At 49.3% G+C, this 283,269-nt stretch overlaps 7 protein-coding genes across 15 annotated transcripts; 6 read left to right on the top strand and 1 right to left on the bottom strand.

Annotated features, from left to right (window-relative positions):
- Positions 1–14,459: 14,459 nt before the first annotated feature.
- On the top strand, positions 14,460–32,325 carry GOSR2 (golgi SNAP receptor complex member 2). 6 transcript variants are annotated; one of them, XM_045985753.1, is made up of 6 exons: positions 14,460–14,553; positions 20,723–20,787; positions 22,235–22,340; positions 23,160–23,292; positions 25,786–25,926; positions 29,153–32,325. In XM_045985753.1, exons 1-6 carry the CDS (start codon positions 14,525–14,527, stop codon positions 29,312–29,314), a joined length of 636 nt encoding a protein of 211 aa, XP_045841709.1. In that variant the 5' UTR covers positions 14,460–14,524; the 3' UTR covers positions 29,315–32,325. The 6 variants fall into 6 exon arrangements, with proteins under 6 accessions (XP_045841709.1, XP_045841708.1, XP_045841713.1 ...); XM_045985752.1 differs by having other exon boundaries at positions 22,232–22,340; XM_045985755.1 differs by lacking the exon at positions 14,460–14,553 and adding an exon at positions 14,615–14,798.
- Positions 32,326–57,424: 25,099 nt separating this feature from the next.
- Positions 57,425–58,938, bottom strand: RPRML (reprimo like). The gene has a single exon (XM_045985590.1). It carries the CDS (start codon positions 58,206–58,208, stop codon positions 57,846–57,848), a length of 363 nt encoding a protein of 120 aa, XP_045841546.1. The 5' UTR covers positions 58,209–58,938; the 3' UTR covers positions 57,425–57,845.
- A 23,309-nt stretch (positions 58,939–82,247) lies between these two features.
- On the top strand, positions 82,248–86,735 carry LYZL6 (lysozyme like 6). The gene is made up of 4 exons (XM_045986665.1): positions 82,248–82,401; positions 83,330–83,488; positions 84,908–84,986; positions 86,666–86,735. The coding sequence occupies exons 1-4, from the start codon at positions 82,263–82,265 to the stop codon at positions 86,733–86,735; spliced, it is 447 nt and encodes a 148-aa protein (XP_045842621.1). The 5' UTR covers positions 82,248–82,262.
- Positions 86,736–88,711: 1,976 nt separating this feature from the next.
- On the top strand, positions 88,712–98,722 carry RDM1 (RAD52 motif containing 1). Its single transcript, XM_045985613.1, has 7 exons — positions 88,712–88,825; positions 89,201–89,380; positions 91,973–92,095; positions 92,489–92,657; positions 94,079–94,177; positions 96,822–96,907; positions 98,388–98,722. Exons 1-7 carry the CDS (start codon positions 88,712–88,714, stop codon positions 98,487–98,489), a joined length of 873 nt encoding a protein of 290 aa, XP_045841569.1. The 3' UTR covers positions 98,490–98,722.
- Positions 98,723–106,253: 7,531 nt separating this feature from the next.
- LOC123930066 (leucine-rich repeat-containing protein 37A2-like) lies at positions 106,254–150,842 on the top strand. Its single transcript, XM_045986275.1, has 14 exons — positions 106,254–106,298; positions 108,105–108,319; positions 110,655–110,726; positions 115,716–115,787; positions 128,825–128,896; positions 129,472–129,546; positions 140,395–140,513; positions 142,503–142,633; positions 144,005–144,316; positions 144,708–144,812; positions 148,978–149,027; positions 150,361–150,415; positions 150,497–150,639; positions 150,740–150,842. Exons 1-14 carry the CDS (start codon positions 106,254–106,256, stop codon positions 150,840–150,842), a joined length of 1,569 nt encoding a protein of 522 aa, XP_045842231.1.
- A 9,626-nt stretch (positions 150,843–160,468) lies between these two features.
- Positions 160,469–208,640, top strand: PLEKHM1 (pleckstrin homology and RUN domain containing M1). Of its 3 annotated transcripts, XM_045984144.1 has the most exons (13): positions 160,469–160,570; positions 166,734–166,822; positions 168,705–168,952; positions 170,599–171,225; positions 178,040–178,448; positions 188,185–188,455; positions 191,106–192,026; positions 194,240–194,385; positions 197,349–197,542; positions 202,259–202,322; positions 202,862–203,019; positions 207,431–207,540; positions 208,515–208,640. In XM_045984144.1, the coding sequence occupies exons 2-13, from the start codon at positions 166,775–166,777 to the stop codon at positions 208,541–208,543; spliced, it is 3,225 nt and encodes a 1,074-aa protein (XP_045840100.1). In that variant the 5' UTR covers positions 160,469–160,570; positions 166,734–166,774; the 3' UTR covers positions 208,544–208,640. The 3 variants fall into 3 exon arrangements, with proteins under 3 accessions (XP_045840100.1, XP_045840101.1, XP_045840102.1); XM_045984145.1 differs by lacking the exons at positions 207,431–207,540; positions 208,515–208,640 and adding an exon at positions 203,788–205,940; XM_045984146.1 differs by lacking the exons at positions 197,349–197,542; positions 207,431–207,540; positions 208,515–208,640 and having other exon boundaries at positions 202,862–202,984.
- Positions 208,641–210,195: 1,555 nt separating this feature from the next.
- On the top strand, positions 210,196–238,479 carry ARHGAP27 (Rho GTPase activating protein 27). Of its 2 annotated transcripts, none has more exons than XM_045984147.1 (16): positions 210,196–210,855; positions 230,159–230,566; positions 230,741–230,923; positions 231,156–231,236; positions 231,310–231,393; positions 231,750–231,817; positions 232,123–232,213; positions 232,685–232,789; positions 234,653–234,751; positions 235,533–235,638; positions 235,782–235,889; positions 235,962–236,060; positions 236,220–236,297; positions 236,403–236,537; positions 236,674–236,779; positions 236,889–238,479. In XM_045984147.1, the coding sequence occupies exons 1-16, from the start codon at positions 210,196–210,198 to the stop codon at positions 237,064–237,066; spliced, it is 2,589 nt and encodes an 862-aa protein (XP_045840103.1). In that variant the 3' UTR covers positions 237,067–238,479. The 2 variants fall into 2 exon arrangements, with proteins under 2 accessions (XP_045840103.1, XP_045840104.1); XM_045984148.1 differs by lacking the exon at positions 210,196–210,855 and adding an exon at positions 225,437–225,567.
- Positions 238,480–283,269: the final 44,790 nt, after the last annotated feature.

Here is a 283,269-nt window from a genome sequence, read left to right as displayed (position 1 = left end):
AAGTGGTCTGGTCTGGAGATATCGTTCATTCATTCATGACTGACCACCTTCTACAGGCCAAGTTCTGTGCTCTAGGACAGAGTAGGGACCAGGCCAGTCCAAACCAGACCCTGGATTAGCCCAGTCCTTATGGAGCTTCTGTGCTGGGGGTGGGGGAGGTAGGTAGCAAAGAAGTAAACCTGTAAAGAATGCGTTTTCTTGCCAGCTATAACACAATCGTAAGAACTAAAATAAAGGTGGGAGGGACTACCTTAGACAGGTATTCAAGGAAGTTCCCTGGACAAACTGACCTGTGGGCTAAGATTGGGTGGGGACAATGAGGAAGAGGGAACTGAAATGGGAACAAGACTGGCGCATTTCGGGAACAGTAAGAAGGCCAGGGTGGCCGGAGCTGAGGGCGCAGCAAGGGGAGACCCTGAGGTCAGTGGAGGTCCTATTACATAGAGCAAGCAGGTCTGCCTTAGGGACTTGGTTTTTGTATATAGGACCACTGGCTACATGGGAAGTGTCTCCAAACTTCTTGCAATGAGGAACGGGAGGGGAATAGCAGAACCCCAGGGCACGGTGTCTAGTATGGGGTCTCCCTATGCTCCCAGCAATGGCGTGGGTCTGGGTCATTTGCAACAAATCTTTGGTTCCCTCCACAATGTCCAGCTGCCAGACCCCACCTCTGGGTGAGCTGGAGCAAGATTTTTACCACTGGGGCCTGCTGTGGGTCCAGCTAGATAAGGTGCCCCCTCCCTGAACACTGCCTCGTGAGCGTCTTCCTTCTGGTGGGGCCACGTGGAGCGCATGAGGCTAGGGGTCATTTTTTCCTTTGCTTTAGATCGAGCCCAGTCTTTGGCTGTGACTTATGAAAAAGTGGAGGCTCCTAGATGCCTACCTGCGCACACCTTGTCGGAGTCAGATGGGGGCGCTGTTCCTGCCGGAACCGGGGTGATGCACCAGGGCAGGCGTTTTGCTCATACCTACATAGGGTTCAGAGTAATTCGGTGGACACTAGATAGGGAGTGTGTGTGTGTGTGTGTGTGTGTGTGTGTGTGTGTGTGTGTAAGACAGAGAGAGAACGTTGCGGCAGGAAGTTTTCACTTGGCCAAGTTTTAACAACAAACAAGGAGCAGTTTGTGGCCAAGCAGTCCTTCTAGAGGGAAAAATAAACAGAAGAGGGGGCTGAGAAAGCCAGGGTTGGGTTTACTGCTCCTGGGGTGGGGGAAGAAACCCAAAACATCTGGATCTTTCATCTGGCTGCCAACAGATACCGTTGAGTAGCCACCTCCCCCTTATCCTTGGTAAAGAGAACCCCATTTCTGATGAGGTGCCCATTCCCCCCCGGGAAGCAATCTCTATCCCCCAGCTTAGGGGTAAATCCAGGTGTGATCATCCTTTTTTCCCTTTTCAGAGATTAATTTGAACATGGGCAGGTAACACAAGACTAGCCAAAGGACTTCAAAGAAAGTTCTGCCACGTTTGTGAGAAAGTTTCTGTCTCTCATAAAAAGGGACATGAGAAGAAACTTCCTCTTACGCCTGTTATTTGCGGTATTGGCCTGTGGTCCCCAGCCGTGTGGCAGCCACTTTGACACCACGAGGTGAGCTGGCAAGCGCTCAGGGAGTAGTCAGGCAGAAAGACAGAAAAAAATCCCACTTTTCAGGGATGCCATTGAGTCCATGACCCTGAGCCCCCTTGCCCAGGGTTTCCCGCAGAACTCTGCCTCTCCCTTGGATATGAGGTACTCATATGAAGGTACTCATATGAAGACCCTCCTGGGTCACCTCTTTGGGCCTCCCCCTCCCAAACACAGAGCAGGAACTATCTACTCCCACCACTAAGGAACCAGCTCTGAGATCTTGGAGCAGGTTTCCACGTGTCCTAAAGCCTCTTGTTTTTATACAGTGGCCCTAGCAAGATGACCTTAGCCTGCATCAGAGAATCCAAGGGTCTGCCGTGAAGATGAGGCTTGGAATAGCCCGTGCCCAGCCAGAGTGGGCCAGAGCAACAAGGCACAGTTGTACATTTCTGCTGAGTCACAGCTGATCCCTTTTGTAAGTGTTGCCTGTGTGAGAGAGAGGAAGGTCGGATACAGGGTGGCACCTGTGGCTATGGAAAAGAAGGAAATCTCTGGCCCTATCTAAGGCCTGACCCATGACCTTGACTTCTTAGGCAATGAACCCGGACAGTTAAGTCATCATTCCCCAAAGTTCATGGTGCATCCAGGTAGCTGAGTCTTCGAGTCTGGGACAGCCTCGAAGTGGAATGTGGCTGCTTTGTCCCACAGCCCCCGGACTGTGTGTCTGTGTGTGTGCATGGGGGTGGGGGGCAAGGTGGAGAGATTGTGTGCCCCTGAGCATGTGCCCGGTCCTGCAAACCAGGGTCCTCCAAGGGACCTGCCCCAGTGTGAAGGGAAGACCCCGCCCAGCAATGACGAAGCGGCTAGGACATCTTTCCACAGCATCTGGGAGGAACAGGCAGGGCCGGATATGGGCCGCTGACCTTCTCCCTTCCTCCTGGAGAGGAAGCTCCTCCTGCACCACCTTTGTGCTGACCACTGGGCGGTTACAAATGCATTCCCTGCCTGTCGGATCTCTTCCTGAAAGTGAGGGGCGGCCCGCCCAGCCCAGCCCAGCCCAGCCCCCACCCTGGAGAAAGCCAGCCCAGGAAAGGAGCAGCAAGGCCTGGCTTCTGACCTGTGTTGATGGTGGGGGGAGGACAGGTTGTAAAGACCCGAGGCCAAGCCAAGGCCTTCCCCACGCCTCTTCTAGAGCTTGGCTCTCTCCCCTCTCCCATAAGAAAATAGACACAGGGTCAGAAAGGACTTCCGGGAACTAATAGGACAGAGCCTGCCAAAGGCCCCCACTGGGGCCAGCAGATGGATGGGTGCATCTCTGGGCAGGGAAGGTGGTCCATAAATTTGATTTAACAAAACACTCCTGCGCCATGTAGTGTGTGTTCTTTATAATTACCACCTTCTGCAACTCCCTTCCCCACAACCGTATGAGGATGGTGCCATCATTCTGTTCATTTCACAGATGAGCAAGTTGAGGCACAGAGAGGTTAAGCAACGGGCCTGAGACGGACCATCCAGTAAGTGGCAGAACCAGGTCTTGAACTCGGGCTGCAGAGTGGATGCTCTTAACTCGTATTCGACCCTACCTCCCAAAGGTGCACTGAATTTGCCGCAGCTACTCGACACTGAGGATGTTTAGGGTGATCAGACCTCCACTGGGAAGGCACCAAGGGCAGCTATATTGTGAGGCGGGAGGGCAGGACACAAGAGCATGAATTTCATCCGATGGCGGCACCTGCCACATGCTGTGCCGGTGATTTCATCTGATCCTTCGTAAGGAAAATGAAGGTCAGAGGAGTCAAGTAACCTACCCAAGGATGCACAGCCAGCCACGGCCCACGACCCGACCCTGGTCTCTCAGAGAGCAAGGCCAGATAACTTTCCTCTATTCCAGGTGTATACTAGGAGCACTTGCTCATTGAGGAAATGGGGCTCAGAGAATTCAAGCAGCCTGCCAAGGTCAACAGGGGGTCCGGGGCTGTGCCAGGATTCGAATGCAGGCCTCTCTGATGCCTTGAAGAGCAACGATGAAGGTTTGAGGTTCTTTTGGCCCTGCTGTTCTCAGGACTAGGGGGCCCCAGTTGGAGATCCCCTGAGAGGGAAAGAGAGAATGGAAGTCCATCCATTCTCTTGTTCTTCCTGGCAGAGAGACCTAACCATGGCCATGAGCACTCGGGGCACCTGAGGCTGGCTGATCCCCAGTGTTTGAGGAGGGTGGGCGAGGTGCCCGTTGGCTTCGGTGGGAAGGATGACACTGGTCCTCCGCTCCTACCTAAGGGGTCCTTCCTGCTCTCCAGCCCTAGCTCTCGGCTTACACAAGGATTTGGAGACCCCCACTGCAACCCAGCTCTCCTGATTAAAAAAAAAAAAAAAAAAGATAGTAAATATTGCCTCCCAAATTGTGTGCTATTTTCTTAAAAGCAGTGGCAGACAAAAAGGCCCCAACAATTTCTGCCTTGCCCTGGGCCCCGTAACCACAGCTCCGGTTGTGGGGGGAGGCGTAGGGGGGTTCAGTCCCAGCACTGTGGGTGAGCAGGTGGGGGCCAGCCCAGCCTGGGTTGCCAACCCCCTAATCCCTCTCCGGTGGAATGTGCTTGATTTCAGGAGGCTAAGGTTTTGGGGTGGGGAGCTACAGAAGTCCCCTTTAAAAAGCCAAGCGTTCAGGCAGGCCTGTGGCCCTGCTGTTTGACGGTTCTTGATGGATGAGCCCCAGACCCTCTTGTCGAGGTTCCTTGTCCCCCCTCCTCACACGCCCCCTCACTCTGTGAGGTCTGGCTTGTGCAAGGAAGCCTGTCAATGTTGGGACACGTTGGCCCCATGGCCTGCAGCGGGACGGAGGCCTCTGAGGGATGCCTGCTGTCTGGCCCTCTCCTCAGAGAGCTCCTGGAGCCCCAGGCCTCGGGTCTTGGGCACTTCCCTTTCAAAGCTGCAAAATTATCGCCATTAATGCAGCTTGTCTCCTAGAGGCCCTCAAAGCACAGCGAAGGGGCCTTAGATGTGGCGGATTCAGGGCTAGATCGGGCTTATTTGGGGGTGGACTTGGTGGCTTTTGGGTGGGGTTTTTGCCCTGGGAGGGGGCTGTTAGGATCACCCTGGGACAGCGGTGAGTTCAGCTGTGGACCTCTATGGAGCTGTGGCGCCTGCCTGGGTCCCTCTGAAGGAACCGTAGTGGAGGCCGACGGAGCTGGGAGCAGGAAGGGCATGTGGCAGGTGAAGTTTCGAGCCCCATCCTGACAACGAGCGCCTCCTTAAATTTTGTGCCCTTGCTACCTGGCTTGCATTATCCTGGACCTGAACCTGAAGCCCCATTCATCTTGGATGGAAAGCTGCCTCGATTGCTCTTGGATGCCATTCTGAGACTCTGGGGATTCAAGGGACCCTGGAAGAGCCTGTATAGCCAGGCTCTACGTTCCAGAGGACTGAGAATCCAATTTGTGCATCAGCATGGGCCAGTTCTGGGCAGCCAGGCTGGGAGGGACAACTCGAGGGGAGAAGTACCAGTCAAATCAGCTCTCGGTTCTCAAGAGCCTACAAGCTCAGAGGGAGGCCGAGGGCAGAAACTCCAGACCAGGGCTGCCTACATAGAAACAGAGCAGAAGCGACAAATGTGAGCCTTGTATTCAATTAAATTTCTAGAAGTCATAGTAACAAAGGAAAAAGAAACAGGTGAAATTCATTTTAAGAACATTATCATTTCAACGTGAATCAATGTTAAAAGGGCACTTATATATTTTATGTATTTTTGTACTAAGCTGGGGAAAGCTAGTGTGTATTTTATCCTGAGAGCACACATCAATTTGCACTAATCTCAAGTGTTCAATTGCCACATGTGGCTAGTGGCTAGTAACAGGACACGGAGCTAGGACTGTGGGGACAGCACCTTCATTTCTTTCTTTCTTTTTTTTTAGATTTTATTTATTTACTTGAGATAGAAAGAGAGATAGAGAGCATGAGTGGGGAGGAGAAGGAGAAGCAGGCTTCCCACTGAGCAGGGAGCCCAATGTGGGACTCAATCCCAGGACCCTGGGATCATGACTTAAGCTGAAGGCAGATGCCTAACTGACAGCCACGGTGTCCTGACAGCACCTTCATTTTAAGGGGAGAAAATAAGCAGATAGGATGCACCAATGTATGGCGGGTTAGAGGCCTTAGATAGGGGCCTAGAGAATCTTTCTTAAAGACTTCTCAGTCTGGATCAGTCTGCTTCACTTCTTGGCATGTTGAAGACAATCTGGCTTTAGGGATGGTTCCTGCCCTCTAGAAGCCCTGTCTACAGGGCCTTGTCATGCATGTCTCTCCCAGAGGTAGGGAGGTAAGTCCTGGACCGGAGGAATCAAGACATGCAGGTTCCAACCCCAGCTGGCTTTGAACTCTGTGTAATATGGGTAGGTCACATCCCTTCTTAAGGACTCAGCTCCTCTGATGATAAATGAGCAGCTTGATTGGTTCTCCATGCACTGGTTATCAAGGGCATGGAAGGAAATTTCTTCATGCCTTCTATGTCCCCTCCATACCTAAAACCCAGAAGACTCACTGAATGGCAGAGGGGAGGACACAGGGGTTCCTACGTGCTAGGGGCAGGTCCAGGGGCTGTAGAATGAAGGACTTCTAGCTTGGCACCCTTGTCAATGTCCCACTAAGTTGCCACCTGCTAAACACAGCCCCCTCCCGACACAAACACACTGGCCTCTCACAGATAATTCATGGATGTATGTTGAGCCCTCCAGGAAGCCAGATCCTCAAAGCACAGCTGTTCAAGGGGCTCACGTGTTGGGGTAAGGCACTGTCCCCCAACACGCAGATGGAATGATTCTTGAGGGACATCCTCTTAAGCCCACTGCCTCTCTAGCTTAGATTAGTTGAGCAGACTCACTGAGAGACACCAGCAGGTCTTTGTCCCCAAGAAGCTTACACTCTAACACAGAGACTTATTATCCATGGAAAGCTAACACTCCCAGGAGGTGAATGCTGAGGCACAGAGAAAGATTGAAAACAAGAGGATAGAGAGGCCGCTATAGGACGGATGTTTAGGAAGCCAACTGGAGGAGGGGTTGAGATCTGAGCCAGTTTGGAAGAAGGAATAGATCACTTTAAGGAGACACAGGCCCACAGGTATGAGAAGATGGGAACACACAGTGTGTTTGGACACACCAGGTGGGATCTGTGACTTGAGCCCATGGTCAGGCAAGGAAGCAGAGCCTCTGGGTTTGGGAGCTGGAGATGGACCAGACCAGGAAAGGTGAGTTCCAGGCCAAGGACATAGTAGCAGGGAGATACTGATGGTTCCCAAGCAGAAGACTTGCATAAGGTGGTATTTTAGGCAGGTGGATCTGAAAGCGATATGCCTGGAGAGGCAGGTGGGCAGCGGAGAGAAAACTGGAGGCAAGAAATTTACTCAGGAGGTCTTGCAACAGTCGCTGTGAAAATAATGAACCCTCGAATCTCGTGCAAAGCCCTTCGTTCACTGTCTTATTAATCCTCCTTCAACTCGGTAAAATATCCAGAGTGGGTATTATCGTCACCGTCTAACAGAGCTGGAAGCTGAAGCTCGGAGGAACGAATGGATTCGTCCAAAGGATCAAGTCAGAAAAATCAAACTCGAGCTCTCTGTATCCAGTCCAGAAGTCTTCCTACTACCCTATGCCTCCACAGTCCAGGAAAATGGGAACCCCAAAGGAGGAGGCGGAGATGACCAAGGAAGGCTCTCGGGTTGGAAGTATGTTCAGAGGAAGGCAGAACCCACTTGAGCCACGCATCCCTCCGAAGCTGCCACATTTCCCTCCTAACCCCGTACCCCTGTTCCCACTAATGTTGCCACCCCTTGCTACTGGCTAGTGAGGCCTGAGCGCAGACCTCCCCCACCCCATAACTTTGGAACTTGACCTCCCTGAGCCTCAGCTTTCTCATCTGTAATTTAATGTACCTGCACGCAAGGAAAGAACGAGATAATTGGAGTCCAGAGAGCAATCTCTCAGTCAGTTCCTCAAGTCTGAATTAAGCCAATCTATTGCTCCGTGCGCTGTCCCCTCCTTGTCCCCCACGATGAACCAGAAGACCCCAGCCTCCCACCTTAGGCTGCCTCTGCCTTCCTCAGACCTCCTCTCCTCCCTTGGATACTCGTACGTACACCCTGCTCCGTGTGACCCCGAAAGCCGAGGACTCGAGGCTTTTCTCTAGTCTGGCAGAGGGCCTCCTAAAAACTGTGCTGATCCCCACGAATGCCTAATGACCCTGGGAATCACTTAGCAAGAGGAAAAGCCAGACCTTTGCCCTGGCCCTGCTCACAGGTGATGGGGTTAATCGGGAATTCTCTTTCCCTTGCTCAGGGCTGTCGGTGGGGGTCTAGGTCCCCGATGACCTGGGGACACATTAGTCAGTGATAAGTGGGGCTTTCTAGCCCCTTTTATCCTGTTTACAATACATTGGCTCTCCTTGGACAAAACCCCGCTTCCCCCCACCTTGCTCCTGGCTGTTATGGCTACATGAGACAATTTGCTGATGGACTGTCCACGGAGGGCAGCTTGCTTGGGCGCCCCTCCCCACCTCCCACAGCACCCGGGGCAACATCCCCTCCACCTGGTGGGTCTTGGAAGGAGTCACAGATGCTTGTTTTTCTTGGCTCATTGCAACCTCTGAATTCAGAAATGTCATCCTTTCTGTCTGCTCAGCTCTAACAGAAGGGGCTGGGGAGCAAACCCAGAGGCGGTGAGATTATGTTTCTCTGGCTTGAGAGAGTGACTAGAGTTTTGCTGCTGCCCAAAGCAGGAGCCATCAGAGGTGTCTTAACTTCTCTGTGGCAAGGCCGTCTTTGGGTTGAATGGCGGGCTGAACCAACAGCTCCCTGGAGGGTGGTGTGTTACTGGAGCCTGGACTTAGCTCCCCTCTCCCACTGACAGCTTGGGCAAGCAAGTTCGTTTCTTGGAAGCTTGGCGTGCTTGTCTAGAAAACCAGGGTGGCGATGCCGGTCCGCCTCCGCCCCCAACCAGATAGTTACAGCACAGAATGAGAACCTGTTGAGAAAGTGCATAAGGAGGAGGCATTTTGTTGAGCACTCTGCCCTGGCTTCAAGTGATGACCCTTTCGGCAAGAATGGCTCCTCTGATGGAGGCAGTTTCTAATTGCCTGAAAGTCTACCCTCAAATAATTCCAGCCTTCCGAAATGGCAGGCAGGTAGAATACTTAGGAGAATGAGTTGATTAAAACCAAGTCCATTGCAGGGCAAAGGATAATCAGCAAGCACACACCTTATACCAGCCACAGAGCTGGACACCTGGGAGGCACAGCAGAGAAAGCCGCGTCTCCTGCCCTCAGGCTGGTGGACACAGAACTGGGACACCTGTGCCAAGTGCCAAGTACAAGCACCAGCTGCGCATGCGGCACAGGCAAGGAGTTGCTGCCCTGCCTGGATGTCAGGGGCGCTCCCCTGGGGAGGCGAAACCAGAGTCAACCTGAAGGAGTGCAGGTTAATCGGGCTTGAGGCAGAGGGAAGGGTGTCTGAAGCACAGGGAATAGTGGATGCAAAGATGAGAGGACACAAAAACCACTGTGAGAACAGCTGCCATCATTTTAGTTGAGGCTGGGGGGTGGAGAATGGCCAGGGATGTGGGCAGGAAGGAGGGCTCTGTCTGCCAAGATAAAAAATTTTTTACCAGGTGCTATAGGCACCAGGGAGCTATCCCAGCATACTAATGACCGCAAATCTCTGTGTTCGAAGGATCACTTGGGCATTATTCCAGAAGATGACTGAAAAGGCGAGGGAGTGGTTGAGGAATGATGGGGCCTCTTGACGGGCTCTCACAGTTCAGTAGGGGAAGTGAGGCTTATTCACAACTGGCTTGGTGGTGTGTGGCGCAGGTGGGATGGACAGTAGGGGCACGGGGGTTCAGAAGGAAACAGGAGCAGGAGATGCACGGCGGGGTGGGTTGGGGGGAGACAGAGACCAGGGTTGGGGAGTGTCCGGAGCACTGACAGTTTAGGAGAGGAACTGAATGAGGCAACCAGAGACAGATGGCGGATTAATTTGGTTGCAGAGACAAGAATTACGTTCCATCAAATTGAAAAGGTCAAAAATACTCTTCAGAGGCTTCAAGTTTATCCTACCACAAAGGGAACACACGGGCTGATCCTGCGTTGGTGGGCCAAACCCCGGAACCATAGAATGGTGCGCCACCTCTTGAAGCCAAATAAAAGGAAAGAGCATGAAGGCATCATATTGATTTTCCTGAAATATTACTTGACTCCATTAGCCAAGGCTCAAAGCCCTGCAGACGTTCCCTACTCATCTTTCCTGTCGGCATCCCAGCTGCTTCTTCCATTCTGCAAGAGACCCTCTGCTTTGGCCCAGGGAAACCACACAGACTGCCTGGGACGGCCTCTACCTTGCCAAATTTACATCCGGGTTTGCCAGGAATGCCCAGCGCCTGCCTCTCCATACATCTTCATCTTTCCTGTACTTCAAGGTCCAGCTGAAATCTCACCTCTTCTGGAAAGCCTTCTTTCATCATCCACATTCAAAGGGATCTCCTCCTTCCCTGCATTCTGACAGAACCTAATTGTCTTTATGGCATTGTTACCTTTTCATAAGTCCTGTACCCTGTCTCTCCATCTAGATGACCAACTTTTGGAGGTCAGGTGTTAATTGCTGTATAACAAACTACCCCCCAATTCAATGGCTTAAAATGTCAACCAGTTTCCTGTTATCTCTTGATTTCCTGGGACAGGAATTCAGGCATAGCCTGAGCCTTCAGTTCCATTCTTCTTCCTGCAGGGTCACTGGGTGGGATTCAGCTGGTGGACAGACGACTATAGAGGGTGCAAGATGGCTTCACCTACACATCTGGGGCCTTGGCTGGGAGATGTGGCTCAGCTGGGTGTGTTGAGTGGAGCGCCTAAGCATACAAGCTTTCCAGAATGATGGTATCAGGGTACTTGGACTTCTTCCAAGGTGACTTCGGCTTACCAGTGTGAGTGCTCCCAAAAGCTGGGTGGACACCGCAAGGCTTCTTATGACCTGGCCTTTGAAAACCCAGGATTTCTCCTCTGCCACATTATATTGATTACACAAGTCACTAAGTCCAGCTCAGACTGGAAAGGAAATGGAATTAAACTCCCTCTTGTAATGGGAGCAAAGAATACGAAACCACCTTTATTCTACAACATGATATAGTCCTAAGACCTAGGCAAGTGAAGTCCCCGGCCCAGGTTCCAGACCCGTGGGCCCCCCACTTTAGTGTGCTATTTCTGAATTTTTCTAAGCCCCCCTTCACTGGCTGGGATCATTCTAGTCTGTTTCTCCACTCCAGGATACTGTCCAACCTTCCAGCCCATACATGGTATCGATTAACCAAATGCCCTGAAAAGCTCCAGGGCCCGTGTCCATGGGTTGTCCAGGGCAACCTTCCAAGCATATTGCCTCTGTCCACCAGCACACTATTTCTTTTGCAGCATCGTATAAGATCACCCCACCTGAATGGTACTGACTTGTTGATTTGGGGCGATTCCCATTCATATTAGATACAGGATGAGTTCAGGACTCTGGGCTACTGACAGTCCACCATTGACCCTTGGAGTTGAGCCACCTGTTTTGGTCCATGTCATGGCTCTTACCAGCCTGTGTTCCAACGACAAGGCTGCCTCCAGTGTACAACACACCAGAATAGTGGGAATGGCAGCATTTTAGGCCCCATGTGGGCCTCCCACCCTCACCTGGTAAGAGTGGTTACCCCACGCCCACCATAGGCTTTGTGCGGCATGTCAGGTAGTCCACCAGAGGTGGCCATGCCTGTCTTCTCTGCTCCAGACCATTACTCTGCCAACTGGCTTTTACAATCAATGTCTTCTCCTTCCTTTGATCACTGTAGTGATGTCATAAGCCACTGAGTCAGTCTGGGCCATGTATTCCTTGCATGAATGGGACTTCTCCCCTTACTTCATCCATGCACCTCCAGCTAACTATCCCAGCTAACTATTCCCACTGGTTTCAGTGTGTGGGAGGCAGGAGCGCAGTCAACACTGCAAGAGACCATATTCTAGGAATGCAGTGATTAAGGCCTAAAGAATTCAAGAAAAGGCATAGTTGGAAGATACATGTATTATATATATGATAGATAATAACGTATATGTTATAAATATATATTATCATAAATTTATACTAAAAATTCTGAACAGTGAACTATTATTCATATTTTCCTGCATACCCGAGGGAAAATTTGCCATTAGTGTCATCATCAGTGAAGCACAGTAACAAACTTTGGGTCATGAGAAGTCAGTATTCATATGCAGTGTGAACGATGCAGCGGCAGCCTGGGTACTGATGAAACTAGCCTTAAAGAAATAAGTCAAGACTCAGTTCAGGTCTTATCTTCTCTTTGGAGCCCTCCTGAATCCCCAAACTAGGCTGAGTGCCACTTCTCTGTTATCACATAGTTCCTAATTACCTCTATTCCACACTCACCACATGGTATTACTCTGATTATCTCTGTGGATGTCTCCCTTCTGTGTTGATGTGTATATTAAAGAAGGAAAAATAAGACGAACTCAGAGAGGGAGACAAACCATAAGAGACTCTTAACTGTAGGAAAGAAGCTGAGGGTTGCTGGAGAGGAGGTGGGTGAGGAATGGGGTAACTGGATGATGGGCATTAAAAAGGACACTTACTGTAATGAGCAGTGGGTGTTGCCTGCAACTGATGAATCACTAAACTCTACCTCTGAAACGAATCATACACTATATGCTATTTAATTGATTTTAAGTAAGAAATGAAGAACTTCTATGGCAAGCTCATGGACGTTTTACTCATCTTTGTGCCCCAATCCTTGCATTGTGCCTGATATATAGTATGAGTTTAATGAGTGTATGTATGAAGATTCATGGAAAGTGACCACTGGACTACGTCAGGTAGACTCTGGTGAGCTAGAAAACAGTTCTCTGAGAACAGTTCTCTGTTCTAGGACAGAGGAGAGGTTGGAAGGCAAGCCACCCATAGAGATGTTGGCAGTGTAGATCAATTGTCCAGATGGCTTAGTCATAAAAGAAAAAGAAATGAGATAGAAATTAAAAGTGCAGCAAGATGGAGGGATGGACTTTTCCTCTCTTTAGAGAAAGCCCTATGCCCATATAAAGACCTAAGAGCCTGAGAAACAGAGGGGAGGTCCTCTGGACTTCAGTTTCCTTATCTGCCTTACCCATCTCACTGAGTTGCTGCGAGGTCCAAAAATTCTTTGAGAAAATTTAAAATTTCTATCCAGCCTCTAAAATCTCCTAACTACCTATAGAATTTTTAAAAATCTGTAAGTAAAAATCTACACATGACATTTAAGATTCCCCATGACCTAGCCCCAACCTGCCTTCTAACACTATTATTGCCCCAAGCCCCATAAATCCAACCACGGTGGGGGGCTGTCTATATTCTTTCTCACCTTTTTCCTTTTCTCAAGCAATATGCTCGGCTTCAAACGTCCTTCCCTTCACCCCCATTAGGCCAACAAAATAAACATTTACAGGAGCGACTGGGTGGCTCAGTTGGTTGAGTGACTGACTCTTGGTTTCTGCTGAGATCATGATCTCATGGGTGATGGGAGAGAGCTCAGCCTTGGGCTCTGCTGGGTGGGGAGTTGGGTGAAATTCTCTTTCCTTCTGTGTCCCTCCCCCCCACCCCGGGGGGGGGGGGTCTCTCTAAAAATCAATCAATCAATCAATCAATCTTTAGGGGAAAAAAATTACAGAGTGGTTAGCTTGTGCAAGACACTGTTAAAACTCTATTGATTCTTAAAAACGGAAACAAAAAACTATTGATTTTTGAAGGCTCCATTCATAGGCTATTTAGTCCATGAATCCTTCTTGATTTTCTCAGAAAAACGGTACTCTTGTCATTTGTAGCACTTACTCCACCCCATCATGTAGCTTGAGGGCATGATTAGCCCTCTCAACAGACTAGGAAAGATGAGACATTTGAGGGTTATCTTACTTGTATTCCTCCCCCCAGGATCTGTGCCTGGTAATAGTAGGTGCTCATTAATAAATAAATATTAGAATAAACGGAAAAATGTTAGGGAAAGAATGTACATGGGTGGACAGTCTCTGGGGACACAAAACTGGGTGGGCTCCAGGATACAGGAAAATAAAAGCATCAACTTGTCAAAGGAAGAGGAACATCTCCTCCCTTGGGAGGAACTGCAGATAAGCCTGGGAGGGTGGACACGGGTTAGGTCTATGCGGAGAGACCGAAGCGTCCAAATCCTTCAAGTCTTGACTCAAATGCCACCTCCTACATTAAGTCTTTCCTGAATCTCCGACGGGGCTGACCCCAGCTCAGCTGTCTCTTTGGACTTTCTCCCTTGCAGATGTTTATTGGTACACTTATCTTCCCTCCTTTCCTAGACCGCGACCTCTTTTGAGGGCTAGAGGAACCCGGTTTCTCCCACACGACACATGACACATGGTAACCACTCATTCATTGTGAGTTTATTGAAAGGATACATGGTGGGTAGTGCTGTAAGCGGACAGATTTGACATAGGAAAAGCTTGGGTCACAAACGCCAACGAAGAACGAAATCCGCAGACGCAGAGTTGCGCAGTTTACAGCGAAGCCCACCCCCAAGGCAGGGCAGGTAACCGCCGGCTTTCCCGCAGCCTGGCTCTGAAGACCTCACGTCCGTCCTCTCCGACTGCCCTTGCCAATGCCTGACTTGATGCTGGGGACTGCCCCCTGCCCAAACCTATGCTCCCTCGTTCCCGATCTGCGGTAGCCCCTCTGACTATACTTGGCCTTCTCGTCCGGGGCTCTCCTCTCGTTGTCCTCCTCCTCTCTCGCCACCACCACCAGCCAGGCGCGCGTGAGGGCAGCCCTAGCCGGCAGGAGGGGCGGGTCCTGGGACCGGAAGCCGGAAGCCGGAAGCCGGAAGCGGGGCTGTGAGGACGTGTTCCGAGGAAGCCAGGGCCGGACCCGGCGGGGCCGGTGACATGGAGCCACTTTACCAGCAAACGCACAAGTGAGGGCCGCGTTGGGGCACGGGCGGGGGCGCAGTCAGGCTGGGCGAGGCCGGCTCCCCTGGCTGGGACCTCGGGGCGTCCGCCATTGTAGAGGCCGAGTCCTTCCGCCGGGGCGCTGCCAGGGGAAGCGCCGAGTCTCTGGCGGGATGCCCAGCTCAGCGGCGGAAGGAGGGTCCCGCCTGATGCGTGGGGACGTGGGGGCCGGACGGCTCCTGGGATCTCCGAGGCCGTGACTACCTGCCAGGTAGACTAGGCGAAGGGAGAGTCACATCTACAGGTTATACTACTTTGTCTAGCACCTGCCAACTCGGTGCTCTTGGTTGGTAGAGCTGGTGGGGAGTCAGAGCCCATTCACATAGTTTACTATTTACTTAGACCAGTTAAGAGACGTCCGAAGAAAGATCTAAGATGTGACAAGATGGGATGGAGGGTAAATGAGCAGTACAAATGGAATCTTCTTTAGCAATTTAGAAAGATCCATCATTGGACTAAGGTCGTCAGAAAAAGCTTTAGTGTAGCTCACAGCTCCTAAATGCTGTCAGCCCCTACTCTTCATTCACACTAATAGTGTTGCTGCTACACTTTTCTCCCTTTTATTCTGATATGGTTTATACTAGAGACCATAATGATAAAGTGTTTGGTTCGTCGAGTGAAAATAGAGAAACTATTTGTAATGGTATTAAAATAACAGAATTTGCTCTCACCCTGGAACCCCTAGTCTCATATAAAATTATAGGAAGGGACTTTAAAATTCCCACCTGTGAGTCAATTGGAAAAAGAATGACAGTTCTCACGATGCTAAGAAAGGGCAGGTCTTTTACAGTCTGTCTTTCCCCTCGAGTGCTGAACCTGGGAGTTCTGATTCTAGACTTCTTCGCCTTGTTTTTCTGATCTATAGAATGTTAGTTTGGGGCCGGTTAAACCTTGAGACTCTTTTCAGCTTCATTACTGGTGATTGAGTGTCTTAAAGAGGAAACACAATTCTGTGAGCATCAGCAGTTAACTTCTGCAGTTGCAGAAATTAATGATTGTAGCTGAATTGACACAGTAGTAACTGAGCATATGAATTGTACTAGAACTTTGAACCCAGTTTGTGGTTATCTCTTGTGTGTCCCTGAAAGTACATTGAGATTAATATTTTAAAGTTATGAATCTTGAAAACTCCTGAGCCGCCTGAGCACCAAGTGGAAAAAAAAAAAGATGAAAATCAGAATAAACACTTAAATAGTACTGCAGTCAGGTGAAATTTATAGAGGAATAAGTAGCCAGACTTCTATTTTTGATATTCCAGTGATTATAAAGGTGCGCATACTTGTCCCCTATGTTGTTCAGCCTCATACAGTGCCCTGCAGATTATCCCTAGAGATTCTGATTCATTAAGTCTGGAGCACAAGAAGCTCTATTTTTAACAAGCTCTCTGAGTGATTTTGGTGAGCCATATAAAAACTTACTTGATCTCCAGATCGGTTCTTCCTTTTTTTGATTTTTACCTTCTGGTGAGAGGCTAATAGTAGAGGCAAGGCCAGGGAGATGAGAATGACCAGATGGTTCCCACTTCTTTTAAGTAAAGGTTTATGTGATGCTATGTAGGTTACACAGCAGTTTCATACTTCATTTGGATCTCTGAGCCTTTCAGTAATTGTGATTATTAGTACGCTGTTTTACCTAAGACTGAAGTGCCAGGGATTTAAATTGCTTGTTCATGGTCCTTCAGCCACTACCTAGTGGATCCAGAACTTGCAACCGGTATCTTAACTCTAGAACTGTTTCCTACTCACAGTGACCAGATGCAGTGTGGATACGAAGTGGATGTATATGAAGGAGGATGACGGTAGTTAATGAACTTTTAAAAAGCAATTATATTCTAAAATTCTTCCTTGATCTACAGACTTTTTTTTTTTTAAGTTGGCAACAGTGACTTGCCATCAGATCCCTCTGCTTGTTTATGTTATTACCCAAGCCGTCCGTGGCCCCCATGCTAGGACACGGCTAGCACTTCCAGTTTCTAGTGTCCACACCCCCCAAGTCATACCTATGTATCCCTTGTTTTTATTGGCTTCAAGTATGTTGTCTGAGTTCCCAGTTCAGTTTAAAACAACAGACTTCCCACCGGGCATATAGTAGTTCCCACCGTCCCATTCATACTTGCTTTGTTATTTTGCATTTATTTCGTCTCAGGCACGAAATGTAGGGATGGGAATCATTTTCTTGGCTCTATCTCTTCTAGTTCATTCAAACCATATGATAGAGCTTAGATGGGAAAAGTCAGTAATGTTTGCCTACACATAAATTAGTTTATCTGTTTTAGCTTAGAAAATAGTAACAGCCACCCAAAGGGTGTCTGTAGGGTGGGTGTTGCCATCCTCTCGCCCTCTGTCCTCATAGAATTTAGGAACTGAAAGTGGGGGTGGTGGTGCCTGGGGGGCTCAGTTGGTTAGGCATCCAACTCTTGGTTGCAGCTCAGGTCGTGAGATTGAGCCTGCTGTTGGGCTCCACGCCTGCTTGGAGTTCCCTCTCCCTGTCTGCTGCACCCCCCCCCCCCGACTTGTGCACGTGCTCGCTTGCTCACTCACTCACTCTCCAGAAATTAAGAAAAATAAAAGCGACTGGCAAGATCTTCCATTGCAACACATTTTGGTCAGGAAGACCCTTTATAAAACCCAAGGCAGTTCATGTGCCCAATGTTGAAAGTTGCAGGTCTTGTATCCCCCCCCACCCCTTCCTTTTCTTGAAGAGAGAGAGTTCATAATTATTCTCGGGGTTTTTTGTTGGGGGTGGGGTAGGGAGGAGCACGCTGAGCTGAAATCTGTCATCTTGAAATTTGGACCTTTTGGCTCCGGATCTCTCTTAAGGAGTAGCAGTGGAGAACAAACCTATTCCTCTTCGTGTATGTTAACTCTAGATATCTGAAGAGCACCAGCTGCCCCATTTAATTTAGTTTGTTTTTTTTTTCCCTTTTCTTTCCTCAGAGCCTTCCTGTCACTAGCTCTTTTGACCATTCCTCTTCGTGACTTGACTTCTAGACTCTTTCCCGGTCATCTTGTTCATCCATCTTCCATTAGGAGAAATCTTTGATAGACAGGGTCCTTTAACAGATGGTTCCCAGAGTGAAGTGCCATTTGATAGCATACATCAGATTCTTTTAAAAAGTCTTAAGTCAAAATATTTTTCATCCCTGACCAATTTCATCTTACTATTTTGGCCTAAATGAAAAATGTTAATCCTTGTTTTGTGGTACAGTTTCCTAACCACTCATTATAGCACAGAATCGTGTGCAAATTTCATAAGCATAACTTGGTTTCTTTTTTTTTAATTTTTTTATTAACATATAATGTATTATTAACCTCAGGGGTACAAGTCTGTGAATCGTCAGGCTTACACACTTCACAGCACTGACCATAGCACATACCCTCCCCAATGTCCATAACCCAACCACCCTTTCCCTATTCCCCTCCCCCCGGCAACCCTCAGTTTGTTTTGTGAGATTAAGTCTCTTATGGTTTGTCTCTCTCCCCACATAACTTGGTTCTTTAAAAAAAATATGAACAAAACATAGAGCCAGAGACAGTACTGTGGTAGAACACTGAGAATCTTCCCTAGCATCCCTTCGGTACCATCATGTAGCCTGCCATGAAACCCTCATCCTTATAGTTTAAAGTTCTTGTCAATCCAGTGGGAGAAATGCGATATCTCATTATTTTTAATTTGTGTTCTCCTGATGACTAGTCAAGTAGAGTATCTTTTTGTATATCTAGTGACCATTTGGGTTTTCTTTTCTGTCAGTCGTCTGTTGCCCAATTTACGCAAGTGCTTTGTTTGACTTTTCCTATCGTCGTGTAGCATTTTTCTTACATGTTCTGATGTTAGTCCTTTCTCATCTAGTCAGTGTGCTTTCCAGTCTCCGCCTGTCTTTTTTTTTTTCTAATACTGCCTTTGCTGTAGAGAAGTTTTTTAATGTAGTCAGATTTACCAGCCTTGTGGTTTGTGAGGTTTGGAGGATAGTTTTATTGTCTTGTTTAAGAAATTCTTTAACCTGAATCATAATAATATACTCCTGTGTTTTCTTCAGAAAGTTTTTTTTTTTAATTTAAATTCAGTTAATTACTATCTAATGTATTATCAGTTTCAGAGGCAGAATTCATCAGTTTCTTCAGAAAGTTTTGAAGCCTCGCTTTTTCCGTTTGGGCTTTGAACCATCTCGAGTTTATTTTTGTGTATTATGTGAGATACCGTCTTCTACATGTGTAACCAACCAAGCCTTTGGCATTGATTGTAGTCATTTTTTTCCCCACTCATTCATGTCACTGAGTCCCCAGACACGGAGGACTCTTTCTAGCCTCCGTTCTTTGCTCTTGGGTCAGCGTTGGAGTCAGGGTTTGCCTGTCTGTCTCTGCACTGCTACTGTATTGGTTTTATTATTTCGACTTTTTAATGAGTGTTTGTAGCAGGCGGGACAGGTCATCTCTCTCATACTTACTTCAGAGTTGTCTTGGGTATTCTTTGCCCCCCCTTTTATTATGTTAATTTTCAGATTTGCTCTGTGAAGCTACCCTTGAAAATCTACCTCACTGCCTGCACGCAGGCCTTCTGTGAAATCCTAATTCTCCTTTCCGTCAGCATTGCTGTGTGGTCCTCGATTGCTGCTTTTATGGGAACCCTGATCCAGATGTTGGTTAAGTCAAGCCACATACCTACATTTGCCTCCAGATCTCCATGTGCCGTCATTCTAAGCTGTCGCAACTTTCCATACTGGAGTTGCAGTCTGGTCCCTCCATCTCTGGGAGTGATTTCTAGTTTCCTCTCTGGGCCATGGGTCTCACCTAGTGCACTCAGAGTCATTAGAGAGTTGGACTTGCTTCTGGCACCATGGGTCATGTTTAGAGGCTGCAGGAAAGCCCTGGAAAAGACAAGAGGAAGTTGAAACCAAACTTGGGCTCTTTTGCTTGCATTGGTCAGTTTGGGTTCACAGTTTGTGGTGCCCATGGTGGAGGATGGCTTCCCACAAGGGTCGGAGTTGATATGAGAGCACAGCATACTCCTTCACTGTGCCTCTAAGGTGGTGGAAGCCCCAGGAGGTGGTGTTTGGGGACAGCATAGGCAATATTCCAGGCCTGATCATAGAGGCTGGCTAGGAAGGGCTCTGAGGGTGACCTTGGCCAAGTCCAGGGGAGCCTCCGGAGAGTGCCCTAGGGCCTGATGTCTGGGGCCATGCTAGAGAGCCAGGGCCCAGGGTTGCATTTCCAAACGAGATAGCAATCACCTGATATTGCTAGGGAAAGATGTTTACCAAACAGGAGATCCCTATCTTTCAGGACCTTCTCTGATCATTTTCTCCAGCTAATCACCTCATCCCTTCTTCCCTGGCTCCCCTTAGCCCCCGACCCCAACTCTCAGGCCAGACAGCCTGCTTGTAATCTACATGACATGCCTTTTTACATACCGTTTTCTTCATCTCTTCCCTTACCAGATCATGTCTCCCATCTTTAGAATGATCTTCGGAACTCACTTCACCACCGTGACCGCCCCTCCCCCCCGCCAGTACCCCCCAGATTGCTCTTGTATGTCTGTTGCCTTTGCTTGGCACCACTGTTCCTCAGCTTCCTTTTTGTTTATACTTCTGTGTATGAGTGCTCTCTCAAATCTTCTTGGGACTTTTCATGTCCCTCTGGCCTGTCATTCCTAATTACATTGTTTCTCAAGAACAAGGATTATATCTGTCCTGCCCTTTGACTCTCCCTAGTACAGGCCAGTGCTCAGTACATTGGGTCAAAGAACAGAGAGTGGGATTGGCTGGGTCCAGATTGAGGTTTATCACTCGCTGTGTGACCTTGAACAAGCTACATAACCTTTCTGGGCTTCAGTTGTCTTATTTACAAAATGAGGATGATAATGGTTCTTTCCTCGTGGGGTTATTGACTTTGCAGAATGTCTTAGATGCGCCAAGTGCCTGATAAATGCTGCTGGTCGGTATTATTATTTAATATTCATGTTAAAATATTAGAAACCCTGCCAAAACGTGTGGCCTAAAGTGCCACTTACAAATTTTACAGTTCAGCGATGCTGTCAATTTAAATCAGTTACATGTTGGCATCAGAAAACGTGTCTTTCCTGACCGAAGCACTGTTGATTACTCCCGTCTCACTCATTTCCTCTCTCTTCCTTTGATAGGCAGGTCCACGAGATCCAGTCTCACATGGGACGCCTGGAGACGGCAGACAAGCAGTCTCTGCACTGTGAGTAATTAACTATGGAGACCACAGTCCTTTCTCTGATGACACGATGCTAATGGGCTGGGTTTCCTGACCGCATTTCTGCCTCGGGAGCTTAATGATTCAACGCAGAATGAGTTCTGTTGTTAGGGTGGACAGAAAAACCCTCTGGCAAAGTCCCTGACTTCCCTGATTGCACCCTGCGGAATCCCACAAGTCTTATCCCCCATTACCCCTCCACTCAACCTGACATGCCCCTATGGGAATGGACGTTCTCTCCTCCATCTGTCTTAATCTAATTACCGAGCCCTTAGAGGAATGTACTCCATACCAATTCAGAGATGTTTAACTGGAATTGGTCATTTCTTCTGAGCTGAGGGCTGTGGCTTTTTAGGAGGATTACTCAGAAACAAATAGCAATATTAATTAGTTCAGTTCCCACACCGCGGTTTCTTCAGAGACGAGTGCTGTTTTTGCTTCGTAGTTTCTTTGCTGTCAAAAGAAAAGGTTGTCTCTCGAAGCTGGTCAGACAGGCACCACTGGTTCCCCACACACCACGGGGGCCACCCCCTCACCTCCCTGCCTGGCTGTCAGCATGCCTGATTCTGTCCGCTCGTGCCTCTTTTCCACAGCTCCCAATGCATCTCTGGGTTCTGTGCCCACCTTGTTCTCATCAAAACTGTGTATGTTAGCTGTAGGTTGGACAGTTCTGGGGCAGGAAGTGGTCTGGGTGCTTTCCTTCTGTGCCCAGACTAGTGTCCATGGGCTCTGTTTGCCTTCCCAGTATTCCCACTGTCACACAATTAAAAATGGAAAAATGGGCATTTCAACTGTTTATCAAAAGGGATAAGGAAAATGAGTGTATTTATCATATCTTTACCTCTGTAGATTCTTTCCTGGGCCTTTCCTAGTGGTATTTGGTCTATCTGGGGATGTCAGCATCAGCCTGCCGGGTCTTATGGAAAGCCTTCCAGGAGCAGGTCTCTGTCTTTCACACACTAATCTTCCCCTTTGTTTTTTTTTCTTTTAACCTCATTACTATAGGGAATTTAGTTGGCAGCCTTTTGACTAGATATTTATAACTCGTATCTGAGAAAAATCTCAAGGGAAAAGAGATCTCATTCTGTTTCAGACGATACTGCATTTTGCTTAAAATATTTCATTTCTAAAGGCAAGAAATTTATTTCTGTAGATTTATCTAGCTTTTTAAAAAATTGGCATTGTTATGGCTTTAACAGCTACGTGTGTGTGTCTGTGTGTGTGTGTTTAGAACAACATTTACAGAGTCAGTCACTTAGTATAACTTGAAATTTTTCCAGTTACTCACTAGTATATGCGTTTTTCTCCTTTTCAGAGGTGTGTTTCTTTGAATTTATTGGATATGGAAAAAAGATGTGTTTAATGTATCCCTCTCATTTCAGTTCACTGTCTCTTTTCTGGCAATTCTTCTTTTTTCTTTTCGGTGCAGTAGTAGAGAATGAAATCCAAGCAAGCATAGACCAGATATTCAGCCATCTAGAACGCCTGGAGATTTTATCCAGCAAGGAGCCCCCTAACAAAAGACAGAATGCCAAACTGTGAGTGCTCTGATACCCTCAGCCCGTCAGGGGAGGCTGGCGAATGTTCTTGAAAATCCATTACAGATTGAAAAACTGAGACCCTGTAAAGATAAAGTTTCCCTAAAGGGCACGATTCCATTTCGGTGATGCTTCCTCAGAATTAAAAACCCTGTGAGGTTAGTGGCTCAGACGCCTCCTGTCTCCTCACATTGGGTCTTTTGGAAATTTTGCCTCTGGTGCTGTTTTTCTGACCAGACCCAGGCCTCCTGAAGCGTACTGCTGTCAGAGAGGTTGGCTCTGGCCTTTGGTTCCTGCTGCCTTCTTGGGTTGAAATGAAATCTTACCCTTAATCATTTAAATCAGTCCGTTTATAATGAAATGCCGGTCTCATGTTTGATACTCCCCCATGAAATTGAATTGAAATCCCCCTCACCACCTCCACCCCAGCCCCTGCTCCCAGAAGTTTTATGAAACTTTGTTGATGCTTTACTCGAAAGATGCCCTTGGGCTTCTTCTTGGAAAGCAATACAGCCCGTAGAAGGTCAGGGAGAGGTCCTTGAGCCTGCTTCCTGTCACCTGTTCCCTGTCACGCATCCAGACTCAGAGACCAGCAGATGCTTAAGGAAAGCTGCTGGAGTCTCGTGGGCTATACCCAACTGGAACCACAGGCTGCTGCTCTTATTCTCACCATGCTCCCTCAAAATCAGATGATTTTGGCGGGGGTAACATGCAGCGGTGTAGGGAGAAGCAAGGAGACATCTTGAATACAACGCCTGGCCATAGCAAGCGTGCGGCCCCGGGCTCCTACAATGTAATCTCTTTCTCCATCAATTCCAGTCGTGTTGACCAGTTAAAGTATGATGTCCAGCACCTGCAGACTGCTCTCCGAAACTTCCAGCATCGGCGATACGCAAGGGAACAGCAGGAGAGACAGCGAGAGGAGCTTCTGTCTCGCACGTTCACCACCAACGTAAGCCAGGCTCTGGGGTGGGGATCCGCAAGTCCGTGGCAGCTCCCTGGCACTGCGGTGGGGGCCTTGGAGCTTCGTCCTTTCGGTGGGTGTCTGAAGCCAGCCGAGGAGGAGGAGGAGCCTAAACAGAAATGACAGTGGCTTTCGTGCATTGCCACTCACACGAGACCTAGACAGGGAATCTCCTTTGCTAATACAAAAGCCCAAAAACGAAGCAGTTATGTCGAGGGAATGGGCAGAGGTGAAAATGACCTGGTTTGACCGAGAGGTGGAAGTTCACACGGTGGAAGCGGTTTTTTTCTGATCAGATGGAGCCAGATGATGAGAATGGAGATGGTTGGTCAGGAGGGCAACATTCCAGAGCTGCCTTCTGGAAGTGCTTGTCGCTGTGCCGTGTCTGTGCGTGACTCCAGGGTCGGACACGTGGAAATGTTTTTGCCCGAGTCTGAGCAGCAGTTTGGAAGAATTTGCTAACAGATACGTATTTTGTTTTGGACAGGTTGCTTAACTTTGAGCCTGTTCGAAAGTGGCCTGTTGGTGTGCATGTTTGATTTTGGGGACACCCTTGGCCCTGCCCTTTAGTCTCTATAGGATCATTTGGTGCACACGGCTGTAGAGCACACTGGCCTTTTTCACGTCCTGTAGCCTTTGTTTCCACCAGGCGAGGTGGACTTGGGGTCATTTTGTCTTCATTTTCTAATGAGGTCTTAGCTTTCTCAGCCTGTCAGAGTTCAGATCAATCCACGTTTCACAGACGTCTGTCTCTTTGCCATGTTCCCACTGGCAGTAAATTTCGCGGAGTGTTCCAGAATGTGCCTGCATAGTTTTTGCTCCTCTAGGGTAAGCAGTCACATATCGGTGATTAATAATCCGACAACGTAATGAGGACGTGTTGGGGGTAGAGCTGTAAGCTAGTGGCCTTTCCTTTTTTTTTGTAGTTTCATGTTTTCATAGCTGCCTTTCAGAAGTATAATGAACTATACAGCACACTGAAAGGTGTGTGGGCCTTTGGTAGTCATGGCATTGGGTCTTCAGGCCTGTTTTAGGCCAGGGCGATGGCTCAGAATTACTCTTGTTTCCTACCGACTTGGTGAGCTGCGGTGCCCACGGCGCCCTTAGTACAAACTGACTTGCCAGATGAACTACTTACTGGTCATTCCATGACCTAAAAGTAGAATGCATTTTTCTGAGCAACAATGCCCGTTAGCTGTTAGAGGGTAAGAAAGATTAGTGTATAAGAGGCATTCTGCTGTTGCTTGTCAAATGAGAAAGGGTCGTTCATTGATTCATTCAAACCCTGGAGTCCTGTGTCTTCCCCCCAACCCCCGCCGAGTATTGGCTGTGTGCAGAACGCTGTGGAAGGTGCCGAGAATAAAGTTCATAAAAAAAGCCCAAGCCGGGGCTCCTCCCTGTGAGGTGCTCCTGTGCGAGCTGCGGGGACAGAGTGCAAGTGCGTGAGAAATGATTCCGAACCTGTGCAGCAGAGGAGAGGGGGTTTAGCCTCTTGGTGGTGATTGAAAGAGGTGAGAATGGCACAGCTTGCCGGACCAAAGAGTGTGCCACGGGCGGAGGCAGGAAAGAACGGAAGCACTGCGGGTCCCGAATGACTTTTGTATACAGTCCCTCGTGGTGTAAACTCAGAGCCCCAGGACCGATCTTGGGGTTGGTCTCTACAGGGTGGTTAAGAGGGGGCCAGGCTCCGCACTCAGTAGTGGGCTGCAGGCCCCGCCAGACTTAGCAGCTCGCCGTGGCCTCGGGCAAGCTACTCCACCTCTCGGCTTCCATTTCTTCACTTCTAAAATGGGGACACCGTAGTAACCACGTCGTCACGTTAGAATGAGGGTTGAGTGAATTTAGGGTAATGCACACGCAGAGTGGGAAGCGCTTGATCATTGTGTCCGTTTTTCCCTCCCTCCCTTTCTTTGCAGCCCTTTCTTGCCTACTTAGGAGAATTGTCCCATTCAGGCCACCATTAGGCCTTCTATGGGAAGCACGGGCTTCTCTATCCTGAGTCTCCATCTAATGGCAGAGATAAGTTGTAGATAGAACAGATGCGGAACAAAAGCGAACATTTAGTGCTGAGTTCAGAGAAAGCTGAAGAGAGGAAGTGGGGAACCAGCTAAGTTCATAGAGAAGTAGTCAGAGAAAGCCTTTAGGAGAAGGCCAGCGAGGCCTTGAAGGACTGATGCTTTTCCCTAAGCGGTGGTCACAGTAGCGCCGGTGGAGAGGTGGGAGTAGATGGACCTTGGGTAGCGACATTCCCCCGCAGGGTGCCAAGTCGAAGGAAAGCTGCTCTTCCTTGGGGTGAACAGAGGCCACCCCAGGTCTTGGCTTGTCTTTTTCCTCTCTCTGAGGCACCTTGATTCTTGCACCAGTCCCTCTGGCTGTTCCTCCGACTTGGCCTTGACCGAAAGGCAGAGTGGCCAGGTGTTGCGGGAGCCCAGGAGCTGACCAGCCCGCAGAGCTAACCCAGTGCCTGCGTCTCTCCCACAGGACTCTGACACCACCATCCCAATGGATGAGTCGCTGCAGTTCAACTCCTCCCTCCAGAAAATTCACCACGGCATGGATGACCTCATTGGAGGAGGGCACAGTATTCTGGAGGGACTGAGGGCCCAGAGACTGACCTTGAAGGTGGGGGCCCTTCTGGGGGACAGGGCAAAGGCCCCTGGTTTTGGCCTCATCCAACAGTTTGGTACCTGTGTTTACATTGTGGTTCCACATCCTTACATTTTGAGATTTTGACGGAGTCTGGGATCCTTCCTGTTGGAGCTGAATCATTGCAAGGCCACAGGTCACCACACTCCCTTCGCCAGTAGCTATTTCTTGCGCTCACAGCAAAATCTCATTTGGACTCTCTTGGTAACTAGGTCCTTTTCCATTTACTGAACCTGTCATGAAAGTGACTGCCACGAAAGGAACCAATAAGACCAAGAAATTCCGGTTTTAGAAATGACAGAATCCATGAGTCTAAGACAGTAGATGCGGCTGTACGTGGTGCCTCCCCCTCCTGTGGCTTCCCGGAGAGCCCCCGCTGTGGACCACCTTGGAACCGAGACCTTTTGTGCTCCTGTAACTGATCCCCCCGCTGGTGGGGTCTTAGGGCCGCCCTGGTTGACCGGCAGCAGGTCACCAGTTTTAGAGCACGGGGTGCTGACCCACAGCACTCTCCTTAGTCACAGGTGTTTCTAGAAGCCCTGCCTCATTGGCTGAAACCCAAACTGCCCTCCCGCTCCAACACCGTCCCCCGGGAGTGGTTTACAGAAACATTACACAGATTCTGATGTCAGTCCTGGTGTTTCTGCCTCAGCCCTTTTCCTGTATCAGCCCTGATGGATAATGGGGTGTGGGCCGTGCCTGTTATCAGGGTGTGGTCCCCTGTGAACGCAGCACTCCCAGCCACTGAGCTGTGAGAAACAGTCACTCGGAAGTGTGAGCTTTATCTTAGTTTTTGTTGGACTGTGTTGAGCCTCTCAGCTCCGCAGGACTTTTGGAGGGAGCCGAACAGCCCCTGCCATCTTTACTGGGGACAGGGTCAGGCGGGCGGTTAAGGGACACTTGTCCTCCTGTCGCTGGCCACAGGGCTTCTGATGGTCTGGAAGCGTGGTCTCCAACAGCTTCACGGGTGCCCCTCTTTCCAAACGGCCACCTGTGGTAATCACAACTGATACATGATTCATCGGCCTTTTCTTTAGAAAACTGCCTATATCCCAGAAAAACAGTAAAACCCTTTTGTCTATTTAAAGTTAAGAGAGTGTGTGCGAGAGCAGGGGGTGGGGGCGGGAGGCTTGGAGAGGGAGAGGGAGAATCTTCAGCAGGCCCCGTGTCTCTCAGGGGCTCGATCTCAGGACTCTGAGATCATGACATGAGCCAAAATCAAGAGTGGACACTAACCGACTCAGCCCCCAGGCGACCCCTGGAAAACCCTTTCAGGACAAGACTCGCCAAGTCGTGCTAACATCGACCTGGTGGGGGTTAGTTCAGGCTTCTGGTTGAAGCCAGCGTTTACTTCCCAGTGAAGTCCGGTGTCACGGGGGGAGTCCAAGCTGTCCCCAGAAAGAAGTGCCGGGAAGCCTGCGAGGTGGGTGGGGTTGGAATGTGAGGTTTCTCATTTGGTTTCCTCTGTGCACCTGCTACTGCCTACCTGTCTTTTGTCTCTTGATTTCCACCACCCACCTCCGGCCCCGCTCCCATCAGGGGTTTTTCCGTCTAAACCATTGGGAAGGAGCATAGTGGAGAGCATGAAGGAACTGAGCTGTGATCTGGAGAAATTTGTGGTTGGAAAGGAATACTTTTTTTTTTTTTTTTAATTTATATTCATTTTCAGGTGATTTTAGAAGCTTGATACTGGCGCTTCATACAGTGATGAAATTACCTGCTCTCAGCTAAGCAGAGCCTAGTGAGAGCCTAAATTTTACCATCACTGTCATGGAAAAAACCCTCCTCTGCCAACAGTAAAGTTGGATTCGAGAGGTTGGACTTGAGAGATCCTCTCTGTGAGGCTCATTCATCATTGTCTGGGCTGAACCTGGGTTTTGAATTTCTGTCCGTGATGCCTTGTGTTGTTTTCACTTCTGCCTCTTCTCTCCTCATTAATGCATTGCTTGTTTAAAAGACCCGTGGAGGGCATTAGGGCAGATGCCATCATAAGGTTACAGGGGGTGGGGTGCGTGGAAGGAGGTTAGGGTCTGCCCCAGGAGTCGTTTATACTCGTTACTTCATAAGAAAAGGAGTGTGCTTATGAACAAAACTTAGAAAGCAGAGAGGAAGGGCAGGCTGGGTGGTGTGGGCTGTTGATTTAGGAGTAAAATACCCTTTTGGTTTTGGTGGCGTTTATGTAAGGGATTGCTGTGTTGGTGTCTATCATCCCATGTCACCCACATCAGACTGTTCGGTAATAAACATGGATGTTGACCCACATGTTACATGCCAAAGAATCCTAGAGGTTTCTATTTTACAAGGTGAATGGGCTGACAGCCAGGATTTTGGAGTTAGGGAGCAGAGGAAGAGTTTTTTGATGTTGCCCCTTTAAAAAAAATACATAAAACATTCCAGTGTAAAAAATCTTTCTTGAGGTATAATGTACCTGCACATTTACAGATCTGATTTGTGCAGGTCGTTGAATTTTGGCAAACACACACCCTTTGTAACTCACACTTCTGTCCTGACAGAGACCATTTCCATCGGCCCTGGACAGTCCCTCCTGCTTTTCCCAGCCAGGTGACCCCTCCTTCCAGACAGCCATCGTTCTGCTTTATCTCACCATAAAGTAGTTTTGCCTATTACTGAACTTCATATAGATGTATTTGAAGGTGTGGCTTCTTCCTCTCGGGAGTGTTTTCCAGGCTCTTCCACATTGTTCCATGTCAGTCTTTAGGTTCTCTTTATTGTCAGGTAGTATCCGCATTATGCCGATTCACTGAACATTGTCTACCCATTCTCTGGTTGATGTACTCCTGGATTGTTCCCAGTGTTTGGCTCTTCTCCTGTTTTCTTTTAGAAGCTTTATGTTTTAATTCTATGATCCATCTCAAATTCATTTTTGTGCATAATATGAATTGAGACTCTTCTCACATAAGCCACGTATCAAATACGTAGGAGACGTGTGTGTATGTGTCCGTGATACATATGTGTGCTAGAGTCCAATGTCCCAGCACATTGGTGGAAAAGACTTTTCTTGCCTCCTTGCTTTGCTCTGGTACCTCCATCAGAAGTCATCAGAGCGTAAGCGTGGATCTGTTTCTGACTAATGCTGCTTTTTATATACTTCAGGCGTGACCAGGAGACTGCGCATTGGTAAAGTCCCACTCCTTGGCAAAAACAAGTTGATCGTTTTTCTTTCTCTGCCTCTCTGCCCCAGGGGACTCAGAAGAAGATCCTCGACATTGCCAACATGCTGGGCTTGTCCAACACGGTGATGCGGCTCATTGAGAAGCGGGCTTTCCAGGACAAGTACTTCATGATCGGTGGGATGCTGCTTACCTGTGTGGTCATGTTCCTCGTGGTGCAGTACCTGACGTGAGCCAGCCACGCCCCGCGGCTGCGCATCGCTCCCACCACGCGAAGGTCCGTGTGAGAGCGTGTGCGAGAGCGAGACGGGGGGCCCAGAGGCTGCCTTCCGAAATGTACGCCCTTCTTCACTGTGAAGACCACTTGCAAGTCATTGTGATCTGTAACCTCGTGGGAGTTTCAAACCTGCTCTGTTTTCTGTGATACCTCAGAGGGGGAAGTGAGTGCCAGCAAGACGCACGGTCCTTAGGAAATGAAAGAAGTACCCGCTCTCTCTCGCTCTTTCTTGCCCTCACTGGGGGGAGGAAGTGACATAAGGGGAAGGGGTGAAGAAGGAAGGAGGAGGGGAAGGATGGCTTTGTCAGTTTTGTCCACGTAGCTGACGTGCACCCTGGGAAGGCTTTTGGCGTGAGCCGTGCAGATAAGGACCGTCCGCTTTGGCATCACCTGTCCTTTTTGGCTCCTAATGGGTAGGTCAGAGCAGAAGCAAAACAAAGGAGGGGAAGAGGTCTTCTTTCCCTGCGTCAGGGTAGCACGTTGATTTCCCTGCCCTTGCTACTAGCTCCCCCACCCCCAATGACAGGCAGATGACTAACTGCCAGTACTTGTCACCCTTTCCTGGAAGCAGCCACCTGGGGAGACAGGGGCACTGATGCTACTGCAGATAGCAAGTAAGAGTTTCCACAGTCCAGTGGTTCGTGTTGGTACTTTCTAAAGTAAGGTCAGTGTTACTCCCTGAGAACGTTCGGTCTGGAGACCGAAGACCCTAATCACTGATTTTTTTTTTTTTTTCTTTTTTTTTCTCTCTTCCCAGAGGTTAATAGACTGGGTGGCTTTGTAGTTCCAGGATTGTAGCCTGGCGTCACGCCCAGGCTCTGGTGCGCCTCTGCCCCCGAGAAAGTCGCTGTGCGCCGAGGTTAGTGTTGGGTCTGTTAGGGCATCTTTTCTAGTTTTAGCATCTCTGATTCTCTGGCTCTCTTCCCTTCCCTGAAATCTAGCAGCTGCCAGCCAGGCCCCCATTCTGCCCAGCTGGTGTGGGCAGGCGCCACCGTGGAGACGTCCCTGGTGTCCTGTGGAGTCTCTGTTGTCAGGGACCGGGACCTTTTTACTTCTCTGACCAACCCCGGATCAGGGCTGTACCAGTACCTGGTGTAGTGTGGAACGACGGTAAAGGCAGCCTCTGTGTCGTGGCCAGGCGCTGCAGGCACTAGAAGGACCCGGTCAGCCTGTGTTTTCACCTGTCACGGGTCCTACCACGCCCTGGGCTCAGGAGCCTTATGGCAGGACGTAAAATAACACTCAGCATTTCCCAGAACTGGAACCGTGGTCAGTATTAACTCCGCCTGGGCTTGTCCTGCCCCACCTGCGTCCTGTGTTTGTTTTTTTTGTCACCTGGATGGTCATCTGTCTTCTCTCCCTTTTCTGTGTGTGTTCCAGTCCACCTATCTTCTTTACCTGCCCCCTGTTTCTGCAGCACTGTTGGTCCTCCAGGCATCCCTTCTGGCGAGCGTGTCTTCATTGTCACAGATTTTTAACATGCGTTTTCCCTGGTGCTGGTTTCACACTTGGGCTCTCCGTCGCTCTTACCCCTCTGTGCTAAGCAGGGGCCCTGGATTTCCGAAGAAGGGGCAACCTGTGGGTTGCAGGCCCTGCCGGAGTGAGAACGGTGGCCTGGAGGGTAGACAGAAGAGTCTGGGCGTCTTTAGACCTAGGTCTGATTTCGGGGAGGTGAAATTTCCAGCACGCCCTGCAACCCGCCCCGCGCAGGGATCTTAGCAGTCCATAAAAAGGGTTCCGTAAAGTGGATTTTTAAACTGCGCAGACCCGGATGTCCTGTTCCCTGGGCATCTGAAGATCCTGCCAAAGAGCAGCCTTTAGAGGAGGGTGCATAAGGGACAACGAAGCCCCAAGGACCCAGACTCAGGGCAGGGGCAGGGCATGAAAACTCCCCTGGCACCCGACTCAGCACTGCTGATGTGATCGATCTGTTTGTAGTGTGCACCAGCGTGTTTCCACACTTGCCTCCCCAGTGAGTACAGGTCTGGGTGAACCAGAAGTAAGGCTTTCTGTCCTGCTGTACTTTGAGAGCCACTCTCCCTACTTTGTAATAAAGGTTAGGAAGGCAGTTTGTGGATGTTTACCGCCTGGGACTAAGGAACAGCAGTCACAGCGTTTCTGGAGACCCAGGGGCACTGAGATGGCACAAGCTGGCTTTCAGAGTCCTGCGAGAAACACACCTTGGCCTAACTGGGTGCTCCTGTCTCTGCAGCACCAACCCCCCCCCCCCCCCCAACCCAGGGAAGGGTTCCAGGCCAGGGAAGGAGCACCCTCTAGTGGAGCTGGAGTGAAGTCTGCAGTCAGGCAGGTGCGAGAATGTCCAGGGGACAGCATCTTTGACCTTGTACAGGATTTGGATGTGCCTGTGGCAGTTGAAGACAGGTGGGTTGTCAGAGAACTTGGGATTATCCCCATTCCGTGGAGCGACCACCTTAAGAAAAACTAAACTCAAAGACCCAAGTAAGTAGGAGAGTCTTGATTTTTAGATGAGACTTCCCTGCTGGGATTTCCCAAGAAGTCTTTTGCCCGGATGGATTTAGGTGGGTTTGATTTGCACATTTGGATTCACACCTGTTGTTTTTGAAACACGTCAGTTAAATAAAGTTGAGATTGTTATTTTACTTAGAAAATTATCTTTTGTCACTAATGACAAAAGTTTAGTTTCCAGGCTAGAGATTCTCAAACACTGCTCCATGGCCAGGGCCTAGGCTGGCTGCCTTAGAAATAGCTGGAAAACTTTTCTGAAATGATAGATTCCTGGGACCTATCCCAAACCTTCTTAAGTAGAGTGTTTTTCAAGCCTCGAAGGTAATTCTGATGTGTGTATTTTGGAACCACTGTCTTTTAGACACAAGATATTTGTCTTAATCAAAGATGATATCATTTGAAAATAAATGCTGAACTAGGTGGGCATATATGTGTAAAGAGCAAAACCTGTCAAGTCCAAAATAAAGTCTCATTTGTTTATATCCTGTCTTATTCCAGTAAAGATTTGAGGAGATTTGCAGGAACGAACTAGAACAATGCATAGGAAGAAATGAGGACCGAGAGCAAATCAGAGTAGTGTGTCATTACTAAGGAGAAAAACCCAAATGCGGGTCACGAGCCCTTTCAGAACTGTTCTGGATCTGGTTCAGAGTCCCAGCAGCCAGAGCAAAAAGAGAAGCAGGATCTGTTACTGTCTCAGTGCAGGTGGGGTTGTTTGCTCAGAGGAAAACCCAGACCCTTAATACTGCTGGCTTGTGTGTGGCCCTTACTAGAAGTCAGGTATGGTTATTCTCCTGGGTCGCCCCTCCGCTCTTCACAAACCCTCCAGATCACGTCCTGTATTATTCCCATTGTGCAAGAGGCTGAGATGTAGTGACTCTCCAGGCTGTACATCTGTCTGGTTTCATAGCGTAACCATGGCACCGAGGTGCTTCCCATGTCCGAGGTGGGGGGAAGGAGATGTATGCCAGGATTGAGAATGGGCTGTAAATCACTTGTGCCTCACAAGGGCAGTTTCTCTCTCCTAAAGTATTTTCCTAAATGAAAGGGGGAGAGGGGATTTGTGGGGTAAATTTCTGCAAGTGGGGAATGGACGTTGTACTTAGGCTTCGCCACAAGGGGGCAGCATAACCCTATCTGTGGCTGGGCTGCCCAGCACCAGGCTCTGGCCCTGAGGCCTGGTATGTTTGGAAGGGGAGGAAAACAGCCATACACTTGGTTTGGTTCCTTTTAGATACAAAATTCTCTGCCCAGTAGTGGCTCTGGGCTGTTCCTTGGGGCTCTCAGGATACGGCCAAAAAAGACCTGAAATCTATTAGTTCTGATTTTCAGATTCCCCCTCCGCTCAGTCTTTTCCCTCAGCACGTGGACAATATTGCAAACAAGCTTGGAAAACATTTCTCAAAACGTGTGTTGGTTCCTACCTCCCTTTTTATGTCCTTTCATTTCATGTGGGAGATGGGATGGGGGAAGGGAACTTGGTAGGTCCTTGGTGCCCTCTCGTGCAGTTGGTAAGTTCCCTGCTGCAGGAACCCCTCTGTGGCCACGCCCTCCCCTCTTCCCCACCCCCCACTTCCCATGTCCTTCTGGCACAGGGCTCTCAACCTTGGCTCTATGGGGATTGCTTCTGGAGCTTTTAAAAATGCCGCGTGGGTCCTACTCTGATCTGATGTAATTGGCCTGGAGTGCACCCTGGGCATGAGGAGTTTTAAGGGTTGTCTAAATGGTCATAACATGTAGACGAGAGTGAGAAAGACAGCTTTAGTCTAGAGCATTCAACCCGAGGTGAGGCTGTCCTCACCGTGAACTTCCCCATGGCCACACCAGGGCACTACTGCCCTGACCAGTGGGGGTGGGCTTCGGGAAGGGAGAAGGGGCCAGATCCTTCCTGGCCAGTGGACCCCCCTCACTGATGCGTCTGCGTCTGCTGAGTAAAGCACCTCAGTGTCACAGGCCAGCCTCTCGCTGTTATCTCTGGGGCTCCTCTCGCCCCTCCCCACCCTCCCTCTCCCCAGTTCTGCGTCCTCCCGGGACCCCTTGGTCTTAGAATCTCCCACACTCTTGCACACCTGCACCTTTGCACGAGATGTTTCCTCTGGGGTGTGCCCAGATAGCCCCATGATGCTGTGTCCCCTTCAAGAAGCCTGCCCCCTAACCCCAACATACCCTGGCACTCCCCAGCTGGGGAACGGTGCGGGTTATCTGTGTCTTCCCTGCGGGGACGTGCGTGCATCCTGTGTATGGAGTAGGGGTTCAGTAGCAGTTGGGGGTCACTGGCCTGCAGGAGGGCCCTTGATGAGCCCAGCCCTCTCAGGTAACCAGTTTCTGAGAAATGGGCACAATGGCTCAGCAAAGCTTTTGTGGCCAGGCCAGGAGGAAGCCAGAAGGTTCACGGCCCCTGATGCCACTGGCCATGTGCTCTGGTTGAAGTAAAAGGGAGAGAGGTATGGGACTTGGTGAGCAAGAATGCGTGAAGGACTGTTAGGGGAGAGACAAGGAGGGGGACCAAGTCATTCTGGCTTCAGAGCCCAGAGTCCTGACTCCTGGTGACCCTCCCAGGCAGGAGTAAATCGGGACGGTTGGCTGGCTTAGCTACACTAGAGGTGGAGACCACCCTGACAGAGGCAGAGCACCCAGGAGTTGGGGGCTGTGACCTTGGAGGCCGACCTCTGACCTAGAGATTCCGCTATGGGGGCTCATCGACCCCTCCTGGGCGCCTGTGGTGCCTCCTGGGGAGCGGATGTGGCCTTGACCGGGCCCTGCAGCCAAGCCCACCTGGCACCCCAGTCCTTCAGGACCCAGCCAGGTGTGCACCAGGTTCACTGTTTCCGGGCCCAGGTGGGTTGGAAGCAGCCCCTCTCCGTGCAGAGAGGAGACAGGAGGCAGCTACGAAGGCCTGGAATCCAGGGTGCAGGCAGCAGCCTCAGCTTTATCCTCCTAGAATGGCGGTAACCCCCGACCCCCATCCCTTCCCACAGCAGATGTGGGGCCTAGGCGACCTGGTGTTTGTAGAGACCCAGAGGGCTGGGGTCACAGCTGCTTCCTGGAGAGCTTACCAAGTCCAAATTCGGGATCTTGCCCCCAGAGCTGCAAACTGCTTGATCCCCGGGGCGGCCCGGGTCTCGGGGTATTTGTTTGAATTTTCCAAGAGCATCTTCTGCGCTGAGGTTGAGACCTCTGCTCTACATGCCTTGCAGGTGTGGCCGGTGGTTATGCCTGTCTAACTGGGAGGACAGGAAGGGCTCACATGAAACAGTCGGAGGACAGAGGGACCTGTAGATGTGTCCAGGGTGAGGGACAAGCGCCTAGAGTGGCTAACTGGGAGACGCTTTCTGGGAGGGCGAGGTGGAGCCCATGCGGGGCCCAGTTACCGAGCTCCAGCCAGCCTGAAGTTGCTGAAGGCAGCGGGGAGCACTGCCGGGAGGCTTGATGAGCGGCATCCACTTGGCTCCCGGCCTCTTGGCAGAAGCGCTGCCGCTCAGAGGCCCGAGAAGCTCGCGACGGAGCCAGATTGCTGGTGGGCAGTAACTCCTCCGAGGCCAGCAGGCGTGCCCTGTGCAGCCAGAAGGCCACGCCATCCCTTCCCTCCCCGTTCAGCCAGGGCGGTGGGCTCCCCGTTCCTGCCCCTGGGAATCCGTGGGCAAAGCCCACCCTCTGGCTCTACTCACCTCTACGCCCCTCTCAGCAGGCCTGCTCTGCTAAGAATTTCTCGTACCCAGGATATGCGCCGGGACGGAGACAAGGGATAGGGAGTTGAACCTCTGTAGGAGGGGAGCAGGCTCATCACTGCCCCTCTGACCTCTCCATGTCAGCGTGAACATCAGCAGATAAAACCCTGAACTCTCCTGCGTGTTGTCCAAATTCTGAGTGCTGTAGGCACAAGGTGGGTGTGAATTCAGGGTCCGTGAGAATTTCTTCCAGGAACTTCCTTCCCCCTCCATCACTCCCTGGGCAGAGGGCAGCCTCTCACCACAGTCCAGGCGCCTCTTGGAAGAAGAGCAGAATTCCAGAATGGAAGTCGTGGCCGTCTCCTTCCATGAGAAAACACTTTGGAATCAATTTTCTGAAGTCACCCCTTGGGAGGGAACAGCACTTAATGAAAGACGTGGAGGCCTGAGATACTCACTTCTGGGGTGGGGGGAGGGGAAGTCAATCCTAGTGTTGTACCCTCTTAGGACAAAAAGTCAATTTAATAATAAAAAGGGGGCTCTGGGGTGGCTTAGCCTGTTGAGGGTTGGCTCAGATCCTGATCTTGGGGTTGTGAGAGCAAGCCCCTCATTGGGCTCCACGCCCAGCGGGGACTCTGCATGTCCCTCTCCCTCCTCCTCTGCCCCTCCTCCTGTTTATGCTCTCCCCTTCTCTAAAATAAATCTTTAAAAAAAACTGGTAATAGGAGATATCGTGGGGTGGTGATAGGGGCCAAGCAAGTGGGTTGAACCCCAGACACTATTTGTCCAGATGGGTGAGAGTGGTGATGGAGCACTTCCTAGAGGAGGGAGGACTCGAGCTGGATAGAGAATGGATTAGTGGCCAGACTGTGGTACTGACATACTCCTGGGGAATCACGGAGGAAAGCTTGAGTCTCAGCGGGCTGGGTTTGGGGTGTCCTGTGGAAAGTGGGGAAGTATTAGGTGGGAAGTAGGAGGGGGGTGACGGGAGGTGGTGGTGTGGATGGCGGCATAGGGATCCCTAGCTGTCCTCTTTCCTGGAACCAGAATTGTGGGAAGGAGCCCGGCTCGTGCCCTGGACTCTGGACGCAGAAGCTCAGTAAAGAGGGGAGTGTGTTCGTAAGGCAGCCTCCGCTGGCACAAGTGTGCAGGAGAGCGGGTGTGCTGGGGCTCTGGGTGGCCAGTCTCAGGAACACCCAGCAAGCCGCACTCCTCCGACCTGGTGAAGCCATAAATGGGCTCAGCTATGAGGGGTCTGGCCCAGCTGCCCAGCCTGGGAACCCCCAATGCCTCGTTTTCTTGATAGTGACGTGCGGATGAGACCTAGTGCAGAAGTCAGCCTGGTGCGGGGTGCAGACAGGCTCAGCTCCCCTGGGAGGACCTGACGCCCAAGGACCTTGTTGCATTTTTTGAGATGCGATGTACAGTGATGGGGTGGTCCCGTGCCCTTTGGGGTGCAGGTGGGAGATGTGGCTTAGAATCCTGACTTTTCCGCCCTTGGCAGGGCAGCCTTGGGCCTCATCACCCTAACCTGTATCTCTGTGTCTGTCACGGGAGTAATGATGCTATCGAATGGTGGTTCCTATGGGCGCACTCCAGAACATGCCAGGAAGCGGCTGTGATTTGCAAGGTGGTGGGAGAGCTTATGTGATGGGAATCAAGCAGGCGTGGGTGTGCAGCCCAGCCCCATCCCTTATCACTGGTGTGACCTTGAGCAAGTCACATCCTCCAAGCCCCTGTTCTCTTCCCTTGTAGGGATGAATAGTGCCCATCTCCCAGGCCGGCAGAGGCCAGTGAACACTGCATGGTAGGTAAGGTGCTCACTGCAGCGGCCGGGCCATCAAGAGCCAGTGGCTGAGGCTGTGTTGTTGTTCATCCTCATTGCAGAAGACCTGAGTCTGGTCCCTTCCTCTTCAGCTCGCTGTGGTGGGTAGCCCAAGGTCTGCTGTCCCCACAGAAAGTACCACCGGTCTCCTCCAGTTGGACCATGTTTGTGGATAGGTACCATACCGAGCTTGGTGTCAGAAGCCCTGCGTTCAGATCCCCATTGATCACCCCCGTCTCTCTCTCGGCTGCAGTGCCCTCCTGTATGAAACAGCGATGGTAGGAATGGCCTTCCTCAGCAGTGTAGTGAGGACAAAATGATCAGGCGTGTGGGGACCAGCGAGGAGGCTCCGGACTGTGAAAAGCAGCACCCCCAACTCCAGATAGCTAAGCACTGAGAGCTTGTGGCTCCAGGGCAGGCTGCAGGGCTGGGTGAGTCAGGGCTCGGGGCGGGCACGCCTCAAGGCCAGGCCAGGGACGGCCTCGGTGCCCTGAGGGTGGTGGGATTCTGGGGAAGGGAGGGAAGAGAGCTGAGAGTGATGGTTGAAAGGGCGGACGGGCATTGTTGCCCGCTCACGTTCCTTAGTTGACTCAATAACGAGTACGCGAGCACCCACACGTTCCAGTCATCGGGCTGGGCCTTGGAGTACCCGCAAGTCCCACATGGGTGAGGGGTCTCTGTCGTGTAACAGGTCACCACAAATACAGGGACTTAAAACAACACTCAGTTGTTCGACCTCACGGGTTCCAAAGACCTGGAATGAGGACGGGCCCTGGCCCCCTCTGCTCCACGGTATTGGGGCCTCAGCTAGAAGATGCCAAGGCTGGGGAGGAGAATCCTCTGTATGTTTGGTCACATGTCACTGCTTGATGGCCACTGAGCCCTGCAGCGGGGGCTGTGCCTGGACCGCCAGCATGGGCTGCTCCTTGCGGGCCACCTTCCTCCCAGCCTGGCGGCTCCCAGAGCGAGCGGTGCAAGGGAGACAGCCAGGTGGGAGCTGTATGCCTTTATGACTGAGTCTCAGAAGCCGCGTGGCATCAGTTCTGCCCTACTACGTGGGCTGTGCCAGTCTCAAGTCCCCCACCACGTCTCGGGGGAAGAGTGGGGGTCACGCGTTAGGAAGAGCGGGTGGGCCGGGATAAAGCCATGGGCCTGGCCGTTTCTGGAAGGCGGTCTGCCACACTCCTTGAATGGTACGCACATCTGGGCCACAAAAGAAAAGTGGCACGAACACTCTCACCATCAGTACCATGGAGCAGCCGGCCACCAGAGACACTCGGGGAGGCCTTGGGCTGAATCCCCAGATGAGTCCGATTTGACCGTGTGCAGCTGGGAAGGAAGGGCTCAGAGGGAAGGGTGTGAGCAAAGAGGTGTGCCCAGGAGGGGCGGAGCTCAGGCTTGGGGCTGAAGGCCAGACACAGGGTTCCTGAAAGTTAGGTTCATTACTCTCTGCCCTCCTCCATTCCCCACCCCTCTGCATGCAGTAGGCACTTAATAAGTATTGTTTGAAGTCAGAGTGAACAGTGTGTATCAAGGTGGGCCTCCTGGAAGAGGTGTGGGATGATCACAGGCAAGAAGTCACTTTTTTTTAATTGTAGGAACCTGGGGTCCTTCTTAGTTGCTGGCTTTTCCGTATTTTTTAGTGTCTCTGAAAGAGTTCATGGGAGCTGGAAGCAGTACCCGAATCACTTCACTTTCCTGTCCCTCATCCCGGGCGGGATTCTTGGGTCCTCTTCCCCTGCCTCCTGGACCCCAACCCACATTCTGCTGCCCCTGTTAGGGTGGGGAGGAGGCCACGGGCTGAGAAACCTGGGATGGAGATGGCAGAGGGGGAGTGAAAGGGTCAAGAGGAAGGGGATGGGGAAGGAGGAGAGAGAAGATTAAATAGGTAAGTGTGTACAGTGCCGGAGCCCAAACCCCGTGTTACAGGTTGCTTTTTGCCTTGACACTTGTCCCAGAGAAAGGCCCAATTAAAATAGCGCTTATTGGAAATGGCAGAGTAATTGCAACAGGCAGCGGATTAAGTCCATCTCCCGGAGCGAGCGGGGCAAGTCATAAGCTTCAGGAACATTCCTCTGTGTGCTCAGACACCGCTGAGCTCAAGGGCAGGAGGGCCTGGGGCAGCAAAGGCCGGCAGTATGGGGGCTGTCCCAGCATCGTGCCCATCTCAGACTCTGTGCAGCAGATGAGAAGCAGAGTAGAGCCTGGATGTGTCTCTGGGGGCGAGGCGGCAGTGGGTGGGGGGGTGCCACTCTGTGCCATGGCAGCGTAGTTCAGTGGGCTGACATGTGGGCTGAGATGAAAACTGTGGGGCTCCAAATCCCGGGAGAGAGGAAGAGTGGAGCTGGAAGGGGTCTCAGGGACCACCAGGGCTGAGGAGAGGGAGCACTACCCGCAAGGAGCACTTGGGGAGAGGGACTTGCCAGGGGTCATTCAGCTAGCTGGTACTAGTCGATCTGGAATCGGAGGGGAGGTCACCCACTCCTGATCCAGGGCTCCTGCCATTTCATCCTGCTGCCCACGGACATTCTCACCATGCCCGGGCCTGGCCCTAGTTGGTGGCCCTCAGCCCAGCTACAATCCCTGTGGCCTGGTGCTGTGCTCTGTTCTTATCAGGCACAGCTAACTTGGGGTGGCAGCCCCAAAGACTTTTCTGATCTGGGGGCATCTCCCAAGGCCCCTCAGATATTGATATGAACTGGCGGACACATTGCCAGGTCGTGATGACCCTGAGAGGACACAGACAGAGGTGGACAGAGACCATGCCCACAGCCGGAATGGTGGGTTCCAGCACTGCCCACTTGCCGCCATAGGGGAGCCTGGTGGTAGATGGCATTCTCCCCAGTATCCGTTAGACTATATCTCATCCACCCAGAGCCCGTTTCCATGGTAACACCAAACTCCTTACCCATCATTTTCATCCTTAAAGATTCCTACCCCAGCTGCCTGCGCCTGGGCTCCTTGCCCAGCCGCCACGCCAGGCACAACTCCAGACCCCAGGTTTAACGGTAAATTGTCAGGCTGCCAGTTAGGGCCTCCTCGGAGGGGCCTGATAACTGGCATAGCCCTTGAAAATGACCATATAATCACTTCTTAATTGGGTTAGGAACTTGCTCCCAGTGGCCCCCTCTTGCTCCTGCGTCAGGGCCATCTCCCTCCTCTCTTCTGGAGCTTAGCAGTGGAGATCTTCCCCACTCCCCTCTGCCCAACCTCCCAGACCAAGAGAATGCTAATCAAGGCTGCTCAGAAGCCAGCTGCAGCTGCTAAGGCGGGGGTGGGGGGTGGGGGGTGGGGGGGTAATGGTGAGATGGGCGAGGGAAGCCTCAAGTCTGTGGGGAGGCAGCCTCCATGGCCACAGGGCAAGAGAACACTCAAGGGGGGGGGGGGTCTATACACCCGGCCCTCCCTCACTCTCCCAGCCAGTCCTGTTCGTGGCCTCTGTGTGGTGCCTCCCCCCCGCCCCCCCCCCCCCCGACCATCACCACCTTGACTCCCCCGCTCTAAGTTCACTCCCACCAGGAAGTTGTCCTTTCTGAACCATTTTTCTCTGCATCCTCTCTGCATGGCTATATTTGGTTTCTGCACATAACTTTGTTTATATTGCGTCAGGGAGAGGGGGAGATTCCTGGCCTTTTTTTTTTTTCCTTTATGAAGCTATTTTTTGGTGTATTTTCTGTACTGCAAAATTCTTGTAGTGGGTGTCTGATGTTTATCTGCTCAGCATCCCATCTCTGGACTACAGGCCCACGTGCCCTTCTGCTGGCAGCATAATCTGTCTTTCTTGTGTAAAACTTGTACCATGGGATCGAGGTAGGGCTGCCTCCTCCAGTAGGGGGACGCATCTGAAACGGGCCCGGTCAATTCAGGACTCAATCAGGAGGCCATAGAAGTTGGTTCACGGATGACTACACGACCGTGCAGAGGCAATCAGAATCTTTCCTGGCATTCCCGTGGACACTGCTGATTCCCTGACCAGTGTCTATTCTCCCCTCGGTTCTCACTAACAAAAGTGTGGTTTTTTTAATCCAGCAGGAAGCTCGATTGAAAATACTTGCCTCTCTAGGTTTTCTTTGCACTAGGAATGGTCGTGTCACCCAGTTCTGGTCAATAGGTAGGATATGGGAGGAAATCACTGGGAGGAACTTCTGGGAAAGGATTTCCAAAGGAACCAGCTCAGCTGGCATGGCTCTTTTCAGCAGTAATCCTAAGTGATCACTGCCCTCTGTGAGAGGAAGACATCCTCACCCGGAGGCCTTTGCTCCTGCTGTGTGGAAGGGCTGCTGAGAATGAAGAATGAGGTCCTCTAAGAGAGGGCGGGGGAGAGAAGGAGAAGACGGTATCAGTTAAGCCCCTGGACTGAGCTGTGCCTAAAGCCTCAGACTTTCCTAATTTGGGGATCCAGAGCCAATAACCCCACTTGGACTTGGAGTCCCCCAAGAGTCAAATAAGAGCTTGAAGGAACTTGAGATCTAAGCTAGACTCATTGATACCAGGAACAGAATTTCCGATCTCTAATGGACGGCTCAGGCCAAACACACATTGGTAACAGTACACCGTATGGCATTCCTTGTCTTCACCAAACCATTCCTTCAGCACTCACCTCCTCCAGGAAGCCTTCCAAATCAGGTCTTAACTCCGTCATCCTTCCTACCTTTGTGATTCCTTCCTTGCGTTGGCACTTTGGTCCAGCTGTACTTGGTTACACATGTCATTGAAGCAGAGCTTATGTGTGTCATCCCTCCCACCCCAGCTCCTGCCAAAGGACTGAAGAGCTTTTTAGAACAGGGGCTGTGCCTCCACCATCAGACTAGGCACATTCTGGGGCCAGAGGCTCTAACTCCTCTGTTAGATTGGGGGTCCCAGTGCTACTTCGCCTCACATCACAACAGGGTCTGCACAATAAAGAATCATCTTCATGCCTCCTGAAAGCTCATCAGCAGGACAAGAAAATATGGTCTGGCCTACAGTCCTGCAGAGATGGAGAGTGGACGGAAGAAGAGGAAGAGTAGTTAGCAGGAAGGTCCATCTTAACCTTCAGGGAAAAACTGATGAACAGCCCCTAAGATCAGTCCTGGATCGGATATGTTATTCAGCAGCTCATACGATATTCTAATTCAGGTCCTGTTTCCTCCCGTGCAGCCATGTAAACAGAAATCTTGTCCCCACATAAGGCCAGAATTCTGCCTTACAAGCTTTCCTAGTTCCCTTGTTCCGCTGCTGTTGTGTAATGATGAATCCTTTATTGGGAAGCTTGTCAAATCCGAGTAGACGCTGAGGGGGCGGCCGTGTGTATACTGTCTCATGGCTCCCGTGGGATGGCAGGCCTGGAGTAACCTGCAGAGCTGATAGTACCAGAGGGACGAGGTCCCTCCGTCCTGTTCTATTCAACGTGTTGCAATGCCACTGCAACCCCTTGCCCTCATCCCAACACTGAAGCCTTTCAAACAGCAGCTGTGCAATGAGCAGATATAGAGGAAGGATGCTGCCGTAGGTAGGTATAGAGGAAGGTGATCAGGGAAAGTCATTCATTCTGGAAGGACAGATAACCTGAGTAAAGGCAATGTGAGCAAGGCGGGTGAGGCTGCCCTCGGAGAGCTGTTGCAAGGAACTACTACTGAGAGCAGAGAGCAAAGGGGAGGAGACAAGGGCAGAGAGGACATTAAGGGCTGGTTGGTTTGGTGGGAGAGGAGGTAGAAGATGGAAGCCCTTGAATGCAGGTTGAGTCTGTGTTTGATAGAAAAAGCCATAGGGAGACAAGGGCAGATCTTGGATAGGAAAGAGACATGCTAAAAATAGTGCTAATGATCCCATCATCTGCATGTGGGAGGATGAACACTCAGGGGAAACAGAGGAGAGGCGTAAAGCCAGGATTCTGCACTGGGGATCGGTGGGCATGGTGACGGTTATGGAAGCTGGTTGGAGTTGAGGTCTGTGTGAGCAGCTCCTCAACTTGTAGACAGGCTTTGTCTCTTGGAGGAAGGTGCTGGGAGCTCTGGCTCCAGTCCCCATCCAGGGACTGGTGGCCCTGGGAATCTGGGCTGCTGCTTTGGAGATCAGTTGCCACCAAATGTCACTGGATCTGGGCCACCCATTCAACCCACAGAGTGCAGGTCTCCTTGTCCTCAGCTGTCAGGACTTTCTTTCCATTGGCAGCAACTGGCCAGGAAGCCATAGGGAAGACAGAAATGGGAAGCAGGCTGCCAAGAAGCTTTGGCCCAGGTGAACCAACTTGGAGGGCGAGGGGGAGAGGTGAAGAGCCTTCAACCTCGCTCTTTTGCAAGCATCCATATACACACCAAATAAGGAAGACGATGGGACACATTTGCACAATAACTCAAGGCAGAGTCTCCATGGCAACAATTACCCAAAAATCCACTCCTGACAGTTGCAACAGCAGGAGCTAGCAAAGAAGATTCTGGGGGTGGGAGACATGCGTGGGGACTCAGAGGATGGCTTCCTTTTATTCTCAAACTGAAGGAAGTGCTGACGGCAGGAACCAAGGCATCTCAGAGCCTGACTAAGCCGAGAACCATTAGAAGGTGAAGCTGGAAGGAGCCTTAAAGATGAGCCAGTCTGAGGCTTTGTTGTGAAACTCTCCAGAAGAATGTGCTAGCTGGGGGGGTGAGACAGGGCCAGCAGGGCATTACCCTTCCCCTCCCCCCCAGCTTCTTGCGGACAGGAGTTCTCCCTGCCTCCAGAAGTCTTGGGATGGGGACAATGGATGGACCCAACTTCCTGGGAAATCAGAGGCTCTGGGGAGGTTGAGTTTGCCTGAAGACTGAGTCCAGTCCTTAAAAATCTCACACATGACCTGGATTGGGAGAACCGAGCTCTAGCCACTCCGTCCTCTGACTTGCTGAATGGTTCTTCAGCTTCCCCCGCAGTGAAATGTGCAGCCTACTTTGAAGAGCTATTACAGGGCTGAGTGAGTAGCGTGAGATGGGAAATGCTTTAGCAAAGTCAAGTCCAACCCAAAGATAAGAGACGTCTGCAGGGCCATGCAGGCAATCTGACAGAGTTAGCGGTACCCAAGACTCTCCTCCTCGGGCAGAAATGTGGTCCAGGACAAGGGAGTCAGTGTCAAGAATGCAAGGAGGAACCAAGAGTGCGACCAGAGAGGGGTACGAGGAAGATGGTGGGAAGGTGGGGGTAGAGAGGAGCTTAGCAGAAGCATCATCTGCTTCCTACTGGCAGACAGACAGACAGATTGAGCAAACTCAGAGGCAGGCAGCAAAGCATGCAAACTCCAATTTTCCATTTTTCATTTCTTCCCAATTTTTAATTTTTAAAGAAGTCTACCCCAGAGGAAAAAGTATAATGCTTTTTCTTCAGAAAAAACTAAATCCACCACCCCCATCCCCACCCCCGTTCTACCTTTATTTCTCTTTGTCTGACAGTGCTCCAGAGCCACTGATATTTTTCAGCCTCTGTGGTTCAGGCTGCATTAAAAACTCTAGAGGAAGAAGAGATTTGTCATCTTTCTTTTGGAAACTAAGAGAAGAGGCAATTTGACTATCTTCAGAGCAAAGAAAAAGGTTCTACTGGGTCTCACCCGCATTTGGAAGTAAAACTGTTTTACCAACTCCCATGGGTGGCAAACCCCGTCCACTGAGTTTTGGTAAGAACAGATTCAGCTAGACATTTCTTTTTTTTTTTTTTAAGATTTTATTTATTCATTTGATAGAGATCACAAGTAGGCAGAGAGGCAGGAAGAGAAAGGGGGGAAGCAGGCTCCCCGCCGAGCAGAGAGCCTGATGCGGGGCTCGATTCCAGGACCCTGAGATCATGGCCTTAGCCTAAGGCAGAGGCTTTAACCCACTGAGCCACCCAGGTGCCCCTAGACTACTTCTTGAGCACTTTTCCTGTTCCCGGCTCTCTCCTGTGCCATGCTACTCTCCACCCCAAAACTTTTCCCTTCCTTTTTACTAATCATGGAAAGTCCTCCCTAATGATAGAAAGTCCTCCCATCCCTGGAGGTCCTCAGAAGCCATTCTTCTCAGTTCTGGACTGAGCAGGGAAGAGAGAGATACAAGAGAGAAGCCACAGGAGGAATGTTGTCTGTGTCCTCAGGCTGCAGTCCTGCACTTCCCAGGCTGGATTTTAGAGCAATCACCATGGTCCAGGCTTCAGGAGAGTCCAGAAGCTCAGCTGAGTCAAGACTCAGAAAGAGGCCAGCCTGTTCAGACTGACCAAACTCAATAATGAGCCACTAGAATACTGCTTCCTCAACTCAGAATGGGAGGGAAGAAGGCTGCCTGTTCAGTCACTAGGCTACTCACGCTCATTATTCTGGGGACACTTTTCTGGGAGTCAGGAGACCAAGGAAGGCAAACTAGAGCTCAGAAGATGGCTTGAAGAACAGAAACCATAGCAAGGAGGCATTGTTCTGGGGAATGCCATATACAGTCACCTCCTCAGGGACCAGCTCAGCTCTCCCATTCATTACTTCACTCATTTAATAGACATTTGTGGGCTACCTACTAGGCAGGTACTCTCTAGGTACTATAGACACAGGAGCAGGAGGGGAAAAGCCAGTGGATGGGGCAGGTGTGGAGTTCTTTGAGCGACACTGTTCAGAGAATGGAAAGACAAGACACAGAGGGAAGAAGATATTTGCCAATCACCTATCTGCCAAAGGACTGTACCTAAAATACATAATAAACTCTCAAAACTCCACAATGAGAAAGCAACCCCACTTAAAAAATGAACTAAAGGGGCACCTGGGTGGCTCAGTGGATTAAGCCGCTGCCTTCGGCTCAGGTCATGATCTCAGGGTCCTGGGATGGAGCCCCGCATCGGGCTCTCTGCTGTGCAGGGAGCCTGCTTCCTCCTCTCTCTCTGCCTGCCTCTCTGCCTACTTGTGACCTCTCTCTCTGTCAAATAAATAAATAAAAAATCTTTAAAAAAAAAATGAACTAAAGACACATCGCCAAAGAAGATACACCGATGGCAAATAAACACCTGAGAAGAGGGTCAACACCATCATTCGTTAGAAAATACAAATTTAACCCACAATGAGATACCATTACACACACAGAAAGGCACATGTACAAACAAAGGAAACACACACACTCACAACTGACCAAACCAAGTGCTCTCGAGGATGTGGAGCAGCTAGAATGCTTGTATGTTGCTGACGGGAATGCGAACTGTAATAACCACTGTGTGAAACAGTTTGGCAGGTTTTGTTTTGTTTTTTAATAGAGTTAAGCATATACTCTCTGCATGACTCAGCAGTGTTCCTCCTAGGTATTTTCCGAAGAGAATGAAAACTTTCGTTCACACATACACACGAAAGCTGTACATGAATATTTATGTTAGCTTTATTCATAATCACCAAAACATGATTCAGCCCAAATGTCCTTCAACTGAAGATGGATAAAAATAAAAATTTAACTTAAAAAAAAAAAACCATGATCCATCCATATGATGGAATACTGCTCAGCAATTAAAAGGAATAGACTACAGACACTTGCAGCAAGTGGCTATGGAGGGGAAGCGGAAGAAGCCAGACTGGAAAGGCTACCTATCCTATGATTCCATTTATTGGACGTTCTGGAAAAGAAAAACCATAGGGACAAAGAACAAACCAGAGCTCATCAGGGCGAAGGGCAGGAAGGGGGGTGTGACTCCAAAGAGGCAGCATGAGGAAACTGATTTGTCTAGTAGAAGCCTATCTTAATTATGTTGGTGATTATACAAGCATTTGTCGAGGTTCTTAGTACACACACACACACACACACACAAAGTAAATTGTACTGAATGTTAATTTAAAAATGAAAATACATATTTATGACGACTACTTTGGAGAGAGTTCAAAGGCAGGAAAAAAATACTAGACAAGAAAACTTGGTAGATAGGAGAGGTCATCAGAGTTTGAACACTGGAAGTCTTTGCTTTGTCTAGGATGAAGGCAGAGATATCGATTAATTTCAGACTGTTTGGTCAAGAATGCTATTAAAAACTGAAGGTGACCACTAAGAACAGAAATGAAATGTGTTACTTCTGAATCAGTAGAAGACGTGAAAGAAGAGGGGAAAACAAGCAATTAAGAAAGTGATAAGGGGCGCCTGGGTAGCTCAGTAGGTTAAGCCTCTGCCTTTGGCTCAGGTCGTGATCTCAGGGTCCTGGGATCAAGCCCCACATCGGGCTCTCTGCTCAGTGGGGAGCCTGTTTCCCTTCTCTCTCTGCCTGCCTCTCTGCCTACTTGTCATCTCTCTCCCTCTGTCAAGTAAATAAATAAGATCTTTGAAAAAAAGTGATAAAAAACAAAACACCAAATAAGATGGTAGAAGCAGATCCAACTATATTAGTTATCACTAGAAAGGGAAACAGATGAAATGCACCAGAAAAAAGATTATATTTTTAAAATCCAGCTATATTTTATGTGCCTAACATATATTGACAGGGAAAATGTGCAAGGAAAAGGTTAAAGAAAAGATACATGAAGAAAATGTTAACCAAAATAAAGCTGGTATAGAAATATTAATATCCAATAAAATTTGCAGCTTTTATTGAATACCTACTGTATGCAGAGCCCTGTCCTAGGACTGTGGGGTGATACGGGAGAAACAAACATGACACCCATCCCAAGGGACTGTGGTTTGGGTGGCGTCCACATGACTCTAAATTACTCTATAACATCAACAAATACTTTCTAGTGACTCTGTACCTGCTCAGCAAGAAGTAATACTTCTGAAAAAACAGACAAGAGAGGGAAGCATACTTGGAATTCCAATTATAAAACTCATGTATTGATCAAGGTTGCAGTCAGTTTCCAAAGACACCTGCCAGTGAACCGTGTCTCCCAGTCTTCATGGCCTTATGTAGCCTCCCCTCCCACAATGCATCTGGACTGCCTCTGTGACTCACTTTAATATATAGGATGTGTCAGAGAAGAAAATATGCCAATTCTGAGCCTAAGCCTTATGAAGGCCTGGCAACTGTGCTTCCACACTTGGGGACAAAAGCTGCCATGTAGTAAGTACAGCTGTCCTGATGTAGAAGCAGGGTGGAGAAGGAGAGGCCGTGAGACTGAGGAAAGGAGCGGTCCAGGCAACCGGGCTGAACCCTGCCTTCCAGACGTTCCCGCCAAGGCTCCAGAAGACCCCCAGGTGGTTGTGGTTCCCACTGACAGGAGATCTGCCCAGCTGGCTCATAGTTGCCCAGTCAACCCACAGAACCAGGAGAAACAGGGTGCCTGGGTGGCTCAGTGGGCTAAAGCCTCTGCCTTCAGCTCAGGTCATGATCCCAGGGTCCTGGGATCGAGCCCTGAATTGGGCTCTCTGCACAGTGGGGATCCTGCCTCCTCCTGTCTCTCTCTCTCAGCCTGCCTCTCTGCCTACTTGTGATCTCTGTCTGTCAAATAAATAAATAAAATCTTTAAAAAAGAGAGCCAGAGTGACAATAGAGTTATTTCAAACCATAAATACTTTTGAAGGTAGTTTGTTAAGCAACTACAGAGAAGCCAAACAATCACTTCTGAGGTGTTCCAGACCCTGTGTTTGCTAAGCATTTTCATAAATCATGTTATTTAATCCTTTCCACAAACACTTAGAGATATGTATCAATAACCCCCCATTTTACAAATGAAGAAACTGAGGCTTGGAAAGGATGCCTTACCACTAAGAAGGAGCAGAAGCCAGGCTTGAATCAAGAGCCCTTCTTGGTAGGGACTTCATACTCCCAACCCTCGCATTACTTGGCCAACTGAGGAAATTGAAGGCTGAAAAACACAAATCATTTTGGAGTGAATCACAATGTCTGTGTCTCCTCTAGCGTGAGCTCCTTTTAAGCTTTCCTCTCATTGTCTTTTTTACCCTGGGCTACCGAGGAGTGAAGAGGGTTCTGGAAAGATGATCAATAAGCAGATGGTATAAATCGGAGATTTTATTATAGTTTTGACACATTTCATAAAAAGCACTAATCATCCTCAGTGTTCGGTTGTCATTTGAGAAAATGCAAATGCTGCATCTGCTCACTGCCTGTCTTTTCTTCCAGACAAAAGAACACATGTTCCTGACCAAGGAATATGCTTTGTCCCTCACCCTTCATCACCACTAGAGAAGCCTGAGCTTTGGGACAGTTGGGGAATGGCTGCCTTTATAGGCTCTCCCCTCCCCTATAGCCCAGGCAGGCATCCAGGACCATTCTGGGCCCATACAGTGTTAGAGATCATCTTGGTCCCCACCTCAGGTTCATAGATGGGAAAACAAAGGTCCCCAGGGGAGGTGTGCCTGCATCAAAATCGTACTGAGAGCTGTCAGAGTCAGGCTAGGACCACTTCTCGAGATTCCTTCTCCAGTGCTCTCTGAACCCCAAGACCCTCTGGAGTCTCCTCTCTAGCTGCCAGCAGGCCCTGGACTCCTGGTAGGGGAGTGTCTAGAAGTCTGTAAGGTGCTGCGAACAGCCAGGTCTTTTGAGAACAGGACAGGGCCCAAGAGCGCAGAAGCTGAATTTCAGCACCACGGACAGCTCAGCTTGCCTAGGCCTGGCCCTTCGCCCGGCAAGGCAGGGTCATGGGAAACAAAGGGAAAAGTATTGGAATAATCTTAAAGCCAATCCATTCCACCCCCTCAGTTGGCACAGGAGGAAAGCCAGGAACAGATCAATGACTTGTCCAAGGTCACATGGCAAGTCAGGACAGATCTAGAGAGGAGGCCCTGTAGCCCATCTCCTCATGCCTCGTCGGGGCCCACAGATACCTGGTCCCTGAGACTTATTAGTGGCATACCCAGTACTTGAATCTAGGTCTCCAAAATCTAGATCTCTTGCCTTTGGGGATGACAAAGAAAGACAAGGATTTAAAAAAGAGAGAGAGAGAGAGAGAAGTAAAAAGAGACTGAAAGAGCACCCGGCCCTGATGGGAAGGTCTGTGATTTGGCCTCTCACTTCAACTCCTTGACTGGAGCTTTCTACTTCCCCAAGGTGGTGTGGCCTTTTAGAAACAATTTAGTTACCATGGCAACCTCATCCCAGGTTTCATCTCCATGGCAATTCATTGGGGTTTTTCACCCTCCTGGTAAGTGCACATGCGACTGCCCATATGTACATTGCAGAAAAATTAATACACGATCCCATTTTTAGAAGTGGCACATCTCCTTATCCAAGTCTGCAGTTGGGAACGTAACAAGGCAGGTGTCAGGGTGGACAAGGGCTGTGGCATCAAGGACCCAGAGCAGTCTTTGCGGCCTCGGCCTTCTCATGATCATTGTGAACCTTTCCTAACCTTTACGGATCAGTGCATCTTAAGCTCACAACGGGCCTAAAGAATTTCTCCTCTCCCATTTTCTCCCTGGTGTCCTGGCCCTGACAAAACCTCAGAGCTGCCCCTGATGGCAAGAAGGGCTGGGATAGGGAGGAAGCCCATCCTTCTAACTACAGCCTCTGCAGCACCCAGGAATTCCCCCTCCTCTTTCCTTTGTCCCTGCATCCCAGTCGGCAGCACCCCTGGCACCGTTCCTAATTTCTGTGGCAGACCTTGCATGCCTGACCTGTGGGCCGTGGGCACCCTCTTGAACATGACCTAATCTGCCATCTATTTTCTAGGAAATCTTCATCCCTTCTAGTCCACTGAGGGCATCCTTTCTGTCTTCCACCAATGCCGTGGATTTTCTTTACTGTCAGTACTGATGTTTAGAACAATGCAGAGCCGGCTGGGTAGTCTGTCCACCATTCTAACCTAACCCTTCTCTTTCTCTCTCTACTCTTATAAGAGCTTTCACCTTATAGTCTGTCCAGCGATGGTGCCCGTTGTTTCTCTCTCCCTGGCATCTTCATCATCAGTGCTAATACATTTCATGATGGACGAGTCACCATCACATCTGCAACAGAAAGAAGTGGGAAGGGCTCACAAAAATATTCCTCCCACATCACGAACAATGAAATAAAAAAATCAAGACCTGGTTTCATTTCACGATTTCGATTGAATTTGTGAAATGTACCGGGTAATCATCTTCCAGATGAACTCAGACAGACTTGAATTTGAACTCTCATCCTATGCCAATGATTTGCTGCAGTCTTAGATGAGTGACTAAAGCAAATTGAGCCTCGTCTTCTTACGCAAAGATGACAACAATATCTGCTTTGCAGGGATGAGAGATAAGGGTTATAGAAAAATCAGAAAAGATTATGAGATAAAATAGGAAAAGTGCTTCACACCATTCTGGGTATGTGAAAGATCTTCTCTAAAAATGGCAAGGATGCTTATTAGCACCTAAAAGGGGAATCATTCCCACAAAATTTTATTTGTATCTGACTGACAAGAGTGCCCACCCTCCTCCTCATGTTTGATTTGATTAGATATCTTCGATCCCTGTGATGAGTGGGACCCCTTGGAAACAGGGGTTGTGTCCTCAATTCCACAAAGGTTTGTGATATCCCTAAATTGAATAAAGCATGATTTTGGGTGCTGTAGAAAATACACACAGAGGGAAGACAGTTCTCAGGGATAATGCAGTGAAGGAGACAGACATGAACACCAGGAACCATAATTCAAGGCAGAACAAGGCACAGGCCATGCAATTTGGCCGTGTGCCTGGTGGTTTGGAGTGTGAGCTCAGAAACCAGTCTGCCTGGGTTTGGATCCCAGCTCCACTTACTGGCTGTACAATGTCAGACTAGTCTCTTAATCTGGTTGGACCTCAGTTTCCTCAAATGTAAGAATGTTAGTAGAAGCACCTCTTAGGAGAGTTAATATACGAATGGAGCCGAACATATAGAAGGGCTTGATATACATTAGCTGTTATGTTATGTAGATGTACAAAGATATGTGACAGAAGTGATCATAATTCTGTTTCATGGATGAGGTTGCACTTGAGCTTGACCTTAGAGGATGAGTAGTTATCAAGAGGCAAAGGAGGGGAAGAAAAGCATTTGAGGCAAGCAGAGCAGCAGAAGCCAAGGCATGGAGTGTGAACTCTGCAGCATTTTCAGAGTGGCTCTCGGGGGCCGGACCATGGGAGCAGAGAGAAGAGCGTCGGGGAAAGGGGCCGGCATAGAGGTTTAAGACAGAGCCTCCAAGGTCAACCAGCATCCTCATGACACACACAACCAGTTAACCAACACCTACCGCGGCAGAGCCCTGTGCCAAGCTCAGCCATTTTTATCCCACGGACTCTTCTCAACAAACACAGGAAGAGGGTTTTATGATCCCCATTTGACAGATGAGCAGAGTGTGACTCGGAGCACGTAATTAACTTGCGGCTGAACACACAGCTGGTTCTACAAAGTCTGAACTCATTCCATCCCCTTCGCCTGCTCCCCGACACCAGCGCCCCTGCACAGATGGTCACAGGGGGCTTGAGGACACAGGTGGCAAGCAGGGTCTACATATGCCTGAAATGCCAGGGGCATCTCTCTTGTGATCAGCACCACCTGACGGGCATGGAACAGGGAAGGGTCTTCTAGTTCCGAAGCCCGGTTCCACCCCCAGAGAATCTGTTGTAGTTGGTCTGGACTGCAGGACTTGTCAAGCTTAGTCAGGTCGTTCTCATGAGCCACCAGGTATGGAAATCATGGGTCCAAGGGGAGGCCTTGCACGGACAGCATGGCTCCTGACACCTGGCCCTTGCTGTGGCTACCCCAGACCTGTTCCAGGACCTCAGGCCTGTGGCCGCTCCTGCAGCAGGGAGCTGGGCCATCGGGGGGGGGGGGTGCTCCGCTGGGCCCCCCTCCAGCCCTCCACTGCTCTGGGTCTCTTGTCCTGTCCCCAAGTCCTTCCTTTCCTCCTCCTCTCCCTTCCCAGGTCTCCAGAGCCTTCTTAGGGCCCAAAGTTTCCCAGCCCCAGGAGGGGCCAATCCGGCTACATTCCTGGAAAGGACTCAAGACCCCAGATTGATTCCATTTGCCCCCTTGATGCCAGGCCAGAGCACCGCTCTCATTTTCCCCACATAGAGCAAAGCAGGGAGATGGACTGGTTTCAGCAGGAGGGGCTGAAGGCGCCACGCTCCCTCCCTCTTCCTGCCAGCACGGAGGGTGCTGCCTCTGAAGGCAGTTAACTGTTTTTTCTTGGAAGCCCAGCCATAATCCCCCTCAGCGTCGCTACGGGAGCAGAACCCGGAGCAGGAACCGCACCCCAGCAAGAAGGTGAGGGTTGCATGGGAAGTCCCTAGAGCCCCAGCTGAACCTCACCTTTGGAGCACAGGTCTGTCGGCCTGGGCCAGCTCAGCGGGGAAGCAGCAGTTCGCCCACATGACCATCGGTGATCATGGCCTCTGCCTGTCTGGCTGTGTCATCTTCAATGTCCAGGTCCCCTGTCCTGGGCTTTCTGCCCACACATCCCTCTGCCAAATGGGCCCCATGAGAATCGTAGGTTCACAGTCAGCCTGCAGGCTCCCACCAGAACCCTGCACCCTACTGGCTGGTTACCCACCCCCTAATACTAGAGGCACAGAGGCTGGCCCCACCGAGCCCCTCACCCACCCTCACCCCCCATGGATGTTTGTTCCATGGTCGTGTTACTAGTGTCCCGAGGGCAGAGCTGCCTTCTGCTTAGCTTCCTTAGCAGCACCCCAGGAGAGCCATCTGGGACACACCCGGCCATATTGGAACCGGTGGGCAGGCTCATAAGACCCGGGTCTGCATGTCACCCACACCCCCGTGCCGCTGTGACCTTGAGCCCACTACCTAACCTCTTCGGGCCTCAGATTTATCATCAGTAAAAGATAAAGTGGGAATAATGCTAATATCTACCTTAAAGGATTGTTATGAGAATGAATTTAGATAATGCCCTTCAAGTGAGTAGCAGAGTGACCATACAAAAGGGAAAAAAGATAGTTTGCCTCTGTTGTACTCTGGTTTGTGGAACAGAGCACAAGGAAGGGTGCAAAGAAAAACTCTCGGCCCCTGGTGTCCGAATGGGTGTTTTTGTCAGGAGGTGACCACTGGCCTGCCCACCTGGGTCAGCCCACGAGTGGGGGGCTACCGGGAGCCGCCAGTGTGAGCTTTGGCTCATCCGAGATGACAGAACACACAGAAAGCCAGATGATAATCTTACAAGAGCTAGTTTTCTGACTGGTGCTTTATTTTTTTTCTCCCGAAAATTCTAGAATGTTCCCTAGGGATGAAGCCTTCTCTATCTATAGACTGGAATTGCAGATTCCTGGGTCTAAAGGCGTAAGGCTTCAAGAGTAATTAAGTGCTGCCTCAGGACCCTCCCCCAGCTGCCATCTCAGAGGCTAGTGGCCCTGAGAAGGGATGTGAGTATCTGGGGCTTTGTGGGCTGCAGGCTGCTAGGTCACCGCCTTGTTCACCCTATAGTGCCCGCCTCAGTACGAGTCGCCGGCAGATCCACAATAGACACTGGGCGAATGAATGAACTGGAGCAAGCCTGTTTAACTGAACTTTCCTTGCCTCTCCTATGAACACACACACAGGAGAATGTCTGCTCTTACTAAGCTACTGCAGAGAGCAAACAGGACCATGTAGAGTCGAGTCGGGGTTGCACAGGCAGGGTGGAACCCTAGCTCTGCCTGTTTTTAGCTATGTGACGTCAGGCAACCTTTTTGAGCCTTAGTTTCTTCGTCTGTAAAATGGGAGTGATAATGAAACCCTCCTCACAGCAGGAGTGGGAGCTCCATGCTTGACACATTGTCAAATACATTATTAACATGATACATTGTTTGTGTCCTGCTTACAAAGGTAGGTTGGAAACTACAAAATGCGTTGCAAATATAAATGACTATTTTTCTGTCCCGGGATCTCATTTCGGAGAACCAGATATATTTGACTGGGGAAAGGTTCATGCATTAAACCAAAAAAAAAACAATAATCATAATAATCGTAACCATGTTATTACCTATTACACGTAGGGCTGCTTTACACACATCACTTCCTGGGAGCTCTGGGGTCGATTACTTCCCATTTTTTTTTTTTTTGATTACTTCCCATTTTAAAGATGAGGAAACTGAGGCATAGAGAGGTTGAGTTAATTCCCCAGCGTCACAGAGCTAGGAAGCATGGCAGCTAAGATTTCAAAGACCAGGGTCCCAGGTAATCTGTTGTGAACCTGGGACCTTTGGAGATTTGGCCCCAGCATCCTGGGCAGGCCTTGTCAGAGGAGCTCTCCCTGCCCGATAGTGGGGGTAGGACTTTGGAGAAGCAGGTCCTTCCTCCATCCTTCAAGCTCCAGACTCAGAATTCTGATCTGGCCTCACCTTTCCCCTGGAGCACTAGACCTCATATGCTCTTATGTAAGTCCCCGTTTCCACTCTCCTGCCCCCACGCTTTATATGAGACAGCTCTGGGGGACAGCAGACACTGGGGGACCAGTTGTTGTCCTCCTTGAGGCTTAAGCCTGTCTTTGAGTGTGTCTGCATGCATGAACATACCCTTATACACGTGTGCCCATGTATGTGTATTTACACTCTCGAGTGCACTAGTCATGGGATGGGGGACACAGACGTGTCTTCATTGGCCTTTTTTTTCTTTACGATGAGATAAAGGCTTTTCCTACTAAGGCTTTCCCTTTTCAGTAAACTCAGGCACCTTAACTATTGAAAGCCGGCCTCTTGCCCTGATCACAGTTAGCAGCCAATCTGTTATTAGAGGAAAGTTCTCGCAGTGTTGGCTCTAACTTGGTCAGCCTAGAAAGTGTCTAAGCCTCTGTTCCTTCTGAAACTCTCACTTGTCAGTCGCTTGGGGCTTTAAGGGAACCCCTGCAACTGGCGGAGTTGTGTCCTGCGGGTATTGCGATGGCCTATGGGCATTGGGTCGGCCCAGGCTCCAGACCCCTGGGCTACAAAAAGGCCAGATACCCGGTCTGCCCATATCATTAACGGGCAATCTCCCCAGATGGCGCCGGGCCACCTGCCTGTCCAAGCCATCAGAAGAATGTTCTCCACATGATGGGTTTTGCCTCATGGACACTTCACAGGTAGTCTCTGGCCCCTTTACTGGCCTGATCGGTCAAACTGAATGAACTCTCCCAGGTCTGAGATTGAGCTGGGGGGGGGGGAGGGGGGGGAGGGGACATGTCTCAGTGATGAGGATTCTGATGGTCCAGGAGGGCTCAGGAGCCAGCAAGACTCTGGATTCTTCATGGTCAGAGACCATGGATGCTTTTGTTGAGCTACTGCTCCCTCTCCCGGGGTGGAACTCAGTGCTGCAAAGAGGGGACAGTGCTCCCTTCGCTTCTCCTCTCAAAGCCAAGAAAGGCTTCAGCCATCTTCCTTCCCATTCACCTTCAACTCTGCCAGTGGCAAAAGAGAGGTTAGGGACCTAACCCCCTCCCCCACCCCCCATCTTCCAAACACCAAGGTGCCTGCCTGGGTGGGGTTAGGACCACCAGATCTATCCACAGGATACAAAGCCCAGCTTTCTTTCCTCCTCTGTGCCTCCCCTCCACCAACCTGTCTTAGCCCTCCCCGGACCAGACAGCAGAGCAGCCCACTCGCCCTTGGCCAGTGAGTGCCAAGGTTCTTAAGCATTAACACTGCTCTAAATTAATTTGGCATCTGCAAGAGGGAGCAGGGTTCTGGGCGTCAGGGGGCATCTCATACTGTGGGATTCAAAATTCCCTCAACACAGCTGCATTTGGAGGCCATTTTCTGCATTTCAGACATCCTGGGTTCTTTGCACCACAAAGCCAACTCCCAAACTTGCTTTCCCCGCTCCCCATGCAGCAAGGACATATTTTCAGCACGTACTACTACTCACCCACACTCGACAAAGTGTGGGGTCCGAACCAGCCCTTAATAGAGGCTTTCGGCTCTGCAATCTAACTAGATCTAGCCAACCCCCCTCCATTAAATTTTACTTGTTTACGGTTCTGATGTATTAATTTTGCTCTTCGTCCCTTTTGGACTTAAACTGATTTTTTTTTTTTTAATCTCGCGGAATAGATGGACATTTCCCAAAGATTTTAATACTCTCACCGGTGGTCTGGCCACCCTGAAGGACCAGCCCTTTCCCCTCCAGAGCTGCAGCCTTCCTGGCCTCCTCAGAGTGGGGTCTTAGGAGCCCCGGACCCGCCCCCCACGGCTCGGCAGTCCGGCGGGCGGGGCGGCCCAGGGAGCGCACGCAGCCCTCCGCGCCCTGCCCCAGGCAACACAGATCCCGACACACGGGCACACACACCCCGCGGAGGTGCGGGTGGGAAGCCGCGGGAAGCCCGACGGCTTCAGTTTTATTACAAGGTTTCTTTCCAAAAGCAGAATCAGGCCGACAAGCGCAGCGACTCGGATTCTCCCACAGCTTCCCCCACCCCGCCCACCCACAAACACACAAAACTCCCACGCCGGTGACCTCGGCCCCGGGCCGCCTCGCACGACCCCTCCCGCCCCGCCACGCCGAGGCGCCCACAGGCCCAGCCGCGTGTGGAAGTCCCTTCCCGCGCCGCCGCCTCGAGTCCCGCGGTGTCCCGGTCCCGGGGGGCCCCGGGGGCCTGTCACTGTCCCTCGCGCGGCAGGCCGGCGGCTACGGCGGCAGAGCCCGCGTGGGGCACGGGGTCGCGGTCTTCCTTCTCGTCTGCTGGCGGGCCGGGCTGGCGAGCGCGGGCCGGGGCGGCCTCAGTACAGCCCCAGGATGGCGGCGCCCACGTCCTTGGAGGGCCGGCGCTCCTGCATCAGAAAGTTGATCATGCTCTCCGACTTGATGAGCAGGTTGCAGCCAAGGAAGAACACGCCGAAGACCACGGTGAGCGACAGCACGCAGAGCACAGCGATCTGCGCCACGCGCGACACCCACAGGCTGCGCTCGTCGGGCCCCAGCCCCGCGGGGACCCCGTCGCTGGCGGCCAGCGGCGCGCCCCCGGCGCAGCAGCCCAGCCACGTGCCCAGCCCGTGGCTGCGGTTCCCCAGGGCGGCCCCGCCGCCGCCGCCCAAGCCGCCCGCTGCCTCCAGGCCGCTGTGGTTCAGGAAGGTCGCGTTCATCGCCGCTCGGCGCCCGGGGTCTCCGCGCGCGGGCCGGGGCGCACTGGGAGGCTGGCGGGCGCCCGCCCTCCGGGAGACGCTGGGGTCGGGCTGCGAGCGGGGAGAGGGGAAGGCGGGAGGGCGCCCGCGCGCCGGCACCCCTCGGGCCGCCTGCCCCGGGCACCGGGCAGGAAGTGGCGGCCCGGAGGAGCGAGCAACAGGCGGCGCGGGAGCTGGAGCCGGAGAGCCGATCGCTCGTCTCGGTCGCGGGCTGTGCTGCGCGCCCGCCCCACCGCCCCTCCCCTAGCAACGGCCCCGCCCCCGCCATCCCCCTCCCCTGCTGAGCCCCGGGGGCGGCAGGCGCAGCGCCCCCCGACTACCGAGGCTGGAAGGGACTGGAGATGCGGGAAGCCCCACCCTCGGGCCCGCGGAGGTCGAGCCCCTGGGGGCAGCGGGCGGCTCTTTCCGGGTGGAGGATTTCCCCGAGGCGCGCATTCCGGGATTCGGGGCTCCTGGCATTTAAGTTCTTCCTGAAGTCTGCCCTAAATCTCTTCTCCGCTCTCCGGCTCCTAGTGACTCTTCCTGGACATCCGAGGAGTAGCTGTGACAGCTACTCCCCGCCCCGACATTAGCTTCCCTCGCCTCTCTCTTCTCCACCTCGGCGGTGGCGCCGGGTGCCCAGCGGTCCCGCACGCCGCTCCCCGCTCCTCCCCGCTATCCCCACTAGGCAGGCTGTGGCGGCGGCGGGTGGTGCAGCCTCCTTCCCACCCTGCCCCCCACTCTGCCTCACTTGATCTTTTTATTTTAATTTAAGAAGTTTATTGCGGGTTTTTTCCATTCCTTTTTACAAAACAAAACGAAAAACAAACAAACAAACCCGCATCATTGTAAACTAGTTAGAAAGTATGGATTAGCATAATGAAAAAAATCTAAAACCTCATAATCCTACCACCCAGAGTGTCGACATTACCACCTCGGTACAAAGTCTTCTGGCCTCTTTCCTTTGTGTGTCCCAATACATACGTATATTCAGATAAAGAGGCACTGTTCATGCCTGCGATTCTGTACCTACGGTTTTGTAACCTTTGGTCATTTGTGTATCTTTTCGTAGTGATAAATATTCTACAGGAGCGGTTCTGAATATCCTGGAGGACTTGTTCTGACCCAGATAGCTGGGCCCAGACCAGAGTTTCTGAAGCGGTAGGCCGGGGATGGAGACCCCGGGATGTGTATTGCTAACAAATTCCCAGATGACGCTCCTTCCTCCTGGTCCTGCTTTGGGAACTACTGATCTGTAATGCCAGCTTAAGGGAAGGGATGGTGTTTCAAGGTGGAGACTACTACAATTTATTTAACCAAGGTGTTTGTTTTTGGAAATTGTAGTTGTCCCCCCCCCCTTTTTTTTTTGCGTGGGAAGCAATATTACCACAAAAAGCCTGTAAGAAGTCTGTGCAGACTTTTCCATGGTCTCATTTTTTCCTTTATTTTTATTTTGAAAAACGGATCTGCAGAATCAAAAGATTACATCCTACCAAATGGCTCTGCAGAAATAGACCAATTTAGGGGGTATCTGGGGGGCTCAGTCGGTTGTGCATGAGACTCGATTTTGGCTCATGTCATGATCTGGGGGAGGGGGGCGCATGGGGACAGGAGTGTCCTGGAACCCAATCCTGCACTGGGCTCCCTGCTCAGCTGGGGTTTCCCTTGAGGATTAATCTCCCTCTGCTCCCCCCATCCTCCCCCGAGGAGGGTAGGTGTTCTCTCTCCTAAAATATATATAAATAAATCTTTTAAAAATTAATTAGAAATACACCAGTTTACACTCCAGCCCTGTGGGGAAGGGGGGCATTGCCCCCAATCCTGATTATTGTCATTATTCAAAAAATCTGCCTGAGTTTATGGGACATGGTTTCTCACCGCGATGTAATTTGCATTGTCTGAGCTGTGGAGGAGGGAAAGCAGTTGGGACTCTTTTCCGTAATCCAGGCAGAAGATGCTGCAGGAGGCTTGGACACTGCTGGTGGTGGTAGAGGGAGAGACCCGGGGATGGAGAGGGCTCGACAAGTGGGAGTGAGGGGACTCAGGACGCCCGTGACATGAAACATCTCAGAGCCACCACCCCACCATTAGAACTAATCCATGTGTGATGCCCCCTGGGAAGCTGTTACATTTCTCATTTTAGAGAGGAAGAACACACACACACACACACACACACACACACACACACACACACACACGCAGAAGAGATTGGGGGAAGAATACCCAGCTCAGCCTCCCGGGTCCTGGGAGGGCCGCCTGGCACAAGGGTCTCCCTGCCCTGACCACGACTGAGAGCCTGGAGAGAACAGGGAGACAGCAGGTTTCTGGCCAGGTATTTTGTCCTCTGCTTTTTTTTTTTTTTTTACGATTTTATTTATTTATTTGACACAGAGAGAGAGATCACAAGTAGGCAGAGCAGCAGACAGAGGGAGAGGGAGAAGCAGGCTCCCCACTGGGCAGAGAGCTGGATGTGGGGATCGTGACCTGAGCCAAAGGCAGCCGCTTAACCAGCTGAGCCACCCAGGCGCCCATTGTCCTCTGCTTTTGACTGTGGACTTCTTTAGAGAAATGCCTGGTTCTGTCCTTTGTGCATCGTCTTCTCCTGAGACCAACCCCTGAGCTTTGATATGGCCTGGACATGGCTCTTGACTCCATGCAGCCGAGGTTAGACTGCGGGTGCTCAGAAAGCAGTGGGGACCAGAGAGGCCTGCCTACACCAGCAAGAGGCTGTGGGGAGACTGATGACTGGCCCTTCCTTTATTAAGCACCTACTGTATGCTCAGGGTATTAAATGTATTTGTACCTCACTGAGTTCTTACACCAGCCCTTGGGTTCCACTGGATTGTTCTCTTGACATGAAGAAATAGAGGCTCAGAGTGGCTTACTCTTACTCAAGATCACACAGCGAGCTAAGCATCAGAGGCAGAATTCGAGCCCAGATCTGTCTTGTTCCAAAGCTACATTCTTAATTATTCCTCCCCTCCCCCTTCCATCATCCTTGAGCTGGTTTCTGTGGCTACCCTGGGGGAAGAGGAAGATGTTGTCTTTGATCTTGGGTCAGGAAGGCAGAGAGAGAACATGGGCTTGTGGAAATAAACAATGACCACCCAGATGAGAAGATGCAAAGGCTGTTTTGGGAGCCTGCGACCCCAAGGGAGTCAGCCACCATCACTTGAGTTCGGCAGAGAATTGAAGGCCCGGCAGAGGACTAGGAGAGCTTTCTGGTGGGACAAAGGGAAGGCTTCCAGTTCTGATCAGAGGCTTTGGCATGGAGAAGCTGTAGGTGTGCTAACCAGAAGGGGAGTGCCCTGTGAGATTGGTTAGGGGAGCATACTGGACTTTTCTAGTTTGTCCTACATTGGACATGGGGGCAAAATTAGGACGGCTGCAGCTAGGGGCCCAGTCTTGGCTGTGTTCGGGTCAAGTGCTACAGGGGTCAAGTGCTGAGTGGCGCTGAGACAGGCGTTTGCCTCCTTGGCTGTTGCTGCAAGGACCAGGTCAGAGTCCTGTTTTTACAGACAGCGCGGCCGTTGTCTGTGGGCGTAGTGGGTCTCTGAGACCGCTCGCCAAAGTCCTGCAGCACGGCCCTTCCTGGCTCAGACCGAGACTTCCTAACTCATGCTCCTTCCCTCTGCTTCTCCCTTCTGTCCTTTCCGGAGCCACTGTCCCAGTAAGTCTGGTGGGTATTTGATGTGCATTAACTCTTACATATATATTTTTAAGATTTTATTTATTTATTTGAGACAGAGAGAGAGCACGAGTTGGGGGAAGGGGGAGAGAGAGAAGCAGACTCTCTGCTGAGCAGGGAGCCCAATGCAGGGCTCCATCTCCTGAGAGCTTTCCTGGGGGCAGAGGACTGGCTCCTGAGACGGCTCCCTGACACCACTCTTACTTGAGGCGTCAGTTCCCGTCCCTGTGGACCTTTCCACGGGGCTGACCTGGCAGGTGGCTTGTCTCAGAGCCACTCTCGAAGAAGGTGTACTGGTGGGAGGGAGAGGGACCGAAGAGTGAGGCTGCAGCCTGCAGTGTGTTGGCTCTCTTAATTAGTTAAGCTTCACAGCCACCTTAGGGAGAGAAACAATTAGCCCCATTTGACAGATGGGAAAATAGAGGTTCAGGAAGGCGATTTTGCCAGAGGACACAGAGCTGGTGACTGACACAGCCAGGATGTAAGCCCTTTGTTACCTTAAAACCGGACCCGGGCTTTTTCCAGCACTTGGTGTGTGGACAGGTTGGGGAGGGGTCTTCATTGTTAGGGAAAGACATCCCCCTCCCCACCCCCCAGAGTTCGTGAGAGGCCTCAAGAGCCTAAGAGACTGTCTGTCAACTGGGACTGCCTTCTCTGCTCTGAAGACAGGGAAGCCAGTGCCTCTGGGCCCAGCTGCCGCCCACACAGGACTATTTTTACCCTCCACCTCAGTGACAAGTCTGCATCTCCCAGCTCTGGAAAGGCCATCTGGGCAGTCTGGCTGTCCCAGGAAGAGCTTCTACCCCGAGGCCACCATGTATGCCCGGCTGTCCCCTGCAGCTGTTTCCAGATGAACCTTTAGCCTTCTGGCGGGTCGTGACCACCCAGGGTCAGTAAGATGCCTCCCTCTCCTAGACTCGGGGATCAGTAAAACCTCCTTAATGAGTACCACTTACTGGATGGACCTTTCTGGACTAAAACATTTAAATCTGCAGATATTTTAAATTGCTCACATTTCAGACAACATTAAAAAGTGCTCTATGCCTGAGCCATATTTTTTTAAAGATTTCATTTATTTGAAAGAGAGCGAGAGAGAGACTATGAGCTAGAGCAGGGGGAGGGGAGGAGATGGAGAAGAAGACTCCCCACTGAGCAGGAAGCCTGTCGTGGGGCTTATCCCAGGACCCCTGAGATCATGACCCGAGCGCAGATGCCCAACCGACTGAACCACCCAGGCGCCCCCTGCATGAGTCATTTTAATGTAAGATAAGAATGATTTTATTTGCATCTTCAAACTACACACACACAGGGACGAAAAATGTAAATAAATGACCATTGTGTAACGTACTTCAGGGGAAGTCTAAGAACCTTGGGAGGTAATTCCTTTTCTGAAGTGGTCTCGAACAACGCCCTAGGATTCTGTTTACACTATTCATTCGTTTGGCAAACTCTCCCAGGAGCGGGCAAAGGTTGCCTTCTGCCAGGTTCCTGTCCAGATGATCTCATGTTTCATGCTGGCAGAGGGCAAGTTCATAATGTTTTACTGCATCTCTCACAGAATTAAAATAAACACAGTTGCCCGGTTCAGCCTTTGTCCCCCACACCAGGTGGAGAGCAGTGGAGGGCCCCCAGGCAGCTCAGGCCCTGGGAGATTTACCCGAAGCAGCTGGAGGGAGAGACGCTCAGAGGTGTCTGTGCAGGGGTAGAAAGGGACGGTCCACCCGTGTAGGTGGCTCATAGCAGATAACCAAGACTGAAAACTCGTGGAGTTTCCCATCCTGCCTCCCCCAGCTTGCCTCCCACCGCCTATCGAATTTGTGTTTTGGAGAATACCTGGGTTTTGGAGATCTAGAATCTGTTTCTGCCTCTGCCGCTAATTGACTATAGGACCGTGAGCAAGTCAGCCATCCTCCCTGGATCTTGATTGGCTGGCTCTCTATAAATCTAGGGACCTGGATCAGATCATCTTCAATAAAACTGCATTTCCTGAAACAGGTGGTGGGCCAGATGGGCTATAGTCTGCTTTGCTTTACGTTTCCTGTGGGGTTCAGAGAGCATGGGGCCCAAGATTTGTGCCTGGTCGGCACCTGGGCCTCTGTGACCCCATCCATAAAATGAGGAGCACGCTAATACCTGCATTCTGCGATCTGCTCAACAGAGGTGACACAGACTAATAAAGAGGTCTGATCAATACAGGACTTCTCAGGGCCTTTAATAATCTGTCGGTGTGCATTATGAATTTCCCAGGGAGGATGCAGGATTTTTTTTTTTTTTTTTTTTTTTTTTTTTGCACAGTGTACCACTCAGCGTGGCTTGGGAAACGTCTGTGATCTCCCCGAAGTCTCATTTCCTTCCCTGTAAAACAGGGATGATGATAGCACCTGCCTCCTGAATTGTCGGGAAGGCTGAATGGGGTAATGCCTGGTAACGGGCCTGGCACAGAGTAAATGTTCAATAAATGCTGGTAGCTATTATTTATAATAAGGTTCTTCCTTTCCAGCTCTGACATTCCGGGCTTCCAACTGCAGCATGTAATTAAACTCTAAAGCATCTGGCTCCCCTAGTTGAAAGAGCAAGCCCAGAGGAAGGAAAAAGGAAGAGAAAGATCCTTCTGGATTGTCCATTTGTGCACCAGCCTCACTGCCAGTTGTCACAACAGGGGAACATGGTGAGATGCCAACCCCTAACGACAAGGCTGGGGAGAGTCTGGGACTCCCTGCTGAGCTCAGATTGCATATGAAATATGGGGCATATTTCAGAGGCAGTCCGGGGAGAGCTGGGATCAGTGCTGCTTTAGAGTCAAGTAGGAGAACGCAACAGCATCTCCCGCATGGATCAGCTTCCCTGTCCCACTGTCCTGGGCACAGTGATCCCAGCCGTTTTCCGGTATGTGTGACATGCTGGGGGAGTGGTGACAGGGAGAGTAAGTGAGTTGGAAGAAGTAAGTAGGAGAATTCAGGCAAGGAAAGGCAATCTACAGAGAAACAGCATCTGCTATGGGTCAAGGAGCCCGCAGGAGCGCCATGGGGTGGGGGCAGGGACCCAGAGGTGAAGTGGTGATACAGAGGGAGATCAGGAGAGGAGGCTAAAGAAGAGAGGGAGGGGGTGGGCACCAGGACCCCAGAGACTTTATGAAAGTCAGCCATATGTGTCAATTACATTCCCCTGTATTACACACACTCATACTCACTGTTTTCTGTAGTTTTCAACATTTTGTCCGTGAACATGTATACCTTTTATACAAAGCATGTTCATGTATGTGAAGGAAAACAATGCTTTTGAAAGAAAAAAAAAAAAAAAAGATCAGCCTCACAACCACATGGAGACCAGTTTGGAGGACTGCAGGTAAATGGCAATGATGAGCCACTCCACTCACAGGCGTCTCCCCCAAAGGACGGGAAATCAATGCAAATACGTGTACGATCATGTTCAGGCAGCACCGTCTGCTAGAGCCACAAGGTGGAAACAGCCCAGAGATCCATCAACAGATGGATGGGGGAAAGCAAAATGTGGTCTTTCTGTACAGTAGGCTCTTCCCAATCAAAGGACTGAGGTCCTGGTTCCTGCTGGGACATAGATGAACCTCAAAAATGTTATGCTAAGTGCAAGAAGCCAGACACAGAAGTCACGCCTTTTATGATTCCATTTACATGAGATACCCAGAATAAGTCAGTCCACGGAGACAAAACGCAAGACAGATGGCTGCCAGGGGCTGGCAGAAGGGAAACGTGGAGGAACAGCTTGGCAGGTATGATTGTAAGTCCCAGCAGGTAGGACCCTGAGGTCTCCCACGGTTTGGTAATAGAAGCCATTAAATCCCTCATTATGAGTTAAGCTCTCTCGAAGCTGACTTCTGGTTGCTTGCGCCAGGAATTTATCTTATTGCAGTGGTTTTCAGACTGTGTCCATTGTGGAACACCTGGGTTCCCCAGAGATGTTACGTTGGTTCTCTAAAACTTTGATTTGAACGCCACAGGTGCTGAGGCTGATTAGGGAAAAAAAAAAAAAAATGTAACCATCATCTACAACCCCGAACTGACTTTCTAGATATGCAACTTAAAATAATCATTTCATTCTGGAAGGTTTAGCTTCAAGGAGATTCCCTGCAGCTCTGTTTATAACAAGGGTCAGCCAACTGCGGCCCATGGGCTACATTTGGCCACCCCTGTTTTTGTAGTTAAGTTTAATTTAAACAAAGAAACAAACAAATAACTTCCTTTATGTATCCTGGCTGCTTTCGCACTACAATGGAAGAATTCAACCTTTGCAAGAGTGACCTCAGGCCCCACAAAAACTAGCACAGGCGTTATCTGCCCTTAACAGGAAACGCTTGCTAACTTCTGGTTCTTAATGATGAAAAATTGGAACCAACCTAAATGTCTAAGAAGAGGGAACTGGTCAAATTACTAGAGTACATCCCTTCAGCAAATAGAATGCCAGGCCCCTCTCAAACCTGGCCCCATGGTGGAACTCCCAGAGAGTCTCAAAGTCCCCTCCCTAGTCCAGCCCCTTCCCTGAGGGGTGGGGGGGGAATGCCGTGTCTGGGCACAGACATTGATATCTGTTCAGGTTTTCTTTTCTTTTCTTTTCTTTTTTTAATTTATTTATTTGACAGAGAGATCACAAGCAGGCAGAGAGAAAGGAGGAAGCAGGCTCCCCGCTGAGCAGAGAGCCCAATGCGGGGCTCCATCCCAGGACCCTGAGATCATGACATGAGCTGAAAGCAGAGGCTTAACCCACTGAGCCACCCAGGCGCCCCTCTGTTCAGGTTTTCTAGGGGGTTCTAATGCAGAGCCACTGTTAGAGGGGAATATTCACTAACATAGAAATATGACCAGTCTGTATTGTTGAGGGAAGAAAAGCACATAATCTAACAGTCTACCCTATGACCCCATTATGGTCATTTCTGCCTGCATTCACACCCACACTTACCTGTGGGAACAAGAGACATCGAAACGTCAGCAGTGCTCATCTCAGGACAGTGTGGCTATGTGACATCTTAATTTTTTTCTCTTTGGTTATCTGTATTTTCTATGTGTGTTTTTTTCCAAAGATTTTATTTATTTAACAGAGAGAGACACAGAGAGAGGGAACATGAGCAGGGGGAGTGGGAGAGGGAGAAGCAGGCTTCCTGCAGAGCAGAGAGCCCGATGCAGGGCTCCATCCCAGGACACTGGGATCATGACCTGAGCCAAAGCCACTAGGCGCCCCTACTTTCTATGTGTTTTACAATGAACATGGTATCTTGTACCAAGTATGAAACAAGAAAGCTTAAAAAGTATACTTCTTGTTTTGAAAACAAAAAAACTACGGAGATGAGCCGCTCATCAGGCAAGGCGTTCCCGAATCATGTGTGTACACAGCACACCCCTTGCGGGGGGTTGTGGGGGCTGCCACCCCAGGGCTCTGTAAGTCGGGCAGCCCTGTAAGTTAAACTTCGATCTCGAAGGCATGGGTGTGCAATTTCTGACACAAAGTAGGTGCTCAACCAAGTCTGCTTCTTTCTCCATAAGCAGCTCCCAGAGTCTCAGCCTCCAGCCAGTCAACTTTCTCGTTGCTGCTGAAGGAAAAGGATTGGCTTTGCCCAAACTGGGCCCATCCAGGTTCATCAGCAGCTGCTGGTCCCTGGTGCTGTGGACGGCTGTGCCTGCCGGCAGCCGCCACTTACCAGCTCTGGCTTGGAATCCTTGCTCCCCCTGGAATTTTCCCGAGCTCCCCCGAAAGACCCTGGTTCTCATCAACACTACCTGTTGACCCTCTTCTCCATATAACCTGCATCCCCTCTCCCCAGATCGTGTCCCTTCTGTATAATGAAGGGCTTTCAATCTTCCTGGGGGTACTTAATTTTAATTAAAATTGACAGTAAATGGGTGCCATGTGTTGGCCTGGGCTTACCTCCTCTATCTCTCAGCCTCACCTCTGCAGGGCATGTGGTAGTATTCCCATTCCACAGGTGAGGCTCAGAGAGGCGAAGGAACCCATTCAAGGTCACCCAGCTGGTGAGTGGCAGCCCTGTCTGGCTTCCAAGTTTCTCTCCTGTACCACACGGCCTGCTTTGCTAGCTCTGTCCCACGTTCTACTTCAAAAGGCAGACATTCTCCCACGTGATTCTAATGTATAGCCAAGTTTGATAACCACCGGGTTGTTTTTTTTTAAGATTTTTAAAGATTTTAAAGATATTTGAAGGGTCCCTAGATGGCTCAGTCAGTTAAACATCTGCCTTCGGCCTTCTGCTCAGTGGGGAGCCTGTTTCTCCCTCTACCTCTCTTCCTCCCTGCTTATGCACTCTCCCTTTCTCTCTCTCTCAAATACATAAATACAATCTTACAAAAAAAAAGATTCTATTTATTTGGGAGAGAGAGAGGGAGAGAGCACAACCAGGGGAGGGGCAGAGGGAGAAGGAGACTCCCCGCAGTCTGTTGTTACATAAGGTTATGTACGGTGGTTCTCAGCCTTAACTATGGAATCACCTGGAAAGATTTTCTAAATGCCAGCAGTGGAGTGGGAAGGGTGGAGTTGGGAGCAGGGGGCGCAGTGGGGACAGGTCGTGACTGGAAGGGGATACTTCCGGGGTGGGGGTAATGTTCAACTTTCTGATCTGGGTGCTGGAGACTTGGGTGTGTTCACTTCTGCGAAAATGGTTGTGTTGTGCATTTATGATTTGTGTCCTTTTCTATGTGTATGTTATTCTATAGTTAAAAAAATTGGGGGCGCCTGGGTGGCTCGGTGGATTAAAGCCTCTGCCTTCAGCCCAGGTCATGATCTCAGGGTCCTGGGATCGAATCCCGCATCGGGCTCTCTGCTCAGCGGGGAGCCTGCTCCCCCCCCCCCCCTCCGCCTGCCTCCTCTCTGCCAACTTGTGATCTCTGTCTGTCAAATAAATAAATAAAATCTTTAAAAAACATTAAATAAAGGACATTTTAAAAGGCAGTTGTCACCACCTCCTTCCCTGTCCCCTGGGAAAAGGCACAGTCTGTGACTTTGGACTCCTCCTCTTGAGGATGCGTTTCACAGCATCAAGCCATCGTTGGCCTTTGAGCGTGCGCCGGTCCTTGGCAACGAGCTCACCTGCTTTCTTTTTTTTTTTTTTTAAGATTTTATTTATTTATTTATTTGACAGACAGAGATCACAAGTTGGCAGAGAGGCAGGCAGAGAGAGAGGAAGGGAAGCAGGCTCCCCGCTGAGCAGAGAGCCTGATGCGGGGCTCGATCCCAGGACCCTGAGATCATGACCTGAGCCGAAGGCAGAGGCTTTAACCCACTGAGCCACCCAGGCGCCCCAAGCTCACCTGCTTTCTTAGTGCTGCTGCGTCTCGCTGGGCTGATGCCATGCTGAGTTCTGGAATGCCCACTGTTGGCTGCAGTGGCGGCCCTCATCAGCGGGCAGGCCCCATGGATGGGGACTACAGCCCCGCCCCCCACCACAGTTGGATTCATACAACCCCAGGAGGCCCAAGTCCCAAGACCTAGGGAGGGCAGGGGACCAGGGCATCAGGGACCAGGCAGCAGGGGCACCCCAGTGGCTCCTGGGCCCAAGCTATGTGTCCTCTGTCACTTCTGCCTTGTAGCATAATCCAAGTCACTGGACACAGCTTCTCTGGTCTTCACTTACAGACTCCCCAGTTTTTAGCTGGGCCCGTGGATGTGTAAGATAAAGGCTATTATTTCCCATTGTCCTTTGCAACGAAGTGTCATCACGTGACTCTGTTCCGGCCAATAGGCTGTAAATGAAGCAGTCTGCACAGTTCTGGGAATTGCCCTAAGAAGAAAAGCACTCTTCTTTTCCCTCTGGTCTTTCCCGCTACTTGGAATGTGGCATGGAAAGGATGAGTTCCAGCAGCCATATTGTGCCATGGAGTAAAAGTCATGCTTGAGGATATGAGAGCAACATGATGGGAGCCTGGGTCTTCTCTCTCTCTGTCCTCTTCTTCGCCCCATGGAGCATCCTGTTGGCTGTGAATGGACTCCCTTGGGGACTTTAACACGAGGGAGAAATGAGCTTCTACATTATATGAACTGGTGGTAGTGGAGGTTCTCCATTCCTGCCAACCCAGCTGAATCCTGACACTCAGGGTTTCAGACTTGATCTTTGGCCCGAGTTCCCACGCAGTCTGGCTTGCTCTTCCTACGGACTGGGGTTCTGCGGCCCACCCCGGCTCAGGGACTGAGCCCTGCCACCTGCTGGTGCACCCCATCCATGCTGCTGACAGGATTTTGTGTTGCTAGGCTTGCCTCTTGCCAGGATGGAGGAAAGCCTATCCAGCTGCTTTCCTAGAATGAGCCTTGCTTCCCTCCCATCCTCTGACCCTGGGCTCCTCCCCGGTGCCTGACCGGCTGGGTGCTCTCTGGGCATGTACCACAGGGCCTGTGCCTATAATACCTTCCCCTGTGGACAGGCCAAGGAGCAGCCATTTCCCAAGATACAAAGACAAAGCTACCTTCATTTATTCATTCAACAGATACTGGAAACACAACAGTAAGTAAGATGAAGGGGAGAGGCAGGCCTGGTGCACTGGGTACAGGCACAGGCTATAGAATGAGAATAACAGATGTAGCCATCAAAGACACTGGAACTCATCACAAGAATTTTCAATGGTTTTCTTTAAGAATATGCCCATGATCTTGGCTACCTGTGCAAGCCTGCATGGGTCCCTAAACCTCTTTGGTCCTCAGCTTCCCATCTAAACATGACAATGCTGGACTGAATGATGTTTAAGATTCTGTGCAGGTCAGGGGCACCTGGATGACTCAGTCATTAAGTGTCTGCCTTCGGCTCAGGTCATGATCCCAGGGTCCTGGGATTGAGTCCTGCATTGGGCTCCCTGCTTGACGGGAAGCCTGCTTCTCGCTCTCCCACTCCCCTGCTCATGTTCCTTCTCTTGCTCTGTCTCTCTCTGTCAAACAAATAAATAAAATCTTTTTTTAAGAAAAAGATTCTGTACAGGTATGTCCTCCTGTGAAAGGAGAAAAGGGCCCCAGAGCTCTTCAGCCTGGCTTTGCTACTCATGGGCTGCTGCCCAAGTTGGGGCCATAAAGCGACTCCCATTTATTTATTATGATTCCATGAGTTGAGTGGTCCGACTGGGGCTCAGCTGGACAGTTCCGGTGACAGTACCCTTATCCCTCTGACTTCAGTGTGCTCACATCAAAGTGGGGATAATCACATGTACCCAGAATCCTTGAAGAACCCATGAGATAATCCCCTGGGTCACTGAGAATGAATGAGGGAAGTTTCTCTTTATAGAAATAATCAAGCTAATAATTGAAAGAGAGATGACAGAATGTCACCATGTTTAACCCCCAGGGAATTACTGGGTCTAGGCATTGAGCATCAAGGGCTGCAAAGTCATAGGAAGGAGCCAAGTAAACATTATGTCCTGTCTGTGGGAGAACGCAAACACATACTAAGAAGAAAACTAACAAACAAACAAACAAACAAACAAAAAAACGAACCCCAAATCCTAATTTGATCAAATCTCTAGACTCAAATATGGGAAATACAGAAAACAGAACAATACTAAATGACATCATAGCTTTGCAATTGTCAAAACCCAGACTCGGGACAATCTACAGGATAAACGACAATTTCTTCAATGATAAGTCACGAGGGAAGAGAGACAGAGGAAAGAGGAACCTATGGATTAAAAAATAATCGAGAGACATCAACCAGTCACCACTGAGTGCATCTTATTTCCATCTTGATTGAATCAGACTGTTGAAAATGCTTTTTGACATGACTTCATTGGAAATTTGGATACTGAATGTGTTATGATATTAAAGGATTATTGTTTTAAGAAAGACAGAGAGATAATGCATGAATAACAATTGACAAAGTACAGAGGAGCATCCAGCAGCAGGGACCTATTATGAAATACAGCTGGGGAGTGGGGAGAAGTGATTGCTGGGAGTCTTACCCCCAGCTCGGCCATTCGGCTCACTCGAGTCCCTTCACTTCCCCAGGCCTCAGTTTCCCCATCTAGGAAATGAAGCCAATGGACCCAATGTTTTGCTTTGGCCTCTTTTCACTTTGTCTACACATGTGCATCGCCGGAGCCTTTACTTGCTACTGGGATCCACCCCACCATGCGGCCACAAGAGCATCAAAGCAGCAGGCTGGGCAGAAGCCCAGAGCTGTTGGCCCCTGCAGAACCTAGAACATAAGAGACCACCTCCTCAACGCACCTCGCTGGGAGGTAGGATGTTTTCTCCAGGAGAGAAACCTCTGGAGGACTTCACTTACCCACGAACCATGGGCATGAGTTATCTGCTCACTGGGCTGCTTTGAACTGGGCGTTCTGATGAGTTCTCTTGACCTGCATCCTGATCTGGTCATCTGCTAAGAACTTCAGAGAAGGTGGGGTACTGCTGCCTCTGACACACTCCTGTGGGCACAGATGGACAAGGCCACTGCATGGCCACAGGTCACCCACCGCTCGATTCCTTGGTGCTGGCCTCTACCCACCTGCCCTTCAAGTATCATCACTATGAAAGCATCGGTCTTAACACAGAGCCTCACACCGTGCAAATGTTTGGCAAAGAAAGCGGGAAGACTTTCTTCCTGGACCATCAGCGATGCTCAAAATTCTCTTGAAACATCAGGAGCTTTATCTTCAGAAGGTTCAACTGAAATACCCACCACCTGCTACCAACACCAACCAGCTTGACACATGAACTGAACAATGCCCCAGCCCCAAAGAGAAAGAAAGACAATGCTGTTAAGATGAGCAGTAGAGAGTGACAACTGAACCCACCATGTTGGTGTCAAACCTGGGTTCAAAGCCTTGCTCTATCTCCGACTAGTTCTGTGATCTTGGGTATGTTGCTTAACCTCTCGGCAGCTGATTTCACGAGAACAGTGTGAAGACAAAATGGCTCCCAGCAGGCAGTGTTTGGCGTCATGCCTCACACACTGGGAGGTCTCAGCATGTGTTAGCGGTGGATCTTACTGGGAAGCCTCCATTGTAGCATGGGCTGGGTGCCCCACCATGTCCTCCCCTCCCCGAATTGCACCTTCCCTACTTTCCCTTATGAAAATTATTCCAGTGCGTTCTTTAGCTTGGTTGGCTAATGGAATCTTGTCTTGTTTTATAAGGGTGGGATTTCAGGAAAGGTGGAGAATCAATACAGAGGCTACTCCAGGCCTGGGAGGTCTTCCAAAGGCACCTTGAGAATCACAAGTCATTGGTGCCATCTGCAACTACTCCCCATCAGTCCTGCAGATAACTGGCCTGGAGCCATGGCCAGTTGCTTCCCCCCACCGCCGCCCCAAGGAGACGGGGCCCCCTTTTACAAGAAATGGTAGCACAGGGAGTTGTCTTGGCTTGAGGGGCCAACAAGGTGATATTGGGACCCAAAGAGACCACAGCCCAAATTCCAGCTCTACTTCCATGTAAAGTGGGGATATTAATGCCCACCTCCCTGTCTAGGGAGCACAGAGGGGGAAATTAAAAATGTTCGTGCCCAGGGGTGCCTGGGTGGCTCAGTGGGTTAAAGCCTCTGCCTTCAGCTCAGGTCATGATCCCAGGTCCAGGGATCAAGCCCTGCATTGGGCTCTCCGCTCAGCAGGGAGCCTGCTTCCTTCTCTCTCTCTCTGCCTGCCTCTCTGCCTACTTGTAATCTCTGTCTGTCAAATAAATAAATAAAATCTTTAAAAAAATAAAAATAAAAATGTTGGTGCCCAGCAATTCACACTTCCTGTGTATGGGCCACTGCTGGCCTCTAGTGGCCACTGGGTAAATTGCACAGTGAGTTGGCCTGGAGACAGTGACCCAGTTTTCTGAATCAGACTGAGGCTGGGCTTCTCAACCACAGCGGACCTACAACCCCCTTTTCATAAAACTATATTGTGTGTAACTGTAATTTACCTGATTAAGGTATTGACACATAATAAGCTACATATTTACAGTGTACGGTTTGATAATTTTTGACATATGTATATACTCCTGAATCCACCATCATAATCAAGATAGTGAACATCTCCTCGCTCCTAAAAGTTTCCTTGTAATTCCTCCCTCTGCCCCTTCCTGCTCCCCCATCCCCAAGCAACTACTGATCTGCTTTCTGTCATTCTAGATTAACTTACATTCTTCTGGAGTTTCTTGTAAATGGAACTGTGCAGTCTATACGTCTTTCTTCTTGGTCTGGCTTCTTTCGGCATTATTTACAAGTTTATCTGTGTTAATGGGTGTACGGTAGCTCATTCCTTTTCGTTGTTGAGTAGTATTCCATTATCTGAGTGTACCAGAATGTGTTTATCCATTCAGCAAGGTGATAATTTTAAACGTCAATAATAATGTCCTAAATAGAAGAGAAACTGAAGGAAAGCAATAAAATAATAGATCGGTTTCATGTAAATGCTCACGCATGATCACACTGGAACATAGAAGATGTAGTCAGACACTTCACCTACTCGTACAGTTACAACAGGAACCCACTTTGCCAGAAGCTTTGGTTTGGTTCCGAAGCCCCGAGGTCGACCACTCCAAGGGTACAGGGTTGAGCGGCCTGACGCATGGGGGCTGAAAGTGGACGGAGCGGGTGGACACTGGCAGACTGCTGCTCAGTGGAAAGATTTCTTTCTCACAGGCTTGGCCATCAGGAAGCCATGTTGTCTTTTAATTTAATAGCACCGCCCCAGCTAGATCTAACCCTAAATACCCATGAGCTTGACTAACAATGCTCAGTGCCAGGGAGATGCTTCCCATCTTACTCTATATCGATGGGGGAGAAAGTGCATCTTCATTGAAAGGTTTAATGAAAGCTAACAGGACCCCTGCTGGGTGATATCTCAGCGTGCAGGGAGACTTTGAGCAGAGAAGTACTTAGGTAAGAGAAAAGATGAATTAATGAACTTGTCAGACCTTTCCTCTGAGCCTGAATGCAATAGATTTGAACACAAAGAATGTCATTTTCTAGTAGTACCGAGTGTACCATTTCTTTTTGTTTTATATGCCTCTTCGTGGTTCTGGGGGTACAGATGAATTTGTACAGTATTTGCGTCCGTTGTAAATGGAAGCTGAGAAGATGTTTGCAATACGACATAAATCCCATCACATTACTCAAATGTGTATATTTATCTAGACTTTAAACATAACGATACTAATTCTTTACATTGTCAACGAGATGGACATCGCATGCTAGAATTACAGATTTTAACAGTTTCACTTAAAAAGTTAGTTATTGTGGGGGGGCTCAGAGCATTGGACTCTTGATCTCAAAGTCATGAGTTTGAGCCCCACATCAGGGTTAGAGATTATAAATAAATAAATAAATAAATAAATAAATAAAAAGTTACTTAAAAAAAAGATTTATTTATTTATTTGAGAGACAGTGAAAGAAAGTGTGTGCATGAGCAGGGGAAGAGGCAGGGGGAGAGGGAGAGAAATCCTCCAGCAGATTCCCCACTGAGCGGATCCTGAAAGGGGGCTCAGTCCCAAGACCCTGAGATCATGACCTGAGCTGAAATCACGAGTCTGGCACTCAACCCACTGAGTCACTCAGGAACCCAAAACTTACTATTTTTTTTTAATTTATTTATTTTTATTTGTTTATTTACGGCATAACAGTGTTCATTGTTTTGGCATCACACCCAGTGCTCCATGCAGTACGTGCCCTTCCTATTACCCACCACCTGGTTCCTCAACCTCCCACCCCCCCCCCACCCCCCCACCGCCCCTTCATAACCCTCTGGTTGTTTTTCAGAGTCCATAGTCTCTCATGGTTCATCTCCCCTTCCAGTTTCCCTCAACTCCCTCTCCTCTCCATCTCCCCATGTCCTCCATGTTATTTGTTATGCTCCACAAATAAGTGAGACCATATGATACTTGACTCTCTCTGCTTGACTTATTTCGCTCAGCATAATTTCTTCCAGTCCCATCCATGTTGCTACAAAAGTTGGGTATTCGTCCTTTCTGATGGAGGCATAATACTCCACTGTGTATATGGACCACATCTTCCTTATCCATTCATCCGTTGAAGGGCATCTTGGTTCTTTCCACAGTTTGGCGACCGTAGCCATTGCTGCAATAAACATTGGGGTACAAATGGCCCTTCTTTTCACTACATCTGTATCTTTGGGGTAAATACCCAGCAGTGCAATTGCAGGGTCATAGGGCAGCTCTATTTTTAATCTCTTCAGGAATCTCCACACTGTTCTCCAAAGTGGCTGCACTAACTTGCATTCCCACCAACAGTGTAAGAGGGTTCCCCTTTCTCCACATCCTCTCCAACACACGTTATTTCCTGTCTTGCTAATTTTGGCCATTCTAACTGGTGTTAGGTGGCATCTCAATGTTGTTTTAATTTGAATCTCTCTGATGGCTAGTGATGATGAACATTTTTTCATGTGTCTGATAGCCATTTGTATGTCTTCGTTGGAGAAGTGTCTGTTCATATCTTCTGCCCATTTTTTGATATGATTATCTGTTTTGTGTGTGTTGAGTTTGAGAAGTTCTTTATAGATCCTGGATATCAACCTTTTGTCTGTGCTGTCATTTGCAAATATCTTCTCCCATTCCGTGGGTTGCCTCTTTGTTTTGTTGACTGTTTCCTTTGCTGTGCAGAAGCTTTTGATCTTGATGAAGTCCCAAAAGTTCATTTTTGCTTTTGTTTCCTTGGCCTTTGGAGACATATCTTGAAAGAAGTTGCTGTGGCTGATATCGAAGAGGTTACTGCCTATGTTCTCCTCTAGGATTCTGATAGATTCCTGTCTCACGTTGAGGTCTTTTATCCATTTTGAGTTTATCTTTGTGTACGGTGTAAGAGAATGGTCGAGTTTCATTCTTCTACATATCGCTGTCCAGTTTTCCCAGCACCATTTATTGAAGAGACTGTCTTTTTTCCATTGAATATTTTTTCCTGTTTTGTCGAAGATTATTTGACCATAGAGCAAAACTTACTATTTTTAAATAAAAATTTAAATGCAATGTATAATTTAAAAACAATTTAAGTTAAATTGTAAAAATTAAGTTCTTTAATACAATTTAATTCCGCTTTTAAAGAGTAAAATCATATATTTGAATTTGTGTATATGCGATACAAAAATTTGATATTTATTAATTCTCATGCTTGCTTTGCCTTTAAATTACTATTATTGCTTTTTTAATTTTCCAGTATGTTAAAAAACCTAACTTTGGAGGAAAACACTGGAAAAAACTAGTAAAACATTTTTACGCAAATTTCTATTTTTGATAAAAATAGTTTACATTTTGTTCTTTGAATATAATTGTGTTTTTAGTCCTTAAATATATTTTAAAATCTTGGTAATCGTAACGTAATTAGTGATTTTGCTGAAAGGAAAAGAAGAAAAATAAATTTCACAGACTAGTCATCATCATTGATGAATTAGGTATATGTTTATTACTCCTTTGAACATTGTTTTTTGTTTTTATCTGAGAGAGACAGCATGTGCATGGAGTGATGGTGGAGCAGAGGGAGAGAGAGAAGCAGGGTCCCCGCTGAGCAGGGAGCCCCATGCTGAGCTGGATCCCAGGACGCCAGGACCATAACCTGAGCCGGAGCCAAAGGGAGATGCTTAACCAGGTAGACGTTTAACCCACTGAGCCACTCAGGCGTCGCTCCTTGCAACACTGTTAGCCCAAGCCCCAGTGTCCCTCAGCCCTCTGGAAGTGTGGAAGCGGAAGTACAGGACATCTCTGTCCACCTAGAAGCTCTTCCTACCTTCTTCTTCTTTTTTTTAATATTTTATTTATTTATTTGACAGACAGAGATCACAAGTAGGCAGAGAGGCAGGCAGAGAGAGAGGAGGAAGCAGGCTCCTGGCCAAGCAGAGAGCCCAATGGGGACTCGATCCCAGGACCCTGAGATCATGACCCGATCCAAAGGCAGAGGCTTAACCCACTGAGCCACCCAGGCGCCCCTCTTCCTACCTTCTTTCGCTCAGCCCCTGCCATCCTGTTTCAAGGTGTAGAGAGTCACAGAAATTTCCTTTGCCTCCTTTCTGCTACAGTTGGTGGGAGTATCTCTCAGACTTCGCCGGTAACTAATGACACTAAGATGGGCCCCCTACACGGGGAGGTGACAGGTTGTCTGGTCACCACTTCCCAGAGGGTTAACCCTACGCTCTCTACCAGGCAGGTCTCTCTTGGCTGCAAGGGACGGAAACCCAAGCCAAACTCATTTCTGCAGGAAGGGACGTTTAACGAATCACAGGATTGCAGGATAGGCAGGAGTGTGTTTAGGTCTCAGAAAGGGTGGACTCTAGGATTGGAATCCTGTCTGGTCCCTGCTCCCTCTTGGGGGAGGTTTATCCTCCCAGATGGGCCGTATCCACATGATTCCACACTGACAGCTTCTGGACGCACACCTGAAGGCTTCCTGTGGGAAGCTGAGCTGCTCCACTCAGTTTCAATTCAAAATATAATGGTGGGGCCCTAGGCACACCCTGTCCCCCGGAAGATGGGGCCCTGTGATTGGCAGTCTCCACTGCTCCATCGGAAGGAGCTCCCCACAATGGCAATACTATTCATGGAAGGGAAGGGAGGTGGACACTCAGAAAACCTCAGAATTCTCTGCCTTGCCCCACCAGGGATCTTCATCACAGTTATCACTGGTCTTTCCAGACCCATGTGTACTTTCTGCTGGAAGCTTGAATGGGCCTCAGTTTGCCTGGTTAAGACCAGCGTATTTCCAGGAAAATGATGACATCACAGAACAGGGGTTCCAGAAGGCAGGCTGGCCCAGCACTCTCACCTTCTTTAGAACATGGGGACCTGTGAACTGGGCCGGATTAGGGTATAGCTCATGTGGAAGAGACTCTGTGCTACTGAGTCCGGAGGAAAGCCCTGGCCTGTCTGGGACCTGGGGTCGGAGAAGGCTAGAAGAGAGGTAAGCTTTGGGAGGGGAGGTGGGAATGCACCTGCCAGAAGTACTTTCTTCCCCCACAGAAACCCCAAGAGGGGGCTTCATGGGCAGAGATAGGGCTCCCTGCTTCCCAAGGCTCAGTGACTCCTGTCTCTGAAGGAACCTTCAGAGTCAGGGTAGAGAAGGGTTGCATGAGACATACTTACACCAAACAATTCTTTGTGGTTTGTCTGAAATTCTAATGTAATTGGACATCCTATCATTTTATTTGCCAAATCTGGCAACTCTAGCAAAAGCGTGTTCACAAGCTCAGGCTAGTACGGAGGGGTCTCAGAAGACACCTGTGAGGTGACAAGGCCATCAGAGTCACCATGTTGTCCACGCAGAAGTTGCCTGACTCTGAAGCGCATGGATGGAGGGAACCCAGGGCTTCACCCCTGAGAACATACACTTAGCTTAAGGGGAAAGACACACACACACACACACACACACACACACACTTAGTGACAGAAATAGCCCCATTCTTTGCTTTCATTGCATTGACAGTTTTGAAGACTAGAGGTCAGTTATTTTATAGATTTTCCATCAGTTTGGCTTTGTCCAGTGTTTCCTTGGGATTAAATACAAGTTATGCATCCCTGGCCAGAATACTACCTAAGCCCTATATGTCATTCTTAGGGCATCACTTCTGGAGGCACATTATCTTTCTCTGTCTCTCATCAGTGCTATTAATTTTGATTTCAAGTTCCCAAAACTGTCTGGTTTCTTTGCTGCATAGTTGCTGTTTTTCCCATACAACTAATAGAGGACCTGGGGGAAGACCCTCTAAGAGCTTGCATATATCATTTCTTCATCAAGCTTCCCACCATGTCAGATTTCACATGTGTTGATGATTCCTGCTCAGACCAATCTTTGATGGTTGCAGAATGATGATTTTCCAACTTCATGACTGCCTCTCCATTTATCACTCACCTTTTCCTTGTCAGCTCTCACCCATCCCCATTATGTGTCTATTGATTACTATTAAGGACTCATGGGTTCCTATCTCATTCAATAGATTATAATCTGTCACTGTCATTTATTTTGATGTTCAAATTGTCCCAGACTACCATAGAAACCATTGTGCATTAGCTCTGGATATATGACACCAAAAGCACAAGAAACAAAAGAAAAAAAAAAGACAGATAAATCAGTCTTTGCTAAAATGTAGTTCTTTTGTTTCAAAGAACCCCATCAAGAAAGTGAAAGGGAGCCCACAGAATGTGAAAAAATATTTGCAAATCATGTATCTGGTAACGAACTTTTACAACTCAATAATAAAGAGGCAAATAACTAAAAAAATGGGCAAAGTGTCTGAATACTAAACATTTCCCCAAAGATCGACAAATAGCCAATGAGTGCATGAAAAGATCATTAGCCACCAGGGAAATGCAAATCAAAACCGGCATGTGATACCACTTCGCACCAATTAGGTTAGCTTTGGTGAGAATGTGGAAAAATTTGAACCTTCCTACACTGACACTGCTGAGGGCACAGCCAAAATTTCTGGCCATTCCTCCAAAGTTTAAGATTTATTTATTTATTGGGGTGGGGGAGGGAGAGAGAGAATCTCAAGGAGACTCCTGACTGAGCCCCGAGCCCAACCCTGGGCTCCATCCCACGACCCTGAGATCATGACCTGAGCCAAAATCAAGAGTCGGATGCTCAACTGACTGACCCACCCAGGCTCCCCAGTTCCTCCAAAGTCTAAACTTTAAGTTACTTATATGACTCAGCAATTCCGCTCCTTAGTATATGCCTAAAGAAATGAAAACATTTGTCCAGGGGCACCTGGGTGGCTCAGTGGGTTAAGCCTCTGTCTTTGGCATGGGTTGCGGTCTCAGGGTCCTGGGATTGAGCCCTGCATCTGCCTCTCTGCTCAGCAAGGAGACTGCTTCCTCTCTCTCTCTGCCTGCCTCTCTGCCTACTTGCGATCCTTCTCTCTGTCAAATAAATAAAATCTTAAAAAAAAGAAAACGTTTGTCCACACAAAAACTTGTACGTCAATGTTCATAGCACCATTGTTCATAATAGCTGCAACCCAGAAACAACCCAAATGTTTATAAAATGACAAGTATAGAAATAGATTGTGGTCTATCCATACAATGGAATATTATTCAACCATAATGAGATCCTGATACCTGCTGCATCGTGAGTAAATCTTGAAAACATTGTTAAGTGAAAGAAGCCAGATACAAAGGCCATATAGTGTATGACTCTACTTATGTGCAATGTCCAGAAGAGGCTAATCTAGAGAGATAGAAAGTAGATTTGAGGTAGCCAGAGGCTACTGCTAACAGGTATGGGATTTCTTCTAGGGTTGATGAAATGCTTTAAAACTGACTGTGGTGATAGTTATACAGCCCTGCAAACACACTAGAGAACTACTGGATTGTACACTTGAAGTGAAGTGATGGTATGGCATAGTGAATTATATATCATGAATTTTATCTCAATAAAGCTGTTACCAAAAATAAGATTCCAGATTTGGCCAGTGGGTGCCCCTTGGAGCTGACTCTCATGTCCATTTGACATGCTCCAATCCATATTTTGAGCACTTCCTTACTTTCTAGCGCTAGAGAATCTGGACTTACCTCATACCCTTTCCTACTCCAGGCTAGGAAGCAACTCTTTTCCCAAAAGTCCTGCTTCCTGTTTGGGGGAAATGCCAAACCAAGACCCATATTTCCTTTAATCATCATGACAAGTCTAGTGAGTAGGTATTAACATATCTTCATTTTGCAAATGAGGCCCAGAGAGGTCCAAGTAAATTGTTCATGGTCACACAGCAGCCCTGTGTTTGAAAGTACGCAATGCAAATCCAGAGCCCTTGCTCCTCACTCCTCCCCCAGCACAGTGTGAAGGTGAAGGTTATTTCCGCAGCGAGGTCACTTTTATTTGCTTTATGATATGCACCTTTGAGTGGAAATGAAAGTGGAGAACCCATAAACAGCTTTCTAGGAATTGCACAAGGCAGGGTATGCCCTTGGGCAAAGTCATGTGTCATGTATGTGGGGGTGTGGGTCTGGCAGGAGTTCAGCGCCCACTGTCCTAGACCTTCCTCTGCAAACACGTACTGGAATCCACACACACACAATCAGTCTCCTTTGCCACCCTCACTCCCCACTCCATACCCAAATACTGTCCATAGCTGGGTTTCCATTACGAGTGAGAATAGCTAAAAGGGGTGAAGGTCTATAGATGAAAGGCGATCAGCCTTGGTTTTTCGATGTTGACACCAGGCAATGGGTATATGAAGATTCATGATAATATTCTCTCTTATTTTGTAAATATTTAAAGGTTTCTATAGTAAACAAGTATACAATAATAAAGGAGAGGAAAGAGAAATAGCCAGGTGGGGAGCCGTGTGTGAGCGAGGACATATGGCTGCTCTCTACAGATTCCTCAGGGGCTCAGAGAAGACCAGTGGCACGTCGGTGAGATCCTCAGAACAGTGGGCCCTCGACTGCACCTTCTCCCCTCCGAAGATGACAGGGGCACTACTCATGTCCTTGGTCAGCTGCCTCATTGCCATCAGTCAGGCCAGCCTCATCAATCGCTGTGACTTGGCCAGAGTGCTGCACAAGGAGGACTTGGATGGGTTTGAGGGCTACTCCCTGAATGACTGTGAGTGCCCCCCCGACTTCCCCTACCCATTTCTCCTCCTCTCCTGGTCACACCCTAGGTGGCCACCTTTCTCTCTGTCATTCATCTTTCAAAGCCAAGTACCATCCCTGAGGAGCCCTTCCCAACATTCCGTATTCGTTCCATAATTATTAACTGAGCACTTGTTATGTACCAGGAACTATGTTGGGTGCTGGGGATAGAGACATCAACAAAGCCCCTTCCCTCACGGTGTTCACATTTTAGGGGGTGAGGCAAGCAAGAAACAAACACATAAATATAAATATAAATATAAATATAAATATAAATATATATAATATATATTACATATATATATATATGAAGTACTTCTGAGGTGATAAATGTTTTGCAGAAGAATAAAGCAGGGGCAGTGATAGGTAATGCTGTCTTAGAAGGGGAAGTCAAGGAGATGACATTGAGTGGCACTGGTCACCCAGATGTCTGGGGAAGCGCATTCCAGGCAGAGGGAACTGGCAGTGCAAAGACTTCGTCCTACTCCATGGTGGGGATAACTCCCTTTTGCCCAGAATTTGTGCACACCGGTCTTATGCTGTCTTTCTCCTTTTATCTTGTTTTGTGGTTTCATTCTCATTCTATAGGACCCTTGAAGGTGGCATTTACATTTGACCCAGCTAAATGTCCGTCACTGGGCTTTGTCCAGTTCCTGGCACACAGTAGGTGATCATTAAGTGCAGGAAGGTGGACAGATAGATGATGAGTGGTTGTACTGAAGGGTGGGTGGGTGGGACGAAGGGTGAGAGGAGAAGCTAATGCGTATTTCTAGCCCACTTGCCGCATCCTGCCTCTTAGGCCTTGCTCCTTTCTTCTGCTTCCTAATCTCCCTCTCTCCTCCATCTCCCTCCTGCCTCAGCTCGGCGTCCTCTAAAAACCCTCTTCTCCCTGTTCAAAGGGCTGTGTCTGGCTTTTGTGGAAAGCAACTTCAACATATCAAAGGTAAATGAAAACGCAGATGGCAGCTTCGACTATGGAATCTTCCAGATCAACAGCCATTACTGGTGCAACGATTACCGGAGTCATTCGGAAAACATTTGCCACGAGGACTGTCAAGGTCTGGCCAGGGCCCCAGAGGGACAGTCCGAAGAGTCCAGGAATGACTTTGCTGAGCAGAGGATCTCACTAGTGGCTGTAGTGCTCACCCCGTTAGGGATTCCTCCGTGTGCAGGATCCAGAGAAGCTCTGCATGGCCAATATTTCTCGCGGGTGTGTTATATGCTCTGTACTTTAACTGCAGAGCCCATTTCACCCAGATTTTCATGCAGTGGAAATTATCTTTTTAAAAATTTTTTATTTTTTATTAACATACAATGTATTATTAGCCGCAGGAGTACAGGTCTGTGAATCGCCAGGTTTATGCACTTCACAGCACTCACCATAGCACATACCTTCCCCAATGTCCATAACCCAACCACCCTCTCCCTACCCACCTCCCCCCAGCAACGCTCCGTTTGTTTTGTGAGATTGAGTCTCTTATGGTTTGTCTCCCTCCTGCTCCCATCTTGTTTCATTTATTCCTTTCCCACGTTGCCTCTCAACTTCCTCATATCAGGGAGATCATATGATAATTTTCTTTCTCTGATTGACTTATTTCACTCAACATAATACCCTCTAGTTCCATCCACATCGTCGCAAATGGCAAGATTTCATTTCTTTTGATGGCTGCATAGTATTCCATTGTATATAAACCACATCTTCTTTATCCATTCATCTGTTGATGGACATCTAGGTACTTTCCATAGTTTGGCTATTGTGGACATTGCTGCTATAAATATTTGGGTGCACGTGCCCCTTCGGATCACTACATTTGTATCTTTAGGGTAAATACCCAGTAGTGCGATTGCTGGGTCATAGGGGAGCTCTATTTTCAACTTTTTGAGGAACCTCCATGCTGTTTCAGTGGAAATTATCTTGACGCCCACCTTACAGATGAGCCAACTGAGGCTCATAGAACCAGTGCTGAATGCCAGGTTAGTGGCCCTGAAGGCTCTGCTCTAACCATCAAGTACTAACTTTGGCTAATGGTCTGATTAAAGGCCAAGTCCCCTTGTCAGAGCCACTCCAGGAGGAGCCATAGGTCCATGACTTGGACCTTCTCTCCCTCCTTCACAGTCTAAGATTCCTGGACTCTCCACCTGAAGAGCCTCCCTCATCAGGCAAATTTACCTTGGTCTCTGTGCTGCCTGTTTTGACATTTCCTTTCCCCAGAAACCCACAAACGTGGGTGAATCATCATCTACCTTGGTTGGAAGGTACGGTGGTAAACAGTCATCCTGCCCCTCCTGCACCCACCTCTGACATTCCGACCGCTATTGTAGGGATGTCTGAATGGGCCTCTGGGAGGGATGCCATGCCTAATCTGGAAATACTCTGCTCCTGGGTGCCCCATGCCAGCACAAGGACAGCCCGTGTCTGCCTCAGTCTTTGGGACTGTCCTCTGTTTTCTCATGGGTAATCTCTCTCTCTCTTTCAGACCTACTGAGCCCCAATCTTCTCTCAACCATCAGCTGTGCGAAAAAGATTGTGTCTGGAGCAGGGGGGATGAAGAACTGGTGAGGAGGACACTGTGGGACTAAGTTAATGGGCAGAGCCCCCAGGAAGGATGTGGTGACAGAGAAAAGCATAGTAGGCAAGGACTAGACCCCTTCATAGTCTAGAAAGATGTAGAAGAGCAGCAGGGCTTGCGACTCTGACTTATGAGACCTGGAATCTGGGTCTTTCTCAGATGTTATATTAAAACTCTTTTGGGAGGCGCCTGGGTGGCTCAGTTGGTTAAGCGTCTGACTCTTGATTTCAGCTCAGATCATGATCTCAGGGTCATGGGATCGAGCCCTGTGACAGGCTACCCACTCAGTGGGGAATCTGCTTGGGATTCTATCTCCCTCTCCTTCTGCCCCTCTCCCCACTTGTCCTTTCTCTCTCTCAAAAATAAATAAATCTTCTAAGTAAAACAAACAAACAAAACCCTCTTTTGGATGCAGTAACAACGCAACTTGAATTAACTGAGAGAGTGGTATCTTGAGGCGACAAGTTGTGTCACTGAGCTTACACAGCTGCGGCCTGTGGAGAGGACCTCAGGAAGAAAGTGAAAGCAGAGCTGGAAACTGTCATCGAGCTTTTCCTGCAAGTTTCTACTTCCTGGTGCATTTACTTCCCTTCTTTCTTTGTAGAGGCGCATTCTCTGCTTCACCTTCCACAAGACAGACCACGGCTGCCCCAAGTTGATGGGCTAATTTCCTAAGCAGCCACAGAGACAGCATGAGCTCAGTCCCAGTCCAAGGGCCCAGGATAAAGAATCTGATTGGTTCAGCTTGGACCAATGCCTCTGCTTAGTTCAATCAGCTGGAGGCCTGGGAGCAATTAAGTCATACCATCATAGTTGCCACAGGGCCCCTCTCCCTAATTGGCAGCAACATTTTTTTTTAAAAAAGATCTTATTTATTTATTTGAGAGAGAGAGAGAGAAAGAGAGCACAAATGCACAAGCAGTGGGGAGGGAGGGAGGGAGAAGCAGACTGCCCACCAAGCAAGGTGTCCAATGTGGGACTCTGTGTGGGACTTGATCCCAGGACCCCAAGATAATGACCTGAGCCAAAAGCAGACGCTGAACCAATTGAGCCACCCAAGTGCCTGTGGCAGCAACATTTTCTGTAAAAGGTGTATAGGTCCTCACCTGAGCAGATACCCCCAAAGCTGTCAGCTTACCAGTGGTGGACATTGGGATGGTTACTTCACTCATCTGAGCTTCAAACTGGATATGTACAGGATAAAAATGGCTGCCTCTCCGGGCCTCTGTGAGGATGGAGGGAGTCACGTGCCTTGCCTACTCTAGAAATACCATGCAGAAAGGACACTGATGACTATTAGGGCTGACCCTTTCTGGAGGGAGAGTCAATGGTTGTGCCTGAGACTGATTGATTGATTGACTGATTATTTATCTTTTTAGTTATTTAGTAACTTTCAGCCCCATAAAATGATGCTTTCCCACTTCAGAGGGAGATAAGGATTGGAAAATGTGGAAGCATACTGAATGGAAGAAGAGGACAAACACCAGGGACAAGGGAAATTTAAAGGAAGAATCAGAGGGGCCACAGTGGGACATACCAGAAAGCTAGGGATGAAGGGGGTTCTGAGCACTGCTCTGCCTGAGAGACTTACTAAGAGTTGGGCCGTGCATGTGGAGAGGGAGCTTACTAAGTAGTAAGCAAGAATCAATCTTTTTCTCTCCACAGGGTAGCCTGGAGGTTGCACTGTAGAGGCCGTCCACTGTCCTACTGGATGACAGGATGTTTCTTGGGATGAGACAGGGGGCAAGGCTACTATGGAGTCATTCCAGAGCTCCTCTTCTCACTCGGGAATTCTTCACTTCTTCCTCTTGTCTCCACCTCACGTTATTTTCTTTCATTCCCATTTACAAATAAAAATGACCAGAGCCCCAGGAATAAATCGTTTTCTCGGGCTTCCTCCTTGTACCCATCTGGGCCCAGGCATCTTGTTCCTGACTGTCATTTGCAAATCCAGAGGACCACAATGAAGAAATTGTTATGTTTTGGGAATTATTAAAGCGTTCCTTATGCAAAGAATGTGTTAATTTATTCAATTTTAATTCCAGATATATTTGAGTACCTAATCTAGTAGGAGAGTGGAAGGTACTAGAAGAAGGAAAATAAACCATAACTATTGGTGCTGAGGTGTTCATAATCTACCCAGAGATGTACACAAATAATGGGTACAATGAGTGAGTGGATATATACAATGAATACAATGGATAATAAAATGGGTAATATCTACAATTTTTGGTTTGAAAAAGTATCAGGATTCCAGGTATTCCTCCAAAGCCAACTATTTTCAAAGTAAAAGAGAAAGTTCAGAAGTAGGTAATGGGTAGAGCTAAGGGTCTTATAGATAGAGGTGGAGAAAGTGGTGTGGGGCCCTTGAGATGATGCCAGGAGCCAATGATTTGGGGGTGCTTTCAGAGAATGGGCTAAAATCTAGATTTTTTTTTTTAAAGGCATCTCTGTTTGGGATCTGAAGGTGCTGATGTGGAGTAAAACCTGGGCAATGGAGGGCAATGCAAAGACAGAGAAGGAGCTGTTGGAGGACTGTCTTGCACAGAGCTACCATCAGTACTGTTTGACTACACTGTCCCACTTGGGCCACTGATGTCCCTACTTCTGAGTCTTAACTTTTGGATTTCCCACCAGTAAAACGTCAGAAAAGTTAAGATCATGTTAAGATTTCCAACTTTTTATTTTAATGCCCAAGTAATAAGAGTATTAATCAAAACAACTATTGTCTATCAGCATTTCCTCATAAAATAATTTTTAGCATGAAAAATGAAGGTCATGGGGCACCTGGGTGGCTCAGTTGGTTAAGTGTCTGCCTTTGGCTCAGGGGGCTCCTAGTTGGCTTCTCCCTCTCCTTCTACCCATCCCCCCTGCTCGTGCCCTCTCTCTCTCTCACTCTCTCAAATAAATGCAGAGAATATTTTAAAAATTAAAAAATGAAAAAGAAAGAAAATGAAGTTCATATTTGTAGGATAATAAAATGGAATAGATTTTGTTTTATGAAAAAAAAAATTTTTTAAACCCTGATTATCCTTTTCTTGTTTTGCCAAGGACTAGTGAAAACTTCTTCACAGACCAGAACCAGTCTGGAGACCATTGTTTAGAAACCTCAGGAGATGTTTTGTAAGGTCCGTTCCAGCTCAAGCATTCTAGGATTAAAATAAGGATCTTTAGGGCCTAGTTTCCCTCTCATTGTGTTAGTCCTCAAAATAGCTGACCGGGGGCTTAGAACAGCCCTTTTGCAAGAGCACTATGAACTCCAGTTCATGCCCTACTTGGACTCACTCTTTGATTTTTCCGAATTTATCTCTCCTCACACTGCCTGCCAAACTCCCACATCCTCTCATCCCAACTAACACACTTACACAATTCACCAAAATTATGTAGGAAAATCAGAGAACACTTTTTAAGGATTTCGAAGCCGGCTGCTCTAAAGATATTCGCACCCTAGAATCCTGTAAGCTCGCCCTTTGGTCTCTCCCCTAAAAATCTACTTGAGTAGAAGCACTAAACTCCACCGCTTTGAAGTGGTGGTGCTGCTGGAGAAGTAAAGTCAGAGACACGTCCAGAGTGGGAGGGGCCAGAGAGAGGTCCGGGAACCGCCCTCACCACGTCCCCGCAGAGCTGGCCCCGCCCCTCGTACAAGCCCTCTTTTTTAAAAAGCGCGGGCGCGCCTTGCGCAGGCGCAGTGCTCTTGAACCGTAACCGCGCATGCGCAGTGGTGGTAGGATGGCGGAGTTGGTCTTTTTCGCCGTTCCCACCGAAAGTGACAAAACCTTGCTGGTGTGGGAACTGAGTTCTGGACCCACGGCCGAGGACTTGCATGTGAGCCGAGCCAGGATGGAGGGAGGGATGGAGAAGGCCGTGTGTCTCCTCATCCCCTACCCCCACCCGGGGACTGGGAGCCCTGGAGTCTGGTCTTAGCACCTCACGCGCCTTGTAGTCTCTGCCGAGAGGAATCTTAGTTCTAAAGGGGACCTCAGCAGTCTGTCAGCCCCAACAAATTTCTGAGAGGTAACTCTCAACAGCCAGCATATGTTGCCTTCTAATGCTTCTCGAATCTTAGGATTTTAGAGGAAGACCTGTTCATGAAATGAGAAGTGCTTGGGGTTGCCTGTGCAGAAGGGTTTAGGGATTGGGCAGTTTTGGTTTCTGGGCGTGAAATTTCATGCACTTACTTGCCGTGGGACCACCCCACAGCATTCTCTGTTCACAGTATTCTCCCAGTTTGGCCTTCTGTATTCGGTCCGAGTCTTTCCAAATGCTGCAGTGGCCCGTCCTGGTTTCTATGCCATCATCAAGTTTTATTCAGCAAGAGATGCTCACAGAGCTCAAAAGGCATGCCACGAGAAGCATCTTTTCCAGAATTCTCCAGTGAAGGTGGGTCCAAATAAGGAATTCCTAACTCCACTGGGACAAAGTGCTGAATTTCATTATAATAGACTGGCATTTGTGCAACACTCCGATTTGCAAAATGCTTTCAGATGCATTGCTACAGCGATCCCCCAGTTTCTCTGAGTTTTTGTTTTCTTTTTTTCGACGAAGAAACTCGAACTCGAGATAGTTAAGTGACTTACTTAAGGTTCGTGATAACCGGAAGTGAGAAATCAAACCCCAACTTACTGATGTTAAATCCCGGGTCATTTTATGCTGCCCCTTAATTTAAGAAATCTTCACAAGAAGAGTCTTGCTTATATTTACTGTTATGTGGATTTAAAATGACAAACTCTAGGGGCCCCTGGATGGTCCAGTCCGTTAAGCTGTCTGCCCTTAGCTCAGGTCAAGATCCTGGGTCTTGGGATCGATCCCCACCTCCTGCTCCGTGCTCAGCGGGGAGTCTCCTTCTCCCTGCCCCCTCTCTGCTCTCTCACTCTCTCTCTCTCTCTCTCAGATAAATAAAATCTTTTAAAAAATTAAAAAATAAAATGACAAACTCTGTCATCCATTGTATTATAAAGGATGCTTCATCGTCATCTCTCAAACTGCCTGTTCAGGATTCCCTTCAGTTCCCAGAAAATGATTAAAACATTCTTTAATGCACTACAGGAACTTTATTCCATACTAACCATGCTGTCCTTTTTACTTTCCCAGAGCCCCAGAATTATATTTCAGTATGTGCCTCAATTCAGTCACCATTTCTTTATCAAGGACCATGTCATTTCCTCTGAATAAGTGAGTGAGACTTAGATTTCCAAACCTTTCCCTTTATAATTATATGTTTTCATCAGCCCTCTCTGACTGGCTTCTGAATCTGGCTACCCCATACTGACTTGGCTGTCTGTTCCTACCATATGCCTTTCCTTATTGACTTAACCTTGATCGAATCTGAACTCTCCTCTAATGTGACTCTAGGCATACCACCTACTTGTTTAATACCCTCTTCAATCCTGGCTTCACTCCCTGTGGTTGAAAAGATGACCTGTCAGACATTCTTCAGTTTGCAAACTGTGGTCGGCCTGCTTCTAGTCTGTGAAAAGTTCACAGAGCCACTTAGGTATTACAGATTATGAAACAGTTATTTTGTATCAGTTATGAGTAATGGGGTTTTTGTCTCTCATTGGATGTTAAGATCATTTCATAAATTTTAGGTTTTGAGATTTAACAGCATAAAGCCCATCACTGAGAATGATGAAGGAAGTGTTCTGCAAGTCAATATACAGTTGACAAGAGAGAACAGTCATATTAGATTTCGTTATTTAACACAGAACCTTGGGTTACCATCCCTGCTTTCCCAAATTGTTATCCAATTTACTTATGGGCTCTTTTTGACTTTGGCAACTACGCATAGTTCCTGGGTGGTTTTTTGTTGCTGTTGTTGTTGTCGTTTGCCTTTTAAAAATACAGAAAAAAGCATAATGTCTTAAAGTAAATCAAGGCAAGGCCCAAGGGCATCTGAGTTTTTTTCAGTAGCGTGAAGGAAAATGGTAGCCAGCAAGAACTGGCAAGCTCATCCAAGGTGACAACAGTCTCTCTGACTCAGAGGCTTGGGGCCCTTCTGAAGCTTCCTTGTTATCCAGAACAGCTTCACTGTACCTCACCATTAGCCGCCCATGCAGCACTCTACATTTAAACGTTCGTCTTCATTTCTCCTTCCCAGCACACAGCTTTATCTGGAGAAAGTAGTTTCATTTTCTTATCACTCTTCTTTCATCGTTCACTCAGTCAACAACAGAATGTGCTCGGTTTTAGGAATGAGAAAAGAATAAGATATGGTTCCTTTAAGCACTTACGGAGCTTACAAACCAGTGATAGAGGAAGATGTATGAACAAATCAATGAAGAATTAACAGTGCTGTGACTTCATTGGCATCATTTGAATCTTTATGAATATATTAACTACTACACCCAGCTTAAAGTTGAAATAGACATTTAAGACAGAATCAGTGGATGTAAGAAATTCACCATAGAGCGTTAAGTTATTCATAGTTAACACTGGAGGTATTTGCATTCTCAAAGAAGCTTATTAATGCAAGTGAACCTCTAATTGTTTAGTTGCTTATTAAGTTTATAGAGGTCTGTATTTTCCTTGTTCTAACAGGTTAGTGACTTGGGGAGGAGGGTGCTGCAGATTAGGGTCCTACCTCTGTGTCAGACCTACCTTGTCTGGTGTTTAGGTCATATACACCAGAATGGAACAACAAAAACAATGTCTTTCCTTTGCTTACCTACATAATTTGCTTCTGGAGGGCTTCCTTCATTGCTTTCACCATCACTCGCACCACCAGAGGTCAGGAAAATCTTCCAGTTCAATCAGGAGCCCTGGAAATGATGCAGAAAAGTACTGTAGCTTAAAAAGAGTAAATACCATTCATTTAGGGCTTACTGTGAGCTCACTACTTACAATGTTGTTCCCTTTTTAATCTTCACAGTCAGTCTCTGAAATAGGTATTGGTCAATCTCAGGTGTATCCAAAATAAGCCTCTGTGGCAAGTTCTGATATTTTTCAGTCTCTCTTGTCTTCTCTTGTCTTCAGGTTCGTCTTGGCACGAGACATAAAGCGGTTCAACATCAGGCCCTTGCCCTAAACAGCTCCCAGTGCCAAGAATTGGCAAATTATTATTTTGGTTTCAATGGATGGTCAAAAAGGATCATCAAGGTACACTTTATAGCTTTGCTTTGGCTAATCAGACTCATTTCAACATTGAAACCCTGGACTTCGGAGAGGAGAGAACTGGATGTGGGTAGGAGACATCAGGGGGACTAAGTAGAAGGACCTGAGCATGGGCCTGCCACCTAGAATTAATAATACTCTCAGTGACTTGGGTAGTGGCGTCCGCAATTTTTGCCAGTATTTGTAGGGTATAGAATTTAAAAACAAACAAAAAGTCTGTATCTAATAATTCATTTGCACATCTTACTTGATTTTGAAGCTATAGGACCTCAACTGTTAGCTGGGTTTGCTGGAGTTTAGTTTTTATTTATATTAATGAAACATCTTGAAGTCTACGTTGAGATCCTAGGAAGGACCTTTAATTTAAAATCCTAACAGCTTCAGGATCTTTCTGACCTCGAAGAAAGAGAAAATGATGATGCTGCAGTACCACTTCAGAACCAGAGCCTGAAATTCTTCTGTGCCTTAGAAGTGGTGTTGCCATTTTATGAGTGCAGGAGTCCTGGAGTTGGCATGGCCGAGGAGCCTTTGGAGAAGCTGGAGGAAGGTCTGTTTGTAGTGGGGGTGGGGGTGGAAAGGGGTGGAGATAGAACCTCTCTTTCTTTCTAAAACTCGTCTTTCTAGATATATCATCAAGCCCTCCCCTTGCTAAGCTACTAAAGCCCTGGGCAGAGCTTTTCTACCCTGCAATACAGGTTTTTATCATAGGCAATCCCTAAAAAAACCTTTAGCTTTAAAATTCGAAAGCTGATTTTCTGCTAGCTGATTTTCCTGTTCAGGAAGAAGGAAATAATGTTTTGTTTTTTTTTTTTCCATTTTTGGTTAAGAGTCTGCCTTGTGCTTAAAAAAAAAAAAAAAAAATTGCCTTGTGCTAAAATAGTCCTACAAATACAGATCTCTTGTAGCCTTCAATGATCCCAGCAAAATCATCATCCAAAGATTTAAATAAATTCTTGCATAAATGTTCAGTCCTTTGCCTCCTATAAAAGGGCTGGTGTGTAAAGAGTCAAATGTAGATTCCTAGAAAAGGTATTCCAGTTGGTACTGATTTTTCCCAGAGTCCATAGCGCTTAGGCTTAGGGTTTTAAGGCAGAGGCAGGGCTGTTAGCAAATGGAGTGGAATAGGTTTCCGTGGGTGATGCTCAGGAAGAGAGCAGGTCATGTGCACTACCACCAAATCTTTCTCTGTGATTCCGGCACTTGACGCACAAGAGAGTAAGTAGGGTCTGTAGGAGGATAGCTTCAACTTGTCATTTGAAATCTGTGAGTGACGTGAGATTTGTGCTACCTTCTTTTTTTGTTGTTGTTTTTAAAGATTTTATTTATTTGTCAGAGAGAGAGCAAGTGAGCACAAGAGCGCAAGCAGGGGGAGCAGCAGGCAGAGGGAGAAGCCAGCTTCCTGCTGAGCAAGGAGCCCGATGTCGGATTCATCCCAGAACCCTGGGATCATTATCTGAGCCGAAGGCAGACACTTAACCGACTGAACCACCCAGGTGTCCCTTGTGCCACCTTCTTGGCTTGCATCTCCTTTCTGGTACTTCAGGAACTTCTGAGATAGAGCAGGACAGTAAAAATGTGCCCAGCCAGGATATTCCTACAGCAGAGCCATTCCACCAAATGCCTGTGTTGTATCTGCCTTTGTTGCTAAGATAACGATCTAAGAATCATGGATCCACGAAACCATGCTATAGGTTTTAAACCTATTACATAAAAATCAGTTATTCAGGGATGCATGGGTGGCTCAGTTGGTTGAGCCGCTGCCTTCGGCTCAGGTCATGATCCCAGGGTCCTGGGATCGAGTTCCACATCAGGCTCCTTGTCCAGCAGGGAGCCTGCTTCTCTCTCTGTCTCTGCCTGCCACTCTGCCTGCTTGTGCTCTCTCTCTGACAAATAAATAAATAAAAATCTTTTTAAAAAATCAGTTATGCAGCCAGGTATATTAAATCCATTTGTTTTGGTTGGATTTAGGGCCATTATCATTTCTGATGAAAAGGAAAACTACCCAGAAGCTTGCTATTCAGAAGGCTGTGTCAGATGCATTCCAGAAACTGGTGATTGTGGTTTTAGGTAAGACTTTTTTGATTGTCCTTAAGGTACTTCAGTTTCCACGAGCAAATAAACTCATTTTGAAAAGCTAGTTGGGATGAAAACACTTTGTATTCTTTTTTTTTTTTTTAACACTTTGTATTCTTTTATTCACCAAATGCTTTCAAAGCAGCAGTCTCAAATTTGTTCTTTGTAGCATTCATGAGAAAAGTGACATTGAGACAGAGAAATATTGTTGTCTATAGTGTATAGATATACAGCGACTTGCCTCCACACAGAAAATGTTTGACCCAGTCTTCTTTTTTGACTGTTTGCCCATAACACAAAGTAGTATAGTGGTTATAAGCTTTGGACATCTGTTGTTGAGTCCTAACCCTGTCTCTTCAGATTTCTGATGCAGTTTTAGGTTTTATAGTCAAATTTAAACGTATTTAGTCTCTCTAAGCTGCAATTTCTTTATCTGCAAAATAAAGTTAATAATTCAGTTTACCTCATGGGGGACATTGGAAGAGTAAATGAGATGATGAATATAAAAAGCTTAGGACTATCCCAGTAATGTATAAACAGACAAAATATGTTAACTTCTTATCATCATTATTATTTTTTTTAAGATTTTATTTATTTATTTATTTATTTGTCAGAGAGAGAGAGAGAGAGCACACACCAGCAGGCAGAGTGGCAGGCAGAGGCGGAGAGAGAACCAGGCTCCCCTGCCGAGCAAGGAGCCAGATGCAGGACTCGATCCCAGAACCCTGGGATCACGACCCGAGCCGAAGGCAGTGGCTTAACTGACTGAGCCACCCAGGCTTCCCAACTTCTTACCATTATTGTTTTCCTGTTGGATAATTTATTAGAATCAATTTTGGAATCAATTCAGTTCCACTTTTTTTTCTGGCACTGACATTGGGTAAACATGATTCTTACGCAACGATCAGCTACATTTTTGTGAACCTTGTAAGTGGCCATCCTATTGAACAGTGTTGATTGTATTCCCTGCTGAGTTCTACAATAGTGTGAATGCTACAGGCTATGCTCAAAGGAAATTTTATTTTTTAAATATTATTTTATTTTATTTTAAATAAAAGAAGGCAGCAGAGGAGGCAGGGGAGGAATAGTGGGAGAGAGGGAGAGAATCAACCCACGCTGTGCTCAAAGGAAATTTATTTTATTTTATTTATTTTATTTTAAACAAAATAAAAGAGGGAGGCAGAGGAAGAATAGAGGGAAAGGGAGAGAGAGAGAGAGAATCTTAAGGAGGCTCCATGCCTAGTATGGAGCCTGGTGCGGGCTGGTGAGATCATGACCTGAGCTGAAATCAAAAGCGGGACACTCAACCAACTGAGCTACCCAGGTGCCTTTTTTTCTGGAAATTTTATAATGAGTGGAGAGTTCCCAACAGTTGCTCCCCTGCTTCAGAGCCTTGAGTCTTAAAGACTAAGAAATCCTAGCTAAGTTTCAGAGGCCTTATTTGCTTCTAAGAGTTGACCCTGGATTGGTTTTAAGTTTCCAGCCTGGGCAAGTCTTCCAGGGAAGGTTGACTTCCATGGTCATCAGGTAGAATCGTTATTAGCTATCAGTTCTGAGTGACAGCCTTTTAAGAACCAAACTGAGCATTTGGGTTGTTGACCTCTCCCTAGTATGCTTGGTATCCCTTCTACACATTCAAAGTTCCTTAGACTAAAAAGTCTTATAGCTGTAGTTTGCCTTAAGGGAAATTGTATTGTCTACATGGTACATGGGCCTGTTTCTGCCAATAAAGTGTTCCAGTGCATGCCCTGCCTCCCTCTCCAGAGCATTGTTCATTGTATCTGGTGGGATTTTGGTTCCCAGGGAGTAGACACTTGCCTTTGTTCTAATATGAAGTATCAGCCAGTCTGGTGGTCTCTGTTCTGGGTTTGAACTCACCTTGACCCCCACCTGAAGTCTTATTGCTTAATCATATTATGATTGAATGTTTTTGTTCCTACAGTTTTAACTCCCTGTGTCATTATTCCTTCGTTCCTATCTCTGAGATCATGAAGTTTTTTTAACCACACAGTTGATTACTTCACTTTTTTTTTTTTTTTTCCACAAATGGTTATGATAGGGGTGCCTGCGTAGCTTAGTAAGTTAAGTGTCTGCCTTCAGCTTGGATCATGATCCCAGGGTCCTGGGATTGAGCCCCATGTCAGATTCCCTTGCTCAGTAGGGAGTCTGCTTCTCCCTCCCCCCCTCCCACCCCCTGTCTCTCAAATAAATAAATAAAATCTGAAAAAAAAAAAAAAAAAAAAAAAAAGATGATAAAAACTGAAGTGCGAGGTGAAAAAACTTCTAGGAAAATGCTTTTATTTTCTGCTTTCAGAAATCAAAAGAATGTCTACGGGGCACCTGAGCGGCTCAGCCCATTAAGGTCTGCCTAGATCTCCGGGTCCTGGGATTGAGCCCCGCATCGGGCTCCCTGCCCAGCGTGTTGCCTGCTTCTCCCTCACCCTCTGCTGTTCCCTCTGCTTGTGCATTCTCTCTAAAATAAATGTAAATAAAATAAATAAATATAATAAATAAATATAAATATAAATAAAATAAAATACTTTTGAAAAATCAAAAGAATAATTATTGGATGCTATCATATACAGGAAGTTTTAGAAGAAGAAAAATTTTGATCTGATCCTTGTTAACTTTATTTCAGAAAATGGTAAAATAGCTGTGGAATATAGACCCTGTGAAGAGATTACAGATGCCAGAACCGAAGAGGAGCTACAGGATTTAATTCAAGTATGTGGAGATTACAGCTCGGGGATTCCATAGCCAGGGTAGCCATAATTTAAAGCAACCGGCAGGATTTGGAAGACTTTGACAAGTACACTTAGCTCTGTCATCCTTTGGGAAATGTAAAACTCTGAAAATGCTTTTGAGTGCATGGGAATTTCTGACACTTTCCTTAAAGTCCTCACTCTTGGCTCTGACCCCTTCTTTGAAATTTGGCGAGCAAATTGCATCAGAGTACTCCTACTGTTGTAGACATAGGCGAGGACACGGCCTTTTAGAGCTCCCCTCAAACAGAATCCCAGGAATTTGAGAACAGGGTAACTCTGGCATTAAGTGAGATTATGCTACAGTGTTTGAAAACCATCATGCTTTTCAAATAAGGTGTATTACCCAAATGTCAGCATCTTACACGTATCTTGTATGAAATATTTTGCTGAAGAACTTTTCTGTCAATCACTTATATCATGCCCTGAATTAGGAATCAAGTTGCCAAGGTAATTTCTAAAAGAAGCTGTTAATGTGCTGCATATAGAATGTCAAAAAAAAAAAAAAAAAGAAGAAGAAAAGGAGCGAAGGATGGGTTTCATGTCATTGAAAACTTAATTGGGGGCTAGATTTCTGATTATTTAACTCACTGCAAAGTTGCAAAGTTTGTTTGTTTTGAAGGGAAGAGAGTGAAGAAGATGGTTACTTTCTGGAAAAGTATTTGAAGGTGTTTTTTTTGTGTGCAAAATAATTGTTTTAATTCAGTTTTAATCAAACCCGTCAAGGAAACTTCAGACTTATCCAGATTTACACTTTAAGAAGTCTAGCTTCTTGTGAAATGTGAGAGAGATTCCATATTGATGCTAAAGATTTCAGAAACCTGATTGTAACAATAGATCCATTCCTAAATAAGGCCAGTTTTGGAATCAGTTCCACTTAAAAACCATTATTATGGGCTAGATGCTGGGAATAAGATAAAAACCCTCTTTCTTATAGTTTGCGTGCTAGAGCTTGTGCCAGACCGTAAACAAGGACTCAAAACAGATTATAAAAAGGGCTGTGAAGGATGTAAACTGGATGTTACAGTATTTCAAGAAAATTGTTTGCCCTGCTAACTTGAACATGTGCACACACAGGGTCAGACCGCTGAAAAGTGGTGGTGTTACTTTTTCTAGACTGACGGCTGTGTTTGGTCAAGGTAGGATGAGGGAAGTTTTCCCATGCCAGTGTAAATAGAGGGCTATTCTCTTGGTTTCAGACCCTCATTCCCAGAATGAAATGCTCACCTGCCCCCCCACCACCCACCCCTGACCTAAAACCCCTCCTACAGAAATTTTGGAGCCATCACTGATTCAATGGTAGGTAGCCACCTTCTAACAGAGTGGGGACTTAATACTCAGACATGCGTATTGAGAATTTAGAGGAAATGGCAACGTTTTAGAATAACGACCTGTAAAATGTAATCCCTTCCCTACTGCCCTAACTGGTGTTTTTTCTGCAGATCAGCTACTTTTCTTGGAAGCAGGATGGCCAAGGGGAGGAAGAATGTCTCTCGGACTTAAGCTTTGAGGAGGATGAGTTCAAACCACCAGAACTGGACTAGCATTTTTAATTTCCCGGGATGCCAGATCCTGCGGCTTTTTGGGAAACTGTCCCCCCCTCTTCCCCCTCCACCCCAGAGCTGCTGGAGGCCGTGGCCCTCCTGTCTCGCTGTGAGCATCAGGAGGTAGCTGTGCCCTTTGTAGGGAGAAGGGAGGCTTGGGCCCTGGTGATTCTGGAAAAGGGGTTCGCTCCGAGGGGCGCGGTGCCTACCTGCGCCCCGCTAATAAAGGTTGCGTAAATAAAGGTGTCGTAAACAAAGGGTGGGACGTAGGCGGGGGAGGGGCCCGCAGTTGCTAACGGTGCGCGCGTCACGGGGCTGCCATAACGGTTCGGTTCCCGCTCCGGCGCGGCGCCTGCGCCCCACTGGCCTGGGTCGCTGTGCCCAGAGCCTCCGCATGTCATGTCCCGGCTGCGCCTCTGGGCCCCACTGCTCCTCCTCACGTGGCAACCACTGTGGCTGCTGGTCCAGGCAGCTCAGCCTCCGGATTGGGCCCTGGACCCTGCCCAGCTGACCTCCGACCTCCTAGGGCCCACCGAGCCCTGGTCTTCGCACTCCTCTGAACTCCCGCCCGAATCGCCCCAGGCACTTACACCCCCAGCGGAGCCGGGGGGCTTTAAATACTTGGGGTCCTCTGCTCCAGTCCAGATGTTGGCCCCGCCTAAGGAATTGACTGAGACTTTGGTTCCGTTCCCGGACACGGATTCAGTTGGCAAACTGCCCCCAGAGGCAGATCAGGATCTGAATGACAAGCTAACCCAGCATGAAAGATTCCCAGAGGTGGCTCCAAGGCTAGGTTGGGATCAGAATCAGACCATAGCTCTGCCTCTTGGACTCAAAAGTAAGATTAAAGTTGTAGGTTTGGATCAGGCTGAAGATCACCAATCATTTGAAATACTTGTTCCACCTCTGGATGTTCAGAGTTCAAAGCCAACACAGTTTATTGTTTCACCCCCAAACCTGGAGGAAGATCTTGTTCAGCATCGAAGGCTTGCCAAAGTCATTGTTGGAACTCCAAACCAACTTGCAAATAAAGAGCTCCTAGAACAGCTACAGGATGATTATTCAGATTCCAGTATGGATATTCTATATCCTGGGGAGAACCTACCAGCGGACTTCCCGGGGCAATCAGAACAACCTCCAAATCTCCCTGAGGAGGCTGAAACTCCCCCGCTCCTGCAGGAGACCCAAAATCATCTACAGTTCCCTGAGGAAGCTGAATCTATTTTGCCTCAGGTGGAGGCCCAGGCCCAGCATCCAGAGCCCCCTGAAGAGACTCCGCCTTCGGAGTTCCTTAAGGAAGGTGGAAGTTCTGTAAACCCACAGGAGGCCCCAGCTGAGCCTTCAAGCACAACTGAAGAGGTCGAATCTTCTTCAGTCCATCAGGAAGCCTCAGTTCAACCTACAGAGGCCCCTGAGGAAGTAGAACCTTCGACTCCTCAGGAGGCCCCAGGTGAACCTCTAGAGATATCTAAGGAGGTGGTACCTCAACCGATAGCACATGAGGTAGATGTGCCGTCTCGCAGTCAGAATGAAGCCCAGCGGCCAAAGCTCCACAAAGTGACTGTTAAGCCTGTGGATCTGGCACTTACCATAACTGTAACTCAGCCTCCAGAACACACGGAGGAGGCTGAGCCATCTCCAATCCAACCAGAGGCCCCCTCTCAGCCAGCAGAGCGCCCTGAAGAGGCTGAGCCCACCCCAGTCCAGCCAGAGATCCCTGCTCAGCCTGTAGAGCTTCCCGAGGAGGCTGTGCCCACCCCAGTCCAGCTGGAGACCCCGGTTCAGCCTGCAGAGCGCCCTGAGGAGGCTAGGCCCACCCCAGTCCAGCCAGAAGGCCTGGCTCAGCCTGTAGAGCTCCCCGAGGAGGCTGTGCCCACCCCAGTCCAGCCAGAATCCCTGGCTCAGCCTGTAGAGCGCCCTGAAGAGGCTAGGCCCACCCCAGTCCAGCCAGAAGCTCCGGCTCAGCCTGTAGAGCTCCCTGAGGAGGCTGTGCCCACCCCAGTCCAGCCAGAAGCCCTGGCTCAGCCTGTAGAGCTCCCCGAGGAGGCTGGGCCCACCCCAGTCCAGCCAGAGACCCCGGCTCATACTGTAGAGCTCCCTGAGGAGGCTGGGCCCACCCCAGTGCCGTCAGAGGACTTGGCTCAGCCAGGAGAGCTCCCTGAGGGGTCTGGGCCCACCCCAGCCCAGCCGGAGACCCCAGTTCAGCCCACGGAGCACCCCGAGGAGGCTGGGTCCACCCCAGTCCAGCCAGAGACCCTGGCTCAGCCTGTAGAGGTCCCCGAGGAGGCTGGGCCCACCCCAGTCCAGCCAGAGGCTTCAGCTCAGCCAGTAGAGCGCCCTGAGGAGAATGGGCCCACCCCAGTCCAGCTGAAGATCCCAGTTCAGTCTGTAGAGCACCTGGAGGAGGCTGGGCCCACCCCAGTGCAGCCAGAGGCCCCAACTCTAGTTCCAGAGTTTCCTATGGAGTACCTACCTCAAACTCCTGTAAATGATGAGATGCTAAGTCAACCTCTAAGCCACCATCCAAGCTATTTCAAGTTTGCCAGTGTTACATATAAACCTGTGGATCTGGAACTTACCATAACTCCAGAGCCAGCTAAGGAGGCCGATTCTTCTACAGCCCAGCAGGAGGTCCCACCTCAGCCTCTTGAGCATTCTGAGGAAGCAGAACTTCCTTTAATCCAGCAAGAGACCTCAGCTAAGCTGCCAGAGGAGGGTGAGCCTTCAGGTGAGCAGGAGCAACCAGCTCAGCCTTCTGAGTCTTCTGGGGGGACTGAACCTTTTCTAACTCATCAGGAGACCCCAGCTCCGCCTTCAGAGCCTCCCGAGGAAGCTAAGCCTCCAAGCGTACAGGAACAACCAGCTCCACTTTCTGAGCCTAGTGGGGAATTTGAACATTCTCTGACTCAGCAGGAGACTCCAGCTCATTCCTCAGAAAATCCTGAAGAGGAAGAACATTTCCCAGCTCAGCAGGAGATCCCAACTCATTCCTCAGAGAATCCTGAAGAGGCAGAACATTTCCTAGCTCAGCAGGAGATCCCAACTCATTCTTCAGAGAATCCTGAAGAGGCAGAACACTCCCCAGCTCAACAGGAGACCCCAACTCATTCTTCAGAGAATCCTGAAGAGGCAGAACATTTCTCGGCTCAGCAGGAGACCCCAACTCATTCCTCAGAGAATCCCGAGGAGGCAGAACATTTCCCGGCTCAGCAGGAGATCCCAACTCATTCCTCAGAGAATCCCGAGGAGGCAGAACATTTCCCGGCTCAGCAGGAGATCCCAACTCATTCCTCAGAGAATCCCGAGGAGGCAGAACATGTCCCGGCTCAGCAGGAGATCCCAACTCATTCCTCAGAGAATCCCGAGGAGGCAGAACATTTCCCGGCTCAGCAGGAGATCCCAACTCATTCCTCAGAGAATCCCGAGGAGGCAGAACATGTCCCGGCTCAGCAGGAGATCCCAACTCATTCCTCAGAGAATCCCGAGGAGGCAGAACATTTCCCGGCTCAGCAGGAGATCCCAACTCATTCCTCAGAGAATCCCGAGGAGGCAGAACATGTCCCGGCTCAGCAGGAGATCCCAACTCATTCCTCAGAGAATCCCGAGGAGGCAGAACATTTCCCGGCTCAGCAGGAGATCCCAACTCATTCCTCAGAGAATCCCGAGGAGACAGAACATTTCCCAACTCAGCAGGAGATCCCAACTCATTCCTCAGAGAATCCCGAAGAGGCAGAACATTCCCCAGCTCAACAGGAGACCCCAGCTCAGCCTACAGAACATCCTGAGGAGGTAAAACCTGCAACTCAGCAGGAGCCCCCAGCTCCGCTTCCAGAGACTTTTGGAGAAGCTGAACCTTCTTCTTCTTCATCCCAGGAGGAGGCCTCAGCTCAGCCTGCAGAACTCCCTAATAAGGCAGAATCTTCAATCCAGCAGGAGACCCCAGCTCAGTCTCCAGGAGAGATAGAATCTTCAGCAACCCCACAAGAACAACCAGCTCAGCCTCCAGAGCTGCCTTCTGGGGAGGTAGAACCTGCTCCAACCCAGCAGGAGCACCTAGCTCAACCTCTAGGGCATCAGTGGGTGACAGTTTCGCCTCTAGGTCACCCTCATGTTCAACATTTAAACCTGCCCAGTGTTAAACCTGCAGATGTGCAGGTTACCATAACACCAGAACCCACTCCAGAGGTGGAACCTCTACCAGTTCAGCATGTGGCTGCAGCTCAGCCCTCTGTGCCCCTTAATGTGGAACCTTTTGCAACCCAGCATGAAGCCCCAACTCTGCCTCCACAGTCCTCTGAGGAAGCTGGACATTTGCCAGTTAAGCAGGAGACTCCAACTGATTCCCCAGAACCTACAATACAGGAGAAACCTCCAGCACAGCAGGAGACCCCAGTTCAGCATCTGGAGTATCCTGGAGAAGTTAAACCTCCCACAACCCAGCAGGAGGCCCCAGCTCAGCAATCACAGGCCCCTGAAGGAGGCGAACCATCTTCAACCCAGGAGGAGGCCCCGGCCCAACCTCCAGAGACCCAGGGAGAGAGAGAACCATCTCCATCCCAGGAGGAGGCTCCAGCTCAGTTTCCACAGACCCCTGAGAAGGGTGAATCTTCAGCCCAGGAGGAGAGCCAAGGTCAGCATCCACAGACCTCTGAGGAGGTTGCACCTTCTCCAACCCAGCAGGAGGCCGAAGCTCAGCACCCTCAGGTCCCAGAGGAGAGTGAGTCTTCTTCAACCCAACAAGAGACCCCAAATCAGTATCCAGAGTCTCTTGAGGGGATTGAATCTTCTCTGGCCCAGTCAGAGGCCACAGTTCAGCATCCAAATCCCCTTGGGGAGGTTAAACCTTATGCAACCCATCAGGAGGTCCCAAGTCAGCATCTACAGACTTCTGAGGAGGTTTACGCTTCTGCCACCCAGCAGGAAGCTGCAGCTCAGCATCCAGAGCCTTCTGATGAGGTTGAACCTTCCCCAACCCCACAGGAGGTCCCAGCTCACTCTCCAGAGCATCATGTGGTAACAGTTTCTCCTCTAGGTCAGAGTCAAGCTCATGTTCTGCTGTCACCCCATGTCACTGTTAAACCTGTGGATCTGGCACTTACCATAACTCCAGAGTCCAACAATGAGGTTGAAACTTCTTTACCCCAACAAGAGGCCCCAGCTCAGTCTTCAGTGTTCCCTGGGCAGTTGGAACCTTCTCCAATCCAGTCAGAGGCCCAAAATCAGCATCCAGCCCCTCCTGAAAATGCTGAACCTTCTCCGATCCAACAGGGAGTCCCAACTCAGCCTGAAGATCTTCCTGAGGAAAATGAACTATCTCCAATCCAGCAGGAAGCTGCAGCTCAGCACCCAGAGCCTTCTGGTGAGGTTGAGCCTTCTCCGGTCCAGCAGGGAGTTCCAACCCAGCCTGAAGGTCTTCCTGAGGAAATTGGAGTTCCTCCAATCCAGCAGTGGAGCTCAGCTCTGTCTCACAGGCCTGTTGTGGGTGTAGAACCTTCTCCAGTCCAGCATGCTGTCCCAGCTCATCATCCAAACCCCAATGAGGGGATTGGGCCTTCTCCAGTTCAGCATGAGAACCAAGCTCCACCTCCAGAGTCCTCTACAGATGTTGTATCTCAGCCTCCAGTACATCATGAGGTGACATTCTCACCTTTAGGTCCCGGTAAAGCTCAGTATTCACTGTTGCCCAATATCACAGTTAAACCTACAGGTCTGGAGGTTTCCATAACTCCAGTGCCAGCTAAGGCTGAACATCCTCTAGTGCAGCAGGAGTTCCCTGCTCAGGCTCCAGTTCCCCCTGAGCAGACTGAATTTTCTCCAACCCAGTCCAAGCCTCTTTTCCAGTCTCCGGAGATCCCCAAAGATGAATCTCCTCCAGGCCAACAAGAGGTCATAGCTCAGACTCCAGACCCTCCTAAGGAGGTGGAACCTGCTTCAAGCCAATGGGAGGTCCCACCTGAGCCATCAGAGCCCCTTAAGGAGATTGAACCATCTGCAAATGAACATGCAGTCTCAGCTCATCCTCCAAAGCCCACCAAGGAAGTCAAACCTGCAACCCAACTGGAGGCCCCAGCTCAGTCTCCTGTCCCCCAGCAGGCCGAAGCTATACCCCCTGAGCCCCCTAATGAGGTAGAATCTTCTCCTACACAGCCGGAGGCCCCAGCTCAGCCTTCAGAGCCCCCTAATGAGGCAGAATCTTCTCCAACTCAGCAGGAGGCCCCAGCTCAGTCCCCTGTCACCCCACAGGCCCCTGCTATATCTCCTGAGCCCCCTAAGGAGGTAGAACCTTCTCCCACACAGCCGGAGGCCCCAGCTCAGCCTTCAGAGCCCCCTAACGAGGCAGAATCTTCTCCAACTCAGCAGGAGGCCCCAGCTCAGTCCCCTATCACCCCACAGGCCCCTGCTATATCTCCTGAGCCCCCTAAGGAGGTAGAACCTTCTCCCACACAGCCGGAGGCCCCAGCTCAGCCTTCAGAGCCCCCTAACGAGGCAGAATCTTCTCCAACTCAGCAGGAGGCCCCAGCTCAGTCCCCTATCACCCCACAGGCCCCTGCTATATCTCCTGAGCCCCCTAAGGAGGTAGAACCTTCTCCCACACGGCCGGAGGCCCCAGCTCAGCCTTCAGAGCCCCCTAATGAGGCAGAATCTTCTCCAATTCAGCAGGAGGCCCCAGCTCAGTCCCCTGTCACCCCACAGGCCCCAGCTATAACTCCTGGGCCCCCTAAGGAAGTGGAACCTTCTCCCACACGGCCGGAGGCCCCAGCTCAGCTTCCAGAGCCCCTTGAGAAGGTAGAACTATCTCCAGTCCAGCAGGAAACCCCAGCTCAGCCTTTGGAGCCCCCTAATGAGGCAGAATCTTCTTCAACCCAGCAGGAGGCCCCAGCTCAGTCCCCTGTCCCCCTGCAAGCCCCAGCTATATCTCCTGGGCCCCCTAAGGAAGTGAAACCACCTCCCACATGGCCGGAGGCCCCAGCTCAGCCTCCGGAGCCCCCTGAGAAGGTAGAACCATCTCCAGTCCAGCAGGAAACCCCAGCTCAGCCTTCAGAGCCCCCTAATGAGGCAGAATCTTCAACTCAGCAGGAGGCCCCAGCTCAGTCCCCTGTCCCCCCGCCGGCCCCAACTATATCTCCTAAACCCCCTAAGGAGGTGGAACCTTCTCCCACACAGCCAGAGGCTCCAGCTCAGCCTCCAGAGCCTCCTGAGAAGGTAGAACCATCTCCAGTCCAGCAGGAAGCCCCAGCTAAGCCTTTAGAACTCCCTGACAAAGTGGAACCCTTTCCAGTCTCTCAAGAGACCCATTCTCAGCTTCCACAGTCTCCTGAGAAGGTGGAATCCTCTCCAGTCCTGCAAGAAGCCCCATCTCTACCTCTAGAGCCCCTTAAGGAGGTAGAACCTTCTCCAACCCAGCAGGAGGCTCCAACTCAGCCTCCAGAACCACCTAAGGAGGTTGTAGCACAACCTCCAGTCCATAAGGAGGGGATAGTTCCACCTCCAGGACAAGATCAAGCTCAGTATTCACACTTGCCCAGTGCCACTGTTAAACCTGTTGACCTGGAGCTTACTATAACTCCAGAGCCTACTACAGAGGCTGAGCATTCTACAGCCCTGCAGCAGACTCTAACTCTTCCAGAGGACCCTGCGGTGACAATTCCACATCCAGAGCATGTTCAGGCTCAGCAACCAAATTTGACTGAAGTCACTGTTCAACCTTTAGACCTGGAGCTTACTGTAACTCCAGAACCCACTACAGAGGTTGAACCTCCAACCATGCGGGAGACCACAGATCAGCCTTCAGAGCTGTCTAAGGAGGTTGTAGGTCAGCCTCCAGCATATCAGGAGGTGACAGTTGCAACTCAAGGCCAAGATCAAACTCAACATCTACTATTACCGTACGTAACATTTCAGCCTTTGGACCTGGAGCTTACCATAACTCCAGAACCCACTACAAAGGTTGAGCATTCTCCAACCACGAAGAAAACCACAGCTCCCCCAAAGGACCTCGAAGTGACATTTGCACACCTAGAGCAGATTCAGGCTCAGCATCCAACTTTGACTGAAGTCACAGTTCAACCTTTGGACCTGGGGCTTACCATAACTCCAGAATTCACTAAGGAGACTGAACTTTCTGTACCTATGCAGGAGATCCCAGTTCAGCCTCCAGAGAAACCTAAGGAGGTTGTCGTAGCTCAACCTCCATTATATCAGGAGGAGACTGTTCCAACACCAGGTCAGGATCAAGCTCAGCATCCATCATCATCCAATGTAACAGTTCAGCCTTTGGACTTGGAACTTACTATAAGTCCAGAACCCACTATAGAGGTTCAACATTCTACAGCCCTGAAAAAGACTACAGCTCCTCCAAAAGACCTTGAGGTGACATTTGCACATTCAGAGCAGGTTCAGTCTCACCGTCCAACCTTAAATAAAGTCACAGTTAAACCTTTGGACCTGGAATTCGCTGCAACTCCAGAATCTACTACAGAGGTTGAACCTTCTTCAGCCATGCGTGAGACCCCAGATCAGCCTCCAGAGCCACCTAAAGAACTTGTATCTCAACCTCCTGTGTATCAAGAGGCAGTGGTTCCAACACCACGTCAGGATCAAGTTGAGCATCTGTGGTCATCAAATGTGACAGTTCCACCTTTGGACCTGGAGCTTACCATAACTCCAGAATCTACTACAGAGGTTAAACAGTCTACAACAGTGCAGCAGCAGCAGACTACAACTCCTCCAAAGGACCTTGAGGTGACATTTCCACAGTCGGAGCAGGTTCAGGTTCAGCATCCGACCTTAAATAAAGTCACAGTTAAACCTTTGGACCTGGGTCTTACCATAACTACAGAACATACTACAGAGACTGAAACTTCTCCAACCACGCAAGAGACCCCAACTCAGCCTCCAGAGCTACCTAAGGAGGTTGTAGTTCAATATCCATTCCATCAGGAAGCAACAGCTCCAACTCCAAGTAAGGGTCAAGGTCAGCATCCAGCTTCACCCAGCATGTCATTTCATCCTGAGGACTTGGGGCTTACCATTACTCCAGAACCTATTACAGAGGCTGAACATTCTACAACCATGAAGAAGACTACACCTTCTCCAAAGGACCTTGAGGTGACACTTGCACATCCAGAACAGGTTCAGAGTCAACATCCAAACCTGACTGAAGTCACAGTTCCACCAATGGACCTGGAAATTACTGTAACTGCAGGATCCAATATGGAGGTTGAACCTTCTCCAACCACGCAAGAGACCCCAACTCAGCCTCCAGAGCTTCCTAAGGAGGTTGTAATTCAATATCCATTCCATCAGGAGGTGACAACTCCAACTCCAAGCAAGGATCAAGGTCAGCATCCAGTGTCACCCAGGGTTACATTTCATCGTGAGGACTTGGGGCCTACCATTACTCCAGAACCTATTACAGAGGCTGAACATTCTACAACCACAAAGAAGACTACAACTCCTCCTCCAAAGGACCATGAGGTGACACTTGCACATCCAGAACGTGTTCAGAGTCAACACCCAAACCTGACCGAAACCACGGTTCTACCTATGGAACTGGAAATTACTGTAAGTCCGCAACCAGAGTCATCTGAGACAGTTTTCCCCACAACGACCCAGCATTCAGTGGTGCATTTTGTAAAATACACCCCAGAAAAGGCACGCACAGCTTTAACTGAGCAACCAGAAGAGAACGCTACCATGAACATCAACATATGCAAGCTCTGTACCTGCAAAGATGAGACGCTATCATGTACTGGTTTCAGCCCAAAGCAGAGGCTCCGCAGAGTGCCTGTGCCAGAGCCCAACACCTACAACGGCACCTTCACCATCTTGTAAGAATTGTCTTTTCTCATTTGTTCTCTGCCTCGTGCTTGATATGGCAGCCTTTTCTTTGAGGTCTTCCTGGGCCTTCCTCATCTTCCCTACCCACGCTGACTTTCTGTTTTTACCTTTTCTTTGTCAACGATCTCTTGTCTTCATTTTGCTGTTTGCTATCACTCCCCCTTCTCCAATCTTTTACTTGCAGTTGTCCTTAGTCTTTCTTCTTATCCAGTTTTTTATCCCCATCATTTCATTCCTTAACCTCTACTCTCCCATTTTTGCTCCATCCTCTTTATAGCAACATGCCCCTCTCTCCATCTCCTTGGTGGTGATATAACAAAGTGGTTAAGAGTAAGATTCTGGAACTAGACTGCCTGGGTTTGAGCCGAGGTCTGTCATTAAGAGCTTTTGACTCAGTTTCGTTTCTTGTAAAATGGGGATTATTAGTGTTAACACCTTGTGGGATTATTTTGAGATTTAGATGAGTTAATATATATAAAACACTTATATCGGTGCCTAGCATATATATGAGTGTTAGCTATTATTATTTGACTCCTCAGTTATGTTCAAAACTCATCTTTGTCCCTGGCCTTCTATATACAGAACCTATTTTGTGCCCAGCCCAGGACTCAGTACTGTGGGAGCCATACAAGTGTGACATTGTCTTTAGAACATGAAATGATAGGTGGGAAGAAAGGAAATAGGCATAGAAAGGGAGGGGACCTATGATTAAGTACAGACCATAGGTACTGTATTCAATCTGTAATCAATGGACTACAGAAGTGAGGGAAAGCTGCATGGATAAACTAAAACTTTAGCTGAGACTTAAAAAGAGTGGCTATGATTTGTTAAATAGAGCAAAAATAGGAAGTATAGTCTAGGTAAAGTCATGGCTGCAAGAATGATCAGGAATTAAAAATTAGGAAGCAGTGAAAGATAGATTATGAAAACCCTTGACTATAAGTTACAGGGGTTTGAAAGTCACACTCTGAGATATAGAGAGCCATGAAAATGTTCTAGCAAGAGATACATAACATTAGAAGAAGAGGATTGTATTTGATTCCCTATGTAGAATGATCTAGAGAGGAAATCTTGATCTCGGGAGACCAGATAGAATGCTCTAGCAAAAGCCCAGAGTAAAGTGACAAAGAGCTGGATGAGAGTGGCTGTGATAGGAGTAGAAAGAAAATCCTGAGAGCACCGCAAAGGAAAAAGCGAGAAGACTGAGTAACTGATGAGAATAGTGGTAGGGTGTGTTCAGGAAAGAGGAAAATGAAATATGACTCTCGAAGTTTCTGTCCTAGATGAGCAGACCGATGGCAGTAGAACAGGTGGAAACAGTTGGGAAGGAGAGCCAGTTTGAGGGAGATAAGTTCAGCTTTAAGCATTTTTATCAGGGAACATAAAGCAACCAGAAGTCTTCTGGTAGGCTGGAAATGGCCACCAGGCAGATGGGCAGATGGGAACCATCAAAACATTTGCCTTATTTCTGATTTTCCTGAAAAAAAAAGTCTATATAAACTGGATAGCTAAGTTGCTGAGGAAAGAAGACAAAGCTAAAGGTAAAGGTTCTGAGTCTCGGGCATTTCATAGCTTTTTTTTAACACATACAATTCTTGGATACATTCTCACTGTTGTTTTTGTTTTTGTTTTTAATGTTACAAGCGAGTGGGGAAAAATGTGAAAATCCCATCCCAGCCTCCCTACCACCTGTAAGATAACACCTGTTACCATTTTGGTGTTTGTCCTTCCTTCCTATTTCGTTCCTTTGCAGTTTCCCCTAACAAGGTAATACTTTTTATTCCTTGCTCAGTGGTCTGTTGCCTTTCCCTATGCAGTATCTCTAAGAAACCTCTCCGTATTAGTTCCTCTAATTTCTAACTTCCCTTATCCTTCTAACAGCTGGCGAGGTTTCAACAGAGTACACTGAGCCAAAGCTTTGGTGTTGCCTGACTTAGGATTTCTTTACCTCTGTTTGCTGATAATGATACATTTTTGCCATGTTTCTGTTGAATTATTATTTTCTCACTGATTTACAGAAGGAGCTATTTTAGACACATAAGTGATTTTGGAAAAAAATACTTATATTCAAAGTCATTAATGGCATTGTCTGTCCAAGAAATTGGACACGTAGGAAGTTCAGGTTCTAGGGAGATGCCTTGTTTGTGCTACCCGCCTCACATCATCTCTATTACTTGTGCCAAGCGGGATGCTGATAGCTGTGGAAATTAGAAAGCTGGTGTTTCTGCATATGAATATTCCCCACAAGGTTGCCAATGCTTCTTTTACTTATTCTGTTCATTCTTTTCCTACCTATTCAAGGATCTGAACTGTGTTTCTTCACAGAAATTTCCAAGGAAATTCTATTTCTTACATTGATGAAAATATATGGAAGACATATCGATGGGCTGAGAAACTGTGAGTATATTCTCTCCAAATACAACACAAAAAACTTAACTGCATTCTAAGATCCTTCTTGGTCCAGAATTTTGAAGTTAGTAGCTCTGAGGAAAGGTATTTCCCTCTCCTTATCCCAAATCAACCTCTATTGATTCCAATTCTATGTTTATCTTAAAAATTAAATTTGGCAGACTCTCTTTAAAATTAGAGCCAATCTAAACTCATTTTTCATTATACAAGGAATACATGATTATATTCTCAATATATAAAAATGAAAGAATAGATATAGTGAACATCCTCCTTCTGTTTTGATATCCCACTGCCAAAATAGCCACTAGTCTGGATTTAGTATATATCCTTCCAGACCTTTTTCCATGTTTTTGTCTACATACATATTTATAGACAGCAAAACAGGTTTGTTGTGTGACTTTCTTTTTTTCTTTTCCTTCCTTCCTTCCTTCCTTTCTTTCTTTTCCCTCCTTCCTTCCTTCTCTCCTTTCCTTCAACCCTCCCTCTCTTCCTCCATTCACTCCTTCCTTCCTTCCTTCCTTTTACATAAACAGTAACATCCTATAACTCGATTCTTTTTCTTCATGGTGGGTCTTAGATTTCTTTTCTTCTAGTACATAGGGGGTTACCCCCTTCATGTGAATTCCTACATAATATTCCATACTATGAATGTATTACAATTTAATAATTTCCCCTACTGATGGATGTTTAGACTGTGTCCAGTTTTCTTGTCACTTGCATTGCTGCTGTGAACTGCCTCTCCAAGCATCTCTGTGTACATGGGAGGGGATTTCTGTAGAATACATATCTAGAAATGGAATCATTGGTATGAAGACAATATAGATGTACAATTTTAATTGTCCTCAAAAAAATTGTGCCGACTTACACTCCAAACCATAGACCGTGACAGGATTCACATCCTCACACCCTCCACCACTGAATAGTCTCCACTTCTTGGCGGATCTGATGAGTGACTAAAAGGGGTCTCAGCTGAACTTGAAGTTTTCTGATTACTTGTAAATTCACTATATCTCTTTGTTTACTGAACATTTGTATTTCATGTCTGAATTTTCTGTCCTTTGCCAATTTTTTGTTATCTTTTCTTTAATTGATTTGTAGAAACAGTCAATGTGGATACAGATGATTTTGGAAAAAATATTACACGCAAAGCAATTAACTGGCATTTTTCATCACAGCTTGTGTGTCGTATCAGTAGTTCAACTTGAGTAGATAAGTTAAAAATGACTACTGAATTAGTAATAAAAGACATAGTAATCTAAAAATAGGGATTATGATTCCCCTAAAGTAAATCCCCCACCCTTAGTCTGCTATCTTATTAGTAAGAGAGAAGTGCTAGAACCAAGCAATTTTTTTTATTTTATGAATTTCTTAAATACTATGTATAGTTTATGTTTCCCCATAATAGTGTCTGGCTTGGAGATTTTATTTCCCAAACTTGTAAGAAAACTGAAAGTAATTCGGCACGATAAACAAATAACGTTAATTTTCTGTAGGGAGTGGAGGGAGAGGATGGGTAGGCTAAGGGACAGGAATAGCAGAAAAACTTTGAATTGTGTACTATATACCTTTGGAATTTTGAGCCATGTGAATATATATATATATATAAAATATATTTTTAAAAAATAAGTAGAAATTTTAAATTAATTTTTAAAAAGCATGTGTTTGGGAATTAATGACTAGAACATGAATCTAGTAAGATTTGCAGATTTCTAATTCAGCTTGAGGGTTGTGCCTTGTAAGGCGGAGGTTCCTAACTGTGGATCACTAATCTGTTAACACATTAAATCACAAGATATAGTGGTAAGTCTAATAACTATTATAACTTCAAGGTAGTGGTGAGAACAAATGACATTTTGAGATATTTATGACAAATATGTGATATATCATTTTATCATCCATCCAAGTTTGGCCCTCCAAATTCAATCCATTCTCCTCACAGACCTGTACCCTAAAGGGATGATCCACAGATTGAAATCATGTGCACACCTTTGGACATATTCAAGAAAGTGCAGTTTTTTAGGGAAAAGGTTTATAGTTTTTATGAAATTCTCAAAAGGTTCTTGTTTCAAAAGATTGAGATTGAGTCACAAATTAAGGAGTGGGGTTGGAGAAAGACATTTATTATGCTGTAAAGTTGTACTTATCCTCATAAGTGATAACAAATGGATAATTTGTTTTAAAGAAAGGTGTAGTATGTTTGCAAATTGATACCTGTCACTTTCTGAGTTCATTCAACAAATATTTATGAGCATCTACTATGTGCCAAGAACTGTTTTACATGCCTAGGATAGAGGCTTAAGAACAAAATTGACCAAATATCCCAGTTCTTGAGGGGTTTACAAATATATAATATAAAAACAAATATGTAAATATAATAAATAAATAAAATGTCAAGTGCTGATAAAAAATCATTAGCCAGTCAGAGATTTCTGTTTTCTAATTTATTATTCAACTACCATTTTTGCTGCTCATAGACTGAGTTTTTTTATTAATGATAACCCTTTTCATTCATATAATCTTGAGTTGGTTCTTTTTTAATGGATGTGCTGTTTACATCTGTCTGAGGATATTAATTATGCCATTCTAAAATTCTCCTGGGCTTTCCCCGTTAACTTGGATTCATTGGCTTTGAACTCTTTTGTTTGTTTTTGTCTTCTGTCCTTAATGGATGGCTTTCTCACCCTGTGTGGTCATTCCTGAGTGCAATTTATTTTGTAGTTGAGATTCTACCACTTCTGTTTTCTGGCACTAGGGAAGAGGTGAAACAAGCTGCTGGGGCTTGTTTTTCTGTGATGGATTCCCCTAAGAATTAAGGAAGAGGAGGTGGGAGGTCATTCTAGTGGTGAGTCAGAGAGGGCATTCCCTTCCTCCAGGGTTCTGGGACCCTGACTTCTTCCTGACACCAATTGCTCCTAGCTGGAAGAAGACACCCTTTGTCGCCTGGTCCATGGAGCAAGGATGAGGGGTTGATGTGCTGCCCCTGCTCCTCCCACGTGATCCCAACTAACCACCCTGTGGGTCGCTCCAGGGCATTTCTAGTAAGGGGGTGTTTGTGGAACTATTCCTGTGTCCTTGAGCTAAGGTTGTGGATTTTTAAATTTATGTTTTATGTCATTCTTAGGGACTTTGGTGGAGGTTGGAAGGGTAGAGATCTGGCATGTTTCAATCTGCCAACTTGAAATGGCACAACCCTTTAGGAAAACAATTTTGTACCCCTGTTAAACCCTAGAGAAACTTATGCACAAGTACAAGAATGTTCAAAGCAGCATTGCTTGTAATAACTAAAAACTAGAAAAATCTAGTATCCACCAACAGTAGAATGAATATATAAAGTGTGGAATAGTCATAAAATGGAATACTATTCATTTGAAATATAATGTAAGCCACATAAGTCATCTCAGATTTTCTGGTAGCCACTTAAAAATTAAAAGTAAAAAGACAGATGACATAAATGTTAATATATTTTGTTTAGCTCATATAGCCAAAGTGTTATCATTTCAACATGTAATCATTATATATGTTATTAATAAGATAGTCTACATTTAAACTGCCTTCATAATATCCAAAGTATTATCATTCCTGCATGTAGTTAGTATAAAAATTATTAATGAGGGAGTTTATGTTCTTTTTCCCATACTAACTCTTTGAAATCTCAATTTGGTCGCTATTTTTTTAATCAGAAATACTTGATCTGTATTTAGATTTCATAAAATTTACAGATTAAAAAGTAACATCACATACCCACATTGCTGCAAACATATCTAAACATTTTCTAATAACTGTTGAGTATCAGGTTTTTTTAAATTTAAATTTTAAAATAATTGAAGTTAATTCAATTAAAAATTGATCTCCTCAGTCACACTAGTCACTCCCAAGTATACAGTAGCCACATGTAGCAAGACATGAAATACTAGGCATTGAAATGAACCAGCCTCAGCTATGTGCAACAATATCAGGAATTAACAACATAATATTGAGTGAGAGAAGCAACATAGAAAATAATACATATAATATGATTCCATTTACATAGAGTTAGAGTTCAAGAAGAAGCAAAATTAAGTTATGTTGTTTACAGCTGCATATGATAGGTAAACCTACATTGAAAGAGCAAGGAAATTATGGGTTCCAGGGTGGCTCAGTTGGCTAAGCATTCCAACCCTTGACTTGGGCTCAGGTCATGATCTCAGGGTCATGGGACAGAGCTCCATGCTCAGTGGGGAGTCTGATGGAGATTCTCTCTCTCCCTCTCCCTCTGCCCCTCCCTTGCTCTCTCTTTCAGAATAATAAATAAGTCTTTAAAAATCAATAAATAAACACACCAAAAAGCCAGGAAATTCTTATTAAAGTCAGTGGTGACTTCTGGAGAATCCGAGAGCAGGTTGGGATTAGCAGGGACCCGCTGGGGTCTCTTGAGATGCTGGTAGCACTTTCTTGATAAGAATGGTGTTATGTGGGTATTTGTTGATAATTATTAAACTGAACATTTTTAATGCACATTTTTGTAGTTCTGAAAAACATTTTTTAGTTGGGGGGAAAAAATCGAATGGCTTTCCCTACCACACTGCTATAGCTGTGTATAGGGCTTCCGAACAGAATTTGGGAAGAGAGAAGAGGAAATGGCAGTTCTGCCAGTGTGTTGTTGGGACCCAGAGCTGGGTTCTAGCAGAGACTTTGTGATCCAGAGAGTAGGCATTAAATATGCATTTTGGTGCAAAGAGTGGATAGGGCTGTGTGTGTGAGAGAGAGAGAAAAAGAGAGAGAGAGAGAGATGGAGAGAGATGGACACAAAGGAGTACATGAAAAGAAGGATTTGAATGGAAACAGAGCAGAGATCAGTACTCCTAAATTAAACGAGAATTAATATATTTAGAGGGCACCATTTCCCAGGTTTCCCTCCCATATAGAAGTTAGTCCTAGGTAGTAAATAGTTGTAGTTATTTTGCATTTTGATGCAGAAATAACCTTTTCATTTTTCAGAATTCTCAGTGAAAATTCTTTGACTGAATTACATAAGGACTCTTTTGAAGGCCTGCTATCCCTCCAGTATTTGTAAGTTAATAATTTATTATGACTTTTTAGTTAAGTTATCTCAAAATAAATATGGGTTCAAATTAGATAATCGTGACCATTTCTTCTAACAATAAAATTCTATAGTTCTGTAAGTCTGTAGGGCCCCAGCCCAGCTCTACCATTAAATATCTTCTATGCATTTTCCATTTTCTAATTTTATAGACAAGATATAGATAGAAAAAGACCCTACAGTTATAGAGCAAAAGGGGTAATGAGGTCTGAGCAATTATGGACACCCATATGAACCTTCTTCTGTAAGTGTTCATAAACCATCTGCTTACATTTATATGTAGTTTATGGCTCATGGATCAAATCCCGCCCATGGTCTGTCTTTATACAGCCTATGAGTTACTCTAAGAATGATTTTTATACTCTTAGAGGGCTATAAACGAGAAAAGAAGAGAAAGAGAGGACTATGCAACAGAGATAGCATGTGGCCTGCAAACCCCAAAATATTTACTATCTGGCCTTTACAGAAAAGGTTTTAAAAGTTGGCTTAGTAAAATGAGAGGAATTAAAGTTAACCTCCAATTGTCACCTACAGGACAAGAAAAGTAGAACACTTACATTAATTTGAATGCCATTAACCCAGAATTTTTTTATAATTTAATCTAAATTAAATATTTATAGGCTAAATATTTAACTAAGCAGGTAAATTATGTAAGCAGTATTATCAAGTACATATTAAGTTACCAAGAGAACAGATTAAGGATTTCAGTGTGGGAATTCTTATACCAATATTAAAAATAGATGTTTAAAATTGATGGTTAAGGGGGTGCCTGGTTGGTAGAGCAAGCGACTCTGGGTCTTGGGGTTATAGGTTCGAAACCCATGCTGGCTTTAGAGATCACTTAAGAAAACTAAAATCTTAAAAAAAAAAAAAATAAGGTGTGCCTGGGTGGCTCAGTCAGTTAAGCATCTGCCTTCTGTCAGGTCATGATCCCAGGGTCCTGAGATTGAGTCCCCTTTCCAGCTCCCTGCTCAGGGAGTCTGCTGCTCCCTCTGCCTGCCCCTCCCTCAGCTTGTGCACTTGTGCGCTCTTTCTCACACACACACAAAGAAATAAATAAAATCTTTTAAAAAATAAAACTATGGTTAAGTGGTATAGTTAGAAATGTCACTAAATAAGCATATCAGAAATGCCCCTAACTTCACTCATTACAAAATAAAATCTCTCCAGCCTCATTCTAAAGGAGGAAGTGCTTGCATAGTATTTCATAGTATCAGAGATACTATGTTCTTTGCTATGAAGGTTCTATTTTTATTCTTTAAAAAATTTTTTTAAATTAAATTAAATTTTTTTTTCAGTGTTCCAAGATTCATTGTTTATGCACCACACCCAGTGCTCCATGCAATATGTGCCCTCCTTAATACTCACCACCAGGTTCAACCAACTCCCCCACCGTCCAAAACCCTCAGTTTGTTTCTCAGAATCCACAGTCTTTCATGGTTCGTCTCCCCCTCCAATTTCTCCCAACTCACTTCTCCTCTCCAACTTCCAGTGTTCTCTGTGTTATTCCTTATACTCTACAAGTAGTGAAACCATATGATAATTGACCCTCTCTGCTTGACTTATTTCTCAGCATAATCCCCTCCAGTCCTGTCCATGTTGATAAAAAGTTGGGTATTCATCCTTTCTGATGGAGGCATAGTACTCCGTAGTGTATATGGACCACATCTTCCTTATCCATTCGTCTGTTGAAGGGCATCTTAACTCTTTCCACGCTTTGGCGACTGTGGCCATTGCTGCTATGAACATTGGGGTACAGATGGCCCTTCTTTTCACTACATCTGTATCTTTTAAAAATAGAGCTACCCTGTGACCCTGCAATTGCACTCTTTTAAAAACTTTTTAAAAAATACATTATTTATTTACTTGACAGAGAGTGAGAGCATGAGCAGGGGGAAGGAGCAAGAGGAGAGGACTCCCTGCTGAGCAGGGAGCCTGATGCTAGATGAAATCCCAGGACCCTGGGATCATGACCTCAGCAGAAGGCAGACACTTAACTGACTGAGCCACCAAGGTGTCTGGTTCAATTTTTATTCTTTGTCCATGGCATCCAGAGCTCTGTATGTCATTAATCCTTATTAATGATGCTCTTTAACATATAAAGTCTTCTTGTAAATGTAAAAGGTCTAAGGGTAGTGGGTAAAAGCTTGATATGGCACTAAGAATAGTCCTTTAAATGATCAAACCTTCCAAGTCTTAGGAGACAACCGCCCTTGTATTGGTCTTCTTGGATGCCCCTGCTGTCTGGACTCCAAATCTTACAAACAGTTTGGAGAAGGACGAATGAGAAGAACTGCTCAATGGATTAGGCCCTTCATTACTTCTACTATGAAATACTTTGTAAACCAATTATTTTATGTTAGCTGAAGTATTCTCATTCATTTAAAAAAGTGTCAATCATAAGCTCATATGCCAGGCACTGTGCCTGGTATCATAGGCACACAGATGGTTAAGACAGGCTTCCTACCCTTGTAGGAACTCATGATCTCACAAGGAAAATAAACAGAAGTTCAAACCACAACGTGTGAAGCACTAAGTGGACACAGTGCTGGTGAGGTGCAGAAGAGGGAGCCATAAAGTCATAAAACTACATTTCTTTTTTTTTTTTTTTAAGATTTTATTTATTTGTCTGACAGCTAGAGATCACAAGTAGGCAGAGAGGCAGGCGGGGGAGGGGGGAGCAGGTTCCCCTGCTAAGCAGAGAGCCCTATGTAGGGCTTGATCCCAGGGCCCAGGGATCATGACCCGAGCCAAAGGCAGAAAGAAGGAGAAGGAGAAATGGATATGGGCAGTGGGAACACAGATAAGGGAAAAAAGATTTCATTTGGATCAGGGAAGCTACCAGAGCAATGCTGTTTGAACAGGACACTGAAGAGCTATTGGGTGTCATCAGACAGACATCTTGGGAAGAATAACCTTGCAAAGGAGAATGGGAGGAAGGCAAAATGCAGGGGAAAAGTCTTGGATACGTGTAGAGTAGGAGATTAGAGCCAGATCTAGGATTTTGAAGGCCATGGATGACATGCCAAGCTACTGGGTTATCACAGCAGTGCTCCAGGACAGACTTTAGCCTGCAGCAGAGTCACCTGGACGGCTTGTCAGAACGCAGTTACTGGCTCAGTCAGTCCCAAGTAGGGCTGAGAATTTGCATCTTGAGTAATTTCTCAAGTGATGCTGGTATTTGAGAAACACTTCGGGAGAATTAATCTGGCCACTGTGTGCAGGGTGGATTAGAAAGGGAGAGACTGGGGGCGCCTGGGTGACTCAGTGGGTTAAGCCGCTGCCTTCAGCTCAGGTCATGATCTCAGGGTCCTGGGATCGAGTCCCACATCGGGCTCTCTGCTCAGCGGAGAGCCTGCTTCCCTTCCTCTCTCTCTGCCTGCCTCTCTTGTGATTTCTCTCTGTCAAATAAATAAATAAAATCTTAAAAAAAAAAAAAGGGAGAGACTGGAGATGGCAATGCCTATCAGAAGACTAGGTGGAACGTGAGGGACTAAGCTGGGATCAATGGAAGTAAGAGAGTCAACTATAATCAAGAATGGGTGTTCTCAACTAAAAATCCAGTACCCTGTAGTTTTTTGTTGTTGTTGTCTCACCACCTGAGACAACAGTTAATAAATTCATGGAATATTAAGGCGGTGTACAACCAAAAATGAATTTCTGTTAACATGGCGATATAATTCTGAGTTAGTTCAAAGTTACGTACTGATTAGAGGAGTAACTTCCTTTCAAGTTAAATGAAAAGTTATCTTTTATTTCTTCTGTTATTGAATTGGGCTAGAAAAAATAGAACTCAACCAAGAAGTGTGCTAATGTGAGAATATCCCTTTTAATATAGAAATTATAATTATAGGGGCACCTGGGTGGTACAGTCAGTTGAGCATCTGACTCTTGGTTTCAGCTCAGGTCATGATCTCAGGGTCCCGAAATGGAGCCCCACATTGGGCTCTGTGATCAGTGCAGAGTCTGCTTTGGGATTCTCTCTCCCTCTCCCTCTGCCCTTCCTCCTTGTGCACTCTCTTTCTCCCTCTCTAAAATAAACAATTTTTTTTAAGATTTCTTATTTATTTATTGTCAGAAAGAGAGCACAAGCAGGCAGAGTCGCAGGCAGAGGCAGAGAGAGAAGCAGGCTCCCTGCTGGACAAGGAGCCTGATGGGGGACTCGATCCCAGGACCCCGGGATCATGACCTGAGCTGAAGGCAGCGACTTAACCGACTGAGCCACCCAGGTGTCCCTAAATAAATCTTTTTTAAAAAAGAAATTATAATTGTATGTGGAGATAAAAACTTCAAGCTCATAATCTAGAAGTTGATGAGGTCACAAAAGATCTTCTGATCAATTCTTCTGCTCTCGGGAAAGATTACTTCCAAGATCTATCAAGATCTATGTTGTAGATTTTATTTATGAAGATCATAAAGGTCAGACTCTTTTAAGAGAGGTGAGGACAGAGTTAGGGGCTCCAGAAGGTTTTCAAATAACAATTCCTGAGATTCCGAGTTTAGTCAAAAGCTACTTATTCAATACCATCATCCTACTAATTAGATATCTAATAGCTAATTGAGGCAATATTTTCCTTTTACTTTTCCTAGAGATTTATCCTGCAATAAAATACAATCTATTGAAAGACGTACATTTGAACCACTACCCTTTTTGCAGTTTATGTAAGTTACAAATATAATTTCATTATATTTGGAATTTTAAAAAAACTTAATTGTAAGCCTCTTTGTTATAATCTCTCTGAAATATCATTGAGATTTTATTTGTAGAAAGCTACTAAAATTATGTAGCAAATCTTTTTTTGTTTGTAGCAAAGATTAATGTGAGAATTATTATACTGATCAGACCGAATCATTCTAGAGCAGTGGTTCTCAACCAGGGTGATTTTGCACCCAGGTGACATTTGGCAGTGTCTGGAGACATTTTTGGTTGTCAGACTGTAGATGAGTTACTGGCATCTAGTGGGCAGAGGCCAGAGATGCTGCTAAATGCCCCACAGTGCATAGGGCTGCCTCTCCTAACAAAGATGATCCAACCACACATGTCTGCACTGACACTGCGAAACATTTTTCTAGATAAATAAAGATTACTTAACACAAGTATTTATTAAACATTTACTGATTTGTAGCTAATGCACCACATGTATAAACATGAAAGTATAAATCTTTCATACAATTTTTTTTTTAAAAAGTAAGCAGCTTCCATGGTGAGTTTTTTTTTTCGTGTACTGAGAGAGGATTGAGGTTATGTTTTATCATATATAAATTGGAATCACTACCAAAGGTTAAATGTTCTGAAAGAATATCTTTTGTTTTCTTCTTTTGCTTTTGTCTTTTTTTTTTTTTTTTTTTTAGAAATCTTGGTTGCAATTTACTCACAGAACTGAGCTTTGGAACATTTCAGGCCTGGCATGGAATGCAGTTTTTACACAAGTTGTAAGTGAAATAGAATGAATACATGTTAAAAAAAAAAAAAAAGGCTGTGTATAAAAACATACAGTTATTGGTTCAGTGGGTATAATAAGCCCAGTATGAACTCTGAAAAGTTTGTCTTAAAATCCACTCATTTTTTCAAATGAGGAAACTAAGGTACAAAGAGGCCAAGAGACTTGTCTGTCTCAAAAATGTCAGTCTCTGCTTTCCCTAGGACTCAGCTTTGGTGTGGGCAGTAAAAGACCCCAAGCAAATAACAAATAACAAATCAGCATTATCCTGGGACTCCATGACAATGATGCTTCTCCAATAGGTGCAGTGTCCTTGAAATGCCACTTTTGAATTTAGCTTTGATTGCTGCTCATGTGCAAAGTTCCTAACTGCTTCAAGGCATGAAAAATAAAGTTTGAAAGAAGTTTAAATAAAGTTTAGCACAGAGTTCTACAGGAAGCAAAAGTGTGGGTGCTTGCTTAGCCATCAGCTTCTTTTAAATGGTAAAGCAGAAAGAACTCCTGAAAACACTCCTGGACACTTCTCTCCCCATTCACTAGGAGCAGGAAATATATACCTCTGAAGTAAATTATCTGGGGGCAATAGGAACCTTTGAGGTATGGAAAAAGATGCCATTTATGTTAAGTTGTAGTGTGAAAAAAGTTCATAGAGAAAATACGTTGCTGTAGCCTAATTCCACGTGCTTTCCTTCCTGACTCCTCTTCCATAAGAGATGTGTGATTCCCTTTCAGCTGGAAAATTCTGTGATTTCTCTGTGGCATAAGCAAATCTTAGTGGGTATGTTCAATGGCCTGAGGGGGATTTTAGACACAAGGTGAAGATCCTCCTCTGAGGAAAAAAGATGACCTTACCTGTCTCATGGTTCAGAAACACACTTTGACACAGTTTATTTCAGAAGAAGATCTTGAAGCTGTGTCTGGAGCCGGAGGAATGGTTGCTGCAGGTGCCCATCTGTAGCAGCCTCCTCTCGCCTCTCATGAATGTGCTGATGCCAGACTCGGGGAAGGAACCCCGAGGGTCAGTTTTTTGTTTTGCCAGCACACCAGAGAACAGGCTCATTGGGTTTTTCCACCAAGAAGAATCATGTCTTAAACTCGCCACACTTACTAAGCACGCTATAGCACCGGGAGTCTCTTAGAAGAATCTGCGTTTCATTGTCGTTAGCTAGGCAAACACGGGAAAAACTAGGGTGAAATCAGTTGACAAAAATTAATAGATTCACCAAAAAACATTCACGGAGCGCCATGCCCGGTATGTGTCAACACTGTACTAAGTACTGGGGGGTACAAAGAAGAGTAAGACAGGGACCGCCCCCCAGAAACTTTCATATGGAAAGGAGGAAGATGGGTGCTGATGGGAAAGCACACGGGAATCATGACGGCACCTGTGCAGAGTGGGGCCTCAAGGTAGGGAGGTGACAAAGTAGGGGACGGGTTGCAGGATAGAAAAGATTCAGAACAGACGAGACAACAACTTGTTCGCGTTGAGTTTCTGCGTGAATCTTAAATGACAGGAAAAGGTAATCAAAGAGCCAGAGCGAGCTGGGGCTGAAGATAAATTAATACACATGTCACGTGATTTGAATAGCGCTGTACTACTGAAACTAATTCACGGTTCCTTCCGAAAGATTATCACAATATACAAAGTGTGTATTGGGAGCGAGTTTCCTTCTTTGTTTGGGGCCAAATTTTTCTAATAGACAAAGCTAGTCAGCTTCAGGAAATGTTTGCCATCGTGAGATATAAACTTTATTGCATCTCCTTCCAAAGGCAAGTTGTCAAGAGAAGATGCCACCCCTTGAATTAAATCATGTTATTACCTATCGGACATATTACCAGGGTGTTTATAAAAGTTGAAACAATATTTTCTCTGGCATTAACTTAGTTTGTAAAACTTAGAGGCCCCAACTGAGGTGGATTGATCTCAATTTATTTCGGATTCTTGGCTCCTCACTTATATAGGCCTCTTCCAAGGGGTCCTAGCAATATTTTGTATTCATAATTTTGTATGTTTTTATTAGACAGAATTTCCCAAAGTAGGTAAGGTTCAGGCCCCACAAGATCCTTGATTTACCCCTGGGTTTCATTATAACTCAATAAGTTTCTTGAATGGAGCCTCTAAGTTATTGATAAGTACCGAGTCAACTAGTTAGCAGTATGGTAAAGTCTATTTTGAATCTGAAATCCACCTCAAAGACATGCCAAGAGCTTATTAATAAGGTACCATTTTGGGGGGTTTTATTTCATTTTGTTTTAATAAGGTACCACTTTCTGAATGGTAGTAATAATCCTATCTCTTTCAGATGAAATCAGGAATGAAATTTATTATGGAAAACCAGCAGTGGTTGATAATCCTAAATGTTAAGTACACTTTTTTTTTTTTTTCTGACTTTAAAGTGCTTCTCCTTCATTCACCTACACAGGTCCAGACTGATGGCTTATTTTTAAAAATTCTTTTAGTCACTTCATTGGTTCTAACAATACAAGCTCCATGATTTTAGAAACTGAAGGACTGTACAATGCAGAAGGGCTCTATCTAATCCACAGAGAGCACACGCACACTCTGGCTTGTCCGTGGTGCCTCAGTGTTGTGCCAAGAACATGAACACCGAGAGAGAAAGAGGGAAATCTCAGCCTTATCCCTACTGAATTATGTACCCCACTGTTGAGATTACCGCTGAGGTAGTTGTGGCCACACTGTGACGGCAACTCGAGCTGCGGTCTCAGAGACAGCCTAATTCTCCCCCGTCATCCAGCATCGGTTTCCTTTAGGTGGCTGTGTGCACACACAAGTTTATACACCTCAGGGTATTGTCATCACTTTTTGCTATGTACTGGAAATCCTGGCAGCTTCTTCTCAGATTCAAAAAGGCATAAACATTAAGGATGAAAATAACTCGGGTCTGTCCTCTGAGGGTACTTCAAGTGGCTGTTTTATTCTTTTCTATTTGTAATAGTTCGAGAGGTTTGAGATAGTCCGACCCAGCAACTACTATACTTTCCTGCTCCCAGCCACATCTTATTCTTTCCACGTATATAGCAACGTATCTTCTTTCTCTCGGGAGCATAATAGTTCCTCTGCTATCCCCATAACATTTCTTTATTACCTACCTCTGGTAGGCACTCACTGCATTCCTGGCACTCTGCTAGGGACTTTTACGTATCGTACAAGCCAGACAGTGTGCCCATCGCTCTCAGGGCCTGGCACATGGAAAATGCTCAACACAGGCTCCCTCACACTGTATCTCATTTTCAGTTTTCCAACAGCTCTTGCAATGTAGATATCATTATCCCCACTTTGGGGAAGAGGACATTGGAACTCAGAGATGTTGGGTGACTTGCCTAGGCTCACCGTGAAGAGGTGGCAGGACCACTTAGGAGCTCTGCGAGTAACGCAGCTCCACATTCCCTTCGACTAAGTGCTGAATGATGACTACTTGGCATTTTGTGAGTTGTCGCTTGGAGCTGGTCTCTAGCTGGAATAGGACCTGTAGAGCAGAGAACTCCTTTTCCCTACGACAGTCCCATGCTTCTGGAGCTCCTGGCCATGCCATCTCTGGCCATCCCCAGGCTTTCTGCTCACTACCCAGGACAGATGTAACATCATTAGCACTAGGCACCAGTTCTGTGCCCTGCCTTATGCGAGCTGCTTTGCACAGGCTCTTTTCATTTAATCCTCGGATCGCCTCATGAGGTACATGATACTGAGATTCCAAGCTGTCACTCAAGTCACTTTACCAGGAAGTGACAGCCAGAATTCAAACCTAGTTCTGCCTGATTCCAAGGGCCCTTGCTGCTTCCGCTCTTCCTCACTGCCATGAACTCTTCTTCAAAGCTGTTCTCAGAACTTGGACTCGAATATAGGCCCACCATTTCAGATTCTTTAACCTTCGCCCTCCCTGCCTCTGAGAAAGGATTGATGTCATGAAGTTAGATGTATTGAGGACCTTCACATGGGGAGTTATGTCCTCGTGGCTCATGGACCTATGTAGATGAATAAAGGAAAGGGGTTTCTCCATTCCCCAAGTGCTTCGAACATACTGGAACAGGGTCTAGGTCACTCTACTTAGTTCTTTGACTGCCTTCGTCCAAGGAGCCAATTTTCCCTGCCTGCCTTAGGATTCTAGCACAGACAGTTTGGAGTTTGTCCTATTTTAAATTTATTTTCACTGCCTGCTTTGGACATTTTTCAGCTAAAGCTGTTAGGATTTCAGTACATTCAGGACAGTGATGACATGCTTCAGTCCTCAATTCTTCTCTGTCTCCTCAGTTAATAGAAACGATACGTAGCCCATCTGTCTGGACCTGTGTAGAAGAATTTGGAGAAAAAAAAATTACAGGTAAGAAATGTTCCTTTGTTTTGTGAGCTACATTTCATCTGTCCCATTGTTCTGCAGCAAAAGGCTTTAGCAAGAATACTTGAGTTTTCCTCTTCAAATAAGATATATTTTTAGAAAATCATTTAGAACAATATTTCTTCAACTTTGATTATGAGACAGACTTTGAAGCCTCATAACTGTTGCTATGTTTTACTCCCATAAGGATAAGCCCGTGAATACCAAAAAGCTGGTGGACTGGGAGTCAGCACACCTTTTATCTGTGAAATGAGGGAATTGAACTGGAAGGGAAATGGTCTCTAGTGTGATGACCTTGGAGCCTCTAAAACCACTTGTTTCGTGGTTTGTAGAAAAACAGTTACTGCGGAGAACCCCCCCATGTAAACTGTTGGGTCAGTTCTCATTCTGCCCTTCCCCCAGGCACAGTTTTCATTAAGAAAAGAGAGCACTAAGACAGGAAGAGAAAATAGGGTAATTTAGAGTGGCCCCATATTTTGGTTTCACTAGGGATAAACGCAGGATGTAAATCTCAGTAGGACAAGGGCTATCTGGTTAGGAGGAAACACTGAGATGATAGATACAAGGCCATGGGTGAGAATCCAGGAAAGACTGGTGGGTTAGAGCACTGAGATAACTTGGGGGGAAGGATAACAAACTGTTAAATTGTTTTGGTACATAATGCTTTATAGTCATGTTTTTAAAATGGTGATGGGGAGGTTAGGCAGGGAAAGACACACAGGAGCTCACTTGCTTGTCTTTTTATTGAGTTGTAAGAGTTCTCTATAAGTCAACACACCGCCCAACAGTAAGCTTATAGATTTTAATGCCAATTTTTTTTTTAAAGCAAAAGACATTCAAAGCCTCAAAGTTGAGGAATTGTGTCTCACCAGACATGTGACCCTCCCAATTCTTCCTCTTCATAACATCATCTTACCGAATATTAACTAGTGTTACAAATCCAACATTTTAATGGTACTGAAAAAAAAATTCTAGAAGCATGGACTAGAATAGGAAAAAAATAGGGGAGTTTCCAAGGCAAGAATAAAAATGCATGGTTCTTCCTCCTCCCCCCAAGAAAGCATGACTCCCAGCCTCACCATTGGCTCCCTCTGACCTCCATTGTAGAAGAGTCTGAATCTTTGCTCCTCCTTTCTCCACCTACCAACATATTTGGTCTTCTGACAACGGGTGCTCTATTTATTACAAGATGGTTCTTTTTTTAAATTGAGATTTAATCCACGTAATATGCAACATTATAAAATATACAGTCCAGTGGTATACCTCGATAGACAACAGTCAGCGCTAATTCCAGGACATTTTCATCACCTCCAAAAAGAAGTGTCATACCCATCAGCTGTGACTCCCCATTCTCCCCTCCTCCCAGGCCGTGGTGACAATTAATTTAACTTCTGTCTCTACAGATTTGCCTATTCTGGACATTTCATAGAAATGTGAGTCTAGCCTCTTTCACACAGCATGTTAGCTTCAAGGTTTGTCCATGTTGTAGCATCTCTCAGTACTTCCTTCCTTTTTAAGGCTGAAAAATATTCCCTTGTATAGATACATCACATTTTGTTCATTCCTCAGTGATTAGACATTTGGCTTGTTTCTGCTTTTTGACGATTATCAATAATGCTGCTATGAGTATTCACATACAAGTTTTTGTGTGGACATATGTTTTTTAATTCTCTTGGGTACACACCTATGGACTACAGGACACAAACTGAGGGTCTTAGAAGGGAGGGGAGTTAAAACAACAGCTCTCACTTTTCTTATAGAAATTAATAAATTTTTATTTAACAAATGTTCTCTGAGTTGCTGCAAGCCCATTGGTGAAATTTTCCATAGTTCTAAAAAAAAATTGATTCTGACCATTTTGCCAGTTTTTTTTTTGTTGTTGTTGTTGCTGCTTTTATGGAGGGGTGAATTTTCAGATATCCTCTCTTTCCCACTTTACTGATAAAATGGCTTTATGTCCCTAAGATATAAAATCCCTAAAGTCTCAATGACCATTCATTAATTATCATGGGAGATGATTAGAGAAAAGGAATAAAAATAGAAAATGTAATTCTCAGAGAAGCTCTCCCAGATGGAGAGATGAAGTTCAACAAAGTATTTCTGTATTTAGTGCTCTCAAAGTTAAGTTTAAGGTAACAGCTGTCTTAAACCCCCTTTTCTTCATATGAGTTACACACAGGCTTTGGAGCCAAAACTGAGTTCAAATTCCAGCCCTGCTTCTGACTGGCTTGAGAATCTAGGACAAAGTACATAACCTCTCTGTACCTCAGTTTCCTCATTTGTAAAATGGGGTAATGACAGTATCAATCACATAAGGTTATTGTGAGGATTAAATGTGAACTGTTGATCACAGATGCCTTACAGCCCAATAGCACTGGTTGTGATGCTTGTCTTTCTAATATCTGGCAAAAGCACAATAAAAATTCTTGACTAGAGTCAACCTCAAGGAAGATTTTCTTTTCTTTCTTCCTATTTCTTTTACTTTTTTGTTTTAAAGAATTGAGAAGAAAATCTACATTTTAGAATAAAAACTTGTGTTAAAGAATGATGAAATGTTATTTATTTATTCAACAAGCGTTCATTAAGTAACTAGCAAATAACAAGTGCTATGTCAGGCACAGGGACAACAATGGCAATCAAGTATGGTCCCTGCCCTCAAGGAGCTGATAGTCCAGGAGACTGACAAGGAAACAGGTAACTTGCTATGACAAAGGCTGTGAAACAAGGATACACAAAGTGTGTGGTGGGAGTCTAGCTTTCACCAGTTCCTCCTACATTTAACCCTCTTGTTTCACTACAAAACTGAGGAATTGGTCCTCTTTTTGTCTTTAACTAGGTGGTTTGAGCTGTGGAATTTTTTAAATTCCTAGAGACCTTGAATCATGGAGGGCACTAGAAATAGTGTATTTCCTACAAGCCACGGCTTCCTACTAGTGTAGTCATTTCTGGGGTTTTCAACCTAAGAAAAGTACTTTGGCATAGTTTTCCTTTGCCATCCACCTAAAAAAAGATGTTTTTTTCTCTTTCTCTTCCCCATGTTATCATCCAGAGACCTGGGTAGTTTCCAAAGGAAGAATGCTTTACAGATTTATAGGCAAAGGCAGAAAATGATTACTTTTAACCTTCAAGTTCCATGCCTAAAAAATGAACATAAAATTTCATGATACTTATTGAAAATGCAGATAATTCTAATTCCATTGCATTTTTCAGAATTCTCAATCGTAACCCTCTGACAACTGTTGAAGATTCATATCTTTTTAAATTGCCAGCATTAAAATATTTGTAAGTATTACCACAATCTCATGGCTCATGAGATGATTTCTGCTCTTTTTAAAAGATTCAGTATTTTGCATTTTGATTAAAAGTCATAATTTAAATTTTAACTGGGTTATCAAAATAAGTATTATTGGCTAAGAAAGAATGTATATGGGCCAGACAGCCTGCAGAGCAGCATTGAAGAACTCATACAGATACGGAACATGCAGATGTAAGCAGAAATATCATTTGTCATGTAGGCAGAAATATCATTTATCACATATGTAGAAATATCATTTGTCTCAAAAAGAAAAGTGGAATAAGATGTACATTATTTTTAAAAATAAGAGAGGTGGATACAATTGAGAATGAGAAGTAGGATAACAGCACAAAGAGATTATACTGTTGATCACCAAAGTGATTAATTTGATGATTCACATAAATTTAAATTTCTTCCATAAGAGTTCTCTGAAATTATTGTCCACAGCAAGTTAAGTCTGGAGCTGGCTCGACAGAATTGAAGTAATCACTGTTATTAAGTATCTTTTTAGGTACAGAATTTTTGTCTTTGGTATCATGCATGTTTGGGCTTTCTCTTTCAGAGACATGGGAACGACACAGGTGACCCTTTCAACAATTGAGAGCATCCTCATGATGACCCTTGAACTGGAAAAACTGTAAGCTGATTTTTCTTGTGTTTATTTTCACTTGGTTCTTTATTTAGGTTTGTTTTATTCTTAAGTCAGATTTATTGAGGTGTAATTTTCATTTAATAAAATTTACTCTTTAAGTACATAGTTTGATGGCTTTTGGCAAACACGTAGATATGTAACCACCACCACATTTGAGATACAGAACATTTCTGTTTGCAGTCAAGCCCCTTTTCCCACCATCAGCCCCTGGAAAACCACCAGCCTCATTTTCGTCTCTCTAGCTTTGCCTTTTCCACCAGGTCTTATAAACGAAATCAGACAGTGTGCGGTCTTTTGTGATTGGCTTCTCTCACTCAGCATCATCCTCTTGAGATCCTTCCATGTGGCTGCTGCTCTCTGCCATTCATTGCTTTTCATTGCTGAGTAGTGTTCCGGTTGTGCGGCCACACCGGTTTATCATTCATCAGCCAGTGGACGTTTGAGTTCTTAGTTTTGGGGCTGTTATGAATAAAGCTGCTAAAAGCAGTCACACGCAGGTTTTCCTGTGAGCGTACAGCTTTCATTCTGGGGGAGGTAAATTTTAAATTGGTTATCTGGTGAAATACCTAATGGTAGGATTGCTACATCATATGCTAAGTGTGTATTTAACTGTTTAAGAAACTGCTTACCTGGGGGCACCTGGGAGGTCGGTTAAGTGTCCAACTCTTGATTTTGGCTCAGGTCAAGATCTCAGGGTCATGAGATCAAGCCCCCAGTTGGGCCTCATGCTGAATGTGGAGGCTGCTTCAGATCCTCTCTCCCTGTTCCTCTCCCCGCCCCTCCCCACCCCCATATGCCCATGCGTGCCATCTCAAGAACAAACTACTTACCTGTTTTCTAAAGTGGATGCATCAGGGGCACCTGGGTGACTCAGTGGGTTAAAGCCTCTGCCTTTGGCTCAGGTCATGATCCCAGAGCCCTGGGATCGAGTCCAACATCGGGCTCTCTGCTCAGCAGAGAGGCTGCTTCCTCCTCTCTCTTTCCCTGCCTGCCTCTCTGCCTACTTGTGATCTCTGTCAAATAAATAAATAAAATCTTCAAAAAAAAAATAAAGTGGATGCATCAGTCTGCATTCCAACCAGCAGCATATGAGATCTTCACCTTATGTTTCAGTTAAAAATTTTTTAGACTTTAGGGGCGCCTGGGTGGCTCAGTGGGTTAAAAGCCTCTGCCTTCCGCTCGGGTCATGATCCCAGCATCCTGGGATCGAGCCCCACATCAGGCTCTGCTCAGCGGGCAGCTCAGCCTGCTTCTCCCTCTCTCTCTGCCTGCCTCTCTGCCTACTTGTGATCTCTCTCTCTCTCTGTGTCAAATAAATAAATAAATCTTTTAAAAAAATTTTTTTAGACTTTCTTGTAGGTATGTATGTAGCTGTATCTCATTGTGGCTTTAACTGCATTTCTCTTAACAGCTCATGATGTTGACTGTCTATTCATGTACAGACAGCTTTTTAAATGATGTGTCTGTTTAAAACTGTTTTTCTTTTCCTTTTTTAAAAAGATTTATTTATCTTAGAGAGAGAGAGGTAGGGGAGAGGCAGACAGAGATGGAGAGAGAGAATCTCAGGCAGACCTCTGCGGAGCATGAAGCCTGACTCAGGGCTCAATCCCACAAGCCCAAGGCCATAACCCGAGCCAAAATCAAGAGTTAGACACTCAACCAACTGAGCCACCGTGGCATGCCCAAATCCAATTTTTAACTCTGGAAAAAGTCCTTTCTTTCTCTCAGATAGATGTTTAGCAAATATCTCCCAGGGGGTAGCTTGTCTCCATTCTGTTTTATCTCTGAAGACCAGAAGTTTCTAATTTTTAAATTTTGATGAACTCACCTATTTCACCTATCTTCCCACCCCTTGTCCTCTCTGGTAACCATCAGTTTGTTCCCTATAATTAAGAGTCTGTCCCTTGATTTGTCTCTTTCTCTCTCTTATTTCCCCTTTGCTCATTTTTTTTAATTTCTTAAATTTCATGTAAGAGTGAGACCATATGGTATTTGACTTTCTCTGACTGACTGACTTCGCTTACACTCTCTAGCTCCATCCATGTTGTTGCAGATGGCAAGATTTCATTCTTTTTATGGCTGAATAATATTCTGTATATGTGTGTGTGTGTGTGTGTGTGTGTATGTATATATGTATGTATGTGTGTGTATGTATAAATCCTAGGACATTCTGGGATATATATATCCTGGGATCCTAGTACATTTAATATATATATATTATATATGTATGTATATATACATATATGTACATATATACATGTATATATCACATCTTCTTTATCCATTCATCTGTCAATGGACACTTGGTTTTTACTTCCATAATTTGGCTATTGTAAATAATGCTGCAATAAGCATAGAGGTACGTGTATTGGTTTGAATTAGTGTTTTTGTATTCTTTGGTTAAATACCCAGAAGTGCAATTACTGGATCATAGAGTAGTTCTATTTTTAATTTTGTGAGGAACCTCTGTACTGTCCTCAGTGGCTGCATCAATTTGCATTCCCACCAACAGTGCACAAGTTTCCTATTTCTCCATATCCTCACTAAAATGTGTTGTTTGTGTTTTTATTTTAGCCATTCTGACAGAGGTGAGGTGGTATCTCATTGTGGTTTTGATTTGCATTTCCCTGATGACGAGTGATGTTGAGCATCTTTTTATGTGTCTGTTAGCCATCTGTAGGTCTTTTTCTTTTTTAAGATTTTATTTATTTATTTATTTGACAGAGAGAGAGAGAGAGAGATCACAAGTAGGCAGAGAGGCAGGGAGAGGGAGAAGGGGAAGCAGGCTCCTTGCTGAGCAGAGAGCCCGATGTGGGGCTCGATCCCAGGACCCTGAGATCATGACCTGAGCCAAAGGCAGAGGCTTAATCCACTGAGCCACCCAGGTTCCCCTAATTCAGGCATTCTTAATTTGGGATTTGTGAATGGTTTTCATAAATGTCCTAAGATTATATTTGGTATTAAACGTAATTGTATTTTTTAAAAAGATTTTATTTATCTGTTTGACAGAGAAAGAGATCACAAGTAGGCAGAGAAGCAGGCAGGAAGAGGGGGAGAAGTAGGCTCCTCACCAAGCAGAGAGCCCAATTGTGGGGCTTGATCCCCAGGACCCTGAGATCATGACCTGAGCCAAAGGCAGAGGCTTAACCCACTGAGCCACCCAGGCACTCCAGGTCTTTTTTAAAAGATTTTATTTATTTATTTGAGGGAGAGCACAAACAGGGGGAGGGGCAGAGGGAGAGGGAGAAACAGACTCCCTGCTGAGCAGGGAGGCCCACATGGGGCTCAATCCCAGGACCCTGGGATCATGCTCTGAGCTGACGGTGGACAACTAACCAACTGAACCACCCAGGCACCCTTGTGTGTCTTCTTTGGAGAAATGTCTCTTCATGTCTCCTGCCCATTTTAAACTGGATTATTTGGGGGGGGGGGTGTTGAGTTGTATAAGTTCTTTATACATTTTGGAAACTAAACCTTTATTGAATGTCACTTGCAAATATCTTCTCCGATTCAGTAGGTTGTCCTTCAGTTTTTTGGTTGTTTTCTTTACTATGCAGAAGCTTTTTATTTTGGTGTACTCCCAATAGTTACTTTTGCTTTTGTTTCCCTTGCCTCAGGAGACATATTTAGAAAAATGTTGCTAAGGCCAATGTCAGAGAAATTACTGCTTGTGTTCTCTTCCAGGATTTTTATGGTGTCAGGTCTCACATTTAGTCCCTTAATCCATTTTGACTATATGTTGTAAGAAAGTGGTCCAGTTTCATTCTTTTGCACATAGCTGTCCAGTTTTCCCAACAACATTTATTGAAGAGACTGTCTTTCCCATCGCATATTCTTGCCTCCTTTTATCAAAGGTTAATTGACCATATAATTATGAGTTTGCTTCTGGGCTTCTATTCTGTTCCATTGATCTATGTGTCTATTTTTGTGCCAGTACCATACTGTTTTGATTACTAGAGCTATGTAATATAACTTGAAATGTGGAATTGTGATACCTTCAATTTGGTTTTTCTTTTTTGCTTTGGCTATTCCGGGGGTCTTTTGTGGTTCCACACAAGTTTTTTGATTGTTCTAGTTCTGTGAAAAATGCTGTTGGAATTTTGATAGGGATTAAGTTAAATCTGTAGATTGCTTTGGGTAGTAACCATAGATCTGCTTTCTGTTACTAAAAATTAGTTTGCATTTTCTAGAATGTTATATAAATGGAATAATGTGACAAATACTCTTTTCTAACTGGCTTCTCTCATTCACCATGATTATTTTGATTCATTCATGTTGTTATGTATATCATTTTATATATATTAATTCATTTTCATTGCTGAATAGTATTCCATTATGGGTGTGCCACAATTTATCTGCTCACCATTGATGGACATTTGAGTTGTTCCAATTTGGGGCTATTAAAAATAAAGCTTCTATGATTATGCATGTAGAAGTCTTTGTATGGTTACGTACTTTCATTTCTCTTGGGGCAGACACCTGGAAGTAGAATGGCTGGTTCATATGGTGAGTGGGTGTTTAAGTTTTTAAAAAAATATTTTCCACAGTGGTTGTGCCATTTTACATTCCTACCAACAGTGTATAAGGGCTCCATTTTCTTCACATTTTTGCTAATACTTGCTATAGTAAGTGTTTTTAATTTTAGACAGTTTAATAGGTATTTAGTGGATTTTATTTGTGTGTGGCTTTTATCTGCATTTCCTTTATGATTAATGATGTCAGATATCTTTTCATATGCTTATTTGCCTTTCGGCTGTATTATTGAATTTTGAGAGTTCTTTATATGGTCTGGAAACAAGTCCTTTATCAAGTATGTAATTTACTATGTTTTTTCTCCCATTTTGTGGATTATTTTTCATTCTCTTAAGAGTGTGCTTAGCAAAGTAGAAATTCTTAATTTTTATGGGGTCCAGTTTATCCATTTTTTTTTCTTTTGTGGGCCATGCTTGTGGTGTCATATCTAAGAAATCCTGCCCAACTGAAAGTCATAAAGATTTTTCTCCTGTATTTTCTTTTTGACATCTTATAGTTTTAGGTTTTACATTTCAATCTTTGAACCAATTTGAGTTCATTTCTGTATATGGTTTGGATTGATGTTTGCTTTTTTGCCTATGGATATCCAATTGTTCCAGCACCATTTGTTGGAAAGACTGTCCTTTCTCCACTCAACTGCCTTGGAACCTGAAAATAAATTGTCTGTATCTCTCCTTCTGGACTTTCCATTCTGTGTCTTTGATCTGTTTGTCTAAATTTACACTAATATCACAAAGTCTTGAAAGTGTATCTTCATAAGTCTTGTAATCAGGTAATGTTAGTCCTCCAACTTTGTTCTTCTTTTTCAAAGCTGCTTTGGCTATTCTAAAAGCTTTACAATTCTATATGAATTTTAAGAATTAGCTTGCCAAATTCTACAGAAAATTCTGCTGGGATTTTGATCTGTAGACAAATTTGGGGAGAATTGATATCTTAACAATACTGAATCTTCTGATCCATGAACCCTTTATAGCTCTTCATTTATTTAGGTCTTCTTTAATTTTTCCCAGGAATATTTTATAGTTTTCAGTGTGTAAGCCTTTTACATCTTTCCCAATTTATTCTAAGTATTTTATACTTTTGATATTAATATAAGTAATATTTCTTAAAATGTCAACTTCTAATTGTTCATTGCCAGGTATTAGAGGTAAATTAATTTTTATATATTGATCTTTTATCCTGAAAACCTGATAAACTCACTAATTCTAGTAAACTATTTATAGATTCCATCAGGTTTTCCACATAGATAATCATTTAATCTGCAAATATAGTTTTGCTTCTTCCTTTCCATTTTGAATACATTTTATTTCTTTTTCTTGCTGTATTGCACTGACTGGAACCTTCAGTGCAATGTCAAATAGAAGTAGTGAGAGAAGACATCCTTGCCTTTGTCGTGATCTTGAAGAGAAAGCACTTGTCTTTCGCCATTCAATATGATGATGTTAGGTTTTTTTGTAGAAGTCTTTTATCAAGATGAAGAAGTTTCCTTCCATTCCTAGTTTGCCAAGTGTATTTTTTTTTAAACTGATAATCAGGAATGGGTATTAGATTTTTCAGATACTTTTTTCCACCTATTACAATGATTGTATGATTTTTTTTTTTAGTTTATTAAGTTGGGTAAATTACATTGACTTTCAAATATTAAACCAATCTTACAATCCTGAGATAAACCCCACTTTGTCATGATATAACATCTTTTCATATATTGTTGGATTTGATATAATAAAATTTTGTTTAGAGTTTTGTTATCTGTGTTCATGAGAGATAATTGGTCTGGTTTTTTTTTTTTCCTTTAATGTCTTTGTCCAGTTTTGATAAGGCAAAAGTTGGCCTTGAAAATGAGTTGGGAAGTAGCCTCTTCTCTTCAGTTCTCTGATAGAGTTTGTATAGAATTGGCATTATTTCTTCCTTAAATGTTTGGTAGAATTCACCAGTGAAGCCACATGGGTTTGAAGCTTTCTTTGTGAGAAGGTTGTAAACTACACACTCTATTTCTTTAAGTTACTATTTTACTTTAAGTAACTTAAAGTTATCTCATTTAAGTTACATATTTATTTTTGAGTAGTTCTTTTTTTTTAATTAATTTATTTATTTTTATTCTTTTATTTACAGCATAACAGTGTTCATTGTTTTGGCATCACACCCAGTGCTCCATGCAGTACGTGCCCTCCCTATTACCCACCACCTGGTTCCTCAACCTCCCACCCCACCCCACCCCCCCCACCCCACCCCACCCCCCGCCGCCCCTTCATAACCCTCTGGTTGTTTTTCAGAGTCCATAGTCTCTCATGGTTCATCTCCCCTTCCAGTTTCCCTCAACTCCCTCTCCTCTCCATCTCCCCATGTCCTCCATGTTATTTGTTATGCTCCACAAATAAGTGAGACCATATGATACTTGACTCTCTCTGCTTGACTTATTTCGCTCAGCATAATTTCTTCCAGTCCCGTCCATGTTGCTACAAAAGTTGGGTATTCGTCCTTTCTGATGGAGGCATAATACTCCATTGTGTATATGGACCACATCTTCCTTATCCATTCATCCCTTGAAGGGCATCTTGGTTCTTTCCACAGTTTAGCGACCGTAGCCATTGCTGCAATAAAGTTCATGTCTTTTAAGAAATCTGTCCATTTCATCTTGAATTTATTGACATAAATTATTTTATAATATTCCCTTATTCTTTTAACATATGTAGAATTCATACTGATATCACCCCTATCATTTCTTTTTTTTTTTTAAGATTTTATTTATTTATTTGACAGACAGAAATCACAAGTAGGCAGAGAGGCAGGCAGAGAGAGAGGAGGAAGCAGGCTCCCCGCTGAGCAGAGAGCCCAATGCAGGGCCCAATCCCAGGACCCTGGGATCACGAACCGAGCAGAAGGCAGAGGCTTTAACCCACTGAGCCACCCAGGTGCCCCACCCCTGTCATTTCTGATATTGATAATTTGTGTCTTTTCTTATCTTTTCTAGGTCAATATGGCTAGAGGTTTATCAATTTTATTTACCTTCTCTAAAAACTGTCTTTTTATTTCACTGATCTCTCTATTTTCCTGTTTTCTATTTTCTTCATTTCTGCCTTGATTGTTATTATGCTATTTCTTCTCCTTATTCGGTGATTAATTTTCTTTTCTTTTTCTACTTTCTTAAAAGTGGATGCTAGGGAAGCTGAACACTGTGTTAGCAACATCCCACATGTTGATATGTTTTCAATTTTAGTCAATACAAAATAGTTCTTAATTTCCCTTTTGATTTCTTTGATGCGCAGGGTTACTTAGAAATATATTGTTTAGTTTCCAAATATTTGGAGATTTTTCAAATCTCTTAATTTCTAATTTAATTCCATTGTGGTCACAGAACATATGTTGAATGACTGAAAACTTAAATTTACTGAAGCTTGTTTATAGCCATGAATTCTGGTAATAGATAAGATAATGGTCTATTTTGGTAAATATTATGTGTCTGCTTGAAAAAAAAAAATGTATTCTGATTTTGGGTGGAATGTTCTATAAATGTCAATTAAGTCAAGTAGGTTGATAGTGTTGTTCAAGTCTGCTATATCTTTACTGATTTTATATATATATACATATATATATTTTCTGTCAATTCTTGAGAGAGGGATATTGAAATCTCCGGCTATAATTGTGTATTTATTTGTTTCTCTTTGCCATTCTCCTTGATATATTTTGAAGTTATGTTATCAGATGCATAATTTTTTAGGTTATTTCTTTTTTTATTAGTTTACATTTCTATCATGATGGCATAATCTCCTTTATCCTTGGTAATATTCTTTGCTGAAGAAGATATTTAGGGTATCTTATAGTAATATAGCCACTTAAGTTTTCTATTGATTCATGTTAGCATAGCATAATTTTTTTCCTTACTTTTAACCTACTTATATCTTTCTATTGAAGATGATTCTTGTAGACAGCATATAATTGTGCTTTTTTATCTAGTGTGACAACTTTTAAAATTAGGGTGATTATACCATTTATATTTAATGTAATTATTTTTATGATTACATTTAAAGCTACTGTCTAATATTTTCTCTGTGCCCCATCTGTTCTTTGTTTCATTTTTTTCCTTTCTGCTTTTGGATTGACTTGAGTACATTTTATTATTTTATTTCTTTGCTAATTAGTTACAGCTCTGGTTTTGTTATTTTATTGATTGTTTATTGGTTTGTAGTGTTCATCTTTAACTTATCATAGTCTATCTTCAAGTGATATTATATGAATTCATGATTGGTATAAGAACCTTCCGATATATATTATACTTCCATTTCTCCCCTCCTCGGCCTTTGTGCTATTGCTTTCATACATTTTACTTTCAGTTATAAACAGCACACCATATTATTTTTTTTGTTTAAACAGTAAGTTAACTCTTTTATTGAAGTATAGTTAATATAATATTAGTTTTAGATGTACAACATAGTGATTCAACAATTATATATGTTACGAAATGCTCACGGCATTAAGTGTATTACAGTATTAATGACTATATTCCCTACATTGTACTTTTCATCTGGTCACTTATTTATTTTATAATGGGAAGTTTTTACTTCTTAATCCTTTTCACCCATTTTTGACTATATCCCCACCCTCTCTGCTTTAGCAACCATGTTTGTTCTCCTTATTTATGAGTTTGTTTCTCTCTTTTTTATTGTCATTGTTTGTTCATTTTTTTATTAAGATTCTACATATAAATGAAATCGTATTATATTTGGATATTTAAATAGTAAGAAAAATCTTACATATTTACCTATGTAGTTACCTGTTCTTTTTTTTTTTTTTTTTTAAAGATTTTATTTATTTATTTGACAGATACAGATCACAAGTAGGGAGAGAGGCAGGCAGAGAGAGAGAGAGAGGAGGAAGAAGGCTCCCTGCCAAGCAGAGAGCCCGATGCGGGGCTCGATCCCAGGATCCTGGGATCATGACCTGAGCGAAAGGCAGAGGCTTTAACCCACTGAGCCACCCAGGCGCCCCTGTAGTTACCTGTTCTAATGTTCTTCATTCTTTTGTGTGGATCCACCTTTCCATCTGGTATCATTTTCCTTCCACTTAAAAATATTTCCTTTAGCATTTCTACAGTGTAAGTCTACTAGTGATGAATTCTTTCAGCTTTTGTCTCAGATGGTCTTTGTTTTGCTTTTGTTTTTGAAAGATCTGGATATAGAATATTAGCTTGATAGTCGCTGGGTCCCCTCTCCTCTTCACTGCTTTAAAGATGTTGCTCTACTGAGTTCCATTGTTTCCAACAAGAGATATGTTGTCATTACTATCTTTGTTTCTCTATATGTTGTATGTGGTTTTTTCCCTTTGGCTGCTTTAAAGATTTTCTCTTTATTTCTGGTTTTGAGCAGTTTGATTATGATGTGTCTTCATGTAATTTTGTCCATGTTTCTTGTGCTTAGAGTTTATTGACCTTTTTGAATTTGTGGTTTATTGGGTTTACTGGTTTGGAAAATTTTAGGGTATTATTTTTTCAAAATTTCTTGTATTCCCTCTCCTTCAGGGACTCTAAGTACACATATATTATGCCACTTGAAGGGGTTACATGACTCACTGAGTTAAGTAGAGGCATGGGTTTTTTAGACTGGGGTTTTTTAACATGTGAAATAGTTATAACTTTTTAAAAAGATTTATTTACTTATTTGAGAGAGAGAGCACGAGTGGGTGGGACAGAGGGAGAAAGAGAGAGAGAATCTCAAGCAAACTCTATGCTAAGCTAGGAGCTCAATGCGGGGCTCGATCTCATGACCCTGAGATCATGACCTGAGCTGAAACCAAGAGTTGGACACTTAACCAACACCACCACACAGGCACCCCAGTTACAACTTTTTAAATGTCTTTATCTGCTAATTGTAACATCTGTGTAGATTATTGGTTTGTTTTGATTGATTGCTTTCTATCCCCAATACAAAACATATTTCAGACCTTTCAGACTCTTCTTAGAAGTCTACCCTCTTCCTGTGTGCTATCAACCCAAAGTGAGATTTTTGGGTTGGAAGGAGATACTTCTGAACTAAACTGATCAGTGTCACCCAGTTCTCATCTCTCTTACTCTAGGCATACCATACCCCCTACTGTCCTTACCTTTCTGTTGGGCACCTCTGTCCTGTCTATTTATTTATAATATTCTAGAGCAGCAGTTGGCCAACTGGTCCCTCCCCAATCATCCAGGCCATATGCCTCAAGAATTCCTTTTTGCACAGCCTTGTGATGCTCTTAGCCTGCCTCTTCTACCTACTCAAGTGACTCCTTTACCACTAATTGAATTACCTATGTTTCCATTTATAGGATTTTACCTAGCCGTATGGCCTGCTGTCTCTGTCAATTCAAAAATAATATTGAGGTTGTCTGCAAGACAGTCAAGCTGCATTGTGACAGTGAATGTATGACAAATGCCACACATTGTGGTGAGTCTAAATTGCCTTATGATAAACTTATAAATTTTTATTTAATTTTTTATTTTTAATCAACAATGATAAAATTTTTAGGTAATGATGTCACTACATTATTTTTATTCATTCAGAGTCAAATCCCTAAATCTCTCTTTTTTTAAAAAAAAAGAGTTATTTATTTGAGAGAGAGAGCATGCAAGTCGAGGAAGGGGCAGAGGGAGAGAATCTCAAGCAGAGTCCCCACTGAGTGCAGAGCCCAATGCGGAGCTTGATCCCATGACCCTGAGATCGTGACCTGAGCCAAAACCACAAGTCATACACTTGAGACACTCAACGTACCCTCAAATTCCTAAATTCCTAAGAACTATTGCTTCGTTAAAAGTTAGATTCTCAATGACCTTATTAAATAATTACCCCCAAATGCAAACTTGTTCATATAGTGCATCACAGTTTGTAAACTGATATTATATGCATTACATCTCAGGTGCCTTTTGTCTTAGAGGACAGAGAGAGACATATTTTCATTTCTTTTTACAAGTTATAAGAGTAAAAGTGGTGCTGATTTATAAAAAAAGTTGTGTTTGGAGCCTGAGAGTTGCTGTCCCCTAAGCAGAAGCTGCTACCTTCTAACGGAAAGAGAGGGCTCTTCCATTCTTGACCTGCCCAACTCTGAACTGTTCTGAATCCTAAGCTTTTCTGTCCAAAAACACTCAGGTGTTTTTAAGTATTTTTCTGTATACTATGTTTTATTGGCACTGACTTGATGACTTCCAAAATGTGCTTTTGCACCCGGATAGCTGGAATATGAGTCCCTATCAATGATCTATGGTACATCAGAAATAACACTGCTGTTTCTGGAAATACAGTGTTGCTTATTTTTCAAAACAATTTTTTACCCATTCTATTACTCCCTTCTCCCTTAGAGCTGGGGAGAAGAGGCATGTTTAATCTCCTTTTACAGGTGAGGAAAACTGTGACAAGAGGTGTTAAGTGCTGTAGCCTAGCACTCAAGTGTCTTCTTGTTTGGGGCTCTCAGCAAGCCTGTTGCTTCTTCTTTCTTGTGACCCTTATTACCTCCTCCTCTGACCCTCACCACCACCACGAAAAATACTGCTATTTCTTCTGGAAAAGAAACCCAGCTGCACAATGCTCTGCAGTATACACAGTGGCACACTTGACCTTCAGGTAGTTGGAAGCTCTGGATGATTCCCTAAGTAAAGCTAGAAATATTAGAAATGAAAGGAAATGAAAGTGAAATACGCATCTGACTAAAGTTTCTTTACCCCTTCTGCATTTTAAGACCTCAAGTATCATTCCCTTAATTTATTGAACATTCCACATTGGCATATCTCTCATACCTGGGAAATTTAACCTACATCCCAGATCCCTGCCCACATTTAAACAAAGAGCCAGAGTAGACATAGTGGGATTTTTTCTGATTAGAGCTTATGTTATATGAACTGCAATATATGGGAGCAGGGACCAAGCAAAGGAATTGGTGGGTAGCTAGAGAAGGCATATCCAGATGAGGACCTATAACAGTGGGTGCAGTCACGGGCATCTGTGATGGCAGTAAGAACACAAGCACACTGAAGAATGGAAGGAGGACAACTCATGCTCCCTCTGCATCTGAAGCAGGACAGGATGGGGTATATGAATGCCAGGAGTCACTGTAGATCTGTGCACAGTTTAGCTGAGTGTCTTCCAGCCTTGACTTTTTTTGAGTACTGGGCAATCGGGCCTTGGGGACCCATGGAATTATCCCAAATATAGTTATTCACACTATGGAAGTTTCTGAGTAAATAGCCACTTTTTCAAAAAACATCCTTTTCTCTTTTTGTTGTTGCCAGTCATAGATTCAAGTTTGAGTTTGTCTCCTCTCTAAATGGTACTCGAATATTTGCCGATTCTTAATTTATTTGACTGGGATCTATGACTGTCGACTGACAAAAAGCTGTACTAGCAGTCTTTCATTATCAAAACTAGTCTCTTCTTTGTTGATAGATGAAGAAGTATCTATAAGAAATACGGAAGGATCATTCATGAAGGTATTGAAAGCCCGGAAGAAGAGCACCAGTACTGAGCTGACTATTGAGCCAGAGAAGGCATCATCAGACAAAAATAGCGTCAGTCTAGCCTTTATCAATGAGCAGCTAGACTTTAATGATGAAAGTGATGTTATTAGTGCGCTGAATTACATATTGCCTTATTTCTCAGAGGGAAATCTAGAAGATGTAGAATCAACATTATTACCATTCATTAAACTTCTGTTTTCAAATGCACAAGATGGAGACAAGCCCACGGGTCCCTTGACAAATGACACAGGGAGCCTATCTCTTAAACCTGGACCCAACAATTCAACTTACAAAAATAAACTGAAGAAACTCCATTTTCTGGAAAATTTGTTAGATGCAGAAATTCAAGAAAAAATTGATGAGGTGAAAAAGAAAGAAAGAACTGCCATGCTTATACATTCTGGTCTTTTCGGTCCCAAATTTAAACGCCAGATCTTTCCAAAGAAATTGGAAACTGCCCAAGCACAGGACGAGAGCCTCACCAAGGCTGAGCATGTAGGGAAAAAGATGCTGAGAGTGAAAAAGGTCATCAAGGGCCCCAAGGGCTTACGGAAAAGGTACCTCAAAGAAGTGGGCCGTCAGAGAAAGCAGAGGAAACAGAATGCCCAGCCATTTGTGGAGAACATGGCCAAAGAAAGAAGGCTCAGGAAACCATCTCCAAGGGAGCTGGAGCAGCTTCACATGGCACAGAGGCCCAAGAAATTAGTGGGAGACTCCTTCAATACAGAGCCTTCATTCATAAAGGAGCACAAGGCAGCAGTCTCTTCCTTCCTGAAACAATACTCGTTGGGCAGGCCTTCTGCCTCCACTGCTCTGAAATCCCCACCTGAGGTGAAAAACAAATCAAAAGACTTAACCTACACCATTTTTGTTTTAGAGGATGCAAATGCTAGAGTTAGGAATATGAAGGCTCCCAGACCAGTCTCACATTCCGGAAAGAAGTACATCTTTCATAAAACTCGCTCACGTGTGGTCCACAGAGAACCCAAGGCCAAACGGAATCGAAAATTCAGAAAGAAAAGTCCTCTCAGAAATAGACTGATGCTGGCAAAGAGGCCTCCATTCTCTGCAGTCAGGAGCCTCATAAATTCCCCCTCACGGGAGGCTTTTTCATCTTCAGGAGAAACGAGTTCTCAGGAAAATCCTTTTCCGGAATTATTTACTCTTTCAGAACCTCTTAGGGAAAACACTACTGTGGAAAACACTACTGCACAGAATGTTTTTGAAGAATCTATTTCTGCAGGAAATATGACTGTGCCAGAACAAACTCTCCCTGAATTCAGGAACCATGAGAATCTTCCCAGGGCACATTCTGCAGCCACCGGAGACAACTTTATGCCAACTGTTAAACAAACCAATGAAACACAATGGGAATACCACAACGTGGGCACCGAATTGCCCCCGAAGCCCACAGAGTTCACTGTGTCGAAGCTCTCAGCCACAGGGGATCTATTTGAAATTCAGCTAAACCAGCAGCTACGGTCCCTCATCCCCAATAATGATGTGAGAAGGCTCATTTCTCATGTTATCCGGACTTTGAAAATGGACTGCTCCGAGACCCACGTGCAACTGGCCTGTGCCAAGCTCATCTCCAGAACAGGCCTCCTGATGAAGCTTCTCAGTGAGCAGCAAGAAGTAAAGGTGTCCAAGGCAGAGTGGGATACGGACCAATGGAAGACTGAGAACTATATCAACGAGAGCACAGAAGTCCAGAGTGAACAGAAAGGGCAGGAGTCCAGTGAGGTGAGGAAAACTCCTGAAACATGGGATCTGGACTCTGAGTCAGTTTAGGACATGCCATGAAATCACCCAAGCCCAGAGACCAGGGGTTGCCTAGTCAGGGTCTTCTCTTGGCCAGGTAACGTTGGCTGAGACACATGACCTGCCACTTTTTGCATATAGTGCCACTATCCCCAGGGTATATGAGAAGGGGACCTAATGTACAAGATAAATTTTTGAAGAAAATGCTGATGATAAGATTACGTAACACCTTAGATTTGGTATTTCCTTAAGAATCTGTAAACCACTCATCCGAAAGAATGGGGTTTTAGAGTAGCTGAAGAATAGTTAGCTTTCATCCTGTCTCTTTGTTTTCTAAAAAAAAAAAAAAAAAATGTTCTTTATTTTTTTTTAGCTCACAAAAGAAGTTCCAGGTTATGGCTATAACAACAAACTCATCTTGGCAATATCTGTGACTGTAGTAGTGATGATTTTGATTATAGTTTTCTGTCTCATTGAGGTAAGGACAACCATTAATTCGAATTTCCAGAATATCTTCTATCTTTATAATAGATTCAGAACCCACAAATTGAAAATCAAAGCCACTTTCCCACCTCCTACTACTTGATATTCCTTTTCAGTCTGGAGGACTGAAATCTGCTTTGTTCCTTTACTGTCAAATATATTCCAGGGAATTTTAAAAGAACCCCCCACTGCTGGGAGATCTGTGGATTGTAACCAAGGCAACAAGCCATTAGACTGTCTGAGACATTAAGTTTAAGAAGGCCAGAGTTGACATGATAGTAACATTTCTTCAACTCAAAATTATGTCGATTAGATGCACTCACCCGTGAGTCTCAGACAGCCACTGATTTCTTTCCTTGGCTGAAATGATGACAGAGAAATTCTCTGCGCCCTTCGGGAACCATCAGCCATCCTGGAAGAATGGACACGGCTTACAGATAAAAGTGTCATCTTGTTGATTAATTAGATTTACTTAGCAGCTTTCTCCTCCACTGTGTAAGGTGTTGTGTGAATAGGTTCAGTTCAGACACTGCAGCCCAAATCCTGCAGCAGGCTACCCGGAAGCACGTCAGGTTTCTAGTCTATTGCTGGAGCTTGCTTGTTTACCTTTCCTTCAGTCTTTTAATGACTTCTTCCTTTTCCCAACAGGCAGGTGCTAACATTTTTAAAAGAATGATTTAACAACTTGACAGTCTTCACTTATCCCACCAATCCAACCTCATTTACCTTGTTTACCTTCTCTACTGTCCCAGCAGGCCTCCGTTCCAGCCAAAGCCACCCCTCACCGCACCCTAGTCACCCCATGCCCATTCCTGCCTTTGCCCATCTGAAATTCCCTTAATTTGATCTGCCTGTGGAAGTACCATGAGTCTCTCAAAAGCCAATGCAAGTTCATCATTCTCCAAAAAGCCTTCCCTGAATTCTCCAGCCCTCCTGGTCCTAGTCCTTCTGTGAGATTTGTCACCAGTTCTCAGGGTCCATATTGATGCATTCCTCTCCCCTGAAAACAAAAATAAGGTAAACAACTCTTTAAAAGGCAGCTCCCCGAGAGAGAAACACTAACGTCAACACATGGAGCAGAGCAGAGCTATGTAAGCATCAAGTGGCCTCCTGGTTTATTGGACTTAAGTAAAAATGGACTGGATATATGAACTGCTAAAGGGAAACATGTCTGTCTGCAGGAAGGTTGGTCAGTAGTAAAAACATAGAAATGGTGAGGAAGAGCCCACCATGGACGGTGCCCATCCTAGGCTTCCCCAAGAGTAGAGATGTCCCCTCAAGCAGCATATGAGAATTAAGCCCACTAGTGAGGCTGTGCCTGTGGGGGAGATGGATGGATCTGGCTATTTCAGTCCTTTCTGTCAAACACTGGATTCAGCTGGTTACTTTCCTTCTAATTCTCTTCTCACCAAGTAGCCTTCTAATTGTTTCAGTGCGCCATGGAGGCCAGTGTCCCCGGGAGCTAGTTCCCAACCATGTAGACACAGATGCCCTATCTGCGGAACAGATATATTTCCCATTGTCAAGTGATTACCTGGCATTCTGATTTTGATCCATCCTGGGGCACTGATAAAGTGAGATTGCCTCTATAGGAAGAAGTGAGTTTGCTTTTGTTGAGGACAGAGTCTGACTGCTGAGCCCAGGAGTCTTGGAACTGGCATGGGGTCGGCTTACCAAGGTCTCTGGGAAGATAAATCACTGGCCATTGTCCAGATAGTACCCTCTGCATCTTCAGGTGGCCTGTGGTCTTTGGCCTTCAGGGAAGTTCTGTAAATTCCTATTGCTGTTTTTAATTTCTATGTAGTTTAGCCTTTCGTTTGTATTTATGTGGTTGCATTATTTCCTCTCCTTATTTTGATGATGAGCTTTTTGAGGACAGAGACCATGCAGTGCTTTTCCTGTAGTAGACAATAATGACGTTCAAAGGAAGAGAGATGAGGCATTATGTCGACTTCACAATGAGCAATAAGGAAGCCTAATATTTATTTGAAGTAGCTTACAGAATCCAGCAATAGACAGATCCATGTGTTCCTAGGACTTTTGAAATGTTACCTTTTAGTATTCAAATCAGTGGAAGAAAATAAGTAAATGGTAATAGAACAACTGCTTGATTATTTAGGAGGAAAATAATAGCAGAGCCTCATTTCTCACCTTAAACATATTTCAGTAAATGTAAAAAAAAGAAAAGAACCCAAAAAACAGAAGCAGTATTTTTATCATCTTGTGGTGGGAAAGAGCTTTATGATCTGACACCATGGGCAGAAACCTTTGATAGATTTGATCATCTTGTCTGTGACACCATTTGCAAACTTGGCACTGATTTATGCCAAGCATACGAAGAATTTTCCACACCCGATTTGATCCCCACAACCCTGTGAGGATGATGTTACCATCCTTCTTTGATACCTAAAAGGGAATCAGCTTAAGGCCCCAGTGGCAAAACCCAAGGCAGAACCCTGTGTTGCCTGACTGCAAAGCCTGTGCTCCGGTTCCACTGTTCTGTCTCCTTAAAGATGAAAACACTGACAAATATTTGAAACACTGAAATTCTGTGAAAGCCAATAAAAGGATTAATATATTTTTATAAATCAAAAGGGAAGACCAACTATCCAGAGGTGAAGGGGGCAAGGACTTGAAGAATAATGGGCAAGGACCCTATCTGCCAGCCCTCTCCTCATGCCTTCTGGGATGTGGGTCTTGTTAACGAGGCCTTTGTTGCCTCTATACTGTTTTCTTCTATACTCTTACAACATTTGTTTGGGGTTTTTTTAGAATTTTTAAAAAGATTTTATTTATTATTTATTTGACAGACAGAGATCACAAGTAGGCAGAGAGGCAGGCAGAGAGAGAGGAGGAAGCAGGCTCTCTGCTGAGCAGAGAGCCCAATGTGGGGCTCAATCCCAGGACCCTGGGATCATGACCTGAGCCGAAGGCAGAGGCTTTAACCCACTGAGCCACCCAGGTGCCCCTATAACATTTGTTTTTATTTATATTTTTTAATATGTATAGAATCTGTTTTGGTTTTTGGTATGGTTGAGGTAAGAGATCTAACTTTTTTCACCCCCTACATAAAGATCAAGTTACTTTAAAATCTTTTATTGATCAATTCATTCTTTCTTCACTGATCTAAAATATTATTTTTTATCTAGACTCAATCAATCCAGTTTCTTTCCCTGTACCAGTATCACACTATGTACTTAATTCCAGTTGCTTTATAATAACATATTTTGATGTCTGGTAGGGTAAGCTCCTGCTCTTTGATCTTCTTTTTCTCTCATTTTGTAGCTAGGCTTGCATATTTTCTCCACCAAATGTCATCCGACCAGTTTTTGTTTAAAAAAAAAAACAAAACTATCTTGGGATTTGAATAGGATTGCTTTGAATTTACAGGTTAATTTGAGGAGACCTGACATCTTTGCAGTATTCTAGGAACATGGTATCTCCCATCATGTATTCATTTCTTCTTAATGTCCTTCAGAAGAGTTAATATTTTCATCTCATAGGTCTTACCCATTCTTTGCTATAAGTTTACTCCTAGGTACCTTATGGCTTTTATTGATATTGTAAATGGGATCATTCCTCCATTCATTGATTAGCTATTTATGGAATGCAGGAACACTATTGTGGTTTGCATGTTGAGCTCTCCATTTTGTACCTAGCTATCTTATTGACTTCTCATACTTAAGTAAAATTTTAGTTGATTCTCTTGGGCCTTTCAGGTTGTTCATAATTTCATAGGCAAATATGTTTTGTTTCTTCCTAATACTTCATTTTCCTACTGCATTGATTAGGACCTCCTCAACAATGATGAATAGTAGCCAGAATAATGGTCATCCCACTCTTGCCCTTGACTTTAAAACAATGCTGCTGCTTAGGTTTCTGGTAGATACTTTTCTTTTCCTTCTTCCAAGAATTTTTATTAGGAATTATCTGTTGAATGTCATCTAAAACCTCCAGTAAAATGTATTGCCAGCTGCACACAAGATCCCAGGTTAGGTATTGTGGAAGAGCAGAGGACTATTAAACAAACCGAATTCCTGTCCTTAAAAAAGTTATCATCTCATTGGCTAGATAAGACCTAAAATACAAAGGAATGAAAAAGATTTGGATGCAGTGGTCATCGAGATGGGTAACTGTGATCATGTTTTCTTCCAAAACAGATTTATTCTCATAGAACAGCAGCAGAGGAAGGTAAAGAAGGAAACTCAAGGTAAATATTAGTCTGGCAATTGTTAAAGTAGAATTTTAGAACTAGATTTTAGAAATCCTCTCTGTTTCGGTCCCCTTGTTTTACTCCCAGGACACCACCAAAGGCAGAAAGAACACTTATTTGGCCTAATGCTTTTCCTGGATCCACCAAAACTAGCACCCCAGCCAAACCTGAGTTAGAAGAAGACTGGCACAGAGCATCTGCCGGTCACCAGTCTTTTAAAGAAAGAGGGTGGTATGGGGAAGTGCTGGTTCCTGCTGGTAGTGAGCATCAGGCCTTCTCAGAAGCTCTGGGGAAAGGGTAGAGAGGGCCACCAAGTCTTAGGCAAAGAGGGCTAGTCTTCAAGGCTGATGGAAGGCAGAATATATGACTCCTTCCTGTAAAGTGGCAAGAAACTTCCCTCTTCCTCCTCCTCCTCCTCCTGGTTTTCAAGCCCCCACTCACCACTCCCTTTGTACAGACCCCATAGAATTATAACTGGGAGAGGCCGTAGATAGTAGTTTGTCTCTTCCTTTTATAATAAGGAAATGGAGAAGAAGCAGGGGAAGGTAAGTTGCCCCGTGGTCATACTGCTAGTGAGTGTCAGAAGATAGTTCCTTTCCAGTTGGGCACTCCCTCTCTGATTACACTGCCCTTGGGCTGCGAGCTACATTTTATGTCACAACTCAGTACACACATACCGTAGAGACGTGAGCAGTTTATACGACAAACTTACCATACGCTCTCATTTTTTCTATACTGTTTGTATTCAAAAAGAATATTTTGTGTTTTACTGCTGGTTGTGACCTTTAAGCTCATTTCACGACTCACTCATCAGTGACAGCCTACAGAAAGGCAGTGAGCTAGATAACTTTGCTGGTTGGACTCGGGCATTTTCTTGGTGCGATTCAACTTGCAGGATAAAGCAACTAGGAAAATAGAAGCACCTCTCCTTCCCCCTCCCCAGCAAATGATGCCCACGAGACTGAGTGCATTGGGGACCACTGTAAAATGCTTCTGGAGAGAGTAAGGTGCTTCTTCCGTGCAGTTGCCCAGTTTGTTCACTGCATGAGGGCACTTGGCCAAGGTCCTAGGTAAGCGGGATGAAAATCCTGCCTGCACTCCATGCTGAGCCACATGCAAAGATCTCCCAGAGACATTGTGGGGCCGTTATGGATAGATGTGGGAAAATTCTGGAAGCCCAATATGCTTGGGATTCTTGTCAAGATCCCAGATCTGTGGTGATTTTGCTTCCTGTGATTCTGGACGGAGGTGTCCTAATAAGACCAGATACACATTGTGAGAGTTACAGAAAACAGCATGAGTCACTAATTGTGCATGTATTTCCTCCAAGGGGCTTCTTTCGGTCTCTGCTGCGGAAGAGATGCTCACCCGAAAATGAGAATCAGGTAAATCTGAGCAGGATAAAGCCCCGTGGCTGCAGAGAGCACGGGAAATGCAGAATTAACATCATCCTTTCTGTTTTCTAGGAGGGCTTTTTCTGGAGAAGGCGGCCACTTTGGCTTCGGGACATGTACAGACCTCTCAATGCCACACGCAAGAAAAACATGGCACAGAAGTTACATGACAAGGATTCTTCTGATGAGGATGAGATTTTCAACAAGGAGCCAGGGTACCTGATTTACGACTCTTATTTCAAATGAGGAAACTATGAAAAGTTGAACTGTTCCTTTGCAGAGTAAAAGCCTTTGGCATTCTTCTCCTTTTTGCAGAGAGAAAAGTGAAGCCCCAGCAGAGAAGACTCAGGCCACAGATTCGACTGCTGAAGAGCTGGGTGACGAGAGCGAGACCGCCGCAGAGACCGTCACCGAGTGAGCCCATCCTGCCTCAGGCCGCCTACAGAGTTTATTTTCTGATATTGGCTTCTCAGCATTGCTTGTAAAATACTTATTTTCCTCATATTAAAATGTATAAGTTCATAACCAATTCTAGCCACGTGGTAAGGAATTAAAATGGAACCAGTTAAACGTATTATTGAGAGAACAGGGGCCACGGGCACGAGGAGCAGGACTGAAGCTAGAAACCCTCGTGGGCGCCAGTGTCCTTCCTGAGGAGCAGTTCAGGCAAAAGAGGATGAGTAGGGGTGTCTCTCCCTCATTTCCCTGATCAAATCAGTCTCTGGAAACCGGAAAACGTATCTTCAGGGGGTGTAGATAATTAAATCAATGAGCAGTTTATTCTGGTGCTCTCTTCCCTGGCTCACCAAGTATCAGTAATTCACAACACACTTGACCTCTTGCACAGAGAAGATCATCTATTTCTGGCACCTCTCATAAGGGCTTTGGCATTGCCAGAATATTTGAATCACTGAGCCTAGCTCCACGGCAGGTCTAAACCCTAACTTCCTTCCCAAGTGCGCAATCTCGTGCACAAAATGCGTGCCTTGTCTTGGCAAGTAGAGGGTTCTTTACCCTTTGAAGCGAGTACAGAATTCACATTGGGGTTTTTTTAGTTTGTTTTCTTAAAAAAAAAAAATCCCAACCCTTGGGTAGCTGGCAGGGAGGGGCTGAGGACTAGGGTAAAGAAGAACGTGTGAGAGCAGTAATGACCCAAGACTGCCCTCCTCAGGCCTTGATTTCAGAAAACATAGTGGTGGGGCCATTTACCCATTCGCACGTACGGCCCTCACGTCTCCTGACCCCACTGAAGGTCAGACGTGCGCTGCTTGGCTCTCTCCAGCGCAGCCCAGCACCAGACCTACCACCACCTTCCTCACCAGCACCGATCACAGCTGCATGATTCCAGGGGATAACGCGGTGCAATCTTTGGAAAAGGCAAGAATTCCTCACTCCCGCAATGCCTGGGTGGTTCGGTCGGTTAAACGGTCAACTCTCGGTTTCAGCTCAGGTCATGATCAATGCCCATACGCGTAACTGGTGCTCATCACTGTGAGGGCTGGCGCTGGTGAACGTCGGGGACTGGGGGATCGCATCGCTAGCTTCCCCACGACTTTACCAGCCGCTTTCTATAGATCCAAAGCTGCTGCTGCCCCCTCAAAAGACTGCTGAGGTCACAGCAGCACCCCAAAGTCCCCAGCCAGGTGACTAGCAGGGAGCATGGAGTCCCGCGTGCAGCCTGCTCATCTGCCCCTGCAGACGAGGACAGAATGGCTTCCAGCTCCTTGTCACCTCCCAGATTTCACACAGGTACGCTGTACCGGCAGAACTCTGCTGTCAAGGGAATCTGTGAAACGTGGTTCGTGGGCTTCCAGCACTTTAAGGGAAGCTAGGGTTCTACTAGGGATGTGGCCACAAGCTGCTCAAAACTATGTTCGTGTTTGTTCACGTCTTCACAGGCCAAGCCGGTGAATGAAGATGAGGGCTTGGAGGAGGCTGGCTAGGATTTAGAGAGAGAGAATCTGTCGCCCTCAAGACCCACATGCCCCACCCCTCCTAAGCCCATCTCAGAGACAGAGGGGCCACTCTTACAAGCCTTCTTATGCTCACCAAACTACTGAAGTAGGGCAAAGAGAGCCGGGGAGCTGGCGGGCTGCAGGTCAGCAGGGATTTGAGGGCTGGAGGGGGAGGGCAGGGCAGGGCAGACTGAAGATGACCAGAAGGCTCCGTCAGGTTCTTACCGTTAGAGTCTCAGTTGGTCACACTGGCTGGCGGCTGCCCCCACGGAAGTCAGGGCCTCTTGGTCCTGGGGCGCACCAGGCACAACCAGCTCTGGCACCCGAGTCCTAGTGGGGGTGAGATGTTGCTGAGACCTGGGGGATGGCGGTGGAGTACCCCTGGGGGTGGAGGTAGGGAGCACCCTCCTTCAAGAAGAGAAGTCCTAGAGGCCTGAAGCAGAAGCGGAACGGTGCTTCAAGGTGAGGGTTTCTGCATTCCAGGGTAGCGCTGGAGAGGGGTCTGGCACCACAGCGTGGACGGTTCCAGCTTCCAGGGCCAAAGGAAATTAAGACTTCAACCTACAAACAGCATGAAGACTTCACATGGATGTGGGCGACACCCCAGAACGGTGGAGCCACCAAACAGGAGGAGCCTGGCTCCCTGACACGTGACTCACCAAACTAGCCCAGATGTAAACCAGATGATTACACCAGAGAGCAATAAGCTGCTTTTTATCTACCACACGGCTGTGCTGGGTCTCTACTGCGGCTGAACCTGTAGCCTAATGAAGGAGTAAGTACGAGTACTGGGTATCCCTCGCCACCACAATGCTAACTGAGAAACCATCCTCAAACTCAGTGGACTGGAACACCAGTTCTTGCAGGATGGCCAGGACAGCTGTACTGGAATGTTCTGCCAGCTGGGCCAGCGCCGCCTCTCACTGCTGGTCTGCAGATCCGCAGGGCTAGCTCTTTGCCACCTGTGTTGGTTCTGGGGCCCAGGCTAGAGAGACTACCAGAAGAAAGCATAATAAAAGGCCAAACAGAAACTTCATCAGACCTCTTCAAGCCCAGACACAGAACAATCACACTTTCATTTCTGCCCATCTCGCGGGCCAACGCAAGTCACATGGCCCAGCCCCGAGGCAGGGGACAGGAAAGCACACACTGTCCACAGGGAGACACAGCAAGAGTGTGGATGCAGGGAGGGCCAATAATCCTATCTATCCCCGGATGGGACCGAGTCCTGGTTTAGAGGTTATGTACCGAGGCCCGGGTTCCTCTAGGTGTCCTCCGTAAAGGGAGCAGAGGGAAAGGTAGTCCATCAATGTGAAGGCCCCACCGCAGTTCTCTATTAGGGCAGGAAACCTGACAAGGCAAGAATCACATCTCCTTCCTCTCCCCAATGCCTAGTACCAGACTCTGCCCGCAGTGATGACTCAGGGATCTAACTGGGTGAGTTTTAGACCACTTCTTCATTCTCCACATGTGATTTCCTTACGAAATAAACTGACCTCCTACAGGTCAACATATAGAGCTGTGAGTTTGCCGCAGAAGCTGCAAAGAGACTGTGTCACTGGGAGCTGGGATTTTTACATAAATCTGTCTACACTGAATCCCGTATCCACTGCCTCCCAAAGGAACCTCTAGAAGAAAGGGCTTCTACAAGTTAAACATCAAAACAGCGTAGTGAGGGGCGCCTGGGTAGCTCAGCTGGTTGAGAGACCAGCTCTTGGTTTCTGCTCGGGTCATGATCTCGAGGTCCTGGGATCAGCCTGTGGGGAGCTCCACACTCAGTGGGGGGGTCTGCTTCAAGATTCTCTCTCCCTCTGCCCCTCCTCCACCCAAATAAATAAATCTTAAAAAAAAAAAAAGGTAGTGAAATTTCTTTCTCTGGAGTCCTTTTGAAACTAGAAAGATTCTCATTGCCTGAAACATCCCAAGAGGGAGACTGTCTAAAGGCATCTGCGTGGACTTCGGACAGGGAATCTGCATGGACTTTGGACAATTTGAAGAACAGCGAGATTTGCCATCTCAGGGCTGCACAGGGCATCTTGCCCCTCTCATCATCTCTTTTGCCAGCTCTCAGGGCAAAAGCAGAACTGGCCCCAGATGCTCCCCCTTAATTGCTGCCTTTCCCCACAGAATTTACACTCCAAAGGAGAACCATTTGAAGAGAGCCAGGATGAACCCCAGAGAATACCACCATCGCCACTGAATTCCAGGGACGGGGCATGTGGGTGGAAAGTATATTTTAGGGCAGTGACTCATGATAAGTTGCTTCCTCCAGTCCCTAAATGGTACTATTCAATGTCAAAACTATCTCGGGCTCGGGCTGATAAAAGTAGACGGATAGGGAACCTAGTGTTGTTGTGAGCTGTTGGTCAGCATACATGAATATAAATACGGCTTGTGTAACTTGACCAAGTTCATAAAGACATATCACTTGCTGTTCTTTATGCTCCAAGTGAAAGAAATCCAACTAAGACACGCTTGAACCAAAAATGTCATACAATGGATCAGCTCATATACCCGGGAAGCCTAAGTGCTGGCTTCATCTAGGGCTCAAACAGCGTCATCCTCTCCCCATCTATCCCTCAATTGTGCTTTCCTCTGGTTTCAGGCTTTGAGGGACCCTAATGTAGAGGAAAACCCATCCTTAAAGCTTGGACGCTGTATCTGGAAAGAGGAGACTCTGATTGGCCAGCCATGGTCATGTGCACATGTGAGGTCAGGCCTTAAACCAGTACTTAACTCCAGTTAAAGCACAGAGACTGAGTTGAAAGTTGAGAGGGAGGTTGTCTTACTGCGAGATAAGGAGGTGATAATGGAGATCAGAGGCTGAAGCTAGATTTAAGGAACACCCACAGATGCGAATGTCAGTAAAACACAAATTCACAAATTAGGAGCAGGAGTCCATGGTAATTTGGGGTCCTTAAGTATTTTTTTCCCCAATTAGTAGATCCTAAAGGTATAACTACTATCATGAGCAGGTCCAAAGAGTCTTCTGTTTTTTAATATTCGATGGGGATTCTTAACTGCAGATGTGCTCCAGCAGAGAGAGAGTAAAGAAAGCAAAGAAGAGAAGGGAACCAGGAGAAGGCCAACCCAGGAAGCAGCGAGGGAAGATTCCAGGGTGAAAGCTGTGGGACAGGTCGAGGAGAGAGCTGGAACGCAGGGGAGGGCAGAACCCAGACAGAGGGCGACGCGAACAATATTTACATAGTCACAGTTCTGTTAACACTATCAGTTACCGGGAAAGAGTGACATAACGAAACCCCAAGAATGGACTGGGTTGTTAAAGAACTACTTGTCTGTGGTACTAGGAAGTCTGCTGACAGTAACTAAAATGGGTAAATCAAGAGCTAGAAGCGCAGGACAGGCGGAGATAAGCACCAGAAGATTCAGCCAGAAATAACCCGTCCCAGTGAGCTGGCTCAGAAGGGTGGGCATGGAGGGGAGGCAAGAAACTTCTGTGGGTCATTATGTTCCCTCATCATTTCATTTCATACTATTTGAACTGTAAACTGTGTATAATGACATTTGGGGTTTTAAAAAAAGTTCATTATTTTGTCAAAGCTTTATTTTTGTCCAGCTTTATTGAAGTGTAATTGACAAATCAGTAATTAAAAACCCTTTAAATCCATTTTTTAAAAGAGTGGGGAGAACCAGCTTCCTACAACAGAACCCAGGAGAACATTAGCAATTCCAGTTTTGAGAGAAATGATTGCATTAGTACTAGTTTGATGACTTCAGTCAGCTGCCAAGTAAGGATACATCTGGGGTTCAAACAAGAAGGGCTCTGAAAAAATAAGAAAAAAAGAAAGTCTCTCCAGTGCTCAGAGAGCGATTAAAAGCAGAGATCTGATTGGATTGGGAAGGTTAGAATTAGCTAAAACAATAATATAGCCAGTCATCTTTTTCTTTTCCTTTAAACACTTTATTCATCCAGGGACTCCTGGGTGGCATAGTGGGTTACGTGTCTGCCCTTTGGCTCAGGTCATAATCTCAGGGTCCTAGGATTGAGCCCTGAATCTGCTCCCTGTTCAGCGGGGAGTCTGCTTCTCCCTCTCCCTTGCCCCCTCCCCCTGCTCACGCTCACTCTCTCTCAAATAAAATCTTTTAAATAAATGAATGAATAAATAAATTTTTGTGAAAAGAAGGAAAACAAAGAATTTGTTCATCCCTTTGAGAGAGAGGAGCAAGAGAGCATGAGCTGGGGGAGGGGCAGAGGGAGAAGGGCAAGCAGACTCCCTGCTGAGCAGGGAGCCCATTGTAGGCTGGACCCCAGGACAGACCTGAACTGAAGGCAGACGTTTAACCAACCCAGGTGCCCTACAGCTAGTCATCTTCAAATGCTTACTGCAGGCCAGAAACCATCCTAAGTATGTTATCTTATTTAATCCTCACATCAATTGCTATTTCCCCCAATTTACAGATGAGAGAACTTGCAGGCTCAGATAGTCTGGGGGAACTTACCTGAAGGCACACACCCTGACCCCTCTGCCTGAAGCTAAGGGGCCTCAGGGTGTTCTGACTTACTTCTCTTTTCTAATCATCAGTTGAACTGAGAAGTTTCTATCTTCAGTACTACCTCAAGAGGCCTGTGAAAACCACTGACGGTGGCAGTGGTCTTAGCCCCACACTTGCTGGGTTGTCTCGGGCCCCGCGTACCGTAGGGAAGGCCAAGGGAACAGTAGGTGCTGATGTTCAAACCGAAGCATTTCTGGCTCCAAACCCCACTTGCTCTGCCACTGACCTATGCCGGCCCTCCAACTAGAGTTAGAGCTGGCTGACAGTCCTTCCTCTACCATTCATTCATTAGTTGTGTGGCCAAGTTACTCAGCTTCTCTTAAGCCTGTTTTTGGTGGTTGATGAGGACAAATCAGAGTTCCCACCTGGCAAACAATAGAAGCATTTGCACGTTACTGAATTGTTGTATGAGTTCTAGTAGTTTGGGGGTGGAGTCTTTGGGGTTTTCCATATAAAGAATCATGTCATCTGCGAAGAGAGAGAGTTTGATATCCAGGATCTATAAAGAACTCCTCAAACTCAACACACACAAAACATAATCATATCAAAAAATGGGCAGAAGATATGAACGACACTTCTCCAATGAAGACAGACAAATGGCTATCAGACACATGAAAAAATGCTCATCATCACTAGCCATCACGTAGATTCAAATGAAAACCACATTGAGATATCACCTTACACCAGTTAGAATGGCCAAAATTAGCAAGACAGGAAACAATGTGTGTTGGAGAGGATGTGGAGAAAGGGGAACCCTCTTACACTGTTGGTGGGAATGCAAGTTGGTGCAGCCACTTTGGAGAACAGTGTGGAGATTCCTCAAGAAATTTAAAATAGAGCTGCCCTATGACCCTGCAATTGCACTACTGGGTATACCCCAAAGATACAGATGTAGTGAAAAGAAGAGCCATCTGTACCCCAATGTTTATAGCAGCAATGGCCACGGTCGCCAAACTGTGGAAAGAACCAAGATGCCCTACAACGGACGAATAGATAAGGAAGATGTGGTCCATATACACGATGGAGTATTATGCCTCCATCAGAAGGGATGAATACCCAACTTTTGTAGCAACATGGACGGGACTGGAAGAGATTATGCTGAGCGAAATAAGTCAAGCAGAGTCAAGTATCAAATGGTTTCACTTATTTGTGGAGCATAACAAATAACATGGAGGACATGGGGAGATGGAGAAGAGAAGGGAGTTGAGGGAAATTGGAAGGGGAGATGAACCATGAGAGACTATGGACTCTGAAAAACAACCTGAGGGTTTTGAAGGGGCAGGGGGTGGGAGGTTGGGGAGCCACGTGGTGGGTAATAGGGAGGGCACGTATTGCATGGAGCACTGGGTGTGGTGCAAAAACAATGAATACTGTTACGCTGAAAAGAAATTAAAAAAAAACCAACTACAGAAAAAAAAGAAGAAGCAGCATTTGCACAAATGTTAATCCCTTATCCTTCAGCTCCTAAATTAAGACAGATTCTTATATTTTCTTATGCTTCGGATCCATACTGAGGGCAGGGCACAGGAGAGGTGGTCAAGCTTAAGTTCTTGGACCCCATCCCAGAGTGACTCCAGGGTAGGAGAGCGGTTCAGAAATCTACACGTTGGGCCTGCCCCAGGGAATTCAGATGCCTCACAGTTCTCCGCCTGACTTTCTGCGTAACTCTGCATTGTGCTTGACAATGTCTGTGCAGACAGACCAGTGGTGTGTGAACTACCTTTTCGAATGTTTCAGCCCTTCCTACAGTGGCCTCCAGCTGGGTCAGTGCCTCCTCCCTTTCCCCCTCACCCAATCTGTAACTCCCCTCCTGACCTGACCCAACCCCCAACCGCCTCCCCTTCCTCTGTTCTTACCTCCTAGCTTCCTCTCCACCTCCCTGCGGCACCCTCCCCTGAACTCAGCCTGCATTCCCACCCACCAGCCATTTCTCTGCCAATCTCTTCACCTGCAATGCTCTTTCCTCTAGCCCCCTGGCAGGCTCAGATACAAGTTGCCTCGTCCAGGATAACCCTCAAGCCCTCTTCTCTAGCACCATGGCATGTTGTATGTGCCTTTATTACTGCTCATGAAATGGTAATGTGAGGGTTTTTTTTTTTTTTTCCTGGCTGGAGACTACGTGGTGGATTCACGGCCCATGAATGGTGGCAGTGTGCACCAGAGCAAGATGAAGAGAGGAAGACAAGCCCTTGACTTTGCAGAGGGGCCAAGAGGCCTGGGAAGTAAAAGACCAGGAGATGGGGGTTCCTGAAAAGGCAGACAAGAGATTACTATGTGGGGGTTCCCACAGCTTTTTCAGATAGTGGCTGTGCAAAAATTCATTGGAAGAACTGAGGAATGTTGCCGGCTCCATTTGGGGGAGGGCATGCTTGTGTCAAGACACTGATGCTCTTGCTGTGCTATTTTAACAAGAAACACTATCCTTTTGCCTAGGAAACGGGATTTCCCTAGTAAATCCTTTACTTTCCACCTTGTTTAACACCAAGAGAATACTTTGCTTCTATGTCCTTATCTCTAACTTCCTCCTTGATGATTAACCATACCTAATGCACTCAGACTCATCTAGCCTAAAACCAGGAAGAGGTGGTTCTCACTCCTGGAAAGAGAATTACTGAAGGGGCAGCCCCCACACACTCAAGTGCCATATCTCCAACAGCTGGTTTTATAAATAGAAACAGGCACTGGGACCCTGACCTTCCCAGGAAGGCCAATGGAGTCCCTGACCCAGATCAGTGGAGCTTGCTTCCAAGAACTGTGCTGTTCCTAGACCAGCCCTGTAGATACTCCCTAAGTTCCCCTGGAACTGCGGTAGTACCTCTCCACCCGGGGAACTCACCCCACACTCGGGCTCTAAGCTCCCATTTGACCAAAGCCTGCAGGTGTGAAGTACCGGAAGCAAAAGACATCCCCCCCCCCCAATACTTTTGACCTTTTGTTCTGAGTCCCTCTGAAAGAGAAATGTCAACTCTATCAAGGAAAGCAAACAAAGAACTACCTGGCTAGATGAGAATATCCGGACCCTTGAACTTCACGCCTTAGGGCTGATAGGCAGGTTACAGGAGAAAGCCCTGGGGACCTAAAGGCTCCCTTGGTAAAAGGTGTGATCAAAACACGTTTGCTTTTCTCCAGAGCCGCCAGGCGGGAAGCACCACCCGCGCTGATGCCCTCAGGGAGGCAAAACTAGGGTAGGCTATTGGTCCGATTTTACAAGTGGGAGCCTTCCCACGGGAGGCCAAGAGACAGTCGCAAAGTTACACAGACGGTGCTGTGGCCAGGCGAGGTCAGGAACCCAGAAGCCAGGATCTAGGCTGACACAGACACTGCTTGACGCGGACAGGAGGACACGTTCCGCCCGACGCTGGTGACAACGCCTAATGTCCCCACCTCTTCGCACGCACCTGGGGGTCGTAGAGTTGCGTGCCGCCCAGATCGCTCACCTGTCGGAGGTTTGGCAATTTGAGCTTGCTGGAGCGCTGGCCCCGCCCCCACGGCTCCCTCAGCCCTACGATTGGCTCTGTGGGCTAGGGGCGGGGTCGGGCGTCGAAGCGACGTGATTGCGTCAGGCGCCGCGAGAGTCGTTTCCTGTTGTCAGTGGCGGAGAGGCCGCCTCGTCGGGTCGGAGGCTGAGAGGCTGCTGCGGCCAGGAGTGCTCCTCGCCCCCTCCCCGCTCCCTCTGGTGAGTTAGCGGTCCGGGGCGAGGAGGGCGAGAAGGGGCGCCGGGGCCGAGACGCGAACGGGCGGTGGGCCACCAGCTCTGTCCGGGATCCCAAACGTCTTGTTGCCTTGAGACTGCCCTGCTTCAGAGCCCTTTCCCTTCCCGGTCTGAGCCCCGCACCCCACCCCATTCGGACCCGAGCCTTCAGCCCGCACAGCCACTGCTGACCCGTCCCCTCCATCTTCCCCCGCCCGGGACCGAGTCCAGGCCTTACCCCCACTCGCTCACCACTGGTGTTGCGTAAATGCGGCCACACTCTTGACCCCCACGGTAGCCCCGTTCCATCCCCCAGCGCAGCCACATCCCTCCGCTTCCCTCACCCCTCCACCCCTTTGACAGCCGCAGTGTTCCACGCTAACCTCCTCTGATCCCCACCATTCTGGTTTCCCCCTTTTCTGGCTCAACTTTCTTATCCCAGTCTCCGTGCTCAGCCCCCCAAATTCTACTCAGCCGTAACACCCCACCTACACCCCCCTCATTTAATACCTACCACCAAAGCAGACGCTCTGTTGAGCTCACCCGCTCTTCTTAATAACTCTGACCTCAGCCCTATACTAAGTCTTATATGTATTATCATGTCCTCACAGACTCAACCCCTTACTTCAGAGCCCACCGCATCCTTTCTTCTCACCTCCAGCCATCCTGAGGACCCCTCATCCCTAAGTCTTTGCTAAACTGCGCCCAACTCTTGCCTCCCCAGTTGCCACCCCTACCCAGTGTTATTAAAATAAGGTCTCCTTGTCCCCATTTCTTCACCCCAATTCTGCACCCATTCTTCCCTTGAGGTGGTTCCCATTTGATCTGAGAACTTAGAGCAGTCCCCTGCCAACCCCACCTGCTTCCCCTCAGCAGCCAAATCAGGGTGCTTCCTCAGAGCTGGGCAGTTGCTGAGCAGCTCCATGGGTGCAGGGCCTCTGATGGTAAATAAGAAGTAAGTGCGGAGGAGGGGAGATCCACCTCCTGTGGTTCAAGGGTTTTCCCTGGATGTCTGGTCCCCTGTACCTGTCGTCCTCAAGGATTGTTTTTAGCATTCATATTACATTACTTGTGTTGGCTGCTGGAATGGTAGGTATCATCCGAATACGTGGAAGGTGAGGGATGGCTACTCATTCAGCCTGGGACAGTGGAGACTTACCACTTCCTTTTGGACAGTAATCTGTAGAAACTCAGAGGCTTCCACTGTGTGGGGTTGGCTCTGGTCACAGAACCATGTCCATAAGTGTTGTCCTGGCACTTAGAAGGGACCCTCACGTAGTGCTCCCCACCAGCCAGAGCTGATTGCAGATTAGTCCCAATACTGAACACAGGGAAACAGTACCAGAGGTGATGTTACATGTTGTGAAGAGTGTAGGTGAGTGGGTCCTGGGGAGGCTGAAGAACTAGGTGGATTCAGAGGCTGTTGAATTGCTGCCTCTTTTTGCAGGTACTGAGTCATTGACTTTTGACCATTTTGATGACCCATAAACTCAAAGAGCCAAGTTATCTGAGTAGCTAGACCTTCTTGAGACCCCACTGTTAGTATTTATGATCCCCTGGGCTTTTGGGGTGCACATCCCCTCTTTGTTCTGGTGACCAGGCTCCAAAGGATTGGCCATTTTGCAGCAATTGTAAGGCACCCCAAAGAGGACCCATTGTCTTTGCTTGCCATTTATAGTCTCGCTTCTTTGAAAATTGAATTCCCTTCTACCTTCAATAAGGTGTGATATATCTACAGGGTTCACAGCCCGTTGGCAGCTTGGTATGATGGAAGGAATTCCCCAGGGGCCCTCCCACTGAAAAGTTGTATACTCCAACTTCTTACAGTCTAGAGGGGAGATACCTGTCCTGAGCCTTCTTATTTTACTCATCTGTTCATTCAGCAGGTATATTTTGAGCACCACTGTGAGCCATGCACTGTTCTGGGCACTAGAAATGCAATGGTGAATGAGTTGGGGCAAAGTTTCTGCTTTCATTCATTCAGAGTTTGGTCCCTGCTGGAATCCTAAGGGATGTGGGACAAGAATATGGGAGTGACGTGGGGTGCCTGAGTAGTTCAGTTGCCTGAGTGTCTGACTCTCGGTTTCAGCTCAGAACATGATTTCATGGGCCGTGAGATTGAGCCCAGTACTGGGCTCCATGCTGGCCATGGAGCCTGCTTAAAATTCTCTGTCTCTCCCTCTGCTCCTCCTCCCACTCGTGCATTCTCTCACTCTCTTGAAAATTAATAAATAAATCTTAAAAAAAAAAAAAAGAATATGGGGGAAATGTGTGTTGTAGGGTAGGAAGAGGAAGGGAGGAAAGAAAGATACCCAGTGTTCATAGACTTCACATTTCTGGCCTCACCCACTAGCCTTTAGACTGAGAATCACGAGCTAGAAGTTTCTTGCCCTCCAGCTGGTATTCATTTGCTTCAAAGGCCTAGTTGCTTTCACCCCCAGACACACACACACCCATCCCACCCTTCACAGGACCCTTGTCCAGAACTCCCAAGTTTCTTCAGGTAGAAGGAGGTGCTGTTCACTCACTCAGCACTCACATGTCTGGAGCATCAGCTGCCTTTCTGAATCAGAAGATAACTCTGTCACTCGTTTCCGACTGAAAACCCTGACTCATCACCTGGGGCAGCAGCTGGAGGGCTTAAACACCGGCCTGTTGTTCTGCATAGCCAGGTGCAGGATCAGATTCAGGCTGTAGAGACCGAGGCTGTCACGGATGGCGGGGAAGTCTCCAAGAAGAGGAGGTTGCTGTTTACTGGTGAATGGAGTGTTTCGAAAGCGGGGAAGCCAGGTCATCCATTTCTTCTTTTAATGTAAGTCTGGTCTGAGCCCTTGTCTTCTTTTCATTCTTCCTTCGTCTCTGGAGGAAGTGAGATTGGAAGTATATAGAAGGGCATATAACAAAGAAAATCAACCAGAATGTTTCCTTCCTATGCGTTGGAACATTTAGGAAAGGACAGTTCTGAAACCTAGCTACCATGGAAAGAATCTGTGCTACAGAGGGTTTTAGGGAGTATCTTCAGGGCTGGCCTGGGAGCAGGACAATTTTTGGAAGCAAGTTGCACTGATCTGGGCCAGGGGCTCCACTGGCCTTTCTAGGAAGGTTGGGGTCCCAGTACCTGTTTCTATTTGTAAAACCAGCTGTTGGGAGATGTGGCACCTGAGTGTGTGGGGCCTGTCCCTTTAGTATGCTACAGATCTGGTGGGCAAGGTTGTTTCTTGTTGCTTTTAGGCTTTCTTTGATAAAATGGAGCTTCTGAGTCCCCCAGAACAGTCTGAGTAAATAAGTTTGCCTACAACTCTTTGAACCAAGAACTGAGAGGCACAGGACTTAAATGAGGAAACCAGAGAATTCTGTCCCTTACCTGAGGCCCATTTCTACTGAGCCTCAGTTTTCTCCTCTGTAAAATAGGGGATAATCATCCTCCTCTTACAGGATTGTTTTAAGAATTAAATGAGATTAGAGAATGAGATCCTGTGCCAGGATGAATCAATACTGAAGGGCAGAGGTAGACTTAGAATGGCTTGGAGTTTCCTAAAGGTAGACGCCACTCACCCTTTTCTGCTCAGCTGTGCTTGCAATGTTTGAGGCTCTCTATTTGTTCTCCTCAGCCTGGGTCTCCTGAAGAGACACCTCCTCTTTGGTTTGGTTCTTGGTGTCAGTGAAGATTGTTCTGAGGATAGGAAGTGAAGCCAGTCCCATAGGATGGTAGATTGGGGGTCTGGGCCTGCTGGAGTGCTGACCTAGAGTGTTGTCAGGAGACCCAGATCCCAGAGATCTCTTAGACTGCCATGTTCCTGCCTCTGAGCTGGTTTCCTGCCTCCCTGAGGCATTGAGGGACAGGCAGGCCTAGGTAGGGTGCTTTGGCTCTTTGCAAAGAAAGGTGTGCCCTTAACTTTGGCCTGATCCCAAAGTCTCATCCTATTTTATGAATTGTCAAGTGGCTGTTCTCCTGGATTTCTCTGCACTGTTTTCATTTTGTGGGTTTTCTGACACTTTGTTTTAGGCCACAGTTGTCTCCTATCTGGCCTTGCTCTGACCTCTCAGTGTCCATTGACTTTGTGTTTTTTGTTGTTTTTTTTTTTAACAGACCCTGACTTGGCCAGAGCACCCACTCACTGATAAGCCTTCCTCCCTCCAATGAATACTCTAGTATTTTGGCTTAATTCATTAATGAGGCCTTAATGGACCTACTCTTCTGATTGTTGCCATCCAAGTCCTAAGGCTGGCAGGGGAAGGGCAGTTTGGGAGCTTGAGGTTCTGTCTGGAACAACAGGCCTAAAAGGAGGCCTCAGGCCTCTGGAATTGCTGAAAGGGATTGGATGCCAGGGTCTTGGGACCAGAGAACCTGGACTTGACCTGCAGGGCTGCATAGGGTAGGCTTGAAGCGACCTCACCTCCAGGATCAGGCACAATTTCAGGAGGGACTCTTACTGCAGCCCATCCCCTGTTCCCATCGCCCTGTGGCCAGAACATGGACCTGGTCGCAGAGGAGGGTTCTGAGAACCTCAGGCATTAGGAGCCAGAAACATGGTGACAGGAGAGGTGGTAGACGGGCTGTGGCCAGAGACCAGCGTTCTTCCTGGTGGTCTCTCGTGCTGTGAGCAGAGCTGGTGCTGCAGGGGCCATTCCCCCCACACAGACCTTCCTCCCTCTGCATGCCCTTCCTTGGGAAGCTTGGCTCTGGGTCCTGTTTACCCTCACCAGCTCCAGAGGCCAGGGCTTAAGTCAGAGCATCTAATGTCATTTAGGGCCACCCTGCTGTTCTCTGTAAACCTTTCCTGCTGGCCAGACCTTGATATTCCCTTGCACCCCCTCACCTGGGCCCTCAGCTAAAGAGCCCTCTCCCAAACCTCCCCCTGCTCCTTCCCCACCTACCCCTTAGCCCTAGCTCACACTGGCCTCTTCTAGAGGGTTGAGAGAAGGGTAGTCCTAGTGGGAGGTGGTGGAGTCTGCCACTTATCAGCCCTGGAATCTAAGGAAGTTCCTTGACCTGGGTCAGCTTCTATTTCTTATCTTTTAGATCAGGATAATAAAACAGCCCTCCCAGGGTGATTAGGAGGAACACAGGAAACAGTATATAGAAAAAGAGTACAAAATCCATTTAGTGGGCCTCAGCTTTATTAACTTCTTTGGACCCGGAGTTTTTGAGAACAAGGACAACAATGATCTAGTTTTGGGTGTCCCCTCATGCTCAGCTGTGTGGTCACTAGAGGTCTGTTAAGATGGGAAGGTGCCTACCCCATACTGGTTCGTCCAAGTGGCTGGGGTGGGGTCAGGCCAGCCCGCAGCCCCTTCAGGCTCAGGTGGAAGCCCTCCCGCCTCAGCCCCCCTCAGAAGGAAGCCAGTGCCCTGAGGGATTTACTTCAGCTACTTGCTCATGCGAATTCATGCCCCGGCAGTCTCCTGACAGTCCTCATCTGTAGGTTTGGATGGCCACAAACACTAGGGTTGTAGATACTATTTCTCCTTAGTACCTTCAGGCCCTTTGATAGGCATTTTCCACATTCTTTTCTCCATCGAGAGGTCTGATACAGTGCCCCAGCATGCTTAGCTGGTTAGCAGCAAATCGAGAGTCAAGCCCATCTCCCTTTAGACATGCCCCTGTGCTTCTCTAGCTTAGCCTGAGGAGAAGCAGATATGGAGTGAGAGAGCCCTCCCTCTGCAAGCTGTTTCAGTTGTCCCTGGCACTGCTGAGCTGGCAGACACCAGACTGGGACGGGAGTCACAGGGGGCAGTTGCAGGGCCCAGGCCACCAGTGTGAATTGTGAGCCCCTGCTTCCTGGCCCTGTGGGCCCTTGACACCTCCTTGCCCTCAGCTCTGTGTCTAAATCAGCCTTATATGCCCTGCTTTTTGTGCCAGTACTGGGTGTGGAATCCGGAGCCCTTTCCGGGCACTGCTTGGGCCAGACCCACCCATGGCATACAGGACTCTGCACCTCCTGAGATCTGAGCCCACGGATTTATTTTCCTTTCTCCTTTCCTTCCTTAAAATCCATTCTTAGCTTTTCCTTCTATATTCAAATGCCCTTCCATTGCAGTTTAAGGAAGAGGGGCTGACTTCCTGCTGCCTGCTGGGGGCAGAGGGCTAGTTGGCTGGGGCTGGTGAGCTGGAACTTGCTCAGCTGGCCGCCGTCTGTCTCTGCAGGTGTCATGTGATTCTCCGAGGGAGCTGCTGTGTGAGTGGAAATGCTCTCAGTGGTGGAGAATGGACTGGATCCCCGGGCTGCCATCCCGGTAGGCTGCGGGGCGGTTGGGGGGGTGGTCCTGAAGGGTGGGGAAGGGTGCACAGGACAGCCATTTCTTTGATTTTTCTTGCTTTGAAATGAACAAGGACTGCCCGGAAAGTGAGGCCTTGGATTGAGAAAAAGCGATAGCAGAAGCAGGCTCTGAGAAGATCCTGGCCTTTCTAGAACATCTTATTGGTAATAAAATAGGAATTTACAAAAAACGATGGTCATTTAATATAGGCTACCTAAAGACCAAGGATTTCTCCAAAGAAGGCATACATATGACCCACAAGTACATGAAGAGATGCCTAACATCATTAGACATTAGGCAAATGCATTCAAAATCACAAGAGACTTCTTTGCACCCTCTGGGATGGCTAGAATCAAAATGACATAAGACTAAGTGGTGGCCCATTTCCACTGCTGGGTGCGTACCCAGGAGACCTGCAAACTTACGTCTGCATAAACACTTGTGCATGAATGTTCATAGCAGCATTATAGCCCCGAAGTGGGAACAACCCAGATGTCTATTAATCGGCGAATGGATAAATAAAATGTGGGGTGTCCACGCGGTGACATATGATTTGGCAATAGAAAGGAATGAAATCCTGATACATGGCGAAAGTGTAGACAGACCTTGGAAACATGCCAAGTCAAAGCCAGACACAGAAGGCTGCTGCCTGTGAGACTCCATGTATACAGAATGTCCAGAATGGGTGAATCGTCAAGGCAAAGTAGATGAGTGGGTGCTCGGGGCTGGGGGAGCAGCAAATAGGGAGTGACTGCTGATGGGCACAGCGTGTCTTTCTGAAGTAGTGAACATGTTCTAAGATGAGGTAGTGGCTGTAGTTTCACAACTCTGTGAATATACCCCAAACCACTGAACTGTGTACTTTCAATGAGTAAATTTTATGCTATGTAAATTAGGTCTCATTAAAGCTGTTGTTAAAAAAAAAAGAACATTCAACTTTTCAGAGAACATTAAAATGAACTGTTTGGGCTAAAACAAAAATAAAAACAGTAAAATATTTATCTGTAATCCTATCAGCTAACGATTCAAACCAGTTTTTCTGCATTCCCTTCTAGTCCTTTTCCACACACTGAGGTAACTTTGACACGCTAGTATATTATGACCGGACTATCCTTATATTTCCAAACAATTCAATGTATATGTATTTTATAATTTACTTGCTGAACATTTAACTGAGTACCTACATGTGCCAGGCACCGGGCCAAGTGTTGAGGACCCAAGGATGAATAAAAGACCAGTCCTGCCCTCCGGGTAATCCCCGCAGTGCTGTAGTTCAGGAAGTATGCTTTCTGTTTAACGGTGAGGACGTTAAGCTTAGCGAGGTTAAGTAAAATGTCTGGGGTGACCCCGCTGGTGACCAACCGAGCTGACACTCACCTGAGCCTCTGACTGCCCAGTTGGGGTCTTTCTCGGTGTAGACTGTGATCCCGTTTTCTTGTTCGAAAGCAGCACTTGTTGCCTCTTGGTGGAATCGTAGTCAGGCGAGTAAGGTAGACCGCTTCCCCGCTGTGCTGGGCGGGTTCCCTGAGCTCGCATAGCTGTAATGTGATGGAACCAGAATTTGTTTAAACACGAGATTTATATGGATGTCAGTTCACTGAAGTTCAGTTTCTTTTGTTGTTGTTTTTGTTTAAAGTTCAGTTTAAAAAACAAAACAAAAATATACAAATATCTTTGCAAAAAAAAACATCAGTACTGCTGTGCTCTGGCTTTGTTTTGTATAATTAACTTGTGTGAGCTTTGCTGTATAGACACACACATAGATGTGTGTGCCTGTGTGGGTGCTTGTGTGTGTGTGGCGAGAAGCAGTCCCACTGCAGGATCTCCTAAAGGCTGTGTTATGTCTGCCGCTGACCAGGTCATCAAGAAGAAGCTGGTGGGATCGGTGAAGGCGCTGCAGAAGCAGTACGTGTCCTCGGACACAGCGGTCACTAGCGAAGACGGAGATGCCAATACCATGTGCAGCGCCCTGGAGGCCGTATTTATCCACGGCCTGCACGCCAAGCACATCCGAGTCGAGGCTGGAGGGAAAAGGAAGAAAAGCGCCCACCAGAAGCCTCTTCCTCAGCCCGTCTTCTGGCCCCTCCTGAAAGCTGTCACTCACAAGTGAGATGAGCTGGGGAGGTTTTGCTGTGGGGTTTTGCTCTCCCTCGCCAGCTGTGCGGGAAAGCACCAGAGCCAGTCTGTTCTAGAACAGAGATGGGTGAGATAGGGGTTATTGTTAGACCAAGCCTCAAGGGCCCCTCAGCCTTCAGCCATGGCTGGTCATCTATAGCAGGAGCCACTGTTACCACACCGTGGCAAACCGAGGTGGTCGCAACAGAGAGAGTGTAGACTGGAAAGCCCATCATCTTTACTGTGTGGTCTTTTACAAGAGAAGTTTGCTAACCCTGCCTTAGGGTGTTTGAACATCTATATTGCTAAATCTTATAACAAGGGATGGCCTTTTAAAAAAAAAAAAAAAAAAGTGGAATCCAGACCATCTGACTGTTTACCCTGGGATGGCTGTCTCCGTGGCCCTGCTGCTGACAGCCTGGGCTGTGGAGCCTGGAGCTGATGCTGGGCCACAAAGGGCTGCTTAGTGCCACCTCTGGCCCGAGGTGTCTTGTGGGTCTCTGTCTTCCTTTTCCTGATGACTGCCACTGCCCTGTCTCAGGTTCTTACCACACTCCTGGGTGACAGTGGCTTTCTGACTGTCCTCATCTCATCCTGTCTGTCTTTAGCCCAGTCGGCTGGGCCGCACTCACTGAGCTGAAGCTAAGCAGAGCACATTTGCTGGTCCCACGGAGATGGGCTGCGCTCCCACGGGCGAGACGTGCAGGGCACTGTGGAAGTCAGGAGGGGATGGGTGTTTTCAGCAGATCAAGGATTCAGGAACTCAGTTTGCTACGTGTGGGATCTGATCTTATCCAGAGTGGCCCACCAAGACATCTACATAACTGTGGTCAAGTCACTTCCCTGTGCAAAAACCCTCACGTTCTCAAATCTGGAGTGTGATTCACTCAGTGGGGGCCCCAGAATCTGTATCCTGACCAGGTTCCTGGGTGATTCTGATGCACAGCCGGGCGTGGGGACCACTGCCCCACTTTGCCCCACCCGTTGGATACTTAAGACCCTGCCTTAACTGACTTTGCAGCCCAGTCACCCGCTCCTCCTCCCGGTGCTGTAACTGGAGCGCTCGCCACTCCTGTTACAGAGCTGTTGCCTTCCTGCCCTTGGTGCCTTTTTTCTCTCGGTCCTCTATGCCTAGAAGGTTCCCCTTCCATTTTTGCCTCTTGAAATCCCTTAGTAGCCCAGCTCAGATACTGCCTTTTCTATGGCATTTCTCTTACTGAGATCTGGAAATGATTGTGTACTCTCACCCCAGCTCTGCTGACAATAGGCTTCATGTGCCCGTGAAAGGTGGTCACCTGGATTGAGGACAGGACCATGTCTTTACCCTGTGTCTCTGGGCTCTGAAGAGACCTTGCACTCAGGGGCTCATCAGATGTGTGCTGGATGAGCACGTGATGTCAGGGGCCCCTGAGTAGCCGTAATGAAATGGCAATTATCCTTCATGAGAGCAACCTCAAAAAGTTGGGGGTTATAGCTTAATATTTCTAAATTCCCCATAGAGCACTGTTAGTCCAAGATTTTTTCAAGCCTCTGTATATGGGCGGTTGTTATGACGGGCTCTTGCTAACCAGTGGCTAAAATAAGACCGCAGTGATTGGAAATCCTTTCTTGAAATAAGCCTGTCCTCCCATCCCCAGACACATCATCTCAGAGCTGGAGCACCTGATCTTTGTGAGCACAGACGTGGGCCGCTGCCGGGCCTGGCTGCGGCTGGCCCTCAACGACGGCCTGATGGAGTGCTACCTGAAGCTGCTCCTCCAGGAGCCGGCCCACCTGTGCGAATACTATCAGCCCACAGCGCTGCTTCGAGACGCCGAGGAGGGGGAGTTCCTCCTCAGCTTCCTGCAGGGACTGACATCCTTATCCTTCGAGCTCTCCTACAAGTCCGCCATCCTAAACGAGTGGACGCTTACCCCGCTGGCTCTCTCTGGGCTTTGTCCGCTCTCTGATCTCGACCCCCTCACTACCTCTGGGACAGAACTACAGCGGAAGGAGTCTCTGGATTCAATTTCCCATTCCTCGGGCTCGGAGGACATCGAAGTCCAGCACTCAGGACACAAGATCCGGCGGAACAGGAAGCTCACAGCCTCCTCCCTCAGCCTGGACACGGCCAGTTCGTCCCAGCTCTCTTGCAGCCTAAACTCTGATAGCTGCCTAATCCAAGAGAACGGCTCCAAGAGTCCAGACCGTTCTGAGGAGCCTATGTCCTACGACTCAGATGTGGGGACAGCAAATGCTGAGGATTCAGACCTGTCTCTGCAAGAGTGAGTGCTCCTCCCCCCACCCCTTCCCCCTCTCTCTTCCTTCCTTCCTCCTCTTCCTCTTTCGAGTCTCCCTTCCTGTAGCATGTGATTGCCTGTCACTGAGCACTGACCACTATAGGGGCATACAGAAAGACAAAGGGGACATCATCTTTCTTCCTCAGGGACTGGAGTTGCTGGGACCTGTATCTGGAGGCCACATGGGACAGTGAGGAGAACGGCTCTAAGTAGGGCTCAGAGCTGGATCAGGCTCCATGCATTGCTGCCCCTGGGTGAACTTCGGCAGGTTACCTCCTCTCTCTGAGGCGCAGTGTAAAATATCATTGCCACTAGAGGGAATGAGACTCATGGTTCAGGGTTACATGTACAACTTCCAAAAACTGCATGGAAGCGCAGTGGATAAGGGTGCTCCTCTGTGACCTCCCAGAAGGCCTCGCAAAGATGCAGACCCTGAACTGGAGGAGATGGTAGACAAAAGGGGCCAAGCAGATGTATGGAGGGAAGAGTCCCTGGGACAATGCACTTGACTAGAGGAGGGAGCCTGCACAGAGACTTCTCTTTTAAAAAATGTTTTTAATTTGAATGTAGTTGATAAACAATGTTCTATTAGTCTCAGGCGTACAACATAGTGACTCACCATCTCTGTGTTAGGCCATGCTCACGAGCAGATCCTTCTTTATATAGGCTTTTTAACGGTAATATTTGAGCAGATAATCTATTATTATGGTTGGGAAAAGGCTGAAATGTATACAGCGAAAAGCCTTTTGCGCCTCTGTCACCATAATTATTGATTCCTTACATTTTCTTCTGATGTTTCTAAGTGCATCTAACCAATATGAATATACAGATTTTTTAAATGTTTTTTATTTCTTATCCCTGCTCCCTTACCCACAGAAGCTATTATGAATATACCGTTTAACACTCTGTTTTGGAAGAGATTGTATCAGTTTTCGGTTTGGAGTGTTAGAGCTTTTTTATTTCTTTTTGTTGTTGTTGCATATGTTTCCATTGCTCGTTAGTTTATTTAACCAGCCCCGTATTTATTGAGTATTGGAATTCCCTATTTCTATAAATAACCTTGTAAATGTGGTCTTTTCATTCTTTGCAAGTAACTCTGTTTCCAGAGTTCCAGAAACAGAATTGCTGAGCCAAAGGATACATTAATGTGTGATTTTCCCAGGTACTGCCTAGTTACCCTCCATCAGGGGTGTACCTTTGTCCTTTAGCCTTGCCAGCAGAACATATTATTCAGTTTCCGGGTATTTGCTCATCTAATAGGTAGAAATGGTAAATTTTATAAAGCACTTCCTTCAGCCAGACCCACGCTCCCCCAGCCTGTGTTTCGGACCTTCTTGTCTACTCCTGGGTGCCCCATCCTCTTGGTTCAGGCCTTTACAGAGTTCCCAGCTGGTGTAGGAATAACACCAGATTGGGTGCTGGTGTGGGCTGGCTTGCGGTGGGATCGAGTTTCCAGCTCAGTTCTGCCACTTATAAGTTCAGTAACGGCTGTCAAACTGCTTACTCTTTGAAGTTGTTTCTGCATCTTTAAAATGGAGACTCCACGGGATGCCTGGGTGGCTCAGCGTTAAGCTTTTGCCTTTGGCTCAGGTCCTGATCTCAGGATCCTGGGATCAAGTCCCACATCGGGCTCTTTGCTCAGTGGGGAGCCTGCTTCTCCCTCTGCCTGCTGCTCCCCCTGCTTGTGTGCTCTCTCTCTCTCTATCGATCTGTCTGACAAATAAATAAATAAATCTTAAAATGGAGACTCCCTCATTGGGCTATCAGATCAGATGCCTGGGACTGAATTGCATGCATAACAGCAACTGGTAGACCCCCGACGTGGCTTCTGAGCAGATTGGATAGAACTTTCAAACGTCAAACAGAAATATTTAGATAGAACATGCTGAAAAGGAGCAGTCCCAACCTATCTGCTAGGCCAGTGGCGTGACTTGGGTTCGTTCATCTGTCTGAGCCCCTTCGTTCTCTCTCTCTTCTCCCACAGGCCAGCCATGTGTCTTTGTCATGTGTCTTGCTTTTATCTTTCATGAGTCTTGTGATTGGAAAATTCCAGCTTCAGGTCATTGAATCAGTGACTGTCCACCCTGTGTGGGAAGTGTCCTGGGCGTTACAGGAGAACTCGGGCAGAGGGTCAGGACATACAGACCAGCGCTGGGCAGTGGTGTGAGGAACCAGCACACACTGGAAGAAGCACACACACAGAAGCACAAACACACATCAGCACCATGGCTTTGAGAGCTGGGCTTGAAGGGAGTCTTTGCACATCCCCGGATACCAGCTCTTCTTAAAGCGTATGTCTTTTTTTTTTTTTTTTTAAGATTTTATTTATTTATTTGACAGAGAGAGATCACAAGTAGGCAGAGAGGCAGGCAGAGAGAGTGAGAGAGAAGAGGAGGAAGCAGGCTCCCTGTTGAGCAGAGAGCAGGATGCGGGACTTGATCCCAGGACCCTGAGATCATGACCTGAGCCAAGGCAGAGGCTTATCCCACTGAGCCACCCAGGCACCCTAGAGGGTATGTCTTAAGAGTAGAGACTCTCACCGACATTTAAGAGTTCACTTATTTTTATTATATTACTTGAATATTTGTAACTTAAAATTAGGCATAAATACCATGGGCTTATAATTCCTACAACTGTAAAATCAAAACCGACAAATTAAACATAAAGTACAAAAACACATAACATTCCAAATGAAATGTATTAATTTAATCTTTCCCAGAAACCAAATTGCAGTTTGCTTTGTGAATAGAGGATTGATGCCACGAATAGCTTCTTTTGTGTTGGTTGGCTCTGAATTACAGTGATTACTGAGAAGCACGACTACAGTCTAGTGGTTAGGAATGTGGAGTCAGGCGCCAGACTGCTGGAGTCTTCCATTAACCAGCTTCATGACCTTTGGCAGTTTATTCAACCTTCCTGACCTTGATGTCCTCATCTGAAAAATGGGCATAAGAATGCTAGGAAAAATTAATGAGTTAGGGTATGTAGCGTGCTTAGAGCAGTTCCAGACACAGGGTGAGTGCTCGGTAGGTGGTGTCATTGTCATTTTACTACTAGTGTCCCTGTGATGTTGGTTCTCCCATAACTTGTCTCAACATTCACAGCTGCAAAACCATGGTTAGTGGTATTTATCAAATGTCATTGTCATAAAGCCTTGTCTTGGAAATAATTCTTCGCATACACAGCTCTCCTCCGGGCTTTTATTAGTGTCCCCTGACATCCAGATGGTGCCATGGGCCACCACACACCAATCCACAGGAAAAGCACAGGCTCAGAATCTCTTGAAGGGGTAACTGTAGGAGGCGATAATCCAGATCCTCTGGCCCATGCTTTTTATTTATTTTACACCTGCACCTCTATGAACGCATGTATACATATGTATATTATACATCTTTTTTTCCCAGTGTATTCTAAATGAAAGCACAGAGTTCTAGAATTTTTGAATAGACAGTTGTTGTTTTTTTTTAAAGTGCCCTGAGCTGGACAGAACAAAAGTGGAAGGACTAGAGTGGTTTTAGTCCAACGTTGCATTTTTTTCAAAGGTTTTGAAAATTTTTCTTTTGCCTTTCCTTTAAAATCTCATCTCTCAAAAAAAGAAAATCTCTAGCACATTTTTGCACTTGACATAAATGTCCCTCTTATTCTCTTTGGGTTCTGACAGCCAGCACTGATTCTGGTGAGGCTCTGTGAACTTGATTTCACCTTGACCTTGGCATTGGTTTGGCAGAAACTCTATTTTATCACACAAGCTTTTTATTGTTGGATGACATTTCTTTATTCCAACACCCAGTCTACTCTGTCATTAAAATTTGTCTTACAGATTAGGATTCATTGATAATTGATAACCATTTTGGTAATGCTAATGAATATTTCCGTAATTCTGCTCCTTTCCTTACATTTTTATATTCGGGTCCATGGAGACTAAGTAGTCTTAGAGTGATGATAGAACAGCCACAGTAACAAATTGAGGTTAAAGTTTATTGTGTACTTGCTTTGTGCTAGACACCCTAGTAAGCATTTGACCTATGTTATCTCACGTAGCCTTTAACATACTCATAACAGGTAGGTGCTGTTACCACGCATGTTCTACAGGGAAGGGAATGAAGTCCTTGAACTTTAGGAGCCTCTTGGGGGCCACAGCAGTGTGCCAGCCAAAGCCAGGACACTGGGACCCTGCTCTTGGTCACCAACCCACCTCTCAGTTCTCCACAAGGAGCTGGCACCTCCCAGGGGCCATTTGCATCCCTAGCTCATCTCAGAAAGTGGCCCCATTCTGTCACAATGGTTTGGACACAGCAATTGGTTAACAAATGTCCCTTCCTTCTCTGCCTGTGGAAACTACCCCTTTGTGTCCAGAACCCATGAGTGCCTCAGTGCCTGCTCACTGCCAGCTGTTCTGTTGGATTTGGATTCGCACTGGTCTGTTTTCAGAGTGAGGCCGAGAGCAAGAACCAGCAGCCCCCTGCCTCCCCCTGTAACTATTCCACCAACATAAGTTTACACCTTCTTCTCATAGGGAACCTCCTGGTTTGCTGAGATATGATTCACCTACCATAAAAATCACCATGTTAAAGTGTCCAGTTGGGTGGGTTTTAGTATATTCACAAGGGTGTACAACATCACTACGATATAATTGAAGAACGCCTTCATCACCCTGGAAGGAAACCCCTTACCCATTGTGTGGATATACAGTTTGTTAATCTGTTTATCAGTTAGTAGACATTTGTTTTATTCCTACTTTTTGGCTATTATGAGTAATATTGCATGAACATTCATGTACAACTTTTCTGTGAACATTGTCTTTTAATTCTCTTGGGTATATACCCATGAGTTGAATTGCTGAGTCATATGGTAACTCTGTGTTTTACTTTCTGAGGAACTACCAAACTGTTCTCCACAGAAGCTACAGCATTTCACATTTCTACCAGCAGTGTGTAAGAGTTCCATTTCCTCTACATCTTTGCCAGCACTTGGTATTCTCTGTCTTTTTTTATTACAGGAATCCTGGTGGGCTTATAGTAGCATCTTACTATGGTTTTGATTTTTATTTCACTACTATTTAATGATACTCATCATCTTTTCATGTACTTGCTCTAAAGGTAGTTGTATGCCTTTACAGAAATGTCTCTGCAAATCCTTTGCCCGTTTTTCTTTTTTTTTTTTATATTTTTTTAATTGCTTATTTGAGTGAGAGAGAGAGCAGAGAACATGAGAGAGAGCAGAGAGCACAAGCAGGGAGGTGGGGGATGGAGAAAAGGGAGGGGTAGAAAAAGACCTCTCCCTGAGCAGGGATCCCGATGCAGGGCTGGATCCCAGGACCCCAGAGCTGAGGGCAAACGCTTAACTGACTGAGCCACCCAAGTGCCCCTCCTTTGCCCATTTTTCAGTTGGATTATTTGTTCTCATACTATCGAATTAAGAGCTCTGTATGTTTTGGAGACAAGATCTTTATCAGGTATGTGATGATACTTGCCTATAAGATATGCAGATATTTTTTCCTATTCTGTGGGTTGTCTTTTTAGTTTCCTGATAGTATCCTTTTGAAGCACAAAAGCTTTTAGTTTTGAGGAAGTCCAACTTACCTGTTTTTTAATTGGGTGCTTATCCATTGAATGTCGTATTATAAGAAACCATTGCCTGATCCAAAGATTTATGCCTATTTCCTTCTGAGAGTTTGATAGTTTTAGCTCTTAACCTTTAGGTGTTTGATCTATTTTGAGTTCATTTTTTATATCACGTAAGAAAGGAATCCAACTTCATTCTTTTGCATGGGGGCTGTTACTTATCCCAGCACCATTTGTTGAAAAGTCTGTTCTTCCCCCACTGAAATGTCTTGGTTGAAAATCAGTTGCCCATAAATGCATGGGTTGGTCACCAATCCTGGACTAACTAGCATGTCTTGAAATGTTGTTTGGGGTTTTGATGTTGTAAGTAAGAGCAGAGCTCGGCCAAAAGACATCAGGGTAAAAACGTGAGTTCTAAAATCCTCATTTCCCTAAGCCAGGGGAGTTTGACCTACCTTCTGACCCAGTCTAAGCCATTAGGGCAGATAGATGCAGTCTCTTGGGCCCAGCTAGCTTTGTTGCCATACAAACCTGCATTTGCCCATGACGTACTCTGCTGGGTTCATAAGCAGAGAAGGAGACAGCAAATAGGTTTACTTGAGAAACAGAACTTGGATTCTCAGAAGCCTCAGGAGAAGGGGGAGCAGCCACTAGCCAGTGCTCATTTTAGAAGGCCCAGGAGTATGTTTCCATGCATGTGTGTGTGCGTGCGTGCGTGTGTACACAAAGGCAGTAGCACTGGCTCCCTGCATTCCCTGTACACCCCCAAGGGGCAGGAAGAGCCAGTCTCACTGGAGGAGTGAGTGCGTGCACAGCCCATGTCTGCTTGCGTACACACTCATGCACCTTGTGTACGCTGATCTCTGGCGGCAGGCCCTGGGCACGGCAGGCTTCTCGGACTCCACCTGCAGTCTGGCTCCAAGGCGGCCAGGCCCTTGCACCTCCCCCCCCGACCCTGCTGTCCACTTACTGTCCCAGGAACAGAGTGGGTCCTCACTTCACCTCAGTCCGGGTCCCAGGAGTGGGTTCTGAGTCCCGGCCGGGGAGAAGTTTCGTGAGGCCTGTCAGAGGAGGGCTGTGTGGGAGCAAGGGAGCAATGGATGGTGACGAGAGTGTTGTTTGTTTTGTTTCTGAAATCACAGAACAGCAGTTTTCCATCTTAGCCATTGCCCCCTAGCCTTGGGCATTCTCACAGACAACCTGTCACACAGGTTTCTTTGTTTAAAAACTTCTAGGGTGCTGTCGGAATTCAGCAAAGCCCAGGTGAACTCTGTGCCAACCAACGGACTGGGCGGACTCGGTGGAGAAGCAGAGATTCCCACTGGGCGGGCCTCACTCTCCCTCCCTGGCCCGGAGGCCAGCATCCCGTCTGATGGGCCCGCAGAGCCCCTCCCGGCGCAGGCGTCCCCTGTGGCTCCAGATGGGCCTTGCAAGCAGGAGCCCCCTGCCCGGGCCTCTGGTGCCCTGAGCCTGCTGCTGTCGGGCACTGCCCAAGCTGCCCCTTTGGGAAGTGCTTTGGGCCAGCAGCCTGGCAGTCCTATGAGAGTGCTGGCCCAAGCGCTGGCCCAGGGGAGTGGCCAGCAGAAGCCCCCGGAGGATGATGGAGCTGCGTGGAGCCTTGGGGTGTCCTCACCCACCAGTCCGGTGAGTGGTGCAAGCTTTTCAGGGGGCGGCCCTAGGGAACTGTCTCAGAGCTGATACAGGGCATCTCCGGCTCATGACCCCAAGGGGTCTCTGCCTTCTCCGTGTTAGCCCCTCATTTCTCTTGGCGGATGTGAGTCAGGCACTGTGTCAGTCCCTTCCCACAGGTGTCTCTTGTCATCTCACATCAGCGCCATGGAGAATATAATTCTCATCTGACTGTAGACTCTGCTCTTGTTCTTAACCACTGGCACTCATCAGCATAAAGCCTCAGGCCAGGCGCTTCACCTCACTGGGCCTTGGTTTCCTCCTTAGCACTTGTTATTTTTAAATTCATATCATCTAAAATACCAGGCTTTGAGAATATTGAGTCTTGCAACATGAACCACACTTACAACTGTGCTGACCAGTATGGCAGCCACGAGCCACACGTGGCTGCTCAGTGAGCACTTAAAAATGTGGCTAGTCCAAACTGAGACAAGCTGTGTAAAGTAAACACCGCATTTTGAAGACTTAGTATGAAAAAAGCAATGTGAAATATCTCAATAAAGTTTCACTGATTACATGTTAAAATGAAAATATTTTTGATATGTTGGGTTAACTATATTATCCAAAATTAATTTCACCTGTTTCTTTCTACATTTTAAAAATGTGGCTAGTAGAACATTTCAAAATGACACACAAGACTGGAATTCTATTTCTGTTAGGCAGTGCTGTTCTAATATAAGCCAGTCTACTTTGTGGATAACCCGAGGGAAGTCAGCCCTGGGAATCTTCTGGGCAGAGCCATGGGTCAGAGGCTTGAGAACTGTCATCAAAGCTGTGGACCCAAACTGTTTGGCCATTTCACATTTGTCTTGTGTCATGAACAGCCTGGGTCGGAAGCTGTATGCCCGTGTGCGCATGGACACACAAAGCCCTGAGTTTATCCCAGCTGCTGTCTGGGGTTCATGTTGGGAGATAGTCTTGCTTTTTCAGCTCCATCCATGCTCATCTCTCCTCTGGCCTGTAGCTTCCAGGTCCTATAACTCAGGATGGGGCCAAGGCCGTGAAATAGACTAGGAGACACGCGCACACACACCCTTGTTTTTAACAGCTTTTTTGAGCTATAACTCATATTATATATAATTAACCTTATCGAAGTGTATAATTCAACTTTTTTCGTATATTTGCCAGGTTGTGCAACTGTCACTACGATCTAACTTGAAAACATTTTCATCCTGCATCAGAGAAACCCCTTGCCATTAGCAGTGACTCCCCACCCAATTCTCCTCCCCCCCAACTTCACTCCTCTCATCCCCTGGCAACAGCTAATCTCCTTTGTCTGTAGATTTGCTCTTCTGGATATTTCATGTAAATGGAATCATGTAATACATAATCTTTTTGTGACTGGGTTCTTCCAATATATTATTTTCAGGATTTTTCCCCTTTGTAGCCTGATCTGTACTTCAATAAGTAATAATTCATTGTAGATTAGTTCCATTAAATGAACACGTTACATTTTATTTTGTCCTTCATCAGTTGATAGACATTTGGTTTTTGCCCCATATTTTGGCTGTTACAAGTAAAACTGCAGTGAACATTCATGCGCAAGTTTTTGTGTGGATATATATTTTTCATTGTCTTGGGTGCATACCAAGCGGTAGAATTTCTGGGTCCCATGGTAATTCTACATTTAACCTTTTGGGGAACTGCCAAACTGTTTTCCAAAGCAGCTCCCCATTTTATATTCCCACCAGCAGTGTTTTCTTCTACATCCTCACCAACAGATCTTAATTGTCTCCATAAAAATTGTTATTATAGCTATCCTAGGGGGTAAGGAGTAGTATCTCATTATGGTTTTGATTTGCTTTTCTTTAGTGACTAACGATGTGGAGTATCCTCTTTCTACGTGCCTTTTGGCCATTTATGTATCTGCTTTGGAGAAATGTCTATTCAAAACCTTGGCCCATTTTTAAGTTGGATTTTTTTTGGTCTTTTTATTATTGAGTCATAATAGTTCTATACCCTTATTGGATACATAATTAACAACTATTTTCTCCCATCCTGTGAGTTATCTTTTCACTTTCTTTGTGGTATCACAGCATGTATGTTTTTAGTTTTGATATCATCCAATTTATCTGGTTTTTTCTTTCATCATTTGTGCTTTTGGTGTCATATCTATACTCATTCCCTAATTCAAGGTCACAAAGACTTACTCTTATCTGTCCTTCTAAAAATTTTATGGTTGTAGCTCTTCTGTTTATATCTATGATCCCTTTTGAGTTGATTTTTGTATATGGTATAAGGATGGGGTCCAAACTGATTCTTTCGCATATGGATAGCCAATTATACCAGCACCATTAGTTAAAAAGACTATAATTTCCCCCTTAGAAAATCGTTGGGTCCTAGGATCGAGCCCCACATCAGGTTCTCTGCTCAGCGGGGAGCCTACTTGTCTCTCTCCCTCTGCCTGCCACTCCCCCTGCTTGTGCTCACTCTCTTTCTCTCTCAAATAAACAAAATCTTTTAAAAAAATTTTTAATAAATAAGTAAATAAAATATAGACCCTTTCCAACCCACCAGAAGGCTCTCTCATGCCTTCTGCCATTGTTCCCTTCCAAAGGAAGCCTCCATTCTGACTTCTAGCCCCACAAATTCATTTTCCTGTTGTTGAACTTCATTCATATCAGTGAATTTGTACAATATGTGCACTTGCTTCTTTCACTGAGCATTTGTCTGTGAGGTTAACCTGCACATTTAGCGTGAGGCTATAGTCCGTTCTTTTCCATTGTTCTGTAGTATTCCATTGTCAGACTGTATCCCAATGCATCTATCCATTCACCTGCTAATAGACATTTGGGTTATTTCCAGGTTCTGGCTATTATGATGAAAGCTGCTGTGAACATTCTTGCACTTGCCTTTCAGTGACTTGCTGTACTCATTTCTGTGGGCATATCTAGGAGTGGAATTGCCAGGTCATTGGGTAGGTGCGTGTTTACCTTTAGTAGCTACTGCCAAGCATTTTCTAACAGTGCTTGTACTGACTTGTACTCATCCTAGCAATATGTGAGCATTTTTTTTAAAGATTTTATTTATTTATTTGACAGAGATCACAAATAGGCAGAGAGGCAGGCAGAGAGAGGGTAGGGGTAAGCAGGCTCCCCTCCAAGCAGAGAACTCGATGCGGGGCTCGATCCCAGGACCCTGGGATCATGACCTGAGCCGAAAGCAGAAGCTTTAACCCACTGAGCCACCCAGGCACCCCAGTACATGAGCATTTCTATTGCTCTTTATCCTAGCCACCGGTGTCATCAGTCTTATTTTTAGCCACTTTAAAAGGTATGTAGTAGTATCTTACCATGGTTTTTTTTAAGATTTTATTTATTTGAGAGAGAGCACATGCACATGTGGGAGGGGGTTGGAGGGGGCAGAGGGAGAGGGAGAGAGTCTTAAGCAGACTTCTCACTGAGCACAGAGCCAGATGCAGGGCTCGATCCCAGGACTCTGAGATCACAACCTGAGCTGAAACCGAGAGTCAGATGCTTAACCCACTGCACTACCCACGCGCCCCTCACTGTGGTTTAATTTGCATTTCCCTGATGACCAAAGATTGTGATACCTTCTTGTTTCCTTACTGGCCAGTCCTCTTTTGGAAGTGTTTAAGTCATTGTTTCATTCTTAAATTGAGTTGTGTGTATTTACTTATTTCTTTGTAGGGACTCTTTATGTATTATGAATAGGTCATTTATTAGAGAAAAAATATATAGCATAAATACATATAGTAGATGTCTTCTTTGAGTCTATGGCTTGCCTTTTAAATCTCTTAATGGTATCTTTCATGGAACAGAAGTTCTTGATTTTAATGATCTTCAATTTATAAGTCTCTCTGTGGTTAATACGTTTTGGGTCTTTTTTAAAACTCTTTATCTACGCAAAGCTGTGAGACTGAAAACCCCTGTATTCTAGAAGTTTTACTGTTTTACCGTTTACAATTAGGTTTATGATCCCTCTGGGATTAATTTTTGTGTATGGTGTGAGGTAGGAGTCAAAGCCATGTTTTCCATAGGGATATCTGATGGACTAGCTCTGCTTACTGACTATGACTATGTAAATCATGTCACTGTGTAAGTGAGGGTCACACTCTCCATTTTTACTCCTGAGGATTGCCTCAGGGCCCAGAATGTCACAGGACCCTGAAGGTTATGAGCAGACAACTTTCATCACTCTGAAGGGTGAAGGAGAAAGGCTCCGCAGCCCTTACCTTGAGCTGGCAGCAGAGGGCTCTCCCTAGGGTCTGTGGCTGTGTGCCCCCACAGGACTTCACGGGGTAGCATTGACCGAATTGAGTTCACTCCAGTCTTATGTCAGCTCAGACATCCTCTCTTGCCAGGGTCCCAGAGCTGATGAGATAGGACTGCTTGTCACCCATGCTCCTCTGCTCACCGGGTATTGACACTCTGGCCTCCTTGCAGCTCCTGACAAAACAAGCTCCTTCTAGCCCCAGGATTTTCCATTTGCTGCCGGGACCCTTTCCTACCTCGCTCCTTTTCCTCGCCTTTATCTCCGCTTTTCTTGATGGTTCTCAAAAGCACCATCCCCAGGGACTCCCTTTCCCATTTGCCTGCTTTACTTTGTTTATAACACGCATCACTATGTGAAATCATATTGTCTCTCGATCTGTCTACTTGTTTATTTTCTGCCCTAGGACTCACATATCAGCTCTATGATATAAAACAACGTGTCTGCTCCCCTCTGTAATGTCAGCTCTGAGCACTGTACATGGGAGAGTATAGGCATGATTAATAGTTCTCGAACTCTCAGAGACTCTGGAGATGCTAACTTGTAAGTTTACACTGAGAAGTACACCATCAAGTAAGTGTACGGGGTGGGCTAGTTGGTCTAACCAGGGCAGGCTCTGCCTCACTGCAGGCCACAGGGGAGTCAGGTTGCTGAAGGCCATAGGACCCACTCATCTGTGCGCTCGGTAGACAGCCTCTAGGCTCACACTGGTCCAGTGCACCCCCAGGCCTCGGACAGGGTAGTGCCCTGCCCCGTGTGTCACCTCTGTTGTTTTCATCTCTCTGTGCGTCAGACACTGAGTCACTGCTATTTATTTGACACTTGGGCAGTGTGGGGTGGACAGTGTGGGGAGTAGAGGGTAGTCACTAACAAGTCGTATCACCATGAGAGCCATTCAGTCTTTCATTAAAGAAAGACCATTATTTTCTTTCCTTTTTTTTTTTTTTTTTAACAGAGAGATCACAAGTAGGCAGAGAGGCAGGTAGAGAGGAGGAAGCAGGCTCCCTGCTGAGCAGACAGCCTGATGCGGGGCTGGATCCCAGGACCCTGAGATCTTGACCTGAGCCAAAGGCAGAGGCTTACTTAACCCACTGAGCCACCCAGGTGCCCCAAGACCATTATTTTCAATTCACTCAAAATAAGGCCCTGCTCTGGGCCAAGCACCATGCTTGGTGCAGTGAAGGAGTAGGATGGGCACGGGCCCTGCTCCCTGCAGACAGACACTGGATTAGACAATTCACTACCCACATCATGACTACGCTGGTGACAAGAGCTGGGAAGGAAAGGAGCAGGGAGTGGGGGAGTTAAGGGAACTTTTATTTGTGGAATCTGGGGGGTTGTGAACTGATTTCTCAGTTTCATTCCAGAGGACAGTCTGAATTCTAAAACTTCACCCTGATCACTTACCCTCATGTGGTCCCCTCGTCACCACCTGTGCCACGTGGTCCCCTCCCCAACGCAGGAGTGCAGACGAAATCTCTTCACGTGACGTAACGAGGCTAAGCTGGCTAAAAAGCGCTTTTTCTGAAAACAGTCCAGACGCCTAGTATCTCTCTCCTCAGCCAGTCTCCCCTCTGAGACTTAGCTGTCGTTTATGGCCTACTGTACCTTTAGTAGCTCAAGTGGCATTCCTCTGTCTTGGGTCCCTAGCGGCAGGTGCTGCTGTGGCTCAGACCCTCCCTTGGTGGTGGTTTCCCCCACTGTTACAGGGACAGGGAACCGGCCAAATGTGGGGCCTTAGGTGAGCAGAAGGTAGGAAGGTGGTAGGAAAGGGAAGGGAGAACGGCAACAGTGGTGTGCTCTGCCCTCACCACTTCATGGTGTGGTGGCGGGGAGGGAGGCCGTGCTGGGGCACAGCTGCAAAGAGCTCCCTCCAGGCCTGTGCACAAAAGCTCCCAGGACCCAATGTTCCCACTGTTTTTTCTCTGTTGCCTAAGAGAACAAAAGATTTTCCCTGGAGTATCATTTCCTGGTGACTGACCTATGGCCACTGGCCCATGTCTGAACATTTCCTAGTAGTCTCCCTCGCCTCTTCGGAGAGAGAAGCCCTCACCAATGATCATCACCTCACAATTCACATTTGTCTCCTTCCTTCTCATCCCTTCACCCCACCCTTCTTATTTCATACTAAAGACATTTGGATAGTCAAGATTTATACCCTCATCTGTTATAACTCTGTGCCAGGCATTAAGAAAAATGAAAGACAGAGTACCTGGGTGGCTCAGTCGTTAAAGCATCTGCCTTTGGCTCAGGTCATGATCCCAGGGTCCTGGGATCGAGCCCTGCATCAGGCTCCCTGCTCAGCGGAGAGCCTGCTTCTTCCTCTCCCACTTGCCCTGCTTGTGTTCCCTCTCTCACGGTCTCTCTCTCTCTCTCTCTGACAAATAAATCAATAAAAATCTTAAAAATGAAAAAAGGGAAAAATGAAAGATTGCAAACAGCTTCATAGGTACTAGGGCTAGGGGTAAGCAAAGAATGCCATGGGAGCCCACAGGGGTCTCTGAGCCAGCTGGGATGTGGGAGGAGTGTAGACTGGGGAATAATAAGGACAGCTTCCAGGAGGAGGTGATGATGACCCCTGGGCTGAGACTTAAGGAATAGTGCTCTTTCCCACTGGAGCCATTAGCTGGGGATCGGAGGCCACAAGAATTCACAGGTAGGTACCCCCGGATCTGTGAGGCTCCTCCTATCCATTTTCCTAAGGGAGCTCCCCTGGGTCTCTGTGGCCTAGGCAAGCTTTGCTCAGAATCCTGTGTTGCAGGTGGCCCTCAAGTAGCCACCCGGATTGACACATTGTCCTGGCATTGGCAGAAGGAAACACCTGCTAATGTGGAGGGGTTTTGGAGGAAGCCCTGGAAGCCCAGCATTGTGAGGCCCCCACACTCCTGACTCAGAGCTCTCCACTCTTGGCTTAAGGAGGCATCTAGCATCAGAATGGATTAAACCAGCCAAACTGATTCTTCTAGGGCAGTCCCAGCCCTGCTCCCCTTCCTTGTCTCGGAGAACAGAGAGGGCAATCTGGTTTAGGGGTTGGAAATAGCAACTTCAGGGTGAGGTTGGTGACACTTAACAAAACAGCTGGACTGGGCCCACCCCTTGTGTGAGTCATTTCCTCTGTATAGACAGCCACTTAACGGCAGTCCAACCAGCTTTCTTCTTGCCTCTGCTCGTCCATGCTTAGGCACAGAAAGGCAGGGAGTGCTTGAACAGTGAAGAAGAAAAAGCTAAAATCCATTCCCACAATCCCCTGACCCCAGACCCACCCCACTTCTCCCAGCTGGCGAGCAACTTCAGACTCGGACAGCAATAGAAGGGAAAGGGCAAGGCCTGGCTGCCTGGGGCTTCAAGGGCCTCCTCAGAAGTGAGGAGCCCCAGCAGAGGTGCCAGTGAGGCCTCTGGGTCCCACTTACCCATGCCTCCCTCATCTCAAACCCTATAAGCAGGGCGGAAAAACTCTACAGCTCTTCAGCAATTGGTGCTGGGATAACAGGATATCCACATGCAAAAGAATAAAGGGGGACCCCTTCCTCACACCATACACAAAAATTAATTCAAAATAGATTATAGACCTAAATGTAAGAGCTAAACCGTAAAGCTTTTAGCAGAAAACATAGGACCAAATCTTTGTAACCTTGACTTAGACAGTGGTGTCTTACATATAACACCACAGGCAGAGACAAAAGAAAAAATAGATACATTGGACTTCAGCACAATTTTAAAATGTCGTGCCTCAAAAGGCACCAGCAAGAAAGTGAAAAGACAGCCCCCAGAATTGGAGAAATTATTTACAAGCCACGTATATGGTATGGGCTTAGTATCCTAAATATATAAAGAACCCTTACGACTTGTATTTGTTTCCTAAGGCCTCTGTAATGAAGTACCATAAATTGGATAACTCAAAACAAAAGAAATGCATTCTCTGATAGTTCTGGAGGCTTGCAGTCCAAAATCCAGATGGCAGGAACCATCTGGAGGTCCTGAGAAAGAATCTGTTCTGCACCCTTCTCTCAGCTCGGGGTTGCCAGCAATCCCTGTTGTTCCTTGGCTCAAAGACCCATCACTCCCAGCTCTGCCTCTGTCATCACACGACTTTCTCACTCTGTCTCTGTCTTCACTTGGAATTCTCTTCTGTGTGTGTGTGTGTCTTTTCTTCTCTTATAAGAACACCAATCACACTGAATGAAGGGCTCACCTTCCCCTAGCATGACCTCCTCTTAACTAATTATATCTACAACAACCCTACTTCCAAAGAAGGTCACATTCTGAGAGACTGGGGGTTAGGGTTTGAACATGTTTTGGTTGGGAACACAATTCTGTCTATAACACAGGAACAAAAAGACAAACCAATTTAAGAATGGGCAAAGGATTTGAATAGACATTTCTCCAAAGAAGATATACCAATGTCCACGAGGCACAAGAAAGGTTGCTGTGTCATTAGATACTGGGGAGATTGCAAACTCAAAATGCAAAATAGTACTTCACGCCCATCGGGATGGCCATAAGCAGACAGACAGCAAAAAGTGGTGGAGAGGATGTGGAGAAATTGGAATCCTCTACATGGTCGGTGGGGATGTAAAATGGTGCAGCCACTATGGAAAACAGTTTGGAAATTCCTTAGAAAGTTACACATAGTTACCATATGACCCGTCCATTCCTCTCACGGGTACGTGCCCAAGGAAATGGAAAACAAACATCCATACAATCGTGGACATGAGTGTTCACAGCAGCATTATTCATAATTGCCAGAAGGGGAAACAACCCTAATGCCCATCAGCCTGTGAGCAAACAGTGTGGTACGTCCGTACCTTGGGATACCATTTAGTCATAAAGAGGAATGAAGTCCTCACAGCTGCTGTAATGAGGACAGACCCTGAAAATACGGTGCTAAGGGGAAGAAGGCCGACACAAAGATCATGTGTTAGAAGATTCCATTTATATGAAATGTCCAGAATGGACAAATCTTTGGAAACAGAAAGTAGATTATTGCTTGCCTAGAACTGGAGCAGTTGAGGGGAAATGAGGAGTGACCACTCATAGGCATGGGCTTGCTTTCTGGAGGAATGAAAACGTTCTAAACTTAGATCGTGGTGATGGTTGCACAACTCTGTGAACACACTGAAACCGTTAAACTGGACACTTGAAATGGGTTAATTTAATGATAGGTGAATTGTGTCTCAATAAAGATGTTCTAAAAAGCTTCAAAAACAACCTCTGGAGTGCCCGGGTGGTTCAGTCGGTTAAGAGTCTGCTTTGGCTCAGGTCATGATCCCAGGGTTCTGGGATCGGGTACCCCATCGGGCTCCCTGCTCAGCCCAGAGTCTGCCTCTCCCTCTCCCTCTGCCCTTCCCCGCCTGCTCATGATCTCTCTCACTCTCGCTCTCTCAAATAAAATCTTAAAAAAAATAATAAATCTTGAAAAAAGAAAGAAACAAACCTGTCTTCACTCCTCTCCCACTAGAAAAGCAAGAGCTGGATCTCCGAGGATGACTTCTACCGGCCTCCCCAGGAGCCGCCCCCAGAGAGCCCCTCAGAACGCTCTGTGGCTTCTTCTGGAGGGACGCCAGAGTCGAGGCCCAGTCTCCTCCGGCATTTTTCTCAAGGACCAAGAAAAAGCTTCTCCACGGGGGCCTTAGACAAAGCGTGTGTGCCTTCCCCGGGAAGCAGGAAGAGCAGGACAGCCGCGGCGCAGGAGCATAAGAACTTCCGGGTGGTGCACCGCCGGCAGATGGGTAGGTGGCCTCGGGCTCCCAGCGACCTGGCTGCGCGGGGCAGTGCCTTCCAGAGAGCGGGGCTGCCGGCCTCTGGGGGGTCTTCTCACAGGCAGCGCCTCTTCCCCAAATGCCATAAGGAGCACCCTTGTGGAGTAATTCAGGAAAGCATTTCAGGAAAAGAACTATATTTTCTCGTAAAATCTCAACAAGGTAATGCTCAAAAACCTGTTTCATGTAGTGAAATATGGCAACTTTTTTCTGGAAGTCGTATGATTATACAAAACCCTGGGTTCTGCCTGGAGCCTGGAGCAAACCCTGCCCCTCGAAGGCATTTCGATGTTCCTTCCCAAGGCCTTTATCTTAGATGGTTGGTTTAACAGCTCCCGTAGGGTGTATCAGCTCTGCTCTCTGGTTAGTGTCCTCTCTGTGCCATTGACAGTGAAGCCAGTTCGATTTCCATGCCCTGTGAGATTCTAGACAGTGGTCAATAACTACAGCCTAGGTTTTTCCACAACCCCCTTAAACAAAGAAAAAAAGTGTGCCCTGGAGTCCGTCTCTTTCTCACTCCGTCTGCATTGAGCCAGCAGACAGTTCTGGCCGGGTTCCTGGCTTGGGGAGTATGGGTAGAGCTCCGGTCTCCATACTCGCTTCATTTAGGTTTTTCTTGAAGTCCACATGGTGACTGTAACTGTGCCAGAGCAGGTGTGCTTCATGCCCAGGCTGTCAGGTTCCCCAGAGGGTAGGAGGACCCCATACAAGTGTTTGAAATCTCCAAGGCTAGTCCAGGCTGGGCAAGAGAGAACTGCATGTCCTATGGACCCCCAGTTGGCGGCAGACCCCTGTGAAACAGGGAGCACTGAGCAGTGTGTGCTGGTTGGGCACACGCTCATTTAGCAGATGGTTTTCTGTGACATGCCAGCCTGTTCTAGGTGCTGGGGACACAGCAGGAAGCCAAACAAAGTCTCTGTCTTCACAGACTTAAATCCTAGTACAAGAGGCAAGAAATAAGAGAATGTGCAAATAAATGCATGGTATGGGCCGGTGACAGTCATTGCTATGGAGAAGAGTAAATTGGGGAGCACCAGGGTGGGGAGTGTACTGTTCATGCGGGATGGCCAGGGATGCCCTCATAAGATGACCTTTGAGGTGATGGGAAGGGAGGGAGGGAGGGAGGCCACGGGGCAACCTTTGTGTCTCAAGCAGGGGAACAAATGCAAAGCCCTTGCATTGGGCACGTGTCTGGGAAACCGAGGAGTTGGGGAGAGGGTAGTTAGAGATGAGGGCAGAGTGACAGAGGGCCTCACTGGCCCCAGGAGGGACCTTAGCTTTCATTCTGAGGGAGATGGCAGCCACTGCGGGATTTGGGGCAGAGGGACGTGATCCGACTCCCTTTAAATGGGGAGTCATCCTGGCTCATATGTTGAAGGATCTCAGGGAGGGAGACCAGTCAGGTGGCTGTCGCCATCCTCCAGGTCAGGGGTGATGACCACCTGAGCCCGTGTGGTAGCAGTGGAGGTGGTTAGAAGTGGGGTGTTCCAGATACGCCAGCAAGGTGTGCAGACGGACTGCATGTGTGATGTGGAAGAAAGGAAATCAAGGACAACTCCAAGGTTTTTAGCCCAAACAGCTGGAAGGATAGTGTGCCATTTATGAGATGAGGAATGTTGGGAGAGAAGCCAGTCTGCAGTGGGAGGGTCAGGAATTCATTTTCAGGCAGTCAGCTTTGAGGTGCTTATTAGATATTAGACATACACGGAGCAGGTGGAGATCTGAATCTGAGGTTCAAGGGCAAGGTTCAGGTTGGAGATAAAAATTGGGCCTTGTTGGCATAAAGCCCTGCAAGTGGGCAGGACGAGGTAGGAGGTGGGTGTTGATGGAGGAGAGGACCCAGGAGTGAGCTCTGGGGTGCTCCCGTGTTGAGATGTCAGGAAGAGAAGAAGGAACGAGCCCGGGGAACAGAAGAGTGGCCTGTTAGGGCAGAGAAAGACCCAGAGTGGCACCTCAGCAGCCAAGGGAAAGAAGGGGGGCTCAGCTCTCTCCAGTGATGCTGATGGGTCAGGCCAGACAGGGACCAACAATTCGCCTTTGGAGCTAGTGACAAGGAGGGCATGGGGCTTTCCAAGTGCAATTTCAGTGGAAGGAGGGGTCAGACGCCTGACTGGAACAGATTCAGGATGGAACGGGAGCAAGGGAACTAGAGACAGTTTTGATACCTCCTCAGGGGGTTTTCTGTAAAGGGGGACGGAGGAACAGGGTGGTAATTAGAGATGTGAGTGCCATCAAGAAAGCTATTTTTAAAGATGGCAGAAATAACAGCATGTTTGTGTGCTGGAGGGAATGATCCGGGAGGGAAGGGAGAAAGCAGTGACACGGGAGAGGGAGGGAGGATTGTTGAAGAGATGTCCTTGTCCTTGAGTAGACGGGGGAGGGGGGAGGAGTGTCCCCAGCACAAACAGAGGGATTGGCCTCAGACTGAGCTGTCAGTTCGTCCTTTGTGACAAAGGGCAGGTCAGACTGTGGGTACTGGTGCCAGAGTGAGGGGTCTGTGGAGGTAATCTTTTGAGTCCTTTTTTTGTCTCAGTAAAATTCAGGAACAAGGTCAGGAGCGGAGGGTGAGGACAGTTAGAGGGAATGGCCCGCAGTCTAAAGCACCTCTTTCTGCCCCCAGGACTGTCCAACCCATTCCGGGGTCTCTTGAAGCTGGGCACCGTGGAGCGGCGGGGGGCCATGGGCATTTGGAAGGAGCTCTTCTGCGAGCTCTCGCCCCTGGAGTTCCGCCTCTACCTGAATACCAAGGAGCGCACCTGTGTGGAGACGTGCTCGCTGCTGCGCTGTGAGTCTGTGGGGCCGGCGCACAGCGATGGCCGCTTCGAACTGGTCTTCTCCGGCAGGAAGCTGGCCCTGCGGGCATCCTCCCAGGATGAGGCTGAGGACTGGCTGGACCGCGTGCGGGAGGCCCTGCAGAAGTGCCGGCCGCAGCAGGAGGATGAGTGGGTGAACATCCAGTACCCTGAGCCGCCTGAGGACCCCCCGGATGCCCCGCAGGGCGGCCTCCTCTCCCACCCAGACCTGCTCCCCGAGCCTGAAACCCTCCAGGCCACACAACTCTGTTGGTCCTCTGCCCAAGATCCTGAGCCAGACGCTATCAAAGAATCCCTTCTATACCTGTACACAGACAGGACCTGGATGCCCTATATTTTTTCCCTCTCCTTGGAGTCTCTGAAATGCTTCCGAGTGAGAAACAACGAGAAGATGTTAAGTGACAGCCATGGAATTGAGACCATCCGAGACATCCTGCCAGACACGAGCCTTGGGGGCCCCTCCTTCTTCAAAATCATCACGGCCAAGGCTGTCCTGAAGCTGCAGGCCGGGAGCGCCGAGGAAGCCGCCCTGTGGAGGGATCTGGTGCGCAAGGTCCTGGCGTCCTACCTGGAGACGGCCGAGGAGGCCGTGACCCTGGGCGGGAGTCTGGACGAAAACTGTCAGGAGGTGCTGAAGTTCGCCACGAGGGAGAATGGCTTCCTCCTGCAGTACCTTGTGGCCATCCCCACGGAGAAAGGCCTGGACTCCCAGGGCTGCTTCTGTGCAGGTGCCCACTCGCTGTCCCCCCCCCCAATGCACCCACCTCCCTCTGCCTCGGGTGGGGGGTTCCTGACCCAGGTTCTCCTGTGATGCCTAGCCCCTGCTTCTCCCCAGTGCCCACAGAGGCCGGCGCCGCTGCCGGGGGTCGGCACCTGTGGGCGGCAGCTCTGCACGGTGCTGCTCTCTGCTCAGGGAGTTCCATCAGGGAGCTCTGTTCTCCACCCCCTTCGTTATTGCATTACCATATCATTCGATCCTTTTGGAGCAGGCATGGCGCCCTTCCAAAGATCCCTGCATGCTTTCGCAAGTGTGCACAGTCTTTTTCCTTACAAAAGTGGGCTCGTACATCCCAGGGCTGTGCAGTGGAACTTTCTCTGATGATGAAAATGTTCTAGATCTCTGCTGTCAAGCCACATGTGGCTCCCGAGTACTCCACATGCAGCTAATGTGGCTGAAGGAACTGAATTTTCAATTTAACGTAAAGGTATTTAAATTGAAATGGGTACCTGTGACTTGTGGCCGCTGTTTGAAACAGCACAGCTATCTATATTGTCCTACAACTTGGTTTTTTTTCTACTTAAGAATGTATCACGGGTATTATTCCAAGTCCGTACACCTGCTGTATCATTACTGTCCTCAGATCTGATTCTCCTGCGGGGGGCACTGGGCCAGCTGCTTTATTTGGATTATTTCATTTATTCCTCACAATACCTATCCCGAGGTGGAGTCAGATGAGGACCTCGACAGTCCTAGAACCTTGCTCCGCTCAGGTCCCCATAGGCCCTCTCCACTGCCTTGCTTTTCAAGGCGTGAGATGGTCCACGGCTCATGTTCCATTTTCAGCTCTTTTCCCTGATCCAGACACCCATTTCCTTCCCCATGGGTGCTCCAGGCCAGCTGTGAGAATTTCACCCTGCTGCAGAGCGCCACAGCAGGAGTCCTGGCTCCAAGTGGCTTGAGGGCCATCCTGTCGGCTGGAGCCTGTGGGACTAGAGGGAAAAGTCTGCTTTGGGCATCTGGAAGGAAGTGGTCTGCGGTTTTCTTCCTGCAGAAAACACGTTCAGGTCCCTGCTCACCCCCTCCCTCCACCAGCCCCCAACATTCGCACTTTGCATGTTCAGCCTGTGGGTGTTGGGCTCAGGGAGGAGGCCAGACCCCCAAAGCCTGTGAGAAGGGTCTCCCAGTGGGTGTCAATGCTGGCAAGGGGCATGTCACCTGCCAGCCCCGGGGGAGCTTGGGCTTCCTTCCTGCCGCAAACACAACTCTGTGGCCAGGCCCATACCCGCTGCTGACGTTTGGCTGTGTTCATGGTATACAGGGTGCTCTTAGAATCTCCTCTCGTTTAAACTCTGTAATCACCCCACAGAAGAGCACGTAGCAGCTGAATTTTACAGAGGCCACGATGGAACCTTGCAAAAGTTCAGTGAAGGTTAGAATGAGGCAGCTAGGAAGCAGACGAGCCGATCCTTCTGGTCCCAAGTCCAAAGGGACCTTTGCCCATGCCCTTGGGAGGCAGCCATGTGTGCTCGGGATTAGAGCCAGGCTTTTGCTCTGCCCTGAGCGTACCCTACCCAGCTTCTCGCTGCCCACCGCTTCGGAGGGACCTCCAGCCAAAGGGCTAAAGCTGGGCCCTGCCCCACTGTCCCGAGATATCAGGCGTCTCTGACTCCGAGCTTGCACCAGGCAGTGTCCAGACTGCCCCCACCTCCAGCTGGCTTCCCCAACCCCTCCCTGTGGCCAGTCTCAGGTCCCCAGCTCCTACCCTGCTCACCGAGGCCCAGACTTGGTCGCTTCCATTTCTGGGCCCCAGTGGAGGGGGCAGACCTACAGGAGGTTGGCCTGCGTGAGCAAGCAGTGGGAACATTAAACACAGGCGGCTAGGCAAAAGAGGATGTGGGTGCTAGCGGCAGCCCAACCCCAGTCCAGTGGCCAGCTGTGCCACATCATCGTCCTGTGACGGGGCTGGTCTCCTCACCTCTCTCTGCACTGATTTCTTGAGCTATAAAATGGTGACGACAATTGTTAACAGGGTTCCGTTGTAAACACTCATGAATGGGGCTGTGTCTGAGCAGTATGCGTAGGAGTGAGGGTGCCTTTATCTCCGTATCCTTTGTAATCTGTCCCTTCCTTAAAGAGCAGGTCCTTCGGTTTAGTAACCCCTGCCCTGATCGCAGACTCGCACCGCCCCACTGCTCACTCTCCCGCTGTCCTTCTCCCCAGGCTGCTCCCGACAGATTGGCTTCTCATTCGTACGACCCAAGCTTTGTGCCTTCTCTGGCCTCTATTACTGTGACATCTGCCACCAAGACGATGCCTCGGTGATTCCGGCCAGGATCATCCACAACTGGGACCTCACCAAGCGCCCGGTAAGCCTGGAGCCCGGCCTGTCGTGGCCACACGAGCTGCTGAGTGACAGAGAAATGGTCGCTCTTCTTCACTGCTGCTCCTCTTCTGTGTGGAGGACTTTGGCTCCAGGGAAGCCCGGGTCACTGGTTCAGGCCCCGTGATGGGGGTGGAGGGGAGGAACCAAGGGAGAAACGTGGTGCTGGTCTCTAACCCCTGGGCAGAGCTCCGTCAGTGCCACCTGGGTCCCCAGCTGAGGCCTGAGAGTGGTTCTTTACAGCTCCCTGCGGCCCCGGACTAAACTGCGTAAGGCACCAACAACCAGACAGACAGACAGACAGAGATAAGGAAGGATAATTAGGATAGACTAGATATGTAGACGGATGGTTGTGGGTGGGTGGATGGATGTGGGTAGATAGATGGCGGATGGGTGGGTGGGTCCAACCAGCTCTGCTCCCCGCAACCCCCAAGTGTCAGCCTTCTCTCTGGATCTGTTTACATACGTTTGAAAGTTGGGATTGTCCTGGACTTGGACTGCTTTATAACCTACTTTGTTCACTGAGTATCACTTAGTCTTGGGTCCTTTTTTATGTTCACCAAATGCTTTTGAGTTAGATGTATTCCAGGATCTTTCACATTCCCCTTCTCCACCTGAGCTTACCCACTTACCTAGCTGTGCTACCATTAGCCAATTATTTGACTTCAGTTTCCTCGTCTGTGAAGAGGGATTCATAAGTGTGTACCTCCGGGTTGTGTAAGGGCTAACAGGGATGGCCCTGCCGTGTCTTAGGGCCCTGCGTTAGTGCCCTTCGTTCCTCCTGAGGCCTGTCACACCTTCAGACCCTAATTCACTTGGTCAGGCCCTGCCTCAAGGAGTACAAACTTGGCTTTACCCCAGAGGCACAGATTGCTGCTTAAGACAGACACAGAAGCACAAAGGAGAAGTTACTTACTTCTCTCAGAACCCAGGCCTGCTGGCCACGGATGTGTCATCAGAGCCCAGGAAACGCGTGTGACTCTCAGATTCTGTGTGACCCCAGCCTCCACTTTGCTGGGGACCGGAACCCCAGGATATTAGCTTCACTGTCCCCGACTCCTGCCCCCAGTGGTAAGTATCTCACTAACTACATGTAGAATATTAAACCTCAGAACCACCACAAATGCAAATAATTCCTTGGCCATAAAACACACGCACTATTTACAACATCTGGTCCCTTGTTAAGCCATCTTCTTAATCATTGCTGTAATTCTTGTGCCACTTCCTTTTCCCAGCTAGAAAATGACAGTACTTTTCTTGGTATATCTGCCATCAGGAAATATCCAGCTCTCACTCTCAAAGATCCCTGGCCTGGGAAAAGACAGGAACATTTGAAATAGAAAGTGGCTGGCTCATGGGTTAGGGGCCTCCTTGTTCACTGTTGCCTCTGGCTGATCCACTTAGGGAAGGGCTAACTGGCACTTGGCAGGATGTCATCCCCAGGGACTGGGGCTTCTTTCTTGCCTGTCTCTTGCAAGCCCACAGGCCAGAAACAGTCCCGGGGGAGCAGGAAGCTCCTGCCAGTGGGTCTGTGGTGCTTGGCAGCTCTCAGCACACATTCCAGTGTGTGATTTCATCTGAGCCTCGCCCAAGGCCTCAAGCTGAGTGGTGGGAAGGGCTGGGCCAGGGATAGAGATGAGCTGTCAGAGGAGATTCCCCAGGTCTTTGCTGCCCAGCTGCCCCCTGGCCGGGGGGGCTGGTACTTCAGGGCTCTGGGAAATGCGAAAAGGAGCTGTCCATTGCGGGGGAGGCGAGAGATGGTGGTGGAGCTGGATGACAGGAAGCCAGAGGCTCCTAACCCTCCAGTGTGACCATTTCCCAAGGGTTCTGTTATGTCCCCCATGCTTCAGGGGACCGTGGGGCCACACAGGCACTCAGAGTCAGAAGGCATCTCCCATTCCTAAGGATATGCTACGTTTTTTTATCTCAACTCAAAATAATCCCATAAGGGAGGTAATTTTGTTTTCCCCATTTTACAGACAAGGAAACTGAGTCACAGAGGTTTAATATTAGAAGGTCACACTGCTAGGAAGTGGTAGAGCCAGGATTCAAATTCAGTTCTGACTTGAAAGCCTGACTCCTAACCACCGCACAGTAGCTGATCGTGGAGAACGTCTCAGCTCCTCCACCCTTGTCACAGTGAGGAAGACCCTGAGGCGGGGAGGGGCTTCTCGTTAGTGAGGCAGCCAAGTGTGCAGAGACTGCGCTCAGTTTAGGCCTGGGCTCCACTTTCTGCAGGTAGATTAGATAAGCCACTTCAGCTCCTGGAAGCCTCAGTTTCTTCATCTATAAAATGGGGATGATGACACTTTCCCCGTTAGTGTGTCATAAGCATGAGGAAAGGATGTGGCTGAGACCCACAGCCCACTGTCTCGCACATAGTAGGTGCTCAGTAAGTGGCTTTGGCATGAGGGTCAGGGCTGAGGGAGGGACCTGCAACACCCTGTGAGCTGGGAGAGGCCGGGACTGACGCCTCACCTCCCCATAGGGCCTCCGGGGGACCCTGGTTGGCGCTGCTGGCAAGAGCTGGGGGGCTCGGGAAACATCGTTAAGCTGTGTCTGATCTCTGGCTTCCTGTGGCTGGAGCCTGACTCAGACAGTCACCTGGTTCCTGAGGCGGCCCTGGGGGACTGCCTGTTTCCGTTAAGCAGGAAAATGGGGGCTGGGAAGACAGGAAAGAGTGGGAAGGGTCTGTGGGCCCAGGGGGAGAAGGGCGCAGCGGGTGCCGTGGAGGGGAACTGGGTTTGGGTCTTAAGTTACTGGATTCCCATATTGACTTTTATGAGCATTGGACCTAGGCCAGGTCACTTCACCCCTGGGCCTCAGTTCCCTCATCTGTAGAATGGAGACAGTGCCCTTGGAGTTGGGTGGGCGGTGAGCGGGTTGGTAAGACGGTGCCTGTCCCAGAGGCGCTCACCAGATGGCCGTGCTGTCCTGTCCCCGCTGCAGATCTGCCGGCAGGCCTTGCGCTTTCTGACGCAGATCCGGGCCCAGCCCCTCATCAACCTGCAGCTGGTGAACGCCTCGCTGTACGAGCACGTGGAGCAGATGCGTCTCGTCCGAAGCTGCCGGGAGCAGCTGAAGCTGCTGGGGGATTACCTGGGCCTGTGCCGAAGCGGGGCCCTGAAGGAGCTGAGCAAGAGGTGAGCGGCCTGGACACACACCGGCCCGCCGACACACACCGGTCCGCCGACACACTCAGCCGCAGCCGGCGCCCGCGCCTCTTGGGAGGGAGGCCAGGGCTGGGCAGAAACCAGCTTCCCACTAGGTTGGGGAAACAACCACATGCTTTGAGAGCGGCTTTTATTTGTTCGTGTATTCGTTTCATTCAACAAATATTTACTGAGAACATTCTGAGAGCCCAGGTTTGCGGACCTGTTAAGAGGATTGGAGGAGGGCAGAGCAGGGAAGACTTCCTGGAGGAATTGACAAACAAGGTGAGGCTGAAGAATGAGTAGGAGTTCAGCAAGGAGAGACTCAGGAGAGAGTGATCCAGACAGAGCAGAGTGTGCACAGGCCATGAACGAAGTCCCCCTTGATGAAAAGAGCAGAGAGAACTTGGGTGGGAGCTGCCAGGAGGCAAGGGGGAAGTGTGAGAAGGCTGGGAGACAAGGGCCCTGTTGCCCTGGCCCCTCCCTCCGCAGTCCTCCCCCCCTGGCTGCTTTGCTGCTGTCCAGCACAGCATCCCTCCCAAACTCCTCAGAAGAGGGCAAGATTAAGGTGGGACTCTCAGGATGCCCTTTAAAAAGCTTCTCAGCCCCTGGAGCCTGGGGGCCTCCTCAGGGTCAGGAGGGGATGCTGTGCGGCAGCATGAACTTAGGGTCTGTCTGGGCCCCTTATAAACGCCTCCTGGCACAGTCCGTAGCCTTGGGGCTGGCTCTCCTTGGGCCCTCAGGAGGGCAGACCCCAGGTGGAGGAGCAGGTGCCTTCTGTCCAGTGGGGCTTCATGGCTGGGCGTCTGGGGACTTGCAGCAGCTCAGCAGCCCCTCCACATTTGCCCCTGCCCCCAGCTGCTCCTCCCCATAGGCCTGGCACAGAGGCTAGCCCTCTGCTGGGCTGCAGTTCTAGGCTCCTGGCTCTTGTTCTCCCGGGGCCATTGCTGCGTGGCTATGTGGGGCCCGGGCAGTGCCCAATACAGGCTACCCAGGACCCTCAGGAGGGGGCTGCAGGGTGCTCTGTCTGAGACATGGGGGAGAGGCAGGCTCCCAGAGCAGCCAGCTGGGCCCTAGTCGGGCAGCCACCATGAGGGACCCTAGCAGGCTGCTTCCTGGGGAGGTCTTGCCTGTCATGGTCATCTGCTGGGCACCTGGGTCTCCCCTCACTGCCCTCCTTTCTGAGATTCTAGGACTCAGGGCTCCAGAGAGTCTCTGTCCAGCCCCCACTCCCGACCAGGGTGGTGAGATCTCGCTGTCGTCACTCTCCAGTCAGAGGGCTCTCCTGCGGACCTGAGCTGACTTGGTGCCTGCAGGGTGGGTCCTGGGTGCTGGCCTCACTTGCCTGGCCCTGGCCTGCTCCGATCAGTCGGTCTTCGACCTTGCTGACCTGTCCGGGCTGACCTTTGGGGCAACCCTGCCTCTTTCTCCCTGATCCTGCCTTTCCCATCCTTGGGTAGCTGCACCAGAAACCTACTGTGCAGCCTACCAGCCTTTGAGAGAGCAAGGCGAGGCCAGTGGACATCCCATTTTGAAAGCAGCATGGGGCAAGTGGAAAAGCTCGGGAGCAGCCTCTGCCCGGCCTCAGACTTGCTGTGCGACTCAGAGAGGTCGGTTCACTTGTCTGAGCCTCAGCTTTCTTGTCTACCAAATGGGCCAGTCATCTCTGTGCTCATGCGGCCTTCCAGAGTTGTGGTGAGGGCCCCATGAGGGGCTCAGAGTCTGGAGAAAGACACAGATGGCCCTGGGTCAGCATGATTTGTGCCGTGAGGGAAAGCTCCCGACCCAGGCTTGTCAGGGCGAGAGGGCCAAGAAAGCTCCTAGAGGAGATGGTGTCTGAGCTGAGGGTTTGCAGCATTTTCTTATCTTCTTAAAAAAAAAAAAAAGTGTTTCTTTTTTATAGAGATAATCAGTATTCAGACAGCATAAAAGAATCAGGCAGAAAGTTCTGATCACCCTTCCCCGCCACTATCAGTACTGTTAGAACTTGCTTCTAGAATTCTGTCCTTACCCATGCACATAGTGAACTGGGATTTTGCAAAAGAACAAGGAAAAGGAAGAAGGGAGGGCCCAGCTTCTCTGGCTCAAGGGGACCTGTCATGTGGAAGGGGACGGGAGTGTGGTTCGCCAGGACTCTTGAGGGGTTCCGTGCAGCTGGATCGTGGGGGTGGACACCAGACCTCAAAGGTCCTAAGTGCCACACTAAAGTTGTTTATCCTGCGAGCAGCAGGGAGCGCTTTGCAAGGTTTTGAGCTGGGACTCAACATTCTTCAGGGTTTAAAAAAGGCCAGTTTAGGGGGTGCCCTCCTGGCTCAGTCGGTAGAGCATGCAACTCTTGAACTTGGTATTGTGAGTTCGAGTCCCACATTGTGTGTAGAGATTACTTAAACATAAGATATACAAAGAGAGAAGAAAGTGAGCAAGAAAGTGAAAAGCCCAATTGGGCGGGAGTGGGGCACCAAGGCTGGTTTAGTAATTAGGGAAGTTAATTAGGGACGTGAGGAGGCCTGGCCTGAGTCGGCCAGAATGGAGGCTAAGGACCAGAAAGGTTGAGAAGGAGGTCCAGGCCTTGAGTGTGAGTGGTGAAGTCAGGGAGGAGTTCGCCATTGCTAGTGGCATTCCTCTGGCTGGGCCCTCTGAGGGAAAGGGCATCCTCAGACAGACCTGGACATGTCTCCAGGGGCCAGAGAAGCCCCAGAGCACCCTCTCAATCCCTGGAAAGGAGCCATTTTAGAAACGCCCTGGAGGGGTGGTCAGAGAAGGGACCTGAGTTCAAAGGAGTCACACAGCCTGGGCCTGGAACCCAGACGTAGCAGCCCTGCCTATGCCGTTTCCTGCCCCATCACTGGCTGCAGGGGTGAAGGGGCAGCCTCGCCTCTGTCTTCCACTGTCTTCCAGAATGCCCTACATTCCTCAGGCCCCTTCCCCTGGGCAGTCATCCTCACACAGAAGAGGACAGAGAGGGGTCTCGGGATTGTGACGGGGAGAACAGGGTCCCGCAGCGGCCCTAGGGTGTGGATTTCTCTCCTGATGGCAGGATGAGAAGCAGCATCTCACCCCAGAGCCCATGCTCTTGTCCCCTCCAGCTTGGACTGAGTGCGATGAGAAAAGCACCTGCAAACCCTCACTGAGTACATGACAGGACCAGGGGAAGTGGCTCACAAGGAGGGTCTTGGGCCTGGCCGCTCTGCGGGGCTTCCATGACTGGGGGCAGAGGGCAGATGACAGAGATGGCTCTCCATCCAGATCAGCCTCACCCTTCCTGCCAGTTCAGGGACAGCCTGTGTGCCCCCCGCCCCCTGTGTTTTCCTGGTGATAAATGGTAGCTTCCTGTTCCCAGAAAGCTGGAAGTTTACTGGGGAAACCAGCATGGTGAGCTGAGCAGCCAGTCGTCAGTGTCCTCACCCATCATGGCACCGTGGCCTGCCGGGCTGCTTGGTGGGGCTGGTCATCTCCGCCCCAGACTGGGTTTCCACAGACCACAACTGAGGCCTTGGGGTGGGGCATGGCTGAGCCCCCGTTCCAGATGCACCGGGGCCTCCTTAGGCTTGGAGCATTCTCCCCAACCCCAGTACCCACACTGGCCAGGCCGCCCAGGTGTCATCCCGGGGGGATTTCTGCAGGTGTTTCCTCTCTATCCCTCAGGACAGAACCTCTTGGATCTCTGCCCTTGCCGAGGTGGAGAGTAGACTCGCCCTTGGCCTCTGTCTCCCCCGTGCCCCACCCCTCAGTGAAATGGGATGTGCCGAACTTAGGCCATCTCTGTGCCTCTCACATAGCACCGAAACTGGATTCTTGACTGTCCCTCAGCTAGCCCAGGGGCTACAGGAGAGCAGAGGCCACAAGCGCTGTCCTTGGTATGTGATGGTGGCAGTAATGACAAAAGCTAACACCTCTGGGCTTCACTGGGTGGGTAAGGGTGCGGGCTCCAGAGCCAGACTCCTGCGTTCAGACTTCCGCTCTGCCACTCACTAGCTGTGTGACTGCAGGCAAGCTGTTTAACCTCTCTGGGCCTCTGTTCCCTCTTCTTCTCAAAGTGGGGATTATAAGTGTACCGACCTTAAGGGGTGGCAGAATGAGTCAGTGGCTAAAGCTCTGAGCCCAGTTCCTGGTACAGATGTTAGCTTTGGTCATTGTCCTCCTCGTTGGTTAATTTTTTTGTAGATGCTTTATTTTTTATACCTTTAAATTTTTTTGCAATTTTTTTCAGCTTTGTTGAGGTGTAATTGACCACATTGCGAGGAATTTACAGTAGACACCATGATGAGTTGATGCACGTTTGTACACCATGAAAGGGCTCCTCCCTCTGCTTCATCCACACATCACATCCATCCCTCACTTCTTGCGTAGAGACTTTTGGTGAGAGCATTTGAGCTCTACCTCTCAGCAGTTTTCAAGTGTACAGTGCCGTGTTGTCAGCTACGGGTGGTAATTATCCATTGTTTACCGTGTGCTGGGCGCTGTGCCCATTTAATCCTCAGAACAGCTCCATTTCTCAGGTGAGGAAGCTTGAGGTGCAGAGAGGCTGAGTCATTTGCCCCAGGTCACCTGGAAGACCAGGTCCCCACCCCAGGCGGCTCAGCTGGCTCTTAGGGACCGCCCCGCCAGGCGTTCATACCCGGGTAGCCGCTGAAGGAATGAAAGCAAACAGAGGTTGGCCTGGATCGTGGAAAACCTTCTAAGGAGCCCCTTGTGTTTTATTTGAAGGCTCAACCACAGGAATTACCTCTTGGAGTCGCCCCACAAGTATAGTGTCGCTGACCTCCAGCAGGTGAGAATGCCTCCTCGACCCCCACACTTCTGTGGAGGGACCTCATTCCTGGAGAAATCAGAAATGGGGACGCAAGAGGGGGGCTGCAGCTTCTCAGCCCCTCAGACTGCGTGTCTCACTGTCACGTGCTTCCCGGGCAGTGACCGAGCGCCAGCCCCTGCGGTGAGCAGGCAGCCCACAGAACCCGGGCCACACGAGCTCCTCGGACCCTTCCCTGCTGCGGGGCTCATCCCCAGCGGGAGGGCAGGTCCCAGGGCTGAGAGCCGGGGACATTCCTTTCCTTGAGGGAGGGCACTGTGGATTTGGGTCTCGTCTGCCAACCCGGTTATCCCCAGTGACCTCTTCGTCTGGGAGCTGGACAGCCTCCTCGTTCAGCCTGATCCAGGGAGCCTTTCTTGCCCAAGCGGGGAGAGACTTCTTTGGGGGTAGGAGTCCTTCAGGTAGAGTGTTAGGAGTGGCCACAGGCCACATTTTCTGGACGGCCTCAGCCTCAGCACAGCTGCCTAAAAGGCCTGGCGGCCCGCACTTGCCCTCCACAGATCGCAGATGGGGTGTACACAGGCTTCCTCAACGCCCTCATCGGATTCGCCTCCCAGCACGTCTACCACTGCGACCTGTGCACGCAGCGCGGCTTCATCTGCCAGATCTGCCACCACCGGGACATCATCTTCCCCTTCGAGTTCGACACCACAGTCAGGTATGCGGGACACCCGGCCGGCTGCCCACCCTGCCCACAGCCGGCCCTGGCATTCCAAGGGGGGCAGGAACCCAGAAGACGGAACCACGGGCTGAGGAGGTCGTCTAGAGCAGCCGAAGCCCAGGCCAGTCACGGCCAGCTTTGGGCCAGCTTGGGGGACAAGAGAGCCCTCCGAGGACCCCTCCCTAGACCAAGGAAGCTATCTGTCTCCCTAGAGAAGAGGCAGCTTGCTGAGTCTTTGAGTGGGGGCCTCAGTTTTGTCATCTACAAATGAGTTGAGAAGGGACTGAATGAGCAACTGCCCTAGAAGGTGGGCACAGGCCACACAAAGTGGGCACCCAGTAGGGGCCCCCCACCTGGTTCCCTCCTGCAGTGATGGTGGTTCTTACCCGGTTAGCACTCATTATCAGGAGCCCCTAAATGGAAAAATTCAGCCGCCAAACCTCCATTCCAGCCCAGGTGGGAGTGGAAAACTGAGCAGGCGGGAGCATTCATTCGTTTTCAGTAGGTGTCTCATGGCCTAGATTCAGCCCCTGGGCTCCGTTTTTCAAACGGCAGGGTGTTCTCAGCACAGGCAAGGATCATGTCGCGAGTCCCCAGCAGCACCGGTAGGAAGTGCGGCAGAAGGGAGCGTGCCTGTGGCGTGGCGCAGGGTCGGCGGCCCAAGGTTCTGTTCAGAGGTGGGGAGGCAGCACACGGGCCTTGGGTTGTGGGTGGCACTGGGCCTCCCCACGGGCTCCGGTCAGAAGGCTGGCTGCTGTCCCCCAGGTGCAGCGAGTGCAAGACCGTCTTCCACCAGAGCTGCGAGGCCGTGGTGAGGAAGGGCTGCCCCCGCTGTGCCCGCAGGCGCAAGTACCAGGAGCAGAGCGCACTCACCTAAGCCAGCGTGCTGTCCCCACCCAGGACCACCAGGCAGGGACACCCCGCTCAGCTCAGCCCTCTCAGCTGGGTTTGTCATCAGCCTGGATCCCCTCAAGGTGTCACAGCTGTCTCCCCTGTCAGGAAGACTCAGATGTGACCAGAGCACGAGCCTACCCGGTGAAGCCCTCGATGATGTCCCCCACTCCCTCTCCCATCTGCTCCAAGAGGTGGGGACACCATCAGATGCCCCCTCATCCCAGGGGAAGTGGGGAAGGGAGCTTTGCACTAATCAGGCCCCCAGCTCGCCTCACAGACGTGACATCTCCATGAGGGCTGTTCAAACACTGTGGACGTGAGATTTGGGCGCATTCTTGATTCCACATTCCTGATTAAAAGGTCTAGTTTTTTAAGACAGGTTTTTTTTTTTCCCTTCATATTTCAACAGAAAATATTTTTTTATTCTTGACCCTACACAAGTCACCCAAGAAATCCAGGCACGCTCACATGGAGCAAACGTGTGGGAACATTCGGCCACAGGCAGGCGGGTGGCGGGCAGGCCACCAGGGGGCCTGAGCCTGTCAGCCAGACTGGGCGCCTTTCCCTCCGCGCCAAACTGCCCGGGGGCTGGCGGGATCGGTCCTGGTGACCGCCTTCTTCCTCTCCCTCGCCTCCCTTCAGCCTGCCCTGTCCTCCTCCCCTGAAAACCCTGTCACCTTTTTCCGGGTCAGAGCCCCCGGCTCCCCTATAGCTGGGGTCTCGGTCCGGCGGGAGAAGGGAGTGACTCGGAACCAGCACTGTCAGCACTTTGGGCCTCCCTTGGGCCAGGCCAGGCTCATGTTCCCTCCCCCTCAGCCCCTTGTCCTCCTCGCCTACCGCAGACATCCAGCCCCATGGCTGCCGGAGACGTGCTGTCAGGGGGACGGCCCTCCCCCAGAGAGGGCAGTGACCCCGGGCCAGGGCCAGCCTCGGGCATCATGACTGCCAGGCTCCGCACTGTGGAGTGGTGACCCCCCCACCCTGTCCTTCCACGAAGAGTGCCAGGCCTGCTGCCAGGATGGACGGGGACACATGGGAGCGGCCACCTTGTGGAAGGATGCCCAGCCTCAGTTTACAAAGCCATGGCTTCCCAAAGCCTTGCTGGACTGGCCCAGGAGGGGCGCTGCCAGTACTGGAAAAGGTCACTGGAGGGCGATTGCCTTTTCAGGGGGTCTTGGGGTAGAGTGGGAGCCTGGAATTGTTTTCAAAATGACATTGAAACCCTGTGGTTCGGGGCAATTTCTCTGCTGCCTTCTCCCATTTCTTCTGGACCCACAGCCCCCCACCTCCCACCGGGGTCCTCTGGCCGTCCTGTCTGCTCTCAGCTTGGATGGGGGCCTCCGGTGGAGACTGCCAGTCACTATTAAGAGATGAATCTACTCCCACCTCTCCCTTGGGGTGATTCGGCTGCTGAGTCACCTACCCAGCCCGGGGTAACTTGTGCAATAGAACAGAGGAGGTGGTGGGCAGCAGGGGAGGGGAGGGCTGCCACACGGCTTCTCTGTCCCCGTCATGGAAGATGGTGCACGCCTATGCCCAGCACACCAAAGATTTCTAAATGGGAAAGTGGGTCCTTATCTTTGTCCCGCACCCCCACAGCCAGCATTAATGCTCCCCCACAAACCCAGCCCGAGAAGAGCCGCAGGTGCCCCAGTCCCCAGGTGGACAGGGGCTGGCCGGGGATGGACAGTGCGGCCGGGGGCCACCCTGGAGGGCTCACTTGGGTTGGGTGGACAGGCTACCTCCTGTCCACAGCCGCCTCCCAGGGACTAGTAGCATTAGAACAGACCCCCTGCCCAGTACCAGAAAGCTGCTGCTTCAGATGAGTTGGCTTTTACCCTCTCACCCTCATTGGAAAGCTGACAAGAACTTCAGTGGTGCCCACACTATTTTTTAAATGCCATTTTATGCAATAAACTGTTTCTAGTGAGGGGCACTGGCCCTGGACAGTGCTTTGCAATGTGTGGAAGGAACTGCTGCGGTGTGATTTTTGAATGATTTTGCAGTAAACCTGATTTTTCTCACCTCTGGTCTCGCTTCTGAATCCTGACGCTGCCATCGGTTGGGGGAGGCCACCAGCCATCCTGTCGTCCTCGGATGGGGCCCCACTCTGTGCCTGTTAGCATGGAAGGCCTGGAGAGGGGTGGTTGGGGTAGACATCGAGCAGGGGGCTTGCGCGCCAGGCATGGGCATGCCAGGGAGGAGAGGCCGCAGTGTTCGGTCTCTCCCTTCCCAACTAGGAGTCAGATGAAGGGCTGTGGAGGGATAGCATTTCAGGCCCCTGGTGCGGAGGTTTCCTCACACACACTCATATGTAACAACTGAAGCTGATCCCTGGGATCCCTCCATAAGGACTTCCTCCCTGTGCCTGTCAAAGCACAGACCCCTGGCCCCGGAACATGAGAGATGTCGCGACTGTTCCCCACTGGGTTTTCCAAAGCAAGTGAGGGGGCTCAGGGAAGAAAGGCTCTTTGTGCAGGGCCGGAATCAGGGTGCATGGTTTTAGGGCTCCATGTGGGCTTTAGTTGGCTGCTCCCTTGCCCTGAAGTTCCAGGAGGGGAAGGCCACCACTGGCCACGGCAAGGACAGAGGAGGGAAACAGACTCGTTCCCTGAAGCAGCTCGCAGGAAAGTGGGATTGAAACATCAGGATTTGCAGTTCCTTGTCCTTGAAGGAGTTTCAACCCCTGGGAGGGGGGAGGGGCCCCTCTTCTGCGCATCCCCTGAGCACCAGCTTCCTTCAGGGCCTCAAGTCCCTCCAGGGTCAGTAGGGGGTGGGCTCTGAGAAGACCAAAGGACTTGGGTTTGCGGCCTGGGGATAGGGCCACGGGACCTGGGTGCTCCCAGCCTTTTTTCTCCATCCTCAGCAAGATGCCTCTGAGAACATTCATTTCTCCCTTCCCCGCTTCTGCCTAAAGGAAAATGTGGAGTTTGGAGACCTCAACCCAACACCGAAGGGAAGGGCACTCATCTTAAAATAAAAATGTTAACAATGAATGTGTGTTCTTACAATAATAATGTGGTAACACTACACTGTGTTTAGTGCAACTCATGCTCATTCAGTCTTACCAACCATCCTGCGAAGGAGGTGCCCCTGTCCCGTCTACAGGAGAGAAAATGGAAGTGCTAAGGGCAGGCTGCTCTGGGCTTACCCTGCGGACAGCCTGCAGGGTGGCCCTCTTCCAGAGGGCGATCCGGGCAGCTGGGGGATGGAATCGCACAGTGGGAGGGAAATCTGGCCAGAAGTAGTCGAGGAGACTCCCCCCCACCCCACATGCCACCATCCCAGCCCTCCTGCTTCCACCTCCCAGGAGACAGCCAGGTGTGGCCCATGATGCCTGGAGGTGCAGGGGGGGAGGGCGGCGTCTGACTCTCAGGGCGCTGGCCCGGCCCAGAGGGGACAGGAAGCCAGGACACCGGGGATTGTCTCTAGCAGCCGCAGCCCTGCCTCAGCCCGGGAGGAAGTTCTGCCGGGCGCTCTCCGCTGGTGCCTCCCTCGCTGTATTGTTGAACAGGAAACCGGGCTGCGCGGGAGCTGGGCGGTGGAGGAGGGAGCGGCGGACGCCGAAACCAAGCGCGCCTGCCCGGACAAGTGGAGGCGAAGCCAGTGAGTGGACACCCCGAGGTGCCGAGGCCGGGCTGGGCTGGGAGTTGGGTGGGCGGGGGCCGGGGCGAGGGTACGGTGCCGCAGGTGGCGGGTCCTCTCTCCCGGGAGAGCCGCGCGCCTGCTCTCCTTCACCCGGCGCTGGGGTGGGAGCTGCGCGCACCCGGGAGCAGGGCCGCGCGGGTCGGATCCCCAGCGAGCAGCAGAGATGTGAAAAGCTGCCCTCCGTCCGGGGACGGGAGGGGCCCAGGTGCAGGCCCCCGGCTCCCACCCAGGTGTTGACGGCGCTGTGGTTCGCGTCGCCCGGGCAGTGGATCCAAAGCACCTCCTGGCGACCGGTCGGCCCCCGAGTTCCACGGATCTTCCCGCTCCCCTTATCCCTCCGCTTCTTTACGCTCCCCCCGAGTTGGGGAAGGAGACATGTCCCGGGTCCCCTCCCCACCCAGCCCGAGACTCTGCGCTCGGGTAGGCATCCCTGCGGTGGGAACTCCGCTCCGAGTTTTTCCAGGCCCCGCCAAGCTGCGCCCGGAAAGGGCCTGGGGAGGGCGGAGATGGGTCCGAAGCGAGTAGCGCCTGCAGTCGGGCTGCAGAGGGCTGGTGGTGGATGATTCAGGGTGCAAATGGCTTCGCTAAGTATGGGAACCAGGGAGAGACAACGACGGGGATCGAGCAGTCCCAAAGCAGCGCGCCCGCGGGAAGTAGAGGTTCGAGGACAGCAAATTCCGCGGCGGGGCTGGGGAGGAGGCGGGAGGGGCCGCAGGGGTGGGACCCTACCCACCTTGGGCTCCGCTCGCGGCCCGGCAGCACCCCTTCAGTCGCAGCCCTTCCAGCCGCCGCCCCTCCCTTCTGCCTTCACTTGCTCTGGGCCCTGCTTCCACCGAACCGGCCCAGACACACTCTTTCAGGCTCCCACTCGCCCCTCCCAGATACAGCCGCGTTGGGGATGGGGGGCAGCCCTCCTGAGCATCCCTCTCCCTCTTTGCTCCCCTTGCCAGCTCCTGCTCCCCGAGGTCTCCTGGCCTAGCCCTTGGAAGCCCCGCCCAAGGAGATGGCGGGGGCCTAACCTGCATCCATCTGCTGGCTCCGCCCGTCCAGCTCATGGGCCCGCAAAGACCTGACTCGCCGACGTGAGTGAGCCGCGGGGGCCCCGGGGAAGGTGACCAAGGGGTATCCTCCCAGGGGTCTGTTGATCTAGCTCCGGGCAGCTCACGCACCACACCCAGGACCCAGTGTGCACCCCTTTCCCCATCAAGGAAAGCTTAGGAAAGTAGTGGAGGAGCGCAGGGAGCCTCCCGCCAGACCCTGTTCCTTGGGTTCCTCAGCCTCAGCAAGCAACCGACTCCCAGCTGCTCCCGGGACACCTTTATTGGGCAGGAGATGGGGTCAGTGCAGAGGCTTGGAGCGACCAGCCCCTTAGGGAAGGAGCCTCTGATTCATCTCTTTGATGGGGAGACACAGGCAGGTTTACAGTTAGGCTCTGACCCCCAAGCCCGCGGCACTAAGAGCCAGGCGAAGCTGGCATGCAGAGGATCGGGGTGCCACGATCACTCCAGGAGAGCTCGGGGGAGGATACCGCGTGGGTAGTCATTGTCAAAGTGCATTCTCTAGGGGCCACTCTCGTGGGGCAATGCGGCAATGCGGAGATCCCAGGGCAGGTAGGCAGGCCGCGGGGGCAGAGCCTCCCTCTCTCAAGAGGTGGAGGTGGGAGCTGGAGAACTGGGGGCGGTGCGGGCCGATCTGGGCGGGCCAGGCTCCGGGTTCATGTCCGCGGCAAAGCCGCTGGGTAAGGAAGGAGAAACCGAGAGAACCGGTTCCCCGGCCTTGGCAGTCCCGGTCCCTTATGCCAAGGCCCTCGGACTAGGAGACACTCCCCCCGGTAGAGCGGCGCCGGGAAGGCTCCCAGAACCCCGTGCCTCAACTCTGACCCCGCCGGCCCGGGCACCGAAGCCTGGAGGGAAGAGGCTCTGGAGACCCGGATTTCCTGAGGGTTTGTGGCGTCTGGGAGGGGCGGGGCAGGGGGCAGAGGGAATGGGCTGTTTCTCGCACTTCACAGACTGAGAAACTGAGGCCCAGTCAACTTTGTAAGCAAATGTGGCCTACGGCCAGCCATCACCCCATCTCTTTGAGTCAAGGCTTCCTTGGCTGTCAAGTTGGACTTGTATTATCCACAATCTCCCCACCAAGGGATTGAATCGAGGCTCAAATAATAACCAATAACGCAGAATGAAAGTGTTGTCATAATTCCATTCGAGAGTGAAGGAATGGGAACGTTAGAGATTTTTTTCAAATATTTTATTTATTTATTTATTAAAGAGATGGAGAGAGAAGACAAGTAGGCAGAGCAGCAGGCAGAGAGAGAGGGAGAAGCAGGCTCTCTGCGGAGTGGGGAGCCCGATGCGGGGCTCGGTCCCAGGATCCTGGGATCATGACCTGAGCCAAAGGCAGCCGCTAAACCAACTGAGCCACCCAGCTGCCCTTTAGAGATGATTTTACCCAAGTCCCCCGCTTTTGAGATAGGAATACTGAGACCCTAACGCACACAAGAAAGGCAGCATCAGAACTCGAACCCAAGTCTTTTGTCCCCGCCCCCGTCTAGAGCGGCGCTCCTCCCGGCTCGGTGGCCCTGACCTCCGCGCCCTTTTTCCTTGTCGCCCACAGGGAAACGCCACGGCCGCGATGGCGGCGGACGTCGAGGGGGACGTGTACGTGCTGGTGGAGCATCCCTTCGAGTACACGGGCAAGGATGGGCGCCGCGTGGCCATCCAGCCCAACGAGCGCTACCGGCTGCTGCGCCGCAGCACCGAGCACTGGTGGCACGTCCGGCGCGAGCCCGGCGGCCGCCCCTTCTACCTGCCCGCACAGTACGTGCGCGAGCTGCCGGCGCTCCGGGACCCCGCCACCGCCTCGCCTACGCCCACGCTCGGCCCGGGCCCCGCAGCCCCCGAACCACTGGCCTACGACTACCGCTTCGTAAGCGCGCCGGCGCCCGCGGGCCCCGACGGCACGACCACCAAGCCCCGGGGCCGCGTGAGCTCCCTGTGCGGCCCCGCGCGGCGCGGCGCGGCGACCCCTGGCAGCAGCCCGGCGCCGGGCCTGCCCACCTGCCTGTACACGCGGCCCGAGGCGCCGGTGCGGCCCGCTCAGTCCCTGGATGACCTGGCGCGCGCCGGCGTCGCGCCCCCTGCCGGCCTCCTCGGGAGCGCGGGCAGCTTCAAGGCCTGCAGCGTGGCGGGCTCCTGGGTGTGCCCGCGGCCCCTGGCGCGCAACGACTCCGAGAATGTCTACGAGGCCATCCAGGACTTGCGCGGCCCGCCGCGGGAGGAGCGCCCGCCGCAGGTACGCGGAGCAGGGGAGCGGGGAGGCGGGCGGAGGGCTGGAGACCCTCTCGGCTTAGCGTCCGGCTCAACGCCGAGCAGCAATGTCCGCTGGCCCTGGACGTGCTCCTTCACCCCGAGCCTCACTTTCCTCAACCGAGAAGCGACCGGGGTGCAGGCTCCCCATCACTTATCTGCAATTCCAGGATGGCAAGCCCCCCAGAGCCCAGATGTTTTCCCTAACTCGGTGGCAGAATTTGACTTGAGCCATGTGAAGCCACCCGTGGCCCTTATTGATTACCTGTGATTTTCCTGCAGAAATGCAGATGAAATTGATTACAGTGTGCTGGCCCAAGCTTCCTGGCAGGTGCGTGCGCCACATGACCTAACAGCCGCACCATTCCGAAACTCTTCCGGGTATGAGAGCAGTGGACATGCAGGCAGCCCTAGGTGCCTTTCTCATAGAAGCTAGGGGGTCAGATGAGATAATGGATGTGAAAGTCAGGGGTCTGCTTCCCTTTTTGGCTTCTCCTAACATTTCAGTTCCCCTTTTAAAAAAAAAAAAATGATTTGTTTGTTTCCAGAAGAGGTCCAGTTATAGTGAGGATTTTGTTGTTTCAGAATCCAGTTGTGTTAATTTGGGAAATTGAAAACAGAGCACTTTTTTTTTTTTTTTTTTAGATTTTGTTTATTTATTTGACAGCCAGAGATCACAAGTAGACAGAGAGGTCCGCAGAGAGAGAGGGGGACGCAGGCTCCCCGCTGGGCAGACAGCCAGATGTGGGGCATGATGTGGGGGCTCAATCCCAGGACCCTGAGGTCATGACCTGAGTGAAGGCAGTGGCTTAACCCACTGAGCCACCCAGGCGCCCCAATAGAGCATGTTTTTAAAAACACTGTACATCCTCAGGATCCTTCGCATGGCCCTGACATCTTGAACTTTAGGAACTTGGAGCTAGGGGGTGGTGAGGGGGAGCCATGGAGGGAGAATGTACAGACTCCCTTAGGACAACTGCCACCAGCTGGTTGATTATGGGCAATTCACTCCCTCTCTCAGGGTCTCAATTTGTCCTTTGGCCCAAAGAGGGGTGGAAAGGGTGGATGGATGGCCCCTAAACCTTGCGAGTCTCTGATTTCTTTGTACTTGATGTAATGTACTTGATGTAAACATTGATGCCTGGCACATGCCAGGACTGAGTCTGGGATGCCCAGTGGAAGGAGGCACCATCCCAGCATGTGACCTCCTGGGTCTTCCCACCGCGTGGACTGGTTACTGTGCAAAGAGCTCAGGATTTGAAGCTAAAGAGACTCAAATTTGACGCTGCTGGGTCACCTGCCAGCTGCTGAGGGGTCACTTAATTCCCCCAGCCAGGTGTCCTCCTGTGTAAAGGATTAGTGTTGTGAGCCTTCAACGAGGTGAGGCATGGAAGTACTTGGCACGTAGTAGGCGCTCTACCAAGACTGATTGGGTCCCGTTGGGTACCCCTGTCTGCGCCACCTTCGCTCAGATTTCTGCAAGGAGGAGCCCGCCCTCTTGTGGCTATGGCGGGGAACAGCACTCGGCGGGTGAAGGACCGGGACCCTGACTCCGCCCAGAGGGAACGCGGGCGGGGCAGTGGGGGCTCTTGTGCCCGGCGTCCCTGCTGGCCAGTTGGCCGCTTCTCTGGGACAAATGGCTGGATGCCAGCGCTCCTCACCACTGCGTCCCTCCGTTTCCTGGGCTGGCTTTCGGAGCCGCATTCCGGGGCCTCCCCACGTTCTCCGTCCTGCTTGCCCCTCCGTCTTTCCGAGCAGTTACAGCGGTGTGATGGGGGTGGGGGACACAAGTGATGGCGGGGGGAGTACTCGCGCGGGGAGGAACTGGGGCGTCTGAAGGAGACCTGGGTATTGTTAGAGACGCTCGGCCTGGTCCGGCTTCTGGCTCTAATTCACTGTGGGACGCTAATGAAAGGCGTAAGAAAACTTAATGTTTCCTCCCTGTGTGATGGGTATCATCTCACGCTCCCTGTGAGCCCGCCTTATTCCAGCGTCAGCCGTGGGTCTCCCTGACACCCCTTCCCCTACACTCGCCAGGGGTGGGAAGTCGGTTCTCTCCTGGGAAGGAAACCTTGTTCTGCTCTTAGTTGTTCAAGGCAGCATTTAGAGAAGGAATTTCCTGAAAGGTGAGCCTTCCTGGTTTCTTCTTGGAGGAGGCAGGAGAGGCCGCTCCTACCCTTCCCCTTCATTCACTCATTAACTAAGCAGGAACTGGCCTCCCACTGGCCAAGCTCCTGGTGAGGCACAGCCCCCCAGGCCTGGAGAGCTACCATCTGGGTGAGGGGCCTGGCAAGAGAGGACAGATGCCTCAGGCCGGCCTGGCACAGGCCAACTGGGGCGGAATGATACACAGTGTCCTCATGGGTGTGGGTGTGGGACATGCACCCCTGGAGCCTTGCAGCCCCGCCCCTACCCTGCCCTGCTGGGGCGCAACGGAGGAGTGGGAGGTGCCTGGCCCAGCAGAGCTTCATGGGCTCTCACCAGGGATGTGGATTTCATTCTGCAGCTGCTGGAAGATTCTTAGCACAGAAGGGAATGGGGTTCAGAAAAGACCCCCGTGGTTGAGACTTTGAGAAGAACAGAGGAACTTCATGGTGTCCCAGGCACGCAGGGATGACGGGAGATTTGGGAAGTCAATGCCAAGGGATCTGGGGGCCGATGGGCTGAGGAAGGTGGGAGAGAAGGCGGGATGCGTCCCCGTCTCCCAGTTGTATACCTCGCAGACAGTGGTCTGTTTATCCGGTGGTGACGGCCAGAGAGCAGCGGGATAGCTCCGCCTGCTGCCCAGGAGAAGGCCCTCAGCCTGTGGTGCTGGAGATGCGGCTTCGGAGAGCGTGTGGAGAGGAAGACGGGAGCAAGGCGGAAAGCAGGAGAGTGCTGGCCCAGACACCGAGAAGTGTCCAGAAGGAAGGAGAAGTCAGATAAAGGCCATTAAACGTTTATCAGACATGGTGACCGCAAGGTCACCCAACCACCTTATCAGGAGCAGGTCAAGGGGTTACTACAGGCAGAAGGCAGACGTCAGAGGGATGAAGGTGAGGACACAGGGCACGTGTAGACAGCTCAGAAGCTTGGCAGGGAAGGGAGAGACGCTGTGTGGCCAGAGGCAGGTGAGGCCAAGAGGCAAGGCTCCCCCAATTGAAGTGAGTGGTCAGGGCCCAGAAGAGCGGGAGGCTGCGGATGGTGAGGAGGGGGTTGGTGAGACAGGACTGGGGGAGAGAGGCCAAGGGGGTGCCCGGGCAGAGGGGGAGCGACCCGCTGACTCTGAGGCAAGGGGCAAGGATGTGATCAGGGTCGTCTCGCGGAGGGTACACCAATGGCCAAGGCGAGAGGGTGGCATGGGCGTGGGGCCGTCGGCAGAGGCAGAGGACCCCCCCCCCCCCAAGAAGAGAGAAGCCTCCACCTCAGGTGGCATTTTCCGGTCTTGTCATTCACCCTCCAATCAACTAGCCCGTAATGAGCACCTGGTGTGTCCCAGTCAGAGGGTTGGACCCTGTGGACACAAAGTGTGTCACACATGACATGTCATGACCCTGTCCCAAAGGGGCTAATGGTCCCGTGGGCTCTCACCTAAAGGCTCATCCTCCCAGCAGCTCAGAAGGCAGGCATGGGTGCCCCCCTTTGCCAGAATGCAGAGGTTCAGAGAGGGGTTAGTGGCTGGCTGAAGGTACCCCAGGCAGGAGGTGGCCGAGAGCAAGTCACTTCCATGCTTCCTGACCCCCAGCCCTGTGCAGGCCACCAGGTTCAGTCTCAGCCAGGTTGCCTGCGGGCTTGGCCGTTTCCCTCGGCAGGGACAGTACAAGCCAGAGGCGAATACGGGTTCCCTAAGAGGCCTGTATGTGCCCAGTCCTGGGCACGGGCCACGGGGAGGGACGCAGGAATTCCAAACCTTCATCTCCCACGCGGCCCCGGGGGGGGGGGGGGGGGCCTAGGAGGAGACCCAGCCGTCCCGGGAGAGGGCAGAGGCGTACCTCCGGAGGAGGGAGAGAAGGAGGAGGGCTTTGCAAGTGGGAGCTTTCTGCCCCCACCCCTTCAAAGGAGGGGCTTTGGGAGCCTGGAAGCCTGGGGGAGGGGCCCCTGAGACTCCTCCCCTGGGGCCACAGGCGGGGTGGGGAGGAGTGGGGACCTGCTGACTCCGGGATTTCAGGGTGTGGTCACCATCCCCGCCCCAGGGCCTCGGAGGTGGAGAGGCCCAGGTCGGCAGTGGGGCCTGGAACCCACCCCTGCTGCCCAGGCACTGGCCACAGGCAGGAGAGCCCCGGGCCTCCGCAGCTTCCCCGGGGAGCCGGCCCAGGAGGCGCGTCACCTGAGTAGGCAACCCCAACTGGAAGGAGCCCCAGGGCGGTCTGGTTCCGTGTCCTCTGCTGAGAACTGTGAGTGACCCCTCAACTCCGAATGGGGCACAGGGGGGGCGTGACGTGGCAGACTTCCCACTCTCCCCCTTCCTTCCCTCACCTACGCCTGCTCTTTTCCCGGACCCCCGCTGAAACCCACCTGCCCGGTGCCTCGCCCTCCTCTCGGGATCATAGGCCTGGCACCCACTCCTTGGGACACACTCCAAGAGCCACCCCAGGCAGCTCTGATTGGGACAAAGGAAATGGACTTGGACAGACCCACCCGGATCTCCCTTTGGGACAAGCCGGGGGCCCTCTGGAAAGGGAGTCTAGTAAGAGCAGGGGAGCTGAGGCCGGGGAGGAGGGTCCAGTGAGTCCCCCTCATCTGGTCTTTCTCCTCACCCCCTCCCCCACCCAGGGAGGTCAGCTGCCCTGGGGTGGCCCAGCCGGTTTCTTCACACCTGGCCTGACTCACCTGCAGCCCCAGGCTGACCCTGGAGCCCCTCTGCCCAGCCCCTGGCCTGACCCATGAAGGAGCAGGTTCTTGGGTAGCCCCCTCCCATCCTCGGCCCACATTCCCGGCCACCAGTGGTCCTCCCCACCCACCACTCCTTGGGCAGAAAGGAGGAAACCCCCAGGGCATGGCAGCCCCCATGGCTTGGTGGGGTCCCCTGGGTGAGCTCCCCTGAGCCCCAGCAGCCGGCTTCTCTCTCCATCTGTTTGCTCTCCCTTTCCTGGGGCTGTCTGTGTCCAGCAGTGGGGAGGGCCAGGCATGCGACACTGAAAGGCAACTCCGATGACCAGTCAGTGCCCGGCTCTCAGCGTGGGAAAGCCCATCAGCATGACTGGGGTCAGCTGATCCGAAAGGGGTCAGGGTTCTAGACCCTGTCAGGGACAGTTCATGTTGCTTGGCATTGGGAAAGGGGGCTGCCGGGGACTGGGTCCGAGGGACACAGGGGTTCTTGCTAAAGTTCAGGAGGATCTCTTGCCAAACGGAGGAAGGACTGTGGTGTTGAGGGGACTTCCAGAGCAGCTGCGAAAGCATAGCGAGGCCTGCAGGACCCACGCTCTGGGCTCCTCCGGGTGCCGCCCCGCATCGTCTCCCTCCCCTGGGTGGAGGTCCAGCCTGAGGCACCAGGGGAACAGAGCAGGGGTCCCTATCAAAGCTTCCATGTCTGTCCCAGGGCCTGGGTCAGCTTGGCCAGAGAGAGGAAGCCAGAGGAACCAAGAAAGGTGCCAGAAGGGGCCCGCCCCCAGCTCCCCCCAGCCACCTTCCCCCCGCCCTGTCTAAGCAACTGGAGTGCTCCTGGCATCATCTGAATTTGCCAATTACTCTTCCCCCCATAAAAACAGTTTCATGCCACTGCGAATATTTGGCGAATGGGGGGACATCTCCATCTAATGACTGCTAGCATTTTGGTTTCTCTCCATCCATCCTGCTTGGCTCTGGGTGGGGGAGTTTTGCAGACCTTGGGCACCCCAGGGCACTGACAACAGCTCTGTGATTTTTCACTTACTGTGTCCTTGATTCAGGACGGAGCAGGGGTGGACTGGCACTGGGAGGCAGTGGGACACAAGGTGGTCCCTGCCCTCAGGCCGCTGACTGGGGTAGAGAGCTGGGCAAACAAACCCAGGGTTCCCATCTGTTGTGGTGGGAGAACCTGCAGGTGCCGCGGCCAGAGAGAAACCTCGGGTCTCCTCCCGGCCAAGGGAGGGCGACAGCAGGTGCATCCCAAAGGTTTCTACCATTCGGCCTCCTCCGTGAACCCCTCTGGGCCTGGTGCTTTGTCAGGGGCAGACTTTCTCTTCAACGGTAATTGGATCTTTCCAAGTTTTCCATTCATTCTTGTTCATTTTGGCCATTTTGGTTTTTGATTAGGAAAGCATTCATTTTTTTCCTCAATTTGCAAAACCTTCTAAATTTACTTCTAAATTTACTTATGGATTCCTTTGTGACCGAGGAAAGGATTTTTTTCTAGGTTTTTCCTAGCCGTGGAAAAATTGTGTATTTTCCATTTAAAGGACATCAGCCCCCCGCTCCCCGAGATCAAGCCAAGCTGATGGACGCTATTATTTTTTTTAAAGATTTTATTTATTTATTTGGCATACAGAGATTACAAGTAGGCAGAGAGGCAGGCAGAGAGAGATAGAGAAGGAAACAGGTTCCCCGCCAAGCAGAGAGCATGACCCAAACCAAAGGCAGAGGCTTCAACCCACTGAGCCACCCAGGCGCCCCATGGTGGACGCTATTATTGAAATGTGGGTTTCCTTTGTAGATCTCTTCTTGGTTTTGTCTTTTACGCCAGGTCTGATAGAGGTTTATTACATCTCCCACTCAGATTTTCTCAAACAAGTTCTTCTTGTACTTTGAGTAGCTTTCGCTTTTGACGTTGAGCTAGAGTGCTGCTGGGAGCGCCCCGATCTGGACTGCTCTGTCTTCACAGAGCTTGCCTTTGTATCACAACTTGGTGTCCCTCTTTATCCCGTGGGGTCCTTGCAACCCTAAACTCCGCCTTTCCTCTTAAGAACCTGGCCACTCTTTGTATTTTATTTGATTTTATTTTTTGCACTCGCCAGTATCTCTCGGTATCCTTTAAGTTTCAACGTTATCACATTCTTAAGTGTCTTTCTTAAGTGTGTGTGTGTGTGTGTGTGTGTGTGTGTGTGTGTGTGTGTGATACCACTGAATTTTGAAATCCAAGCTGACTGTCTTCTGATGGGATAATGCACTCTTTTGCGATTTTGTTTACTAACGGATCCAGCCTACTGGATTTTGTTCCTAATGGATTAATTACATGTATTGGTTTTCCTGTGGTTTGCTTTCCCCCTTCTATCAGGCTGCTACTGATTCTTTTCTCCTCCGCCTGTCACTCCCGTTGTCCTGTGACACTTGGCATTTCATTCATGGTTTCTGCTTGTCCCTGGGATTCTTAGTCAAACATGCTCTGGGATGTGCAGAGATGGGGATTCTTTTTCTCAGCACTCACCTCTCCCCCGGAACTCACAGAACCCCATCAGTGTCTATACACAGCCTTGGATCTTTTTTTTTTTTTTTTTCAGTTTAGAGAAATCTGTTTGTTGCATGATTGTTGTGTCTTTGACTTTTTCTTTCATTTCATTTGCATGTTGGCATGTTGGCTCTCTTGACGGGCTTCTCCAGTTTTGTAGTTTTGCCCTCTTTCTTTCTTATCTCTGTGTGCATTTGTTCTGAGAGATTCCTCCTGCTTTATCTTCCAGGCCACAGATTTGAGTCTGGAGTATGACTCTCTATCCTCACCTTCAGTGAGTAACGCAATGATATATTCTATGTTCTAAAATAGTCTTTTCTCTCTCTCTCTCTTATGTGCTTTACTTGAATCTCCTTAAGAATTTTTTTTTTGGTGTTGTTTGGGTTGTCCTTGTGTTTTCTGGCTCCTCTATCTTGCTAATAGCAAGATTTTCTTAATTAGATCATGTGGGACACCTGGGTGGCTCAGTCGGTTAAGCCTCTGCCTTTGGCTCGGGTCATGATCTCAGGGTCCTGGGATCGAGCCCTACATCAGGCTCCCTACTCCGCGGGAAGCCTGCTTCTCCCTTTCCCACCCACTCCCCATGCTTGTGTTCCCTCTCTCATTCTGTCTCTCTGTCAAATAAATAAATAAATTCCTTTTTTTAAGTATAAAATAAAAACTCCCACACGTACCCCTGCTTCTGTGCCTGCTCTCCGTCAGCTCTAAGTCGCCACTTTCATTCATTCTTTCCTACTCTTCCGGAGTCATTTTATACAAATACAAACTTGTGTGAAACCACATTTGATTCCATGATTTTTCTGTCTCCCTTACATATAGGTAGTAAGCAGTACACACAACCCTATATCTTGCTTATTTTTTGCCTTTTTGATTTAACAACGTACCTTGGAGATCGCGCACAGAGAGTATCAGTCCCCTTCCTTGTAGCTACATGGGTTTTCCTTGTAGGGATGTGTCATAAATTCTTCAGCAGCTCCATGGTTGATGGGCCCTTGGACTATCTCCCAGCTCTTGCCATTACGCACAAAGCTATAATAAATAATGTTTCGTGGATGTGCAGGTGGTAAATCAAGGATGAATCCCAGAAATAGGATCGCTGGGCGGAAAGGTAAACGATGGGTATTTGTTCAATTTTGCCAAATTGCTCTCCCTGTCCGTGGGCCTTATACCAGGTTACATTCCCACCAGCGCCGATGTGAGCGTTTGATTCCCCACAGCCTTGCTAACCACGTGTTGACGAGATGTTGGTTTCTGCCGATCCAGTAGTAAAATATATGTTCCAAAAGCAGCTGGGATTTGCATTTCTCTTTTCAGGGAGAGTGAGCATCTTTTCATAGATGTAGGGTCTGTTTGTTTTTCCTTTTTCTGTGACCGGTCTATTCATAGCCTGTGTTCCCTTTTCTGTCGAGGTATTGGTTTTACTTATCAGTTATTAGGATGCTTTGCCGTTCGAGGGAGACCAGCCTTGGATCTCCAGCGTGGGCTGGAGTCTCCCCACGTTTGTCTTCTGACTTTGCTTATGTCATGTTTTGGCCGCACAAATCACTTAATGTAGAAATCACTAATCTTATGGCTTTTGGATTTTGAGTCTCTGTCATCAAGATCTTTTTTTCTAAGATTTTATTTATTTATTTGAGATAGAGAGAGAGAGAGAGAGAGAGAGAGCATGAGGGGGGAGGGTCAGAGGGAGCAGCAGACTCCCTGCCAAGTGGGGAGCCTGATGCGGGACTCGATCCTAGGACTCCAGGTTCATAACCTGATCCAAAGGCAGTCACTCAACCAACTGAGTCACCCAGGCGCCCCAAGGTCTTTTTTTTTTTTTTAAATAGAATTTTGCTCACGTTTTCCTCTTTGAGTCTTTTTTTTTTTTTTTTCGGGTTTCACTTATGTCTGACTCTTTGATCCTTTGGGGGGTGTATCTGAGCGGACAGAGTGAGATGTAGAACCTCTGTTAATGATTTTTTTTTCCTGGTTGGCTGTCCAGCTGTCCCATCACCTTTACTGACAAGCTCCTCCTCTCACCGGGGTTTGTGAGTGGTCCACAGCAGGTCCGGACCCCGCTGAATTAAGGTCTGCCAGCTCCGGCCGATTTGGGGGTTCTTTCTGCTCCAACTCTCTCCAGCTACAGGCTTGCCAGAGGAGTGGGATTGATGTGTCTTTGCTCGTTGGGGCTGGGACTGAGCTGTTGGAGTACCCCCCACTTGATGGGGCCCTAGAGCAGAGGAATGGTGTCTCTGCCAGGGGGCCGGTGGGGCTAGCTGGCCAGGTCCCCTGCAAAGACACCATCAGAAATTCTCCCTGCTCCCTGCCCCTCGGCATTCCCAGCTTTCCAGCAGAGAGCGCTGAGCCCACCTATTTTGCTCTCCTCAGGTCACCCTGCCTTGCCCTTAGGGTCTTATGGTGGGTCAGGTCTGCCCCGGGGCCTCCTGAGTTCCAGCTTCTGTCTCAGGCACTCCGCCCATGCCAGCCAGCCCTGCCCACCGGCTGGCACAGCCCCTTCATAGAGGGTCGCAGTGGGGGGAGGAGAGGAGCAGGACATGTTTAAGCTGCCATATTTCCAAAATTCCTAGCACCAGAGCCACATCATAAAGAAATTACTACTGGGGGGGGGGGGGTGCAGGGGAAAGAGTCGGAAGGGCCAGTCTTTCTGGATAAGAAACGATGAACACTTCACGGAGTCGTAACACGGAGAATACAGAAGACTAAAAAAGTCTAAGGGAGGTGTTTTCCCTTTCTGTTAGGAAGATTTTAAAACATACAAAGAAACCAGAAGAATAGTAAAAGGAATATAATTCATACCTATTACTTGGATTTAACAATTACTGCTTGCCAGGTTTGTTCTTTTTTTTTTTTTGCCAAGAAACAATAAATTCCAGACTTTATCATATCTCATCCCGCCAAAATTCAGCATATATGTCTTAAAGGTGTTTTCTCCATAATCACAGCACCATAACCATTATTATATCTAACAAAATTCACATTAGTTCCTTAATAGCATCTCGGACCCAGGCCATAGTTGAAAGTCCCTCGTTGTCCTGGAACAGATCTCTCCCAGGCAGTTCGTTTGAACCAAGGTCAACTCGAGAACCATGCATTCCACTAGACTGTCCCTTCAGTCTCTCTTGATGGTCCCCTCCCTCTCCTCCTGCCCTGACAGAGGCTAGATCTGTTGCCCCATAGAACATTCATTCTGGATTTGACTGTTTGCTTCCTCGTGGTGGTGTTGCCGTGTTCCCCCGATGTTGGTGATATGTGTGGACTGACAGGTCTGAAAGGCTTAGGCAGCTCCGGTCACCGGGCTCAGTGACCCTAGGTCTCGGCTTGAACAACTGAGATGATGCCCAGATGGGAAGCAGGAGAAGGAAGGTGTCCGCAGTTTGGGATGTGCAGCTCTGGAGTTGTATCAAGGACACCCAGGGCAGCAGTCGGGGGCCTGCTCCTGGAGCTGCGCGGGCAGGTGGTTACGCGAACAGAGCTGGCTGGGCTTCCCCAGGACAGCAGAAAAGCAAAGGGGGGACCAAGCATCAAGGACGTAGACAGAGAAAGAGGAGCACGGGCCCAGAGTCCAGCAGGCACCAGAGGAGGAGGGAGAGGGCTGTAAGGACTAAGTGCTGGAGGGGAATCACACCCGACAAGGACCGCATTTGTCACGAAGGAAGTCACAGGACACACGAGCTGTGGGCTGGACGTCAGGGTGACCAGCAGGATGGTGGGGACACGCCCGCCTTCAAGAAGTGGGCTCTGAAAAGGAGGCAGGCGGAGCTGGGTCCAGGGGCCTCCTTTTGCTTTTGATTGGAGAGACCTCAGGGCGCCTGGGTGACTCGGTTGGCTAAACGTCTGCCTTCAGCTCAGGTCATGGTCCCAGGCTCCTGGGTTCAAGCCCCACTTCCCCAGTCAGGATCCCTGCTCAGCGGGAAGCCTGCATCTCCTTCTTCCTCCCCCACCCCCCACAGGTGCACGTGCTCGCTCTCTCTCTCTCTCTCTCTCTCTCTCACTCTCGCTTTCTCTTTCTGTCAAAGAAATAAATAAAATCTTAAGAAAGAAATTAAAATAAGATGGAGAGACCTCAAGTTTGTTGAAATGCCAAAGGGTCAAAGGCAGTCAAATGGGAGGGGTTAGAGATTTGAGGAACAGCTGCTTCTGGGCGAGCGAGAGAGGCGGTGGGATCCTGGGATCCCCCTGGGCCTGCTCGGGGAGGTCACTTTGGACAGGGGCACCTGGTCCCTCCACTGGGAAAGTGAGGAGGCTACATTTGAAGCCCCGGCCACATTCTCCTCCCTAGACTGGCTCCCGAGTATAGCCTCTCCGCAGGTCCGCAGTTCCCTTGACAGACGGTTTCTCATTCCTCCTGGCCCAGCCTTGGGAGACACCCTGGGTGTCGGCTAGCCTTGTCCAGAGCACAGGGTGTGGGAGTGGTGAAGGGGCTCCGCCCAGGCCCCACCTGCCCTGGAGGAGCCGGCCAAGCACACAGTCCCATGAGGCCACCGAAAGGCTGGGGGCAGAGTCCAGAGCCAAGGGCACTCCATCGAAACCGAGAAGCAGAAAAGCAGAAGTACAACCCTGCCTTCTTCCCCACGGTCCCCGGTGCAGGGGGCAGAACTCAGGGGCCTGCTTGACGTTTTCACGGAAGCCAGCCTTGCAGGTGGGGAGAGAATGACAGATAGCCCATTCTATGGATAAAGAGACAAAGGCCCAGAGATTCAAGGGGCTGTCCAGAGAGAAGCTAGGGCACAATCCATGTGAGGAGCCATGTCCCTGAATCCTGCTTCATTCTTTTTTTCCTTTTAACCCAATGACAATGCTTCTGCTCCAAACCCCAGGGCTACTGTGTTGGGACCCTCAAGCTTCAGGGCAAAGCAGTAAGATTACACCGAGCCTCACCTTAACACAACATGTCTGAGCCGCAGCCCAAATCACTTATACCAGACTCTCCGGGTTCGGGGTTGGGGGAGGCGGTACTTGGCAGCTCCAGGCATGGTTCCCCACCATTCTGAGGCTTGAAGACCCTGGAGGGTGACCCATTGCATACTGGTGGACTTGTCGGTCAGGGCTAGGGGCGGATACGGTGAGGCTCGGACTCTGTCCTGGAGAGGGCGTGCTCAGGGGAGGGAAGGATGCCAGTTCTGGGCACTGCACTAAGTTCCCTGAGGCAAAGATCACAGTTTATTCTCCACTCTTCCTCCACCCAGCCTGGCTGGCCTGGAGTCAGCAACGGAGGTCCTGTCCTCTCTGTTGACCCCCTGAGCCAGTCTCTGGGCTCTAGTCACTGGTTTGCAGGCATTTCTTTTGCCTCTGGCCCCAGAGAACTGGTAGGATTTTCTGGTTGCACCTGCTTGTGAAGCTTTTGGGGAGAAAGGGTGAGGACAGAGGGCTGGAGAGGCGGCCAGTGTGCAGCTGGCTTGTTCTGTCCCCTCCTCCACCATGTGCCTACGGAGGCAAGGAGAGGTGTGAGGGTGTGGTTAGCGGGGGAGGCTGCTGTGGTCGCACCTCCTCTCCCCAGGGAGGGGAGGCCTGGACTGGAGGCCGGAGGAGCCAGCAGCCTAGAGCTGTGTGGCTTTGGCTCTGTCCCCAGGATGTGGGGCCAGAGCCCTCTGGGAGCCCCCGGGGCATGGGGCCAGACTTCTTCCTGGGAAGAAGCAGCACGTGGCCTGCATTTTCTGTGGTCCCAGTCACCTGTACTGTCACTCTTGTTTCCTGCCACGGGGAGACCACCCCCCTCCTAATTCTAGAGCAGGCCAGTGCTAAGGGCCCGGGCTCCCCAACCTGCCTCCTCTCTCTCCTTCCCCACCCCGGCTCCTCCCTGCTGCCGGCTGCCCTGGCATTTACAGAGGCTCTGCCGGTCTCCTGGGCCTGGCTGCGTCTCCCCTGGTGACCTAACATGTGTATGGCCTGTGTCCCTCAGGGCGGGGGCAGCAGGATGCGTCATGTGTGTGACAAGTGGGAGGACTCCAAGCCTCTCTGCCCCCAGCATTCCAGGCTTCCGTGCCCCACAAGGGATGGTAGGGTACTAGAGCTTTGAGGGCACAGTAGGGCCGAAGTCCCTGGCTTGCGCTGGCTGTGGTCTGCGCCAATGTCCCACACTCCCAATCTACACCATGCCGGGCGCTACTTGGGTGTCCCTGTCCTGAGGCCATAGTAGGTGCAGGGAAAGAGTGGCCTTCCTGGGGGACATGGGCAGGGGGAAAAGTCAGGCCAGGGCTGGGGACAGGAGGCTTACTGAAACGGGAGAGCAGCCCACAAGGGGTCTGGGATCCGGGGTGGAAGGTGGCGTTCCGAGCCTGAAGCAGGAGCTGGGCAGCCTTTGTGGAGCCTTGTGGGAGAGCCGGGGGCGGTGGGTGAGTGGGTGGCAGGGTGCTGCCTGGCCTCTGGAGCTGGGGAGGAGGCACCTGTGAGGGTGTTAGTAAGACAAGGTGGTCCCCAAGGGCTGGGAGGGGAGCGCAGCGTCTCACCCAGGACATGCTGTGCCCGTTGTGCGTGGCTGGGGTTTGAACACCCACCTGGCGAAAGGGTGAAGAGAGAGGAGGCCAGGGGAAGCTGTTGGTTGTAGGGCTGTGGAGGAGCTAGTCCCTGTCCCCTTCTCTGGGTCCTGGGAGAGTGACTGGACACGCTGGCAAGGGCGGGTGCACGCATCTTGGTGGCCAAGGCCGGAGGAGGCAGCCTCAGACAGTCAGGCGAGTGGATTGTGATGTGGTCAAAATCCCTCCTGTCCTCTGTGTGGCTGGAAGACTCCAGACGCTGGCTGCCTCTGATATGACAGCTGCCCAGGCCCCTTCCTCTTTGAGACGTTCCCCCGCCTGCAGCACACACACACACACCAGCTTCCTCTTCCCCATCACATCCTCCCCGTGCTTTGGGGGAATTGAGGGCCACTCCGTGTTCTGTCTAGGTGAGCCCAGGCGCCGGGCACCCAGCTGCCCCCCTCCGCCTGCTCTGAGCCATGCAGTCGCCCCCTCCCGCACCCATGGTTCTAGTGCCCTCCTGCTCCACGGCGGGAGCCGGCCTGGGACTCAGAACCCGCCAGCGATCAGAGCATTGAGCAGGAAGGCTCACCGGGACACATAAAAATACCCGGCCTGAGACACCCCCACACCACCCCACCCCACCCTATCTCAGGCAGCCTCTGTCTCAGGCAGCACTTCCGCAGCCCCAACAGGAAATGGGCTGGAGGCTCAGCTTCCCTCCATCTCAGAGCAACTTCTTGTTTCCCCGTTGCCCTGTGCCAGCCCTGGGGTTGTGCCCCCTTGGCTCCACCCCTGAAACCTTCCCAGGGCTCTGTCCCAGCAGCTCCGAGGGCACAGGATGGTGGACATGATTGCCAAGCTGACCAAGAGGCGGAGTCGGGCCCAGCGGGTACAGGTAGGGGACCCTGGCATTTTGGGGCAAGCTCAGCCTCTGATGGGGATGGCTGAGGGCCTCTGCATCACGGGGCCCCGGGGGCACCTCCGTCCTCTGGCCTTCTCAGGAGGTGGGTGAGCTGGGTTTTGGAGCAGGACATCTCCCAGACTTAGGGGGCTCCTCCCTTCTTTCCTCTTTCCTTTTCCAAGGCCTTGCCTATCCGTGAGGGGCTACAGAGGGACCCTGAGAGACGGTGGTCAGCTTGGGGGAAGAGAGGCAGGCCAGCCACCTGCTTGTGGGCCAGGGGCAGGAACTGGAGACAAAGGGAGTGCTGTGGGGGTCGGGCAGCTGGGTGTGGTGAGAACCAGAGCCCCTCTTGGCTCTGCCCTCTGGCCTGAGGCGGGGGATCACTTCCCCCTTTCCTACTGGAGGACCCCTTGTCGCTGTCGTGATGTGGGTCTGGGCCTTAAGAGCTGCCGTTGCCCTCGTCAGGACCCTGTTGCTAGATTATGATGGGGTGTAGTCTGGGCCTCTATGAGTTGGGGGCCCGAGGTGGTAGGCCCTGCTCTACCTTCAGGCTTCCTCTTGAAGGCCAGAGGGCCCAGAGGGACTGGCCCCACCTGGCTTCCAGTCTGATCCTGGCTCTGCCAGGAAAGCGCCTCGGTCTTAGCACTGTGGGGGCCCTATAAAGGGTTCTAGAGTTTGAAGGGACCTCATGGCTGCTGCGGTCCAGCTCCCTCCACCGGGCTGCAGCCTCGCTAACAGGGACTGGGCTCTGCCGGCTCATCTCCAGTGGAGGCCCCTGACTGCCTCCTGAAGCAGCCTGTGTCTCGGGGGCAGCCCCGATCCTTAGAATGTGCCTGCTTCCAGGGGGCCCTGCCTGCCCCCTTTTGGCCTCTGACCTGCAGTCTGGATCCCCACAGTGTGATCCTGTGTCTCCCCTTCCTCGTGACAGCCTGTGTCTCCCCTTCCTCGTGACAGCCTTCCCATGCTGGGGCCCTAACCCTCCATCTCCTAGGTCTGCTCTGCCTCCGCTAGGGGTGTTCTTTGTGCAAGATCCCCTCAAACGGACTGACCTGGGACTCCCCTTGCACTCCTAGCCAGGACGAGCAGCCTGTAGGTGGAAATCCCCGCTCCAAATAGCCTGGATCCTTCCTTAGCTCATCTCTTCCCGTGCCTCCATATGACCTTCCAGCCCCTGTCGCAGGGACGGGAAGGCTGCTGCCTCAGTGGGTCCAGCGGGGGTGGGCAGGAGGCATGTCTGGGCAACCCACCTTCCTCTGCCCACCGCCTCCATGCCATCCTCCCAAGGAGTCTCCTGGCTCCCGCGCTAAACCCTCATTCCCAGGAAGCCCGTGTTCAAAGCGAATCCAGTCTCTCCTGAAGTGTCAGGTGTGTGTGTGTGTGTGTGTGTGTGTGTGTATTGGTTGTTGTTGAAGTGTAGCTTGGCCTTGGCTTGCGAACTCAGGCAGTAAGTCCCTTTGGTGGACAGGCTGCATGCCTCAGGGCATTGGGCCACCTGCTAGAGGGCGACTGAGGTCAATTATGTCACCCTGGGTCTTGCTCTCAAAAAACCCCTGCCTTGGGGCGCCTGGGTGGCTCAGTGGGTTAAAGCCTCTGCCTTTGGCTCAGGTCCTGAGCCAGGGTCCTGGGATCGAGCCCCACATCGGGCTCTCTGCTCGGCAGGGAACCTGCTTCCCCTCCTCTCTCTGCCTGCCTCTCTGCCTAATTGTGATCTCTCTCTGTCAAATAAATAAATAAAATCTTTAAAAAAAAAAAAAAACTGCCTTTGGGGTCAGAGGAGGTAGGCAGAGGCGGACGATGAATGGGCCAGCAGGGCAGAGCACTGCCAGCCCGTCACAAGGGCATGAAGACAGTGACAGCGGGTTAGGCATCTCTCCTGAGGGAGAAGTCCTCTCCTGCCAGGAGGCTTGGAGTGGAGCCACAGCGAGGGCAGATCATGAGAGCAGGGGTTCCAGGACCCCACTAGAGCAAAGGTCCAGAGCTAGGAAGACCACTTTTGTGATTGGGGGAGGGTCTGCAGGCTAGAATCCTGGATGCTCGGAAGGGCTGAAACAGGCCTAGCGAAAGAAAACGTGGCATAGAGGGTCCTGTCTCAGCCACACAAGACCTTATGTGGGGAGGGAGAAGAGAGAGGAACTGGTGTACCTGGCTCTTCCTGCTCCCTCCATGCCTGGGACCTGCCCCTGAGGGCCTCTGCATCACGGGGCCCCGGGGGCGCCTCCGTCCTCTGGCCTTCTCAGGAGGTGGGTGAGCTGGGTTTTGGAGCAGGACATCTCCCAGACTTAGGGGGCTCCTCCCTTCTTTCCTCTTTCCTTTTCCAAGGCCTTGCCTATCTGTGAGGGGCTACAGAGGGACCCTGAGAGACGGTGGTCAGCTTGGGGGAAGAGAGGCAGGCCAGCCACCTGCTTGTGGGCCAGGGGCGGGAACTGGAGACAAAGGGAGTGCTGTGGGGGTCGGGCAGCTGGGTGTGGTGAGAACCAGAGCCCCTCTTGGCTCTGTCCTCTGGCTTGTCCACTGCTTGTCTGAGAGTTGGTCACCTTGCGAGCAGTCGTTATCATGGACGTGCATGCATTTCGCTCATCACCCTGCTGGGCTCCCTGCCCTCTCCCTGACCATTCACACAGACTGCCCAGTAGGGCATTGGGGTCCCTTTGTTCACTGCTGCATTCCCAGTGCCTAGAACGGTGCCTGCACCGGGCAGGTGAATCTTTGTGGGACACATCAATGTGTCGTCGGGTGCTTACCTAAAGACTTGATTTCCCTCTTGAGGAGCTTACAGATTAGTGAAGGCATCATTAAGCAACAGAGGAACTTCTGTGATTAAAAACAGTGGCAGGGGGGCGGTTATTATACACAGTTTTAAGAAAAATAATCCCTGTAATTATACCACCCAGAGATAACCTCTGTTAGCTTTTGGAAGGTTTCTAAAAACGCATAATTGGAACTATAGCTGTTCGCTCTGTTGAAATCTACTTTTCCCTTATAGCATTATATATCCTTAGAAACAGTATTGGGGTGCCTGGGTGGCTCTGTCAGTTAAGCCTCTGCCTTTGGCTCAGGTCATGATCTCAGGGTCCTGGGCTCGAGCCCCACACGGGACTCTGCTCAGCAGGGAGCCTGTTTCTCCCTCTTCTTCTCCCTGCCACACTCCCTGCTTGTGCTCTCTCTCTGTGTCAAATAAATAAATCTAAAAAGGAAAAAAAAAAAAGAAACAGTATTAATCTGGGGTGCCTGGGTGGCTCAGTTGGTTAAGCATCTGCCTTCTGCTCAGGTCATGATCCTGGGGTCCCAGTATCAAACCCCCCTCCAGCCCCCCGCTGCATGAGAGTCTGTTTCTCCCTCTGCCCCTCACCCCACTGCTGCTCTCTTTCACTCGCTTGCTCTCTCAAATAAATAAAATCTTTTAAAAAAAAAAAAAAAGAGTATTAATCTGCTGCTGCTGTGCTGCTGCCCGGGGTTTGATAGTATTGTTACCGATCCCTCTGGCAGCCCGAGGGTGCTGGGCTGTGGTGGGCGCACTAGCAGAATCTCGGGAAAGGTCTTGAACCTGACACCTGAGCTGAGTCCTGAAGAAGGACTTGGAGTTGGCCGGGTGAGAAAGGGGGGGGGGGGGGTGGACCTAGGTGGACTGTGCATGGGTTCAGCCCAGAGGGTGGGGCCTCCAGCAGCTCCCTGCTACCAGAGCTTAAAGTTCAAGGCAAGGGGCCAGGAATGGCAGGAAATAAGGTGGAGGACGGGCAAGTGACAGACAACTCTGGTGCCCTGTGAAGGCGCAGACTTTGCCCCGTGGCGGCAAGGAGCAATGGCGTGTTGAGCATGATCAGACTCATGTTCTGTGTGACTAAAGCCTCCAGCCCACCTTGCTTTCCTTTGGGGGGCAGGAGGGGCTCATCTCTCCTTGCCCCTCCTTCCTTCCTCCCATCCGACTCTCCTCCCCCTTTCCCTTCTCTGCCGTTGATTCTGAGCCCTGCAAAACCCACATTCAGGACATTTCAGTGCCAGATCCAGAGGTAGTACTGACTCCAGTCGCAGAGCTTTCAGGGCCAGGAAGGAAGGAGGTGGAGGGGGGGAATGCAGAGTGTGGTTGGGGGGGCTGACCCCATGTGACCTGGGAGAACTCAGTTATTCGTAACTGATTATTGTTGTTGTTGTTTTTAAGATTTTATTCATTTATTTGACAGAGAGATCACAAGTAGGCAGAGAGGCAGGCAGAGAGAGAGGGAGAAGCAGGCTCCCTGCTGAGCAGAGAGCCTGATGTGGGGCTCAGTCCCAGGACGCTGAGATTATGACCTGAGCCAAAGGCAGAGGCTTAACCCACTGAGCCACCCAGGCGCCCTAATATCTGATTATTGTCAGTAAACAATGTAACTGCCCTACGCATGTGGGACATTTCATACTTTGCAATGCACTGTCAAGAATATTTCCTCATTCTGTCTTCACTACAGTTTCCGGAGCGGGCAGGGCAGATGTTGTGCAGCTGGTGCAACTGAAGCAGGGGGTGCTCTAACTTGCCAAAGCAGCTGAGTCAGGGCTGTGTGACCCCGGGGCTGCCTGCCTGGAAGGTCACGTTTCCTTTCTCCTCCCACAGGTGGACGACCCCCCGGAGCCCGTGTATGAGAACGTAGAGAGGCAGCCTTCTTTGGTCTCTTCTCCGGACTCCACCGCGGGCCCCCGTCCCCCGGCGTGGGAGACGCACACGGACGCGGGCAGCGGACGCCCCTACTACTACAACCCAGACACGGGCGTGACCACCTGGGAGTCGCCCTTCGAGGCTGCTGAGGGCATCGCCAGCCCGGCCACCTCCCCCGCCTCGGTGGGCAGCCGCGAGAGCCTCGAGACCGACTGGGGTCAGTACTGGGATGAGGAGAGCCGCAGGGTGTTCTTCTACAACCCGCTGACAGGCGAGACCGTCTGGGAGGACGAGACCGAGGACGAGCCAGAGGACGAGCTGGAGATGCAGCCCGGCCTGAGCCCAATCAGCCCCAGGGACCAGAGGGTGAGGGGGCGGGGCCTGGTCCGGGTGGGCGGGGTGGCTCGGAGGCTTCAGACCCCGCCTCCTGCTCTCCTACAGCCTTCAACTGCTCGTGGGGGCGTGGTCTGGTCTAAAAGGGCGGGGCCAAGGGTGCGTACTGGCCCTGAGACCCTCCGACTCGGTCTTTGCTCCCTGCAGCCCCCTACCCCTGAGACGGATTACCCCGAGTCGCTGACCAGTTACCCTGAGGAGGACTATTCCCCCGTGGGCTCTTTCAGTGAGCCCCGGTCCGGCTCTCCTTTGGCCACGCCCCCCGGCTGGTCTCTCCGAGTGAGCCCCGATGGGCAGACGCTCTACACCAACCACTTCACCCAGGAGCAGGTACGGGCAGCGGGCAGATATGGCCAGACAGCCCCTCGGTCATCCCTCCAGCTCTTATAGTAGCTCACCTTAACACCGTCAACTGCAGCTCCTGGGCGGGCTCCAAGACACCCCATTGCCCACACCTGACCCTCCCAACTCCTTGGGGCTATATCGGGTTCTGGTCCAAGAGGAACTTTGCCTGCCCTCCCACGAGGTGGGCTGGGAGGCCTGACCACCCCTCTCCCCGCAGTGGGTGAGGTTGGAGGACCAATACGGGAAGCCCTACTTCTACAACCCAGATGACGCCTCCGTTCAGTGGGAGCTGCCCCAGGTAACCAACTGGGAGCGGGAGAGTCTTGGGGAGAGGGGGAAGGGACTGCGTATGATGGTGTCTTTCTCCTCAGGTTCCTGTCCCTGCCCCTCGAAGCATCCACAAATCCAGCCAGAACAGTGAGACCCCAGCCCAGGCCAGCCCCCCTGAGGAGAAGGTAAGGGAAGAAGGTTGTAGGCCCTGGCAGGACCCCCAGAGAAGAAATAGGAGCTTCCTGAAGGTTGTGGGGGCTGGGCCGGGGCCAGGTATGTCTCCCCCACAGGCCCCAGCAAGAGGCTGGGCTGAATGAACGTGGGTCTGGGTCATCCCTGGCCCATGGCTGGGTGAGGTTGGGAGGGGAGAGGAGATCTCTCCTGCTGGGGTGAGAGCAGGCACCCCGCCAGCACCAGCAGCAAAGAGGGTTCAGCGGTGACTCAGGCCCAGCCTGTAAGGAGCTGCTGGCTGTGGAGACTAGCCTCTGCCTCCCTGTGGCCACCCCGTTAACTGCCTCTTCTTTCCCCTTGTCTTTCTCAGAACAAGACTCTGGACAAGGCCGGGGTGCTCCATCGCACCAAGACGGTGGACAAGGGAAAGCGGCTCCGGTGAGCGCCTGGCAGCACCCAGAACAGGGTGGACCTTAACGATGACGTTCACTGAGGATGCCCGTGTGCCAGACTCTTATTAATCCTCAGAGCAGCTTTCTAAGAGGTCCCATGAGGACCCTGAGGCCTCTAGAGATAGGGACTTGCCTAGGGTCCCTTGAGAACTGGGAGTCCAGTCCTCACCGTCGGATGCCCCAAGCTGAGTCGTGTTTTCAGCTCTGTGCCCTGCTCCTGGGGGAGAATGGGGGCCTCAGCCCAGGGCCAGTGCAAGCCCAGTCACCCCCCACTTCCCCACCCCAACTTAGGAAGAAGCACTGGAGTGCGTCCTGGACGGTGCTGGAGGGCGGCGTCCTGACATTCTTCAAGGACTCGAAGGCCTCGGCTGCAGGCGGCCTGGTGAGGCCCAGGGTCCCAGGACAGGGACACCCCCCACCCCAATCTGCTCCTGACTTCTGCGGCTCTTTACTTGATCTGGCTTATCAATGGCTAAGTCTGCAGCAGTGGAACATGAGTGCCAGGGGAGCTGGGCCTTGGCAGGGGGTGACGACAGCAGATTCAGACTGTGACAAGCACTTCCAGCCACCCCGGACATGGAGAGCAGTCCTTGAGGATGGCCACTCCAGTCTGATGGGCATGCAGCTAGGGACTGGGCCACGCCTGCTCTCGGAGATGAGGGCTGTGCCCCCTTCTCCTTTCCTGTCCTGGGTGGGCAGGCAGTAGGCCCAGGACCCCTGGGCACCCCTTCCCCATCCTGTCCCTGGAGCCAAGGGAGCCTGGTGGATTGGAGCCCGGAGCCATGGCAGGCCTGTCTGGGCTGAGAGGTCCCTGTAACTGTGCTCTCCCCAACCCTTCTCCCCTCTCCCACAGAGGCAGCCTCCCAAGCTCTCCACCCCTGAGTACACGGTGGATCTCAGGGGGGCCTCCATCTCCTGGGCCCCCAAGGACAAATCTAGCAGGAAGAACGTGCTGGAGGTGAGTGGTGGGGATTGGGAGAAGGCAAGGGGGCTTACTGATGGCTTGAGACCCTCAGTAGGCAAGCCTCAAGAAGGGGGAGCTGGGGAGAGTGGGACTGGAATTCTCAGGGCTCAAAGCCAAAATTGTGTCCACCTTCGGGATCCGTCGTCCACAGTGTTTCTGACACCATGGATTCTGCAGTTCCCTCTCCAGGAACTGAGTTTATAGTCCTGGAGGGTGGTGAGGAGTAGGGGGCCTCTGGGGAATGAAATCCATGCCTGGAAGGACAGCCCTCTTCCCAGACAGGAGACTCCCTCTCCCCGGCTACTCACTTTGACAGGTTGGAAACCAGCTTTGGCCAGTCAGAGCCAAGCTTCCAACTGAACTGGGTCCTCAGTGAATTTACTGGGCCCCAAGTTTCCCAGGCTCCCCTCCACTGTCCACATGTTGTCTTGCTTTTCAACACCTTTGTCGTCACCTCCGTCCCCAGAAGTTCTGAGGAAGGTCACAACAAGAATAGCAACAACCAACCAACCAAACAAACAAACAAAAACAAACAAATAAACAAATAAAAACCACATGGGGAGCTGATCAAATCCACTGAAAAGCCAGGAGCAGGCACAAGTTAGAGCAAGGGGCACCATGGGGCCGATGATGTACAGGGGAGAGGCTATTGCTGAAAAAAATGAGCTCAGGTTTCCTGGTAGCCAAAGTGAAGAGAGAAGGAGAATCAGTGACGTGGTTCCTCTTTTGGTGGAGCGTGGGGCGGGGGGGTGGGATTTCCCATATTTTGAGTGAGAACAAAGCTTTTTCCCAATCCTTAGCTCTTGAAGCCATTTTTAGGTCTGGTTCCAGGGTGGGTTAGTAAGGGACCCTCCGGGCTGCTTCAGGTAATGTGATAAAAGCGAAAAGCACAAAGTCACAAATCAGCTCAGAAAAAGCAGTTGTGCTGGGAGCTTGAGAGTGTAGCTTTCTGAAGATTCACCAAGCTTCCTCCAGTTCTAGACCAGCACATCCACAGAGCAGGGCTGGAAAAGCAGTTTGATCTCCTGAGCTGCTCTGGTGGGTGGGTCTGGAGCCTTCCTCCAGGCTGGGCAGCGCCGAGGGTGGTGATGTTGCTAGGCAGGTTCCGTCCCTGACCTAGAGGGACATCCTTCAGCCCGTGCTCCATGTCATCTCTCTGTCTTGCCTTTGGAGAACACTGCTGAGTAAATGCTTCCGAGTTGTCTTTTCTGGCAAGAACTAGAAGGCAGATGGGACTTTTGGAAGCTACTCAAGCTGTCGGAAAGGCTGACAGTCTTGAATGGAAATGGAGGAGCCCTCTGCTTCCTGGCTGGCAGGTGCCATCCTCCCTCCCCTCAGGGGGTGGCCCGCAGGCACCTCTAGGATTTTTCTCGAGAGACAGCCCCACATTCTAGATCGTGGCCAGGTTAGTGGGGCCTGGCAGATTTTCACAGTGCATCTCCCAGAGCCGCAGAAAACTTCAGTGATAGGCCTCCCAAAACAGTTGGTCTGGGGCAGCTCAGCTCACCTGGGCATCCAGCAGGATGAATGTTCTGAGAGATGTATTGCTGGGTAACTGTATAGTTTTTCCTTCTGTATGAACCTTTCAGAGAGGAACTGGTTATGTTTTGAGAGGGCCTCGGTTTGCCCCTCTGTAACAGATAGGCTGTCACTGCTTTTAACAAGGCAGAATGCCTGGGCCTGGGGTAAAGGCCTTGTTCTATAGTGCTCTCAGTTCCTGGGGCCAAGGCCAGATCATCCTCACCATTTCTGTATCTCCCCCCCCCCCCCCCCCCCCCGCACTGCCTACCCCTGAGGCCTGACCCCAGGGCCGACCCGGGGAGCCAGAGATGACTGAGAACTCGTGTGTCTCTCCAGCTGCGGAGCCGAGATGGCTCAGAGTACCTGATCCAGCATGACTCCGAGGCCATCATCAGCACCTGGCACAAGGCCATTGGCGAGGGCATCCAGGAGCTGGTGAGCAGAGCCTGGGGCCTCCAGGGCTGGTGGGGATGGGATGGCCAGCCGCGACGAGGAGATCTCTCCAGGCCGGGTGGGGGGGGGGGGAACATCCTAGTGGAATGTTCCATTTCAAGGGAGGCAGGAAGAAAAGGAAATATCGGAGGAAGAGCCTCAGGCTGGAATGACAGGCTAAAATCAGAAAGGAAAACTTTAAAGGATTAAATTGAAGAGTCTACAGTTTTTTAGATTCAAACTGTTCCCTCCATAAATGCAGATGGGACAGGCGCCCTCTGACAACTCTTCTCCAGGAAACAACCTGGGGCTTTTTGACCTTTAATTCCTTAGGAGCCCACACTGAGTACAGAGTTTGGCTGTATTACTAGAGGTAGGAATCCAAGGGCGGTGATGCAGTTGTTAGCAGTGCTGAGGCCTCGGCTGGAACTGTAAGTCCAGAACTAGGAGCCCCATACTGAGGAATGCTGACCTCGCGGACTGTGTGCAGAGAAACTAGGAAAATGTGGGCAAGGGGGGCCAGGATAAGAAAGAGTGGAGCAGAGCAGGGTGGCTGTCTCCAACACCCAAAGGGCTCCAGGCAGTCAAGGGAGGTGAACGCTCTGAGGTTCCCTCAGAATCCCTGGTGGATGTCAGGGGAAGGAACTGGAGAAGGGAAGTGTGAACTCTGGCCTGGCTGGGAGGGAGCAGGCCAGCTGGGAGGGCATTGGGGGCCCCTCACCCCGTCCCAGAAGGGTCTCCGGCTGGCCCCAGGCCCTGCCTCTCTGAGGCCGCGTGATTGCAGTCTGCAGACCTGCCCCCGGAGGAGGAAAGCGAGAGCAGCAGTGCGGACTTCGGGTCCAGCGAGCGCCTGGGAAGCTGGCGGGAGGAGGAGGCGCGGCCCGGTGCAGGTGCGCGCGGAGAGGGGAGGGAGGTGGGTGCGGGGAGAGAGTCTCCAGCCCCGCGTCGGGGCGGGGGTTACGCCCTGGGGCTGGGGCCAGCCTGGCCAATCCCCGCGCCACCGAGTGACTCGGCCCCGCATTCCCGAGCCCAGGAGCAGCCACCCCGGAGAGCGACCTGAGCAGGGTCCGGCACAGGCTCCGCAAGTTCCTGCTAAAGCGGCCGACGCTGCAGTCGCTGCGGGAGAAGGGCTACATCAAAGGTACCTGGGGAAGCCGGAGCGCGCGGCGCGGGGGACCCCAGGCCGGGCGGCGCTCATGAGCCTCTCCCCCAGACCAGGTGTTCGGCTGCGCGCTGGCCGCGCTGTGCGAGCGCGAAAGGAGCTCCGTGCCGCGCTTCGTGCAACAGTGCATCCGCACCGTCGAGGCCCGGGGTACGCGCGGCGCCTGAAGGCCTCCCTCCCGGACCCAATGACCGAGAGCCCTGGGGAGGGCGGGGCTGGGGAAGGAGGGAAGCCCCTGAGTGGGAATCCGATCGGGAGCTTCAGCCCCGTCCCCTCCAAGCCCGAGGTCAGCGCCTCCCTCTGCCCCAGGGCTGGACATCGACGGCCTGTACCGCATCAGTGGAAACCTGGCCACCATCCAGAAGCTTCGCTACAAGGTGGACCACGGTGAGGCCCGGCTCCCGCCCCTCACCCCAGGGCCTGAAGGCACCAAAGGGTGCTGACCGCCTCTTCCGACCCCTTACCCCCCCCCCCCCCACCCACTTGCTGCAGATGAGCGCCTGGACCTGGACGACGGGCGCTGGGAGGACGTCCACGTGATCACCGGAGCCCTGAAACTCTTCTTTCGAGAGCTGCCGGAGCCCCTCTTCCCCTTCTCGCACTTCCGCCAGTTCATCGCTGCCATCAGTGAGCGCCAGGGGGAGGCGGGCGGTGGGGGGGGGGGGCGAACGGGGCAGGGTGCGGCCGGACTCCCCACCCCGCGCCGGGACTCAGTTCCTCCTCAGGTCCCCTCGCCGAGCCGACCCACCCCTCCCTTCCGCAGAGCTGCAGGACCAGGCCCAGCGCAGCCGCTGTGTGCGGGACTTGGTGCGCTCGCTGCCCGCCCCCAACCACGACACGCTGCGGCTGCTCTTCCAGCACCTATGCCGGTGAGCCGGCGAGCGGCGCGGGGATGGGAAGGCGGGTGCTGGCGGACCCCCTACGCCCCCCTCCAGCTCTGGGCCCTGATTCCCGCCTCCCCTCCCTTCCCCGCTGCAGGGTGATCGAGCACGGCGATCAGAACCGCATGTCGGTGCAGAGCGTGGCCATAGTGTTCGGGCCCACGCTGCTGCGGCCGGAGACCGAGGAAACCAGCATGCCCATGACCATGGTGTTCCAGAACCAGGTGGTGGAGCTCATCCTGCAGCGATGCTCGGACATCTTCCAGCCGCACTGACCGCGGGCCCCTATCCCGCCCCCGCAGCTGGTGCTGCGGACCCGGGACTGGGCACCAAGACTCTGGTCCTGCCTTGGAAGCTGGACTGCTGGAGGCAGCTGGGCTGGACTCATCTGTGAGACCCTCCGCCTCCCTCCGGTGCACAGGCCGGAGTGAAATCTGCATCCTTTTGGTGCAGTATGGTGACCCCTGGTGGGCAGTTTGCAAAATGTGATTTTCCCCCCTTCCCTGGCCTGTCCTGTTTGGGGCTTACTTGGGTTCTGTTCTTTATTACAGTGACACCTACTGTGTGTGAGAGAGAGAATGTGCTGGGATGAGACTGTTTTCCCCAATGGTTGGCACTGGGGAAAGGAGTTTGGGTGAGGGGCTTCTGGGCCTCATCAGGCCTGCACCTGGGGGCCCCCCGGGGCAGGGGGTGTCAGTCCCAGAGTAGCTGCCTCCAGTGCCCCTGCTGCCTGGCTTGCCTCCGGCCTAACTCGTGCCTGACACTGTCTAAAGCCAACGAGGGCCATTTCCATCTGCTCTTCTGTTCTGGGTCATGGCCTTCCCAGACCCACGCGTGTTGTGTCCATGGGTTCTTCACACTCAGTGTGTACCCTGCACCGGCCTCCTGACCCACACCGTCTCCACACACAGTCCCTTGGACAAACGAAGAGAGGGAGGCGGTGGTGGCGGCAAAGTGACCTGCTCAGTGTCCCCTGGGCAGTCTGACTGCCCAGCTCGGGCTCCTCTCACACCATCTCCTGGGAGGGCGCCGTCAGACCTTTCAGCGCCCCCTCCCCTCCACACCCCCTGCACACCCCTCTGCCGGTTCTGCCTGGGCCTGGGGACATCCTGAAGGCTAACAGGACACCTGCCGCGGCTGTTCTCGACCCAGAGGGGAAATAATGCTGGTGGGAACCGCCTAGACTTTCTCAGCGCCCTGGCTGTCCGGCTGCCTGCCAGGGGCCCACCTTGTCCTAAGGTGAGGCCTGCAGGGCTGGGAGGAGGTGGGCACCACCTCTGGAAGGGAAGTGTGAACCCTGAGGCCAGCAATGCCCTTTCCCTCCTCACACACAAAGCACCTCAGCTTCTGGGTCTCAGCCCCCTGCCCCATGTACCGCTCGTCTGTTCAACAAACAGTAATAGCTACTATTTATTGACATTTCACCCTGCCAAGCATTTCACTTGAATCATCTCATTCGTCTCTCACAGCCAATATTTATTCTCTGCTCTTCTGTGCCAGGCGCAGTGCAGGCAGGGGTATCGCGCGGGCCGCCTCTTGGGCGGGGCGTGTGCTCGGTGGCTGACCCACGCCCCCCCCACACGCCAGCAGGGCCGGGACAAGAATACAGATGGTTGCCTCACGCCATCCATGGCCATACTGTAAACCTACAAATCAAGTTCTAACTGTTAAATAAAATGTGTTCTATTCTCCTACTTCGACAAATGCACGTTCATAATGACCTCAAAGATGAGGTTCCAACCGAAACTTCTTTGGCGCTTCTGGATTCTGTGCCGAGGGACGTTGGCATGAGAAGGACCAGCTGTGCTGTCTGCCCGCCCCCGTACCTGCCCTCAGAGCCATCCTGCCCCAAGGGGAGGTCCACGTGCACACACGAGGACAGTCCCATCTGCTGGCACACACCGCCATGCCCCCTGCCACCCCATGGCCACCCCACATGGCCCACCCTTCAGGGAATGGGTCAGTTGGGCAGGGACTTCTGGGGTCTTGGCTATCAGGAGCATGGTCCAGAGGGAAGGACCTGGGCTCCAAGGTGCCCCACAGTTTCCTCATCCTGTGGGGAGAGGGACAGACAGAGAAGCTAAGGGTAGAGCCTTCTGAAGTGGGGCACCGGCAGCAGGGCAAGGGTTCCTCACTCCCAGGTCTAAGGACAGAATGGGACAGATGTTAAACAACTGATTACTTGGTTACATTCCTTCATACAAAAGTCAGAGAAAGCCCAGGATGCTCTGAAGGCATGTCATTCGGGTGTCGCTGTCCCTCAGGAACCTGAGATGCTTCTGCAGAAGCCCCATCTGGGCCCAGTAGTAAAGAATGAAGAGGAGTCGGCAAGGTGAGGAGTTAAGGGAAAGGTGTCTAATCAGAGGGAACAGCACGTGCAAAGGCTCTGCGGTAGGGTACGAAGTGAAGCTGGAGAGGTTGACAGGGGAGAGAGTGCAGGGCCTTGCGGGCCACAACGAACAGGGGCAGGACAGCAGGCAGGAGGGTCCTTGGATAGGGAGGTCTTGGGAAGTGTCTGCTCCCTGGTGTGATCCTCGTCCTGCCCCAGGCTTCTGACGCTGCCCAGGCCTTGGTGAGCCAATAATGTAGCTGCAGGCAAATCGGAATCACCATGTTCTGTCACCAGGAAAAGCTGCAGAAATCACCCACTGCCCATGAGGAAACTCCCAGAGAGGCAATGTCATGACTCAGTGGAGGTCACACGCAGATGGGTGGCAGAGCCACCCCCAGCTTTGTCTGCAGCCTGAGCTCCATCAGACGTGTGGGCTCAGCCGCGAATCCGCAACCCCGAGCATGGGGCTCATGTCGGGAACGAACTGGATTTTGTGTGGAGACACAAAGATACATCAAAATAGTATCTGCCCTCTTGAAGCACCAGCCGGTTGGCGGACAGACCCAAAAGTAAGTGCCATAGGGGATGCGGCGGTCACAGAGGGCCCTGTCCCCAAACCTGCCCGCTCTCAACAGATGCTCTGACCCTCCTACAGCCTGCCATCTGCCCCCGAAGCTGCCCCGGAAAAGGTCACCAGTGCCCGCCTGGTTGCCCGGTCTGGCAGGCATGCCCGATCCTCACGCAAGGGGACACGTGAACGGCCCGTTGTCCCCCCACAAAGCACGCTGTCCCTTTACTTTCAGCACCATGGATCTTTGCAAAGCCTGTAAACAGTGATGCCTGCTGGGTTGTGGCCTCAGCCCATGGCCCTCTCCCCTCCACCCTCCCTAAGAGCCCTCATCCCTTCCATCCAGAGGACGCAGTCACCAGGCCTGCACAGGGGTCACCCAAATCTCTCACCAGCCAGGGCCACTCTCTCCTGAGTTCCAAGTGCAAATGGCCACCTGCTTACAGGACATCTCCGCGTGGATGGCAGCCGGACACCCCGCATCCAACCTGCCCACAACAAAACTCGGAGACCAGCCCTTCTCCCTGTATCGAGACACGGCCCCTCCATTGACCAGAATCTGCACCCCCCACTGCCTGAGCCAGTCAGCGCCGCCCCCCCCAACCCGCCCTTTTCTTCTACCTCCTAACTCTTCCCTGGGTCTGCCTTCTGTCCCCCTCAGTCACCGTGTCACTTCAGCATGTGGCCTCCAAGGCCATTCGCAGCCTGTCTCCCACCTCTTTACACATGAGCTGTGCCCCTGCCTTAGCTCCCAGCCAGGCTGTCCCAGCCTCAATGCCAAGGGCTGCCAGTCACCCTGCTTGCCTCCCCTTCACCTGCCTGACTCTTCCCCCTCCCCCTCCCCCTCCCCCTCCCCCTCCTCACACCACCACCACCCGCCTCCCCCAGCTCTCCCCTGGCCTCCCAGCACCCTACGTGTGCTTCCATTCCGCCCGTCCCCACCAGGCTGTGGGCCAGCCTGTCTTCGCTGCTCTCTGCTCTCTTCGTGGCCAACTAAATCCCATTGTATGGAGACACCACATTTCTCTCCTCATTCATTCTCTGATGAACATTTGGGTTGTTTCTACTTTTTCCGCTCTTATGAATAAGCTGCTGGGACTATTTCACGTGCAAGGTTTTATGTGGACACACAGTCTCAGCTCGGGCTGCCATCACCAAATGCACGGGAGCACGGACTGGGTGGCCTAAACAACAGAAATGCTTTCTCGCAGTCCTGGGGCTGGAAGGGTCAGAGCAGGTGGCCAGCGCGGTGGGCTTCTGGTGAAGGCTGTCTTCCTGGCTTGCAGACGGCTGCTTTCTTGCTGTGTGCTCGCCTGGCAGAGAAAGAGAGAGCTCATCTCTGTCTCTTCTCCTTTTATTTTTTATTTTTTTTAAGATTTATTTATTTTAGAGAGAATGGGAGAGAGAGCATGCACGAGTAGCGGGGAGGGGCAGAGGCAGAGGGAGAAGCAGACTTCCCACTGAGCAGGGAGCCCCTCTGGGGCCTCGATCCTACGACCCTGTGATCATGCCATGACCTGGGCACAGTGGGCACCCACTATGCCACCGAGGCGCACCACTTCCTCTTCGTACAAGGACTCGAATCCCATCATGAGGACCCCATCCTCATGGGTCCTACCTCCCAGGACCCCCATATTGGGCGTTAGGGCTTCAACGTATGAACCTGGGGGGACACGAACATTCAGTCTGTCCATATATGTTTTGTTCCCCTTGGGCACATCCCTGGGAGTGGGACAGCTCGGTCGGAGGGTCACTCTGTCGAACTTCTCGAGCAACTGGCAAATGAGAGTTTTCCGCGGTGGCCACACCATTCTACATTCTCACGGGCAACGTGGGAGGGTTTTCGTTCTCTCCCACTTTCAGCAACAATTGTTTCAGGGATTCATTCTCCTCAAGCCTCTGGCCCTCCCTGTCTCCTCCTCTCTCCGCTCTCTCTCCAGATTCCCTCACCTCTACCTCACAGAAATGAGGGAAACGCTTCACATCCCCCCAGCAAAGCTCACAGCTCCCTCACCACATCCTCCCCTGCCTCCCTGCCCCTGGTACCTCAGAGCAGACATCTCTACAGGACACAGCTCACCCCCTCCCTTTTCCAGAAAGTTTCCACCACCATGGCCACCCTGCTCTCCTCCTCACTGAATGGCTGTCTCAGGTGGAACTCCCCAGGAAGTGGAGGGGAGCGCGTAGGCAGTTCACTGGCGAGCGCTCTCAGGGCCACACCTGGGGTGGGGGGAGGGGATGAAGGCCGCAGGATCAGCTGAGGAGAAAGGGAGCCATGATGCAGGCCCATCCCAGGCTCCGCCACACCCCATGGAAGCCACAGGAAACTCTGGAACTGGAAGAGCCCAGCGCCTCAGTGTTGTCCCACATTGTGGCTAAGGGGGGCAGACCTTTAAGCCGCCTTATCATCCAGTCACTGGAGGAGGCCTGCCTTGGCGGAGTGGAGGAGGGCCTGTGAATTTGGGCAAAGAGACTCTCTTCAGCCCAAGGCATGTCCTAGAGAGAGGCTCTAGGGGACCTGTCAACTGCCAACCGCACCCCCCCAAGCTATGGAAATAAGCGCACTCCCTACAACATCCACCAAGCTCTTCTCTCCATTCCTTCACCCCCGCACACCATCAAACTCCTGAATTTCCCCCTAAACTCACCAACGATCCCACATGGATACCTGCTGGACATATCAGTTGTCCCTAGGGACCGTTCTGTCTCTCCTGACCACCCTCTCCTGTCCCTCATGCCTTGCACACTACCACGTTCTCCTGGTGGTCCTCCCACTCCAGCCACAGCTTCTCATTCTCTTCTGTCCAGACAGAAAGGTCAGTGTCCTTGGGCCCAGCCCCTCCTCTCCCTCATACTCCCTCCCTGAGTGATCCTACCCCACCCAGGGCATCGGTGACTCTCATCTGTAGTGCCAGGTCTGACTGCTTCTAGAAGCTTCAGACCCCTGTGTCTCCCTGACAGCCTGACACGTGCCTGGGACAGTCGTCAGACTGGTTCATGATCTCCCCCAAACCTAGCCCTCCCCCAGGCTTTTACCTGTCCCAGGAAATGGCTGTCTTATCCTCCAAACTGGGCAAGTCGGAAACCTAGGACTATGGCCTTTCCCTCCTTCTCGCCCTCTCTCCACCCTCCACATCTGATCTATGACCACGTCACATCACTTCTGTCCCTCACACCCACCCACTCCAGTGGTGTCCTACCTCGTCTCAGAGGCTCATGTTTCCTGCCTGGACCACTGTAGTACCTTCCAGCCCCTTCTCTCCCCACACCCTCTTTCCCCCACCCCACCCACACTCATTTAAAAATACAAACCTAGGGGCGTCTGGGTGGCTCAGTTGATTAAGCATCTCCCTTCAGCCCAGGTCAAGATCTCAGGGTCCTGGGATCGAGGCCTACATCAATCAGGCTCCCTGCTCATTGGAGAGCATGCTTCTCCCTCTCTCTCTGCCACTTCCCCTGCTTGTGCTCTCTCTCCAGCAAATAAATAAATAAAATCTTTAAAAAAAAAAAATGAACCTGGGGCACCTGGGTTGCTTGGTTCATTAAGCATCTGCCTTCAGCTCAGGTCATGACCCCAGGGTCCTGGGATCAAGACCCACATCAGACTCCCTGCTCAGTGGGGAGCCTGCTTCTCCCTCCTCTCTCCCTCCCCCTGCTTGTGCTCTATCTCTCTGCCAAATAAATAAATAAAATCTTGAAAAAGATTAAAAGATAAAAACCTAATTAATTAATCCCCCAAAACTAAAAATACAGACCTGATCACATCACCGCCCTGCTCAAAAAGCATTCCACTTATTTTAGGAAAAGACCACAAGCTTTAACATGGCCTCTAGGGCTCTGTCTGGTTTGTCCCCTGCGTACTTCTCGGCTTCCTTCCACGGAGCAGTATAGCTTAGTGGTTTAGAGCAAGGGCTCTGGAGCCAGATCGTCTGGATTCAAACCTAAGCTCCACATCACACCGGCTGGATGCTTCTGGGTAATTGACTCCTTCCTCTGTGTCCCCATCTACTCATCTGGAAAATGGGGATGCTGATAGCAGTGGCATAACCTCATAGCGTTATTGTAAAGATTACGGAAGATACCACTTTTGAGGTTCTGAGAACAGAGTCTCCCAGAATAAACACTCAATGAACACCTGCTGGACCTGTGCCTTACTTGCTTTCCTGGTTTCTGCACTGCAACTACACTAACCTCCCATCGGTTACTGAAACGTCTCATGATCCCTCTGGCCCCAGGACCTTTGCATGCGCTGTACCCTCTCTGCAGTTCTCTTCTCCCTTTTGCTTTAGTCATCTTTTTGAATTCTCTTCAGGTAACCTTTCCTCAGACATCTCCTCTGAATACCCAGCCAGGTGAGCTTTCTTTGTTATGCATTGAGACCCACATGTTTCTCTTATCTTAGCTTACTGTTTTAGAAGCACATACCCTGATTATTTATTGCTGTGTTCCTACTGCGATACTATGAACCTCAGTTTCATCTTTGTAGGCTCACCTTTGTAAGCCTAGCACTTAGCAGAGTGCCTTGGACCTGACGAGTGTTAAGTAAATGCTTGTTGATGAGGCACTACGTGAACAGGCAAACCCCAGAATTCAAACCCCAGTTCTGCCATTTTCTATGAAGTGATCTGTGCTTATCTATAAACTTAGGACGTTCGTGCTTACCTCAGAGACTCCTTCCCATTATAAAATGAAATGTGTGCAAAATGCCTGGTCCAGAACCCAGTACAGGAACATCCGCAAAGCCTTACTAGTCTTCATTCCTCAGACCTAAGGGCGGTCCTGGGTCCTAGGCTAAGAGAGCCTCTGTGGTGGAGCCAGAAGCAGACCAGGAGCAGAAGGTGCCTCCAGGTGCAGCCAGAATATCCGGGGGTCAGGACAGCACATGGGACTGGGACCCTTTGGTGTCCCAGAGCTCCAGAGCAGTGTTTCTTCATGACTTCTGCCTGAGTCCCAGCAGGGTCAAGGGAAGGGTACTTTGTCCCTTTTTAAAGCCACTGCATCAGAAGAAGAAGAGCGCCCCCCTCTGGCCAGTACAAGAGGGGACCCGTCGGAATTAACAAGCGCAGGCGGCCAGGTGGCGTCAGGGCTATGAGGTCCGCCCCTGCGCCTTGTTAGAGAGGATGTTCTTCCGCAGCGGCCAGCCTCAGAGCAGGGCTTGGTGCATTAAAAGAGTTGACAGATTTCCTTTCATGGACTTCCCCCTCCACGCGCCAGCGGATACCCCTGAGTAAACGAGCTGGTGGATGATAAGTCCAAATATGCTTTTTCTTCTCCTCAAACACTTTTTATTTTGAAAGAATTCTTGAAGGACAAGAAGTTGCACAAATAGTGTAGAGAGATCCCATGTGCCCAACCCCTAACTACCCTCCTTCCCTCCCTCCCGTTTTCCGCCCCCCCCCCACACCCCCCACCCCCGAGGCCGGTGGCAACATGCATAACTGTGGTCACCACGGAGACCAGGAAAGTGATCAGCACCGTGCAATTAACTAGACTTACTCGATTTCACCATTTCTTACCTGCACTCCTTTTTTATTTTTTGTACGTCTTTGTGTATAATCCCGTGACATTTTATCACATGTCTAGATTCATAGAACTACCACCACAATCAAGATAATTGTTCCATCACCTTAAAAGATATCCCCCATGCTGCCCCTTCACAGGCCCACCCTCCCTCTCCTTCCCTAATGCCTGGCAACCTTGTCTGCTCTCCCTCTCTATAATTATGCCATTTCCAGAACGTTATATAGATGGAATCATAAATAATGCACCCTTTCGAGATTGGCTTTTTGGGCTCGGTGTAATGCCTTTGAGATCCATGCGAGTCCTCCTGCGGGGGCTTGTTATTTCTAAGTAGTATTCCACAGATAGAATTTTAAAGAGGTTCTCCCAGCTGCGGGTGGAAGGTGGAGGGAGGAAGACCAATTAGGAAGCTTCTGGGGTCCAGGTAAATATCACAAGTCAACCTTCCCTTCCTGCGGGGCTCCCAGCCTCCGGAACCAGCCTTAGGTGTGTCCAGAGTGGGATGCTAGCAGGGACGAGGGACTGGGGTTGTTGGAGCGCATCTGACAATAGGGGGCGCCAGAGGTCTTCTGTCCAAGGGGTGATTCTCCACTGTGACCGCCAGGGAGGGTTCCAGGGCACTTTGGGCAGCTGTGCGCGCCAACCCAGAGAACTCTAGGGTCCTGTCCCCCTCCGAACCCCAGCCCCGAGTTTTAGGGCAGCCCTGAGCTCCAAGACTCGGGGATGAGGATGATGAGGTGTAGTGGAGGCCTGGACCCGAGGAAGTGGGCTGGTCTGTTGCAGAGGGAGAGGCTCTGACCCTCCACCAGCCCAGCGCTCCCAGTCACAGGGTGGCTCTGAGCTCAGGCCGCTGGGCTGGGCCTTGGCAGCTCAACCCACTTTTCATAATCTCAACCCGGTCCCGGGCTCCACGTCTCCTCGTCGTCTGGCGTGCTCCACCCCGCGCGTGCCTGCGGCTGCCTGGGTGCCAGAATGCCCCACAGCCTCCCCCCTGCACGCCCCTCGCTCAAGGCCGTCCCTTTCCATCAACAGCCCTGTGCGCATGCTCCAGCTCCCTGTCCGCTCCTCCTGGCGGTTTTCCCCGTGCCTAATACCCAGTAGGTTCCAAAAGTATGAATTGCCAGCCTGTGCGCCCACAGCCTATGTCACGGGTATTTCCACGGCAGAACCTTCTGCCCTCAGCCTGGCCCAATAAATCAATACATCGTCCTTTGCACATCTGTGTCCCCCCAGACACTTCTCGGTCATCTCTGAGTCCTGTGAGCCTGGCACTCGGAAGGAGCCAAGTCTGATTGAATAAATGAGTGAATGCATCGGTGGACAGATCTTTGAAACCCTCTTCTTGTGACTTGCTTCCAACCTTTTTTCCCGTCTGATTACTCCTAGGCGGGAGTTTTGGGGATTGCTCTCTCCCCGCTGCCTCTAACTGCTGGCATTCTGCCCTCCCCTCTGTCACGCTGTTCCCCTCCCTAGCAAGGCCCCAAGTTCACCCTTCGGCCCAAAGACCCCAGCCCCTCGCAAACCTTCCTTGTCCTCATCTGTCTTGCCCACTATCTTTCCTGTAAACGGTGAACTCCATCAGAGCGGGAATCCTGCTGACGGATGGCTCCAACCTCTGACAACTGCGCATGCTCAGTAAATATTTGAGGCACGAATGAATGAATGGGAGACTTTCTCCGTGGGGGTGCTGGAACACTTCAAATCCAACATATCTCAGATTGGTTTCATCACCTCCTCCCTCCCCACAATTTCCTTCTCCAGTCTGCTACCTCTCTTCTCCCAACCCTCCAATTTAGAAATCTGAGTCTCGCAGACATCTTTTCCTCTCTTAACACATCCATCAGCCAGTGCAATGCCCAGATTCTACTTCCTGTCTCTCCAGTCCTCACACCCACCCCAGGCCCTGGTACTTACACCTGGACCTCCTCCACTGCCCCTAACCTGAGTTCCTCACCTCTGTTTTACTATTATCTGCATTGTCACCTATAGGGTTCTTCTAAAACATCCATCTCATGATGCCAACTCTCACTTAAGACCCTCATTGTAGGGGCGCCTGGGTGGCTCAGTGGGGTAAAGCCTCTGCCTTCGGCTCAGGTCATGATCTCAGGGTCCTGGGATCGAGCCCCGCATCCGGCTCTCTGCTCAGCAGGGAGCCTGCTTCGTCCTCTCTCTCTCTGCCTGCCTCTCTGCCTACTTGTGATCTCTGTCAAATAAATAAATAAAATCTTTTTTTTAAAAAACCCTCATTGTATTCCTATCCCCTATAGTTGTGTTTCCCAAAGCATAGACCTCACACAGTGGGTGGCAGATGACATAATTACTGGAGGTTCAAGGACAAAGGGCACTCGAGGTTGATAATTAATATGGAGTTGCAAAATGAGAAAGTTATTTCTTTACTATTTCTGGCCTTGGTGTCTTTAACACTTCTTTTTGGTTTGCTAATCACTTACCAGGGATCAGGACCTAGCCACGCTGCCAGCAGATATTAATGACATCGTCTTATTTTTAGTTTATGTATTTTATAGTCACCTACTGTCTACGACATGTGGAACTGGTTTTTTAGTTATGCTAATAATGATCCATAAAGTAATTTATTTGGGAAAAGATACTGCAAGCCATATGTCTAGCAAAGGACTAACATCCAGCATATGTAAAGAACTCTTAATTATCAAAAAGAAAAATTGGGGCATCTGGGTAGCTCAGTTGGTTAAGCATCTGATTCTTGATTTGGGCTCAGGTCAAGATCTCAGGGTCGTGAGATCAAGTCCCAGGTTGGACTCTGCAGCCCTGGGTGGGGAGTCTGCTTACCATTCTCCCTTCCTCTCCCTCAGCTCTCCCCACTCCATCTCTAAAAGAAAAAAAAAAAGGGAAAAAAAGAAAAAGAAAAATCAATAGAAATTGAAAATCAAATAGAAAAATGAGCCAAGACTTAACTACTTCATAAAAAGAAGATATATAAGTGACCAATAAACAGAAGAAAGGGCTCAACCACATTAGTTATGAGGGAAATGTGAATTAAAACTACAATCTGATATCCCCACACACCCACTAGGACTCAGATGAAGAAGATTCCCAGTATCAAGTGTTGGCAAGGATGTGGAACGATTGGAACTCTGATTCGCTGGCAGTAGGCTGTAAACTACCTACTTTGGGACGCTGGCCAGATCCACTGAACCAGAGCATAGCCGTACTCCTCTCTGACCCAGGAGCTCAAGCCTCCAGGGAATAATTCCAGCAGAAATGAGTGCCTGCGTTCCCCGGGAGTCATGTACAAGAATGTTCACAGCAGCTCTATTCGTAACAGCCCCCAAATGGAAAACAGTCTATATGTCAGCAGTAGAAGGGATTCACACATTCGGATATACGCACATCACGGAATACTGTACGGAGTGAGAATGAATAAATTAAACTCTACAAATGTTGAGCCAAACACACAAAAAGGAACAGTCTTTATGGTTCCATTTATGTGAAGTTTGAAAGCAAACAAAACGAATCTCTGCTGTTAAACCTGTAAGAGTGGTTGCCCGTGGGGTGGTGCCTGGGAGGAGGCACAAGGCTGGCTGCTGAGGGGCTCGGAATATTCTGGTTTTGACCTGGGTGAACAAATTACTGTTTTTCATGTGAACGAAAATTAATTGATCTGTGTACTCCTTCGTATGTATGTTGCGCCTCCAGAAAAATTACTTAACTTTTTAGAAAGTAAAGCATCTAAAGGCAAGCATTAAGGAAATGAAAGTTTGAGGCATGACAAGTTCTCTGGAAGGTGGAATGCAAATGGCAGCCGTTCCGGAGACTCTGCCTTCTAGAATCAAGGCCAAATGGCCGCCCCTGCCTTCTCAGGTCCCACATCATGTTATGGGGCAATTCGGCGCGGTGGTTAGGAGCACAGATCTGGGGATCTGATGAATCTGAGTTTTTCCACTGGATATGGGACTGGAGACAAGTTACATAACTTCTGTAAGCACCAGCTCCTTCCTCTGCAAAAATCACCTAAGAGGGCGATGGGCTTGATCAGTGGGATGAAGTAGTCCAGCACGGGGCCCACCGGGGGACTTGATAAATGGAGCCACACACAGCCGCCTGCTGCTCCCTGAGCAAGCCTTGCAGTTTCTCGCCATATGTCTGTGCATGCCGTTCCCTCTCCTGGAATGCCCTTCCACCTGGTAGATCACACCGCCCATCCTTCAATGCCCAGCTTAAACACCCCCCCTGTTAGATCCACCCTCCCCCTGCTTTACCATCCCACCCATGAGCACATATAGTGAATACGGTTGGCTGTTCCCGGCAACTGCTTATACAACAGGGTGGAGATACGTAATTGCTGCACGAAAAAAATGAACAGTTCTCGAAATGGTTCTAACTTCTCTGTGGGTTCCTTCTGAGTGCTCAGGAGAATATCAGCCATGTAGTCCTGCCTTAGGGACCTCAGCCACCTCAGCCACCATGGAGAACTGGCACCACGAGATGTGTTGTGGTGAGTGGTTATCACCGTGACGTCAGCCTCAAAGGTTAGGGATGTCCCCAAGTCATCCCAGTTCCCTTTGCCACCCTATATGGATAGGTCACCCATGACAGCGCCTCCAATGGCTTCTTAACCTCTTGGTGGCCTAACAGGTTCCCCCAGCCGGCCTTTGCCGTGTGAAACAGAGACACTTAGTTTTAAACCATCACAAGTCTTCAGCCGAGCAGTAGGAAAAGTGGGACAACCCGGTGAGATGTGACTTCCCATGTGACCGAGGTCGTGGCTTCCTTGGTGGTTTACTAAGCCGGGACGTGGCCCCTAGCAAGGCAAGTGCTATAGGACTCTGTTTGAAACCTGTCTGGCCATCCAAGATGTGGCACCAGGCCTCACGCCGCTTCACCCCAACGTCCTGTACCCCATACGCTCCCCAAACATTCAGGCCCTCACACTGCCCTCAGCAGGGAATACTGCGCATCCCCTTGTCAGCGCGTGGAATGCAACCCGAAGGTACAGTTGCCACCAAGATCCATGCCCGTCAGGATAACAGATGGAGGGCTGCCTACCCAGGCTCTGTCGTTAAGCGTCTGCCTTCAGCTCAGGGCATGATCTCAGGGTCCTGGGATCGAGCCCCACATTGGGCTCCGTGCTCAGCGGGGAGCCTGCTTCTCCCTCTCCCACTCACCCTGCTTGTGCTCTCTCTCTCTCTCTCTCTCTGTCAAATAAATAAATAAAATCTTCAACAAAAAAGGGGGGAGGGTAATAGATGGAAAAGACAAGAATCCGGGTCCTCCTGAGTTCTAAGTGGAGACAGATCCCCATGGAAATCCACTGTGGTGAGGAGGGTAGTAGGGGAGGGCCACAGGGCATCAGATTTGGGGAGGAGAATTAGAGAAGGCTTCCTGGAAGGAGGTTAATGTTCTGATCTCTGTTCAGTCCACAGAACATAAGCTCCGTGGAGGCAAGGCACTCACCCTTGCCCTCAACTGTGCCCAAGGCCTGAATGTCTGTGAGAGGATCGGGTAATCACTGAGCCCCGTTGTGAGGCATCAGCGGAAGCTGGCCCTTCTCGAGGCACTCTAGGAGGGAGGTACTTTGTGACCCGAGGGCTGGAGGCAGGAGCGGCACGTCAGGGAGGGAAGGCGATACAGCTGGGGTTGGGTCAGAGAGGGACCTGGGCATGGAGGGTGAGGTGGGCAGGGCAGCAGAGCCTTCCTCCTGTTTCTCTAACGAGGACCCCTTCCCCAGCACTTTGTCTACACTTCTTTCACACCCTAAATCCGGCCTCATGGCATACGAATTCATTCACCAGCATTTATTGAGCACCTACTGCATGCCAAGTGTGGTGCCAGAGCAAACTCCTACCGTGTGCAACGCGGGCCAGTTTCCAGAGTGATCTCCTGCCCCCATCACTGCTGATCCTCACAGCAACCTTAGAGAAAGGAACCCCTCCTCCAGTCCTTCCTTCCTTCGTTCGTTTCCACATTTGACAAGTACACATTGAGCACTTGGTATGTGCCGGGCGCCGGAACGGAAAGCAAGCAGGACCCATGAGGCTCCCCTCACCGGCGGGTGCGAAAGAATAAACTCAAGCCAACTCACAAGGTGGCCTTAGGTTATGATACACTCCGTACAAAGGACAACAAACACGGGGATGCGACAGGGAGTGACACGGAGTCACTGGTGGGGCTGCACCAGCTGTGTGGTCCAGGAAGGCCCTCCAAGGAGGTGACATCTGGGAAGTCACCAGCCATGAGTCTGGCAAACCGTGAGCACAGCACATGCAAAGGGGCTGGGGCAGGACAGTGCCTGGGGCATTGGAGAAGCAGAGGAAGGTGCTCAGGATAGCGCGAGAACTAGAATGTTCAATGGGGGTAGAGTGGGGCATGGCTCCCCATGGAAGTAGAAGACAAAGCCAGCGGCCAGATTATGAAAAGGGGTTGTAGACTTTTGGATTCATTCTGCAGTGAGATGTGATCGCACACGAAGCATTTAAGGAGGGGAGCGGATGCATCTGACTAATGTTTTAACAAGACCACGGAGCCAAGCTGGAGGCAGCAAAGGCGGGAGACCTTCACTGGCTTAAGATCTACCTGGGAGGCCAGCCTCTCAGAACCAACTGCAAGGAGCCTTGCTTTCTCTTCCAAACCTGTTTCTGTCCATCTTTCCCATCTCAGAAAACGGGTCCCACGACAACCTACTGCTCCAGCCAGAAATCTCTACGTCCTCCCTGTATCCTTTCTCTATCCTACCCACACCCAAGCAGTTCTGTCTGTGTCCCCACCAGGAAAACGGAGTACTTTCCGGATGGGGCCTGGGGCCCATCTAAGCTTAAGGTGAGTCCAAGTGGCCTGGCTGTGGGATTGTCTCAGCAACCTCTCACCTGTCTAGTGCCGGTGGGGAGAAAGAGCAGAGCTGGCGTTGGCCACCGTGAGGCTGTGCCAGGCAAAAATGACAGACGGAGCAGGGAACAAGTGTCAGGGTTGTTGCCCTAGAAGAATCAAAATGGAAGACGACGGAGTTGTCTAGGCGTGATGGCCAGCGAGCGAAGGGGAGTGTCACCGGGTGGGCGCTTGGAGGAGCCTGCCCAAGAGAAGGGGAGCTGGCAGGATGAGAGGTGTGGTCCGGTTGGAAATCCAGGGATGGTCCTGTTAGCAGCGAGGCCGAGCTCCAGGGGGTGACTGGCACAAGCAGGCAGGGACCTGGCAGACAGAGCCGGTTCGTGTACATCTAAAGGCTGAGGGAGGAAGGTTTGCAAGAGGCGCAGGGGAACCAGAAGGATGCCCACCTCCCCCTCCCAGCCCTGAGATGCCTCCTCTTGGGGGCTGCTGGGAAGTCTCCCCCAGGGCCAGGAGGTGGGGGGGGGGTACCCTAGAACTCCAAGGCCCCCAGAAGGGGCTGCAAAGTGGTTGAGAGAGAGGCCTGCCCAGAGAGGTGGGCCACGCTGACATCTGGCAGACCTCCCAGCCGGCCAGGCAGCAAGATGAGGGGAAGAGAAGGATGTGGAAACCTTGCGATGTGGTAGCAGAGGGCGCTGTGGAGGGAAGAGGAGTCCCTAGGAGGGTCAGAGGTTAACTAGCTTTTAGCAGAGGTTAAAAGCTTTTCTAGAACTACAGAACCATCTCCCCAAGCCCCTTCCCTCCACTCTAAGGGGAGGGTCCCCTCCCAGCCAGGCCTGAGGCCGCACAGACCCAGGTGCAAGTGCCTGAAGGGCCCAGTGAGGACGCCCCCCCCCACCCCTGCTCCTTTGCAGATAATCTCCGTGGGCTCCAGAGAGGCACTGCCTAACGGCACAGAAACGCTCTTCAACCACGAGGAGGGTTGCTGGGGAGCCCGGGGCACCAGATTAGCCACCAGGCCTCCCACAGTCTCCCCACCGCATTTGCTGTGGAGAAAGCAGGTGCCTCCCAGAGGCCATGTCTACCGTATCCGTATGTGCAGGTGGGACCTGATTCACACTACTCTCACCTTCCTCTTGACACGCTCCCGTGGCACCTCCAGCTTGCGGAGGAAACCAAGAAGAAACGGGCCCTGTGATCCGCCATCTTGTTGTCACAGAACAACAGTCCTTACAGTGTCACAGCGGGAAGCTCTGGTGTTTCCGGTCAAAATCTGAAGAAAGCGAAGGTATGAGGCAATCTCAGGGGAAGCTTTGACCAACTCAGTCCCTTCACTGTCCATTTCTCAGCACTCACCAGGCAGGAGTGGGGCTAGACACTGGCATCCAAGGGTTAAGGCCCAGTGCTTAAACCCTGGGATTTCCCACACTGAGAAGAGATCAGTGTGCCAGAGCTAGGGTTGGGGAACACACGGTTGGGGGGGCTGGGTGCCGCAGGAGCCGCAAGGAGGTACATCATCTGCTTGGAGGGTCAGAAGCCCAGATACGCTCATGGGTTGGGAATCTTCCTGGCGCCTGGGCCAAGGGCCAGCATCCTGGTCAGAGGAGGCTCAGCCTGTGGCAGCCAATAATGATAACAATCCCCATAATCCCCACTGGATCTTTAGCAACACACTAGGCATGAGCTCCAGTTCATCCCCTCAGGTCACCACCGATAGCTCTGATGGACAGGCCCATCATGGCGCCCACTTCACAGAGGAGCAAGCAGTGCCTGGTCTACAGCTGGTCTGGCCTCCCAGGGACAGACACACCTTCCAGCCATTCACTTACCTAGTGAGTGTTTACCCAGCACCTACTCTGGGCCAGACAGCGTTGTAAGTACCAGTCATGCAGCAGAATTCAACACAGATAAAATTCTGTGAGCTCCTGTCTTCCTGGAGCTCATACCCTACTGGGGAGTGAGTTAAGTAATACAGAAATAAAGGAAACATGGATTAGAGAGTGGGTGTGCTTTAAGAGGCCTGATCATTGGTCCCTTCTAATCCAATGACCTTGAGAACGCTCTGCCAGGTGGAGGCTCTTAGCTCAAGAGGTGGGGGCAGCCCCCAGAGCCAAGGTCTCACTGTTCTGAGCTCAGATGTGGGGGGCTCTGGCCCTCTGAGCCCATCCCTCTCTGAAGACCCCAATAACATTGAGTTTCTGGGCCTGCAAGCCAAGTGGGGCCAGTCAAAATTCCACTCCTCAGTGCGCCCTGATTGAGAAGCTCCCAGAATTCTGGCCGGCATCCCCCCTGGCCCATCCCCCTGCTAAGCGCCGCTGCCCTCACTGTCTACAGCTGATGCTCCCTGGCAGCACAGACCTTGGCTGAGACCGTTGGCTGACACCTACACGTGGTCTTCCTTACAATATGATAGACTTGGTACTGTTTACATGGCGGCTCAGAGCGGTAAGATGAATGTCCCTAGAGAACATGGAGGAAGGTGAAGCTTCTGGAAGCCGTATCCCGGCACTTGAGCCATACCCTATTGCCGCCGTACCCTATGCCACCGTGTTCTCTGTCAGGTTGGTTCAGCTTCGAAGACAGAAGGCATAGAGGCCGTTTCTCAAAATGGGCACAGTGCCAAAGAATTTGTGGACATGTTTTAGAACTGTCACACCCAGCGTGGAGTGGGGCCACCAAGTGAACTGGGGAAGGCTGATGGCAGAGTCCATAGGGCTTCCCAAGATCCCAGACTGCCAGGAAAGAGAAGGAAAGCTCTTCACTAAGGCAGTGGGCGTGGTCCTGGAGAGGGGACAGAGAGGACGCTAACAAGGTAAAAACTCTGTCCTGTCCCTCACGCACACCCCAAGCTGGGCGCACAGAGGACTCGGGACCGCTGCGCTGGGTGGGTGGCTCTGGGTGGCGGGGTGGGAGAGGGGACAGAATCAGCACCTAGCCCCGGGGAGAAGGGAGGAGGAGGCCCTTGCCCTCAGAGAGCCTGGACAGGTCACAAGCCAAGCTCCTCAGGGTTTATGAGAGGAGGGGATGGGAGAGCATTAAGGATGTCAGATCCCTGCCCAGAGTGTAGCCACCATAGTGAAATTTGGGAAGTGAAACTTTTTCAAGGACAAATTTCTCATTTGTTGTTTGAGGTTAGCTTTCAGTGGCGGCCCTGCTCAGAGCTGCAGACAGAGCCCCAGGGCTGAACGGCCCAGAATCTTGCTTGGGGTGGGGGGGGAGGGGCGGCCGCTGAGCACAGGCTCCCAGGTGACCCTCGTTGGGGATTCCCAGTGGGGAGAAGGGCGGTGAACTCACGGGGCCTTCTCCTTGAACACCACAGGGGCTGCGGCCCCGAGGGGGCAGGGCAGGGACTCTGGCCTGGGAGTCAGACTGGGTTTCGGTGGCCGCTCCGCCAGGAAGATCTGTGTGACCTTCAGAAGGCACTTCCCTCTCAAGGGCTCAGTTTCCTCATCCACCAAATGTCAAGTCTGCTATCTTTAGAGGCATTCCTCTCCGCTGACACGACCCGCTGACTGCCCTCTGCAGAGACACGGCTCACCCCCAGACCCTTCTCATTACCCCCACCCAGAGCCCGGACAAACACACAGGAGATGTTCTGAAAGATGACGTCTCGGATCCAGCCCAGATGCACCTTGACCTCAGGCAGGGTCTCTCCCCAGCTGGACCCGACCCCTCCCACCTCACCTCATTCCCAGGGAGGATGGGGAGAGTGTGGATGGCTTGGGAGCAGGGGTCAGCATCCCTGTGGGAACCACCGTGCACGCTGACCCTCCTTCCCAGGGATCAGGGGCATCTCTCCAAGCATCTCTCCTTACCCCTCAACATGGCACCTCGAAGATAGGAATGGGAGGGAAGAGATGGAAAAGTTCCAGGCTCCGGCACCCACGCAGCCTGTCCTTACGGCTCGGAAATGTCCTGGGGGCTTGTCACAATGCCTATTAATCATGTAGGGTAATTCATGCTACATATTTTTCTTCCTCGCCAGACTGGAAGCTCCATGAGGGTAGGATTAGTTCTGACTCACTGCTCTGTCCCCAGAGCTTGGGGCTGTGACTTGCACATAGAAGATGTGCAAGAAATACTTTTTAGTGAATGAATGAAGGAAGGAATACTTTTAAAGTGCTTTTAATCTACTGGGGAAAGATTAGGTACCTACAAATACTATGATAAGAAGATTTTCGTGTAATTTGACATTTATTATTACTATACCAGCAAACCAGGGCGCCTGGGTGGCTCAGTCAGTTGAGCAGCTGACTCTTGGTTTCAGCTCAGGTCACGATCTCAGGGTCCTGGGAATTGAGCTCCAAATTGTGCTCTGTGCTCACAGCAGAGTCTGCTTTAGATGCTCTCTCCCTCTCCCTCCAGCTCCTTGGGCCCTCTCTCTCTCTCAAATAAACAAATAAATATCTTAAAAAAAAAAAAAAAAAACAGGGATCAGGGATGACTGGGTGGCTCAGTTGGTTAAGCCTCTGCCTTTGGCTCAGGTCATGATCCCAGAGTCCTGGGATTAAATGCCGCATCGGGCTCCCGGCTCAGTGAGGGGCCTGTTTCTCCCTCTGCCTGCCACTCCCCCTGCTTATGCGCCTTTCTCTCTAAATAAAACCTTTTAAAAAATAAAATAATAATAATAATAAAACCAGCTAACATACACTAGGAGTAACTCTGTGCCAAGCTAAAGCTGCCAGATTTAGCAAATAAAAATACCAGACATCCAGTTAAATTTTAATTTCAGGTAAAAAACAAATAATTTTTTTAGCACAGTTGTATCCCATGCAATATGGGTGTCTTGCATTTTATCTCTGCCAGGCCACATCTTCTAATCCTCACACCAGCCCAATGCAAAGGGTATTGCTTTTATGCCCCTTTACGGATGAGGGAACTGAGGCACCAGAAGGATGAGTAACATGTCAGAGGTCATGCCACTGCCAAGTGGCCAAGTCAAGGCAAGATCCCAGGGAGCTGGAGCCTCTGGTCAGCCTGCTAATCGCCAGGTTCCCTTTCTCCCCACCAGTGCTCACAAGTGGTTGGCACTGGACTGGGCTCTGAGACCCAACAGGGAAGGGTCGGCTTTGGCTGGGGTGGACAAGACTCTTCCCAGAGGAGGGACAGGAGAGGAAGTGGGACACCGGGCGGGCAGAGTCTTGGAGGAAGCAGGTCAGGGAGAGAGAGCCCCTCAGACTCGGACCCACCAGCCCCTTCCCAGCGGTAACCCCCATCTCTAAGCCTTGACTCTGGTGCTCGGGAAAATGGGCACAAACAAAGACCTATGGTCTCTCATTTAAACTCCTGGGTTTTGGGGGCGCCTGGGTGGCTCAGTGGGTTAAGCCGCTGCCTTCGGCTCAGGTCATGATCTCAGGGTCCTGGGATCGAGTCCCGCATCGGGCTCTCTGCTCAGCAGCGAGCCTGCTTCCCTCTCTCTCTCTCTGCCTGCCTCTCTGTCTGCTTGTGATCTCTCTCTGTCAAGTAAATAAATAAAATCTTAAAAATAAAATAAAATAAACTCCTGGGTTTTGGAATTCAGAATTTTTCAGGTTTTAGGAAGGAAATTCAGGGCATGGACTGTATATTAATGTAGCTCCTGCAGGGGACCTGGGGCAGCATCTTGTACTCAGAGAGGTACATTTTCCGCAGCAAAATCTGGAAGCATCCACAGTGGGCAGAATAAATACAGACTGCAACTCAGTCCCGTGTCCTTTCAGGCTGTCATCCTGTACCTCTGCCTTTCAGGGATTTGGGGTTCTTGAACTGGGGACAAGGGAGAACGCACCCATCCTCCCTGAGGCCTGTGGGTCCCCTCCCCCCACTCCTCCTGGCCCTGCAGAAAAGGCGCTTGCTTGTCCCCAGGCTTCCCCTGCCCTCCTTCCCAGCCGCCTACGGGGGGGGGGGGGGGACCAGGGAGGAGACTGGATGTGGATGGTTGGCGCGGAGGCGGCTGAAGAGTTTCCAAATAGGAAAACCAGCGGCTGCGGGCCCAGGATGAGGCCGGGCGTTCCCGGGCTGCCTGGGCCCTGAGTCACCGGTCGGCAGCAGGCAGCGCAGGAATGCGGCGGGGGCCGGGGGGAGGGGGGGGCCCACGCCCCGCGGGGGGTGGGCGGCGGGCAGGAGAGGGCAAGCCCCTCGCGGAGCCCCCCAGTGACCAAGCAAGACCCTTCCTACGGACTCCGGGGGCGGGGCGGCGGAGATCGCGCACTGCACGGGGGTGACAGGGAGATCGCGCCCCCCTGTGCCCACGCGCCCACCCTAGTCGGCAACGCTCCCCCTTGGAGAGCCTCGGAAGGGGTTGTGGGAAGAAACAGTACAACTTCTGTGTCTGTTTCTTTGTATTTCATCCTTTTCTTTTCTTTCTTTCCGTTTTTTGTTTTTTTTTCCCCCAAGTATGTGGTATACTCATAGGCCTGAGAAAGATAGATACAAGGGTCTGGAAGAGATATTTGTACACCCGTGTGGGTAGCGACATTGTTCACAATATCCAGACGGTGAACGCACAGGTATCCGTGGAGAGAGAAACGGATAAACAAGGTGTGAGTTAAGCACGGGGTGGAATATTATTCAGCCTTAAAAGGAAGCTAATTCCGGGGGCGCCTGGGTGGCTCAGTCCTTAAGCATCTGCTTTCCACTCAGGTCTTGATTCCAGGGTTCTGGGATCGAGCCCCACATCGGGCTCTCTGCTCTACCAGGAGCCTGCTTCTCCCTCTCCCCCTGCCCCTGCTTGTGCTCCCCCTGCTTGTGCTCCCTCTCTCGCTCCCTCTCTCGCTGTCTCTCTGTCAAATAAATAAATCGTCTTTTAAAAAGGAGGGGGAGCAAATTCTGACCTCTGCTTCAAGATGGGTGAACCTCCAGGTCGTTATGCTAAGTGAAAGTAGTCCGTGACAAATCTCCTAGGATTGCACTTCTAGAAAGTGCCTGGAGTAGGGGGGCCAGAGAGTGGGTGATTAATTGGCACAGAGCTCAGGCTGAGAAAGTTGGATCCCTTCAGGGCTGGGGCCGGTGGGAATGGCCCTGTGGAAGTGCGAAGGCACAGGATACCACGGAGCTGGGCACCTCAGAATGGTTACAGTGGTGAATTTCCTGGCATGTGTATTTTACCACAACTTTTTTCAGGAAAGAAGAAAACTGGAAAGGTCCAAAAGTCAGTCTCCCACTCCTGTCTAGCACCCACGCAGTTCCTTCACCCCAAAGCCCTAATGTCCCACCAGTTTTTCTGTGTCCTTCCAGACAGAGGCTGTGCATTTACAAGCGAGTCTACATGACACGTGTATGTATAAATACAAACATGAATAAATCATACCGATGTACACCTTCTCTTTTTTAAAAAGTGCGAACAGCAGCATACTCACACCTTGCTTTTTCCACTTCACATTTTGGAGATCTTTCTATACCGATGCTTATGAGTGTCCTCATTATTTGGAGAGAGAGACGGAGAAGCAGGCTCCCCGCCAAGCAGGGAGCCAGATGTGGGGCTCGATCTCAGGACCCTGGGATCATGACCTGAGCCGAAAGCAGATGCTTAACCAACTGAGCCACCCAGGTGCCCCTCATTTGTTTTCTTAAAAACCCAGGAGAACCTGGGTAGCTCAGTCGGCTAAGTCTTGTAGTCTGCTTGGGATTCTCTCTCTCTCCTCTCCCTCTGTCTCCCCTACCTCCCTCCTCTGCATTCTCTCTCTCTCTCCTGATAAATAAATAAATAAATATTTTTTTTTAAATGGCTTTCCTCTGCTCACTTCGGGAGCACGTAAACTAAAAACAGCCTTCTTGCTAGAATTGGCACAAAACTCATCCACTGTAAGTCTACTAGACAATAATTTTTAGTAGATTTACAGAGTTGTGCAGCTTTGAGTACACTCAGTTTGAGAATGCTTCCATCATCCCTAAAGCTCCTTCGGGTCGCTTGGAGTTTAATCCTCATCCCCACCCCCCACTCCCACTAACCACCCAGCTGCTTCCCGTCACTACGGTTTGCCTTCTCTGGAAATTTCATACGAATGGAATCATACACTATGTGGTCATTTGTGTCTGGCTTCTTTCACTGAGCATCTCATCTTTGCGGTTTATCCGTGTCGTAGCCCGTTTAATGAGTTTGCTCCTGAGTAGCGTTCCATTATACGGATACTTCGTATTTTGTTCATCCGCTCACAAACTGATGGATGGTACGACGTCCACAGATTTTTATAGTGTGAATAATGCTGCTTTGAGCATTCACATCCAAGTCTTGGTTGTGCCCACGTTTTTATTCCTCCTGGGTAGACGGATACCTAGGAGACTTGCTGGGTCACGTGGTCAGATTTTGTTTCACTTTTTAAGAAACTGAAACTGCTTTCCAAAGCGGGGGCAACATGTTACATTCTCCCCAGCAAAGTATGAGCATTCCAGTTTCCCCACATCCTCCACGATACTTGTTATGATCTGTCTTTTTGATTACAGCCAAGCAAGAGGGTAGGGAGGGTTGTGGTTTTAATTTGCATTTCCCTAATGGTCAATGAAATGGAGAATTTTCATGTGCTTATTGGCCATTCGTCTATGTCTATTCAAATCTTTTCTCCATTTTTAAAGGTAGTTGTCTTATTATTGAGTTATGAGACTTCGTTCTTTTTTTTTAAGATTTTATTTATTTTTATTTATTTGACAGAGAGAGAGCACGTCCACACATGCACAAGCAGGGGGAGCAGGAGAGGGAGAAGCAGGCTCCCCAGTGAGCAGGGAACCCGATGTAGAACTCGATCCCAGGACCCTGGGATCATGACCTGAGCTGAAGGCAGACACTTAGCAGACTGAGCCACTCAGATGCCCCAAAACTACGTTCTTCTTTATAGTTTGGTAGTTGGTCTGTTGTACGGAAGGACCATAATTAGCTTGTTTCTTATTGAAGTCTCTTTTAAACTTTCATTTTTTGTATAATTTTATCAAGACATATATAATTTTATAGTGGGCATACTATATTAGTGTAACAGTATATGTTCCTGACATAAGTAAAGAAATACATTTGGGGGGGGGATGTAGTCTCAAATGACTTTCCTGAGAGGGTATCAGTAAAGCTTGGTGACCCCTACCTTGAGCCTTTATCCTTCTGCCGGCCAGCCTCACCCCATCCTTCAGGCTTGTTCCAGCCATCCTAAGCTTCGTAGAAATCTTGGTAAAAACCTAACCTTCAGCTTGGGTCCCCCCAAAGAGCCTGATCATTGTCCCCTAACTGATGGGAGAATTTGAGGCTCAGAGGACCCCCCCCGGGGGGGACATTTGGCACAGTCTGACTTTCCGGGGCCCTGTGGCACAAAGCCTCCCTTAATTTGGGGAGCTCCAGGATGGATGACTTGATGACATGTTCCTGGGGGGCTCCCTGAGCCCAGCAGGGGAGAGTTCAAAGTCCAAGAGCTTTCTTTGGGGCTGATGCTGCCGTCGGCCCCAGCGCTCTGTCCACCCCCTCCATCTGGTCCCCCCACACCTGTCTGCCCAGCCTGACAACATGGCCTCACACGCAGGCAAAGCTCAGAGTGCTCCAAGGGATAAGACTGCTGGTTGTTTCCTCCCTCCCTGGTTGGTTCCTTCATCGTCACCATCTTCGCCATCATCGTTGCCACCATTTTTGGCAGAGGTCATTTGTGCCTGGATAAAACGTTTCATCCTCCCACCAAGCTCGTGAGTTGGAGCATAGTAGCTGTTCCATTTTGCCGAAGAGGAAATAGAGGCTCAGGCCGGTGATGCGTGTTGGCCGGAAGGGATAGTGGCGGCATTCAGGCACAGGCTGACTCCGGAGCTCGCACCTTTGGCCCATGACCGTCCACGGGAGGGACTTCTGCTGATTTTCCTGATTCTTCCAGACATCTCAGAGATATCTCTGATGAGGGCAGGGTCAGGGGAGGAATTGAGAGGTGAGAATTGAGGATAACCCCCTAGCCCTAGGCCAGGGCAGACGTAGAACAAGGCTATTCAGGGCAGGACACAGGGATAAGGCAGGAAAAGAACGCTGGAGAGCCTGAGGGGCCCAGAGCATGGCCCCCTCTGCCCTTGCCCTGGCCCAGCCTCAGGCTCAGCCCACAGGGTGGGAGAGGGGAGGTTAAGCCCAGAGTTGGGGGGGGGGGGGGTCAGGCTTTCTGTACTTTGGGAGGAGAAAGCTAAACTCTGTAATCACATTTGGGGTTTCCATTTTCCCTGTTTCTCAGTAAGAATTTCTATTGGAAAACTCCAGCCTTGTCTGAGTTGAACCAAAGGAGGAGAGATCTGTGGGAGCCCAGGGCACCCAGGGGGATAGGGAAAATAGGGGGTCAGTATCAGTCCTTGGGAGCTCAGATCTAATACCCCCATCCTTGGCTCCAGAATCATGCATGAATGCCTCCCAAATCTGATCCGTGTCTCCTTGACTGGAGATTCAAGGCCTCTCCTTCATTTGGCTTCAGCTTTTGCCACTCTTTGTGCTTACCTCCAGGTTTTTGCTCCCATCATTCCCTCAGTCCCAAATGTTCTTTCCTCCCCCCACTCCCCAGCTCTAACATTCAAACCACAATCATCCTTCAAGGAGGCAACCTCCTCCATGAAGCCTTCCTTGATCCACTTAACTGGAAATGACATCTCCCTCCTCTGAACTCTCACAGCCCCCTGGTTCATACCTTTGGGAGGGCACATTTCACTGTCTGACCAGCAGTAGGCATGGACTGGTAGCCCCCGTAGCACTCATCTTTCTTCTGATCATCACACCTAATCTCCCCCCACCTTCAGTCATGTGATCCAGAAGAAGTTGACTGTACCCCAGGATCCAGAGAGGGGCCTGTGACCCAGCCTAGCAGTCAAACATCCCTTCTTTTCATCTACTCACATCCCCATTCCCAACCACTACAGAGATAGGTTCAGAGTCAGACCTGGGACCCAGAGTCTGTTCAATCAGGCCTTCTCTGGTGAAACTAGGAGATGGGCCCGTCCTTTCAGGTGAGAATGATAAACACAGATCATAGTCCTAGAAGTATGAGCTTCAAGAATGAAGCCAAAACAAGGAAAAGCAGAGTCAGGCAGATCGCATACAAGGGCTTGGAATCAGCCAAGCCTGAAGTTGGAATTTTTTCAGACAGGACGACAAAATATTTCTTTTTTGAGTTGGTTCAGTTGGATAACTCAGAGCATGGGCTTAAAAAGGTAACCGCTAGGGGAACCAACAAAAAGAGAAAAAAGATTTCAGCTTTGATAAACTTCACTTGGAATTTTGCAGTCAGAAAGTCTGAAGAGTCAACGTGAATTTTGGCATACACACACATTACACACATCATTTCAAAAAATAGCATTTATAAAAATAGTGTTTCTGGGGCCCTGGGTGGCTCAGTCACTGGAGTGTCTGATTCTTGGTTTTGGCTGAGGTCCTGGTCTCATGGTTCGTGGGATCGAGCCCTGCATTAGGCTCCATGCTCGATGGGAGTCTGCTTGGACATTCTCTCCTTCTGCCCCTTCCCCTGCTCTCTCTCCTTCTCTCTAAAGTAAATAAAATGGACACCTGGGTGGTTCAGTCGGTCAAGTGCCTGCCTTCGGCTCAGGTCATGATCCCAGTGTCCTGGGACTGAGTCCCTGCTCAGCAGGGAGTCTGCTTCTCCCTCTCGCTCTTCCCCTCCGCTCTGCTCGTGTTCTCTCTCACATTCTTTCTCAAATAAATAAATAAAATCTTTAATTAAAAAAATAAATACATACATAAATCTTTTGAAAAAATAGGGTTTCAGAAAGTAACTTTTGACTGAATCAGAAAGAAGAAGCACACAACCTTTTCTCTCTAGACTGTAGAGTGAAAAATGTAACTGAAAAATCCCTGACAAAAAAAAAAAAGAGAGAGAAATCCCTGATTGATACACTCCCCTATGTTGTGTTTTTCTGTAGCTACTGTCCTACTTGAGCCGACAGGATAGAAGTTTCTGGAACACAGGGGCCACAGCCTCTTGCCTTTGTGCTCCCCTAGCAGCACGCACAGGGCCGGCCCCACAAAGACACCCAGAGATGAACGTTGGAGGACTGTCTGGATGAGGAGCGAACACTCTCGCCATCCTGGTCCAGGCAGGACCCAGCCCAGGGTCCTGAGACCCCTGCCCTCTCCCGGAGCCTGACCTGACAATGGGCAGCCCTACCCTGGGCTTCCTGTGTGCCACACCCAGCCGGTGGCTCCAGCCAGCGGGGGGCCAGAAAGCGGTGACTGCCCAGATTACCACAGCTCTGTGTCCATCTCAAAGACAATGTGAGGCTCAGAGACACTTCCAGGCACTCTGGCCAGCATCTGGAGAGGAGCCAGAGGCATCCAGGCCTTAGCTTCTAGAAGCTGCATTGGGGGTGGAGACAGAGGGGCTGTGCCAAAAATGGGGCAGCAGGGAGAAGCCTGAGGCTGGGTGGAGGAGGAACCGGAAGGAGAGGCCAGGTCCAGGGAGTCCCTGCTACCCAGGGGCTCAGGGAGACCTTCGGTGCTCTTCCATCTGCTTCTGGGGGCCTGTCTCGGGGCTGTCGCCTCAGCCTCAGGCTTCCTCTGGGACTCTGAAAACAAAGTGTCTGAGGGACTCTGTTGTCCGTAGCCAGTGGCTGCAGCCGTGGTGGGCTGGGCGTCTCGCTGTGGTGTGTCAGTCAGGAGCGGCCACAGTGAGCAGCGGTAACAAGGGAAACTCCCGCTCGCAGCGCAACAGGCGTCCGTCTCATCCGCACAAAGCTCCTGCAGGTTGGACAGCTGTCCAGGTCAGCTGTCCTTTCTACAAGGGCCTGCTTCCTTCTGGTGGCTTCTTCCTTTCAAGCCATGGCCTCTGTCGTCACCGTGAACAGGAAAGAGAGAACAGGAGGATCAGACACCAGCACTTAAATGTGTTGCTCCAGAAACAACATGGGTCCCTTGCATTCATAACCCAGTGGTCAGTCACATGGCCGCGAGGAAGGCCGGGAAGTGTGGAGGAACACGTGGCTATTCAGGGAATACTGGGCACCCCTGCCCTACCAGGAGCCACAGGGAAAAGGGACACAGAGGCCCAGAGGTATTAGCACTTTGAAGTTGGGTATCTGGGTTCAAATCCAGCCTCCACTCATCATTAACTCTGTGACCCTGGGAAAGTTTATTTCTCTGAGCCCTGCTCTTCTTGCCTGCAAAACAGGGATAAAATAAAATCCCTACCTCATTAGACTGTTGAGAAGATTAATCAGATAGCGCTCATAAAAAGCACCTAGCAATGCCTGGCGTATGGTAAGCACTAACAAATTCATACTATTTAATTCATCTCGAGTTGCTCAGAAAAAGTTGAAGATGTTCAACAGAGGATTGAGAAATCTAGCTGAGACACCAGCAAAGTGAGAGACATTAGGCCCACAGCTGGCCATGCCCTAAGCATGCCCTTGTCTTCTTCCCTCCCTTCTAGAAAGATCTATGCAGACCTGCAGCATGAAAGAATCCAGCCCTCTCTCCCAAGGCACCTTGGGGTTAGCTGTGGGGAGAAAGACTTGGTCCTCAGTTGAGAGAATTCCAAATATTGTGAATGTATGAGGAAGGGGGAGCTCTGCCCCAAAAATTGTTCCGGCTCCTATTTATGGCAAAAAGGCTGCTCAGAGAATGCAAGACCTCAGTGTGGATATTAAGATCTCTGGAAAGCTTCTTAGAAGGGTCAGATTTAGGTGAGTGTCTAGAAGGAGAGGAACCTGGGGAGAGGGTGGTGGCTGAGTGATGTGGAAAGCAACCTCAGAGGCAGAGGAAAACCATGAGACACCCAGGCTGGGGATGCGGCTTGTCACATCCAAACAGCCCTCTACAGTTGACAGAGCAAGATCCCAGGGCTCAGTGGCAGGGACAGCAAAATCCAAGCTCTTTTTTCCAGGTTATCGCTGAGAAAGAGCTGCTGAGCCAGGGGCCACATCTTCTAGGTCCCCTTGCCTCGAACTCTAGCCCCATGACAGGTTGCCAGTGGAAAGTGAACCAAAGTAAAGGGCGTCACCTCTGTGCCAAGGCTTTTGCCAGGTGTTTATGCTTTCTCGGGGTTTCTCTCCTCTCAGGCTAGATGGGTGCCGAGGATGGCAGTTAGACCAAGGGATGACAGAGCCTCAGAATGCAAAAAGCCTCAACTGTAAATCACAGCATGGGAGGAAAGCCACCGACAATCCAGGGAGAACTGCCAGGAACTGGTACATGAGTGAGAAAGAAACATAATATATGCGGGGGTTTCGTCATTACAGCAATTAGCGTTGTCTTAAAGCACAGTAGGAACACCTTTCCTGGCAGGGACTTCAGGGGCATCGTGGGGAGTACAGAGGGATGACAGCCCCCCTGGGTACTGCCACTGCCCCCCACAACATTCTTTTTGCCCAGCCCCGGGGCAGCCGCTGTGGCATCATCCCCTCCCTCTCCTCCTCATGGAACAGGGACAGAACCCAGGATGGGTGGAATTTCGCTTTGTTCAGTTTCTGCTTCTTGAGAATCATTCCGTAGAGCATGACGTGGAAGTTTTGGCCCTTGTGAGAGGTGTGGGCAGCTGCCTCTATAACTGGGTGGGGTGACGAGAAGAAATGGGGCCGGAGAAACCATTGAGGATGGCAGTAGGTAGGGGAGAGCTGACAGCCGGCCCAGGAATGTGGCTGTGATGTTTTGAGCAAAGTAAAACCCAGGTGTTTCTGCTTCCATCTCCTCCCTGGAGGCTGAGGCAGTTGAGGACCGGAGGCCGTGGTGGCCTTGCATAGGGACGGCAGAATGTTGCACCGAGGCCAGCTTAACTGTCCACAGGGAGCCACGCTCCTCCCAGGCCAAGGTGGCAGCCCCACCCCCGCCACCCCCAGAGGGCTGGTTGGAGGAGATAGCTCAGCAACTCAGAAGGTTGGAGAAGGGGTCCCAGAAGCACCTTCCCGAGGCCCCGGTTTTGGCACCGGCTTGGCCTTCCTCTCCTAGGAGGCAGTTGAGGAAGGACCTCCTTTCTTAGGAACAGGAGAAAGAAAGGAAGCTGGCCTTCCTGGCTGTATCGTGCCTCTGACCTCCCTCCCATCATGTAAGCCACACTTGTCACCCCCTCGGCCCCTCTGTAGCTGCCTACAGAGGGCACCTCCCCCATCCCCATTTCCCCACACCTAGGACCTCCTGAAGGTCTGTCCTTCCCGTCACTGTTCTGGCTTTCAGCACTGCTTCCCATGCTAGAAAATGAAATCTGAAAATTTTCATTCAACAACAGCATGAAAAAAACCCATGAATACTTTGGAATACGTTTCATAAAAGATGTGCAAGACCTGTGCACTAAGGACTCTAAAATATTGCAGAAAGAAATTTGAAGTTCAAGAAGACCTAAAGAAATGGAGAAAAATGTTCATGGATTGGCAAGACCCAAGATTGAGCATCAATATTGAGATGTCTGTTCTCTCCAAAATGATTTTTAGATGCAACCCATTTTCAATCATAACTTCAGTAGACTCTTTTGGAGAAATTCACATATTGGCCTGAAAATTTTTATGGAAATGCAAAGGACCTGGAATAGTCAAAGCTTCTTGAAAAATAGCAAAATTAGAGAGAATTTACCCAACCTGACTTCGTGATTTTTTTATAAAGCTAGAGTAACCAAAACATTGTGGCATGATCACAATGACAAACAAATAGATCAATGGAAGAGAAAAAAGAACCCAGAAATAGACCAACAATTAAACAGTCATTTGATTTTTTTTCTACACGATCACCAAAGAGCTTCAATGGGAAGTGGAAAGTTTTGACAACAAATGGTGCTAGAACCAGCTATCCATATGAAATAAATTTTAAAAATAAACTTAAACTCCTCCTTCATGCCATTCACAAAAAATGATTTTAAATGAATGATAGATCTGAACCAAAAACTAAAATCATAAACTTCTGAAAGAAAACACAGGAGAACATCTTTATGACTTAGCAGTAGGCACAGGTACCTTAAAATAGATCACAGAAAACAATAACTATCTTTCAAAGATTGACATATTATACTTTAAAAATACCTTCTGCTCATCAAAATATACCATTAAAAAATGATAGCAGGGGCGCCTGGGTGGCTCAGTGGGTTAAAGCCTCTGCCTTCGGCTCAGGTCATGATCCCAAGGTCCTGGGATCGAGCCCCACGTCGGGCTCTCTGCTCCGCAGGGAGCCTTCTTCCTTCTCTCTCTCTGCCTACTTGTGATCTCTCTCTGTCAAATAAATAAATAAAATCTTTAAAAAAAAATGATAGCAAGCCTCAGATGGGAAGAAAATGTTTGCATAATATATCTGATAAAGGACATGTATACAGAATATATAAAGAACACTTACAACTCCATAAGAAAAAGATAGAGAACACAATTTTTAAAATAGACAAAAGATTTGAATAAAAACTTCACAAAGGGAAATATACAGATGGCCAAGAAGCACAGGAAAAAGAGCTTAACATAATTAGTCATTAGGAAAATGCATATAAAACCACAATGAGACAACAGTAGACGCCTACCAGAACAGCCAAAACTAAAGAGTGACAGCATCAAATGTTGGCACTGTAGTAATCAGAACCCTCACACATGGCTGGAAGGAATGTAAAATGGTACAACCACTTTGGATAACGACCTGGTTGCTTCCTGAAACAAAATCTATTTCAGCAATCCTGCTTCTAGGCTTTCACCTAAGAATAATGAAAGTATGTCTATATGTATATATTTATATACATATTATTATGTAGATTATATGTACATATATTATATAATATATACATATAGAATCACAAGAATGTTCATAGCTGCTTTATTCATAATGGCTAAAAACTAGAAAGAGCTCCAATGACTATAACAGAAGAATGAATAATTTCTTCTGTTATAATCACATAATGGGATCTACTTAGCAATGAGAAGAATTAACTACCCCTACATGTAACTACCCATACATGTAACATCATGAGCCAGTCTCCCACTGTCCTGAGAGAACAAAGCTAGACCCACAAGAGTATGTGTAATACAGTTGGACTTAGACGAAGTCCTAGAATAGGTAAAACTGATCTCTGGTGAAAAAAACGAGAATAAGGTTACCTGGGTAGGGGCAGGAAGGGACTGGGAGGAACTATGGGGGATTTTCCAGGGTGATGATGATGTACTCTCTCCTGATAGGGGTTTGAGTTATAGGGGTGCAGGCAGTTGTCCAAATTCACCCGTCCTTGAGATCCAGGTATAATTCAGATCTGGGCATTTCTTGTATATAAATTTTACCTTAAAAAAAAAGATAAACAAATATTGAACTCTTGTTGATTATATACATCCTGAAGTGTTTCCAGGTAAATGATACTGATGTCCACAACTTTCTTTGAAATGATTCAAAAAAATAAAAAAGATGGAGGGATAGATGGATGGGTGGGTGGATGGAGAGAGGTGTATGGACATACGATTAAGCAAATAGAGCAAAGTGTTCACTGTAGGATCAGTTGGCATATAAGCACTCACATAAAACTCTTTTAAATTTTCTATATGTTTGAAATTTTCCTTAATAAAGTGTTTTGGGGGATAAAACAGAACAAGTTTTTCACTGCTGTAACCTCAGCACCTAGAACAGTGCCAGAGCATGCAGGAGGTGCTCAATAAATGCTTGTAGAAAGAGAGAGAGAGAGAGAGAGTGTGTAGGCGAGGAGACAGTTTCAATTAGAATATAAAAGCAGTCCCTCTGAGTACCCTCACCTTCCCACCTCCCCATCTGTATGGAGTTCTCTTTCTCCTTGTGACGTTGGAAGAGTGTCGCTGCTCCTCTCCAAGACCATTTGGCTCCATATGCAGCAGATACCATCTCCTCTCATCTTATCAAGATCTGGACTCCCGAGAAGTTCTATCCCACCTGCCACCAGCAATTCCTCCTCTAAATCAGATCATTTCATTTGCCTCTATCATCTCCCATCGTTTCAAACTCCTCCTTGACCTCATGCACACATCCAGCAACTGTGCCTCTTCTGCTCGGGTAGTTCTGTTGATTCACTCACTGTATTACATTCATTGATTTTTGGTTGTTAAACCAGCCTCACATGTCTGGGATAAATCCCACTCGATCGTGGTGTATAATCCTTCTGCTATGTTGCTGGGCTTGGTTTGCTAGTATTTTGTTGAGGATTTTTACATCTCTAGTCATTATTTTTATTGGGCTCTAGTTTCCTCTTCTTGTACTGACTTTTGCTTGGTTTTGTTATCAGGGCAGCGCTGGCCCCATAGAATGAGTTGGGAAGTGTGTAGTTTCTTTCTGACTAATCTTTTGCTCGAGTTTATCTCTTGATCTTTACAACACTCTGAGAAAAAGCCAAGGCCAGGGAAGGTTTAGCTGGGGTTCTTGACTTCAGCCCACATCACAATTAACTGGGAACTTGTTCAAAGCGGATTGTTGGATCTTGGCTCCGGAGATCCTGACTCAGAGCATCTGCAACAGGACTGCAGACTCTGTATTTCCTACAAGCACCCCCAAGAGATTCTGGGATGAGGGCCCTCCCATTTCTCTTTAAGAAACATTGACACAGCTAAGTAGCCACAGAGGCCAGGCTAGAAAAGTACTGTTTCTTCATCTAGGAGTCTTGGCTCCTGGAGGCTAAAGTATGCACTGTTTCCCAAACTTTTTTTTTTTTAAGATCTTTTTTATTTATTTGAGAGAGAGCAATTACGAGCAGGGGGAGAGACGGGGGGTGGGTGGGGAGAGACTCCCTGCTAAGCAGGGAGCCAATGAGACGTGATCTTGATCCCAAGACCCCAGGATCATGACCTGAGCCAAAAGCAGACACTTAACCGACTGAGCCACCCAGGCGCCCCTTCCAAACTTATTTGTCCACAAAAATCTTTTAACTTTAGAGAAGCCCCTTACAGGATTGATGTTCCCTAGGGCATGCTTTGGGAAACATTGTCCCCAGAATTATTCAAATGTCCCTCTGGGCTCTCATGGGGCTTTGTTCCAAGCACTCACCCCTTTTGGCCTGCAGCTGCTTATACATGCATGGCTGTCAGTCAAAGGTCTGTCGGGGCCTCAATTGGAGTTACATGAGTTAAGCATTTGCCTCAAGAGCAACATTTCAGGAGGTACCAACAAACCCAGTAATCAAGATGTGTTACTATCCAACAGCTAGGTCGACCAGCTAGCCCATCAGGCAGCCGGTGGGATATGGGAGGGTATAATTGTGTGGTGGGGGTAGAGTGACCCCTGAGAGTGGGGCCAAGAGCCAAGGTCTGCCCAGGTGGAGTCCAGCCCCGGGGCAGCCAGACAGTCAAGACAGACCTGTTGTCTCTCTTCCCCATGGCTTGTGAACTCCTCCAGAATAGATGAAGGCCTTCCTCTCCTCTGAATCCCTAGTCTGAATCTGCAGTGCCTGGAACACAAAAGTGTTCAACTCCCTCACTCGAAGAGCACAGGGACAATGCCAAGTTCATTTACCTCCCAACCCCTGCTTGGGCATCTAACCCACCTTGAGGCACCAGGAGATGCAGCCAACGCATACTTTGAGGCAACTGAGTGGACTTCATCTAGAAAGCTTCCCAAGCATCTGAGCAGCCTTCACAGTGATGCCTTACTTTGGATGTGCTCCCAAATCTGAGTTGGGGGGAAGAGGGGGCTGGGTGCCAGAGAATTTCTGGAAAAAGTCTGTCCTTTCCCGAATACCCTTCCTCTCTGTGTCCAACAGAGCTTGACCTCAAATGTACAAGTTCTATTATTCAAAAAAGCTTGGGCCCTCGCCCGATTGGGCTGGCACGAGATTTGTGTAATCATTGTGTTTGTGATTTGTGTAATCATTGTGGCCTGGCTGGGCTTTGTAGCTGGGAGGCCCTCCGGCTTGAGCTTGGGGAAAAAAAAAATCTGGACTCCAAAAGCAGTTGCCCGGGAATACTTTCCTGGGCCCGCCCTTCGGGCTGGTTCCAGGACATTCCCCTACCTCAGTCCTGCTCATTCCAGTGTCTCATTAGAAGGGCTTTCTCCTTCTCCTGTCTCTTCCTTAGAATTTCCATTTCTTTCTTCCAGGAACTATAAACTCTCGTCCATTAATTGGTGACCACAGGAACAAGAACAGAGTTCCGTTTTAAAAGACTGGTGTCAAGAAGTTTTTACAGTGTCTCCACGCTGACCTGCTCAAGAGAGGAAACGTTTTCACTCTCTTAGGCAACATCCAAGCTGCAGATAAGCCCCTAGCAGATCACAGAAGATGCTCTACTATGCAGTAAAAAGCGCATTCCCCCATGACCTCTACTTGTCAACACCTCATAAGTTCACTTTGAGTTGCTTCATTGCCTCAAAATTACAGTGATGTCTTCTGGGAATTGAGCTTCATCATAACGTGATTGTGCTAAACAAATAAACTTCAGCAAACGGGGCCAGCTCGAGGCCAGGGAATCTGCATGGCCACGCAGGCTTCAGGCTGGCTGGAAGGCTGGTTCTTAGGGATTGTGAAATCAGCCTTAGCTCTGGGATGCTGGTTCTCCAACACATGTCATTTCACAGAACAGGAAACCGAGACCCTAGGCGGGAGAGAGAGCTGTTACATTCACATATATTTACACAGTGGCAAAGCTTAGGACCTTGGGCTCCAGACACCCAGATCCTATCTCCCTTTTCCTTCCCACTCCCAGGACCCAGCCCCCTGCCAGGAAGGTGCAAAAGAATCTGACCGCCGATGGTGGAGCGTGTGAGAAGAGGTTCAGCCGCTCTCTCTCCTCAATTAGTCATTGCATTTTAAGCCATTTATCTCAACTGTGCCGTGGAAGTCTTCGAGCCGTGTCAAATGAATTTCGGGCAGGTGGGAAAGGAGTGGTAGGAAGGCAGAGATCCTGAAGTCCCATCTGGGGCAAGGCCAAAGTGCTCACCCTTGACTACACGGTAGAATCACCTGGGGTCATGTTCCTTCTTCTTTTACCTTTTTTTTTTTTTTAAGATTTTATGTATTTATATATTTGAGAGAGCGAGAGCATGCATGCACGGGCACAAGCAGGAGCAGGAAGGGCAGAGAGAGAGGGAGAGGCAGACTCCCTGCTAGGCAGGGAGGGCGAAGCCCGACCCCATGCATCCCAGGGCCCTGAGATTACGACCCCAGCTGAAGGCAGACGCTTAACCGACTGAGCCCCCCAGGGGCCCCACCTGGGGCCCAATGTCCAGACCATACCCCAGATCGATCACCTTAGCCTCTCCAAGACTGAACTCCGGTCTCAGGATTTTTTTTTTTCCACCCTTTACTGGAGACAAAGCATGTGATCTGGTACAGGGGTTCCCGGGCCTGCCCCTCCGCCCGTCCCCATCACCACAGGGAATCCTTCTCCCTGCAGCTCGTCTCTAGTGAGGCGTGCTCTCTTGGCACAGCCTCATTTCCCCGCAGAGCCCAGCAAGCCAGGTGCGTTTATTATCAGCATTTGGAAGATGGCAAAGCTGAGACTTGCTTCAATGCGACAGGAATGCGGGTGTGTGTGACTCCAAAGCCTCTCTTCCAGGAAATATGTTTGAAGTCCTTATTGTATGGATGATTACTGTATGCTTAAATATAATAATGGCTTCAACAAATATTTCTTGGGTGCCCCCTGTGGGCCAGGCATAGAGAGAGGAGCAGGACAGGGCGAGGCCCAGCCCTTGGGGAGCTGAATGGACTCTATTCTAAGACTCTCCTCCAACAACCCAAGGCATAGAAACAGGTCATATCCAGAGGCCGAGGCTGTGAAGGAGGCCACCAGGCGGGCGGTGTTGGGAGCAATGGTAGGGGCTGCTTCCCCTACCGGCCAGAGTGGCGGGAAGTTCTTAGAAGGAGCCAGGCTGGTTCCAGGAAGCAGGAGGTCTCCCTCCATCTCCTGGGAGAGCCCAAGGAGGTCCCCGAGGGTTTCAGGCAGAACAGTGACAGGATCAGCTTCGGGTCATTAAGAGACCACCGCCCGTTAAGTGGATTCATTCTGCGTCTCAGCGCCTAGGAGCTGGATGACCTGTCCTCCCCCAGCACCATCCCCCAGCCCACAAAGGAGGAGTGACGGCAGCGGCACCTCAGGCCACAAGCCCACAGAGCCCACGGGTAACGGACTGAGGAGCACGGCTGCAGACAGCCCCAGCTCAGCTTCTCAGGAAATACCGAAATAACAAGAGACCAGAGTGACCTAAACTCAGCCAGAGAAGCTGGGAGGTTTTAATCAGAAACATCAGAGAAACGAGAATCTTAACACGAACAATCCTTGCCAGCTGGAAATTCAGTTCCATTCTTGCCTTCAACGTCTTTAAAAAGGAGTTCTGTGTACACGACCCACTAGTCAGTTTTGGGGTTGAAACAACACTTATGGCTGGGACTCCATCCCCGGCCTGAATCTTCTTTACTGAAATCGAACATGACCACCAGCTGACTTTCGCCACACTTCTCTATTTGTGACCCTACGTGTACTTAAAGGTAGTAAACCGTTTTCCAATAAAAGGTTAAAAATGAAAGATGAGCCTGAACTCGGATATAAAATAATAGGTGTTCCGTTAAGCCACCTTCTTTCCTGGGTTCTGTATCCAGTAGGTGCCTAATCTGTGTTGCCAGAAAGCAAAGAGTGGGGCTCCCTTGAGGCAGGCCCTGGGCCAGACACTTCTCACAAGATCATCTCACAAGAGCCTCAGGAGGCAGGTGCCCTCATGTCCCCCTTCTACAGAGGAGGAAACAATTTCCATGTGCAGGCTGAACAAGGCATTCCCATACGATTCCCAAGAAGCTAATGCCTGTGCTTCTTGGCCGTGGTGGGGAGACATGGTTTCTGCAGGACAGGAAAGTGCTAGGAGCTTCCCCCATGGGGCTGATTTATCCTGTAGGCCCAGGCAGGGCCCACAATACTGTTAGGGTCCCGGGAAAATGTTTTCATTTTCATTTCTTTTAAAACCACAGGATAAAACAACCATGAAAACATAATCGTGAGTCCAGCCCGAGTCATATTCATCTTTATACCAATATAGTTGTGGAATATACTTTTTAGTATTTTTTTAATAGAAGAAGGGGCCCGTGAAGGCAGAAGCCATATGTGACCCCACTGCCCTATAATTCTGGCCGCACACGGGAGAGGAAGGCCAAGAGCTCCTGCTCCTGGCTCCCTACCTCCCCACGTCCTCTTGGCCCCTGGGGAGCTCAGCAAGGCCTGGCCAGAGCCCAGCCCATCTGTCCAGGCCCAGGCCATCCTGGCTTGGCCGGCAGAGCCCCTACCCCACACCCTGTCCTGTGACCTGACCCCAGAGCCCCCCAGCGTCCTCGCAGCCCAGGGCTGAGGAAGGGTGTGTTCTGATTCCTGGCAGAGCCCAGCTTCCTGTTTTTCTCCGAGTGAACGAGGTCAGGCTGCTGCTGGACAGGGACGTGGGGACTAGTTATGGGCCAACAGATCCTAATGGCGCTGATGGGCTTGGGGGCTGAGGGAGGCGGGGGACAGCAGGCTGGTCACCCTGGGCTCCTGGACACCCTCTCTTCCTGACACCTCCCCTGCAGGTCCCCAGAGACCGTCACAAGGCTTCCTTGTCCTCTCTGGCCTCCTGGGCTTCAATGTACTCATCTGTGAAGCAGTCAGGGAGGTTCTGCAGTGTCTGTCCGCCCACTAAGAGGATCCAACTCAGGCTGACATGGGAGCGGAAAGAGCTTTGTCTACTGCCAGGAGCTCATCAGCCGTCGGCGCACTAAAGCCGGCGAGAGGGTGCCACCATGCCGGCGCCCGTTCATCGCCTCCCTGCCCCGCGCGGGGCTCTACCCCGATACGGTTTCGTCTTCACCTTGACACGGAGGATGGACCTGTGTTCCTATTTTGTGTCTGAGGAAAGTGAGGCTAACTGCCTCCCCTCCGGTGCCAGGGGTAGAAAGAGACTGATGTCAAGCTGTCCCCACACCACAGCCCTCTCCTTCCCTGCAGCTGGTGTGGACGATGCCAACCCAGAACTGGGGAATCCGGATTCCCTCTGGCTGGTGGACAGCAGGGCCCTGACCAAGGTGGCTGAGGAATTCCTGAAGTTTCATAACCTGTGTTGGCCTCAGCCCCACCCCCTAGAAAATGGGAATGATCATAGTACTGACCTCACAGGGCTCCTGTTCCGACTGAGGCAGTCGTGCGTTAATTCACGACAAACGTCATCATCAGCACCCTCTCATACTTCCATCTTTTCAACCTCTCTTGCCTCCTGGGGCCTCGCTCCTTTCTTCCATTTGCCCTGCCCCCTACCCTCTCTGCCTTACCCCTCCCTCATCCCTTCTAGACCCTTTCCTGACCTTCAGAGAGGCATCCAGGAAAAAGAGATATAAGCCAGGAGTACACAAGGCCATGGCCAAGGTAAGATGGAGGTGGAGAATGCAACCATGTGAAAGAGTGAGGTTCCAAGCTGCCAAGGGCCTCATCTCCCACCAAGGCTTCTTGGGTCTAGGAGGAAGAGCCATTCATGGGGTCATTCAAGTCATTCATGATGCTCGCTCTCTGCCAGCAGCGGAAGGTCCAGAATGGAGGACGAGAGGTAGTAGCTGGACCACAACGGAAGCTGGTTTTCCATTTGGGTGACTTTGAACATGAATAATAAATGGCAGGGAATAGGGACTCCCATCTAGGCAAAAGCAAGTCCAAGGCTGACTGCCCAATAGCTCAACCACTTGTGGGATGCGGAAGAATAAAATAAGAATTTAGTGCCTGATGCATGGGTAGCAACTGAAGAAATATTTGTCAAATGGATAAATGACTCCATGCGGGAGTGGGGGTAGGGTGTGTTGGAGGGAGGAGCCAAAGGGAGATGAGGCCCAGGAACGGCACCAACAGCCACATCCACCATGCTGAATGCAGACCAAGATGGCAGCTCACAGGGCAATACCAACAGCTCACCCCAGAGGGGCACTTCACATACACCCCAATAGTTCTGCTATCATGACCATCATCCTACAGACAAGGAAACTGAAACATAGAGAAATCAAGATACTGGCCTGAGGTTATGTCAACCCAGGCACTGGGGCCTCAGGGGCCATGACCTAACCACTACCTCTCTGCCTCTCAGGTTATTCTGAAGAGGGCTTCTCTCGGGATTTTCTTTTCTTTTTTTTTTTTTTTAAGATTTTATTTATTTATGTGACAGAGAGAGATCACAAGTAGGCAGAGAGTCAGGCAGAGAGAGAGGAAGGGAAGCAGACTCCCTGCTGAGCAGAGAGCCCAATTCGGGGCTTGATCCCAGGACCCTGGGATCATGACCTGAGCCAAAGGCAGAGGCTTTAACCCACTGAGCCACCCAGGTGCCCCTCTCTCGGGCTTTTTGAGTTCATGTGTTCTGCTGGAGGCTCCCTCAGTGGTCTTCTGATTGTTTTTCTTCGAATTATCACCGTTGCTCCAGCAGCGCCATGCTGTCGGCCATCTTGGTTCAAAATCAAAACAAGATTCAGGAGAATCTCAGGAGAGAGGAGGCGGTGGTTTGTGCCAGGGTAGAGGTGCTGAGGATGGAGAAAGTGAATGGTTTGGGGCTCTGTTTCGGAGGTAATGATGAAAGAACTTCCTGATAGTTTGGATGTGGGGGTGAGAAAAATAATTACAAATTATTGTAATTTGTAATTACAAATTACCTCACCGCAAATTAAATGATAACGATGCTTCTGCAGCGAGTGATGGAATGCATGTGAAATGATATAACGCATGCAAAAGCCACCAGCTGTCCCCTAGAGCAGAGGAAACAGGTGAGGCAAGGGAAGAGAGCTGGCGATAAAGAGGTTGCAGACTGAACAAGGCCTGAGCTTCATGCCTCCCTGCATTGACACAGGATTCCGGCTGAAACCCCCAGCAGGTGCTCCCACCATGGGCCCCCGAGACAGCCTATTGCCTGGGCATGGCTGTCATCTGTGTGCCTGCAGCAGGTCTATAAGGCCCAAGCCCAATCCTGAGTTGTTGGGAAAACTGCCAAGAGATGCTTTCAGTTGTCAGCCCTCTTTGGGGACAGCCTCACCCAAGGTCACACCTCCTCCCAGAGGCAACAAGTATCCAATGACCGATCAATGTGATGGTATAAAAGCCAGGCCACACACCCCAACTGGATCTGATGCCAAAGGGTCATCTGAGCTCTGAACTCCCTATGGGGTTGGCTGAAGCCTTCACCAAGACTATCGCACATCTCAGCTTCTCCCTCTGCCCCATCTGGCTTTAGCCCTTCCTTTCCACAGGCATTGGCTCCACAGCACCTCCAATAAGCTTCCTGCACTCAAATCCCTATCTCAGAACCTGCCTCCCAATGGATGCCACCCGCGACACTCACCTGTACTGTCAATAGTGTTCCAGGAGGGATATTAAATTATACAGTCACTCTCGCTCTGTGCAACTTACCAGGACCCAGCCCTTGTCACAGCTCATTGTAATTACATATTTAGTGACATTGAGGCAGGCTTCCTGAAGCATGCCATGTGTGGGGCTCATTCATTCCCTAGTCATGCAACCTAGGGCTTGTCGTGGCAGGTGTTCAGTAAATATTTGTCCAATGGATGAATGAACCACATTATCTGAGCATTTAGAGAGCAAAGCAGCTAGTGAGTTGAGGGTTGGGAGGGGAAGATTCTCCCAATCTCCAAAGGAAAAGTAGCAGCAAGACACATGTACCCCACCCCCCATACGCACCCCAATCAACTGCTTTTGCATTTAGCTCCTCCCAGTGATGCTGCACCCTGACAATGGGCTTCCGTATTTGCGGTTTCATTCACTCATTCATTCACTCCCTCCTTCATTCATTCATGTAATACCTAAATGCCTACTGAGCCATCCCTGCGTGTCAGTGCAGGGTGGGACTATGGGATACAGAGGGGAGTACAACCCCGCCCTCCGTCCTCCAGAAGCTCCCAAGTTAGATCAAGGAACAGATGTGTGAACGATTGTGACGCAGCGTGAGGATACAATGGTACACACCAAGGCTGCCCTTGGTTTTTATTCTAGCGAGACTTCACCTGCACGAATGTTGGGTGGAGGGAGGAAATGGATCCCTGGGTTTGTACGCATCCTCAGGGGTGGCTCTGATCCCATCTGTACCTTTTCCTAAGAACCCACACCCACATCCCAACCTCACAGCTCCTCCCACTCCCTCTTCCTCCCCCTCCAACCGAAATCCATCAGTCGAGCTCACAGTGCCTTTTAAGATGACAACCACTGAATCATAAAAGTGGTGGTAGAGTCAGCTGTTCCTTCCTGGATAAGGGTCGGATTTTAAAGCAGGCCTTCTAGAGATAAGAGCCTGTTTGATTGCCTGCTCCAGACCAGGTGGGCAGAGAGTTTGTCCTGGGCGGAAAGAGAACCCAACCTGTAGACTTGCCCCATCTCTTGTACAGCAGGCGGCCAGCCACCCACCTTCATGGGTGAGGTTCTCCGGAGACCCAGGTTGGCCCCTGGAGGAAACCTGGAGCCGGTCGGCAGAGATGGCAGTGCCCGAGCGAGCTTTCAGGCCACTTCTCCACCCACCCTCTTACTTCCCAGTCCCATCTCCTGTTAGTCAGAGGGGCCTTGGCTGCCGCGGGAAGCTCAAACACAAAGCAGAATTCCAGGAACGCCAGGCTGGGCGATCTCCTGGCTTTTTCTCAGTTCCTTTTTGCTTCTTAAAGGTCTCCAGGGCCGGAGCTTAGCCCCATGACCTTCCAGGCCGAATCCTGGTTGATTGTCTCTGCGCTGCCTGCCCCCTCCCCCAACAATTACACTTCTCAGCGGCTTCTGAGAATCCTAGAAGGTCACTGCTGGAAAGGACCGTTATAGATAGTGAAAGAGGAAGCTGAACGGCTCCAGCCCAGGAAGATGGCCTCCATCTAACTGGCCCCACCTGCCAGGCTGCATCTCCTCAGGGTCCCCAGCTTCAGGAAGTGCAGCCATTAATCAGGCGCCAGGGGCATGGGGCACTGGAACAAGACAACTTCAGTCTTACGTGACTGACCCTTCCCGGAGGTGATGAAATAAAAAGGTTTAATTGTTCTAGAGAAGGATAGGGGGGTTGCTGATGACATGCAAAACCCAGGCTATGAAGGGAAAAGGCAGAGAGTTCCCCCATCCCACTCCCAGCAGCATGGGGCAGAGATGCTAAATTTTCTAGAAGAATGAAGACCATCTGGAGGGACTGCTCAGCCGAGTGTCTGAGTGCCGAGTGAGAGGGAGATTGAGTAAGAAGTGACTCCAGGCAGAAAGTGGGTGATCTGAACTGCTTTGGAGAATTCAGAAGGTGACTTTTCTTAGCCTGTGGTCTGACCTGTGTTTATGACGATGCCAGAAGCTTGAGTCTATAAGCAGACTACTCCCTTCCCCACTCCTCCTTCCCTTTCTCCCTGGAGCCACAGGGCAGATCTCTGGGTAAGACTGACTGTAGCCTGCCTTCATGTGAAGTCTCAATGCATTTATTTACTCATTTCTTCCTTTAGCAGATTTTTAAGCACCTATTCCAGATCCTGATGAGACAAGGTAGACCTGGTGTTTGCCCTCGTGGAGTGTACAGTCCAATGGGGACCACTACACAATGCCACAATTATGTGGGATAACGGTTATGTGGACAGAAAAAAAAGAATGCTAAGGAAGCACAGACGAGGGACCCATGAGTAAGACCTGAGAGTGAGGGAAAGTCAAGTCAAACCCAAACTGGGGATGACAATGGGTTATGGGTGTTATGAAAACACCTCAGGCTCAGAGAGGCTCATTTTCCCCAAGATCACACATTCATCTAGTAACTGACAGTCACCAACTCAATCCCTTCTCTAGAAACTGACTTTGTTTGAATCCCAACTTTGCCATTTTCTCACTAAGTGCCCGCCGGTAAGTCACGTCATGTCTCTGTGCCTCAGTTTCCTGATCTGTAAAATCAGAATAATAAGAAACTGGCGTCATTGGGATGTTTGGAAAAATTAAATGCATTAGGAAAGCAATTCTCAAAGTGTGGTCCCAGGACCCCTGGAAGACCTCGAGACTCTTTCTGGGGTGGGGGTGGGGTCCAACAGACCAAAACTATTTTCAGAGCAATAGTGAGACATTATTTACCTTTATTGCTCTGCAGTGTTTTCCAGAGACCATACAATGTCTGACATCACAACAGACTGAATACAGAAAATGTATGACTTCAGCTGCCTTTCATTAAACTAGACATTAAAGGGAGTTGCAAAATTATAAAAAAGCAAGGTCACTTTTCTCAATAAAGATTTTTTCTTATGTGGGAAAATCCAGTTTTTTCACAAAGAATATTATTCCTATTTGCATGTAATGGGTTTGTTATTCTTATTTTTAGTGAATTGCATATTTCAAAATTTCCTCAGTTTTCATTTCTAACACCTTAAATAGTGATAAATGTTCTAGTCAACTAAAGTCAGTTACTCTGACTTGAGAGTTACCGCGCACACGTCTTCGCATTTCACGTTCCATGATGTTAGGCTGGAATCTCGAAGTTGGCCTCAGCGGAAGTTTTTACACCATGGGAATTGGCAGGTGCTATCAGGGTTTCCCCCCCCCCCCAGAGAACCAGTTGTTCAACATCACACAACTGGCTATAATCCACAGAAACAAAAGTTCGTTGGGGGTCCTCAAAAATTTTTAAGAGTGAGACAAAAAGTTTGGGAACCGCTGAGTTAGCACTTAGAAAATGTTCCAGTCAGGAGTCACCTCCTCTGTGGTGGGTCCTCAGTAATCAATTATTAGCAGTCAAGCTCCACCAGATTCCAAAACTCAAGGATTTAACCATTAACAGATGGTCCTACTTTTCATTGTTTCTTATTTTCCAAGGTCCCAAGTGCCCCTTCTCTCCTCCCCACCCATTTACCCCTCCATTAACCCTGGCCCTTCTTATCTCCCACCGCAAGGGTTCCCAGCCACAGGACCTTGAGGTACCGCCCACCCTCCAACCACAGCTGACAACCTCTGGTAGAGACTCACTACAACCTACTTGGCATAAAGGGTACATTTATGAAATGGACTTTTGTTTACCTTCACAACCACAAGCTAATTGCGTCTTGAGCTAACAAGCTAGTGGGTGATGACAGACCCAGTCGTGGCTGGGGACTTGTTCAGAAGGTTCTGGCTTTGAAATCTCCTCAAAGACCTACTTGGGTTGGGCTATTTCATCGCAGTGTATTTTAAGAGACTGAGCAAGTCTCAGCCAGATTAGGAATATCTGAGTAAGGGTAGGGCATGAGCATCCCCAGCAGGGGCGTCTCCAAATATCTCCAGAGCCAGCAAGGAAAAGAGGCCCCAGGCATCTGGGGAATCCAAATGAAAGAGATTTTCTGAAGGAAGGCAAATTGCTCACAGTTCATTAAACCACGTGCGCATGCGCAAACACACACACACACAGACCTTTGTGACCGGAAACTCCGTGAAATCGAAGGAAATGATAAATGACAAATAAACTGCCTGGGAAGAAAGAGACAGAGGCAAGACCCTTTCAACACCAAAGATGAGTGAGGACACAAATATAAACATCAAATACAGCCCGAAGAGCCTCACCTTCTCTCTGTGGTCGGTTTACATCAGTGATGTCCTCACGTCGGTCATTTGAATATCACCTTCTTGGGGTTACCTCTGAATTCCACCTGTGTTATTATTTACTTAACACTCCTCTCAAAGTTGACTCCTCTTTTTTCTTTTTTTTTTTTTTAAACTTAGATTCTTTCGAAAGGTACCTGGATATTTTGTGGGGTTTTTTTAAATTTTTTTTTAATATTTTATTTATTTATTTGACAGGCAGAGATCACAAGTAGGCAGAGAGGCAGGCAGAGAGAGAGGAGGAAGCAGGCTCCCGCTGAGCAGAGAGCCCCATGCGGGGCTCAATCTCAGGACCCTGAGATCATGACCTGAGCTGAAGGCAGAGGCTTTAACCTACTGAGCCACCCAGGCGCCCCGGGGTTGTTTTTTTTTTTTTTTTTTAAGATTTTATTTATTTATTTATTTGTCAGAGAGAGAGAGAGAATGCAAGCAGGCAGAGCAGCAGGCAGAGGCAGAGAGAGAAGCAGGCTCCCCGCTGAGGAAGGAGCCCGATGCGGGACTTGATCCCAGCACTCTGGGATCATGACATGAGCCGAAGGCAACAGATTAACCGACTGAGCCACCCAGGCGTCCCTATTTATTTATTTGAAAGAGATCACAAGCAGGCAGAGAGGCAGGCAGAGGGGGTGGGGGAGGCGGGCTCCCTGCTGAGCAAAGAGCCGGATGCGGGGCTCGATCCCAAGACCCTGAGATCAGGACCTGAGCTGAAGGCAGAGGCCTCAACCCACTGAGCCACCCAGGCGCCCCGGTACCTGGATATTTTGAAAGGAACCTTCATCTTTTGACTGTAGACGGAAAACCAGTATCATTTGCGATGAAAAATAAATCCAATGAAAACCAAACATGGTTATTAAACTCTAGCTAGGCTCTGTGGTCTGCCAA

Source organism: Meles meles, chromosome 18, assembly GCF_922984935.1.
Source record: "Meles meles chromosome 18, mMelMel3.1 paternal haplotype, whole genome shotgun sequence".
Lineage (NCBI taxonomy): Eukaryota > Metazoa > Chordata > Mammalia > Carnivora > Mustelidae > Meles > Meles meles.
The sequence above is the reverse complement of the archived record's forward strand: the minus strand, read 5'-3'. Positions and strand labels throughout refer to the sequence as shown.

Bases quoted from the DNA above. Each gene is read 5' to 3' on its own strand.
- RPRML (XM_045985590.1), bottom strand. From the start codon at position 58,208: ATGAACGCGACCTTCCTGAACCACAGCGGCCTGGAGGCAGCGGGCGGC.
- ARHGAP27 (XM_045984147.1), top strand. From the start codon at position 210,196: ATGGCGGCGGACGTCGAGGGGGACGTGTACGTGCTGGTGGAGCATCCC. The intron at 230,924-231,155 runs GTACGGGCAGCG...CTCTCCCCGCAG, and splicing joins ACCACTTCACCCAGGAGCAG to TGGGTGAGGTTGGAGGACCA. The intron at 235,639-235,781 runs GTGCGCGCGGAG...TCCCGAGCCCAG, and splicing joins GGAGGCGCGGCCCGGTGCAG to GAGCAGCCACCCCGGAGAGC.
- RDM1 (XM_045985613.1), top strand. From the start codon at position 88,712: ATGCGCAGTGGTGGTAGGATGGCGGAGTTGGTCTTTTTCGCCGTTCCC. The intron at 92,658-94,078 runs GTCTGTTTGTAG...GGTTGGATTTAG, and splicing joins TTTGGAGAAGCTGGAGGAAG to GGCCATTATCATTTCTGATG. The intron at 96,908-98,387 runs GTATGTGGAGAT...TTTTTTCTGCAG, and splicing joins AGCTACAGGATTTAATTCAA to ATCAGCTACTTTTCTTGGAA.
- PLEKHM1 (XM_045984144.1), top strand. From the start codon at position 166,775: ATGCTCTCAGTGGTGGAGAATGGACTGGATCCCCGGGCTGCCATCCCG. The intron at 178,449-188,184 runs GTGAGTGGTGCA...CTCTCCCACTAG, and splicing joins TGTCCTCACCCACCAGTCCG to AAAAGCAAGAGCTGGATCTC. The intron at 202,323-202,861 runs GTGAGAATGCCT...TGCCCTCCACAG, and splicing joins GTGTCGCTGACCTCCAGCAG to ATCGCAGATGGGGTGTACAC.
- LOC123930066 (XM_045986275.1), top strand. From the start codon at position 106,254: ATGCGGGAGACCACAGATCAGCCTTCAGAGCTGTCTAAGGAGGTT. The intron at 140,514-142,502 runs GTGAGTCTAAAT...CTTTGTTGATAG, and splicing joins GACAAATGCCACACATTGTG to ATGAAGAAGTATCTATAAGA. The intron at 150,416-150,496 runs GTAAATCTGAGC...TCTGTTTTCTAG, and splicing joins CACCCGAAAATGAGAATCAG to GAGGGCTTTTTCTGGAGAAG.
- LYZL6 (XM_045986665.1), top strand. From the start codon at position 82,263: ATGACAGGGGCACTACTCATGTCCTTGGTCAGCTGCCTCATTGCCATC. The intron at 82,402-83,329 runs GTGAGTGCCCCC...CCCTGTTCAAAG, and splicing joins GGGCTACTCCCTGAATGACT to GGCTGTGTCTGGCTTTTGTG. The intron at 84,987-86,665 runs GTGAGGAGGACA...TTCTCTCCACAG, and splicing joins GCAGGGGGGATGAAGAACTG to GGTAGCCTGGAGGTTGCACT.
- GOSR2 (XM_045985752.1), top strand. From the start codon at position 14,525: ATGGAGCCACTTTACCAGCAAACGCACAA. The intron at 20,788-22,231 runs GTGAGTAATTAA...TTTTCGGTGCAG, and splicing joins AGACAAGCAGTCTCTGCACT to TAGTAGAGAATGAAATCCAA. The intron at 23,293-25,785 runs GTAAGCCAGGCT...TCTCTCCCACAG, and splicing joins CTCGCACGTTCACCACCAAC to GACTCTGACACCACCATCCC.